The 281,826-nt window shown below is 41.4% G+C and overlaps 8 protein-coding genes and 2 long non-coding RNA genes across 18 annotated transcripts; 5 read left to right on the top strand and 5 right to left on the bottom strand.

Annotated features, from left to right (window-relative positions):
* Nucleotides 1–3,436: 3,436 nt before the first annotated feature.
* LOC308286438 (sphingomyelin phosphodiesterase 2-like) lies at nucleotides 3,437–15,050 on the top strand. Its single transcript, XM_080727458.1, has 11 exons — nucleotides 3,437–3,549; nucleotides 5,639–5,813; nucleotides 5,914–6,010; nucleotides 6,458–6,534; nucleotides 7,196–7,289; nucleotides 8,400–8,489; nucleotides 9,337–9,419; nucleotides 10,169–10,301; nucleotides 10,405–10,509; nucleotides 10,678–10,855; nucleotides 12,407–15,050. Exons 2-11 carry the CDS (start codon nucleotides 5,764–5,766, stop codon nucleotides 12,835–12,837), a joined length of 1,338 nt encoding a protein of 445 aa, XP_080583584.1. The 5' UTR covers nucleotides 3,437–3,549; nucleotides 5,639–5,763; the 3' UTR covers nucleotides 12,838–15,050.
* A 2,111-nt stretch (nucleotides 15,051–17,161) lies between these two features.
* pkp1b (plakophilin 1b) lies at nucleotides 17,162–30,030 on the top strand (the record flags this gene model as incomplete). The annotated part of the gene is made up of 13 exons (XM_080728303.1): nucleotides 17,162–17,363; nucleotides 17,963–18,057; nucleotides 19,226–19,596; nucleotides 20,362–20,500; nucleotides 21,322–21,529; nucleotides 22,384–22,534; nucleotides 24,727–24,844; nucleotides 25,645–25,824; nucleotides 26,794–26,964; nucleotides 27,903–28,056; nucleotides 28,185–28,371; nucleotides 28,563–28,647; nucleotides 29,956–30,030. The coding sequence occupies 13 exons, from the start codon at nucleotides 17,162–17,164 to the stop codon at nucleotides 30,028–30,030; spliced, it is 2,136 nt and encodes a 711-aa protein (XP_080584429.1).
* A 3,564-nt stretch (nucleotides 30,031–33,594) lies between these two features.
* tnnt2b (troponin T type 2b (cardiac)) lies at nucleotides 33,595–42,592 on the bottom strand. Its single transcript, XM_080727456.1, has 7 exons — nucleotides 42,479–42,592; nucleotides 42,221–42,298; nucleotides 41,342–41,443; nucleotides 41,144–41,256; nucleotides 39,847–39,937; nucleotides 38,735–38,775; nucleotides 33,595–33,722 (listed from the first exon to the last, which is right to left on the bottom strand). The coding sequence occupies exons 1-7, from the start codon at nucleotides 42,575–42,577 to the stop codon at nucleotides 33,686–33,688; spliced, it is 561 nt and encodes a 186-aa protein (XP_080583582.1). The 5' UTR covers nucleotides 42,578–42,592; the 3' UTR covers nucleotides 33,595–33,685.
* A 10,721-nt stretch (nucleotides 42,593–53,313) lies between these two features.
* On the bottom strand, nucleotides 53,314–56,012 carry LOC308286437 (troponin I, slow skeletal muscle-like; the record flags this gene model as incomplete). Its single annotated transcript, XM_080727457.1, has 5 exons — nucleotides 55,974–56,012; nucleotides 55,278–55,409; nucleotides 54,771–54,860; nucleotides 54,340–54,516; nucleotides 53,314–53,412 (listed from the first exon to the last, which is right to left on the bottom strand). Exons 1-5 carry the CDS (start codon nucleotides 55,980–55,982, stop codon nucleotides 53,314–53,316), a joined length of 507 nt encoding a protein of 168 aa, XP_080583583.1. The 5' UTR covers nucleotides 55,983–56,012.
* Nucleotides 56,013–63,215: 7,203 nt separating this feature from the next.
* On the bottom strand, nucleotides 63,216–69,459 carry csrp1b (cysteine and glycine-rich protein 1b). The gene is made up of 7 exons (XM_080727452.1): nucleotides 69,292–69,459; nucleotides 68,067–68,184; nucleotides 66,527–66,636; nucleotides 65,699–65,867; nucleotides 65,441–65,570; nucleotides 64,940–65,033; nucleotides 63,216–64,172 (listed from the first exon to the last, which is right to left on the bottom strand). The coding sequence occupies exons 3-7, from the start codon at nucleotides 66,633–66,635 to the stop codon at nucleotides 64,096–64,098; spliced, it is 579 nt and encodes a 192-aa protein (XP_080583578.1). The 5' UTR covers nucleotide 66,636; nucleotides 68,067–68,184; nucleotides 69,292–69,459; the 3' UTR covers nucleotides 63,216–64,095.
* A 17,263-nt stretch (nucleotides 69,460–86,722) lies between these two features.
* Nucleotides 86,723–184,326, top strand: nav1b (neuron navigator 1b). 5 transcript variants are annotated; one of them, XM_080727438.1, is made up of 31 exons: nucleotides 86,723–86,799; nucleotides 97,610–98,382; nucleotides 98,708–98,790; nucleotides 113,524–114,240; nucleotides 120,356–120,458; nucleotides 123,746–124,099; nucleotides 148,974–149,124; nucleotides 150,611–150,917; nucleotides 152,518–153,274; nucleotides 153,631–154,050; nucleotides 154,986–155,027; nucleotides 155,166–155,329; nucleotides 156,498–156,671; nucleotides 157,610–157,662; nucleotides 160,562–160,639; nucleotides 163,473–163,556; nucleotides 165,163–165,280; nucleotides 166,480–166,625; nucleotides 172,095–172,273; nucleotides 172,720–172,873; nucleotides 173,547–173,739; nucleotides 174,425–174,519; nucleotides 174,860–174,955; nucleotides 175,638–175,806; nucleotides 178,564–178,799; nucleotides 178,969–179,123; nucleotides 179,227–179,298; nucleotides 179,496–179,692; nucleotides 179,830–179,948; nucleotides 180,142–180,339; nucleotides 180,638–184,326. In XM_080727438.1, the coding sequence occupies exons 2-31, from the start codon at nucleotides 97,637–97,639 to the stop codon at nucleotides 180,719–180,721; spliced, it is 6,444 nt and encodes a 2,147-aa protein (XP_080583564.1). In that variant the 5' UTR covers nucleotides 86,723–86,799; nucleotides 97,610–97,636; the 3' UTR covers nucleotides 180,722–184,326. The 5 variants fall into 5 exon arrangements, with proteins under 5 accessions (XP_080583564.1, XP_080583565.1, XP_080583567.1 ...); XM_080727439.1 differs by lacking the exon at nucleotides 86,723–86,799 and having other exon boundaries at nucleotides 96,529–98,382; nucleotides 165,163–165,274; XM_080727441.1 differs by lacking the exons at nucleotides 86,723–86,799; nucleotides 113,524–114,240 and having other exon boundaries at nucleotides 96,529–98,382.
* An 831-nt stretch (nucleotides 184,327–185,157) lies between these two features.
* Nucleotides 185,158–200,195, top strand: mybphb (myosin binding protein Hb). Of its 4 annotated transcripts, none has more exons than XM_080727446.1 (15): nucleotides 185,158–185,485; nucleotides 190,790–190,855; nucleotides 191,317–191,382; nucleotides 191,780–191,848; nucleotides 192,083–192,217; nucleotides 193,115–193,282; nucleotides 194,971–195,059; nucleotides 195,199–195,391; nucleotides 195,666–195,805; nucleotides 196,072–196,231; nucleotides 196,655–196,791; nucleotides 197,871–198,057; nucleotides 198,403–198,462; nucleotides 199,655–199,692; nucleotides 199,819–200,195. In XM_080727446.1, exons 1-13 carry the CDS (start codon nucleotides 185,206–185,208, stop codon nucleotides 198,438–198,440), a joined length of 1,728 nt encoding a protein of 575 aa, XP_080583572.1. In that variant the 5' UTR covers nucleotides 185,158–185,205; the 3' UTR covers nucleotides 198,441–198,462; nucleotides 199,655–199,692; nucleotides 199,819–200,195. The 4 variants fall into 4 exon arrangements, with proteins under 4 accessions (XP_080583572.1, XP_080583571.1, XP_080583574.1 ...); XM_080727445.1 differs by having other exon boundaries at nucleotides 191,777–191,848; XM_080727448.1 differs by lacking the exon at nucleotides 190,790–190,855.
* A 1,050-nt stretch (nucleotides 200,196–201,245) lies between these two features.
* Nucleotides 201,246–267,615, top strand: LOC308286430 (synaptotagmin-2-like). 2 transcript variants are annotated; one of them, XM_080727449.1, is made up of 10 exons: nucleotides 201,246–201,342; nucleotides 217,805–217,937; nucleotides 254,320–254,563; nucleotides 256,066–256,223; nucleotides 259,633–259,764; nucleotides 260,868–261,035; nucleotides 263,700–263,867; nucleotides 264,434–264,551; nucleotides 264,747–264,880; nucleotides 265,333–267,615. In XM_080727449.1, exons 3-10 carry the CDS (start codon nucleotides 254,344–254,346, stop codon nucleotides 265,552–265,554), a joined length of 1,320 nt encoding a protein of 439 aa, XP_080583575.1. In that variant the 5' UTR covers nucleotides 201,246–201,342; nucleotides 217,805–217,937; nucleotides 254,320–254,343; the 3' UTR covers nucleotides 265,555–267,615. The 2 variants fall into 2 exon arrangements, with proteins under 2 accessions (XP_080583575.1, XP_080583576.1); XM_080727450.1 differs by having other exon boundaries at nucleotides 201,251–201,342; nucleotides 217,808–217,937.
* LOC308286440 lies at nucleotides 204,429–205,878 on the bottom strand. Its single transcript, XR_013962102.1, has 3 exons — nucleotides 205,776–205,878; nucleotides 205,112–205,187; nucleotides 204,429–204,505 (listed from the first exon to the last, which is right to left on the bottom strand). It is a non-coding gene; the product is annotated as an uncharacterized lncRNA (long non-coding RNA).
* Nucleotides 205,987–208,032, bottom strand: LOC308286441. Its single transcript, XR_013962103.1, has 4 exons — nucleotides 207,842–208,032; nucleotides 207,110–207,150; nucleotides 206,671–206,717; nucleotides 205,987–206,062 (listed from the first exon to the last, which is right to left on the bottom strand). It is a non-coding gene; the product is annotated as an uncharacterized lncRNA (long non-coding RNA).
* Nucleotides 267,616–281,826: the final 14,211 nt, after the last annotated feature.

Genomic DNA, 281,826 nt, shown 5'->3' with positions numbered 1-281,826 from the left:
TTTATTTGTATTTTTATTTTTTAAGTTCAAGTGTAGGTTAGGAAGTCAAATCATTTGACTTCATTAATCTGTGTTCTAGAGTAACTCTACACTCAATCAGCTTACTTAAATATATTCAAATTTGTACACTGCCTTATAAGACAATATGAGGCCCATGACATTATTTTGAACATGCGCAAAGCATTACAAAACAATTTGCCTTGAAAGAGCTATCTGTGCTCTGTGCTGCGGAGTGTGACCATTGATTGTTATTTATAGGGTTTAAAAAAACAAATGGCGGGAGGGTTGGGTGGGTTATTGGCGATTTATTATTGATTCGCCATTGCAATGGAGATGTTGAAAGTATTGCCGGACTTTATACTAAAGACAGGATAACAGTCATCCCATGGATCTTACGAGAGAATGGGATCTGCTGTTATTCACTGGACAAAGTTTTGTCACAAAACTTCATACATCAGACATTGTATGGTGATTAATTGCACCGAGCTTTGAATGTTAAATTTCAGAAGCTAGATACAATAACACTCCTCTATCAGTTTTAACATTTTGCCTTTTATACAGACTTTTTTTTTTTTTTTTTTACCATTATCATTATTAATGTGCTTTGTTTGGATTCTGTTCCTTTTTTGGACTTTCAGTGTATGCCATATGCTTCACTGAAAATGTGTGATTGCGTTGATATTGATTATGAGATATCTAATGTATCATTATTCAGAATGGTGTGGGCAAGTTCTTTTTTTTTTTTGTTAAAAAGGTGGTTTACTATTGCCATGGTTACTGTTGTGCATTGCAATTTTATATTTTCTGTTATCTTCAAAATAGGGATTGTAATATGTAATCAAACAAATGTATCTAACAATAAAAGACGCATTGTGCCTTTGGGGCCATTCCCCACCCCCCAGAAAATATATTAAACGTGTTTCTAAAATGTTTTTGTCCCTTGTTATTTATTTTCACATATTATTTACTTAGTTGTTGTCCATTTGTCAAAGTTGCTTGTCATGGCCACTGAATAACTAGTTGTTACACTGTTAGGTAACAACTAGCAATGACAAAAGCTTTTCCCCAATTAGTAGTAACTAGCCCTTACCCGTTCAAAGATATGAGCTCCAAAATGATGTGCAGTGTGTGGGTTATGGGATGTGCACTGTGCACACAGTATATGAGGGATGGAAAGTAACTTTAACTGGTAAGAAACCCGTTTCGTTTAATGACTACAGAGATACTGTCCCGTCCCCCCCCCCCCAGCCCGCCCGCCCACCCGCCTGCACACACACCCGCCTGCCTGCACACACACACACACACACACACACACACACACACACACACACACACACACACACACACACACAGAGCTGGTTAAACATTTTGCCTCATGCTAGATGCAGAATAGATGTGCCTCAAGCTAGATGCAGAATAGATAGTAGATACACCATAAAAATGCTAATATACAGCATACGATTTGTGAAAGTGACAAACGGGCTTCACAGTTATGTCAGGTGTGTTCATATGCTTATGGTGATGCGATTTCAGATCAATTGCTCCAGCCACTGAGGAGAAACGCTGAGACACTCAGACACTCAGACATTCGCAAAATTATAGTATAGATAAAGCTTGTATAGGCCTATATATGGTTTGACTAAGGGTTAGGTTTAGGCTAGTTTTACTGAGGTTAGGGTGGAAGATCGCCCAACCTCACTTGGAAAACTATAGGTAACAATCATAACCCTGGTTATTTGATTATTACAAGCGAGATGTCTCGCTTATGGGGGAGAGCTCTGGTGTGATCACAGAAACATTTATCATTCACTTCCACACAATTCACTGGCTGGATCAAGGTTGCACCAGGCCACATCAGCAGGGTTTCACCCTCCTTTTACATAAGGGACTGTGGCCTGGTTCGTTATCCAAGATAACCATTTTCCTTTCTCATTATCATGTAAGGAGTGTCTTTCGGCGAGATATCTGGCTCATAATACTCAAATAGTTATTTTTGAGTATTATGTAAGCCGACTTATGGGAGATATGATAAACATATTGCCCAGAAACTTATCTCGACGTCCAGACCTGTCAGCCTATGGGGTTACCTCCACACTGAGGACTGCATAATTATGCCAGTATATCAAATCTGGCAAAGGTCAAGGGTGAAGACCAGCTGGCTGACACACAGACATCCTGAATAGTGATCCCTTTAAAAAGGGCCCAGGATGTAGATATCCCTCTAGTGGAATGTGCACGCAGCCCCTCTGGCGGCTGCAGCCCCCCTTCTAGAGTAGGCTTAGATAGATGGCCTCCACTAGCCAGCGGGAGAGCCTTTGTTTAGTTATGGGTATCCCAGCATACTGCTTGGCCCATGAGACAAACTGGTCCAGATCTTAGACCTTTCAATATACGTACTCAGTGCCCTGACAGACAGGGCAAAGAGAATGCAATTTTTGGTGCCCTTGTGACGCAAAGAGGAGGGTGAAACGCCTCCAATTCGACAGGAATGCACTTCATAAGAGGGTTCTCTACGAAAGCCGGGTTAGGCTTCATGACCCCCCGGGCCGGAATGTTCTTGTCAGCGAAACGAGTGCACTCCAGGTGTACCGAGAGTGCATGCACATAACTGACACGCTTTGCATGACATGGCAATGACATTCTGGAGAAGACCCACAGTGCACAAGGTCATCCTCGGCCCATAGAGTCAGGTGCTCCGGATGGGGATGATAATCTCGCCCCCCACCTGAGACAGCAGGTCCCTGCATTAACAGGAGGGGCCACAGCTGACCGTAATGGAGGGCATCATCCACCTTATGATGCCACTGTGGGCATGTGGGGACAATGGAGGGAAGGCGTACAGACTCTAAGGGCAATTAGAGTCAATGGAGGGAAGGGAAGGTGTACAGAAGAATGGGTCATATATGTCCAAAGACCCAGTGGAGCTGTGCCCCTCACTGAGAAGTACAGCGGGCATTTCGTGCCAAATAGATTGAGCCTGTCAGAAATTGCAAAAGTAAATACGATGTCTACTCATGGTGTTTTTTGGAACATAACAGTGGTAGATATCGGCTTACACATTGAGATAAAAAGTGCTCATGGGCACTGGTGTAAAGTAGTAAAGTACAAGACTTAAGTACTGCACTTAAGTACAATTTTGAGGTATTTGTACTTTACTTGAGTATTTCCAATACTTTTACTTCTACTCTATCACATCTCGGATCCAAATATTGTACTCCACTACATTTATTTGAAAGGGTTGGTTGGGTTATGCCCACTGATCTAAAAGAACAACATCTCCCAGCATCCCACGCGACGGGGGTGTCACACGTGGGTCTTCGATGAGGAAGAATGAAGTCGGATTCGGAAAAACGCAGCAGGGCTTGAAATTAAACACTACTGGGACGCTATGCTAAAAGAGCGAGCAGCTATGCATTTCCTTGTCGTTACTTGCAGCAGCAGCGTCTTGGATTAATAAGAAAGCTACAAGCCTCCACCGTTACCAGTCCGATTAGATGAGCAAGCAGCTAAACAGGACAGTAGGAGGATATACCAGCACAGTTCTGCAAGGTAAGTTGAATATAACTTGGGCAACAAGCTGACTTAATAACTATTTAATTACAGTTCGTTGAATTAAACTAACAACAAACTACTGGCTATAAATAAAATAGTCTAGTAGTTATAAAAGACGCTGGCTACCTTTTGATTTGAAAACGCATTTGCTTTATGTCATTGTTTGTTACATAGTTACATTTATAATTAATCTGTAACAAATAACGGAGGTGGTGATGAAGTCGATCGAGGAAATAATGATTCAACCTCGCATCGTTGTCCACCTTTTGGGTCAGATGTTGAGAACTAGTTGACAACATTTATTAAAGACACTTCCTGTCAAATGTATGTCTGTGACGTGTGCTAATTTAAAGTGGCATGAAATCTATTGCTAATATTGCAGTGGTTATTTGTGATTTTGTGCTTCCATTGGCTCTCAGCTGTTCTGTTACACACACGCCTAAACTGGTGATGTTGCAGTTTAATCAATTATCCATGACGTGGGACGCTTTCATTCAATTCAATACCGGGTAGATCAAATAAAGGATACAGACATGTGAATATGAATTTATGGTCATGACCATTCAGACAGACAGCGTTAAAAGGGACACCCCCCATGGCCCCAACCCGCCCCACCCCCAAGGAAAAACAATTTCCACACTAGTGTTTACCCAGTGACTTAACCCATATTAACCTATTGAAAAGAACACTTCCCTCTCATATTATCCTTTCATCCTTTTTTCTAAATGTCTTTAATTCCTCTTCTCACTGGGTGAAGCTGTGTCAGCGCTCTCTTGGCTTAAAGCCAGTGTGTAATGGCACTGGCAGACAGTCCTATTGGAATAGAGTGCTGTGATGTGATCACCTCCTGCATTGTCTCCTCTGATTGCAGGTCTGTAATAAACACTAGTCCACAGTCAGGTCAATTGGATCTCGAGGTGATTAGGTGATGCAGATCTTATCAAATATGTTACTATTGTGGGGAATGGGGATCATGACAATTTAGGCTTTCACAAAACATTTAGATTTTTTATAAATATTCATCGGTAATGCCTGTCTAACTAAGTGGGTAAACGCAAATAATAAAACAGACAGAACAGTCAGGTTAATTCAGAAAATTATACCACTTACTGTAATGCCAAAGACATAGACTATATGTCATATCATATTCTCATTATATCCAAGACAATATCTAGTCTCATTTCATGACATTGATATGATAAAACATCAACATATTGCCCATCCCTAATGATGATATACTGTATTATCAACCATTAACTTTTGAAGATAAGCCATAGCCCTGCTGAAAGAACTGCAAACCACCAACCTTTGCAGTGATGTAGGCAATTTGTGAACATCTGATGTGGTGTTTAATACTCACACCAATAATGGAACATGAATTGCTGGGCATAACTATTCATATCAATGTTAGCCATGTTACTTTTCTTTTTGTAAATTGCACAGTAATGACTATTATCAAGTGTTGGTGTGTATATTGGTGTGTATATTGGTGCTTCCCCCTTTATGCTCCAATGCACTCAGCCTCATCATCAGCCTCTTGTTTGTGGGGCCTGTTCTCTCCGCTTACTGCTTGAGTTGCACTTTTTGGTGCTGAGTGGAAGTATTTCACAGGGATGTTTACTGTTTTTTGTCTCCTTCTAAAGCATGTCTTTGTCTATGGCATGTCAATGACCATGTTACATGAGATCTGACATGGAGATATATATTTTTATCACGTCACGTGGCTAATATCCTGAATGGCAGTTATGCATCTGTCATTTCTGCATTTCAACCCTTTTTCTTTTCCTCATCAGATTGTGTCCAGGTTAATGTAGAAAACAAACCATTTTGACACTTGGCTTTGCAGAGTTATTTATCTATGTGTAAAAAGTCGGCCTCACACACACACACACACACACACACACACACACACACACACACACACACACACACACACACACACACATCCTGCCACTTCACCACAAACATTACTTCCTCTGCCATGATCAGGTGATAAATTCACTTGACAAAATTACATTTACACACAGTAAAATCTGTTGTTTACTATGTAGCCTCTCTCCTCTCTCTCTCGCTCTCTCTGTCTCAGAACTGTCCCAGATCCCCCGAGAGTTGCAGTCCAGTGCCCGGAACCTGCAGCACACGGGACCAGCCTAAGCCCTTCTGCTACTATTATCAGTATCACCAACGTTACTGATCCATTCACACACCGCTATGGCTAGCAGAGACACTGTCAGGCTCCGGGTCTTCTCACTCAACTGCTGGTGGGCACCTTTTTGTTTGTACGGTACCGTTTCTTTCTGTCTTCCATCCCATAATGTTATTTGACTGTAAGGTAATGCTGCCCTGTGTTCTGTTTTACAGGGGAATCCGTTACCTCAGCAAGCATTGTCCACAGCGCTATGTCATGATTGGCGATCTGTTGTCCAGGGAACAGCATGATATTGTCTTACTGCAGGAGGTCGGTGGAAAATGTGCACTTGTTACTTGCTGAATCACTCACTCAGACATTTGTGTAATTACCTTCACTCTGTCACTCAGGGAGCAGGGAGGTTTGCTAAGTGTTGAAGTATTTATGTTGTGGTATTGTAGATCAAAATATGCCTTAAACAAAGTCAAGTCAGACCCTTAGAGAATATGTGATTATATGTCAATGAATGTTATCCGTGTTTGATCCCACACCTAGAAATGTCTGATGCAAAAACATTGTTTGGGCAGTCAGTCTTTTAAAAAAAAAAAAGATGCAGGAATTGTACTCTGCTCGGTTTAGATAAGTTACGCACCATCGGAGCCACTCGTCGGGTGTAAATTTTGGAATGGGTGTAAGAGGTCATAGAGAAGAAGAAAAAAATCTAACTGTGTGTGTGCAAGGGCCATAATAATGACAAATTGTTGTTGTCTTTTTCAGGTATGGAGCGAGAAAGACTTTCTCTCTCTGAAAAAGAAGCTTGCAAGCAGCCATACCCACTCTCATTACTTCAAAAGGTATTTAGATAACTCTTTTTAGCCAGTGCATTTAGAGCTTTATTCAGTCCCTTTGATGAACGCTTGAAAAGAAGTCATTATACAAATCATGTAACTTTGTGAAACCTAATTCATTGTCTCTGTGTCAAAGTCTTTTAACTGCTTGTCAATTACCTTGTCTTGGAAACATATCTCATAATTGGAGCCTCAAAAGAGGTGGATTAGCTGCTACTACACAGAGGATTTTCTCTATATTTTGGTACTTAATGCTCTCTTGACCTCCCTACTAAGGCACAAGACTGGGATTAATCAAAGGGCCTGCTTTTTTAATCCTATAAAAAAGAAAAGACAAAAGAAACTTGAAAAATCCTATAAAAAAAAATGACTAAATCCAGTTGATAACACCAAGTTCTTGCATATTTTAGACGGCTCACAGGCTCACACATATATTTTATATTTGGCATAATTGTGTAGGTTTTCTTTACGTAGGATTGTATATTTTCAGTTGCTAATTTATTGTATAGCTTGGATATACAGTATTACACTGAGAACTGAGTGTATAACTACATTAAGATAACATCGCTGCTCGCTGGTAAATTCAGCCACTATACTATGTACATGTGTTAATGGATGCAACCACCTAAACCTCATGTCCACTTATTGCTTTCCTCTTGCCCACAAGTGGAGTCATTGGGAGTGGACTAGCGATATTCTCCAGACATAAGATCCACGATGCCTTTCTTTACCGTTACTCACTTAACGGCTACCCATATATGGTAAGTACAGAGAAATTTTATCTCAGATACTAGCTAAAAAAAGAAAGTAAATGTATAAATTAAAACAAAAGAATAAAATAAATCTGTAGTATGGGAATCTTCAGATTCAGATCCTCTTTATTATCAAACTAGATGCACTGTTTAGGTAGCATGGTATTAGCCAACCTGATAACTTTGATTCACGCACACGTTGCTCAACGTTATGCCAGGCTACTGTTTAGGTACATGCATAACATGCTCGGAAGCTCCAATACAATTAAAAACATGATAAAACGCCCAATAAACTATAAACACAGGGCAAGAAAGTGCGTAGTGCAAAGTACAGAGAGTTATTGCACAGTCACGTTTCACTGTTATTTAACAGTCTGATGGCCTGTGGGGAAAGAAATCGTAGCCTGCTAGTGTGGGCTGAGAGGATCTTGTACCCCTTCACCCTTTTGGATTTAAGAGGGGAGAAAGGCATTTTGTGCAGGTCGGTGGGGTCTATAATAATCCTCAGTCTGTAGAGGTCCTCCAGACTAGGCAGCTCACACCCAGTGATGTTCTTGTGACCAGTAACGTTTTGCAGACCACACCAAAGGATACAAAACAATAATGAATTACCATAGCATAGGCCTATTGGGTTAAAACTGCATGAGCAAAGGGCGTTCAGGTCTACAAGCTCGCAACGCCTCGCGCTGCGAGGCGTTGTGAGCTTTTAGATCGGCTATTTCCGGCAAAGAGCTTTGGTGTAGAGGTGAAAAAGAGCAGACCAAGTACAGTGTGAAAGGTCAAGTTTATTAATTATTGACGGTTCAAGTGGTTAAATATCTGAAAATCCTAAATACACCAAAGATTGTGCTGTCAAACAATGAAACAATATGGAATCTATGAAGAGGTTTTAGGGGTCCCTGCTTCATCTCTCTCTCAACTAGGGTCCTTGGCCTGAAAACACAATTGGCCAAATTTGGGGGAGGGAAGTCGGCAGCACAACTTCCTCCCCAAGGCAAGGAAGGGCAATTTGTCTGCACATGTCACTGCGCTTGCACTTTGCCATATGCAATATGGCACCGTTACTAGTGCAATGTTTTATAAGTTATCCTAAAGTTTCTGTTTTTCCCTATTCCACAGGCTCACCATGGAGACTGGTTTGGAGGTAAAGCTGTTGGAATGGCCATCTTAAACATAGGCAGTCTGAAGGCACATGTCTATGTCACTCATGTAAGCTTGTCTATGAAACCCATAAAGCACTTCCACACACACATGTAGGCCTGTCAAAAGTATTACCTATTTGAGCTAATTGCAATTATTTTGCATAATCATTATCTGTATAAAACCAGCTGGATGAAAGGAACAGAAATGCCCTATTTATCTCCATGTTGTTGCTGAACTTGCCAACAAACTTGTTCAACCACCTTCAACTTTTGCACACCTTATCAGCTCAGGAATGTTAGTACAGCAGATGTTTAGATCAAATAGAATAACCTGCACACTATCTTCACTTGCTCAATAGATAACTTTCAATATTCAGTCATGGACAAAACATCAGATACCTGAGGAAGGTCCATGACGGAAACGTTGCCTTAATAAACGTTTTCTCTATTGAGCAAGTGAAGACAGTGTATTTTATTTAACCACTTTCAAGCTGACATCACTATTTGGGCATTTAATTGGTCGTTAGTCATGTTTTGTATATCAGTAAGTTAAATTTAATACATTTGTCATATCTGCCCTGTGCAGCTTTAGTTTGAAAAGTCTAAAAGGCAAACAGAAATATGCTTTTAATTGATATATTCCACTGTTCAATGCTAAACACACTAAATAAATCATTAATCTAAATCAGTTGTAAGACAATTAATTGTCAACTACAATGTACCTGTAATGATTGTGTGTGTGTGTGTGTGTGTGTGTGTGTGTGTGTGTGTGTGTGTGTGTGTGTGTGTGTGTGTGTGTGTGTGTGTGTGTGTGTGTGTGTGTGTGTGTGTGTGTGTGTGTGTGTGTGTGTGTGTGTGTGTGTGTGTGTGTGTGTGTGTGTGTGTGTGTGTGTGTGTGTGTGTGTTGTCTTTAGTTGCATGCAGAGTACTGTAGAGAGAAGGACTCCTATCTACCTCACAGAGTGGTCCAGGCCTGGGAGCTGCAGCAGTTCATCCGGTAGGTGTGTCTTTAAGGAAATGGTTCTAAAACTTATGTCTGGCTTTGTTTTTTTTACTTTGTTTTCATGTATGTCCCACACTATTTTGCTGCGGGACCCCTCATCTGAAAGGTTTTTGTGCCAGGGACCCCCTTAAAAGATTTGTGTTAACTAAAGTCGCTGGGGACCCCTGGATGGAACCTTGTTTTAGAACCACTGCTTTAAAAGACCAGACCATCTATACTGTATTTGTTTTATTTTAATATGTTGTCCAAAAAGTTATTAAAGTGCTATTGAACTTACCTGAATAATTACTTAGATGTTAGCTTAACCAAACTGCATGGCTAATAATAACATTGGCATTTACAAATGTACATTTATCATAGTCAACTAAATATGCCAGACCACCACTTTGGAACTTTTTAAGCACCTCGTGACTGTATTCTGGGGCAAACATTTAGTAAAAATAGCTGAGATGCGCCCAGGATTGCATTAGACAGTTGACACTGGGCAAGAAATGGGTTACAAAATCTTGGGAAAATTTTAAAGTAAAAAGGAAATAGCTGAGACGTGTTGTAATGCAATCTTGATGAGATTTGATGTAGAGAGAAAAGAGAGTATATTATACATTTGAAAACAAAATTGCACGTCTTAATCACAGTAAACAGTGAGTGATTTATAGTGCTCACTTGCAACAAAAGTATTTTTTAACAGCAAATGCTCCTAACCACCATTGTGTTGCTTTCCAATTTTGCTTTTCCTGGTTTAGCCATACCTCTGGTGGAGCAGACATGGTGATTCTTGGTGGGGATCTCAACATGCACCCTCAGGACCTGGGCAACAGACTACTAAGGACCTACACAAGTCTACGGGACTCCTATGTAGAGACTGCTAAGTTTGATGTAAATAGATCAATGTTATTATTTACAGTACATCTGTGCCAAGCCATGAAAGTATTTCACCAACAGGTGGCATCTAAACACGTTTTGGGATTTTCTGTTGCAGGGATGTGAGGATGGGATCACTCTAATAGAAGATAACCCTTTCATTAGCAAGAAAGAGATTGTCCCATTTGAGAAGGGAATCCGAATAGATTACATCTTGTTCAAGGTATGAGGAGTGATTTGTATGTTTGTCTAGTCATATACCATGATGTACCATTTCCACTTTCATGCCATGAACTGCTCGTCTCCCATGAGACAATAATGTTAAGCAGTGGTAATGCCTCAATGTGGAAGCACTGCTAAATAGGATTCTCTTACATTTTGGGTTTACCAGGGGGCATCCAAGGTGGACATTCAGTGTGAGTCCTTGTCTACTACCAAAGGATCTGTCCCCGGCCATCCATTCCCGTACTCTGATCACGAGGCGCTGACTGCAGAGCTGAGACTTGAGCCAGTCAGCCAGACCCAGGCTGGAGATGGCGAGAGAGCGAGGGAACCTGACTGCACTGCAGGTACTGTTCTATGGCTGTCAGTGTTCTATCAATAATGAAGGCACTAGGGGAGCCCCTGGTGGCTCTGCCAGGTTAATGTGCCAACCAGTCACAGGTTGGATTCCTCCTTCACTTTCATGCCCGTCTATTTTAATTATATTGTCTTATTTGGAATCTTGGTTTACCATAATCTCTCTATTCCTAACAAAATGGCTTGTGTTCAGTAGGTGACTAGCTATAACCAAGCCTAACAAGAAGGATATTCCATTGTTTTGCCTCCAACCTCCAATATGAAATATGAAAAGAATGGATTTGCATAATATCTTGGTATGAAGATTTTGCGTGCACACTGTTCACATACCTGTCCTGTGAGATTTACTTGTACAGTATATGCATTCTAGTATCCCCCCCCCCCCCCCATAGTCCCATCCACTAGGTGTCTTTTGCATATGTCAGTTTTGATTCACTGTTTTATTGATTCATATGAACCCAAGCTCAGCTATTCTTTTGTTTATTTGCTATTCATTATTCCATATTAATTTAATTCACTATAGATTAGGAGTGTTCATATTGTAAGTTAGATTTGTGATTGGAGACTTAGTGCTGATACATGGAAAAACAGCAGCAGCAAGAACAGTATATTAAAATTAGCATATTCTTCTTTTAAAAATCCATACTGCACCAAGCCTACAGTCTTTGCAAATCCACCAGAGAATCCATGTCAGTATTTTTTATCTTGATAAATAGGTCTGCTGAAAGGCTCTTCAATTGCATTCTCTGAACTGAAAACATTTAAAGAGCTGATTTACAGATGTTTGTTCCAAATAATAAGCAGTGTTGTGTTGTTGTTGTTCACACCAGCACTACAAGTTCCACTTATAGCTGTTATTGTAAGACTTCAAAGGGACATTGTCATGCCGCATAAGCATATCGTCACTGTCGGGCAGAAACCTTGTATCTCCAAGTTTAAAATTTGTATGTTTTTCGTAAAGTAAAGCCCTGCTTCATCATACAAAGGTAGTGAAAACAGCAGATCTACAAGCACACAACGCCTCGCTTGTAGATCGGCTGTTTTCACTAGTTTAAATCATTTTTAAAATGATAAATGCAAAACAAACAGTTTTGGACATACAAGGTTTTCACCTGACAACAACGATATAAATGTCCTCATAGCCTGAGTTTATAAAATAGGAAATGGGCAGAAAGCAACATGGCAGCATTTGCGAAACAGTGTGTTTCGCCAAAGAAACCACAAAAGCGAAGGCCTTCGTTTATCAAATGAAGGTGCAACGAAAAGTGGGTGTACGCTCATTTCAATGCAATGCTCTGCATTTATCAATCTGTCAATTTGACGTGATCATAGCCAACAATCATATCTCACGTGAAATATTTGTCAGCAAGCATGGACTTGTCGCCAAGCATACTCTATATGGAGATTTGACAACAGGAATATTTTGTAAAGACCTACATCGACCATGTATCATATTTGAACATAAGGGTATAAGGAAATATTTTCAAATGTGTTGCAATTGCCCCCCCCTTCTCTCTCTCTTTTCCCCCTCATGACTTAAGGGAAGTTGGCTGAGTTGGTTGATATTGTGACAGAGGCCCGCACAGAAGTCAAGGTGGGCTTGCACTGCGCTGAGAGAATGCGCTACACGGCGGCCCGCACTGGAGTGATGGGACTAGCCCTCCTTCTCCTTGAGCTGGCCATTGCAGCCGTGCCCTGGTTGGCCCTTGGAGCGGAGCAACCTTTCCCCCGTGCCTCCTTCTACCTGCTGGGGGCGCTGTGCTTTGCCATCCTGCTGATCACTTTTCTGCTGTACGTCTTCTATACGATGGAGGTGAAGTCTCTGCAAGGGACCGAGGACCAGATGAGGCTTGCTGTTGGCAGCCTGCAGGAGAAACTGCGGGGGTTTCCACTGGCCAGGCCCCTCAACCCCCAGCATCATAGGGCACTGGACACTGGACTGGAGGCTGAGACTCTTGACCCAGAGGAATAGGTTGTGGTAGCCCACTGTAAACTGGGCGGCGTGAGCTGACGTGAAGGTTTGACAAACCTTTGAACTGATGTTTTGTCTTGAAGAAGTGCTTTTGATTGTGTTTTTCTGCATGAGAAATTCCAATTTAACTCAAACCAAGGGGACATTTCTGAAAGTAGTGCAGGACACATAAGATGCTTTTATACTTAATGTTTTACTTTTGTCCTCCAGTAGTTTGTACCTCTATGCACTTGCTCTATGTGCTTTCTATTATGTGATAAACCAGTTCCATCTTATGCCATGCAGTAAAACATTTAGATACAGTATACATTATATCAAATGTATAATGTATTATTATTATTTTATTTTTTAGCTAGTTTGTTTTGCCCTTTTAATGATGGGGAAGTTTAAAGCTTCTTGGGTCCAGTTTGCATTACAGCAATTAGAGAGGCGGGGGACCACTTGTTTCTTTCAAGTATTTCGTTTCTTAGCTTCCTTTTTTATTGTCTATAGATACAGTATAAATAGACCTTTATTTATCATGTCATAGCAGTACCGCAGTTGGTATGAAACACAGGACAGATGCATGAATGGAGAGATTAAGCTAAGATTCCAAATAAAAAGATAATATAAAAAGTAGTAAGATAAAAGAAATAAAGTTATAAATAGAACACTTAAGTCTAACCTAGCCATCTGACAGATGCAGGAATGGAGAGATTAAGCTAAGATTCCAAATAAAAGATAATTGAAAAAAGTAAGAAAGAAAGAAAGATATAAATACAACACTTAAGTCTAACCTAGTCATCTGCATTTGAATTGACCTGGTTAGCATAATGTATGAACTATTAAATATACTGTAAGTATATCTATCACCAGTAATATAGGCATACATCTGTCATGAATTGATATGTACTGTATGTACAGACTATCGACAGTGGTTATGATGAGTCCTTAACATTTATGACGGAAGTAATCTAGCAACTTAAAGTGGCATTATATAACCTTTTTTTCCGAATGAATTTAGATTGTGTCAAATGTCATGTCTCACCTAGACACATGATCTGACATGAATTTTGACCTGATGGTCTAGACTCGATTCATCCCTTGAGCTGAAGCAGAATCACAGTAGGCCTTCCTTATGGATTAGTGTTCATCACAGTAGTAGGCCTCCTTCCAACCTCAGCTTGCATGTAATGGTGCTGCTTATCGTCACATAGGAGAGCAATAATCAAGTAACTTACCGATGCATGTTGGCAAGATCTGCACATGTTTGTAATCTCCAATTCCCAACTGTATTTGTGGATTTGTTTGTATAATGAGAATAAGGATTTATTCTTCGGGTTTACTCTTGTTATTATGGGGGTACTCTCACTATACATATCTACATACCCGAAATGTATCCTCTGCGGTGCTAATATAGTGTCCAGGGAGCAGTTAGGGTTTATGTCTATTGCTCAAGGACAATTTGACACATGGACTGCGCAGGCCAGGGGTGAAGCCAGGACCTTCTCAGACCATCTCTACCAGTTTTCTTAATTACTTTAAACATTTCAAACAGCCCTTTCATCCCAGCCTCAGGGAATACTGTAGAAATGCTGTGGACAGCAGAGACTGGTCTTTAGTTGCTGTTGAACTAATCACTGAATAGGACTTGGAAGACAAAGCCACTGAATGGGTCCCTTTTTAATGTAGGAAATGGATCAACCCTCTGTGTCTTATTTTGAATCTCAGGCTGAACTACTTTGGTAATGCTGTATTCAGCTGGACTACTCCCATCAGCATTTTATCATCATGATTTTCTTTGAATCGCAGAGCAGCAGTTAATATTCGTACTGTATGTCAGGGAGACAATCTGCACTCTTGTGCACCACAGCCCAAAGCATAGTAATGGCAATGCACTAGAGACTCTTTATCAATCAAGTACAGTGACTCCTCATCCATTTAGATTAATCTAGTTTTGAAGTCCACAACTCCATACACTGTATCTTGTGTTAAAAGATGATGTAAATTTGTAATCTTAAATCGTGTGAGCCACATTCTATGATTAACGAAACATTAGATGTATTTTATTAATATATACGCTGTAAATCAGAAATTTTGAATGGGTTGCCACTGTTTGTTATAGATGACTGGTTCAAATGTGACTGTAAAATGGTGTGTGATTCTACAATATCTTAAGTTAATTTTTTAATTATTCCTCATTCCTCATCTCTTTTTTTTTAAAGTCTTATTAATCATGCTAGAAGAAGTCAGTTTAATGATACCTCTTTTGTTATTTTCATTCCTGTTGGAAAATAGATGGAAATGATTGTGAAGGAGATTAAATGCAATAATAAAGAATGTATACTCACTATAGTACCTGTAGGCCTATGTGTTTCCTTTTTTGACTGGTCTGCTATTACATTCAAATCCATCTAGCTGATAATCCAGTTGATAATGTAAATTGAAGGAGAAATATACATTTTCTTCATCTTAACCCCAACCCAACCCTAACCATATTAAATTCAGTCAAATCCAATTTGGGGAATTATACAACATTCCTGACATGATAGGCCATATTTGGCGACAATTCTGTACCCAAATATGGCACATACACACTGGCCTAGGCTTTTTCCATCATTGTTGTGGAAAAATCTAAATTGTTTGCCTCGGGAACACAGGCTTGTGGTGACATCTTTTCACCATTAGAAGGCAGTGTTTCACTGGAATTGAGAGGTCTGTTGGTTGTTTATGGACCCGGACCAGTCACGTCATTCTGTTTGGGACAATGAATGGAAGCAAAATTAATTTTATCCAACTGTGAATATCGTTGCAGTGGTTTGACACTTATATTTTCTTCATACAATTGCAATAAAATAGGCATTTGAAGATGCATTGATCAAGGCAAACAAACTATAATTTTAAAATAGCCCCTTTGTTATGCTGGCCTGTAATTCGTGATGTTGGTCAGTGGCCAATGCATTTTTCACTCATGACTCACTTCTCAGCAGGACTTGCATAACATGCAACAAGTTGACTTTATAAACATTTTAAGTAGCCTACTTAAGTGACCTGTAGGCCTACTCGGTGTAGGCCTACTGACACATTATTGGGCGCATAGGCTATGCTAAATGTGTTTTGATAAGTTGGTACCATCTCAATAAAGACCTTTTAAATAGTTGCAGTGGCTGGTGTGAAAGCTATAAGGCTTACTGTAAGTGGTACAATTGCTATGCTCTAATTTTCCTTCCTTCCGTGACTCTTTTTTATAAATAATGTAGACCCCTAATCTGTTTTACTGGTTGTGGTGTGACTACCAAAATGTTGGCAGTTGGCACAGAAAGTGAATCACCAGCAGACAGTGTAGTCTACTATAGTCATCATCACAAGGGATTAGGTGAGAAACAATGCACAAGAGACAGAGTCAGAGAAAATTATGGAAGGTGTGATGCTTTATTCTGACTTTGTCTGGCTTTATGGTTGTTGTGGGTACAGAGAAGATGGGTGTGGTGTGGTGAAAGTTACCACAGGTGAGTGAGCACAATGCAAATTAGTCATGGCCTTTTGGCAGTCTCATATCCGAGCCAAGGATTTGTGCAATTTCCCACACTCCCAAGTGACCATTTAGTTAATGGTAGAAGCTAGTCTGAATGATTCCATCCTATTTGTTTCAGAAACTTTCAGTTGCATTTGGAAACATTTCCCTTTCCCCAACCAAGTCACTTTTTAGATAACATGCATTTTCTATTCTGTGCTATTCTGCTGTCTTTCTCTGCAGCATGTAGGCTATAAATATGGTTTTCACTAATAGGCCTAATGTTTGCAAAAAAACGTACTATTGAAACCTTGCTGTGCAGTTAAAGAGTTATTATTTGCCTTATTTAATAGCTACACTATAAGGCTGTCGCACAGAAGTAGTGAAAACAGCAGATGATCTACAAGATAATAATAATAGCTCTGGTGGTGGTAATAAACCATCACCATCAATCAGACATTCAGACATATCCCGTTCAAGCCAGCCAGCATGAAAGGGACTTTCACTTCACGTCTATATGACAAAAGCTATGCCTGTCAAGGCATGTCTAAATTGAAGTCAGAGTCAGTCAGACACTGATGCGTGTGTGATTAATAGAGGCAGGGAGGGAGTCTAGCCTGTAGCTGAGACACACCCAATTCAAACATCAGTTCAGTCCCGTGTGCGTCTATTGTGTTTTTTTGTGGGCGAGGTCTGATTGTCCTACCGGCTCAGGGCAGGGCAGTGCGCTTTAACAAGGACACCTGTAGTAGCCATACTGTAGTGTTAGTGTAGCAGCCCCGCATGCAGACTTGACAGAGTGGACTAATCGTCTAGGCCTACTCCGCAAAAATGATGACGCTCGGTCCACTGAAATCGGCTATTTCCTATGATAATGTCGATTACACGTCTCTTGCGCTGCCCTCCGTGAACCAGTATGGATCTGGTCAACAGCGCGTTATGGAACAAGTGCAACTGCAAACCATCGCGCGATCCAAGAGCAGACAGAGGCTGGCCAGCGGATCTGGAGGAACCACTCCTGCATCTCCAATAAGTAAGAAAACAATTACATTTCATTGTGGCATCCAGGCTAATGCCAGATAAATAAACAGAGAGGGTATAGCTTATTTTAAATAACTGTTAAATCTGTTTGAATTAGGCTGCCCTATAAATGTATAAAATTACTTATTCAGAATTTTAAAAAGTAAAATGTACAAGTATCCATACTTGTAAAATAGCACATAGCCTAGCTGCGTTATCAGATAAGCCTTATTGCAAAAGAAGTTCAGTTAGAATATATATATATATATTTTTAAGTTTATATAGGCTATGCTACTACTGCATTTAATTTCTGTTATAGGCTAAATTCTGATCTAGCTGGCCTGGCTGCATCTGTTCCAATCTCTTTTGCTTCCATAGATTTACAGTAGGCAGTAGCCTAATGTGTTCTTTATTAGCCTATTATTATATTTAGGAATTTCTTTTTGGTTTCTAATTTGTCTTGTATGTAAGGCTGTAGCATTCCACAAGTTGCAAGTAGGCTAAATAATCAGAAAGTAGTCCAAGTCAGTCTGGACTTTGATTAAAGTTGATTATTGATTTATTTCTATTTGTATTTATTTCATTATTTAACTTTTCTTTATTTCAATTCAGGCCCTCTGTATGACAACATGTTCACCGACTCTTTCAAGTCACTCCCCCCATCACTCAATGGAAGTAGATTCATTGGAAATGGACTATCTAAAATGGTATGGTGGAAACTGTTTGTAGCCTATATTTGATGACCCACACAGGCACACACCATACCCATTGACCACTGTATTACTCATATATAGCCTACGCTATACTGTATAGTAACATGAAAAAAGATGATAGTATCTATGTCTATGTGAGAGTACTTAAAACAACGTGGCAAGGTTACTTTCGGGTAATACATATAAGGAACCTATTGAGTGCAACTGTGCATGGCTGAAGTAGCCTGCATTTGGAGAAGGTAATGTGATGTCAGTTGTGCTGTCTCATTTTTCATGGCAATTGTATGATGAATGACTGCTCTTTCACACTCAAACACAGATCATTGTTGATTGTGTTATCTTTTTGTCTCTCATGCCATGTTGTAACTTGTGGTATGTCTTTGTCAACAATCTTATTCATCTCTGTGAGACAGGTTCTGTGAATACTTACATAATACATAATTTACCACTTTTCTATACAGTTCATTTTATTCAGGTAAAATTGTCTTTGAATCACAGAAAACAATCGATCGATTGATCATTGATCGATCCAGCTCACTGAGATCCACATACAATGATATTATCAAATCTATCTCTATGTTTACACGTATACAAACTGGGACATGTAATAATGACATAGTAAAATATTATGAAATACAGAGGAATTGTCAGTTATGTGCGACTTCAACATTCTTTTAAAATAATTCTCACATACTGCATGAACAGTTGCTGGACATAGATACATTGACTGTGCTGGCAAATTTATCTTTGGCATATTTGTGTAATTTGTTTTTTATCTCATTCACCTCATATAAGGCTGTGTTGAATGCTGGAAAGAAAAAAGAAAATACTATTCTTATTGGCCTGTCCTGTTGAGACTGCAGGACTGCCCCTTTAAAGCTCTCTCATAACATAATTAACACCAATTAACCCTATAGCATCTCTATTGTTGGAAAAACAGTCTGCAAAAATAGCAGATCTACAAACTCACTACACTTTGACTCATTGTAACTTTATAGATCAGTCATTTTCCGTTAAGTTAGTGTAGAGAAAAAACAGCAGGGGGCTTAGAATATGCATATTTGCATCTGTGTTTGCTGATGGTAGCTGATGTTGAAATGAGCCTTCTTCATAAAAAAGACCTTCTCATGACGAACATAATATTTATTCCTTGGATCTACAGCTCGGCCAGGAGAAGACCGTCAATCGTCGGATCGTCAGTGGTTCAAAGGGATCAACAGTCCAAAGGAACAGCTACCTATACGAGCAGGGTTCCATCCCTGTGGCACATGGCAAAGCCAATACCAGCTGCAGTATGCCCGATGCAGGTCGCATCGTCACGCCAAGTCGCGCTGTGTCTTCCCGCAGACTCCTGTCCAACAAGTCCAACACCTTGCTGACACAGAGTGCCAGCAGTCAGTTTGTGGTTAATGGCACAACAAGTCACACCAACAGCAAGAACAGCCAGTTCATAGTCAGCCAAACCGAACTGTCCAGAACACCATCCAAATTCTCCATTGTTGATGGTGCATCTAAGAGCAAGGGAGATTCTGGGTGAGTGGACCAATATACCCAATACCCATACAGTACATTCAAATTAAAATGTTGTTAATTTCATGTTATATAAGTGTATGGAGTAATGCCGGTGTCTGCATTTCCATATTTCATCTTTTTATTTTTTTTACTAAATTAATTCCCTTCGTGGGTTCCTTTTCATTTGCAGTGATGTGCAAAAATGACCAGAAATGCATTGCATTTTCACTATTTTTGAACAAATTAAAGATTAGAGAAAAGAGATTTTGAAAAATTAGAGAATGTCTGAGAATCTTCACTTATAAGATAGATCTTGTTCAGAAAATCCACTTGTTATGACACGACAGCAGTTATGAAACACAGGACAGATACATAAAAATAGATACAGCTAGCAGTAACAAATAATACAACAAACAAAACAAAAAAACAAACAGAAATTGGCTCTCAGCACTTGAACTGCCTGGGGAATGGCATGGTGAAAGATCTATTGGTATGTGTAGTCAACACATATCACAGTATACTAAGAGTATGAGTATGAAATGCCAAAAATAGGGACGCAGGGTAGAAAGTGATTAAGTCTGTGGGTTTTATGAATATTTAACCAATGAAAAGTATTTACAATAGCTTGTGACTAAATAATAACTACATTGGATCCAACGGTTTTGGACATAATAAGGTTTTCGGCTGACAGTGACGATGCTTCCTTGCTAGATTGATATGCTACAGTACAGTATGTATCTTAATAGCACAGTTTTTCTTTTTTGCTTCTTTTGTTTTTTACTGTAGCTCTATCAGCAACAGTGGCATTTCTGATATGACAATGAGGGATGCTGTGGAGTATCTCTCCAAGGATGAGACGTATCAGCACTGTGGCGCCTCCTTCATTCAACACAACACCTACAATGAAGATGCAGCTAAGCAGGAGGTGGTTAATCTAGTCCATAATTCACACCACAGCACACCACATGTAACCTGACTCCACCAGATGGTGGCGTATTGAGTTCCTCATACAGCGTCCAATCTCTGAGCACTGCTGGTGCTACACCGAACAGCACCCGGTTCGAACCAATCAGTGGCAGCTACGGGCGGGATCTGAGCGAGACCGGATGTGATGCGATCAAGAAGCGCACTGTAGTTCTTTCACTATTCATCTTTGTCGCTACCACGAGCTGCTGCAAGCCTCTTTTTTCAAACGCACTTCACGTTGCGGTCCCCAGCACCCCACCTCGATCCCCATCAGGGGACCGCGACGTGAAGTGTGTTTGAAAAAGGAGGCTTGCGTTTAGTTTAGCTTAAGTAGCAGCTACTATACAGTACGTCATGCAGACATGTCAATATGAGTGGTTGGAGAGCACGCCCAGACTGTGATAGACAGACGGTTCCATCCAATCACCTGCCAAATAGCTTGAAAAAAAGGGGCAGCCTTCTTCAGCGGTTGGTCCTGAGTTGTTCCAGATGGAGACTGACTGTATTCACCACCATCTGGCGGAATCAGGTTACACAGGCCACATGAGTGTAAATAGTAATTCTGTCGCTGTGCTTTGACAAATAACTGGTGTTGTGTAGACTGACGTGTTCACAGTTATCACGTAGTACATGAAATGTAGTCCGTGTGGGCAGACTGTTGCCTCCCACAATCTTTGTGGAATAGTTGTCTGGCTACACAAGACTACATGAAATGTATTTTCACGATGATTAAACAAAAGTCCAGCAGTATCAACCCTCCACATTTGTCTCCACTGGCAGGTCTTGAACCTCCATGGGGTGGTTCCTCTGGTGGGCCTGCTGCGCAGTCCCAATCCACAGGTCTATCAGACGGCCTCGGCCGCCCTCCGCAACCTATCTTTCCAGAACAGCCAGATCAAGGAGGAGGTGCACCGCTGTGGTGGGATGAAGGAGGCCGCTGTCCTGCTCCGAGAGACCGACTCCTCTGAGACACAGAAACAGCTTACAGGTACGCTGGCACACCTTGCATGTGTGCACACATATTGACCGCATAAGCAGTCGTGCACACTGCATGAGTACTGCATCTACTGTATGGAACCTGCATTATTCACAGGTGACGGTTCTAAGAATTAGTAAACAAAGTTATAAATGTTTTAATAACCTAATATTTAATGTGCTACTATTGTAATTTTCTATATTGCTGTTTGTATCTCATTTATAAATGCTTAAGGCATAGATAGTCCTGACTTTAGATGAGCTTACACAAAATAATTAATTAACGACTAAACATGTATTCTCACACTCACTAGCCATGTCTAAATGTACAAATGTAGGCTACTGACTTATTCATTCTCAAACTCGTGATCTAACGTTAGTTAAATGATATTTAATGGTTTTTAAGTTGCTTGATTCAATATTTAGATATTTTATATTCATTTTATCAGACACGTCCTATACAAACCCATAGTAACTTCAAACTCCGTTTTAACCATGATAGATTCATTAAAAACAGGTGTTAAATGAACACGTATTAGATGGGCAGTATGAGTCACCAGAACCAAGGACGGGTGTTTCCGATGAATCTATTATGGTTAAAATGGAGTTTGAAGTTGCTTAGTTAATCCCAAACACCCATGTGACAGGACCCAAACCCATGCAGGGTACACCATGGAAGAAGAGGCAAGGTGCCTCACAAGCAAGTTTTTATTGCCCAATATAACAATTTAGAAGCAATGCAATGAAAATAAATGCCTGTCTGTTCACTGTCACAGCTGCAAATAAAGCATAAATCACTATAAATACTGACAGGAATGGCTTGACTAATAACTTTTCAACAAGTTAAATAAATGTTGTTGCCGCCAGGCCTGCTGTGGAACCTGTCCTCTGTGGATAGCCTGAAGCCTGACTTGGTAAAGAGTGTTCTGCCTGTACTGATGGAGAGCGTCATACTGCCTTACACAACAGGACCTGGTATCGATCCAGAAGTGTTCTTCCATGCGACAGGTTGTCTTAGGTAAGGTAAACTAAAAACACACGATTCCTGGCTTTGGATATCGTCACTGTCGGGCAGAAACCTCGTATCTCCACGTTTCAAATTGTACAGTACATTTCTTCGCAAAGCAAAGCCCTCCTTCATCATACAAGGCTTTCGCACAAAAGTATTGAAGACAGCAGATCTACAAGCACACAAAGCCTTGAGGCGTTGTGTGCTTGTAGATCGGCTGTTTTCACTAGTTTAAATCATTTTTAAAATGATAAATACAAAACAAACGGTTTTGGACATACAAGGTTTTCACCTGACAACGACGATATTGTGCATTTCTTAACTCACATTGTTAGGGCTAGGCGATCTGACTTGAAATCAATTTCATGGTTACCGGTATTTCAATTATCATTCCTCGATGACAATTAATAAATGATTATAAATGTTGCATTGTGATGCGTTGTGAGTGTATAGATCTGATATTTCTACAGTCTTTGCATGCTATCATTGTACGATAAGTATAATAGTACCGGTATGTGGATAATCAGATATAAGAAATGGGAAGTATCCCCCCTTCTTCTCGATTATTCAATTAAGCTACATAAGCAAGCGGCGCCCGCTGGTCCAGGCGCATACCACATATACTGTAGGCTCTATCGCATCGCAGGTTCAAATCCCGATCCCGACCTTGCTGCGTGTCACTCCTTATCACTCTCTCAGAAGGCATTGTGTGTTTGTTTATATACTGTTGCTGCCATGTTGGATACGGAACAAAATTAAGCAGCACAGATTGATATGAGTAGGTGATCTGAGCCTTTCATTAGTATGTTATTGAGTTCAGAATAACAGAATTCTAAAATAACAGACCGCTGAATTCAGTGATTGACGAATCAGAATCAAACATTCAACCAAGTTGTGTAATAATGCAATTTATTACACGGCTTGGTTGAATGCTTGATTCTGATATTGAATTCTGGGGTAGAACAGGACTTTTACATAAGTACAAGTCTGGTATTTATTCCAAATGTCGGTTTCGATACCTTTTCAGTTAAATGCTCAGCCCAAGGGGTGTAGTTTGCGTCGGAACGTTGGGTAACACCCTTCATATAGTGTTTTGAGCACGCACCCGCACAACCACGAACATGCCGGGAGCCATCCAATGCAGTGTACTTTGGCTGGCTGCTTTTTACCTGGTTGCTTTTAGGTGTAGAACTACGTCCTTGCGCACATCCGTGGGGTCTGGTGTCAATCATTACGGCGTAAAAAATGTATGATAGCATTCCACCTGTTAGAAATCCCCTCTACATCTGCCCATCCCTACTTCAAGTACGGATATGTCTACTGTATATCACTGTATACATTATGTAAGAGCATGTCCGGACAGATGGAAATCAATCTAAATTGCTGTGTGTGTTCTCTCTTGGAAGAGCTCCTATAGCGTGTTAGCGTGACATTCTATCTTCAAAGCAGAGATTAGAGACATTTTAGTTTAGTTTCTTTTACGTATAAATATCTCATTTGTGAGGGGAAACAAGATATTATAGAATTGATACAGTATGCTATATGCTATATGCAAGTTTAAATCATATTTGTTTCCCATAAAAAAAGGATTGCATAGCATGTTGTATCTGTCCTTTGTAACAGTTTGTACAGTATGTTAATACAATATAACATTTACAGTTGGGGTGGTTGTATTTTGTCTCCCTACTCTTCTATTGAGACATTTAGATTGTGTCAAAGGTCATGTCTCACCACACACAGGATCATCATCTGACAAAAAAAAATTTCAGCAATTTCGCAGGTGTTGAAATCCGGGGTAGGAGAGGAAAGCTTTAAGTCAACCTATTACCTGTCACTAAGAGCAGCACTAAATCTAATAGGAAGTCTTGAGACAGCAAGTCAAGTGCAATCCAAGAATATGTCATGTGTCAGGATCCACATTACCGCAGATGCATTTAACTGAAATAAATGCTGTCTAATTTGTAATGATGTGTGTTTTTTCCAAATTACCTTGAGTAGTGCAGACATATTTAGCTGAAATAAATGCTGTCTAATTTGAAATGATCAGTGTTTTACATTATGTTAACTCACACACACACACGCACGCACGCACGCACGCACGCACGCACACACACACACACACACACACACACACACACACAATATGTATTTATTTTTATTATTTATTTATTTGTTTACTTACTTACTTACTTTTTGTACAGAAATCTGAGCAGCTCCAAACAAAGCAACAGACAGGCGATGAGAAAATGTTGTGGATTAGTTGACTCTTTGGTCAGTTATGTTCAGAACTGCGTGGCGGCAAACAGACCAGATGATAAGGTAAACCTGTACAAAAGATGTCTTATGACACACGCATGCACGCACGCACACACACACACGCACACGCACATGCGCACGCACACACACACACACACACACACACACACACACACACACACACACACACACACACACACACACACACACACACACACACACACACACACACACACACACACACACACACACACACTCCTCACATGCAGAATGGTTCAACTTAAACACAGAACTAAAGCACACAATGTTCAGAGTTTTGATCTGACATGTTGTCGTGAAGAACTGTCATGGTCCATTAAAGTAGAATAGAATAGCAAAACCTAAGAGGATTATTTAACCCAGCCTTTTCTTTTATCTCCCTACCACGTGCAGTAGTTATTATAGTTTATCCATGTACCCACAGCACTCACATGACTCATACTGGCTCAAGGCTTTGCATCCAAAACATCAATCCCTTTACAGTCTACGACAATGCTTCTCACACTTTTTAGCTCGGGACCTGGGGAGTGGGGACCCAAACTAGTGAAAATCTACAAGCTTGTATATATCAATTTGTAGATCTGTGATTTTCACTAATTCTTAAACGTTTTTATTTATTTATCGAATTTCTTCTTGCAACATTCTTTTTTAGATGTACATTTTTTTGTTTCGGAAAATCTTTGGAAATAATTATAAAACGATAAATTGTAGAAAACACATAAAAAATGTACTTGCAAAAGGTCTGAACGAGTCTGTGAACCAAAAATACACAGCATGTGCACTTAACACACGGCTTGTCATTCTGTTCCTGAATGTTGGAGTAGTCGGTGGAAAACTGTGCCTGCGTCCTTCACAACCTGACGTTCCAGCTGGAGGCTGAAGCTCCGGCCCTGTTCAACAGGATCACAGCGCTGTCCAGGACGGCCAGCAAGAGACACACCCAGGGAGACACCGGCCCCATCGGCTGCTTCAGTACCCAGAGTAGCAAGGTGCTAGAGCAGGAGGTATGTCTCTCTGTGTGTGTGTGTGTGTGTGTGTGTGTGTGTGTGTGTGTGTGTGTGTGTGTGTGTGTGTGTGTGTGTGTGTGTGTGTGTGTGTGTGTGTGTGTGTGTGTGTGTGTGTGTGTGTGCAGGGGCGTCACAAGGGGGGGGGGGGGGGGGGGGGGGGACTGAGTTACCAGGGCCCAAGGTGGAGGGGCCTTAATTATTTCAAACTTTAGCTATTGAAAAATAGCAGATATACAAGCTCACAGCGAGCTTGTAGATCTGCTATTTTTGAAAAGTCTTTAAATATACCGTATGTATTTTTTAAGCAAACATTTGTAACTCAAATTTTGCTTCTGGGGGGGGGGGGGGGGCCCTGGAACTAAATATTTTGAGATGGGGGTCTGTGGCCAAATATTTTGGGGGTCCTTCACATGCAAAAGTTTGAGCCCCACTGACATAGAAACATAGGTTTTTCAAAAAACCTTAAAAGGATTTGAAATATTCAAAGACACAAGTTTTCAAGATTTTTCAAAAATAGCAGATCTACAAGCTTGTATATCTGCTATTTTTCAATAGTTAAAGCACAAACTTTTTACCTTATTTTCGACGGCTCCATGAACGTAACATGGTTCCATATGTAAACAGAAGCTCCCAGCAGCTCACAGCAGACGATCGTCTTTTCTTTCACCTGGAAAAGAAAATGTATAATCACGATCATCCGTGCTTTTTTATGGTCCGTGGAAAAGGAGCCAGGGGGTAACATGTCTATGGCGGTGAAGTGTCGGATTCTGTTAGATGTTAAGACCATGGCAGTGAATGTGTAATACTTCAACGTGTAATACTTTCCACATAGTTATTTGACACTGTGTCCTCACAGTATCGACTGTAAATCCAATATGATTGATGATGCTGTCACATGTGAGATGTAAGTATTGTGAGAATTATGACAATTACTGACAGAGGACTCTGCCATTTATTTTGTTCTAGCGTCATTTTGACTATCCAGTTGTGGAAGAGCTACACCCTAAAGGAGCGGGCTGGCTGATCCACTCCAAAACCTTGCTGAGTTACCTGTCCCTGATGGGTTCCAGCCAGCAAGACAATACCCTGGAGGCCTGTTGTGGATCTCTGCAGAACCTCACCGCAACTCAAGGCATTGTAAGTGTAAACGTCTTTGTTGTACCATTCTAATATGGTATACCATTTTGAAAAGTCACGTTCATCAGCGAAGGGTAAGGGCTCATACACACTCGATCCAATAATCGCCGACCACTTAAATATCGTAACGTGTGTCCGAGCCTTAACTGGGCTTCAGCTTTCAACAAGCCCCGGGTCTAAGGATGGTATTGTTGGTTCCTCTGTGCACATTTCCACTTGCAAACATCCAAACTAAGGCTGGGCAATATATCGTGGTGTATGTGTCAAATTAATTAATAGACACACTATGCCCGTCCGTCCGTCCGTCCGTCCGTCCGTCCGTCCGTCCTTCCTTTCTTGATCCCACTAGGGAAATTCAGTTGCCATGGCAGTATGGCACTTTTGCCCTCAATGGTAATTATGCATAGTATAAATAGGAGGCACAGCTGTGTTGATGGTCTGGCATCAAGTGTTGGTGCAGGGTAGACATGAAGTCTATGAAGTGGGTTAGTGTGTGTAGTAGGGGTGGGGTCTGAGGTGCTGATGGATGGCAGCTGTGTTTAGAAGTCTGACAGCTTGGGGTGGCAGACAGTCGCTGTTATACAACCTCGCAAAGCTGGTTCTGATGCTGTGAAACCTTTCTGCCTGACGATAGAGGGGCATGCAGACTGTGTGAGGTGAGAGAGGGGTGAGAGAGGTCGTTCACGGTGGAACACATCCTGATGGGGGAAAGAGACTTCTTAGGTATTTTGTGAAGAGTTGTTTTGTCAAATATTTTGTGGAACTTGATTCCTAAAATGCTGTTTGTTTATGCTTTGCGCATGCTTTGTGCAACTTGTTTGTTGAAATGCTTGAAATGTGGTTTCGCGAAATATCGTTGTGTTTTGACCACCGTAGCACACAGACAAGCATTCAGTTCCTTGGTTCGGAGAGATGAATATAACCTTTTGTTCTCATAGGTCTCCAGCGTAATGAGCCACACCATTGTGCAGAAGTTAAATGGCTTGCAAGTCATTGCTCCCCTTTTGAAGTCTCCCAAGCCTAACTTGCAGAGGAACACTGTGGCCCTTGTTGGGAACTTGGCCCAGAACCAGAACCTGCAGTCTGCCATAGGTGAGTGAGAGATCCAAAACGATATCAAACAACTTGTATTATGTTGTTCCTTCATTATTACCCTAAACAATTACTTGAAAATGTACGTGTTTTCTTGCCAACGGCTTTTGTTTGCCCACTCATTGCAGCCCGTAAAGCACTTCCAGAACTGACCGGAATCTTGAGTTCCGGCACCCAAGGAGGTAATGAGTCTGATGACACGCTGGCCATGGCATGTCAGACAACGCTCTGCTTGTTAAGGAAAGAGCCTGAGCTTGGTAAACGCCTGCTCAGCAACAACCTGATCAACTCACTGAAGAATTTGAGTCAGAACAAGTAAGGTTTGATATATACCCCTAAATCATGATCACAGTTGTAAAGCCAAATTGACTTCAGCTATTTTGCAGTATGATAATAATTGCAAAATAGCAATTAAATATTTGGAACACAGTACGATGATTTAGATTTGAGCTATATTCTAGTAAACAAGTCTTTTTTCGTGACTATGTGTATTGTCTTTCCGTTAGGTATTTCCCCAAAGCCAGCAAAGGCGCAGCTCTACTTCTCTACAGCCTTTGGTCGGATAAAGAATTACAAAACTTCCTGAAAAAGGTAAGAGTTCAATTATCCTCATGTCTGGGGTTCCCGTCAGTGACTAATCTCTGCTATGTTTTCCCCTTCAAACCAAAAGTCCACGCCTCACTGAGGTATTTGTGAGAATAGAAGAGAAGACAGGTTGAAAGCTTAGATTGCTGATATGGAAGAATATCGCCATGACAAAGCTAAAACAGCTATGTGTAAGGCATCTGGTGGCACAGGTTCAAAACATAATCCTACAATTGTCATTCACATAATGGTATATAGTCGGAGGCCTAAGGGAGATGACATGGTAATCTCGCGCTAATTAGTCTAAAAGCGCGAAATTTGGCACAGATGTAGCCCAGGGTATGCTCTATTGATTTAGCTAGGGCGCCCGAGTCGGCGACCTTCGGGGTCGCCACATCGGCCAAATCAAGTTGGGCTCCCATTGACTTTCTATACAGGAGGAAAATACCCAGAAAAACACTTTTTTTCTGGGTATTTAAGTTGGATGTGAGGGGTCTAACTAGGGGTTTGTCATGATGCTGAATCCATTGCAAGCATTTGGGCGACAAATGGCCCCAGAAAACGATGGTTTAGTGATGAAAAGTGATGAGTCATCACTTTTCAGAGTTTTTTGGGTGTTTTCTGGAGCTGTGGTGACCCCGAAGGTCGCCGACTCGGGCGCCCTAGCTAAATCATTAGAGCATGCCCTGGGCTACATCTGTGCAAAATTTGCCGCTTTTAGACTCATTAGCACGAGAAAAAAAAACCTAAGGCCTCCGACTAACATGAATGCTCACCCATACATGCATTGTTTTCTGAGGCCATTTCTAGCCCAAGGAATGTTTTTTGTGCAAAACAAATGCTTGCAATGGATTCAGCATGATGACAAACCCCTAGTTAGACCCCTCAGATCCTACTTAAATACCCAGAGAAAAAATGTTTTTCTGGGTATTTTCCTCCTGTATAGAAAGTCAATGGGAGCCCAACTTGATTTGGCCGCTGTGGCGACCCCGAAGGTCGCCGACTCGGGCGCCCTAGCTAAATCATTAGAGCATGCCCTGGGCTACATCTGTGCAAAATTTCGCGCTTTTAGACTGATTAGCGCGAGATATCCTTAAGGCCTCCGACTAATAGTACCGGTACATGCATTGTAGCGCACTGGCACATGTTGTTATGCAACAACTTTTCCCATTGCTTCGTCACTTACCTCACACACAGAGGATGTGGTATTGACTAAATCTGCATTGGGAAAATCACTCACATGCTCATAGGGTTTGTCAGTGTTTCAGGAGTTCGTTTCAAGACTTTTAATTCACGACTCCCCTTGTCTTACAGCAAGGAATGAATAAATCTATTTTTGTGAACGACGTCACCATGGCTGCACTCAAGTCTATCCAGGTTGTGGAATAACACGCCAGCCCCCCAAAAAGAAAAAAAAAAGCACTGTTTCTCAACTACAGTTGCTCTTCACACCACCACTGGGACATGAGCTGTGAGTAATGAGACTGAGCAGCTAAGCAGTATGGTTTCCCGTCTCATTTCACTAGAAGTCATACGGAATCATTTTAAAGTCCTACTGAAATGTCATTTTATTTGTGAAATATCAGTCTGAAACGGAAGCCTGTATGTTTCTGAACCAATCAGAAGGTCCAAGCCCTTCAGGCGATGGCATGGTAAAATCAGACACACGTGGCGCCTAGTGTTACTGTTTGTATCCTGCACTGCACTGCCCTGCACTGCACTGCACTGCACTGCCCTGCAGGCGCAGGCAGAGAGAGACGGCCAGTTGGCCACTTGTGCAGAATGTTTGTTACCAAGTTGCTTATTATTCTAACCTATAAAGTTTTCAGATACATATTTTAGCGTGCTGATTAAGTTTACAATGAGTAATACACAGTCTGGAATCAAACAGGTGAATGTAATCAAGGTTCATGTATAAGTGTCTACTGTCTTTCCATGTCATCGCCCAGCACGTTTTTGTTCACAGGAAGTAATTCAGATTGGCTTTTTAGGGACTTTTGATATGAAAATACACAAAAACAGTTTATTTTTTTTCCTTTTTTTCCCTTTTTTTATCTAGTGTGTATGCCCATAATATGCTCTAAAAATGTGAAAAACATTTTTCATTTCACTAGGTCTTTAAAAACAATGTTTTTTTGATAGAAACATTACACATTTGCAGTAAATACTACAGCCCCGGATAAAGGTGAAAGGTAGAGAGTCTTAATCTTTGATTTATTGTATGTACTGTATGTGTTATGCATCAGTTTGTATTTGCTTTTATACTTTGTTAAGGTCAAATATATTAACAGTGAAATGTGTATCACCTCCTACCAGCATGACTCTTTCTTGATTTTGCTTCAATGAGTTTTTCTTTAGACATTTTATATGAGTATTAAACACTTTGCACTGATACTGTTTATTTGTTTTAGATTGTCAATAACGAATAAAAGTTGAATTATGATGTATCAACTGCAAACAGGACAACATGTTAATAGAACTTGATTCCCAGGAGACACTGCTGGATTTCTTAACTTTGACTGATTCACAGATGTTGGGAATATTGTATTCATCACAGTTAGTCATTTTTATCATAGACATAGTCACAGCTGATGCCTAATACTCAGCTGAGCTCACAGGTCTGTCTTTGTCACATTCCTATTTTGTGAGCTTAGACCTGCCTTCAGGCAAGTAGGAAAAATGTGTTACGCAAACAATTTACTCCAACAATTGGCTTAAGGCCGCAGCCCACTTTGGCACAGGGCACAGGACACAGGGCAGCCCACAGTCAACGGACACAGGACAGTCAACGGACTTTGAGACACGCCCACACTCGAGCATAGGCACAGGGCACAGGGCAGTCCACAGTCAACGGACTTCACAGAGAGAGACGCACACTTTGGGGGGGGGGGGAAATGCACAGAGAGAGACGCACACATCACCAATACGTTTTATTTCTTATTTTTTTCAAAACTTTTTTTTATCCTAATTTTTTTTTCTCAAAAATTTCTTTTTCTCAAAATTTTTTTTTCTCAAATTTTTTTCTCAAAAATTTTTTTTTCTCAAAAAATTTTTTTTCTCAAAAAATGTTTTACTCAAATTTTTTTTTTCTCAAATAACCTTTTTTCTCAAAAATGTTTTTTTCTCAAAAAAATGTTTTTCTCAAAAAAAATTTTTCTCAAACTTTTTTTTCTCAAAAAAGGCCCGCAAACCTCTAGTAGAGTACAAGTCTGAAGTAAAAAATAAAACACCCCTTGGGCCATGAAGATATTTACCCATTAATTTCCCATTCCCATTTTTTCAGTCCAGGCATTCTGTCAGGGAGGTGGCTCTGTATTGTTCATTATTTTTAGTTACAGCATATTTGTTTGGATAAAATGTATTTAATTCTGCAGCGGCACCTGGAAGTAGTGTTGGAAAACTACATTACCATGGAGGAAATCGCTGTCGCCACTGAAGCCAGTCACTCTGTCAGAAACATTCCTGAGATTACTTAGAGTCCGTCACATGTGTGTGATATTATTTAGTTTGTTTGAGAGACAACTACTCTCCTACAGAAAGAAAAAAAAAACACCCAGTGTGAAGTGAGCGTTGCCTTTCAGTAGTTAATTTCATTAATATGAATTCTTGTGTTGTCCATTCATTTCAAGGCTGCTCAACAGCACCACTTGGTCACCCAGCAGTATTGCATCTGTTGAGGCCGTCCTCATACAGTACATACAGTACACCGTCTGCATACATACATACGGATACGGGACATACACACTCTGTCAAGTGTTGGACCGAGTGTGTATGGCACCGCTCATAAATCCAATGTAATGCTGCTTATAATTATGTGCTGGTGGCGCCGGGTTGCTGCCTCTAGTCTGGTCATTTCTAAGCCTGAGAATTTTTGTCGTTTGTAGGCAGATTTTATTTTCTATGGATACATTAGAACAGTATAGGTACAGTCAGCTGGTCTTAACCATATGAGTAAAATGCCCGGACTCTTTTTCTTTTTTGGGGAGCAACACAGGTCAGTGAAGTCTATGGGATTTGGGGAAAAGTCCATTGACTATATAACAGTATAGATCAGATTCTAACCTGGGTCTCCCCAGTTTCAAATCTATGAACAAATCCACTACCTGGAAAAGCATTAGACTGTTTCTATTACATGTCTGCCCTTGTTGATTATAGGAAGTTGTTGGCTCAAGGCCAAATCCTACTTTTCAGAGAAGATAGTGACGCTCGCAGATACAGTAGCTACTAACCTGACCACTACTAACCTGAAGCATAATTTACTACTTCATGCAATTTTGAAGTGGAAAAGTGCAAATAATGAGGGTTAGAAAGTCATGAAAAAATCATTATACATCATGAAGGATGGATAAATCTTTTAATCACAGAGGAGGCATCCTTGTTTGGGGACTTAATATAAATCACATTAATACGTTTGGCTGACACATTTGGATCCATCCAGGAAGGTGTGGCTAAGCTTTTAATGCTCACATGGTGCTCTTCTGCACGTTCCCACCAGAAATGGGTCCAACAACAACAATCCAATTGTACAGTATTTAACTTGACAAATCTTTACATTTTATTCACTTTAATCACAAACAGTCAAGTTGTTACTATTTTAAAAAGATAAGAAACAAAAATAACCTACTACTTTGTATTAACTAAAGATTTCATTATTTGTTGTTGTTGAAAGTATTTACTACATGTCAAATAAAGTCTATAAAATGTGCTTCATTATGCAAAATATTTAACAAACACATGATGCAACACTTAAACTCATAAACATGTGCAAATAAAATATAGCCTATTACACCATTCCTGGTGATAAATTCCACATGCACATATTGGATCAATGATTTGTTTTGAGAGAAGCTTAAAACAATTATTTTTCTTATGCTTTACTATACGCTTAAGGCTAATTACAATACTTCTACTGTACGTAGGTGTGACCATGTCACTCGCAAAAAATAACAGTTCAGTTGAAAATCAAATATAAGCACAGATTAGGCTTTAAGAACATTAGGATGTCCGTCTTTCAGGGAGGGGAGAAATGTTCTTCTTGTTGATGTTACTTCTTCAGGACACGCTTGCTCCTAGCCTTTGAACTGAGAACAAAGCAATAAGGTGAGCACAACGCCACTGTATCACAGTAAAATATAATACTGTCCTGGTACTATTAACAGCCAGATGACCATTTATCCTAAATGTCAAGGTGCAGGCAAATTTCAAATGTTTCTAATCTAAAAATCAGGGGTTTTCAAAGTGGGTGACGGGGCACCCTGGGGTGCCGTGACAGCAGACCAGGGGTGCCGCGAGATCATTTGATAATTATTTGGAATTTATTTGGACACTTAAAAAATATTTATTATCATTTTAAACTTGAAGTACAAAGTTATATTCAGTCAATTATAACCAAAATGGCTATTATCTCAATGTTTTACTCACAACATAATCGTTAAAATATGCTATAAATATAAGGTGCTGGGAGTGAAAATTATGAATAGGGGTGCCTCGGATGAAGAAAATATTTGCCCTGAACCAAAAAAGTTTGGGAACCACTGATCTAAATTATACCATTTCAAACTTGGGTGACACCCTCATTTAGAAAGTTGGCTGGTACTGTGGTGATCAGGAAAATAAGAACATTGTGTACCTCAAGGCCAACTATTATCTTAGATTCTTGAAAATATGTTTTGACCTGCACCCCATTGTCTGTGCTGTACTGATCTGAACCATACTTGCAGCGTAAGCATGTACTGTTGGCCTACGGTAGATATCCACGTAGAGCATGTGCATGTCACACCATGCTGTCCTTACTGCAAAAACATACGGGATGTATTACTCAGATTAGTACTTACTCAGAAATAGTGTACATACCGGTAGGCTTTGTCTCTTTCTGTTCATCACATGCTTGTATGCCACACAACATGTTCCTGTCACACAGGATAGGAACATGCAGTGTCTGTTCCTATCCTGTCTAACTCTCATGACTCATAAATCTCCCAGCCAATTAGCCAATGTATATATGCTTTGTATGTGTTGATAACGACAGAACTTGTCACGTAGGATTGCCTGGTGTCATCTTTTCCTCGGAGCTCACTGCTTGCCGATACAACAAGGTGGTGACTGGTGAGTGACGACGATTCAGTTGAATTTGAATTTCAACTGAATCATCACTCACCAGTCACCACCACCCTTAACTGAGTAAAACTCTTAGGACCACTACTGAAGAAAGAAGCCATTTTAACCTAAAGATGTGTCCCTTGTTTTATTTTTTACCAGGTCCAGAACTTGGCCCATGGCAGCAATAATAAGTCAGCTATTGATCCCTTCCTGCTCCAGTAGGCTTACTTATGAGATACTATAACTATATCATCATCTGTAAAGTCTATATTGTCTCTCTGTTGACCTCCAGTATGATTTTTCCTTTTTTTTAGTTAAATATTTCAAGTATAACATGAAACACAGGGGATTTACTTCCTTGGTCTACTAGCAGTGTGCACAAGAAATAGTAGTGCAGATCATTCCAGTGGTTTGCAAGATTAGCTGCAGGCACACAGAGACACACAGAGAGAAAGACACACAGGCCCTCTTCTAGACCACTTGCCCCATAGGAGCCACAACACAATAACAACATACTAGCTGTCTAGACTCGAGGCCTTACAATAATGCAAAGTATGTCTTAAAAAAGGTCATACTGTCTTCTTCAAAGAAACGTCATTCTATACTATGGCATTAAGGAAACGGCATACAAGGCATAAAAGAAACGCACACTCACACACACAGCCAGATCATCGTCATTTCATAATTTCCATTCACAGAGTAGACATGCAAGTTCAGCATGCCTTGTGAATGCGTTTAGTCCAAATTAGTCATATTGATACAGTTGAATAGAACTGGCAATTGTAATCTACTAAAGATATATTTCTGGTTAACGGAACTGTTTGATAGCTATCCAATATTAGTCCAGTCATTTTAGGGTTAGACCTCAGACAAATTGCAATAGTAGCAAACTCAACTGATTTTGTATCCTCATTATGTCCTTAGTGAGGGAAAAAAAGTCCCAAGGAATCCCACCGGGGCAAAGTTTTGAAAACGACCTACCTACCATCAATTACTATACACTACAATATAACGGAAAAAATGACTGAAAAAAAATCTGCTTTAAGTGGGATATGAGGGGTCAAACTAGGTGTTTTTAATTATTCTGAATCCATTGCAAGCATTTGTTTTGCATGAAAAACATTCCTTGGGCTAAAAACGGACCCCAAAAGACTGAAAATTGATGAAAATTGATGAAAATTGACGTTTTGAGTGGCCATTTCTGGCCCAAGGAATGTTTTTCATGCAAAACAAATGATTGCAATGGATTCAGAATAATTAAAAACCCCTAGTTTGACCCCTCACATCCCACTTAAAGCAGATTTTTTTTCAGTCATTTTTTCCTTTATATTGTAGTGTATAGTAAGTGAAGGTAGATAGGTCGTTTTCAAAACTTTTCCCCGATGGGATTCCTTGGGACTTTTTTTCCCTCACTAAGGACATATTGAGGATACAAAATCAGTTGAGTTTGCTACTATTGCAATTTGTTCCAGGTTTGGCCTAATTTTGGCCTAAAATGACTGGACTATATGGGAACAGGATTTGTTACCCTGTATAATTTTAGTGTGCCATTCTTATCCGGCACTTGATCTTCCTGTGGCTTACCACAGAAAAACAATATGCGTATTACAGTTGTGGTAAGCTATAGAGACAAAGAAATAAAACTATTTAACTCACCATAAATAATCGATTTCATAAGATGAAGATGGTTAAATGAATAGGTGTTCTACTACAGTTTGACACTCACACACATGCATTTATTCTGGTAGTCATAACAAAAAATATAATGAACCCAGGCAGGCACCATTTCAACATGATTATTATAGGGATTTATTAGTCATGGTTTACACACACTAGTAGAATATTTTTACCATGCAAATGCAATGCCATGTCCTGTAATCGAGGAACTTCATTCAGCTTTGAATGAGTACTAGTTTATTGGATCCTGCAAGCTAAAATGCAAGCTAAAATAGCAGACCAAGATTCATTGTGAATCAGTCAACATATACACAAAGTAGGGATTTGAAGATAGAGTTCAAATGGTTTGGATGACAACAGAGGGATGCTCATCATTTTAATATGAACTATATCACCAGACATGACATCATGCTGTGGGTTTAGGCTTCCTCAGCTGCCGCCATTCAATCCAGGCTCTCCCTCAGGTCTACAGTATGTACACGTTACATTTGTTGTTCGTGTTTACTGGCCCTGTCCTTGGCCCAGACCCATTACTTTAACCCTTGCCTTTTGTTTTCCCCAATCCTATTGGGGTTGGGTTTACTGGAGGAATAGCATCGCTATAGGCCAGCTGACACCAGTAACTGCCATGGGAAGCCACTTCTAACAACAGCTGGTGGAACATTTACACAGTGAAATCTAGCGTGTTCATTTCACTTTGAGAGTGAAATGAACTCTCAAAGTGAAATGAACACTCAAGGTTTTCGTGTGTAGGGAGAGGTGGTGGTGGGACAGTCAGTGCTGAAACAGGAGGAGGTCACCGGGTGAACTTTTACAAGAGTGCAGGCTTATCGGTTTTAGCAGGGATTTATCAATTGATGTGTTTCTATTAGTGGAACAGCTACGCCGGCTTGTTATTGGACAGTGCAGTGGTACGCTGACATAATTAACTTTGATTCACCTTGAAGAAAGATCACCCTCTAATTGCAAAATATGTGTGCGCATGAAATTAAATCTTGTTTCCTTCCATCCGGATAAATGTAATAAGGGTCACAGTAGATTCCTCAGTGTTCATTTAACTGTGAGAGAATGTATACACTCTCAGAATTACAGATGGATAAATTAACATTGAGGATTTTACTGAGTACAAACCTTTTCACCATGGTTCCCAAAACAGACTCTTTATTAAGTTGTCATACATACAGATGTGCCGTTTCAACTCGTCAGTGTTTACTGCTCTTTTCCTGAAAATGTCCTGCAAATGCATTTTTTCCACTGGTTTCTTTCCCTATTTTGCTTTTCTATTTTGTATGGAGAACAGAGCTTATTTTTGCAGAAACTAGCAAAAACAGCTGATCTTCAATCTACATTTTCTGCAAATCCCCTGAAAATCTACTGTCTTGCCATTGGCAGGACATGTGAAGTTTTGAAATGGCACATCTGTATCATACATATAATACCAGTAAGACGCTCTAAGGACCAGAAGCACTTGGGTTACAGGGTTACAGCTAGCCTGGGATCGCTTCCAATTACGGGCTTTTGATCCGGTCTGGAGTGGATGGCGTCGTACGTCATGTTGTAGTCAAAACGGACTACACTTTGGCCGGAAACACCAACACCGGAATCAGTTTTAACCCAGTTAGCACATGCGTAGCCTGGTGAGGCGAGGTTTAATAGCGCATGCACAAGTAGTTGTTGTTTTGGGTTAAAACTGATTCCGGTTTGGTGTTTCCTGCCAAAGTGTAGTCCGTTTTGACTACAAAATTACGTCAAAATTACAATGCCATCCGGTCTAGACCGGATGAAACGACCTGTTTAGTAAACAAAGACCAGGCTTTCCCCCAGAAAGCCTGGTGATGCGAGGTTAGGTTACAGCAGACTGCTGGGCGAGCGCTGGTGCTTTAGCATGGGATCAACTTTGACCAAAAAAATGCACAGGCCTGCAAAAATGTGTCCATATATTCCCAAAATGGAGATGACTGACGTCTGACATCATAGATGTTTGATGTCATATTGCCAGATATGGGCTTAATATTGATGACATCAGGGATCTCCATATATGGGCATAAAAGGGACAAGGACATGTGCCTTCTTTCCAGTTATTTTGTGTCTTATTGTGGGCTCGCTGAAAGCGAGCACATGTATTTTATTATTATTTATCTATCAGTCAAGTTCTCCTCGACAGTACAAAGGCAGGGCCCTTAGCCAATGAGGTGCAGCCAAAGGGTAGATTGTTATGCCCATATATGGTTACATGCAAGCCCACACTGTTTCGTAGGAACAGTATTTCTAGTTTTATATGGCATGGTACAGTCTAAATAAATCATGACATACTTACCACTTCTGATGATCAGAGACCCGGTTTCTCAGTACAGTGACCTGAATTAAAAACAATGAAAATATTATTTGAAGATGAATTTGCATGTGACAGTTTGACATGCTGAACTTTGATCACTGTATGTCCTCAAGTCACGTCAATATGTGCAATTTTGGAGCTGAGATAACATTTCTTAACAATATAACCCCGTTACGGTACATTCCCTCCCTGATTGCTACTAGGCCAAAGAAAAATGCCACCCTACATTTTTCTAATCGGCCTTTGTGGCTCTATAACAGGGCGCTTTCTTTTTTTGAGCGGTGGTCACAACGCTCCTATACGTGGCCGTGTGTGTGGGTCTGTCTGTATGTCTGTCTGTCTGTCTGTCTGTCTGCGTGTCCGTAGCCTGCAGTAACCTTTTCTGACCACACATGTTAAGGGAGGGGCGCTGTTGCACACACACACACACACACACACACACACACACACACACACACACACACACACACACACACACACACACACACACACACACACCACCGCTCAGTTCACACAAGTGTGATTTTTTACCTATAACTGGACCGATCAGTGTGAAACTTTGCATGCACCCTCCCTAGAGACCAAGGGAAAACCTTTTCACATCAGCCTTATTATAGCGCCACCAGGATGCCAATCTGTGCTAATATAAAGTATAGGGCCTATTACTCCTACAGATTTTGTCCAAATATCACGCAAATTTGTACTGTACACATTACCTCTATAGTTATGTGATCAAGAGAGATTTGTCAGATTTTTCACATTCCATCCTGATTGGTGAATTCCGAACATTACTGCCTCACAATAAACCTAGATGACCTGACGGACACCGGTGCTCCAAGGAGCGCTTTTTCTAGTTTAGCTCTGCTTTTGTCTAGTCGTGTTTTTGAGAGAGGGTGAGTATATAACTTAAGTCAAAGTAAGTGAATACGAGAGAATGGGTGGTTCTTTATCTCTGAGAGTTGATTGTGATGAAGGTTAATCATAAATATATCAATGCCTGTCAGGGTAGACACATGTTCTGTCAGTGTACTGTACATAAGATAAGAATGTAGAGATAGGAGGTATGTGTAAATTAAGTAATGTGTATAGCCTACCTCGTACTTCTGCCTCCTGGCTTTATACTGAAGTTCAAACTTCTCTGCCTCTAATTGGTTCATCCACTTCCAAAGTTCATTGGCCTGCTCCCTGTGAAATATATAGTAAATACAAAATATTATAGCTTAGAGGAGGTCGGAAGGAAAGTACTCAGGATGAGAGTATGGGGTAAAACATAGTCACAAATTCACTATAGACCTATTCTAGCATGGTGAATGTGTCACTGAGAGAAGCTACTGATGTCTGTTGCAAGAGATTACAAAAAACAAATAGAAGGTGTAATTCTGGAAAATTGCAAGTGTGGTTGCAATGACGCGAGGAATCCACTGAGAACTGAATTCCGTCTTACCATTTACTACCAAAACCTCCACCGGCTGTCTGTCTGTCTGTCAGTCAGTCAGTCTGTCCGTCATGTCACACTTTCCCCCAACTCATATCTCCGCCACCGTTGCCCCAAGACATGCCAAACTTTGCACACACACTCCTTGCCTGCCAATCCACAACCTCCACCTCTCACGTCATACGGGCAGCCATAGTTACACCTGGAATGTTGAATCTCCATATATGGAGATAACCTACACATCACACAAAGTCTGACCTCACCAGCCCATACTTGGGCATGGACGACTTATATCCATATACGGAGATGGCCATATATGGAGATACGATGACATCACAGAGTCCACAGCTGATGATGTGGCGTGATGTCATACAATACACAAACAAGCCCTAAGCTATAAGCTTAGTTGATGCTGGCGATGAGTCGAGGAATGCTCTCTTCCCTGGTGAGAATTGCCCCTTTATATAGGGCTTGTTTGTGTATTGTATGACATCACGCCACATCATCAGCTGTGGACTCTGTGATGTCATCGTATCTCCATATGGCCATCTCCGTATATGGAGATATAAGTCGTCCATGCCCAAGTATGGGCTGGTGAGGTCAGACTTTGTGTGATGCGTATTTATCTCCATATATGAGATAACATGTGGAGCATGTGGTGGGAATACAATGCAATACATTTGCCACACACATCCCCCTACACCCAGGAACTAATGCCACTTACAGCCCTTTTTTCATTTGACCTGACGGTCGCTTACCTCCCGATTAGGGAGTCTTACTGGTATTATATATCGTGATGTCATTGAATCATGGCCAAAAGCTTCACTTTTCTGTTGTGCAACGGTTAACAAAAAGCAGGTTCACTTTGCTGGAAAAAGAATCTCGGACTGAGAACAATAGTGTTGTTGCCTATAGCAACCACACTAATTCAGTTAATTTGTGTTTGCTGCCTGTACCTGAGTTGGTTTTCACTCTGGTTTTCAAGGATTAACTCCTTACGTCGATCACCTAAAACCGTCTTTTTCTTCTCCCTCTCCGTTAGCTTTTTCGGTGCACCCTTGGTTTGTATCTGAGGTTTGGAAAGAGGTCCATTGTTGCTTGTAAGTATTCTGACAATCCCAAGTCTTTATATTACAGAATATGAGTTACAGTACCTTGTATCCAGTGAAATTCAAGCTGGCAAGGATGTTCTTCTTTTTGGCATCTTCAGCTGCTTTCCTCTTTGCCTCCTCCTCCTCTTTCCTGGTTTTCTCTTCCTGGAGGACCAGATGAGTTTTTGTTCTCGCAGTTGCTAACATTCACAGAACTTACATTTATATCAGGTTGTCAAGTATCAAAATCCAACAGGGGTCAAATAGAACTTTCAAGAAACATACTGTACCCTGGGGGTTAACACTTTACTTAAAGGTCTGGCCTATAATGCATTATAATCACATTTATAATGTGCTTATAAGGCATTATAGCTCTCGTTTATAATCATGCATGACAACTATACACTATAATGTATTATAAGTGCTAGTCGAAATGCATTATAAGCTTAGTGGAACAGCTCATTATAACTACCTTACCGTAGCTAGTTAAACCGTGTCTTTGTTTATAAGTTGTAATGCATAATTATAAACATTTATAAGTAAAGTGTTACCTGGTCGTTACAATGTGCTGTTCCACACTGAGTTTATAATGCATTATGACTGGCACAATTATTATGAGTTATAATACTTTATAAACCTTTTTGTACGTTTTTATGCATAATTGTAAACATTTATAACAAGTGTTATAATGCCTTATAAGTGCATTATAAATGTGGTTAAAATGCATTATAGACCAGACCTTAATATGTTACCAAATGGGGTTAATGTTGGCACATATGTGGGGGTTTCACAAAATTAAAATTAATATAAAAAGATATTGGACAAGGGAGATATCTGGCTTCTGGTCCTCAGGTTAGGTGGGGCTAATCTGCTACACAGACATAATTGGAGGTATTTGCAAATAGATTTGACCCGGTTCTCGTCAGTATCTCATGTACACACCGCTAGTCTGTGTTGGCGCTCTTTCTCTTTCTCCGTTCTGATCTTGAACTGCTCTGCTCGCTCCGAACGACGTTTCTCCTAAAAACGCAAAAGGATGTGAAAAAGAAAAGAAAGGAAAGCTGGTTAATACTTTCTATGAAGCCCATGTCTATGATACATTACAGATATTTCAATCAGATAACTATTTATAAGATGTTATAAATTAAAAGCAAACGCATACCAATAAAAAGCTGCATCTGTAAAATCAAATACCATTACCATTCGATCAGAAAGACCAAGGAGCTCCTCTTCTTCCTTCTTGCGCCCCTCAAAGTGAGCTTCGATCAAGGTCTGAAGCTCTGTCAGGTCCTTCTCCATGCGCTTTCGATGGATGTCCTGTAGTTGTTGGGAAAAATCATAAGAAATTAGCTACATTACAATCACTAGACAACAACGCTACAGAAATTATTAACCCAGTATGCCAAGGAACACTCACATCAAAATCCACTTTTTCTCCATCTGGGATTTTTGGAACTGCTAAGCCAGGCAAAAAACCTGGCCTTAAGTAGGAACAGGAATGAAACATAAAACATAAACATCTCCCATTAATGGTGAGTGAGAGCTCTCATTGTCTATATACTTGAATTTCTTTTGTAAAGGTGTTATTTTACCACTCACTTCATCCTGTTCTTTGTCCCTTACGATCAATGTTGCAAAAGGAGAAAATATACAGTAATAACACATATTAAACATTTTAATTTCACATGAACCAGTCTTTTATGTGATGATGAATATCCCTTCCATAGCTTACCTCCTTCTTCATTCTCCTCCCCGTCTTCTGCTGAAAGGTGACAGGGTCAGTGTCAGTGTCAACACTCAACAGCGACTGATTTGGAAAGGTCTTAGACTCCAGAGAGCTGACATTGAAATAGACATTGAAATAGACTGTGATAGAAATAGTGTGGGCCAGTGCCCAGGCTAAGAGCCTGACTCTTAGATAGTCCTATAACTTTATTTATATAAGCATAGCTGCCATGCTTTGTGCCAGGTGTAGGTTTGTACCTGTACAGTGGTTGGTTTCCTCCCGAGTCGCTGCCTCTGTTAGAGAGATCGATAGTTAGAGGGAGAGTATGAGTAAGGGAAAACCTGTCTGTCTTCATCACTCTTACTTTCTCCATCAGTCATCACTGTTTATTCTTACTCCACTGATGGGTGTTAGCCCAGCCCTTAAGGCCCAGACACGCCAAGCCGAAACTGCATTGTCTTACCGTGGAAGACCGTAATTATGTAACACTCCTAATCTTGATACCAAGGAAATAATGATTATTAACAGTCTGAAACCAGTAAGACTCCCTAATCGGGACATACACAAACTTTAGAAGGCAATTGTAGCCAATCAGGGGGGAATATGGGAAATGGGACAGAACCATGTTGATGACATGACTTTAGAGATACTGTGTACCGCTTTGTGTGATTTTTGGGCAAAATCTGTATAGGAGCAGTGTCCAAAAATGTGTGCCGGAGATAAGAGTAGGGCCAAAAGTTTGATGTGACGGACAGACGGATGGACGGACAGCCGGTGGAGCTTTTCATAGTAACTTGCAACCTGACGGTCGCAACAATGTGGAAAATGATCCAACTAACATGTTTCTTTGTATCTAAATTGTGCTTTAAGCGATGGCCAAGCTCCAACAAAGTAGGTATGGTTGAACAGCACTACACAAAGTACGATATATTCTTTTGTTTCTTCAAGGGTTCACATTTCACTAAACCACACCATTAAGTGCAGAGTGCTGTTTTTCACTACAGCGCTGCTTTGTGATTACCCCACGACCACCGCTCAGTTCACACGGGTGTGATTTTTTTAAATGGGACGCCTCAGGATGAATTTAGCTACTGTGTCCTTTGAGAGTTACTACTATTTTATACTTTGTCGTGCAACGGTGTCACCCAAAAATAATATGTAGTCAGAATGACTCATTATTTTTTTAAGTTGAATCATTAATGTGTGCTTTCCCATGCTCAGCTACAGGAACAATGCCAATATGTTTTATTTAATAAGGACTATTCAACATACCTTTTGAATGATTTAAATGTATGATTTAATGGTTATATGCTGAAAATCTGAATAGTATATACAGTAGTAAAACAGAACATACTTTTCCACTTATATTATCCTATCTTTGAAAAAATCATTATACAAAAAAGGGTTGTATAATGATGATCAGTTGATAAATATGGGTCCCATGTCTATAATGCATTAAAAGAGTACTTATAAAGCATTATAATCACTTATAGCTCTGCATAATTATAGTGACTAGAAGCTGGGCGGCCCAGCGTCTAGTCGGCGACCTGGCCAACTCGGAACAATGTAAATAGGGAATGAATGCCCCGCCCTTTAATGCAAACCCCATTATACCTGTTTTCATAGGACCCGTTTTGACCATTTGTCTGCCTGTGTCCATTTATGCCCATATATGGAGATATCTGTATCTGTCTGTCTGTCGGTGTCCATTTTATGTCCATATATGGAGATCACTGCAGTTATAGTTCTGGGTCCATTTTATGCCCATATATGCCCATATATGGAGATATCTGTCTATCTGCGTCCATTTTATGCCCATATATGGAGATCTCTGTATCTGTCTGTCTGTGTCCCTTTTATGCCCGTATATGGAGATCTTTGTGATTCTGCATCCATTGTATGCCCATATATGCCATATATGGAGATATCTGTTTATCTGCGTCCATTTTATGCCCATATATGAGATTTCTGTCGCTTTTTCAAACAGATGGTCAAAACGGGTCCTATGACAACAGGTATAATGGGGTTTGCATTAAAGGGGGAACCGGCACTGTGTCTGCAACACAGTCGGAGGCACAGACAGATACAGAGATCTCCATAATGGGAATAAAGGGACACAGACAAACAGATGGAGGAGGAGACAAACTTAATGCAAACCCCATTATACCTGTTGTCATAGGACCCGTTTTGACCATCTGTTTGCCTGTGTCCATTTATGCCCATATATGGAGATATCTGTATCTGTCTGTCTGCGTCCACTTTATGCCCATATATGGAGATCTTTGACCATCTGTTTGCCTGTGTCCATTTATGCCCATATATGGAGATATCTGTATTTGTCTGTCTGCATCCATTTTATGCCCATATATGGAGATCTATGCAGACACAGTGCCAGTTCCGGAAAATCCTGATGTCAGACATCAGAATCCGAACCTTTCGTGCTGGTTCCAGAAAATCGTGTATCGGGTCGGGTCGGGTCGAGGCCGAGCACTGCACTACCTGCTGCGGTGGGGAACGCACGTGCCGAATTTGAAATAGGGAATGAATGCCCCACCCTTTAATGCAAACCCCATGAATGCCCCACCCTTTAATGCAAACCCCAATATACCTGTTGTCATAGGACACGTTTTGACCATCTGTTTGTCTTTGTCCACTTATGCCCATATATGAAGATCTCTGCACACACAGTACCGGTTGCAGAAAACTCTGATGTCAGACTTTATGCCCATATCTGGAGAACGCGCGTGCCGGTGGGAAGAAGGGTTCTCGAGATACGCGGATTACATACATACATACACATTCACAGAGATTTTGTGTTGACTCATGTGGCGTACGTGATGTCAGAGCCTTTTATGAAGTGATGTCACAATGACTCAGCGCTTGCGCCGATTTCCTCCGGAACAGCCTGATGTCAACAATCAGCTCCGCATAAGGAGATTCCGAACGTTTCGCGCCGGTTTCGGAAAACCGCGAGTCGGGTCGGGTCGAGGCCCGGCACTGCACTCCGCGCGGCGGCGGGGAACGCGCGTGCCGAATCTGAAGCCGGTGGGACGAACGGTTCTCGAGATACGCGGATTACAAACAAACAAACAGACAGAGATTTGTCACATTTATAGATAGATAAGAACTGATGACTGTGATTATAATACATTATACAATTATTAGAATTGTATTACAACTATGAGAATCATAATAGACTATGATCCTTGCCAAATAAATTGTCTGTGTGTCTCCAGTAATGCTTGTAGATCGGCTATTTTCAAACAACACAATTATACAATGCCCTATTGTAATAGTTTAAAAAAATCTAATTATGTGGATTTTGGGATCCACATGGGAATAGCTTGGCTCCACTGTGATTCAATCAATGCATATACTGGCAGATCGGTCCAGAGATTAGTTATATTATCCCAGAAACAGAGACAAACTAGAAGCAGTGCTCTTCCGAGCACAGGTCTCCACCAGGCCACACAAATCGGCCTGTTATAGCGCCACCATGAGGCTGATTTAAAAAATGTGGGGCAGAGGTTCTGAATTAGCATCCAGGGAGTGTGTGTGCTCAGTTTGGCAGCGATCGGGCCAACGGCGCCGGAGATTAGCTGGTAACAACCAGGCCACACAAATCGGCCTGTTATAGCGCCACCATGAGGCTGATTTGAAAAATGTGGGGCAGAGGTTCTAGATTGGCATCCAGGGAGTGTGTGTGCTCAGTTTGGCAGCGATCGGGCCAACGGTGACTGAGATTAGCTGTTCACAAACTGTGAGGACGCACGGACGCACGCACGGACGGACGCACGGACGCACGGACGCACGGACGGACGGACGGAGGGGAAAACATACTCTCCCTCAGCCTTCGGCTGGTGGAGACAATAAATAGTCAGAGGGGCCAAAACATAATCTCACCCCTTGCCTTCGGCCTGGCAGAGATAATTATAATTCCCAAGTTGTCACCAAATTGCTGTCAACATTTGACAGCAATCCAACTTTCAATGTAGTTTTGTTATTGTCACAACTAACTAATTGCCAAAGGCACCATGAAAGAAAACGATACAGCCATCACACATTATTGTCTGCTTGCTCCCGCAAAAATGCAGCCCGCTTTGGCCAGAGTGTTTCCGTATAAGGTAACACTAACCTCTTCCTACTGCACAAAAGGTAACCCGACCTACTGTACCTCCAGTGGACCTTTAACTGGCATACAAATGAGGCTGGGTATTGTTCCCTCCAATCCCTCACCACCACCATCCTCAAGGTAGTCCATTGAGAACAAGCTGACCTACATTGCTCTCCAACACTAACAGTGCTCTGTGTAAACAGGGGCTGCTCAGATTCATGGGCTGCCACACTGTGTTGTGCAAATGGACACAAGGAAGGCACAGAAACACAGAAAGGGACCCCATTGTCTAGAACCCAGTGCAGCTCTTCATAATAACCACTTAAACCCTATTTAAGTTAACCTGGGACCCCCCTGGGGTCTGTAGAGAATCTTCCCCCTATACACCAAATCTCCACAGGAAAAAGGCCGATCTACAAGTTATTTCTTATTTTGAAAACCTGTATACAGGTTAACCAGGACTCACTCCAGTTACCCTTTTCCCATTAGGCTACACCAAATCTCTTCGGTGAACTTGTAGATCAGCTATTGCTGACATGTTGTGAGCCTGCATCGGCTATTTGCTACAAATGTTTGCCTATTTTCGGAAAATGTTGTTCTACTAATGACATACCCAGAACAGGGATGCAAGGGTTCGTGTGGTTACGAGGTACAGTGCCTTTCAGATTTGTTTTAGGTATGGGCTAGAGCAGCTCCAAGCAAAACCAAAGAGAAAGACTGAGCTATAGGGTCTGGAGGAGACAGAATCAAGGACAAAATTCATCTATCTATGGTCATATGCCAAGAATACAGTGTTGTACATGGAGCCATGGGCTTAGCAGAATCCTCATATTATATTTACTAACTGTTTAACACAGTCCGAGCCGGTCAACTGCCTGATCAACAATTTAACTAGGGGGTTCCCTTCCGATCAACTTTTATCAACTTTTTTATAAAAAGTAATTTTTTAGATATTCTTTGCGGAAAAACTCCCCTGGACTATAAGGAAAACACTGATTTTGCTGGCAGGAGCTGGATTATTTATGTATTTACTCTGTCATTGAATGAGAAGCAGAGGAATTCATTGTGTAAAGAAGATAACAAAGTGGCAGAAAAAAAAACACGGCTTATGTAAATATTGATCAGTTGCTGGGATCTAGGCAATGTCTTACACAATATTGATTGTGATACATACCACCAGAATCTTCCTGTCCTCCGTCTGCTTCTGGGACCATGTTGGAGAGAAGTGTTCACACATTAACATGTTATGCTTTATAGGTCTGATAGTCCATACATAAAACCAGTCAATCAATTTTCACCACGCATAAAGAATGATACAAATCAGACACTAGCTGCTGTTGTACTTTTCAAGAATGTCATGAGATTGTTAGTGAATTCATTCTGATCAACCCTATATCTGCATAATCAGTATGTTTTATCGTTTAGTTGCCATACAGCTATGTCATATTTAGAAAATCAGAAAATGACGACAACAACAAAAAGACAACATGCAAATAAGTATCTGAATTGCTATCCCTAGCTTTGAATGCTTGAATAATAATAAATAGATAAAGATGTTATATAGAGACATATTGCCTCTGCATGCAGTTCTGAATTGTGAAACTGACTTACGTTGATGTTCCCTGGGGGATAAAGGCACACGCACGCACGCACGCGCACGCACGCACACACACACACACACACACACACACACACACACACACACACACACACACACACACAAACATAATTTTTCTCAATTGATGTCACTATACTGGTATAACTTACAGTACACACCGTTTAGATAACCATTCAGAAATTCTACAGTTATTATTCATAATATTCAATAACTTACTCATGTGCTTCTTCTGTGTCAGACATTCTTTAAGAAGATGCACCTTCAGGGTAAATACATAACTAAAATCAGTTGTCATAGTATCCAAACAGAATGAGCGCTCCCAAATGACACAGCTTGTCATTGATGCCAACTCAGCAATTATCTAACCAAAACATTTTCCAAATTACACTGCAGTAAGCTAATACAGGACATTTTAGAAAATAAAATGTCCTGTATTACAATATAAAAAACAAATAATAATATACAGACTCACCCTGATATATCAACGTGCGCTTGACTCGGGATGCCTGACAATGTGGTATTGTATACTGTGCCCCTCTGTTTGGGCCTAAGCTTTTAAACCTAACTGCAGATCACATGGCGGCAAGCTGCCCATGTCTACAATGGGAGGGTACATACCTATACACAGATGGTAGGTAGGATCAGATACATAAGGATCAACACATATCCTCCATGGACCTTCAGTATCTATTTTTACAAGTCCAAACCTGGAACGAGCACCAAAGGATTAAGGCTCCAAAAAGGGTTGGTTTCTTAGATACATGAAAGGTTTGCAATATTTCATTTAAACACACACTTGGCAGACATTCGCAAACAAAAGAAACGCATCATTGGGAAATGCATGTCTTGCTTGTGTTAGGTATTGTCAAATCTAATACAACAGGGTTTTAGAGCTTGTCAATAACATTGTATGTATGTATGAGCAGTGAAATGATAGCAACCCTAATAGAAAGGTATTTAATAACTGAGTTGTCCCTTAGGAGAGTGAAGTGAAAGAGACACCCTTTTAAGCACCTGGCCTTTACTGTGAATTGCTGACCTCTGTCCTCGGCTAGGCAATAACAAGTGATAAATGAGATAATAAACACCCTTTGTACAATGCCAAGTCTTTTCGAACGGTCACTCACACTATTTTTGATACTATTAATACTGGATCTGTCCCCACACACAAGCCAAATTACTCATGGTGTTATGGTTCAGCTTATGCCCCTCAGAAGTCGAGGCCAAAATATAAAAGAGTAAAGATGATGTCCAGTTGCAGCAGGGCGATCCCTGTCGAGGTGTCCATCAATAAATGCCATTCGTCATGATGTGTGGTGATGATGGCTCTGCTGCTCTGTCTGCCAGGGTTTTTGTTTGTTCTTAGTCTCCTATTTGCAAGAGCCTGGGAGGTAGGCCTATAGCATGGAAGGTCATGAGTGCTATTGGGACACCGAACCTGGGCCTGGTTTGTCCCAGGATTTAAAAGCTCATGAAGCTCCACCCATGGCAGGGGAGACTCTAAACCCACCCATCTTTTGGTTTTGGGCGTCTTTGGTTTTGCATCAGAACACTCCCACATGCTTCAAAACTGATCACTCCTGTCCGAAATATCCCTTTGTCATACAAGTCTGGGCTGGGCTGTGACAGCCATGGCCACATTTACATGGTATATTATGTCATATTCCGGATTATGAGTATGATTTATGAGCAAAATGTCTGCTGTGTGAATGTGTTCAGTTGGCTTAAACTTTGCAAATCATTTTGAACTGATGACTGGACTGGACTGGACTGGACTGGAATATATGGTGAGAATATACTGCCATCTAGCTGCAAATAACTGCCTTGCACAATAAGTGAATAGTTATACAGGACCAGGGCCATGCAGAGAATGTCAGAGAGGCAGTGCCTGCAATTCCTAAAAGGGCCTTTTGGTGAAAATATTGAAAATAGCAGGCGTCCAAGCTGACGCGTTGTGAGCTTGGAGGTCAGCTATTTTCGGTGCTTGATACCACACTGAACACACACTGAGCATAATCAAGTCAATACTGGAGATGTGGCATAACGGCATATCTACACAGAGAGGGCAATTCTTTCAACATAAGATGCTGCATTCAAGTTCAGGAGAGTTTGGACAAGGCAATTCTCTTGAATGCTGCCTTCAGATATGGCATGGAAAGAGAGCATTCGCCTTTCTTGTAAAAATTGCAGTCATGGTCTGGATAGGGCACTTATTACAGACGGATAAAAGGGCAGGGGCTCAAGCCCCCTTTGCAGGGGCGCTGGAACTCCCAAGTCCCAAGGGGAGCTGAGCCTGGAGGAGTTCATGCGTGCGGCCAAAGGCCGCACGCCGAAAGATTCACGTTTTTTATCCGGTTTTGGGTTATTTTTATTACGGTCTCGGGTGCTTATTCCCAGCACAACGGTGTAACAAGGAGCTATATAGTTACTAGTTATTTTATCACACAGTGCAACACACAGCACGCATGCACACACACAGTCACTCACGCACACACTACAAAATCGGGTATTATTTTTGTAACAGTTTTCTACTGTTTTTTATTCCCCATATACAACGGTGTTAGTTTGCAACAATGAGCCTATAGACAGTTTCTAGTTCTCAAATAAATAGACTTGGTGTGCCATCAAAGCGGGATTTAAATTTGACTTCCCTTCTGACCGGAAGTGGCAAGGTGACCATGTGATTAGGTCACCATGTGATAATCAAATACCTTTTTTCAACATATTTTATTCCCCAAAGTCAAATACATTATTGTTTTAATATAGCTCTGTGTGTGTGTATATATAGGCTTATTTAAAAAAAAAAAACGTTTTTTTTTTGTTTTGTTTTTCTCCCTACCACCAGGGGAGCTGCAGCTCCCTCAGCACCCCACTTCCAGCGCCCTTGCCCCTTTGATGTGTGCACGTGCCTGTACAGGACATAGGCTTTATGAAAGGTGTACAGAAACAGTTTTCTGTAGCTATTAAACTAAGCTGCAGGAATCACAGTGTTGTAAATGTATTTTCTAATAGATGTTCCTACTCAAGGCTACCAATGTAGGGCTTCTTGTTTAAAAACAAATAGTCAGGGTTGTATAGATGGATAATAGTAGTACAACACAGATATATGGTATGTCTAAAAACACTAAACCAGAAAATGAAGAAGTGTAAATCTTACACATCTCTTACACAAGAGATGCTTAAAGGGATATTTCACTTTCAAACATGTTTGGAGTAATTTAACATCTACTCAGACTTGTGAGCATCCTAGGCAGTTTTTAAGTCACTTGATTCGGCATTTAGATTTTGATATTTATGATATTCATTTCATCAGACACGCCCCCTTCCTAATAAAATAAATGAAAGAAGTTATTGAAAAACACAGCCCCTCACGCATTAGAAGGACAAAATCAGTCACCAAAACCAAGGACGAGTTTTCATTTAATCTAAAATCCAGGAGGGGTTTCTTATAGGAGGTGTGTCTGATAAAATTAATATCAAATCTAAATTATGAATCTAACTTAAAAACTGTCACTGTCACAAAAAACGCTCACAAAAGCCTGAGTAGATGTTAAAATTACCCCAAACATGTTAGAAAGGGAAATATCCCTTTAAGGAAAGCTATTAAAACATTTTTGTTATTATGAATACGAAGGTAATTTTGCATTCTAAAACGGCCAGTTCCATTCCTTGATTCTGACTGGCTGGTTTCCCTTTAATTGCTGTGGTATATGAGACCTCCACACCTTGAATCAGTTTATATCAAACCCAGGTGCGTTATTTCTTTCCACAGCGTTCCACAGTGCACCAATTATCTGCACCTGTGTTAGAACTATTTTCTTGTAGCTACTTTCTTGCAGATCTTGTAGTGAATTATTAGTGAAATAGAACAGTTTTATTTGGTACATGTCTATGATTTTTCATGTTGCCATATTTAACCGTTTTAGAAAAGCAATAAGCCACGCGAGGCATGTGGTTACCTGTATTTTATAATGGCTGAGAGGGTTGGAGACCATTTCTCAGCCGTTATAAAATATCAGGTAACCACATGCCTCGCGTGGCTTATTGCTTCAATATAATATAAATTCAAATATGTCCTGTTAGAAAACATGTATCAATCTGCTGCATATTTAATCAATTTGTCACATGCAAATGTATATACATTTGATTGTGATTCGTGAGTTAGTGAATCTCATGGGTTACATACCACATTTTGTATCCAATCTGTACTGTTTATTGTGCATTGTCAAAACTGAACTGTATACTCAAACTCAGAACTCGAACTCAAAACCTCTCGGTATATGTAGGAATTTAGAGCTATCATTAACATGACAGAATAAATGAAAGAACCAGAGCATACTGTACAATGTGTTTATTTAAGTGAAAATGAAATATAAAGACGTTACCAACAGTTAAAAAAGAAAGAAAACACAAAACGTGGTGTAAAAACATGTAAATTCAAGAAACTAGATCATTGCATTTGGAGGCATGGCTACTTGTGAATGAAAGTGGAACAATGAATTAACGTGTGGTCTATTTCTGTCATCTAGATTGGTTGTATTACTTTTTATTTTATTTTTTATTTTGCTATTGTGCATTTACTGAGCGGCGGCGGCATCAAACATCTTCTTTCTCCCCTCCATGCCAGACATGGCTTCCACGTTCTTCCTCCAGTCGCTGACCTCTGCTGTCTTCTCCTATTGGAAACATTAAACCAGAGGTTCTCAGCCATTTCATGTCAGGGACCCCCAAATTGATATGTATTCGGCCGCAGACCCCACATTTGAAAATATGTTGTGCTAGCCAGGGACCCCCATAAGAGAACATTTGTCAGCATCTGTAGAAAATAGAAAATCTACGAGCTCAGTGCGCCAAGTTGTGAACTTGTAGATTTGCTATAAATTCGAGGTGGAAAATAATAAAATACAGCTTAAGTGTTTAAATTGTTCCTTGATTTCCTGAGGACTCCTGGAACCCCCTCAAAGACCAACACATATCCACAATAAGGTATTCATAGAGTGGAGAAAAGTATTTCACAGTTGCCTTCATGTAATAATTTATAGCACAGCATTTACATTTTATAACTTTTTACTTTTTTGTAAAGGATAGTATAGGTACGTTTAGCAAACTAGAGGTTTGGGCTGCTATGCAGCCCTCACATCTAGAGTTTGGGCTCTCACGTCTATGTTGCACCGCCAATCCGACCAATATGCCCATATGGAGATCCGTCAGTCCCTTGTATGCCCATATATGGAGATCACTGACGTCATCAGTATATGCCTATAATTTGGCATTTCCCCCTTTTGGGCTCATACTGTATATGGAGCTGACTGATTTATTTGCGACTCATGCCATGACGACACATTGAGGAAAACACTCCATATTTGGGCGAAGTTGCATTGTAAACTCCTTATATGGTTATCAGCCGTCCTCCCTTAAGCCAAGACTTTGACTAAATCAGTGTTTTACAGACTAAATATATGCTATATTTTAGGATAATTGAATGGTGAAATGTAAGTAATGATGGGTTTTCAGAATTGATTTATGGCACTTCCAAAGTAGTTATACTGCCAATACATCAGACTGCTGAAGCAAATCTGCCATTATAAGTTTCTCAAACCCACCTTCTCTGTGTCCTCCTTCTTGACTGATTTAAGATTTGCCCGCAGGTCCATGGAGACCTTATGCTTGGAGCCCAAGAGTGAGCGCAGGATGGCGTCTGCAGAAACTCTCACCCGCCGCAGGCTGGGTCGCTTGAACTTCCCTCGCAGATCCAGAACCTTGATGTTCAGGTCTTTGATCTGTAAAACAAGTGGAGTGATACATACATGTTGATGGCATGTCATATGTCATGACACTTATCCAGACACTTATCCATTTATAGTATGAGTGGGACTCGAGGTGATAATCAAACCCTAAACACTGTAAGTGTTGTGAATGACATGCACTACCAATGGTTCTACTTTGCCGTAGAGTGGCGGTGTGGACAGACATCCTTAACTGGGCCCATTTATCTGTAGTTATAGAAGTCACTTCCATAGCGGCCTTCGGTTACCTCTCTTGAGTTGTGCACCACTTTTGCGTCAATGTCGTACCTCTCTTCATCCACCACGTCTATTTTGGCATGTAACTCCTTGCATAAAGCCTATGTGGGCAAGAGAAGGTGGTGAGGTTTTACAGAGAGAGAGAAAAAAAGGAAGTTGATAAAAGCCCCACTTGGGTCACCAAAATCAGTAGCGCTCATCCTGTAATCGATTATGGAATTAGATATATGGTGAGATATTTTCTCATCTGGCCAAGCCAAAGGCACCATGGCCGATACAAACCCCAGTCTCCACAGTAGTGGGCAGACACTTTTACCCCAACACCACATACTGTTTATAATATTTATAATATAATAATATATAATATAAAAAAAGGAGGTGAGTGTGTCATTGACCATACTCACACAGTGGCCATTTTGCTCTTATTTAATACTCAGGGGGATATGAAGGGTAGGACGGGTTGGTATACCGGTACATATCGAGCAAAATGGACACTGTTTGAAAGTGGTCCATTGTACCTTAAGTTCTTCCAAATTCATCCTGGCTGTCTGTATTGGGGGAGCCTTCTCTTCCAGGTACCTCATCTTCTCCTCTTCCTTGTCCACCAGTTCCTGCTCCAGGTCCTCTTTAGCCTTGGCTACCATCATGCTCTGAGACAACAGAAACAGGAAGCCATAATAGCCAGAGTGTCAGTGAGAGATTCACTGTCTGTCTCTGTGACGGATTGATACAACTTGTGTTAACCACTTACACCCTCTAGACCACTCCCAAACACTGGGTCAGCATCCGTTTGTGATGTCATGAATAAAATAAAAAAATCAATGTTTTTTTCCCCCAGTAATTTCATGGAAAATCGAAGACAAATCAAAGAAATTCCATAAATTTGAACGCAAATGTTTAAGAAGTAGTGAAAATAGACGATGTACAAGCTCACAACGCCACACGAAGCGACACGTTGTGAGCTTGTTGATCTGCTGTTTTCACTAGTTTGGGTCCTGGGCAAACGTCTAATCTCTCTTTTGGGTCTTGAGCTGAAAAGTTTGGGAACCACGGCTCTAGACTTAATAAACTGGACCAGTTGGCTCTTGGACCAAATCTCTAAAATAGCAGTCTTGTACATCTGCTATTTATGGCTAATGTTCCCCCCCAGAATATGGATGCAGGGGTTCAAGTGGTTAATGGGCATTCGGTTATGGCCTATTATAGGAACTGACCTTTAGCATGAGCCTGCGGGAGGCTGAAATCTTGGATTTTCTCTGTGTATTAAAACAACATAATTTGAGATTAGTTTAAAAAAACAAAACATTAATCCCAAACTTTGCAGTGAAGTTCTGTGGTGCTGTGCTGATCTTACCTCTGGGCTGTTGTTAGAAGGCCATTTGAAAATATAAAAAGAGCACAAAAGGGACAGGAATTTAACTTGAAGTTGTTAACCGCAAACAATTTTAATTGTCATTCATGATCTGTTTCTATAATAAACCTACTAGATGATGGTCAGATTTAATCCAGAAAAGTAAACAGAAACACAATACTTACACATGCTCAGGCATCTTGACTGTTTAGATTCCCCTGGAAGACAAAAATAAAGCCTCTGAAGTGCATGTCACTGGAACACTTGAGTCTAAAGCCCTGTTGGCTCTTAATTAAGGCTTCCATTTTTGTTCCACCGACTCTGTGCTTCAGCATTTATACATTCCAGTGCGCATCTGCTGTATATACAGGATTCTCTAAAGATTATCTAGGCTTAATTGTATCCCACCCAGTATTACTTAGGCATTTCTTGCTATATAAAGAGCGAACGCTGCAGATTCAACTCTTCAAGAAAGTAAAAATAGACTCTTCAGTCCGTTCTGTTTTGCGAACGGCCATAGCTGAATAGGTGCAGATCTGGCTTTCTGGGAATCAGATGGTCCGAGGTTTGATTCCTGGCTATGTGTCATGTCTATAAGCAAGACACTTAACTACTCCCCTCCCATCAGAACCATCTTTATTTACTTTTCGACAATGCAATCTAGTTGCTGTGGGACGTGCTTGTTTGCTTAGCGCCCCTGTCATCAAAAGTGCCCTTACATGATGCTATTATTGTGGCCTATAATGAACCCTGCTGGGTAATATCAGCCTGTCACCTCCCAGTGCTGATAGTGGCATGTCCCCCGAAAAAGGAAAGTGATGGCAGACAGAGAGGCATGCAAGGACCCCAACATGGCAGCTGCTAGGCCCAAGAGCTAACATCAACCCCAGGTTAATCACCTGTGTTTTTCCAGTACAGGATGAAGACAAACAGATATCAGATTCCTTTACCTTAAGGTGAATATCATATATTCTTTCTTTCTTTCTTTCTTAGTTCATTTACTTCCATTTGAGGTAATCAAATGCTTATTCCATGAGCCAGTTCCATTAGAAATAGAACACTAAATGAATTAGAGTAATGGTTAAATGTATACAAACTGTGCTTACAAAATAATTAATAATAAACTGTATGACAAAGTTCTAAAAAAAAATCCATTTCCATAATCTTGTTGAAATGTTATACTGCATCAGTATTTCCACACAGGGTACTCATGGGTTGGTAGAAGCTGTATAAGGAAATTAGACAAATTGAAAATAGGCCTATGTTTCTGGAGTGTACACAATACAGAATACCAATATACTGTACTGTACTACTTTGCACACTCCAGAATTACAGTATCTTACTTACAGTAGTTTGTTTAGTTTGTTATCTCATAATTTGTAACATCCTTCCTCACAAATACAGAAGGCAAATATAGTAATTTGAGGTTAGTCGTTTTAGTTGTTGCTGTTATTCAATCAAAACTGTTGTTTTAAATCATGAGATTATGGAAGATTATGGAAGACTCCCATGGATGATGGATCCATGGATGATGAAAATTGGGAAGTAAAAATATTCTCACCACTTTCAATCTAGAAATGTATCGATCTCTCTTCCCCATGCGATGACCCACGATCGATCACATTAAAACTATGACACCAGCAAGAAATGTTACTGTATTGATATACCGGTACCACCAACATTGGCATATCAGAGTTGATTATGCTTATTATACACTGTATAAACTGAAAAGAGGCTGCTAGACCATCAGTAAAATTGCATTGTCTTACCTCTCTGGTGATGACAATAAGAAAAGTGATGGTGAGCAGAACACACAGCAGTATCTATCTCAGTCACCCCCAGTTTTGTCCCTTCTGTCTATGGTGATGAGACTTAAATAGGCCCCCCCCACCCCCCAAAAAAACAGACGCACGCTCGTGCACACACGCACGCACGCACGCACGCACGCACGCACGCACGCACGCACGCACGCGCAAAACCCAAAAGAGGGGGTGGTCTCTTGATAACAATGATTATGATGGTGAACTTTCCAGTGGCATTGACATGTCATGACCCCGTCTTCTCTCATGGTGTTGTGTTTGTGGTCAGCACCATGGAGGGGGATAAGCACTTTGACAGCTCTTATGACAAGCTCTTCACTCATTTTGTTTTTTTCCCTTTCTGATAAGGAGGGTACTCTAAGGTCAGCAGGGAGCTAACATTAAATAAAGCCTTTTCTTTCATGTGGGATACAGTTCAAATACAGTTCCACCTAAAAGCCTGGGTTCCCGAGGCTAAGTTCCACCCAGTATCCCTCATATTGGGCCTTCAAAGTAGATAAGATAATTAGTATGTGATTGTACTGTACTCTTACTTAATGCGGCCTGCAAGGACACATGGTTTGGAATATGGAGGTGGACCTTTCTTTATAGTTATTATTAATAATAATTGTTATTACTTGCGTAATCGGCTGGGTATGTATGTCGGTGTCCTCCATGTTTAAGCCCGTAGCCCAATTAGGGACCAGCATTTCTGGCATGTCATCATTAACAGCCAGTGAGGGAGGGACCAGCATTGCTGGTGATGCCAGTGGTGAGCACACCTCATGGCACGCTCTGCTGGCGCACGTGTAGGCCATACATGGCCTACTTGTGCACAAGGTGCAAGTGGGCACTTCGACAGAGTGCAGTTCTAGTTATTGTTGTTGTTACGGTCATTGTAGTTTTTATTGTTGTTGTGATTATTATTGTTGCTGTTCATCTCTGTTTCTCCCCCACTATCCCTCCTCTCTCTCTCTCTCTCTCTCTCTCTCTCTCTCTCTCTCTCTCTCTCTCTCTCTCTCTCTCTCTCTCTCTCTCTCTCTCCCTCTCTCTCTTTAACCACACACAGTTGAGGCAGATGACCCCAAAGCCTGGTTCTGCTCCATATTCAATTCCGATTGGCTATGATTGATATCCAAAGTTTGTGGGTCCTGGGTAGCCAACCTGGCCAGCAGAGATCTCTAAGGAGCACACTTTTCTGGTTTTGTTTTATTGGATTATTTTGTATCACATACTTTTTTCTTGTTGTAAAAGTGAGATACACAATCAATTAAAGAAATACTGTTCCGTAGGTCACCCTCACCTCTTTGCAAAGGAGCCATAGTTAAGAGATACGACTCGTTCTTATGGCGATTATACGATTAGCTTGGTATGATTTATTTGGCTAGGGGCTGTTGGTCAGTAATGACAGATGCGATTATATCCTGTTCCCTTGAGACTGTCGGGCCCCATTTGGTCTGATTAGGATAATAGCTGCAGACGATGCTAAGCCATGGGCTGGTGAAAGGAATGCAGCACCAAGCGTGCAGCACAATGCCAACTAAACATAGACAAAATTCAGTGCCATGTGATGCTGCCACTCATTGAGTAGCTGTACTTACATAATAAATATAAATATTAAATATATATTTCCTCACACTATTATGTGCTAGGATGTGTGTACCCAGGTGTGCATGAAGTTGTGGGCTTACTTTGTATAAATTCCAGGAATCTCTCTTAATATGTTCATACAGTATGTATGTATGTATGTACAGTAGGTATGTGCTGTACAGTATTGTACTTCTACATGTCCATTTGGCTGGCCAATTCAATTGAAAATATTTATTTTTTATGAGTTACTTTCTTTAGTTACCGCACTTTGTAGGGCACTTGCTGAGGACCCAAGGAAGGAAGTGTCAAGTGTGAAGTCGACTGGATGAACAGTTTCTCCAGAACTGGTCCACCGAGACGGGCAGTCCACTAGTACAGTCAAAGTGGACTCACTGACACAGAAAGAGTCAAGAGAGAAAATGTGTGTGTGTGTGTGTGTGTGTGTGTGTGTGTGTGCGTGCGTGCGTGCGTGCGTGCGTGCGTGCGTGCGTGCGTGCGTGTGTGAGGAAGGCTCACTACAACATCTGACGCGGCTGCAAACTGACGCAGTTTGTTATGGGTCTCATGGTCCTACAGGCCTTCCTCCTGTATCACTGCCTGGTATGGGAACTGAACTGACCTCAACCGTAAAGCAATGCGGAGGGTTGTGCAGACGGCCGAGTGTATCAGTGGGTGTGAGCTTCCCTCACTCCACACATCTACAACACATTTGCAACACTTATGATAGTCGTTAAGTCTGCAGTACTGTGAGTGTGCTTGTGCTTGTGAGTGTGTGTGTTTGTCTGCGCGTGTTTGTCTGTACAGCAAATGTGCATGTAAAGTTCTTGTGTGTAATTTACAGTGATAGGCAAGCTACTTGGAAAATATAGTGAGCTACACTACTAGTTACTCTTGATTAAATATAGCTCAACTACACTACAAGCTATCCCCAGAGAAGTGTAGCAAGTTACACTACAAGCTACAGGACGAAAATATCTAGCTACATCAACACTACTTTTTCTTTCTTCTTTTTTCCACCAAACAAATGGGCATGCAGGCAAAAAATGCTGGCAAAAAAAATGTTTATTATAAAACAGACTGAAACTGGAAACCTTCTGTCTGGCTTTAAATTAAATTTATACCCCTCACTATTGGGGACACTATTGTAATGACTGTTCTATTAATTTAGACATTCATCCCGACTGTGATGGCCCAGCTACTTGGAAAATGTAGTAAGCTACATTACTAGTTACTCTTGATTAAATATAGCTCAACTACACTACAAGCTATCCCCAGAAAAATGTAGCTAGCTTCCGTTACGCTACTTAGAAATGTAGTTAAGCTATGTAGCTAGGCTACTTGTAGCTAGCTACTGCCCATCACTGGTAATTTATATGTGATTGTGTGTGCACAGCTGCCTCTGTGTGTGTGTGTGTGTGTGTGTGTGTGTGTGTGTGTGTGTGTGTGTGTGTGTGTGTGTGTGTGTGTGTGTGTGTTCGTGTGCGTGTGCGCGCATGTGTGTGTGTGTGTGTAGGTATAGGCAGACAGGAAACAAGCCTGTCTGTCAAGTGTCTAGTGTTCCTTAAACCTAGTTGTCTGGTGGCAAAAAGCTGTCTGGGAGCCTGCTGAATTGCAGTACAGCTTGCCAGACAGTAGCAGCTGAAACAAATCCTATGTGCTTTACAAACACTTCGGCCGGAGTATATATCCTGGGTGAAGGGAAGCTCATATCCACTAATGCTCTGGGCTGTCCATATACTGTCTCCATAGATTGTGGTCATGAGCAGTACAGTTCCCGTGCTAGGCTGTGATGCAATATGTCAGGATGCTCCTGGTAGGCCTGCAGGATCCTTTAGCCACCTGAGGTGGAAAATGCGTTGCTTCGCCTTTTTCGCCACGTGGCCGGTGAGTTTCTCTGTGATGTGAACGCCAAGGAACTTTAAGACGTGGTGTGGGTGTTGTGTTCAACATACAGTACAACCAACTGTGATTGCAGTTCTTCAGAGGACGGGGATAGCAATATTCTCGGATTCCTCGCAGTCCTTGAACTTTTCTACTTCATCCACACATCCTGCACCAGAGCTGGAGGGCAGAAGTGGTCCACAACCAGGTCTAGGCTTCGGTTGAAGCCCCTCAATGCCACACAATGTTCCGCAGTAGCAACTAGCAATATAAAAACAGATGTATTATTATCGTATTGGGCATGCCTCGCTGTTTTGAAGGTGGAACTCCCACAGCTCATGGTGCCTTGCTGCCTCTGGCGAGAGTCCAGATGGTCCATGATTGGGTGGGAGCGGTGTACTTCAGGATCCCTCCGGGCCCTGGTGAAGCAAGGGAGAGGTACTGGGGACAGTACAGTACTGGGGGAAAGGATTCCCAGCATGCCTTGGGGTGCATCTGTGTACATTATTGTTCCATTACTGTGTTATTGTTCACCAACCGTGTGTTGTTGTGATGTCATTGGTTTATGTGCTCTGTGTGTGTGTGTGTGTGTGTGTGTGTGTGTGTGTGTGTGTGTGTGTGTGTGTGTGTGTGTGTGTGTGTGTGTGTGTGTGTGTGTGTGTGTGTGAGTGCGCGCGCGCGCGCGCGTGTGCGCGTGTGCGTGTGTGCGTGTGTGTGCGTGTGTGTGTGTGTGCTTGGAGAACACACTCTGAGTCATAGGGGTAGAGACAAGGACCACCCCACTCCTTTGTGTACTTATTGAACTTGAGTGTTTGGGGCTTTGGTGTGGGTGTTGCAAAAGAGTATGTGTTGTGTTATTGTAAAGAGTCTCTCTCTCTCTCTCTCTCTCTCTCTCTCTCTCTCTCTCTCTCTCTCTCTCTCTCTCTCTCTCTCAATTCTATTCAATTCTAAAGTCTTAATTGGCATGAGAAAACATAGTTACATTGCAAAAAGCGTATAAGTGGAGCAAAGCAATCAACACAAAATAATGTGTGTACAATTAAAAGGGAATAAAGAAATGTGTAAACAGAGCTGTGCTACATAGCTTACATATGAATTGTGTATTTGCTGTCAGAAATAGTTAGATGCACATAAAGGTTAGCTTGGGATAAACTTTTGAAACTAATGTCAGCTATAATTCAATGTTTTGCATTGACTTAGTACGTATCAAACCATTGGTATATTGTTTCTCTGAAATCAGAGGACTTTTTTTATATATTTTTATTAGGCAAGGGATCATCCATTTGTTTCCCCATAGTGTGCTATGTTATAATGTATATTTTTGCAGCAAGTAAAAACTGCAATAATATCACAATATATCTGTTCAGCCACTCATCTCATATCCTATGCAGCAGACTTTTCTGTCATTGCTTCAGCAGTGTCAAGTTTAATCAGAGACGCTCTCGGGTGCCCCCTAGTGGGTAAATTAAAATAATACTCCAGTGGTGTTATTGTGTGTGTGTGTGTGTGTGTGTGTGTGTGTGTGTGTGTGTGTGTGTGTGTGTGTGTGTGTGTGCGCGTGCGTGTGTGCGTGTGTGTGTATGTGTGTGTGTGTGTGTGTGTGTGTGTGTGTGTGTGTGTGTGTGTGTGTGTGTGTGTACTTCTTTCAAATGGTTGCCATCAATGACAAAGGTCTATGGCTTGCCAAATTTCACAACAAATTGATGTGTTTTTTTCTCATTCACTGCATGCTTGATGGAGTTGTGGTTGAGACATAAAGCACATTAACTTCACGTTAAATTATAAATGAATGCCACTCTGCTTGTTTTGTCTATGTTTTATTATTTGCCTGAAGAACAATGCAACTTGGAGAAAAACTATATGTACAGCATTTGATATGCAGTCCCATAAGGTTTCATATTTATTGACTGTAATTACAAAGTGATGTGGGAATGGTATGGTAACAACATGCAGCTGCACTTTGTTTCTGCCTTTAAGCTCAAACCACAACGATCATGTCTGAGTTTGTTAACACACAGAAGCACAGATGGATAGTCATGTTAATCAAACTCGACAAGTTATAAACTGAGTTCTCACCCACACAGGGCATGTCTCTCTCCTTTGCAACCGCCATATGTGACTCATTTCATTGCTTATGTTTAAAAAGTAGATAAAACACATGCAGTTTCAGTATAAATACACATAATGAGCCAGCGTGAAAAATGTGTTTGTCTGAAATGTTTAACATGCATTGTAACAGAGTCTGAAACAACATCAAAGGCTAAAGCCAAACTGCTTGGTGAGTTACTTAAGGGTGCAACAGTTAATTAAATTAACCAATTTAATACATTTTAATAAATATAATATAATCAACTGAAATATTCTATTTAAATATTGCCAAAACAGCCGATTTACAAGTTCACAGTGCATTGCAACGCATAAAACGTAGGAGTTTGTAGAGTGGCTATTTTGTGAACCACTGTTCCATGTCTAAGAATAAAAAGTGGTTATTCATATATTATATACTTAAACTTAGTTAATTATTTAAAATATCATTCGATTCATCAAAAAAGTAATTGTCTGAATAATCACTAAGAAAATAATTATAGTTGCTGCCCTGTAGTTACTTACTCAACTCTATGCCATTAGCTGGAGCAAAAAATAAGCCAAAGTAAACTGGTGACAGAGATCCTCAGCCAGATGACATCACCTACAGTCTCAGATTGGCTCTCGGCTCTACTGGGAGTGTGCCAGAGCCCCTGCTCCTTGACCAAACCCAAAGCCCTTGGGGCCGAAGTTCTTTGCGTAACATCCTGTGATATGCAGAAATGAATTAGAGGTACAGCATTGTGTGCAAGCAATTATATATGTAATGCAACATCTTCCATTCATTCTACGCTGTAATATAGCCAGACATCATTTGCCATAAAATGACAGAAAGGGTGATGAGTACTTATCAGCCAAAGGGCTGATGCAGCAATAGCTAACCAATCAGTGCACACTAAAATGCCACCAGCAATTTATACAATTTATAGGTTTGACATGCCAGACATCTGTATTTATTTATTGCCATAATATGAGAAATGTGGTGCAAAACACAGCAAAAACCAACAACAACATGTGTCATTTGTTCAGTAGCTCATAATTTTGTTACTATACTTTTTTTAAAGATTAGTTTTTTTGGGCTTTTATGTCTTTATCAGGACAGTACTGACAGGAAATGGGGGGAGAGACGGCGAGTGACATACGGCAAAGGTCGTCCGGATCGGGAATCAGCATGGCTACGCCATCAGGCATCAATGCCTATGTGGCAATGCCTTATGTGGTATGCACCTGGACCAGTAGGCCAGCAGGCATCCTGTTTACTATACTTTTTATCTGATCATTTTGTCATCAAAGGATGGCATTATCTAATATCTACTGTATTCTTCTAAGGTCACCTATAGATAAAATTGTTGTCAGAATAGCCGGCAGTTTCTTACAAATGGTGTCTAGTTATAAATATTCATCAAATGAAGACAAACTGTAAAATATGTTCTTACTAGTGACAGTAAAATACACAAGTGTAGATAGCACACACCTTTACAGTAAATCTCTCCATCTTTGTCAGCGAGGGTGGTGGACTCCAGCCCCTTACCACACTTGGCACAGCGGAAGCAAGCCTTATGCCAGGACTGAGTGAGAGAGAGTACATTTTCTGGGTAAAAAGTACATGACTTTACAGACTAGACAAGGGTACATAACAAGAAGGGAGTACTCCATTCATACAGTTGAAATCATGCATAGTGACATTATTATTATTATCATCATCATCATCATTATCATCATTAATATGATTATTATTATCATCCTTTTTTTTGCTTTTGTGCCTGTATTGATATGACAGTAGACTGACAAGAAATGGGGGGAAAGACAGGGAGTGACATGCGGCAAAGGACGTCCGGATCGGGAATCGAACCGGTGACGCCGCCTGGCATCCATGCCTATGTGGAGCATTGCTATAAACATTGCAGTTTATTTATTCAGTTTATTAATTCATAACCCTAAATGGGAGATATTAAAGGACAGAATTATTGCCTACATTGCCACCACCGATGATCTTCTCTGCTGCGTACACTGCTTTACCACATCGCGGGCACACATCTGATCCCCCCGCTTTTTGGGCAAATTTGGAAGCATTGGGGTTATTGGTAGGACGATGGGCCTCTTGTCTGTTGATTAAAATCACGTTTGAAGAAACAGTGGTGAAACATTACATTGACATTCTCACACTATATAGTATGTGTCTGTCTGTCTGTCTGTATGTATGTATTGATCAATATGGAAGTATCGCTCTCACACTTCAGGCTTGATTCCTAATCCTTCTCCTGTGTCCATACTCAGGGTGCCTGCTCCACCACCAAATCCATAGCCCTTTGGCCCATATTTCTTGCCATAACATGATTTGCAGTAGATCTCATCCACATGCACGGCAACCGTTGTGCTGTCCAGGTTCTTTTTGCACACCACTTTCAACAAGCAGGGAGAGATATATGCAAGTAAGTCAATCCACTTCACTACAACAAAATGCATGCTGGTAAATCAACCAAAACTTTCTTTCCAGAAAAACTGGATGTTATCTTATCAATGCCGCCCTTTTCAGATGTTTTACAGATGTCAAATTGTTACACTATCACAAACTGTAATAGTTTATTCAAATTCTACTAGTGCTGTGCTTGACGGCATATCCATTAGGAGCAGGCTGCTCTTCCAATCAACTTCATACTCAGCACTTTCATGTTAAGCAAAGACAGACAGACAGACAGACAGACAGACAGACAGACAGACAGACAGACAGACAGACAGACAGACAGACAACAAGACAGACAAATTCCTGAAATGTATCTTATACAATGATTGGTGTACCACTGTGTGTGCTTAGCTTGTTCAAACAAATACTTAATTTGAGTAGAGCTGGAACTGTGTACCTTCCTCTTCCATATAAGGAGGACGGAGCTAATGTCACATGTTTTATCAGCCTCCAAATAAGGGAAGAGATGTCCAAGGGAAAACCTTGGACGGTCTGTTTCTTTTGCTCGTGCCAAATACTCTAGATTCCAGAGTCATTTATGTGCAGTGTCAATGGGATCACATACAGTAATGATGACTTCAGAGCCCACATACTTACTGCACCGAAAACAGGACTTGTGCCAACTCTTTCCCTCACACTGCACTTCCTCAGCAAAGTAGACAGTCTTCTGGCAGCAACCACACTTGTTTCCTCCTCCTAAAGGCATTCTGTGGAGATGCAGGAGAGTTGGCTGTATGCTGTCTCACATAATACACTGTATGCATAACAGCACATTCCATTTCAGCACTTATTAGGTATGTGGATTATGTGAGGATGTGTGCTGCTCCACAGATTAGGTACATCTGTATTCAAAGTGCCCTGTAAACGGGGAGGTTTAACTTAATAATGGCACTTAATAATGGCAAACTACTAGGCTGTTTCTTTCATAGTTTAGTCCATTAGAAGAGGATATCTGGAGGACCATTTATAACTTTATGTACCTGTTGAGCTCCCCTGATAACAAAGCATAATACTGTTCATAGATAGATTCATTTTAGTGCACTCTGTATGATGAACCGGTACTATTTATTATTATTACCATTATTATTATTATAATTATTTTGTCCCCACTTGTTTGGGGTATTTTGTATACATAATTATGATTTCAACCGCATTAATGGAGAACTTGTTTATTTATGTACAGTATTTATGTATTTACCATATTTATTTATTCTGAGAGACTGCTTTGGTGAATTTCAGACAGCCTGCAATATCATTGAGCATCATACCAGTTGGCAGGGGGTAAACAGGAAATTCCCAAGATTTTATTTGGTAATTAAGCTACTGTATGTGTTAATTCTTCCCCACTCCAGACAACCATAGTGCTATGGAGAAATACCTTTTATTTTTATTTTTAACCATGGTAACTGTTATGGTGAGCAGTGAACACTTATGATACAAACAAACAAACAAACAAACAAACAAATAAATAGATAAATACATACATGCATAAATACAATTCAACACTTTCATCCTGACTGTCTCCATGGCAGACAGCTAAGCCATGTTTTACAAGGTGCCTGCAATAAAACATATTTGACTATGAAATGGATACTGTAGGCTTCTCTTTACCTTTAGTATGGTGGATACTGATCATTTCCTATGTGATGCCTTTCCTGCCCATGCACAGGAAAGAGACTTTCAGCACACACCCATCTATTCCAAGTCCATAATAGGACATATTCCACCTTCCTCTACATCAAGTAAACCATGAGCTAAGTGCGTAGGGCTACTCACACTGACTCTCATTAAATATCCAGTATCCAGAGCAAATGTCAATTTTAGCTTATCTTTGTATGTACTTTTAGTTTGTTTGCTCATACTTCTTAATGTCACACTGCAGCAACGGCACTTTGAATCATATATAGTATTGCCTTAAAGTCATATCAAATTGGCACTCTTTTGATTTTAACTGTAAGGCTTCCAGTACTCTATGTAAGTCTACATTAAATTAACATTCATTCCATTATGATAAAAGCTCTGACATCTCTCCTTGGTGAAACTGCACATTCCATCATTTATTCAGAAAATGTTTTGGGTTCTATCATATAAGTAGTACTATAGAAGTTTTTGGTTTGTTTGTTTGTTTGTTTCCTACCTGTCTCTTGATATCAGGCTGTTCCTCTGTCAAGTGATGTTCAGATACACCAGAGTTAAGATGATCTCACCAGAGGCTCCAGTTTGACATAGCACCCTAGAGGGAAGCAGACTTAAGACTGAAGGGAGGAGTCCAGAGTACAGAGAGAGAGGGAGAGAAATATATTGGGAGGGAAGCAACAGAGCAATGGCAGAAGGAAAGAGTGGATTTATTGATGGAGGAGGTAGAGGGAGGGACAGGGACCATGCATTGTGAAAACACAGAGCAGAATGTCCTCTTGTGAAATACCACAATTACAGGTTGCGACCAATTCAAGAAATGAATTTGTAATTTGCTTGTTTATGGCAAAAAAAAGAGTTCCTAATATTGAGACTTGATGGATGGGTCAAGATGATCAGTGCTCTAATTGGAAATGACATGTTTACTGAACGGAACAAACGTTTTCAATCATCTCGGTCCTTTGAAACTGAAATGTCTTCAAGCTGCACACAGTCTATGCAGAACTCTCTTTTCAGCAAAGCTGTGTGGTGCAGCTCCAAGATGGAGAGCATGTTTGGACAGACTGGTTGGCCATGTCCCTTTAAAAATGCAATAGAGAACTTATTTCAATGATTACAATTTCAACTCATCTCTATGGTAGATCTTTTTTATTTAGTTTTTCACCTTATACAGGTAAAATCCCACTGAGATACAGTACAAGATATATTTTATGAGGAAGCCCTGTCTGTATCTTAAAGAACTATGGGTGAGTAGTGGCCAGGTAGTAGGATATATCTATGAGGTAGGACACCTACTGGTTGACAAGTAGTACTGCCTGAAGCTCATACATAAGGCAATATCTCAGTTAAATAGCTGCTCATGTGTGCCACCTTGTGGCTGTCCAGTAAAATTAGAGCTGAAATGGCATTTATCTATCTGACTTATTAATATATGAACCAACAGTAGGCCTATTGTTCAGAGACTATTACATACTTTTCATTTATTCTTGATTTTTTTTTAGGCCTACTGGTCTAATGCGTTAATTGTGAAATTACGGGGCGAGACAAGAGTAGCCTACCCAGAATGCACTGAAAATAACATGCATCACCAGACTTTCCACCGCTAAGAAAACACTGAACATAATTATGTCAGAAAACGGTATCATGAACACAGAAATACGTTATCTTCCTATCTTCCTTTAATTAAGCACAAACGTATGGAGCACACAGTTTACAGGTGTAATTACCCCACGCAATCGCAACGGTGTAAACAAGGAAGTTTTCCACAGAGGATGTTTCCATGTGCAACTCGTGGAAAAGTGATATTTTAGCCTACTACACGTTTTCTGCCACAACTTTCAAATTGATATGCAGAGGACAATATCTGACTCCAAGTCTTTGGAAACCGACAGAGAGACTCTCTCAGAGTAGAGACTCAAGGAAGGAACGCTATCATCACTACCACCAGCCAGGAGATGCTTTGGTGTCACAGTCCCACAACAGCATGAGCGATCAACAATTCAAGGTTCAAGGTTGTACTTTATTGTTACATATTTTTGTACAGGTAGCCTACATAAGAGTAAAACTTATTTTGGAACAATTTACTTCAGACAATGCAGTGCAGTGGTATACAGCATAATAACAGCAGAACAAAATAGAAAATAAAAAAGATAGTAAGAAATAATAATGACATAGAAAGATTTTTGTAACACTGTAGGCTAATGTTACATTTATGATATTGTTGTTTCATTCAAGCACATTGACATAATAGGCTATGAGTATCACTGTAGTAAAGTATATGTTATTATGTTCCTGCATGTGTGGTTAGGCCTATTTGTAGAATGTAGAACAATGTGAAAAGAAAAAAGAAATTGCTCAGCACAGAATTCAATCAGTGCCATTCCTCTGAGTGGTTCATGTATTATCCACCACACAGTGGTGAGACGTAGAAGTCAATTTATTCGCAGTCCATCAATGTGGACAGTGAGGACATTTAATCCACTTAAGCACTTTGGCGCCATGTTGGTTCATACAGTAAGACATTATGCCTATGCTATATACTGTAGATCAAATTAACATTTTCGGCATCCCAGTGTTTTACCTGCTCTACTCTGTGGAAAGATGCCCTTCATCTATGTGCATTTAAACAGTTTCTGTAGTCACATATCAGTGCTTTTCAAAGTTGGGTCTGGGGACCCTCAGGGGGCCTTGAGGGTGTTCCAGGGCGTACCCTGTCAAAATAATATAATAGTAATTAGTCTATTTGAAATCCATACTTATTACTAGTAAGATGCCACAGTGATGTGGAAATCAGGGATGTGGACATCATGCAGGGATCTCCATATCTGGGCATAAAAGGGATTTGTTCCTCTGGCATCACAGGGATCTCCATATCTCTATATATGGGCATAAAAGAGATTTGTTCCCCCTGGCATCATAGGGATCTCTCTAACAGCATGATGTCAGAGTGGCAAACTCATAGACCGTAAAAATGTGTACACGTCTACACAGACGGACACGGACAGTAACGTTTCTCATAGTAAACTGCGACCTTCGGTCACAATGGGTGTAATACAAAACATTTATCCCTGGGTTAGGCTAAGAAGATGTTTCTGTATCACCACTATGTATTTCTCATGTTTTATTAGGACATTTAGACAATTTAGTTACATTTAAACCTATACCTAAACCCTGATATTATAATTTAGTTACATTTAAACCTGTACCTAAAACCTGATATTTTCATATCAGGGTCAGGGTCATCATTTGAAATGGGTTCCATCCATAGGGTTCCATCACCTAATGAAGGTCAATTTGGTGGTCCACTGTATGAGTATGAGTTTTAAAACCCCTGATATAGAGCACACTCTAGCTGGAAAGTGCTGTCTTTGAGAATATGATCATATAAAATATGCAAGATGTGTTATCATATGCATTCTGGTCCTTTGGTATTTTGCTTAGTCATCCAGAAAGGTACATAGATATCAGCGCTGCCAGCCAGCAAGGCTCAGATGACTCCTTTCGATCGAAGCGTAGTAGGAGAGGTAAAACCGATAAGGAGAGGTTGAAGAGAAGCTAGTAGCATTGGAGCAGAGTGTTGCTGCTTGATCTTTATTCCTCTCTTTCTCTGCACCCTCAAGGCTCCTCACCACCATAGGAAGAGACAGGGATGAACTCAAGTAGCCTATTTATAGCCTGCCATTGGCCAACACTAGCCTTCTGTTTCTCCTCGGTGGACATCCGCCCGGCTAGTTGTGAATGATGTACATGTGATCGCGTTTATGAGTGAGTGAGAAGGAAGAGAGCAAGAGAGGGTGGGCGATAAGGAGTGAGAGAGAGAGGGAGAGAGTGGAGAGAGAGCCGTGGATTAAGTCAGGGGATGGAAGACGAGAGAGGCAAGGACGAGGCTGGGCTGTAGTCCCTCCATCAGTGTACAACCGAGAGGCAGCAGGGATTATGCACAGGAGTCTCATGGTGATATCCAGTCAAATGCCTTTGCACTTCAGTTGCACTTGTAGCCAGCTGGACATAATTTGTCACTGGTAAGTGTCTCTCTTTTGCAATATTTTGTAGCTTTATTATACATCATCATCATCATCATAATAATAATTATGATAGAGATACTAGATTGCTAAGTTTCTGTCTGTCAGGTGATGGAGGTAAAACTGGATGAGATGCCCTCATGTTTGTGTTGGGCTGTTGGCACTTGACACATGACTGTGTCTGTGTGTTTGGTAGTGTTTGTTCAGCTTTTTATCCACTTTATCCACCAACCCTGGCGTGACATCCCTAGTTTGGGCAAATATTCTTTCCAAGGTCACAACAGATCAGACCACGGCATTTTGTGAGCTTATAGATTAGCTATTTTTGCTCTTTGTCGTACAACAAATTATATAAGTGGTTCAAGGTTTCAATAGACTTAAATCTGGAAAATATTATTTATGTTCTGTTTTCTGTGTGTGATCAGTGTGGACCTCGTATTGCTGTTATCTCTGTGTTTTTGTGTGCATGTATGAGTATGCATGTGAGTGCAGATATAAGCCTGTTCGTAGAATAACAAACATACTTTGCCCTGTTTATTCATCTTATATTTTTGCTATTATTAGGTTAATCAAGAGAATTTATTTGTTTGTGTTATAACAATGGCATTATGTTAAAATAAGTTTTTTCTTCCAAAACTATGAGTTGATTCCTCACTGAACATATAAAGGTAACTTCCCTTCAGAAAAGAATCAATGCTTTCATTAAATGTAATTGGTATAAATAAGCATAACTTCAATAAATAATGAAAACTATCCATCAGTGGAAACAGTTGGGATGGTCGATCTGTAGTACCAATTTATCTTTGCCTTCATTGGGATAATTTCAGGGGGGAAATGAGGTAATTGGATTTTAAGCAGAGGGCCTTTGGCAGGATGTCTGTCCTGCAGCACCCCATTCTCTCAAGAGCTCTGCAGGCACCAAAGTCTTTATTAATGGGACTCTACCATGTGATGAATGGAGCATGATGGCTGTTCTGCAGCAGGAAGTAAGTCTGTTATGAGCAGTGTGGAAATGCAGCTCCACAAATAAGTCAGCAGAGGTCACAAGTGGAGAACGATTAAGTTTGTAGTGCCTCTGGTGGCGTTGACACACCCTCTCTCTTTCTCTCTGTCTGTCTGTTTGTGTCTCTCTCTCGCTCTGTCTCACTTGTGTTTACTGTCTTCCCTTGTGTGATACGTCTATTCTGATGCAAAAGGCAACCAGTATTGTTATTAATAATAGCCAAACAGTGTGTATCTGAGGGTAAAATGCAAAAAAACGTTAAGCTGAGTGTAGAGTGAGGGACGTGGGACTTAACTCTGAGCTGCTCATTTGAACTGCTTATACCTTCTGAGCACGCACCATTTGTTATCTCGGCAACCTTAATTAGGATGCAAATATGTTCAGCCACTTAACACAGGAGGGGTTGTATCTCTCAGTGTCAGGCTGTGTCCCTATACAGTAGCTGTACAAGTGCCACATGGACTTGCATATTTTTGCTTTATAAATATACATTTATGAGCCCATCTATTTTCTCAACTTTGACTCTAATCCTCTCTCATCATCTCCTCCTCAGTCATGACTCAACATTGGATTGCTCCAGAGCTTTAATTTCCAGTGCATCCAAGTCTGTAATCTCTCTTCTATGAACGTAGTCATCCCACAGTGTGGTTTATTCTTACAAAGAGGCAATTTGCTTAAATGTGTGAGGGGAAATGTTGTATTCACATTTTACCTCCCCTGGTCTCTCCACATAGGAATGCCTGTTGTTTTACTGCTGTTGGCACCTGCTTGAAAGGATTGCATTATAATTGACAGTTTCATCGCTCGCCCTCGGTTTGGACATCATTTTGGCATGTGACTTGATTCTATGTGTCATTCTGAAATATTCAGCCTCTAGACACACGTACGTGTGGACTAATCTTATCCCACATCAAAGATATTACTTAATAGTGGCATCAGTGAACCCATGTTACCAGTGCATTATTGCCTGTGACATCTTCCCTAAATTGACACTACAGAGTGTGCTTCCTCCGGCCCAGATTCTGTCCTGTGCCCTGCCCCTGAAGGTGGCCAACCACAAGCACGCTGTGACAACGCAAATCAGTCCACTTGACAGGCGCTGGCTGTCACTCAGCCACAAGGACATATAGCTGGAAGCAAACAGTGATGCATTGTTACTAAATCTGACCATGGACCTCACCACAGGTGAGAAAGGCAGAGACTGAACTCCCCCACATGTTGTAATAATTGTAATTTCACTGATATTATTAATACAAAACAATGAAAGCACTTGCTGATTATATACACAATAGCTTATATTCATTTTTTTAACCATACTGGGAATCCTTCATGGTTTTGTACTACTTGTACAACTACACATGCTTATGGACCAGCGCACCATTGGATACCACAGGCAAGTGTTAAAAGCTGTCAAAGTGGCTATCAGACTAGTTAGCCACCACAGCTGGCATCCTCACTAGTCTGTGACTTGAAAATGTGTTGAAGACTGTGCTGGAAATGGAATCTCGTTTGAATTCTTGTGAATTTCGGAACACGTAAATAAAACAATCAACTTCACCTTATGTCAGTCACGTTTGCACACTGCCGCCCGTTTCGTATTTATTTTCGGACCAGGGTTGATTTTTTTCGATTTTCGCAACTGTTGCTACTGAGTCCCTTGCTCTCTCTCTCTTTCCTCTCTCTCTCCCTGGCCTCCGGATTTCGGATTTCGGATTTCCAAAACGCAACGAAAATACGCAGTGCAGTGTGCAACCAGCTTTACTCTGGTTCACACACTTGTCAATGGCAGACATAGCAGGAATGTTGTGAGACACTACCCTGCGATGGAGAACTTCATGACCTACATTGGGGTCGCTGACAGAGAATGTTGTCCATGTGCAACTCGTGGAAAAGTGGAGATATTACACGCTTTCTGCCACAACTTTCAAATTGATATGCAGGACACTATCTGACTCCAAGTCTTGTTGTTCCCTCATGAACTTTATTTTTACTTTAAATTAGTCCCTACAGTGTAGGGACTAATTTGCAGGGACTAAATAATAATAATAATCACAGGTGCTGAGGGAACATGGGTAACCCCGGTAAATCCCCCCATAAGCACTTAACTCAAGTGCTACAGCCGTGGAGTTGGATTGATGCCAGTGAATCCATTTGCAAGTTGGTTGCAGAGAAAGAGAGCATAAGAAACAACCCACAAAGTAGTCACAGGCACCATCTGCAGCAGCGGAAACTGGCTAGAGCATCCCTACGCAAGCACAAGCGGAGCAGCCGCATTTGATCCAGTTGTCGGATAGCATCTGTTTGGTATGCACTGGACCACGCCAGAACTGCAACTGGGCTGAACTTTTACTGTTTAAAAGCCTCTAGCCCCCACCCCTAGCTGTCATTTGACTCTCATAGGCAATCCCTACACACTCTGTGCACTGTGCAAGTGCATGTGAAGACGTTTGTTGTGCTGATACTGCTCACCACTCCACAGAGTGCTTTCCTCTCCTCATTCAGGCACATTTTTAATTAGCTGTCATTAATAGTAATGAAAACGTACAAATTATTAATTTCAGTATTCTGAGCAGAAGTGCTGCTCCAAAATGCATGTTGTAGGGCCCTTGCGCAGAGGACGTTTAATAGAAAAGGTTTGAAAGTTTGACTTTCAATTATCAAAAATACTGTAATAGTTATTTGAGTTCTTAAACCGAATTTGCTGACAATCAGTGTCGTTTACTGGTATTTGTTACATGCATTTGAGAATGTCCTAACTTTTTGTAGTGTGCATCCCATATTCAGAAACGTTCTCTAATCTATTATAGGAAATACCATGAATGCTTTATGTGTCAACCAAGGTTACATACCACTGACTATAATATTGATGTCATACAACATGCTTAAATCAGCTTTTATGAAAAGTGAAAAGTATATTTCACAAAACAATTTGTTGTCACATGTTGTTGGCAGTCATATGTCTGTCATGTGTCTGACTCCAGACAGAGAGACAGAGGGAATGGAGGACACAAAGAACAAAGCCAGCCTGAACTAATTCCTGGTGAAAATGATGGTCTCGTGCTGGGTGCCTGTCTGTTGCACTGACATCATGACAGTCATGAGACCAGCATTGTCTGCGACCTATTGTCTCATACAATTGCGTGATCCTGTACCATCGCATCACTGTACTGTAGCAGTCATCTAGATGGCTTACACTAAGGTTAACCAGAACATCTAATACTGTTTATCTTTTTCTTTGAGATATCGATCTCTTGTTTTGAACACTTTCACATAGAAAAACATGCTGACACGTGACTGACACACGCACACACGCATGCGCACACACACACACACACACACACACACACACACACACACACACACACACACACACACACACACACACACACACACACACACACAGTAAAGTAATTCAATATACACAGGGAGTCCTAAAGAATATATAGCCTGGGGAGTACCACTAATGCTGGATGATGTCATGGGTGCGTGCACGTATATGCACGACTTGATGCACTTTTGAACTTTCAAAATAATTTCGAAGCCATATATGATTATGGCATAAGAATAAGCCTGAATAGCTACCCGTGGTGGTAAGACAACATCTATTACAGCGGCAAAAACAAGAGTTCTGGAGAGCCGCGCTGTGCTGTTTGTAATGTCCAAGGCCCTTTCAGTACAGCTAAGTAAGTAAAACAGACGCTTTCCAACTTACTTTTCATCACAGTTTCTCAGTGAAACGACACTGCAATCGCTCCGGTAATAACATTGTGTTGCAGTGAAATTGCACAGTAGCGCAGCAGCAGATTGAAAATTACACACAACATCAGAAGCGATGCTCTTATTATTATGATAATTACAACGGTATAGTGCATCATATGGTTTAAATTATGGCAGTTTGTGTTCTTCATGTACAGCATCTGTCTTTCTTTCTGTGAATGCCACGTTTCACTCTTGCTCAGAGTATCCTGAATCTGTTTGTATATATGTGTGTGTGTGTGTGTGTGTGTGTGTGTGTGTGTGTGTGAGTGTGAGTGTGAGTGTGTGTGTGGTGTGTGTTCTTGCCAGCGTGGGCGTTTTGGTTTGGAATGTCTAGTCCACACACAGACAGATGCTCCGGCAGTAGTCATGTTCTACCTTGACTAACCCAGAATGGCACACATGTTGTTGGTCTTGGAAAGCCGGCACCACATTGTATCCCTCAGAAGGTCATAATAGACTACTGACTGACCAGAGAAAATCCAGGGTCACGGATCAGAGGGGGAAAAAAGCATAGTTTGAGAGGTGAGCGTGAATATGTTTTCATAAATGACTTTCTCTTAACTCTGAGAGTGTAACCAAATGGTCCATTTTGCACTCTCAGAGTTAAATTAACACTGAGGATTTGACTTTGTGTTTTTTTTAATCTATTGTGCTTTAATGCTTTAGTGAAGCCTATAGCCATTACAACTCACTTTATGGGATGTAAAAATGTTACTGTGAGGTGAGCATGATTGTGTTTTCCACACACAATCCTTCGTGGTTTCTGTCATGTGATGTGGAGAGACGGCTCTGGGTTTTCTTTAGCTTTTAGTTGTTTTTTGTTTTAGTCTGCTGGATCTGCCAGATGTCAGTCTATAAAATATGTCCCGGGTGAGAAATGTCTAGGTTGAATTTCAAAATATGTTTTCCTAGCATAGTTTTGACAGTACTTTCATTTACTTTACTTTACTTTACAAAAAAAAAACATCACTTTTAGCTATTTCAAATAAATATATATATAAGAGAAAATGTTATTTTATATATATTATCCTGACAACACCATTGGTTGGTAAATGTATTTATACTGTACGAATAGAGGTGTTGTTAAATTATATTTTCTGTTAAATAGCTCTATATTCCAATGGCAATCATTGCTATAGTGTTTTTTCAGGAACATGGGTCTCCCCAAAAAGAAAATAAATGTTTGGTATAACAATTGTATCAGATCATATATTTTCTATCGAAATAAATATATATATATATATATATATATATATATATATATATACCGGTATATATATTATATTATATATAACCCTAACCCTATATATATATATATATATATATATATATATATATATATATATATATATATATATATATAAAATATTTATGTCTCATATAGCCTACCAGTAAGACTCCCTAATCGGGAGATAAGCGACCGTTGGTCGCTTATCTCCACAAATATCACAGCCTCCACCTCTCACGTCATACGGGCAGCCATAGTTACACCTGGAATGTTGAATCTCCATATATGGAGATAACCTACCCATCACACAAAGTCTGACCTCACCAGCCCATACCTGGGCATGGACGACTTATATCTCCATATACGGAGATGGCCATATATGGAGATACGATGACATCACAGAGTCCACAGCTGATGATGTGGCGTGATGTCATACAATACACAAACAAGCCCTATATAAAGGGGCAATTCTCACCAGGGAAGAGAGCATTCCCCACTAGCTGAGTATCTTAAGATGGTTGGATGTGATGATAAGCCACAAATAGGCCAAAAGTTTGTTTTACCAATTATCAAGACATACGGGCAGTTGACAGTTTGCCATTGTTACTCATTGAAGTTGAATCTCCATCTGAATCCCTTTTATGCCCATATATGGAGATCCCTGCTCTGAGTATCTGACATCACTAATCCCTTTTATGCCCATATATGGAGATCCCTGCTCTGAGTATCTGACATCACTAATCCCTTTTATGCCCATATACAGTATGGAGATCCCTAACAGAATCCATTTTATGCCCATATATGGAGATACCTGCTCTGAGTATCTGACATCACTGTGATGTCACCTGTTTATGCCTAAATATGGAGATCCCTGCTCTGAGTATCTGACATCACTGCGATCTCACCTGTGATGTCACAGTGACACATCACCTCAGTATCTGTGATGTCACAGTGACACATCACCTCAGTATCAGGCGTTACACGTATACATTGAGCAGGGCAAAGGTGTGACGTGTGTGACGGACGGACGGACGGACGGACGGCCGGTGGAGGTTTTCATACTAAACTGCGACCTTACGGTCGCAATACATCCAATTAAAAGTTTGATATTTGTTCAGAAATGTGGGTAGTGGAAAAAGTATGCTAAATTGGTTGGATCAAATCAAGTGAAAGTACCTACAAACCAGTAAGACTCCCTAATCGGGAGATAAGCGACCGTCAGGTCGCAGCGTGATTTTAGGGCAAAATGTGTAGGAGCAGTGTCCAAAAATGTGTTTGAAAAAATCGGCCTGATGGTGGCGCTATATGGGACAGATCCATGTTGATGACATGAGTGTAGACATACTGTGTAGCGATTTGCGTGATTTTAGGGCAAAATCTGTAGGAGTAGTGTCCAAAGATTTGTTTTAAAAAATCGGCCTGAAGGTGGCGCTAAATGGAACAGATCCATGTTGATGACTTGAGTGTAGAGCAAGTGTGTACCGATTTGCGTGATTTTAGGGCAAAATTTGTAGGAGCAGTGTCCAAAAATACTTGAAAAAATCGGCCTGATGGTGGCGCTATATGGGACAGATCCATGTTGATGAGATGAGTGTACACATACTGTGTACCGATTTGCGTGATTTTAGGGCAAAATCTGTAGGAGTAGTGTCCAAAAATGTGTTTTAAAAAATCGGCCTGAAGGTGGCGCTAAATGGGACAGATCCATGTTGAAGAGATGAGTGTAGACATACTGTGTACCGATTTGCGTGATTTTAGGGCAAAAATTGTAGGAGCAGTGTCCAAAAATGTGTTTTGCAAGAATCGGCCTCATGGTGGCGCTAGAAGAGGGGCATGTGAGAATTGAAGGGGAGATATGAGCAGGGCAAAAGTGTGACGTGTGACGTGTGACAGACTGACTGACAGACTGACTGACGGACAGACAGCTGGTCGAGGTTTTGACAGTAACTGCGACCTGACGGTCGCAATAATCACAGTCCCCAGTTGGATTTGTGAGACCTGTGTAAAATGTCCTCCCATCTCTGTCCTTGGCTTTCTGTTTCTCTACACTGTCCTGTTTATGTGAAGCCGAAGAAAAACATATTTTTAATGGAAAAAATAGAAGGTTTGTTAATTCAAGTGATCTTTAGAAAGATCCATCAATTACAATAGAATTGTTATCGTGTCTTGACAATAAAAGTGTGGCTTCCAAACTTTAGTCCAGGATGTTAATTGCGGGGGTGTGGGGGCTCTAATTGTTGTCGCCAATTAGGATGTTTCACTTAGTTAGATGTAGTAGTATAGTATAGTACTACCAGTAAGACTCCCTAATCGGGAGATAAGCTACCGTTGGTCGCTTATCTCCACAAATAGGCCAAAAATGTGTTTTTCCAAAATCGTCCTGATGGTGGCGCTAGATGGGACAGATCTATGTTGATGAGATAAGTGTAGACATACTGTGTACCGATTCGCGTGATTTTAGGGCAAAATCTGTAGGAGCAGTGTCCAAAAATGTGTTTTAAAAAATCGGCCTGAAGGTGGCGCTAAATGGGACAGATCCATGTTGATGACATGAGTGTAGACATACTGTGTACCGATTTGCGTGATTTTAGGGCAAAATCTGTAGGAGCAGTGTCCAAAAATGTGTTTTAAAAAATCGGCCTGAAGGTGGCGCTATATGGGACAGATCCATGTTGATGACATGAGTGTAGACATACTGTGTACCGATCTGCGTGATTTTAGGGCAAAAATTGTAGGAGCAGTGTCCAAAAATGTGTTTTGCAAGAATCACCCTCATGGTGGCGCTAGAAGAGGGCCATGTGAGAATTGGTGGAGGTTGTGGTTTGGCAGGCAAGGAGTGTGTGTGCAAAATTTGGCATGGATCGGGGCAACGGTTGCGGAGATTTGAGCAGAGGAAAAGTGTGACGTGTGACTGACAGACTGACTGACTGACTGACTGACTGACGGAGGGACTGACAGCCGGTGGAGGTTTGGATAGTATAGGAGTGCAAGTAACTGCGACCTAACGGTCGCAATTATATTTAAATGCATAATCTGTTTAAAACGTTACAGTCCCCAGATACCGATTGTATCAGGAGAGATAACTCTCACAGGATACAGGTTAAACAAGTGAAATTGGAACTGGTGATGCAAAGAAATGAGCAGACACAATTGGAACTTGAACAGTATAAAGTATTTAAGCTGATACATGGGTAGGCTTAAAAACAGCTGAACCCCTGAACATGGGACATAATCATCAGTGATAGCCTAAACTCATTGGGGTTTCGGGTCTACATGGTTCGTATTAAGCACTGAAGTGCTTCTCTCGCTGTTTTGGCAAAGTATAGTTATTGACAAAACCATGACAAAGGCGACCTTGAGCCATGTGAGACACCGCCGAGCGAGAGAGTCGCTGCGTCGAGTGTTGCGAAGGTTGCGTGAGCTGACTCGGCGCCGTTACCGAGTTATGTGCCGTTATGGACAGAATAGTAAATATTGTTGTGGGGACTGCTTCTGCGATCGACTGTATCTCAAAGGGACTTCTCCCAATCACGGCGTCCTTGCACAAGCTCCTCCCCCTACTCTCCTCAGCTCTGGGGAGAATAACACACTCGCAGTTCGTAATAGTTGAGGGCCCAGCTTGGATAATCTTCCCACAGTTTGCTACAGTATATATTTGTATAATATGCATACGTATTATGCTTGTAATCTAGATAGAGTAACTAGTTCAAGATCTTAAAATATAAACTTGTCCAGATGCTGGAGAACATATAAACTGTTGGCCCAAATGGGCAACCAAAGTGGTTTGGGAGAGATTGAGTGGTTGATAATGGAAAAACAAATCATATACAATTCTTCCCAAATATTGCTTTTTTTAAAAATATATATTGCTGTTATCCACAGCGTACTAACTGACTAAAGTGCAACAGGTCTATACTGAGGTGCATGAATAAATTTTTCTGGGACATTTTGTCTTTCACTGATGATTTGAAGTAAGGCGAGCGAACATCTGCAATGTAACATAATGATGCTATAGGATATTGGCGTTATTGTGCAATGTTAAAGTCCTTCAAGAACAGAATTCCACATAAAGATATCACTCTCTATGATATTCAGTCCATCTTATTGTCAGCCTGAGATATTCTCTATAATGGAAGCAAGCCACAAGCACAGCGACCATGTTTTATTCACAGCACAGCAGCATAATATGGTGAAGGCCTGGGGTTTGGTTGAAGGTTGTGATTATGGCTGTTATCACTCACTTCATACAGATGCCATTCGTATTCATGTATACATTTTTATGTCTGGGTACTGTAGTCATGGATGGCAAGACTATAGCTCTGAATTTTACCCACTGACTATTATGCTCCAGAAGAATAAAGTGAAAAGCCATGTTTGTATTGGATATGCAGTGCATGAACCGACAGCTTAACACTACAGCTTCTGCTATTTTGGGCAGCCATGCTGTGTCATTTACTGATGCTCGGGGTGTTTTTTCTGACTCCATGCATTTCCTACTTTCTTTGTCCTAGTGCCCTAGTTCGCAGTACATATTATAAATCATGATGACAAACTATGGATTATCACCCACACTTGGAGGCATCGCTGTGCTGTGAACTCCTATACAGTCCTCCTGCACAAGCTCCTTAGTTCCTTTTAGAAAACTATATGTCAGTAGAAAAACAGCAGCTTCATTTCAGGGGTCCTGGGTGTTTGTACGATCATGCCAAGATATTTCTCAGCTGAATATTCCTTCTATGGTATGATTCTTCCCCCCCTCTCTGAGAGTATGATGCTAGTACCAAGAGATAAACTGATCACAATATTGGCATATGGCACTAATTTAATCTTCTCCCCATTAATACCTACTATATCAATGCAACATGACTTGTCACCACTGAAACATAGGCATATGGTATAAATATAATCCCTGGGCCTTAACCTCTAAGCCCTATGTATACTTGGTTGACCATCCCTCAGGGCTCTGTTCTAGATCTGTTTTCAAACAGGTACTGTAATTGAAAACCGTAATGGAAAGATATTTGTGAAAGATGACCTATTTCTTGGCCATTATGAGAGAAAGAAAAGCGTTTACTTGCATGCACTGCACACGTGCTAACATTTGCAGACAAAGACACACAGACACAAAAACACACACAGGCACACACAAATTCCTGAAGGAGAGTGCCATAATGTTATTATAATCTATGGTGGATGTATAGGAAGAGCTTAGCCATCTTCTGTGATTTTGATGTGATTAGCAGAGGTTCTGGGAAATAGAAGGGCTCTCCCCATGGTTGTGTCTGTCTGTCCAGGCGGCCAATGGAAACGACTGGACCCAGCTGGACTAGACACATGATGACACTGATACACTTTAGCGTGACTACATCACGCTGACCTTTAAGGCATGACACTTTCCATAGTACTTTGACCCACAACTGGTTACCTGGCAACAGATTATAAAGACCAGATTTACAGTAATCACATAAAATGGTAACTGTTGAATAGGGTTTGAGTTTTCAGGGGCTGGTTTAAAGTTGGGTTAAAATCGCCATGGGGGCATCGGCAAGAATGCCAGTTGAAGAGTTGGATTCCATTTTGTGTTATGGTTTTATTTTCATTTAACGCATAACCCCAGATTTGAGTTTAGTCTGAGATCCAAGGAAAACTCTCCAACCTCCAGCTCTCATGTCTGCTGCTACTGAACTTGAGGGCGAGGGCAAAGGCAGTTTATGTAGGCAGCTGATTAGGGCCGAGTGGGTGCAGGTGTGGTGAAGTGGGAGCAGGTGAGGTGGGTGGAGCTGTCCATGATGGGCCAGGGGGTGGGACTGTCCAGTGTGAACTTTTGTACAGCCGCCCCAAATCTGCAAGATTTTAACCAAAAAAAAGTCACACTGGGATAGGGCCGCCCCATGAGGAACAGATGGGTACTGGGGGGGGCTCAGGTGGCGGCCGAAACTGTGGGGGCCCAGGTGCGGGGGAAGGCTCAGGTGAACTGGCTGTTGGAGGCGGAGACTGAGGTTGAAGGTGGAGCCTGGGGTGCCGGAGACGAGGAGACAGGAGGTGGCCGGGCTGCAGGAGGCGGAGTAGGAGACTAGAAGGGAGCCGGGCTGCAGGAGGCGGAGACTAGGAGGGTGCCGGGCTGCAGGAGGCGGAGACTAGGAGGGAGCCTCGGCTGCAGGAGGCGGAGACTAGGAGGGTGCCGGGCTGCAGGAGGCGGAGACTAGGAGGGTGCCGGGCTGCAGGAGGCGGAGACTAGAAGGGTGCCGGGCTGCAGGAGGCGGACACTAGGAGGGAGCCTCGGCTGCAGGAGGCGGAGACTAGGAGGGTGCCTCGGCTGCAGGAGGCGGAGACTAGGAGGGTGCCGGGCTGCAGGAGGCGGAGACTAGGAGGGAGCCTCGGCTGCAGGAGGCGGAGACTAGGAGGGTGCCTCGGCTGCAGGAGGCGGAGACTAGGAGGGAGCCTCGGCTGCAGGAGGCGGAGACTAGGAGGGTGCCTCGGCTGCAGGAGGCGGAGACTAGGAGGGTGCCGGGCTGCAGGAGGCGGAGACTAGGAGGGTGCCGGGCTGCAGGAGGCGGAGACTAGAAGGGTGCCGGGCTGCAGGAGGCGGAGACTAGAAGGGTGCCAGGCTGCAGGAGGCGGAGACTAGAAGGGTGCCGGGCTGCAGGAGGCGGAGACTAGGAGGGTGCCGGGCTGCAGGAGGCGGAGACTAGGAGGGTGCCAGGCTGCAGGAGGCGGAGATTAGGATGCTGACGAGGAGGTGGACTGGCTGCAGGAGGAAGCGAGGTCTTGTGCTTCCTTATCAGCAGGAGTACTTGATTGCTCTCCTGCAGCCAGTCTGACCACTCCTGATCTGTTTTTGGTTTGGCCATGGCAATTTTGCTCATCCGGGCTCGAAGGACCATGTTGAATAGGGTTTGAGTTTTCAGGGGCTGGTTTAAAGTTGGGTTAAAATCGCCATGGGGGCATCGGCAAGAATGCCAGTTGAAGAGTTGGATTCCATTTTGTGTTATGGTTTTATTTTCATTTAACGCATAACCCCAGATTTGAGTTTAGTCTGAGATCCAAGGAAAACTCTCCAACCTCCAGCTCTCATGTCTGCTGCTACTGAACTTGAGGGCGAGGGCAAAGGCAGTTTATGTAGGCAGCTGATTAGGGCCGAGTGGGTGCAGGTGTGGTGAAGTGGGAGCAGGTGAGGTGGGTGGAGCTGTCCATGATGGGCCAGGGGGTGGGACTGTCCAGTGTGAACTTTTGTACAGTAACCGAGTTCCCAGTAATCAGATTACAGACACCTTTGAAAAGGAAATGGATGGATCCAGTGGTTTGTTCTACGTTGTTTTTTTCAGACAGTGATGGAAAGAAGTACTCACATATTTTACTTACTGTAAGTAAAAGTATCAATACTGCAATATAGAAATACTCTGTTACAAATAAAAGTCTGGAACTGAAAATGTATTGGGGTAAAAGTATGACAGTGTTGGCATCAAAATGTATTTAAAGTACCAAAAGTAAAAGTACAAAAAATGTTTGAAAATAGCAGATCTACAAGCTCACAACGCGTCACAATGCAATGCAGTGTGAGCTTGTAGATAGGCTATTTTCAAACAGCCAAGGTATAAAATAGTGATAAAGTGTTTTATGTATGTTTTATAATATTATAATTTATATCTGCAAAGTAACTAGTAATTAAAGTTTTCAAATAAATGTAGTGGATCCAAGATGAAGTAAAAGTATTGGAAGTACTCAATTAAAGTTCAAATACCTCAAAAGTGTACTTAAGTACAGTACTTACTAAGTAAATGTACTTAGTTACTTTATACCACTGTTTTCAGAGGGATACGATAATCATTCCCTGCACTGCATGCAGGTGGTGGTGGTCATACGCTAGCACGTTTTCAATGGATTAATGGTTAGCAGAGGGCTACACTTTTTCAAAACATTCTGTACGTCATAGGCTACTAGGAATATAGCGTAACGCGGTAGAACACACCACTGGATGGATCATTAAGAAGCATGTTTTATTGGGAAGGGATACTTAGAATGTGACATTTAAGAGATGAACTTGGGGCACGGCGGTGCAGTTGGTAGCAGTTGGCTTACAGCTTAAGGTCCTGGGTTTGAGGGGACACTGTGGGCGCTCAGGGCGTTTTCTCTCCTCCGTGTCATCAGTGCCCACACTGATGGTGGGGTTGGTGAACGGGCCTCTCTGTGTGGAGTTTGCATGTTCTCCCTGTGTACCTTCACAAAAACATGCAGTAATCCTGGTCTCTATAAAATGCCCCCCCCCCCCCCCCCGGCCAGCTGGGGTGCCTGATGGAGGGGAAAGGAACTGGTTGGAATAACATGTTCCTTCCACGCGCTACGCTACGTCCAATCGGGGAAGTTCCCCCCCTGTCGGGTGAAAAGAAGCGGCCTTATCACTCAGTTCAGGGCTCTCCCCAGGTTGGCAGAGAGAGAGCAGCGCCCAGAATAAAATAAACACTAGATCAAATAAACACTAGAAACTCCAGATGTTAAATTAGATTGGAATAATTTGTTTAATTGCATGTTAGGTGATCGTGTTATCTAAAACTAAAGTAATTTCAGTCATTTGATTTGTTATATGAGTAGGTCTGGGGCGTCCTATTTTGTTACTGATTATGATTTTAAGGTAATATTTATATATTTTGTGAGTATTCACTCTACTGCAAATGAGTTATGTTGAAAGTTATGCCTGTGGATTAAAATATTCACATTACCCCTTTTTGTACGTCTGTAAACCATCTCAAATATTAAAAGATCTAATTACATTTGTGGCAATAATTGTCATGTGTTCCTCTGTGTGTTGATAACCAGATTAGGCAATGTTGTGGCCATTTTGTATTAATGAGAGAACATATTGCAAGATTATTCTAATACTGTTGCAGATCCATTTTCATTAAAGCTTTTGTCTTCAAATCCTCAGTAATTAGCCAAAACAACCGAAGCAGCTGATGTTGTCCAGAATTCTAAAACTGCAGATGGATGAGACAGAAACACATTTAGATGAGTAAAATGTTCTTTACTAGGGGATTTTCAGACATTTTCCCCCAACAGTTAGGAATTTGCAGTCTGTAATCAGTGATGTATTTCTCTCTATTTGCTGGAGGCAAAGAAACAACAAAGTACAGCTTTGAGCTGTCACAGTAAATGGATCTGAACGGGTGTCTCCTAACAGTCTGCCTTGAGCTAAGTTTAAGAAGAGTCATTGTTTATGTCTGCCAATGTACGTACAGTACATTTTTGTACGTGTGTGCATGTGCTGTACGTATTTAGTGTGTCTGTCTGTGTGTGTGTGTGTGTGTGTGTGTGTGTGTGTGTGTGTGTGTGTGTGTGTAGTTATTTGTGTGTGAAATGTGTGCCTACATAGTACTCATAGTCTCATTTGTCCCTCTGTTGATCTTCAGTATGCATGTTTTTGCCTATGTACATGTGTGTATATTAGGGATGTTAATCGACGCATTATTTGCGAATCGACGCGTCGCGGCCGAAAATCGACGCGTCGATCGACTTTTTCCCTTTTTTTTTCCCCCCCGCTAAGCTGCAGCTGAGAGGAGACCACAACGGCGCATTACTTTAAGCAACACAACTTGCAGCAGCACCCACCAGAACTTGCATCAAAGCCCTAATAATAATTATAATAAACAATTGCTCTTCCTTGCGTTAGCATGGAGTCTGTTCTCTATCTATACTATAATTTTGCGAATGTCTGAGTGAGTGAGTGTCTGAGTGAGTGTCTGTCACAGCGTTTCTCCTCAGTGGCTGGAGCAATTGATCTGAAATCGCATCACCATAAGCATATGAACACACCTGACATAACTGTGAAGCCCGTTTGTCACTTTCACAAATCGTATGCTGTATATTAGCATTTTTATGGTGTATCTATATCTATTTAGCCTACAGTACCTTTTGTGACCACACATGTTAAGGGAGGGGCGCTGTTGTTCAGGCCATGCACAATCACACACAAACCCCCACACACACACACACGGGGGGGGGGGTGTGTGTGTGTGCAGGCGGGCGGGCGGGCGGGCGGGGGGGGGGGGGGGGGGGGGGGGGGGGTTCTGGCCCTGTTACAGATGTTGTCCAAAAATCATGCAGATCGGTACACAGTATCTCTGTAGCCGTTAAATGGAACGGGTATTTCTTACATTGATGCTCCTACATATTAGCATGCAAGCACCAGTTAAAGTTACTTTCCATCCCTCATATACTGTGTGCACAGTGCACATCCCATAACCCACACACTGCACATCATTTCGGAGCTCATATCTTTGAACGGGTAAGGGCTAGTAGACTAAAAGCGGAGTGACAAAGTCCATAGAACCGTTCTGTAGTGGGAGCGCTCAGGCTGGCACCCCATGGCTAGTGTATCAAATGTGGAGCTTTGTTTGGTCTGCCTCGCTGGCTCGCTCTCTCTCGCCGACCGTGTCCATGGGTGTGTCGCATTAACGGCGAGTAGTGTATTTATTTTGTGTTGTGTTTTATTGTCAATCTTGACAAAATCACTGCACACGAGGCGACGTTGCCATTAAATAAGCGAGCTTTCGTGTCAAGCATACATGCAAAGGCAGGAGGTAAACAAAACACATCCAGTCAGCGCGCACTGCTATGACGCGGCACACGAACAGACCAGCAGTGTTTCTCAACCAGTAGTCCGCGGACCTGACCAGCGCCGCATGCATGCGAATCTGCGATCCATGCATGCAACACAGACATTCACTCGCCCCCGACACAGACACACACACACACACACACACACACACACACCGGTCCTCTCACATTTGGAAAACATTGACGCTTATAAAAAACAAGCAATTAAAACATTTTTGGGGGAAAACTTAAAAAAAAAAATCAATTTTTCAACTCATACTTTTTGAGTCGCGGTGAGCATGAGTCGATTTTCGAGTCTTTTTCACATCCCTAGTGTATATATATATATATATATATATATATATATATATATATATATATATATATATTCGCCAAACGCTACCTGTATTTGCAATTTGGCACCCCAGCCTTATAATTCCTCTCTAACAAAGCTAGGGCACAGTAAGTGACAGATAACATCAGGAATCTAGCACTTTGTGCTAAATATAAAGAAATGGATCAAGGCTGTATGAATCCAGACAATAATGACAGAGAAAACTGACTTATGGGGAAAAACTGGTTCACCATAGCCAACTTGTAGCTCCCTGTGGTGCTAGACGAGACGTAGATGGAGCATGTGATGCGACAGAGATTGTATCAGTGCTACAGAGGAATTGAGTCAAATAGTTCAGTGGTTCTCTAAGTTTTTAATTTCAAGGATTCCAATAACTTTGAGAGTGTTACAACTTGAACCAAATACTCTCTAGAGTTACAGACCTGTAAGTGTCCATTTGGAACCCCACCTTGAGAAACACTAGAATAGTTCATCAAATGTAAGGCAAAATTCACTCCGAAAAGGACTGTACTGCCGTGATATACTGTAGCATTTTGGATGCATGGTACAGTATTGCTGCTCAGTTGTAGACGTTGCAATGAGTTTGGAGATTACAAGGAGTACGTTAGAGTAAACTGATCCGGGGCAGACATGTTGTCGGTCACTATAAGTAACGTTGGTTTAGCCCTCTGGCTGATTATAGGTTTGAATGAGTATATGGGGATAGTTACCGGTAGTCTTGCTAGGTTCGATGATGGAACAGTTGAAAGGATGGCATGATGATGAAAGGGATTGAAAGTCACACTCACTGGCCCCAGGGGACAGCATGGCATGATGTCATCATCAGAGAAAGATTGAAATATGAGTCACTAATGTCTGCATTCCTGACGCGAGAATGTGAGTGTGCTCTTTCTTGAGCTTTTGTACTCACTATACTACATACATATTGTGTGTGTGTGTGCGTGTCTGCGTGTGTGTGTGTGTGTGTGTGTGCGTGTGTGTGCGTGTGTGCGTGTGTGTGCGTGCGTGCGTGCACCCAGTATATATTAGGGATGGGACGATAAGTGATATAATCGTTTATCGTGATAAAAAACTCACAAAAAACTCACGATAATCGTATTGTGGAGATTTAATTTATTGTGATATCGTCCTCCGTCATGCACTGGGATCAATTCACCTTTTATTTGCCGAGCTGCATATTCGGTACTAGGGATGGCCAAATGGAGATTTTTTCTTAACTGATAACCGAAAGGCCTTATCAGTTAATTAACCGTTAACCGTTAAGGAAATGTCTTCAAAAATGCGTTAAGGAAATGTGTTCAAAAATGCGCTATTTTAGCGATTTAAAAAAGGAAAATACACCCGTTTTTCCCCATAATAAAGTGCCATATTTACACATTACAAACAATAAAACTAGGAGAAACAAGAATACAAATGTTTTCTAAAAGAAATGTGTTTTTGCAAAGAGACGGTGGCATTGAAATGATCAGTCTGTAATGTGATGCGCTTTCGCCAGGCACGTGCGCACATACAGCAAAGGGGGCTGGAGCCCTTAACTTTTATCAACAGAATTGTCCACCAAAAGGCCATTCAGCCCATGCCTCTCTAAAATTCTGTGCACTCCCTGGCTATCGCCTAACTAAACAGCCGCAGCGAGATGCTCGTATGTAGAACAATAACTTTCAATCGTATAACTTTTGGAATGGTTGAATCGGCTAAACGTGATGTCCATTTCATTAATTTTCTTCTCTCTCGCCCGATCATTGAATTTGCGACTCTGAGCTTTGTTATTTTCGCATATCCTACTCTGTAACCAAGACGACTTTAGCGTTCCTCACGTCATCAACATGTAACATTAGAAAGTTGTGTTTTAAGCTCTTCTTAAACGGGATTCAATGTGACGGGGTCTGTTTTGTAAAATCCAATCGACGACGGAGCATTTTTGAATAAGTCAGCGTGTACGACTCGCGTCGCAGACTCGCAGTTGCGTGAATGCTCGATGTTACACAGACATTGGTGTCCCCCAGAAATGTGTGACCACAGCGCGTATAGTTGCATGGTTGATGACTTGATGTTGCGTAGATATTGGTGTACGGGGCTTTTGGTGTGACACATGGGTTGATTTCCTTTTTCTTTTCTTTTTTATCGGTCAAAATTGACCGTTAGTGCTTACCGGTAACCAATTTCTTATCGGTTTAACGGTAAAGGTTAGCCGTTGGCCATCCCTATTCGGTACCATTTAAACCCTCTATAATTGGTAAAAGGTACTTATAATATACGTACTTGATACAGTCTTTTTGTCACTCTATCAAATGTCTTTGATAAAATGTCTTTGATAAAAAAAAGAAAATAGCTGATCTACAAGCTCTGCTGAGCTAAGCTGAGCTTGTAGATCAGCTATTTTTTTGGCAAATGTTCCGCCCCAGGATAATGGATTTTTATTATCGCGATATCTTAAATCGCGATTTCTTTTGTCACAATAATCGTGATATGAAATGTTCATATCGTCCCATCCCTAGTATATATGCTGAGTGTGCATGTGTATTATTTGAGAGAATGATTATGAAAACGATCAGGAAAGAGAGGGATAGCCAAACAGGATGAGAGGTGGAAATAAAGAGAGAGAGAGAGAGACAGAGAGAGTGGGGGCAACGTGTTCCGAAACAGATTTATTTGGAATCTCTCTTTTTTCCGCTCTGTCATTGGCATGTTTCCATCCGCTGACATTCACGCTCTTACAAACAGCATGTGGGACTTACATTGTATTACTGTAAGCTGCATTGTACAGTTTAGACCATCTCTGGGGAGACTAGATGGTTTGTGCCAGTCTGTACTGTATGCTACAAATACTGTTCTCTGACTCTTTAGTCCAGTGTTTCTCTCATCCTGAAGATGCAGTCATTCAGGTAGGAGTTCTTTTGTTCTTGTTGATCTTGAGTGTCTATTCTTATTTTAAAGAATGTTATAGTAAACTGTGCCACGGTTTCTGTGTTTTTCTGACAGTTGAGATCTAATGTACTTCTGTTTGCATGTATTACATTTTGTGTGCTTGCGTGCTGGCACATGTGCATACCGGTAGCTGGGTTGTGCGTCTTTGGTAGAGAGACAGAGGGAAGAGTGAAAACATTTCAATGCACATTAAAGCAGTCGGAGCGATAAGGAGAGAGATAGAGAGAACAAGAGATAGTGATTGAGAGAAAATAGCCAATCTACAACGCGTCGCAGAAACAATTCATTGTCAGCTTGTGAATCTGCAATTTTCATGCTATTAGATGTTGTCAGAGATAGAGATGTACAGTAGGCACAGGCAGACAGAGAGTTGCTTGTGTGCACTGCAGCAGCTGCTCATTGCAAACCTTACTGCATGCACTTACATGTCAGGTGGTCTTAAGTCCTGGCATGTTAAGCATCAACTCACAGCTTTATTGTGTGGGCACAGGACATCTGGGGCAGATGTTTTTTCGGGATGAGTTTGTGGGTTAATGGCCATAAAGGATTTCTTTTAAGATTTGTTTTGGGGCTTTTATGCCTTGACATTAGACTGACAGGAAATGGGGGGAGAGATGGGTAGTGACACGTGGCAAAGGTTGTCCGGATCAGGAATCGAACCGGCGACGCCGCCAGGCATCCATGCCTATGTGGCAATGCCTAAGTGGTATGCGCCAGGACCAGTAGGCCAGCTGGCGCCCGTGTACACACATTTCAGAAGCAAAACCTAGTGTTTAGAAGACATATTAACACATTCCCAGCCAATTTAAAATATGGATGTGCGCTAATATTGCCAGGTAATATCATTAATTTTTCAGATCAACATTAAGTGGCTTTGAATGGTTAGAGGCTGTGTTGATTGTTATGTGCCACTAGAGTGCGCCAAACGATAAGCCTTTCAACACACATCTATGCTTGTCAAGGACGGAGTAAGCATTTGGCCGGATGCAGCCTGTCCATCCGTTAACATTGGGCTAAGCTAACCCATTACCGGGGGTCCGTGTGCGCCACGCGCGAAATATTATGATGGCCCATCGGCTGGGACATGTATCCACGCCACAGACACTTCAAACCGGGTCAAAATCGGCCGTAATGACGCGGCGTTATGTATTGTAGTGTGTATTGGAACCAACGGCTAACAATGGGGATTTGACACAGAGGAGACCTGTGCTCGCGGTGACGTCACAAACCTATCCTTACTTTTCACGGTAACTCGTTACCACCATACAAGGTAGGCAAGACTGTTTATTCATCAAAAAATATCCAATAAATTGCTTAAAAATAGCCGATCGACTTTAAAAGTCGCTTGGCGTCAAAGTCCCTAGTGAGGAAGTCGATATAAAAGTCGACGGGCGTTGAGTGAGTTAATATTCATTTAATATTTGGAATATTGTGAAGACCTTTCTTCGGCATTAGACATGGTCGCAAACAAAACAAACATAAAAAATACTTTGCTCTTTAAAATGATCACCATTTCATTTCAGTTCAAAATTTTCCAGAAAGAAATAACTACAGTAGCTCAGAACACGACTTGCTGCAGTTAACTGGGGTTGTGTTAGGTGACAAGATGACGAGATTGATCAGACAATCCCCTCCATTGCACTTGAGGAGGAGTGCTTTCTCTCTGGATGGCCACGGGGCCAGCCGGTGCTGGCGCGGCCTGAAAGGACCCGTGCTCCCGCTGCGCGTGCCAAACGGTGTCAGTCTGCCACCGGCTTTCACAGCATGCTTCACACCGGACGTTAAGGACACAGAACCAGGAATACATTAGGCAGAACTGTTGGATCATATGGTGTGTTTTAAGATGCTGTGTGATGATGGGTTGTTGCAGACAGGCTTAAAACCGTTAGATGCAGTTGGTGGGGGGAAAAAAAGGAAAAGAAAGGGATAGCTTGTCTTATTATTCATGGAGACTGTCTTATTTTTCCTTGAATGTTTCATTAAAAGATGGAAGAAGACATTTTTGCACCCCTTAATTGTGTGTGTGTGTGTGTGTGTGTGTGTGTGTGTGTGTGTGTGTGTGTGTGTGTGTGTGTGTGTGTGTGTGTGTGTGTGTGTGTGTGTGTGTGTGTGTGTGTGTGTGTGTGTGTGTGCGTGCGTGCGTGCGTGCGTGCGTGCGTGCATGTGGTTTATTTATTTATTTATTTATTGGGGGGAGGGTGTCCTGTGGCAGCGCTCTAAGGATGGCAGTGTTGGTCCTTAAAACACGTTTTTTTTTAGTACACAAAGATATTCTCATTTACCACTGAGAGCAGATGGGACTCATTGTGCTCAAGGACAACTATGATAAACATACTCTCTCCCAGACAGATTTCCCCAGGCATTCTAGGGATTCAAACTGGCAAATGTCTTGATTCATAAGTCCTTTTTTTAATAATCTTCAAATTATTTTATCTCAGCACTGTTGTGAAGCCCTCTCCTTTAAACATTACCTTCTTTTATATTCATTCAGTCAGTCTTGTGATTAAGTCTGTGGTTATGCCCTTTAGCTTCCCCTCACAAAAAACATGCAGTAATCCTGGTCTCTATACTGCCTCCCCCTGGTCAGCCGGGGCGCCTGATGGAGGGGAAAGGAACTGGTTGGAATAACGTGTTCCTTCCACTTGCTACATACAAGAAGTGGCCTGCTCACTCCTCATGCATTGAAGGAAGCATGAGCTCAGTTCAGTGCTCTCCCCAGGTTGTCAGAGGGAGAGCAGCTGCAGCGCCCAGGATTACAGCTTAGGCACTTGGCAATGGGCTACAAACTCATGGGATAAAGATTTAGGAGAAAATACAAAGTTTTTGGTCTTTCACATTGATGATAATGCGGTGACTTAAGGGGAGACAATGCTCATTTCGTGCAAATCAGTCTAAAAGCGCCAAATTTTGCACAGATATAGCCCAGGGCTTGCTCTAACTAGAGGTTCGCGGCCCTTCGGGCCGCTCACATCTAGAGATCGCGCCTGCTTCGCAGGCGCTCACAGCTACGTTGCAGCAGTGATCCACCCACATCCATCCATCCATCCATCCACATCCATCCATCCACATCCATCCATCCATCCACACATCCATCCATCCATCCACATCCATCAATCCACATCCATCCATCCATCCATCCATCCATCCATCCACACATCCATCCATCCACATCCATCCATCCATCCATCCACATCCATCCATCCATCCATCCACATCCATCCATCCATCCATCCATGCATCCAACCACATCCATCCATCCATCCATCCACATCCATCCATCCATGCATCCATCCATCCACATCCATCCATCCATCCACATCCATCCACATCCATCCATGCATCCATCCATCCACATCCATCCATCCATCCACATCCATCCATCCATCTGTCTGTCTGTCCATCCATCCATCCATCCACATCCATCCATCCACATCCATCCACATCCATCCATCCATCCATCCACATCCATCCACCCATCCACATCCATCCATCCACATCCATCCATTCGCATCCATCCATCCATCCATCCATCCATCCACATCCATGCATCGATCCATCCATCCATCCATCGATCCATCCATCCACATCCATCCATCCATCCATCCATCCATCCATCCATCCATCCATGCATCCATCCACATCCATCCATCCACTTACTGTACTGTACTTTACTGTACTCTACTTTACTGTACTCTACTGTACTCTACTGTACTCTACTGTACCTTACTGTACTGTACTTTAATGTACTCTACTGTACCTTACTGTACTGTACTTTAATGTACTCTACTGTACCTTACTGTACTGTACTTTAATGTACTCTACTGTACCTTACTGTACTGTACTCTACTGTACCTTACTGTATTGTACTTTGTACATTAATGTACTTTAATGTACTCTACTGTACTCTACTTTACCTTACTGTCCTGTACTTTAATGTACTCTACTGTACCTTACTTTACCTTACTGTACTTTAATGTACTCTACTGTACTCTACTTTACCTTACTGTACTGTACTTTAATGTACTCTACTGTACTCTACTGTGCTCTACTTTACCTTACTGTACTTTGCTGTACTCTACTGTACTCTACTTTACCTTACTGTACTTTGCTGTACTCTACTGTACTCTACTTTACCTTACTGTACTTTGCTGTACACTACTGTACCTGACTGTACCGTATTGTACTGTACTGTACTTTGCTGTACTGTACTGTACTGTACTGTACCGTATTGCACTGTACTCTACTTTACCTTACTGTACTTTGCTTTACTCTACTGTACCTGACTGTACCGTATTGTACTGTACTGTACTTTGCTGTACTGTACTGTACTGTACTGTACTGTACCGTATTGCACTGTACTCTACTTTACCTTACTGTACTTTGCTTTACTCTACTGTACCTGACTGTACCGTATTGTACTGTACTTTGCTGTACTCTACTGTACCTTGCTGTACCGTATTGTACTGTACTTTGCTGTACTCTACTGTACCTTGCTGTACCGTATTGTACTGTACTATGCTGTACCTTGCTGTACTGTATCTTACTGTACTGTAATCTACTGTATCTTACTGTACCGTATTGTACTGTACTCTACTTTACCTTACCTTACTGTACTTTGCTTTACTCTACTGTACCTGACTGTACCGTATTGTACTGTACTTTGCTGTACTCTACTGTACCTTGCTGTACCGTATTGTACTGTACTTTGCTGTACTCTACTGTACCTTGCTGTACCGTATTGTACTGTACTATGCTGTACCTTGCTGTACTGTATCTTACTGTACTGTAATCTACTGTATCTTACTCTACTGTACCTGACTGTACCGTATTGTACTGTACTTTGCTGTACTCTACTGTACCTTGCTGTACCGTATTGTACTGTACTTTGCTGTACTCTACTGTACCTTGCTGTACCGTATTGTACTGTACTATGCTGTACCTTGCTGTACTGTATCTTACTGTACTGTAATCTACTGTATCTTACTGTACCTCTCTCTCTCTCTCTCTCTCTCTCTCTCTCTCTCTCTTTCTCTCTCTCTCTCTTCTCTCTCTCCTCTCTCTCTCTCTCTAACCCCCCCCTTCCCTCTTGAAACCCGATACTCTTGTGACCATGATGACAAACTCACTCTACAGAGGATTGCGCAATAGGTATTGCGAAATAAGCATACAAACACAAACTGTACGGTAAATATGCATTTTGAAAAGATGACACTAAGTGGATTACGTTCAGCATAGCATGCAGTATATATTTCTGTAATAATGGTGACTTCCAACACGACCGAATGTCGGGAACCGCCGAACAGAATCCGTCTTTGGCCGTTTTGAGTTGGTGTGGCTGAGATGATTTAGCTAGGGCACCCGAGCCGACAACCTTCGGGGTTGCCACAGCGGCCAAATCAAGTTGGGCTCCCATCGACTTTCTATACAGGAGGAAAATACCCCGAAAAAAATCTGCTTTAAGTAGGATGTGAGGGGTTTAACTAGGGGTTTGTCATGATTCTGAATCCATTGCATTGTTTTGCACAAAAAACTTTCCTTGGGCTAGAAATGGCCCCCAAAAACACCCACAACACTGAAAAGTGATGACTCATCACTTAACCATAGTTTTGTGGGGCCATTTCTATCCCAAGGAAAGTTTTTTGCCCTAGCTAAATCATTAGAGCAAGCCATGGGCTACATCTGTGCAAAATGTGGCGCTTTTAGACTGATTTGCACAAAATGAGCATTGTCTCCCCTTAAAGGGGAAGACCACCCATTTTCAATATTGAAATATGTCATTAATATACCTTAGAGGAGTTGTGTGGAAATAGAAAAAAAGTTCCCCCCCTTCTGTGTTGCCTAGAACTGGAGGATTGATTTTGGGGTTTCTATTGTAAAGTACAATGTGTGATGTCATCAAGTTGTACTTTACAATACAAACCCCAAAATCATTCCTCCAGTTCTAGGCAACACAGAAGGGGGGGAACTTTTTTTCTATTTCCACACAACTCCTCTAAGGTATATTAATGACACAGTTCAATATTGAAAATGGGTGGTCTTCCCCTTTAAGGCCTCGCACTATGATAGAATATTGCTGTTTTATCATAGCAGTGACACATTTAGGATGAGAGTGATTGTTCTTTCCACCCATGTGATTTTTCTCTCCAATTTTCAATTCCAGACACTATTCTGCTGATCACCGCTGACCATGAGTGGAGGCGTGAACATCAAGACAATGTCTCAGACCCAGACCAGCACAGGGGTCAGTTCAAGTCTACCACTGCCCCGAAGCATGATGCAACTCTCCAAGACGGACCCAAAGCAGAAACACAGCGGCCTCCCCAATCCCACGCCACAGTTTCAACATGGATCCAAATTGAGGCCTGCTTTTTCTTCATCATCTGTTTCGTCAGGTCCCAGCGAGCTCCTGAGAGGCACGGCATTGAAGAACCACCTGTTGCAACAGAGGGGAGGGCTCTGCACTTCCAGAACCCCAGCGACACTGGAGAGGGCTAACGGGACGTGCTCAGCGTACAGCAGCCCTCAGGTGCCCAAGAGGGAAGTCCCACGCTCCAAGGACACACTGGACCTCCGTGGCAACACGCAAACGGCCTTACGAGACCTCCAGGTGAGGAGAAACGGTAACAAGAACTGGACCTTTGGGAAATATCGTCAAAGGAGCGTGGACAACGCTGATGAGGAGGACGCCATCCACAGGCTGTCAGTTGATGCTCAGTTAAGCCATAACAGGGGCAAAGTCCCACACATTAAAAGCGGAAATGGCAATGTGATACCTGGGCTTCCTTCTGCTGGACTTGGAACTATGAACAAACAGACTGCAAATGTCTTCGACCAGGGATTGGGGACTTATAAAGCTCCTTATGTGAATGCACCACACAGAGGGGATGAGCCAGGCAGAGTGAACATGGCCACTGTTGCTCCATTCAGGTTCAGGTGAGGGCAGTGTTTCTCATTTTTAAGATGGAGCAGATAATGTGCTTCAGACATATTACATTTAGAATTTACATTTAGAATGCAGAACTTATTCAAGGCATCTTTTTGGTTTTAAAATATCAAATCTTTGCTAGATACTATGGTGCTCTGTTAATTTACCGTATTATTATTTGGGCTTAAGCCTAATTTATACTTTGTTGCTCACTGAACATATCTGCTTTTCATATAACAGATTTGCATGTTATTTTTGATTAGCAACACAATTCTGCTAAATTACTATTTGTTTGTATGAAGATGTGGTGTGTTTTTGTGTTTTCCATCGCAGGTTCCAAGTTCAGGACGACACCACCCCCGATGATCTGAGTGACTGTTCCTCTGACTCCATGGAAGTATGCTGCGAGGACCTGGGTGAGTGAGAACCTACTGTGTAATGTTAGAAGCATGCAAGTGGACACAGAAACTCAATAATTAAACAATGTTCACTTTAATATGTTCTGTTTATGCATCACAAAAAGGTTGCAGTTTACCATAAGAAATGTCACAGCTTGTCTCCGTGTGTGTACACATTTTTACAGTCTATGGGTTGGTTCCCTTGACACATCACGGTGACATCACAGGTGATATCACACCAGAATCCCTTTTATGCCCATATATGAAGATCCTGATGTCATCGATATATATCACTGGCCAGATGGCCAAGACATGGCCCATATCTGTGTGGCTGGTACAGATAGGGATCTCCATGTATGGGCATAACATATATTGTATGTTGTGATGTCATGGGAACCACTCTAACAGAATCCCTTTTATGCCCATATACAGTATAATTATGGATCTCCATGCATCGGCAAATTGGGCATAAATGGGATGTACTATACAGTATACAGTACATGGATCTCCATATATGGGTAACTGGCCAGATGGCCAAGAATTGGCGCGACCGCCCTGAGGTGTCTTACTAGTAGGCCTATGTCTAAATTATGCACTTGATAGATACCTTTATACTTGAACCCTAGTGTCCCTTCCCTACATTCTGTGAAAATAGGCAAACATTCGTCAAATATGTACAACTACAAGCTCAAAATGCGTTGTCACAAAGCAGTGTTCCCTGTGGAACACTGGAAAACAAATGATATGGTTTAACTGATTGAAAAGTTCTAATAATGTTTTATTCTGTGTGGCATTTTTTCTCCAAATGTTGGACATCAGATTTTTGAATGAAAATCCTAAACAGAGTTTGGTTTTTAGAGGTTATTTCATATCCTTTGTGTCACTGGAGCTTTAGTGTTGGGCTCCCTCTGGACTCCATTAGAGTGGGGCAGTAGTTCACACCGCGGTGCTGCTGCCAACTCCAAACAAAAGCGTCATTACACAACACCTGTTCAATACATCAGGACTTTCACCAGCAATTTCTCAAAGCTATATTCCACTGCTGCTGGAATATTTCTTTATGCACATGAGGGAGGTCACATCCTTTTGGCAGACAACACTGTTCTCAAGCCTCACAGCAGGGCTTGTTACATCGACAGAATACACTAGAAGGGTACAATACAGGTGATGAATTAAAAGAAAAGGCTGAATAAATGAGTGGATAAACATAACAAATGCAGATTCTTCTAGATACTTTTAAGCATTGAACATCCTACTGTATCACGCTCTGTGGCATGTATACAAATGCTGAGCAGAGCCTGTTTAAATCTATTTTAGATCAAGATGGCAAGAGAAAAATATCTAAGTGTCTGTGAAAGATTATCATTATATTATTTTCAATAGGAACAGTGTCATCTGCATTTTAGTCTGGACATTTCATATGGAAATTGTTGTTGTTGCGCACATTTGATGATTTATTTTAAATGATACTGCCAACAATTTACAATTTAGGCATTAGACGCTTAATCCAGAGTGATTTACAATAAGCAAAGATAGCACAAGGTAATACATCAAATCGTAGGTAAACCAAGAACCTATTATCTATTACCTATTATTAATACCCCTCCCCCCTAGCTATACACACTATAGGCCCACATTATTCTGAGAGAACACCTTTATCCTATGATAAGACATCTATAAGACACAGAATGACAATGCTCCCATTCACAGGGCACAAGGGGTCAGTGGTTTGATTAGTATGGTAAATCTACCATATTTTTTATCCAAATTGCTTTATGTTGTCCATTGCATTCACACTCCGTCTGTGTTTTCACCACTCAAGGCACCAACCTGCAGTTAGTGGTTCAGTGTCTAGTTCAATATCTCTAAGCCAGGAGGAGCCAGGGATCAAATCGGAAACCTTCCCGACTCCCAAGCGACTGTTCTACCTCCTCGGCCACTGCCGCAGTTGCTGTGAAAGAAGCTGCACTCTGCCATGAGGCATGCCCCCAATAATCTGTCTTTCTCTGTTTGTCTGTCTTGGTGTCAGGGCAGGCGATACGGTCTACATGAGTTTCCCAACAGGAAGTGACACATATGTCGGGAACATTGGAAATGCAGACTCACTAGAAGTTGTAGCTTGGTGACATAAACAAAAACTAAAAACAACAACTACAGTATACCATTTGTTTATTTATAACCGCAGAGCAATTGCCCCTCTAGGCAAAGGGATACATACTGTATCCTGCACACTCTTTATTATCTCCTGGGAGAGATGTGTGCTCTGCATTTGACCTATGCTATCTATTTAGGAGCAGTGAGCAGCGTACAGTGCTCAGGGATCAACTTCAATTATAATGCTAGCACCTTGGTCAAGGGCAGGAGCATGTACATTACCTACTGTAGCCAGTGATGGAAGAAATACCCATTTTCCTTTTTTTTACTTAAAGGAGGACTTCACCACTTTTCAACCAATCTTCATATAATAGGTCCTCACTAATGTTCATGATAAAATATCACACCTTTTTTCTACTCAGTCTGGGTCTCATAGGAGAGCTGTGGGTGGGTCAAATCCTTCCACCGGTGACATCATCAATGGGAAATGCAAGCTAATAGAAACTGCAGACTTTCTATTCCTGAAAAGTTGCAATGTTAAAGTGGAAGCCATTGCTCAAACGATGATGTCACCGGTGGAAGGATTTGACAGCTCTCCTATGAGACCCAGACTAGAGCTGAGAAATTCACCCCGAGCCCGACGGGACCCGACGGGTCGGCGCGGCGCGGGCTGGGCCGGGCTCAAATTTCCATGTATATGACGGGCTATGGGTCGGGTCGGGCTTTTATAATCCGGTAGGCAAGCGCAGCGCAGTATCATGATGTCTCTGTGACTGTGTAAACTGCGCGCTCACGACTCTATGGCTGCACCGCTGCGCTGTTGCGCAACTTGACAGTTGAGCGTGAGTGTGTGTGTGACTGTGCTGTGTGTGTGTGTGTGGCTGGCTGCTGTGGCGTGTGAATGCATGCGCTGCCAGCGCTGGTCGAGCAGAGCAGAGCGGAGGACATCGTTGAAACAGTCCACAGACACTTTTTGTATCCTAATAATCATAATAGACGTTGTGTGAACGTTGTAGCTATAATAGCCTGTGCGCCTGCTGCCTGATTTAGCGGCGGCTGTCAGCTGTGTTTTCCAGCAAGGCTTTTTGATTGATTGAAGAATTAGGCTCTGATGTTTATTTGTTCCATAATTAGCAAGGTACTTGCTGCTACAATGTCTTATATATAGGTCTATATAAAGACAGTTGGAAAAGGACTCTGTTCTTAACAAATCACCATATGAGAAAAAAGGCTGCTGCAGCAATTAAGCTTGTTTATAATGTCGGGCTGCGGGCTGTGTCGGTCTCCAATTGTCAATTATGTATCGGGCTTTGGGCCGAGCTCGGGCTGCCGTTCTGTGGGGTGGGTTGGGCCGGGCTCACTTTTTTTAGGCCCGATCTAAGCTCTAACCCAGACTGAGTAGAAAAAAAATGTGCTATTTTATTATGAACATTAGGACCTGTTATATGAAGACAGGTTGAAAAGTGGTGAAGTCCTCCTTTAAGTAAAAGTATCAATACCAGATTGTAGAAATACTGTTGAAAGTCTGTGTGTTCAAAATGTACTTGAATAAAAGGACAACAAAACTGCCATCAAAAGTTTGTACTTAAAGCACCAAAAGTAAAAGTATTCCATATCTCCCAGTTATCAAAATGTATAAAATATCTGCTAATAGCTAGTATAGAGGCCTGAAGTGGCTTATGTATGTTTTCTAATAATTATTAAGTGTGCCTGCCATGCAATGCAATGGCAAAACACTTATTGTAATCCGCCATACTTAATAAAAATAATAATAATAATAATGACGATCCCACAAATATCGGCACGTAATAACTGCCGCACAATTTACGCCACCCCCGCAATATATACATCAAAACGTGCGGCTCTGCCGGGAATGGGGTGCTATTACTTTTCTTTCCGATCCGCGTTACCATGGCGACGTAATTCGCAAAAAACAACGCCCAAAAACCCCATTGACTATGAATGGGGGACTCCGAAAAAGAAAAACAGAAACTTTGGCGTCACATTACTCTGGCATACTTTTGCCTAGCAACATGATTTAAACTTTAAAACGCTCACACGACTTTGGACTTTCCGGCCAATAGGGACGAGATGTAATTGATTAAGCCCCGCCCCTCTGTATTCCTATTGGCTGGGCTTTAAACAGCCATAACTCCAGTTCACAGCATGGTACCGTCTTGAAACTTGGTGTCTGGACTTAAACGGCCAATAGGGACTTATTGCTTAAGCCCCGCCCCTCTTAAGCCCCGCCTCTATCTTCCTATTGGCTGAGCTTTAAACAGCTGTAACTCCAGTTTGCAGCATGGTACCGTCTCGAAACTTGCCGTGAGAACTTAGATGGCCAATAGGGACGAGCTGTAATGATAAGCCTCTCTGTCTTCCTATTGGTTGAGCTTTAAACCGCCATAACTCCAGTTTGCAGCATGATACTGGTCTCAAACTAGGTGGGTGGTCCAACAGACCTAAAGGCTAACCTCTAATGCTAACCGCTACTCCCGCTAATGCTAATGATAAAAATGCTAATGCTAACGCTTAAATGCTAATGTTAAACTAGAAAAGAAAATGTCTAAGACATTTTAAGTGTGCCTGCAGCTCGCTAAGTGTGTGCAACCTTGTATAGCAGTTGGTGTTAGCATTAGCATTTTTGCATTAACTCACTTAGCGCCGAGCGACTTTCGGGGCGACTAACTAATGATGGCGTTTAGTGCCGAGCGACTCGGAGCGACTTTTATATAAAAGCATTGTTTAAGCTTTTAATTTGGGTTGATAGACGGAGCGGAACGGTTAGCTTACCTTCGACTAGCATACAGATGAAAACCGTGAAAAAAAAGGATACGATTATGACGTCACCTTTAAGCCATAGCTTCCTGTTTACGTAGGCCTCTGTTAGCCGCTAGGCTCAATGCAAACCATCCGACCCTCACGTAGCTTCACTAGGTCGGATTTTGATTCGGAAACTTTCTGTGTGGCATCTATATACGTTCCGATGCCCATACCAATGGTGGTTTGAGACGATCAAGCACGAATTGAGCAGTATTGAGCTCAAATGGCGGCCCGCCGCCTGTCCATTGAATGTCAATGGAGAGCATGTCATTGTACCATCCTGTTATGTCCTGAACCTCGTTTTTTATTCTGACTTAACATGGGACCATGGAAAGTCTATGGGCTATGGCTCACTCTAGTGGTCATCTTGTGGCATTCGCAGGCACGTGTACCTGGTTATGTAATGTGATTTTGGGGATTCAATATAGCTATTTCCTGGCGTTATAAGCGCAGATTCATATTGAAATCTGGCTCGCTCGGCGCTAAGTGAGTTAATATTAAAACCATTATTAGAATTTTTAACATTAGCATTTTTATCATTAGCTAGGGTCCCCCATTCAAAGTCAATGGGGTTTTTGGGCGTTATTTTTTGCGAATTACGTCGCCATGGTAACGCGGATCGGAAAGAAAAGTAATAGCACCCCATTCCCGACAGAGCCGCACGTTTTGATGTATATATTGCGGGGGTGGCGTAAATTGTGCGGCAGTTATTACGTGCCGAAATTTGTGGGATCGTCATTATTATTATTTTTATTAAGTATGGCGGATTAGTGTTTTGCCATTGCATGGCAGGCACACTTAAAAATGATAATGCTAATGCTACAAATGCTAATGCATACACTTAGAGAGCTGCAGGCACACTTAAAATTTCGTAGGAATTTTCTTTTCTAGTCTAAATCTATTAACAAGAAACTATACTGGCCACTCCCAAAACATTAGTTATATATTTTAGGGGGCTTTCCGGGCTTTATTTATAGTTTTCAGTAGAGACGGACAGGGAGATGGGGAGAGACATGCAGCAAAGATCGTTGGGAACCGGACTCAAACTCAAACCCGCGATGCACTGTCAGGCTACATTGGAGCCTAGGTGCACGGACCGCTACAGCAGCCGCAGGCCACATAGTTGCATTTGTGTTCATGCAGCAACACCTTCACATCATACATGTCTGTGACTAGCTTGTTCTGGTCCTTAACCTGGCAGGATACAGTATTTATCTCTTTGCTTAGAGGGGCAATTGCTCTTCGGTTTTAATAAATTAACAAATGCTATACTGTAATTGTCGTTGAGGTTCTTGGTCTACTGCCAGCATGATGCTGTTTAATTTGGCCTAGTAGTTTGTGAGATGAGATTAGCTGCGGACAGACAGACAGACAGACAGACAGACAGACATACAGACACACGCAAGGATGAATGCAAACTCTCTGCCTTCCGGAGATTAATATGGGAGATCTGGTGAATGAGAAGGCTATTGCATATGATTCACATGATTTTATGTATATATATTTTTTTTATACACCTATGGCAGAGTATACTGTATACACAGTACACATATTTGCATCTTTAGTGTGCGTTTGTGATGCCATTTCTATCATCTGTTTCTTAGAACACAAAATGATTTATATGTCAACATTTTTTGTATTATGATGGATTGCATACACACATGCAGAACTCCTTTGAAATGTCAATGAACTGAACTTGATGGACTTACCACATCGGAGTCATGCCCTTATTCTTTGCATTGTTTACATTACTAGCCCTTACCCGTTCAAAGATACTGTATGAGCTCTGACATGATGTGCAGTGTGTGGGTTATGGGGTGCACTGTGCACACAGTATATGAGGGATGGAAAGTAACTTTAACTGGTGCTTACATGATAATATGTAGGAGCATCAATGTAAGAAATACCCGTTTCGTTTAATGGCTATAGAGATACTGTGTACCGATCTGCATGATTTTTGGACAACATCTGTAACAGGGCCATGACACTCCCCCCCAGCCCCCCGCCTGCGCGCGCGCACACACACACACACACACACACACACACACACACACACACACACACACACACACACACACACACACACACACAGCTGGTTAAACATGTTGCCTCATGCTAGATGCAGAATAGATAAGCCTCATGCTAGATGCAGAATAGATAGTAGATACACCATAAAAATGCTAATATACAGCATACGATTTGTGAAAGTGACAAATGGGCTTGCCGCTTCACAGTTATGTTAGGTGTGTTCATATGCTAATGGTGATGCGATTTCAGATCAATTGCTCCAGCCACTGAGGAGAAACGCTGTGACAGACACTCAGACAGACATACAGACAGACAGACAGACAGACAGACAGACAGACAGACAGACAGACAGACAGACAGACAGACAGACAGACAGACAGACAGACAGACATTTGGAAAATTATATGTTTGATGATAGAAGATGTGTCAAATGCATTAGGTTTATACAGTAAAATCCTGCAGCTTACCATGGCACCCTAATAGTCGGGCAGGCCAATATTTAATTAGGCTATATTTAAATGAGGCAGTGCATTCAATACAAACTCTGTATCTCAGCCAATTAACCCATACTGTTAACCTATATTTTGTTGACCGAATACCTTCGCCTGCTCCTTTGTGATGCGTTGCCTATTATGACATGCCCAGAATAGGGATGCTAGGGTTCATGTGGTTAAATTGGCTCCTTCATCGCAATACTATACGGTAGATGCTTTGACCTCTATATATGCTGAACAGCATACATCTTTTTGAATTCATAAACAAGGTTATTAGAATCAGAATCAATATAGATCTGCTTGCTCTTAACTTTCAATAACCGTATTTTTATTTAATGTGTGTGAAGAGTAGTTTTTCACATCCCACAGTTCGAACACTTTTCTTTCTGTTCAGTTTTCTTTTTCTTTTTTTCTTTATTTACACGGGCAAGGTATGCTCTATGGGTAAACACAAGTGCAAACATAAATAAAAATAAAAGTAAAAAGAAGAAAGTAATGTACATTATAAGATATTCCTGAGGGATATATCTTGACATTCTGAAAGCTTGAGTCGATGATGAGATACAGGATAGGTGGGCACCAGTGGTGCAGTGGTGATTAAATGTTTGGGGGGTCGCGAACGCCGCTCAACACCTACTATACAGGTCTATTGCTATACATATAGGCTCGTTTCTTTGTTAAAACAGTTGTTGAGGGGTGAACTTGGGGGGGTGCGAGACCCCAGTCCAGAAAAGATATGGGTCGTCGGGGGCGCGCGACCCAAGACCACGGCAACACTGGTGGGCACTAGGGACATCTGGGCACCTCAATGTAAAATTGGCTATGTTAAAAAATGTAATATTTGAAAAATGGTTGGTACTTCATTATCAGACTTAATTTTATGCTTCAAATTCTTGTTCATGCTCCAAAATGAGTGGATATACAGGTTTTGTAGCATTTGTAGATGCATGTGTGTGCTGTATTTATTTTTTCAGGACCACCAACGGCCAGAAAAAGAGAAACAACCTCGTAAAACTGCGCAGGGCTGCGATAGATAACCTCTAAGTGGGTTCTTAATTATCTTAATGACTGCAAGGGGCTCGCTTGAGCCACCCACTATACTCCTCTGGGAGAGCCGTGCGTGGCGACTGAGTGGTCATCAGATCAGGGTGGACAGATGCTGGACAGAGACATTGAGTGGTTTGATTTGAGGATCAGTTTTCACCTCGGCCTCAAAGGACAGACATGAGAGATGAGGAGAGAAAAAATAACTTTCCTCTGTGGCCATAAACCATTTGAGATGTGTCACTGCATCTGGCTTCAACTACAACTGAGTCGTATAGTGAAATGTCTGCCATTAGCAATGAAATAATGGCCGGTTCCATGAGAACATCTGCACAAACAAAAGGTCTGGGGAAAAGACGGTAATAATCAGTGGTGGAATATCTTACTTTGGAAAGACTAATATTTCTCTCTCGGTCGTCCTCAGACGAGCTTCTATCGGAGTCTCCAATCCTTCCGGTTCTCCATACACCCGGCCAGCTCCGAAGAGCTTTCAGCTCCCGCATCCTTATTCAGGACGTCCACATACGTTAACGCGGAACGTCCTCGCGATCGATGCCCGCGCGTTGGTTCCCACATGATATTTCAGTCAAAGATTCTGTATATGGATATTATGCGTTAAACATTCTCCATGCATTATGACGCAGTCAGTCGTTTTGTTGGATATAACCAACCATTTCTACATGTATGTTAGAATGCATTAAAACATACAAAAATGTATGTAAACCCTAACCCTATTTGCCAAAGTTAAAGTGGAACATTATTATGCGAACCATTAACAGTTGAGTCTTATCTGTTTCATACCAGTATGCTTACAGCATGTACAGTAGGATGACTAAGTGACAAATCAAATCTTCAATCTTGAATCTTGGTCGGCATTATGAACACTGCTCCTACAGATTTTGGCCTAAAATCACGCATATTGGATGGCAAATCACAACCTCCGCCCCTCATTTCTCACATGCCCCTCTTCTAACGCCACCATCAGGCCGATTTTTGCAAAACACATTTTTGAACACTGCTCCTACAGATTTTGCCCTAAAATCACGCAAAGCGTTACACAGTATCTCTAAAGTTATGTCATCAACATGGATTTCCCATATTCCCTCCTGATTGGCTACGATTGCCTTCTAAAGTTTGTGTATGCGACGTGACGGACGCTTATCTCCCGATAAGGGAGTCTTAAGCCGCTATCAGAGTCGGGTCCGCGTCAGTGCGGTGTAGTCTTTTTGAGTCATAAAACTACAACGTTAATGCTCAAAAAGACTACACCGCACTACACCACCGCGGACCTGACTCTGTTCGAGGCTTTACTGGTTAAGTATACCGTAAGACGTAAGTCATAGTTTAAGGTCTAAATAGGCCAGCCACTTGTATGGTCCTTTTAATATAAAGCACCGTTCCAACATTGGCACAAGACAATGACCTAATCACCTTGGCTCAGTTGTCTGACAATGACATCTAAACAGGAACAAGATGCACTTGCCTTTCATTTCCTACAGCTCTCCGGAACGTTTAATTTCATTGGGAATAAACAAAAACAGAGAAGACAAAATACATTCAGTCTATTATAATGTCCTGGATCCTCCGGCTATTCGCCTTCCATCCAGCACCAGGATTTCATTAGATCTGAAGACCTTTTAGAAGCTTTATACACTATTAATGGCTACTCTACACATCTTTGACACCGGCTACAGTATGAACACATGCACGTGTCCTTATGCTGTGACCAACGATGTGGCCATTGTGCGCACGTGTATACACACGCACACGCATGTTTTTATTGCTTTTTTTAATTCTCATTTTAAGGGCGAGAGAACATTTTGGAAGTGTTTGTGGTGCTCTTTTATTCATTGCATCATCATCATAATCACAGTTCCAGCATTGCAGTTGAGCAAGCCCATAATGATTGCACACATTGTCCAGGGAAATTTACAAGACACAGCTGTGTAACTGGCTGTCCGTCATCACCCTTCCTCTACACACACACACACACACACACACACACACACACACACACACACACACACACACACACACACACACACACACACACGTGCATGTGCAAGAATATAGACACACACACACAAAGTCATAAACACACAGAATAAACATAGTCAGTTGGATGGCCAGTCAGAGAGTGAGAATCAGACCCAGATGTGAATGAAACCAAAGGCAGGATAGTCCTCCACCCTTCTTCTCTCCTGAGGAAGGGTGGCCCACATCTCATTCACTAGCACAAGGCTTGGATGCGATGTAGTGCTGTAAGGACATGGATCTGCCTCATGGGCACAATGACTGATGAAGCCAGGCACTTCTGATATGAACCAGATTTCTGGGGGCTGAAAAATAAGAACTCCTGGAGATATTCCTTTCCCCTCTATCTGACTCAGCCTGTTTGCATGATTACAGAGATGTTTGCGTACAATCATGTTGCATTTCTTCCCTTGAATTGATTGTTCCTCTAGTTTCCTACAGTTACAGTATTTATTGTATAGGCTTTTAGGTGACTCGCTTGCCCAATGCCCACAGCAACATACAAAAACTGCAACAATTGGACAAACTTGAATTGTTGTCAATACTGCCAGTGCTATTACAATAAACAAGGTTAAGAGCTATGAAGATGGGCTATAGGATTTCTTTCTTTAACTCCTATAATAATCCTCCCTTATCACAAGGTCTCATGCTCCTCTGCTGACACCATCGATGGTGACCTGACTCCCATAATCCTCTGACTAAATGACTTTCTGCAGAAATAGCCTTGAAACATGGCGATCGTATGAATCTCACGACCGTCGTCATGGATGAGGATTGATCTGGTTTGGAGCAGATGAGCCAAATTGCCGTGTACGTCCGCACAAACATTCAGATCTTAAAAATAATGTGCTAAATGAAGGCTCACACATGTCTAAATAAGTTACATCCAACTAGAATTACCTGTATCCTCCGTATTCTTTAATAATTAGCATTTTAATCCGATCGTTTCCTAGTTTTCCCCATGTGCATGTTACAACCGATAGATGGGGTGATGAGCATGGAGAAAACCAGGAGATACAAAGAAAAACTGAAAACGATCGGATTAAAATAAATAAAGAATAAAGAATAAGGAGGATAAGAGTAATTCTAGTTGGACGTACCGTATTTATTTAGACATGTGTGAGACTTCATTAAGCACTTCATTTTTGAAATCTGAATGTTTGTGTGGACGTAATTTGGCTCATCTGCTCCAAACCAGGTCAGTCCTCATCCATGACGGTTGTGAGATACGACCGTCATGTTTCAGGGCTACTGCAGAAAGTCATTTAAGCCCCTTTTCGACTGCAGCTTTAGCACCACACCACACCACACTACACCACACCACACCACACCACACCGCACCACATAAAAATATCTACATTTTCCATTACACAAAAGTACCCCTATCGGTAAGAAACAAATTGACCATTTTAACTGTGATTATAATAAATATAAATTTCTAATACAACTATCCTAAATTATAATACACTATAATGGAGTATAACTGTGATTATAATACACTATAAAGTATTTATGTATTACTATGATAATTATAATACACTATAATAGATTATAATAGTGGTTATAACACAATAGAATCTATTATCATGTATTATAACTATATCCTGGTGGTCTAAATACAAAGTCAGTGAGTGATCAGTCATTATGAAGTGTTTAGCCCTGTTTGGCCTAGCTCAGACCTACTCTAGATTGGATACTTTTTAGTACCACGTTTAGTACCACTTTCACACCATTCTACCCAGGTCCTTGTAGTGGAAAACCTGGCACAAGTGGGCGGTGTGGTATGGTGTGGAGTGGTGTGGTGTTGGGCCTGTGGAAAAGGGGCTTTAGTCAGAGGATTATGGTAGTCAGGTCACCATCAATGGTGTCAGCAGAGGAGCATGAGACCTTGTGATAAGGGAGGATAAGCTGTGGCTTTGTTTCTGGCTTTTCATACATCAAACACCTTCAATGCTCCCCAAGCCAACCCAGGTGCCTTGAGACCCATATGAGACTGTTAAGAGTTGCTATTCGTCACTTTAAAGTTGTCATGTGTACAATTGTAACCACATGGGCATTTGTATACAGAGTTACAAATGTATAAATTAACACATGCTGATCTTGCTCGCTCACGTTGTCCTGGCAATTTAAAGTCTATTAGTTCAGTCAGATAGCTCACAAATAGATTGAGACCAATAAGTGTGAATATTATATTTGATCTTGGCGTTCAGGCTCTGCTATACATTACTCCCTGCTCAGCACATTAGCAGCCAACCATTTAAGAGCAGGGAGATATACTGTACATCTATAACAAACCCCCCGGGGAAAACAGAACCCTTAGGGACAGCAGAGAGCTGAAAACACAAAGAAAGAAATAGACAAGGAGAATATAAAATTTGCAAATATATTCATTCAATTCTGTACTGCAGTCTGTTTGTGGACTAGTGTAACAGATGTCATGCAGGTGATGAGATAGAGTGGTTTCCAAGGAGCCCAGCTCCAAAGCATCATAGAGTACTCCTGAGAGATGTGTGTGCGTATGTGCGTGTGTGTGTGTGTGTGTGTGTGTGTGTGTGTGTGTGTGTGTGTGTGTGTGTGTGTGTGTGTGTGTGTGTGTGTGTGTGTGTGTGTGTGTGTGTGTGTGTGTGTGTGTGTGTGTTTGTGCGTGCATGGGTGCGCGCGTGTATGTGTACTTGTGTGTATCACAACATATTATGCTCTCAGGGCGTGTCTAAAAAAGCACATACCTTTCATTGGCAGAAAGCAATAACATTGCATATTTCAGTGTGATATTGTCTTTGTGCTCGTGTGCCTGTGTGCCTCTTCAGCCTCTATGTGCTGTAGATATAATTATTCTGAGGCATGGTTTTGGGTGTGTCGCCTTTAACACTGGAACATCGTCTCTTGTCTGCCCTACTGAAGTCACCCATTTGGCTGACACACTTTTAGTGCTGAGGTTTTTGTCTCCATGAGCTATTTAATGCTGTAAAATATTTTCCAGGTGAAGTTAGTGTAATATAACCATACGATCCTCCGCCTTTCACATCAGTGCAATGGGATAAAATAGATTATCAACACTGTTGCGATATTATGAAAAGGACTGGGTCAAATCAGGCTACTGCAGTGCTGATTGTGATTGTAGTCACAATTCAGAGAGCTACATCTGGAATTGTCGGTTATGAGCAAGCTCATATGAGTTGTTACTTTCTGTGAGATTAACCACTTTCACCCTGGCACCCAATTTTACATTTTGTTTGAGAATAGCAGATCTACAAGCTCACAACGTGTTGCATTGAGACACGTTGTGAGCATGCACAGTAGATAATCTGTTTTCCAAATAGCCTAGATACGGTTTAACCATTAAGTATTAGTCAAGCTTAAGTGGTTAATACCGTAATCAGTCATGTGCATGGAGCATAATTCCAACAATACAAATGTGCTCACACTGCTCACAACATTTCAGTACCACTAACATCATATCATGCATCATATTGAATGTAATGAACATGCATGGGGAAGGGGAGAGGGAGGGGTTGAGGGGTGTGTGGGGAGACGGAGAACAAAGGAATCAGGGGTGACCGTGTGGAAACGTGATGTGTGAGAAAGGTGAACGCTTTCCCGGGCTTTAAGCGGTGCACATTTACTATTTGTCATCGCGGGATTCGCGCCCTTGCAATTCACACGGTCTGCAGAGACACTGCGAAGCATCTTTAAATGCAAGGAGAAGGAGGGAGGGAGGGAGGGAGGGCGGGTTTGGTGGGAGGAGGGATGGAGCGCAGGAGGGAGGTAGGAGATAGAGGGAGAAGCAGCAGAAAGCTAGCAGGGAGAGAGGGAGGAGAAGGAGGGATTGTTGCGTGTGCCGCTGCTGTCATTTCTGCTGCTGCGTGGTTCAGCGGCTAGGAGGAGGAGGAGGAGGAGGAGGAGGAGGAGGAGGAGAGGGTGTGCTGCTTTGAGGGAGGAGTGTGGAAAAAACGGAGGAAGGGAGACACGATAGGACAGGGGAAGGGAAGGAGAGAAAGGGAGCGCCGGGGCAGCACCGCAACAGCTGCAGCTGCAGCAGCCTGTCAGGAGGGAGCAGGGGGAGCGAGAAAGAAGGAATCTGTCTGCAGGATTGCTATTGTTGCATTATCTATTTTTCTATTTCATTTTTTCATTCTATTGACAAGGAACAAAAGGGGGGGGTTTGCGTGAGGAATCCTCCCCCCCCCCCCCCCCCACCCTCCTGTTGATGCTTTTTCTAAATGGTGTCATGCAGGAGGCATGCTTGTTGGGAGTAGCGTGAAAGGCAGAGAGGGAGATCTGAAGATGGAACGAACCGACAGCACGAAATCGTACAGCCAAGCCGACGGGAAAGGGGTTGGCGTGGCGGCCAAGAGGGTCAAGCCCCCGGCACCCCAGAGCGCACAGCGTGGAGAGCTGAGGGTCTACCGGGCAGGTAGCTCCGAGGGCCGGCTGCCGATACCCGCCAACCTCCGCAAGCAGAGGTCTATGACCAACCTGGCCGTCCTCACCGATGCCGAGAAGAAGATGCACCTCTACGAACCCAAGTGGTGTGATGATATGGCCAAGCCTGGAGTGGGGCAACCAAAGGCGGGCAAGCCCAAGACGGCTGGAGGAGGAGGAGGAGGCGCCCCACTCTCTCGCAACCTCTCCAAGTCGGAACATTCTCTGTTCCAGGGCAAACCCAAGCCCTTCAGTCCGCTGGCCGCCCCCTCTGCCCTGAACAAGCAGAGCCGCATCCCTCGGGGGCCCTACGCTGAGGTGAAGCCGCTGAGCAAGGCACCTGAGGACGGGAAGTCGGACGACGAGATCCTCTCCAGCAAGGCCAAGGCCGGCGCTAAGAAGCAGGCCGCTGGAGCCGGAGGGGAGTCGGGGTCCACGAGCCAGGGGGAGGGTTTCCTGAAGGTGGACCCAGAGCTGGTGGTCACAGTGCTGGGAGACTTGGAACAGCTGCTCTTCAGCCAGATGCTGGGTGAGTACAGCAGAGCAGAGCCTGTATGCAGAACCTCTACCAGCCTCTAACCCAAAGCCAATCGCCTTGCGCCTGGCCGTCATGTGCTACAGTTGAACGCCATCTTTCTACGCTTTTTAAAGTCAGCGTCAACCCCCCGTCCCGTCCCCATCCCCATCCCCTTACTATTTCCACCACTAACACCTGCCTGCTGCTGCAGCCCCTCAGGTTTCCCTGAATGGAGATCAGGTGGTTTGCCTGTATGAATTTCCCATCACTCCTCTTCTGCCTGCAAAGCATGTTCTTAAAAATTAAAAGCTTATTTCTTTTTTAATGTTGTCCCTTAATGATTCCTTGAATGCTGATCAGCATTTCCACATGTTTCCGCAGTGTGGTTTGTTTAATCCCAGACATATTTGAATCATTTACATCAACAAGGATGATCGTTGCTCATAGCTTTCTTTTGCTAAGGTGTGTGTGGCATGATGGCATCAAGTGTGTGTGCTTGCTTCCCACAACAGCGCTGCTGTTCGATTTCATGTAGGGAAACAAAAGGAAACCCTGAGGGTTGTTACTTGCACACTGATCTTCTTTCTGAACAGTGCCATTTCTGCCATTTGCTGTAGCGAGTGGCCGTGACCTCGATGGTACACGCAGAGATATCCGTGCACGGTTCCAAAAAACTGGAGGCCGGAAATTAAGCCAAGGCATATGGAATTTAATTTAGGCACATGTCAGACGCATATTTAGCCTCCTCCCAGCCCCATTCATCCGTAGCCATTGACAGATGGTGTCCACACGATCAGCAATAGGAGAGAAAAATAGCCAAGAAAACGGATTTCTGTCAGAAGTGTATTTAATAGGGGTGTAACGATACATTTTAATAGCGATTCGATACATATCACGATACATGGTTGACGATACGATACATGGACGATATTGGTTCATTCATGGCGGTACGATACGATTTGATTCAATGATTTAAAATCGATATAGTAACTATTTAGCAAAGAACTTAAATCTGTGTGAAAGGTGTGGATAGTGCAGGTTTTTAAGGGAAACATGTATTATTATGGATATTAATAAGTAAACACAGTGATTATCTGCCAAATACATGGACAGACAAACCCGCACCTTGACATGAACTCAGAGATTACACACATTTATCGATAAACCATTGTAGCTATATGGAAAGGAAAAGTAATTAAACACCTCCTTTAAATGTTTTCTTCTTAAAAATGCTAAATACAATGCACAAGTAGGTAGTATCGATACAATCGATTCTTTGCACTGCCGATTCGATACGATACAAAATAAAATGATACGATTCGATTTGAGCTGTTTTCATTTCGATATACTTCGATTTTTTAAGTTAAAAACGATATTTCGATATAGTTACTATATCGTTACACCCCTAGTATTTAACCTCATGAATCCTTGTGTCCCTATTCTGTGGGGGGTCTACAAGCTCACAGTACATTGTGTTGCGATGCGTTGTGAGCTTATGTACAGTAGATTGACTGTTTTCAGTGAAGTGATTTGTTGAGGAGGAGAAAAGACAATAAGACTATAGGGTTATATAAGGGTACGCTGTAAAATCCTCAGTGTTAATTAATTTAACTCTGAAGGTGTACTTGCCCCATGGTTACATGTGCACACTCTCTGAGCTATGAATGGATAAATTAACACAGAGGACTTTGTGTAGTTTATCAATGACTGAAATAAGTGATATGACTAATCATGGCGGTGATGTGATGATAATGATGAAGACACTGACAATGATGGTTCAATAACACACAAATAGCTTACTGTCTGTTACAATGTGGTCATTATCACACCTGACATTCCATTATTTTTTTATTTGTTTGGACTAGGGCAGATAAATCAAATGACTTGCACACATGTCACAAGTTATTGCAATTGCATTTGTTCCCAAGTATTGGCTGCATTTCACTGGCCAATTGAAACCAAATTTCTTCACAGGAAGCTTGTTTCGTGGTCATTTTCTCCCTACAGAATACTGAAAAGAAGTGATATATTTCTAGTAAACCATAAAGACACTAGTGTTATATAGTGTGACTGAGAGTGGGATGGGAGAGGCTAAACTAGCTTATTGTATACATACTGTTTTATGCTAAAAAGATAAAGTCAGACAACAATACTCTTACTCTTGTCTCCACAGCTTGAAACAAGGCAGTCCAATCTCAGGCTCTGGGCCTTTTTGAAGCTTGTAAGCACCCCATTGTGAGCTTGTAGATCTACTATTTCTGTATCAAGTATACAGAGTATAAATTAATAAAGTATCAAATGAAGTCTGAGATGTGTAATTTGCTTAAGGCAGATGCTCTGTTCCTTAATACTGTCAGCAACACATGGGAATCACTTCACCATAATGAAAACATTAGCAGTGATCTAATCTGTTATTCACGCCTTGTTAGCTTTTATGGGTGTCCATCACTCGCGTTAGTCACACTTACAGCTAAACATTGACATGGGACATGTACATGCACGTGTGTGTGCGTCACTGCATTTCACTTGATTAAATGATTATATGACTTTTCAGTAGAACCACAGTCAAAGTTGCTGAGAGCTAGCCATGTAAAATACAGTACCACACCCATGTCTGTGTTAACCTCATTTAAAAAGAGTTGGCTTTGGCTAAATGTATGCCTCAGGCTCATGCATCTTTCCTTGTTTCTCTTGTATGGAATGCATTGATTTCCACTGGGTTTCCACTCAAAACAATTGCTGCCATTATTTCACCAAAAAAAGGAGTGACACAAATATCTGCTTGATGAATTATTCATCATCAGTTGAGATCCATTAATACATGCATAATCATGTACTGTATATTTAAACAGTATAGTATGTGATTTGAGATCTAATTTCATTAATTGTCATCAAAACTATTTGTATAATAGATGCCACATTCATACAGGTTGGCACGGAAGGTCAGAAATCTGAAGGTCAAAATTGACCTCATTCTAAATAGAAATCACATTTTGGGTGATTGTACTCGTGACACAAACAACAACTAAACATCTTAAAATGTAAAAATAAAATGCCACTGGTGTGTAAGTACCATATGTCTAAATAATTCATTTGGCTTATATGTACAGTACAAGTTTACTAGCCTGGCATCGCAAAACTAATATACATCGGCAGATTCTTCAGGTTTCCAGGCTACAACTGTACAGGGTTCAATGGATGTCCCTCCTAAATAGATCTATTTGTGCATAGAATTCGGCTCATTCATAGCATGCATAATGCCATGTGCACACTGGTGTGTTTTTTTTTCTACTTCAGCATAAGTCTCATCATTATAATGCTTGTGAAAGGATGCTTGTCCTGGATCACAGAGGATTCCTTTGTAGCTCCTCATGCTATCACTTGGTGGTCAGCTTTGTTATAATAGACCTGTTTATCAATTTTACTACATAAGTTTGTGCAATTTTGCATAGAATACCACATCAAATATCATCCTCTTATCATGAGACTGTACTGTAGGTTTAAAACTTCCTTTAGACCTCGATAAAACAATACTGTACTTTCTTTTGGCTAATGCTTTCTTTGTTGCGGACTCAACTAGATTGTCAGGAGAGTGGGGTTGAAAACAAAGCACAATTCATTTTTTTTACTAAAACGACTAAACTACAGAGAGAGAGAGAGAGAGAGAGAGAGAGAGAGAGAGAGAGAGAGAGAGAGAGAGAGAGAACATCTAAGATAATTGTCTGTCTAAATGTACAGTATGAGCTAGATAGGACAAACTAGCATTGGGGTGGAGATTGAAAATGAACTTGGAAATATAATCCATCCATTTAGCTCAGCTGGATCAGGAATATTCCTCTGAGGTATATTCATGGAGAGAATAGAGCAGAAGGTCACATTCTCCATACTGTAGCTTGCTATACGTATAATATGCACAAGTTGAAATTGGCATCAAACATTCAAAATCACAACTTCCTGGAGCCTTTGCAGAATGAATGTCTTTACTTTGGCTAAGCTCTTGTACAAAAGGCATTTCTCTGCCATGTAATATCAATGGCTGTTGTTAGGCCAAGGAACAATACTTGTGTTAGTGGGGAAGACAGATAGCCTGTACAACTTACTGTAAGCAGAGTAGCTGACTGTACTTCTATTGATCAGACCATAAACTCAGGAAGAAAGCTTCCACACTGCCTTAACATGTTTACAGTGAGTAGTCTCTAGATCTACAGTACTTACAGTATGTATATACTGTATAGCCTATGAAGTTCCACTGCACTCTGTTCATTTACATTTACAGGTATTTTAGAACCATTTCACCTTCACCACAGCATCACAGAGGAAGAATCTCTATGTAGGACATCATTATTCTCAAGCCTAGCCCCTTTCAGGTCTGCTTCAGTATTGTGAAAGGGTTTCTTCACTATCTGTGTCATTCACATCACTGCAATGCAGTGCAACAAGAAGTGTCAGTCACAGTGCAGCCCCCTTTATTTTCAACTCATATTCCAGGCTTAAACTGAAGCTCTAATCCAGAGTGACTTCCGAGTGCAGAAGATAGCATGGAGTGCAAGCATCAGCGCTGTGGTGCTGTGTATGCACAAGCAAAGGCATATTCCTGCAAGTAGGCCATCGACAATCATCTATGACAGAATGAAGAAAATACATTTCAGAAAGCATTAATGGGACGAGAAAGAATTAGGAGAAGATCGCGTGACTCAGGGAGGAAAAGGACGATGGGAGATCTTTTGAAATACATTTAAGATAATAGATTATAACAGCATTAATCTTCAAAACAGATGTAGATACATGTTCTGTCCAAGACCACTCCCTGTTCTTGGATTGTATCATTGGCAATTGTGTTACAAACTACAAACTCAGCAGTGTTGTTTGTCACTCTATCGGATTGAAAGTGATCCATTGCAAAGTCAATAAGATGTGTATTGTACTGTAATATAATATGTAGAATAGTAAAAAAGAAAACAAGAAAAAAAGGGAAAAGAAAAGAAATACATTGCGGTATGTACTCTATATAGAAGGCTGCTGCTTTGCCTTTGCCTTGCAGAGATGGAATGGCTACAGCATATCTACTGTATGATTGCATAATGTAGGTGCAATAGTAGATGTGTTTTTAATGCAGCACTTTAAAGTTCCTAACATGGTGCCAAATGAGAGCAAAACAACCCGCTTTCCTTTTGGGCACGGTTCAGCATATCATAAACATAAGGATTTCAGACGACTAAATATGAAACTAAATATGAATCTTGATAACATAATGGGGAGCTGTGGCAGAGGGGGAAACATTTAAATGAGATCCTAGTGAGTCAGTATGACCCACTTAATAATTTTCTCCCAATATAGTCATTATGCCACTTCAAACCCCAATGTAGTCCCCAATGCCGACACACTGGTCTTGGCGAAGGTATTTGTTTCCTCTGATACTGTACATGTCACCACATTCTTCTTTATACCTGACAGTGAGGGGACGTAGCACATGCAGAGGCACAAATTCTCCTTACCAGTTCTGCTCCATGCTGAGAAGGTGCCCTGACCAACCTGTAGGAGTCATTAGTGCAGAGATCACCCTCCCCAATTGGCTTCCCGTCTGCAAACATGGCTAATTGTGTTTATTGGAGCACCCAGCCAAGCCAGACAAGTGGGGGATTCGATCCCCAGTCTGTCTCCGTGGTGGTGAACAGGAACTTTAGCCGTGCGCTACCCGGAAGCCCCGGTCACATTTTATTGATTTATTAATATGCCACAGTGAATCAGCGCATGGAGTCATATTATTGTCTGCCTATTGTTGTGAACATGGCACAGCTGTGAATTACTGCCAGCCAGACACATGCAGTCTCCGCAAACCAGAGACAAATAATGTTCTGTAGTTGCACAATGTTTATGTGGACGTGCATGCACATAACAATAAACACACACACACACACACACACACACACACACACACACACACACACACACACACACACACACACACACACACACACACACACACACACACACACACACACACACACACAATAGAGAGAGAGAGAGAGAGAGAGAGAGAGTGAAGGAGGACATAGTCTGCATTTTTCTTCTTGAACTGAAGACGTAAATGTTTTATGATATATTGTTGTGCATGACTGACCCACAGACCCGGAGTCACAGAGGAAGCGGACTGTGCAGAATGTCCTTGACCTCCGGCAGAACCTGGAGGATACGATGTCCAGTCTGCGTGGCTCCCAGCTCAGCCATAGGTGAGATGCAGAACACCTACAATATCTCTTCTATTTGTTACACCCTTACTATTGTAGGCCTATGTCTTGTAAATGTTTCATGAGAACCGGATTAGTGTTTGTGTTATCCGAAAGAATAAAAACCACAAGCCGAATTATGTCATAGTTTAGCGAGCAAGGGTAATCCACCCCTTCTCTAAAGTGAGCAAACAATGGATGAATAATTGGATTGATACATAACACAATCATGTGTAAACAATTGTCAAGTGTGCTCGGAGAGTTGCCACATGGCTAACATCTGGCTTCCACCTTTCTCAAACCTCCCATTTCTGTTTTCATGACTTCATCATGTGCATCCCTCTGTGTAGAATCTGACTGAAAGAATTTAAATAGCCTCTGAGCTTCCCATGGACATTTGCGCAAGAGACCATACACTTACAGTTGAATATTTTGATGTAGAACTTTTACAGTATTTGTTCTTCCTTCCCCAACAAAAGATAGATACACCTCAATTGTTAAAAATTAAACATTGATCTGAAAATATATTACATTATGTCACTTTGAAAATAAAGAATCCTTTGAGTCCTTTTGGGGAGTGCTTTCAGGTATTTATTAATCTAAACCCTAAGCACTGCAGACCTTTATGAGACCAGGCAATCATTGGAAGTCTTGCAGCAAATAACTAAAAAGACCTCTGAAATGAGCAGGTGTGTTTGTTCTTTGAACTCTATTCCCCATTCACCAGCACGTCAACTTATCTGTATCATGATGAAATATTCAATATAAAATAAATAAAACACACTAAAGCTTGTAACCTCAAAGTAGATAATATGCAGTGCAGTGGCTCAACAGAAGACAGCCAAGACTAGTCATTCTGTATTCATGGACTTCCTTGTCCTAGCTTTCATTTTGGGTTTCTCTTATCTCCAACCAGCGATAATGTGCATGGCTCATCTCTGCTGGGGATGGCTTTGAAGTTCTTGATGGGATCTTCGTTTGACATGAGCTAACTCGTTTGAGCTTGTAGAGTTTACACTTGGAATTTTTGCAGTCTGCGTGAAACAAAAGCATGGATTAATACTGACAATAACTAGATGAAATGTTATGTGCTGCACCACTGTAATTGTGACACAGATTTTTTTTTAATATATAATGTTCAGTAATTCTATTGCACTTAAGTCTAAAAAAAAATCTTCCAAGGCATTTATAGGAATTCTTAAGTTAAACTTTGTATTTATTTATTTAACAATTTAGCAACAATTCAAAATGGTGTCCTCTGTCAAAACCATAAAGGGACAGTGTTGTCCCCAAGTATTATGCATTATGAGATTGTCAAAGGTTTTTACATTACTGTAGTTTCAACAGTCACCAACCATACCAATCACCATCTACAAATGGATAAAAATACTCCCATGGTCGCAGCTATTGCATTATTTATTTGCGTGGGTTGGTGCATTCGGTTATGTAATCGCCAGACCTGGAAGATGCTCCCAGTCATTGCAAGGGCATTTCAGAACCTGACCCACTTAAAGTACAGACTTTAAAATGAATACTTTGCTGAGCCCTCTGCACAGGATCATTATCATCCGCAGTAAAAATCCATTTCTATTTTCCACCCACATTGTAGTGAAAGAACGTTCTCAAGACGCATGAAGACTATGAACACTTAAATTGGTGATTGTAGACATCCTGTGCAGAGAGAGAAAGAAATAAGGAAGAGAAAAGTGCCCCTTTAACACAGAGATTATAGTATATCCTACTTGTCCTTGAGTTCTGAAATGACATCCTTCCAGCTTTAGTCCCTGACGGTTTTGAATTGAGATTGTACTGCTGTATCTGGGTCACCAGCAATTATATGCCACTAAGGATTTATTTTTTAAGCTAAAATATGGGACTTATTTGAATGAATAATATGTTATTTTAAGTCTGTATGGCAGGTAGAGACAGAGTACAGTATATTAATACTATATAACTGGAGGTGAAGGTGTTGGATAGGACAACTGACTGGTTGGCAGTGGTCAAAATGACCTCGCTCCATCAGGACAGATATCGGACATAAAACTGATTGTAGCTCTAAATTTTGGTGACAAAGAAAATAGTTTCTTTATATATGGTTTACCTTTATGTTCCACTGACCGATAAAATGTAATATCAGGGGCACTGGGACAGTCACCTGGAACATACGGTAATGTTTTTTTTTAATGGTGTGACTGTAGGCTAAGCTGTCTAGAACAGAGTTTGTCTTTGTCTATATGTAGAGGTGGGACAAAATCATTGTTTTTCACGTCCCAAATAAGAAACTCTCAAGTGTTTGCTTTCAAGTCCAAAGTCAAGTCCAAATCCTAAACATTTTGTTTCAAGTCCTACAAGTCACAATGCCATTTCAGTTACTAATATATAAGTTTGCAGTTTCTCCATCTGTGAATTTCAACCCACAGGTTTTGCATATTGCTATTCTTTTTTTGTTGACCACCTCCTAGTTTTTATACATACACGGACGCTATTCCAGTAATCTTTTGCACTGGCTTTCCAGCAACTTCATTGGATGCAGTGATGTTGGATGTGTGAAACATGTTTCAATATGCTAGGATATTCTGAACAACCATGACATCACTGATGGGATTTCTGACAAATAGCTTTAGCTGATGAAGTGAAGCGATATTAATTGAATTAAATTAAGTTTTGTGAGACACTTTTTAAATAACATACTTTTTAAATATTTGATCTGATCCAACTGACTTCCCACTGGGCATGGCATTCCCTCGGGTCCTCTGCAATACCCACGTCCACTTTGAGATGGTAACGTTGAGCTTGTGATATTTCAGAGCGATGTCAGAGCACACTCTGTGGACTGCACAAACTGCTGATTTTAACACCATCAAAAAAGAAAGACACCAACATCTGCAAATCTTTAAGAAACTATTGCTACCTATTTGATTTGAATTACATGTTCCACAAGGATAAGTGCTTCCACTCAAACCACTCTTGACCTGTTGTTGGTGTTGGACCATCCAGGATCTCAAAGAGAGGGGTTGTGGACTTGGACCTAAGCAACCATGCCATCATCTATTCAAGAAAGGTCCAGAGATCTGCATTAGGTCGCCACAAACCAATCAAAGAAAGTCAGATCTCAGAGAGGCTCAATGATGTTCACAACTACCCCACCAGAGTTAGCTCCACACATTTTGTGCCATGTAGGCAAAACGTCAATCAATCAATCAATCAATCAATCAATCCACAGTGGAAGTTCCTCAGGAGGAAAACAAAAGACAAAGATATAAACTAAACCTTTCTCCCCATGCCCCTAGCTGTCTGGACAGCAGTAACGTCGGCTACGATAGCGACGAGACCAACGCTCGCAGCATGTCCAGCCTGTCCAACCGCTCCTCGCCTCTCTCCTGGCGCCACGGCCAGTCCAGTCCCCGTCTTCAGGCAGGCGATGCCCCTTCCTCCACGGGAGGAGGATACCAGGGCGGTAGGACGGGTTCGCAGTATACAGCCCACACAATGCCAGCACGCTGCCTTAGCAGTCTTAGCAGCACTTCCCGCATCGAGCTCATCGAGGGATTGGATGACGTCGACCTCAAGTCTGGTTACCTGAGTGACAGCGACCTTGTAGGCAGCAAGAGTCTGCAGGAGGATGACGACAACCTGGCTAATGGGTAAGAGAGACTCAAGATAAATCCTTGTATCTGTGACGTTTTGATGATCAGTATAAGCAATTGCTAACCATCCAAATGTTTACAACTTTTCTTGCTGGAGGGCCCTATTTTGGGCATGTCGTTATCAACACGTGAGCTTGTAGATTGGCTGTTTTTGTGATTAAATAAAAAGTGGTGATTCTTTTGCACATAAGTTAAATGTTCCCAAATATAAACTTTAATCAAAAGTAGTTTTTCATTATGTATCAGAAAATGTACATTTCACGAAATATTGGTGGCAAGGAATGTGGCATTGGTTGGCAAAATGCACTGACACATCGTCCTTCCTGCCTCCACCGTGTCACATGAAGAGTGATTTCATTATTAGATCTCATAGACTAAACATTAAACATGGTCCTATGATTATGTCCTGTTTCAGTGTTTGCAAATATCAATACCTGAAACGTGGATCCAAACGATTTAGCAACACAACAAATGACATTGACATGGTCTATAATCACTATACAGATTAGCCCACTTCTATAATTAGGTTCTCAATCGCATTGCTCCATGCACAATATTAGCCAGAATATGCATTCAAGAGAGTATCCAATAACAGTAAATATCTCCACTCTAGATGGTACCCCCATTGAATGGGTGGAGCGTTATAAATATCTAGGTTTCTGGTTGGATAAACATCTCAACTTTAAATTTCATATTGATGCTCTAGGAAAGAAGCTTAAATTCACTTTGGGTTTTTTCTACAGGCTGAAGGCCTGTTTTGCTCGCTCCTCCCGCAAACGATTGGTAAATGGTTTGTTCTTGTCCCAGCTGGATTATGGGGACACCATTTATAGGTTTGCTTGTGCCTCCACTTTGGCCAAATTAGATCCTCTTTATCACGCAGCTCTGAGATTCATAACAAATTCGCCTTTCAGGACTCATCACTGCATGTTGTATGCTGCAGTTGATTGGTCTTCATTGACATCTCGCAGGTTACAACATTGGTTGAATTTTGTATACAAAGCGTTACTTGGGGAGATTCCTTTCTATATTTCCTCCAAATTTGTACTGGTTAAGAATGGGCTAAATCTCAGATCAAATGCCTGGTTACGATGTGTAGTACCTACATTTACATCTGAGGGAGGCAAAAAAAGCCTCTCCTTTTTTGGCCCCTGGTCATGGAATGACCTTCAGTACAGTCTCAAATTGGCTGTGTTAATTCCCTTGAGAAGTTTTAAGAGAATCACTCTAGATAGATCTACAAATGCTTGTACTTGTTCAGATCTGTAATTAATTTGCTCTGTGATCTCTTCCTTTGGGTACATTGGGTACACTGTGCGTGCCGTGTACTGCTACCTGTAAATTGCAAACTAGTTTTATTATTTAGTGTACATTTTGTATTTTTTGTATTTCTTAGGTATCTGTTTGTGTATCATGGATGTTCTATTTTTGTTGTGATGTCTTGTAAATAAGCAAGGATTGTGTAATTTTTTATTTCTGCCTCTTGGCCAGGTCACACTCGTAAAAGAGATCATGTCTCAATGTGTTTTTATCTGGTTAAATAAAGGTTAAATAAAAAAAAAAAAAAAAAAAAAAATTCAAATATTATTTAACAGATTAAAAATGTACACGCACACACGCACACACGCACGCACACGCACACACAAGAAAGTAAGTAATAGACATGATTGTTAGCTAAAGGTTTGGACTTGACACTTGTGCTTGGTACAGGTCTATCAAAAAGCTTTCGTCAGCAGTCTGTCTGCAACTAAACATCCTTGTTCTTGGTCTTGAAGGAATTCTCAAAGCAGCAACCCTTTTTCTCTCCTAGAGAAAAGCAGAGCTGAAAAGGATTTTTGCTGAGTCTGACTCTCAAAACCTTTGCAGAGGCTAGGCTAGTATTATTGAATGTTCAAAGGAAAAAGTGTTATTGTGATGTGAAGTATTATTGTGGGAGTGGTATCATATCAGTATTTTGTCAGTAGGCAAATGAGCTGAAAAGAGGCTTATATAATGTAGGATATTATTACAATGGAATGCAATACAATTTCAAATACAATGTCTTCCAGATGATTCCAGATGCAAAGACATTGCACATTAGGTTTTATATCGTAAAAGCTTTTTCGCTAATATACAATTGCTGTATGCAATTGGATGTTGAACTTACGTCTACCATCCATTATAACTTGTTGCTGCATACAGACAGGATTACTTCAATCTTTCAACCATAGTTGTTATATAAAGTAATATGCATGTGAATCTATCTATCACACTTCCATCATTCAGCTTATTGTTTATTGAAAACAGAGAGAGAGAGAGAGAGAGAGAGAGAGAGAGAGAGAGAGAGAGAGAGAGAGAGGGAGAGATGTGAACGAAAGCAAGAAAGAGAATGAAAATGAATCCAGGCCAGTCCTCTGGTGTGATTTGAGCAGCTTTATCACTGCTGCACATGCAGTGGGATTTCAGTGGGATTTGCCAGGTCACGTCTTACTATGGAGACTGTATTGGGGACAAGACTGGTTTCAAAAGAGGAGGAGAAATTAGAGTAAAGAGAGTTGAAAAGATGTGATATGGAGAGGGACAGCGGCTTCTTTTAACGGTCCCATGGAACTGGGTTATCTCAAAATGTGTTATAATTTAGCTTTTTTCTTTTTTTCTTTAATTTGTTTTTCCATTTTTGGCACTGTGTTTTTTGCACAACACTTGAATTCCATCATCCCTAGTCTTGGGGGGAACATTCACCAAAATTAGCAGCATTGTGAGGATGTAGAGGCTAATAGATTTGGTGTAGGGTGAAAAAAGAGCGTATCAAGTAGGCTATACGGTTTCAACTCGGGTCAGTCTTACTCGTATAGAAGGTTTAAGTGTTTAAACATAAATGTTTCCATTTGATGTACACGTACTACTAGGCAATTTTCATTTTCAGTCCCTTTGACAGGATGTGATTAAAACATGGAACAACAAACAATGTCAAATGAAAACAAGAACACGCATTTTACAGTAGTCCTACATCCAAAGTTACATGTCACACCCACCCACAAAGCCAGCTAAAATGACATGAAATGATAACTAGAAGTTATTTGCGTAGAAGAGAAGACCATGAGATAACATGCCAATGGTTACAGAGTTGAGTGTCTTTTTACAGTCTTTTTGGAGCTGTGTGAAGCACAGGCTCCCTATACGTGGCTGTGTGGGTCTGTGTGTGTGTGTGTGTGTGTGTGTGTCTGTCTGTCTGTCTGTGTGTATGTAGCCTGAACTTCCTAAACTTCGGCACGCCACTAGTCCCACAGTTTTGCCACCACACACTCGCGCCATATGTCAAATCGACCGGCTTACTCGGGAATCGTGGGCTATTACTTTTATAAGAGAAAGGTTCTATAGTTTAATTGATATTAATTTATTAGTGAATTAATTTTCCCCATTGACTTATAATGGGAATCGCAAAAACTCACATTCAATTATTTGTCTCTCGCAAACCATAGGGGCTAGAGTTTCAAGACTTGGAGAGGAGGTTCATAATGATTTCAAGGATTAAATAAAAAATAATTGTGTCATTTGGCCGCATGGTGGCGCCATAACACCCCACTTTACATTTTGGCCTGTAACTCTTGAACCGTAGGTCGTAAAATTAAAAATATTTTTTCCCTGGATTCCTTGGGTCATGACGCATCTCCCCATATAGGCCACGCCCATTTGCGCCATGATAGATTTTCCGCCATCTTGAATTTTCTCCAAAACACACTTTTTGCTCCTTTTCCTACATATTTTCTTCAAATATCACAAAAAACGGTACACATGATCCACACACACACACACACACACACACACACACACACACACACACACACACACACACACACACACACACACACACACACACACACACACACACACAGCTCCACTTCACACGGGTGTGATTTTTAGTGTTGTTTTAAGTCATTTAAAGCCGTTCCTGCGAATACTCGTGAAATATTAAAAGGTATCTAGAGTGCCGATCCCGCGATGTCGCGGGCTATTTACTGTATATACAGTAAAGCTGGCAATGGCTACGTACCGTCCGTTGAAAAGTGCTGGCACGGGTGGAGTCGCCGATTCATCATCATCGCGCATCCACGTGCACACAATAGTGATCCCATAACATTGAAACCATGGGTCTTTCTCATCTTTATAGTCCATTTTCTCCAAAAAACACTTTTGATGCCAAGGATGGCATTAGATTGTCGCTAAAATAACAAAAGTATAAAGGGATCCATCTTCCACCCCTGTTTACAATTAATACTACTGATACTGACAATAAAAAAGGATAACAATTATGGTAATTGTACTGTAATGTACTTACGATTTTGGAGGTAGAGAGTGACGTGAAAATAAAAATAGTATAACATTGATGAAGTCAGGGCTAAACAGGGATTATTCTTCATGGGCACCATTCCTAACAGTGACACCCACCTATCCAAATTAATCTGCCCGTTTTCTGTCCCTGTACCTCTGCATCAATAACCTGACTTTCGTCAGATGGTGGCAGTAGTGCGTTGCCCTACTTTACCATCTGAGCTCTCTCGGGGGGAGTTGATAACGCTCGTAAAGCCCCGGGCCGGACCAATCAGCGGCAGCTACGGGCGGGCTCTGAGCGGCTCTGAGCCAATAGAGTCTGATTGCAGACCACGTGGAAACACAGGAGGCGGATTCTGGGTGTAACGTCATGCAGACAAGCCAATATGAGTGGTTGGAGTTGGCACTCCCAGACTGTGATAGACAGACGGCCCCATCCAATCACATGCTAAATAATTTTAAAAAATGGCCCGCCCCTTACATCGAGTCTGCCGGAGCAGTCCCAGATGTTAGTAGCAGAGTGGTATGCGGCCAGGCAAACGCACTGCTGCTATCATCTGGCGCAGTCAGGTTACTGCATCAACCGCTATGGCAGTATTTCTCAATCTGTGGGTCAAGAGACTCGAGACCCCCAGGGGGGTCCCTAATGATTTTGGGGGGTTCCCGGTTGACTGTGAAGTGACAATTTAAGTAACCTTTTTAATACATAATAAAAAAAAGTAGAAAACAAAGAAAAAGACCATTACTGAATCAAAGTTATTAACAAACTATACTAAAAAGATTCGTCAAACATTGGCCAAAATAATTGTCAAATAATATAAGAAAGAGACAAAGATTTTGAAAATATCGGTCCGTGGAACTAAACAAAATGAGTCAACCAAAATGTAATGCCAAAACTCCTACATTTCAAGTGCTGGGTGCAGGGTCGGGGGGGTGGTGGTGGGGGTCCCAGTTGAAATATATGATTATTTTGGGGGGTCATAGCCTGAAAAGGTTGTGAACCACTGCTCTATGGGACTTCTAATAAACATGATGTGGGTGGATCTGGAACTCTCCTCTATTTAATAGTCCTGCAAGCTACAGTGATCCTAAACTGCTGACGTGGTAAAAAAATAAATAGAAGTCCCATCATGCTTGGTGTATTGCCACCCATGCAGACGACCTCCATGCGCGGGGTTCAAGGTGACTGTGAGAATCCCCGGCATCCCTATTGTGTACCACCTGTCTCCAGCTTATAATCCATGATCCCAGGCCTTTTTTTGCATTTCCATTGAATATACAAGAGAAATGACATTTAGCTCACTGCTATCTGTGCAGTATTGGCAATAATGATGACATTGCACGGAGGACATTTTCCACTTGACTATGGCATTCCTTAATTGTAAAACAATGCCCTGACATCGCTAGTTCATCCCCTGGGTCGCGGAAGTTTTTCTCTTTGGAGAATAACATCGGGTCATCTTGAAATCGTCTCATTTAAGCTCCAAAAATAAACAAACTGTCTCGGAGGATGTGACTCTGTATCGTTTACAATAGTCAGTCACTCATATTTGTTAAAGTCTGTATCTGGTGAAAATGTTACTTCGGCGGTGGTTGATTCTTCATATCCATATACGTCAAAACGCCGGGATCATTTGTTTATTTTTCGAACACTGTTCTTATTTGATGCCATAAAAAAAGTCAATGGGAATTCAGAATGGGGGGAAAAAACACAACCAGATAGGAGGATGCGTAGATTACGTCAGACTTTAGTGCTCTATATACGGTATGCTGGCAAATTGGTGTCGCATTGGTGTCATTAGAAAATGTCCTTGTCATCTTATGGTCTCTTAGGAATAAGGACATGCTATAGTGACAGTCTACACAAGGGTGAATATTGCAGTGCCTCATGAATATAATGTTGGCCCTGGTGTGGATAATTGCTTAATCCAGTTTCCGAAATAGGAGCAACATCACTTGCTCCAGTTTCCTCTGTTACTTACATCACTTTGCATATTTGTGAATGTTTGCATTTCCGCTGCACAGCCCTTGAGAGAATGATAATCCATATTAGTGACACACACACATACACATACAGTCACACATGCACGCACACACCGTTTAGCTCATTGAGAAGCATCAGCCTCATCCCTTGAAAACTGAACAGGCTCCTCCTGCGTATCCATGGAAACCGTCCAGAAATCAACTGAGCAGGAGAGGTGTAATTTCTGCACCCCCCTTTTTGAACCCACATTATTTATACATTTTCACTGGTGTGACAGAAATCTTACTGTAACGAGGTGTATGCCAAATGAAATGGCATGTTCTATTAAATATCACGAGGATATTTTACAATTGTATTTGAAAAAGCAACACAGGACTTGCTTGCCCTATGCACAATAAGATTATTTTAATGCATTATAGCCGGATAAGCAGTAAACACTGGAACATGATCTAACAGTAAAATAATCAGTCCTGAGTGCCTGGCTGCAACATCTCCCTATTATGTGTTGCCTCTGTGGGCAGACTAACCTGCAGTACATGGCTGGTGGTGTAATGGCTATTGATTAACTCACCAGCCAAACACTACTGGCTGCATGAGCCTATATGTGTACACACTGACAGTAATCACTGCTACTGTGAGCCTCATCAGTCATCTAGTAGGCCTATTACCTGCATTTCTCCTCATAGCATCCATCTAACAGCCATGAGAGAAATATCTACTTCCCTTATAGTATACCTATACTTAAGGACAGTGTAGCATATTGTGCAGTTGGGCTTAATTTGTGATTTTACCCAAGCCTTAGATTCTCTGTTGAGTGCTACAGATGAGAACTTAAGTTATTCAGCCCTCTACTATAGTATTTTCTTAAAATACTAATCCAATTCATTTTGTTATGAAAACGCTATACTCTCCAAATTACATTCGTGTCCATTCAAGCTTTGAATGTTCATAGTCCGGCGGGCACGTCCTGATAAGCCAAACGCCGATAAGGCAAACGCCGATAAGCCAAACTCCTTTTTTTTTAAAAACCTCCTTTTGTTATGGTGAAATGTGAGCTCACCTGCATCGCGTTTCATTCCATTCATGCGTTTATCGTGCGCTTGCCCAGGCCTTACGGCCTGGACATAAATATAATGATTGCATTCACCACAGCTACGTAACTCGCGCGGCGCTCCGCCGGCCGCACGGCCCTGGCCCGCTCTTCGCGGGCACTCGCGGTCCGCTGGCCTTCGCGCCGCTTGCAATGTCGTGGACAATAACTGTGACATATAACCATTGTATTGCTAAAAATAAGGAGGCTACTCTGTTTCCTTAACGGGACGGCAGAAGATCACTACGGTAGGAGACCCGGGCAGTACATTTGCGTTTGCCTTATCGGCGTTTGACTTAGCGGGATTTCCCCAGTCCGGCTGCCAACTTAGCATTTATGCTAAGTTGGTATCATAGGTATGATATTTGGTATATATTTTTTTTTATTGGCCTAAAATGTTGTCTATATATATACGTTCATGAAACCACCTGCTGACGGCCTGTCAGCATTGAGCAATTTCTTTTATAGGGGGTAAAAGTTTGGGCCCATCATATACTACTAGAAGGTCGGCCATCCTTTGGGCGGCCGAGCGTTTAGTCGGTGACCTGGCCAACTCGGGAACGATGTAAATAGGGAATGAATGCCCCACCCTTTAATGCAAACCCCATTATACCTGTTGTCATAGGACCCGTTTTGACCATCTGTTTGCTTGTGTACATATATGCCCATATATGGAGATATATGTCTGTCTGCGTCCATTTTATGCTCATATATGGAGATATCTGTCTGTCTGCGTCCATGTTATGCCCATATATGGAGATCTCTATATCTGTCTTCTGTGTCCCTTTTATGCCCATATAATATATGGGCTATGGAGATCTCTGCCCTTCGGGCGGCCAAGCGTCTAGTCCGGTGCCGGCCTACTCGGGAATGATGTAAATAGGGAATGAATGCCCCACCCTTTAATGCAAACCCCATTATACCTGTTGTCATAGGACCCGTTTTGACCATCTCCATATATGGAGATATCATGCCCTTATATGGAGGTATCTGTCTGTCTGCGTCCATTTTATGCCCATATATGGAGATCTCTGCCCTTCGGGCAGCCAATCGTCTAGTCGGGGCCTGGCCTACTCGGGAATGATGTAAATAGGAATGAATGCCCCGCTCTTTAACGCAGACCCCATTTATCTGTTTGCCTGTGTCATTTATGCCCTTATATGGACATCTCTGTATCCGTCTGTCTGGACCCTGCAATAATACTTAGCCTGCTTGCTTTGCCACCCGTGGGGAATGATGCCCCTCCGGTTGCATACCCATCATACCCGTTGTTCGGTTATTGCCTAGCGGACATCAGTGCATACGGAGAATCCAAACTCCGCACCGCGGCGGGGAACGCGCGTGCCGAATCTGAAGCCGGTGGGACGAACGGTTCTCGAGATACGCGGATTACATACACACACACAGACAGACACGCAGAGATTTCTCGCATTTATAGATAGATATAAGGAAAAAAATACCCCCCAAAAATCTGCTTTAAGTAGCATGTGAGGGGTCAAACTAGTAGCCGGGGAGCCACAGGCCCAAAAGCTCAAAGAATAGGGTTTTACCTGTGACATCATGACATACTTTTTATTTTAGTTTTTTCTATTAATTTGGTCATTAAGGTACACAGAATGAGAGGCCTGCTCTGCCGGAAACTCTGCGAAAAAAAGTTATGGCCATTTGTATATTCACTCCATCGACTTCAATATACAGGAAAGAAACACACCAAAAAGATATGCTTTAAGTAGCATGTGAGGGGTCAAACTAGGGGTTCTTGATTATTCTGAATCCATTGCAAGCATTTGTTTTGCATGAAAAACATTCCTTGGGCTAGAAAACGGACCAAAATAACGGTGAAAAGTGATGACTCATCACTTTTCACAGGTTTGAGAGGCTGAAATCTAGCCCAAGGAATGTTTTTCATGCAAAACAAATGCTTGCAATGGATTCAGAATCATGAAGAACCCTTAGTTTGACCCCTCACATGCTAATTTTTTTGGTGTGTTTTTTTCCAGTATAGTGAAGTCAATGGGAAAAAAAAATTCGCAGTGTTTCCGGCAGAGCAGGCCTCTCATTCTGGGTACCTTATTGACCAAATTAATAGGAAAAACTAAAATTTGGAGTATGTCATGACATCACAGGTCTTCTCTCATTTTGGCACAGTGGCTCCCCGGCTATAGGGGTTTATAATAATTTTGAATCCATTGCAAGCATTGGTTTGGCATGAAAAACATTCCTTGGGCTTAAAAAGCCCCCCACAAAATCGTGAAAAGTGATGACTCATCACTAAACCATATTTTTGTTTGTCTGTTTTTAGGCCAAGGAATGTTTTTCATGCCAAACTAATGCTTCCTTTATAGTATAGTGTATAGTAAGTGATGGGCCCAAACTTTTACCCCCTATAAAATAAATTGCTCAATGCTGACAGGCCGTCAGCAGGTGGTTTCATGAACGTATATATATATAGACAACATTTTAGGGCAATAAAAAAAACGATATACCAAATATCATACCTAGTGAAAAAAAAAAAACATCACAAGGATGCAACTGGGACGTATCATCAGTGATGTAGCCTGGGGTCGACGGGTGTTTCGGGTCTCGCAACATCATACACCCTCGCCCAGGTGACCCAGCCGGGGTTGATCAAGTCCCAACTTACGTCCCAGTAGCTATCCACGATCAGTCCTATTAGGGAAAGACCAGGGTCACTCAATGTGCTGCATCGGAACTACTCTGCCGGGATTGGGGGCAGCGCCACTCTGGCGCATGGAAGAACTATGCTCTATGGGTTGACTCCTGGCCGGGCTCCTCCTACGTCTCACCAGGTCCTCTCCTGGGAAAAAAAACTATATACCAAATATCATACCTATGATACCAACTTAGCATAAATGCTAAGTTGGCATCCGGACTATCAGGGATTCACCATGAAAATAGTCACACCCCAAAATCTAAATTGCGCTACGGCCCGCTACGGCAGTGTTTAACACTTCAAATGTCCATAACTCAGTTACCATTGCTCTGATCAGCACACTATAGGGCTGGTTTTAAAGGCTGCTGAAAATAATTTTAAATTTGCCAGGTCAGTGGCTTTGTGGTTAGAGTGTCCCTAAGATCGAGAGACTATAAAATGGCCCAATGACCCAATACCCAACTTGGCATCAAGTCCCTGCGACATATTAGTGTCATGTCCTGGGGGTGTATGTACGTTCCTCGCGCTACAGAAACAGGATATATGCATCTACACTTTGGGCAACATGACTTACTGCTTACTTATTATTTTTGTCAAGTAGTTTATTTGCCTTTTTTATTTTCCCTCTGATGTTCTCATCTGTGCTTTTTATTAGGCTATTAATGCACTTTTAGTAGCCGTTTAATTCTGTTGTTCTTTTAGCCCGATTTACTTATTGTTTAATATATTCTTTGTGAAGCTGCTTTGTAAATTATGGTTTTAAAAAGTGCTATCAACATGTTATTATTATTATTATTATTACCCTCAATAATATTATTAATAATATTATTATTTCAACTACAAAATATACCAAATGGTATACATCTTTAAATAATTCCTAGGGTACATGATATCTGTTGGTTCAGTATAAATGCACAGACATTGTCCTCATCCTCTAGTCTCCTCCCTTCCCCTCCTCCTTAGATCCTGTTTGAACTAGAAAAGTCAACTGACATTTAATGGCATAAATTGAGACACAGCACGGAAGTAGCAACAATAGCTATTCAACCATGGAAAACAACATTGTCTGTCTTCTAGTGAATGTACAGTATCTTGGGTCTAAAGAGAAAGTTGAAATAGTCCCCCATTTAGCCCTGACCACCTCTAATGAATGTTGGATTTATGAACAGGAGTCATGACTGTTTCCTGCGGGCTCAGCGTTCACGCCACATAGTGGTACAGTACAGCCATCGCTCATACAGTATTGTATTATTACATGCCTTCAAAGTTATTTTCTGAGACTTGGTTTATGAATAGGAGCAGTAATCACATTACATTATGGGTGTAGGTTTGATTTTTCCATACCTGGTATATAAATTATAAGTGCTCTACAGTGCTACTCTGTGTTCACTGCCATTTAAGCGGTGTTGGGTCAATTATGGTCAGAATCCTAGGCTCACCCAGCTGCAGTGTAAGCAGTTTGGTCGAATCTGATGGTTGCTTTTTATGCACAGCGCAGTTTGTCTCGCTGGGAGACTGTTGGGTTTGATCACGATGGCATGTGATTGATGAAGTGAATGCTGTTCTAATGCTTTCAACAGGACATGCTTGTACAGTAGATTGATGCTTTCTCAAGGGGAGGTAACGGAAACATGTTTATCGTTATTGGATTTACTCTTGGCAGATAATATGCTTGAACAGCTTATTTGGGTTTTTTGCACATTAAGAAACAAGCAGGTCATCCGGAGTCGGTTCAGTTTTTAAATGCATTTTTAGTACAATTTCTTGTTCATTTGCACATTTAAAAACAACACATGTGTATCAACAGCATAATAGTGGGTTGTGCAGGTGAGATTTAGAAAACTCTGTGGGATTTAGGCCAATAGGCCTAATGCAGATAGATTTTGATAGACATTTACAAATAATTGCTAATATGGCTTTTCCAGCTTAGCCTTTAATAGATAATTACTCCAAGGAAAGTTGTTGATGTGACCTGAGTGATTATTCTTTATGTAAATATAATACAAAAATATTAAATAATATTGAGAGATTATTTGTTTAATTTGAACCATTTTGAAATATGATCAAAAACATGATTAGCTTTTGCCATAAGAAGAAGGATGTGAAATAAATACATTTGTATCATCTGCAAAAAAGTGAAGCTTCATTGGCTAAAGAACCCTGAAAGGGCACTTGGCTGCCTGCAACGGAGAGCTACACTATCGATGTTTGAAGTTGCCTCACAGGCATTCCATTAGAGCGGGTGGACCTTGACTGGAAGCTGACTGACTGACTGGTAAACAGAGTTGCACCATTTCCTTTTTTGCTCAGTAAGCCTAAATGTCATCGCTGTCACAGTATGTGTAAACATTGTATGTCTAAAACTGTTTCACTTAAACAACTGTATAAATTAACAAAAATAGACAATCTTCTAATTATGCCACTTGTGGGTGTCAATAGTATCACGAAGTAGAGCATTCATTTACGGTGGGGAAAGAATACATGAAAAGTTAAAATATGGAGATAAGAGGTTTCTGGCCGACGGCAACGATGTGCATGAGAACAGAGTAGAGTGGTGTAGAGTGAAGGAAGGGCTATTAGATTGTACTCAGCTAGTAGCACAACCACACAGGCAGAGAGAAGAGGCTGGTGCAGCAGCATCACGCCTCTGATCATGCGGCAACATGGATGGGGGTGTGCTGCCATGGCAACCCTCCTCCACTGACCCACTGATGAGCTGCCTTGTGTGTCAGAGTGGTAGCTGTTGAATGAGTGTGTGTGCGCGCGTGCCGTGCACATGTACGTACTATGCACACGTGTGTGTGTACGTGCCTGTGTGTGTGGGTGACTGTGCACGTGGCTGTGTGCGCACACATTTTTATGAGTGAGAGATGGGTGTGGAGGCTGTGTGCTAACCATTTAATTAGGCTGTAGTGTGAGTAGAGTTGTGGGAGAAAGATGGCTGCCTACGTAGCTATTGTTATAAGCCACTTGTCCCTGCATATTCGGATAGGATCATACAATTATTGACTATGGCAGCAGGAAGTTATTTTATTCTAGTCTGCCTTCCAGAAGCTGCTGTTCCTTCGCTGAATATGCCATGCCTCAAGTGAAGTTGAAATGCATTTTATTTAAAGATAATATCCAGACCGTGCTATGAACAAACATGTTTTGTTGTTCTTTTCCAGCGCTGATATTTCAGTCCTGTTCTTGCCCACATTTGACTGTATAAGATAAGCCAGTGGCTGCTCCTCTGGCAATTATCATTTCCATGGTAACAGTAAAAAAAAAGCTGCCTACACACAGTAAAATGACGAGTTAAAATGAACCCCTTTGGATTGCAGTGTTGTAAAGTAACTAAGTACATTTACTTAAGTACTGTACTTAAGTACAGTTTTGAGGTATTTGTACTTCACTTGAGTATTTCCAATTTCCAATACTTTTACTTCTACTCCACTACATCTCGGATCCAAATATTGTACTCCACTACATTTCTTTGAAAACTTTAGTTACTAGTTACTTTGCAGATATTAAATTATAATATTATAAAACATACATTAACCACTTTAGCCCTATTTTATACCTACGCTATTTGAAAATCGACAATCTAGGGTACAAGCTCTGTGAGCTTCCTAGATCTGCTATTTTCAAACATTTCGTACTTTTACTTTTGGTACTTTAAGTACATTTTGATGCCAACACGTTCATACTTTTACTCAAGTACATTTTGAATTCCGGACTTTTACTTGTAACAGAGTATTTCTATATTGCAGTATTGATACTTTTTTCAAGTAAAAAACTTGAGTACCTTTTCCACCACTGTTGGATTGTACTGTGTGTGTGGATCCGCTGTCGCTGAGTCTGTAGAGTCCCAGGTATTGAAATACGTAATGGTCTCAATCATGGAAACTGTACATATCGACATGCCCGTGGCGCACAAGAGAGTTTTGCAGCAGTCATCTGATCCTAGGTCTGTGCCTCCGGCTGTCTGCCTTCAATTTCCCTTTTCCTGCCTGAGTTGGAGCCCTTCCTCTACAGTCGCTGACTGCTTTCCTGACCAGCGTTCTGACCCACTTTAACCCATCTGCTCTCTGATTGGACCTGCATGGGCCTCTCTGGCGAGGGCTCCATGGGTCCTGGAGGGATTAGGGTTCAGTAGGGCCACCGCTTTACATTTTACGGCCTATGGTTCATATGAGAAGGGACGGTTTCTGTTTTCCGTTGGGGAGATTTTACCATACATGTGCGCTCTCTCTCTCTCTCAATCACATGCACGCACGCACGCACAGGCACGCGCGCATGCACGCACGCACACATACACATACACATACACATACGAGAGAGTGTTTTCTACTGGTGATTCAGTCAGAGTGTATCAAAGGGTGCGCTCGTTTTATTGTCCACGACATTGCAAGCGGCGCGAAGAGCGGGCCAGGGCCGGCCGCGCGAGTTACGAAGCCGTGGCCGGCCGTGCGAGTTACGAAGCCGTGGTGAATGTAATCGTTATATTTATGCCCAGGCCGTAAGGCCTGGGCAAGCCCACGATAAACGCCCGCGCAGTCCGGTGCGCATTTCCGAACGCACCCTTTGATACACTCGGACTGAAACACCAGAGGAAAACACCATCCCATACACATACACACTCTCTCTGTACTTGGTCCTCTCTTTTTCCCCCTCTACACCAAATCTCTTTTCCAAAGATCTACAAGCTTGCCTCGCAAGGTAACCTCCAGAATATGGATGCTAGGGTTCAAGTGGTGGTGTTGTTGATTATTGAAGAACGTTGTGGCCTAGCTGTTACTGCAGAAACTGAGCAAACACAAACAAACGTGTACAGTACACACACACACACTCCTACGCATGCACACGCACGCACGCACGCACGCACGCACACAGAAGTCATCCTCAGACACTCAGCAGTTCCAACATCTGTGCTCAATATGGAGTTTTCCTCCCCCACTGAGAGAGGTTTGTCTAAAATACTGTATGGACAGTTGGACACGACCACCCCACCAACAAGACCACCAGCACCACCTCTGTCCGTGTGAATAATGGCCCCGTCATTACGGTGGCCCCCTGGGGAGCATGAATCATCCTCTGTATCATGTCAATGACGTATGCTCCCTCTTTACACTGGCCTCATGTGGTTGTCTGGGTGTGCAGTTTTCATTACACTAGCATACACACATATCAGTACATTGTGCTCACCCCCCAGGTGGAAATGATAATTTACTGTTTATATCATGTTCCAGTTTGATGAATGTGTTATGAGACACACACTTACCACTTCTTTAAAGATGGGTGCCATGATTTCTTTCCCCCCTAAAAAAATGATGATCAGGCATTATGATTATACTAGGACATTCTTTTCCCCAAATAAGTGCACAAAAAAGTGATACAATTATGTTTTTATGTGGCTACACCCACCAGTTCATTAAGTATGCCTGGTTGTCTGGTGGGTGGTGACCCAGCTTAAGTTAGCCACACCCACAGTGTTGGGTGTATAGTAAAAGGGGAGGTGATGATTATATGATGTCATTAAATCAGTGTTTTTCGACCAGGCCTTTTGACTCAGAGGCTTTCAGCTTTCAGGAAGAAACCAAAAATACACAGGAAAGACGAATTTGCACATTATAACCCCACCTGGAGGTCTATTAGAGTAATGTTAACTCCATAGACACTGGACTCTTGGAAGAGTAGCTGATGGCTAAAAGAGATCCAAATAAAAAATCAAATGGACACATACAAAACAGAAAAAAGTACAAAACTATGGCACCACCTCTTTAACGCTTTGAGTGTACATATGTAACCAAATGGACCCGGTTACATTTGTACACTCGCAGAGTTAATGGATACATTTACAGTGAGGATTTTACTGTGTACTACTCACACTCTCCCCAATGTACTCATTTGAAGTCTGACACAGAATTGCCACTTAATCTGTAGCAAATGAATACAGATTTGATTGGTTTTGGCTGATCTCAACTTTCCTCAATGTAGGTCCGTTTCATTGCTTGAAGTTCTGTTTCCCACGATAGGTCATACTGGACCAGAGGGGTTCTTTGTGGACACATGCAGCCATTCCATTCCATTTGACTGAGAAAATACTAGTTTTCAGGAAGGAAGACGGCAATGCATCCCAGCCATCAGTAGCTCTCGTACAGTCAGAGCTCGATCTGTTTTGTATTATAGAGGACTTTACGTTTTCTGTGTGCTCCATGTTGCATACCCTGCGTTGTGGCTACAGTGGGAAGCTTCCTGTCTGAGGCTGATAAAGATTGTGTGCTCTTTTCCAAGCCTATAGCAAGTTTGGACAGCAGAGTCATTTTCAGGCAGGTGGTTGGAGCAACTATACAGTATAAAAGTCTTGGACGCAATCACTGATGCATCTCAGACTCATTTGCTGCACTGCCACGACAGCGTTCTGCGCCGATGGTAGCACAAACCTGCTTGCTCCATGGTCGAGCTCTATATAGATCAAAATTACAGGAAGATGAGATCCTTGATGTGCTGGAGCAATGCCCTGCCAGTTTTCCTCGTGGGCAGACTTATTGATTGGATGAGATGCTTGAATGGGCATGCAGTATAGGACGGGGTGCATTTCAGCGATGCTCTTACAGCCTACTTAAATGATTACCCCTGTTGTAAGATGGGATCGGTGGGCAGTGAGCAGAGCGATGACACTTCTCTCTCAACAGCAATTGAGAGATTCAGTCCATGACTCCATGACGTCTCCAAATGCCTGAGCTGAAGCAGTTCCTCAAAACACAAACACACGTATATAATAGGCACCCACGCGCGCGCGCGCACACACACACACACAAGCACATGCGTGCGCACACACGCACGCACGCACGCACACACACACACACACACACACACACACACACACACACACACACACACACACACACACACACACACACACACACACACACACAGAAAGTGACCAGGCATTGTTGAGTTATTGTGCCTCCTGCTGGAAATGTTGTGTCACAACAACACCTTAGAGAAAGATTATAGGACAGCCATGCTATAGAGCAGTGGTTCTCAAAAGTTGATTCCAGTGACTTTAATTTCCTGTGTCGAGCTAAAAGGTTTGCGAACCACTGGGTTAGCTTATAGGCAGCGCCCAGCTGTGAATGTGTGTAACTATTTTAGTGAGAAGCAGGATCCTCTTGAAGAAGAAATCTGTCATATTTCTTCTGTTTAAATAAAGGATAAAAAGGTACAGCTGGCAATTGGATAGGATTGTCTATGTCAGTCGTGGGGTATAAGCTTAACCAGAATGTGCTGATTTTTTGATAGATTTGTGAAATATTGCAAAATAGTAATCCCATTATTTTCATTGAAGTTAAATTCCAGCAATGTTCATCAATGATCCAGTTTACTGGTAGAGTTAGTGAATATTTTAAATATTGTCAAAGCAAGTTTAATATTGTTCATCTGTCCAAAATTCCCCATGTACCGTAGGTCAACTCTTAAAATGTCTGTGCTTAGAGTCATGGCTGAACTTTTTACTGGTTGCAATAACAAAAGGTCAGGAAGGACGAAAAGCTTCCGGTCTGCTATCCTCCAGGCTCCAGACACCACATGTTGTTGTGATGTCACCCATTCTTTGTGTCCATCCCCACAGATGAGGTGAACAGCTTGTAAATTTAATAGAATACTGCCCTACAATGGAAACCACAGTAACTACATGTTGTGTTTTAAAGGTCAAATCCTTTGACTATAATGTAGTTTTCATATCAACAAACACTAATAAGAAATGTTGCATAAACCTTAACCATACATCTGCCAAGGTACATTCAGAGATGTTTTTTTTTTACTCAGTTTCATTATTTACACAGTCACATACTGCTCTTGACTCTCACAGGCAGAATCCAAAGGGCCCCAGCTTTAGCAAACACCCAAAGGATGTTTCAGGCACATTGGCTATCAATGGAGGACAGCCGTTACTATACAAACCTGATGCAGGGGCCGTTTAAAGGACAGCTTGTTTAGCAGCTCTGTGGCTCAGTTCAGATAAACAGGGAACTTGAGGGGTGTAGTGCTTGTCTGTGTTGTGTACAAAACATTAATCCGTCCCAAACAAGGGGTTGTTTGGCTATTAGGAAACTGTTTGGCTATTAAGAAACGGTTGGCGCCGTTTTTAGAAGTAGCTACAGTACTAGCCAGTATAATATATAAAGAAAATGCTTCCACAGAAGCTGAGCTCATGTCTCAAGTTGAGACATCAAAACATAAAGGCAGACACAACAATACTTTTATCTTCACAGTCTATCTGTTGATGTTTCGTTTTCACAGCGTGTTTGTTGTCTGTCAGAGTGAAAGCAACATGTTCCTTTAAAAAATAAATGAGTGAGAATGGAAATGCAATCAAACTCTATTCCTTCATACGCTGTGTTCTGGTATTTTGGGGTGGTTGATGGGAGTACAAGACTTTTCCTTTTGAAATAATATGATGCCACTTACAGGAAAACGCAGAAGTTGCCCTAAGATGTGGGGACTTTCTTGACCCACGGTTTACCTCCTTGAGTGGTTACAGCACTCTGACCCGGTGAGATCATCACGTGAGACTGTTCCACTACTAATAAAAAGCAAAGGAGGGGGTTGGGGCTAGGGGTTGGTTTTCCAAGGCTCCTCATGTCTCACTGGAGGTCTTCGACTCTTCTGAGGATTTTGTGGTTGCCTTCTCTGTGATTCAGACCGTAGGCTACCTTGATCTGGTTGTTTCCAGTTTGGTCCCAGAAGGTAATTCACGTGTAACTGTGAAATAGAAGAACATACATCATTTATTCAGTCATAATGATATCCATGCTCTTCAGTGTAGCTATATGTCTATTTTCAAAAGGATGATAGGAGGGGCAATTTCGTTCTTGCAGAGGTCCATTGGAACGATAACAATTAGTCATAGAAAACAAGTTACCAATTAAAGCTGCAGTAAGTGATTATATACTGTCTGATATTAGGCTAATACTGTTTGTTCAGTAACAGGGGTCTCCCAATCTCTCCAGCTCTTCAGTAAACAGAAAATGCATTCTCAGGTCAGGATACAAATTAAGGGGAGAGAACTTGCACAGGATGCAGGATAAAAAAGTGATGACACAAAGAAAGGAGTAGACAAAATGTAAACTGGAACACTATAACATTTAAGCTGATAAATAGGCAATAGGCATACTGGCATACTCTCTCCTGATTGGATGAAATTGGCAACCAAAATGAATTTTCTGTTTATTAGAGCTGGAGAGATGGTAGACCACTGTTACTGAACAAACACGCAATGATAGAAGTTATTAAAATCTAAATCATGTTTTGGTAAAGCCAAGGCCTGCTACAGTAGGTTACTGTATGCATGTAATGATTGTGTTTTTGTGTGTGATGTTGTGGTGGATATAGACTTATAGAGGGTATGCGCGTGTGACATCATCGTCATACCCGGAAGTTATGCGGGAACGCCTAATGAGTGGCAAAAAAATACTTTCTGGCCTTGACAGCCCATACATCCAAACAGAAAAGTTCTATTCAGTTGCACTAAACAACATTAAACGACGTTAAACTCACTTTGCCGCTCACTTTGCCACTCGATTTGCCACTCGATTTGCCATTCACTTTAAGCATGTGCATACCCTCTATTGTAGGCCTTCTGTAAACTGGACTCCCAAATTAAGGGGCCAGGGACCCCATCTGAAAAGGTTTTGTGACAGAGACCCCTGTACAAGAAAGAATATTAAAAATATATATTTTTATTTTTTTCAATATAAAATAAATAAATAAAATCTGATCTACATGCAAGTTCCAAAACACATCGTGACCTTGCAGATCGGCTATTTTGCAGGATATGCCTACAGTAGATGATCCCCAGACCTCACTTAGAGAAACACTGCTGCTAGCAGCTTAATAGTTCCTTTGGACTGAGATGAGCAACAGCTGTTTGCCATCAGTGAAGGAGAGTAGGGGGTTTCATTTTGGGGGTGTTTCCTCTCCTTGGCTAGCTAGCGGACCGTTGTTGCAGTCATCGCTCCTTTGAATGGGGAAACGGACACAGGGGCTTGTTGCTTGTTGCTCGCGGAGGATACAGCCAGGACGATCTCTGAATGGACCAACGTGCATCTCTCAGGACGCGAGAAGGCTGCGCGCGTTCGGCTTCGTGTGGATGTAAAAACTGCAGGCTACAAATGAGCGGTCGCGTTTTGATCGGAAAAGTGTCACCTTTACAACCGGCGTCAAGAGCTAAAAGGACTTTACGTTTTACGCCCAGGTAAATTAGATGAGGATGTTTTTCCTTTTCAAAAACGTGTAATTTATGATTCTGATGATCTGATCATTGAATCACGTCTGTTTTTCTAGTTGCTAATGCTAATTATTTTAAATATTATGACCAGTGGTCGTAAAGGCTACTCAAATGTTGATCGCTGTTAAAATACAAATAGGCATATCCTAGGCTACTCTGTTACGAGTAAAATCCAAAAATGTACTTGAGTAAAAGTATGAAAGTGTTGGCATCAACATACAAAAGTAGAAAATAGCCTACAAAATGTTTGAAAATAGCAGATCTACAAGCTCAACCTGTGAGTTTGTGTAGATCGTCTATTTTCAAATTGCCTATAAAATAGGGCTAAAGTGGCTTATTTATGTTTTATAATAGGTCTATTTATAATGCAAACTAACTAGTAACTAAAATGTTCAAATAAATGCAGTGGAGTAAAAGTACATTATTTTTATCTGAGATGTAGTGGAGTAAAGGTAAAAGTATTGGAAATACTCAAGTAAAGTAGGCTACAAAATGCAAAAACCTCAAGATTGTAGGCTACTTGAGTACGGTACTTAAGTAAACGTAGGCTACTTACTTTCCACCACTGTTGACATTAATATGCTATTCACACAATAACAGGTCATCCTGTTCACTATTGTCTCCATAGATGAACTTCAGTATTAATTGTTCAAGAAGTTCACGGTCATTGCCTTTGGTTTGACATTGCTCATGGAAAAAAAATAGGCCTACACATTCTTTTGGCTAACGTATCATCCTTCTCTGTGCAATTCACTGTTAATATATAGGCTTAATGCTTAATTGACCTATCCCATAATAAATTGTAGATAATGTAACGCTAAGCCATCTTTTGAGGTGTATTCTTGTACAGTTTGGGCTGTTTTGAGTTTTTCCAGCAAGGTCCACCTATGCTGCAAATCTTGCAGACAAACAGCTCTTTAGTTTTCATATACATGCACCCAACTGTTCCACGTTTGGAATTGGAATGCAGTCAATGCACTAAATATATTGTAGTGATTTTTCCCCAGGGGTTTCCCCACCCTATGCCACCCCCGCCCCATAATCTTTCAAACCAAAACATTTTCACAGAGACTTTAAATTCAACTAATGGCACAAACTCACAAATCAGCCACAACTTGGAGCTCTGCCACATAAAACAAAGTGTTAATTGCCATCCTAGTATAAAGTATGTATGTGTTTGACTACGCCCACTCTGTCCCTGTCTGAATTTCACCTCAGAGAACAGACAGTTTGGCTTGTATTATCAACAGCCCACATTCCCTCCTGTCTCTTATTCTTATTCTCACATCCCTATGGGGCTCAGGATGGCTCATCACTTATATGGCGCTATTGCTGAAGCATGCCAAGCCCCAGTCAACAGGCTGGGTTGAACTTTATTTGTATAACTTTAATAGTTTAGTTTACCATTAGAGCTGTTGAATCCCTATGCTCAAATGCCAAAAGTAGCTTGGTCTGTCTGGCTGTTACTATTGGTTTTTGAGGTCAGGCACGTGTGGCCACAAATATTTAGTTGATGGGCTAGACATGTGGATCACCATCTAGTCCATATTGACTCATAACGTGACAGAACATAGCAACTCTGTAAAATCTTTAAGTACATATAAGGGTCAATTTTGCCATTATTTTTATATTTCTTTGCCTATTACATGCCTATAGGGACACCAGGTTGAAAGTGGTTAACTCTTTACAGCGTATGGGGCACATCCTGTACCTCCAGAACTCAACTCTGTTTTAGAATAAACCCATGTGATTAAATCCTATTTCCTCCACTGTTTCAGAATTTTCTATGAGCCATTTTTGTCTCCCTGCATTTTTCTTACATATGCAATTCCATGTTCCTTGCCTCTGCTAATTGCAGACTATGAAGCCACAAAGAGCAATTTCGGCTCTGTGAGGGGAGGCAAAGAAACAGAAGAGAACTATTCTCTCGCCCATGGAATGACTCAGCTTCCAAGGGCTCTTATTAATCTTTTTACCTTTCCACTGTGCCACGTTTCTGTGAGCTGACATAAACTTTATTGCTACCTGTGGTTGCCAGTGCTAATGTACAGGAATATAATAATTGTATACCTCAGATTTATTGATTGTCAGTTCAACAGGGTGTTATTCTCAACAACTGATTCAATTCAATTGCAGCGTCTTCACAATCAAGTCAAGTTTTTTGTCCAACTTTAATCAGCAATGCTACACATTGCATTCAGGCATAAACCACAATCGGCATTTTAAATATAATCTCATTCAGACATATTATGCCAGGCAAACATATCCAGGCAGCTATGGTGATCAACGTGGTGTGCACCTCACAGAGGCCCTGACTAGGCAACTGAGGAAGTGCAAGGTCTCCTGAAATCTTTCTACTCTGCTAACACCCAGAGCATCTTGACAGGGGCCATTATCACTGTCTGGTATGGGACCCAGGTTCTGGAAGGTGCAGTCAGCCAAGCCCACCACAGGGACTCTGGGAGCTCCCTCCCATTCCTGCAGGAGGCTTATCACAGCAGGTGCTTAAGTATGGAAAGGGGATAAAGAACAAATACCACACCAGTAAAGTTAGACTGTTTATGAGGTGTATAAAACATTCAATCCGTAACCCCACATAGTTTAGGTTGTTACTTGCACTATTGTACATATTATGTACCGGTAGGTATACAGTATCTGTATTTGTACTGCACTTTCTACACCCCCCCCCATTCTGCACATTTCCCATTCCTGATAAAGAGTTACCCCATAGGCTCACCTGTGTTTCTTGCCTGTACTTAGCCAACTTTATTTCTTCTTTTATTACATCCAGTATTACCACTATTATTATCACTATTATTCATTTTTTCATTAATTTTGTTTTTATATACTGTATTTAATTATGTTTATTTTATTTGAAAGTGAGATATCCCTTTTAACCCTTCTCACACGAGGAGTTGGCTAGCCAGGTACCATCTGTTCTGGGGCGACCTAGGAGGGTGGTGGGGAGTGTGCAGAGAAGGGTCAGGGGGAGAGTACCACAGGAGGCTGTCTGGTCCTACCAGCTGCCATTGTGATTTTCTCATGCTTCTCAAAGGGTGCCAGTTGGCTCTATGAACTCTGAACTGTCATTCGCCATTCATATCATTCAGAATGATTTACTAGTATGCCCAGTGTAACATGAAGCCTCACTTAAGCACAATCAGAACTTGCATTACGGTTGCAGCACTGTTGGAAAAACTGTCCGACAAAAATTAGTTTTGTTTATATAGTGAATCATTGGATGGAGGATCTTTCTCACAAAAACATGGTTAAGTGTGGTTACAGTATCTGATCTTTTTATAATGGCTAAATGAATTTTAAATCTATATTGAGGCTGTTTAATTTTGTAATGTTTGTAAACGTGGAGTACAGTAGCCTACTGTAGATATGTTAGGGAACCACTAAAAAATGCAAGATAATGATTTAATTCACATTTGCTCATTTGTCCGTAGTACATATTGGTTTTTTACTTATGATGGAGAATGGTCCACTTAAATTCTTCAAGGACATATTATACTGTATTGTATTGTAGGTGAATATACATTGATCATCAAATACTGATTGTGTATTTCAATTGAAGCGTATTATTTATGGCCCAATCAATGGCATGGAGGACTTCGTGCCACACTATGAGCTTGTACAGTTACATTTCTGCTATTTCTGAACACTTTAGAAAAATCCTGAAAGTGTAAGAACTACTGGTTTAGAAGGCATTTGTAGAATCGGACCCAGGTCTTTTAATGGTTTCATCCTTATTTTTACGTAGCTGTGCCCCGGTGTTGCGCACCAAACAATTAACATATATGCACATTCACACAGTGTCGCACTGCGACAGGTTGTTACTTTGGTTATTGTTGCTATTTTTGGTGTGCGATATATCGTGCACAACCAAGTATAAATCATGCATTACTTGGATGAAAGCAGATGCATGCCATGCTGGTATTACTTGCTTGATTGAGCATGTGGTCACCTCCAGGGTGATTCTCCCTGAGGACAGATGGATATGTCACAGTCACTGCCAGCTTTTGCTCACTTCACATGAGTGGTGGCGACGACTTCTTTTTGGATAAAACAATATTGTCATTTGGATATAACAATATTTCCAGTAAATCTTGTATTTTCCACGAACATTTTTTTAGTGAGACCTTTTCTTTGTTGCTATTGGTTAAACTTATTTACAATTAGATTTTTTTCAGAAACTTTGTTCAGTTTGAATCAAGTGAAAGTTTTTCTCCAAAATATTACTTGATTTGTATGGCAATAACTCTGCACAGCAGCGTGCAGAATTCCATAAGTGTGAGTGACAGTACCCTAAGTGAAAGATTATTGTTTCCATCTCACTCATTCTCAACCACATTGTGTTAGCGCACTGGTGATACTTAACTGCTTAAGCCCTATTTCAAAAATAGCAATGCTCTACAAGCTCACAACGCGTTGCACGGTTGTGAAATGACTTGTCAAAAAAGGGACAACAGGTTGTAAGTGGATACGGTTTACAATGTAGATTGTAATGACTTGTCCCTCTCTGTCTTGATTCAGTTGGGATGAGAGCAGCTCAATCAGCAGTGGGCTCAGCGATGGAGATGGCGATGGTTCAGACATCCTCAGCTCGGAGGAATTCAATGTCAGCTCCTCTCTCAACTCTCTCCCCACTACACCACTGGGGTCCAGACGCAACTCCTCTGTCATGGTAAGTGCACAAGCCTGTATATGTCTGTTATAGCACATGGAAAGAACAAGATTAGATTAGGACCTTCCTGTTCTTTACGTCGTGAACACTAGCATCCCTATCTTACAAATACAAATTTTGGAAGAATTGCCGATCTGCAAGCTCACAACACGCCACATTGCGATGCGTTGTGAGATTGTAGATTGGCTGTTTTTGAGATTAGGTATAGATGGAAAAACGGAGATGACCCGTGTAGACCCATAGACCGCAGTCTAATAAATATATAGGATTAATTAATTAATGAAATGATTATGAATGATGTTTAGTTGGTTGAGGGAAAGCTCAACTCAAGTCAGTGAATCCTTGTATGAGTTATGTTGGCTGTGACAGAATACTATGTCAGTTTTATCGTCACAATGCACTGTTCAGGTACATGTGAATATCATAAGCTGGTAAGCTCCACTACAATAAAGAACAACAGCTACACAAAAAGCTGTATTCTTTTTTAGGTCTAGGTTACTGTAGAGATGGAATAATAGTCTACACAATGATGAATGAATTTTCCTGTGCAAATTAAAGGCCACATTACCTACTACAGCAGTGCTCCTTATCTGAGCCCATTTCCTTATTATTGGCATTACAATCAAAGTATGTCTGGTGCCACATTCATTGTGTCACATTCTTTATGTTATCATCATTTATTAGAAGCTCCTTTGGTATTTTATCTCACCTGCACAGATTAATAATGCATTAGCTATTTTAGTTTTACTAGTATTTCCTTGTTGTTGATAATTTGCAAACCCTTAGCTCATTTAACGTATCTTCATGAAACTAAAATAAACTCTGGATTAGGTTTCTACCTGTGTGAATGTTTTATTTTATTGTCTCCACCAGCCGAAGGCTGAGGGAGAGTATGTTTTCCCCTCCGTCCGTCCGTCCGTCCGTCCGTCCGTCCGTGCGTGCGTCCGTCCGTGCGCGCGTCCGTGCGTCCTCGCAGTTTGTGAGCAGCTAATCTCAGTCACCGTTGGCCCGATCGCTGCCAAACTGAGCACACACACTCCCTGGATGCCAATCTAGAACCTCTGCCCCACATTTTTCAAATCAGCCTCCTGGTGGCGCTATAACAGGCCGATTTGTGTGGCCTGGTTGTTACCAGCTAATCTCCGGCGCCGTTGGCCCGATCGCTGCCAAACTGAGCACACACACTCCCTGGATGCTAATTCAGAACCTCTGCCCCACATTTTTTAAATCAGCCTCATGGTGGCGCTATAACAGGCCGATTTGTGTGGCCTGGTGGAGACCTGTGCTCGGAAGAGCACTGCTTCTAGTTTTTTACTGTTATCCAAGATCATCCTTCCCCTCATCCCCTCAACTGGAATGCAGACATAGAGATTGAGCAAGGATTACACACACAAACAGTCTGCTGCTCCACAGATAACACAGACACTGTCTGAGACCATCCTGAGTTGTTACTCATACTCTTGTCCTCTCTGCCTGTCCCATCCAGCTCCGCACCGATGCGGAAAAGCGATCCCTGGTGGAAAGCGGACTGTCCTGGTACAGTGAGGACGGTAAGGCTGTCCACAAGCTTGACGGTGGAGGCTACGACACGGGCAGCCTCAAGACTGAGGCTCCGAGCAAATGGAGAAAGAAGCCTCCAACGCAGATTATGGGTGAAGACACAGGGTGCAAAGGAGAGCTGAAGAAACCTCAGAGCCTGGGTCAGTCGGGAAACTTCAGGAAAGGACGCAATCCTCCCGTCGGCGTGACCTCCCCCATCACCCACACATCTCAGAGCATGCTGAAAGTTGCAGGTAAGATCTGTTAACGTACTATATTGACCATGTTCACACATGGTGTTTCCCAACCCCTGAGTATGATGTGTGGCCCCCGTGTGAGTATGGTCAATTATGCTCATACTAGCATGTCTGACTGGACACGGCTGTTTGTCTGTGACTTTTTGAGACAGTCTGCATATTTGTTTTTGTCTGTCTGCTGTTATGACTTGCTGCTTTACTTTCCCTCAGTTTCTCACTCTCTTGGTCTCTCTCTCCCTGGAATCCCTCTCCTTAAGTGAGTGGGAGGGTTTCTTTTTGTGATTACTGACCGGTTTTAGCAAGAAATATGTCATCCATAACCTCTGGTAAATGGAATCCAAATGCATGCCTGTCTGTTTGTAGAGTAGCCAAGGCGGATATCTGCTCGGTATCAAATGAAATGTAGAAGCTTGCGCTGTTGCCCAGTTTTGATTGGTAGCACTGCACAGTATTTTGGGGGGGGGAAAAAGATGCACTTAATTGAAAAGACCTGTCTTTGATTTTACTCAAGTATTATTTTCAAATATAATAACTGAAGCCCTGCTTCTTGTTTTGTCTCAGAGAAAAGCTTATTTCTTTGTCTTTGTTGAGATGGTGTCTCAGTTTGTCCCCTGCAAACCATCATCATCTTTTGCTGTCTTTTAATCTCTGTCTATGCATGTTGTAATTAATGAATAGGTGGAGTTCCATTTCCTCGCTGATGCAATTTAGTACTTCAGTATGTTTGTCTTTCATTTCAGCTATTATGAGTGATTAATATACAGTATCTGATTGTATGTGTTTTGGCAGCAATCTGATGGTCAAAAACATTATTGGCAACAGTATTTGCCTAATTTCAGTTAGCGTGAGTGCTAGACAGGAATGATTTGAGTGGCCAGTAGGGTTTGTTTGACTCAAACCCAAAATGTATATTAAGCCAGTCAAGTGAAAAATGAAACCTATCTTGGGCATATCATAATACAAATACAAATTTGGGGAAGAATTGCCGATCTGCAAGCTCACAGCATATTAGCTACTTTCACTACTTTGGAAAAAATACAATTATGACAATAATTGAAATAAAAACCAGTTGTGTTTTTTAAACTGATAAGAACAGATACTACACTTGATCTTAGCCAAAAGGCAGAGAAGCGGCTATTCAGTATTCACACAGCCGTAACAGCCCAGCCAAGATTTATGTGTCAGTAGGTGAGTCATACCAGTACATTTCGTCATGGGCACATAAAAACATCTGTAAGTAAATACAGATGTTCCTTGCTTATATGTTGTGTGTGCTCTAATGACATGCATGATATACAGTGCAGATACTTTTATGTGTCCCCATACAGTTAGAGAATAATGATGTGTGACCAAACTGATTTATCCATTCCAATGTGACGCATAATGCTGTCATCAGGCCACCTTCCCACTGGCGTTGTCACCTTTAAATCACCATGTGTCAATCCTCTTCAGGCACAATACTGGACCTCAATGTGAAAATCATTACTGAGACTTTTTCTTTCTTTCTTTCTTTCTTTCTTTCTTTCTTTCTTTCTTTCTTTCTTTCTTTCTTTCTTTCTTTCTTTCTTTATTTCTTTACCTTCTTTCCTTCCTGTAGCACCTAAAAGTGAGAAGCCACTGGACAAATCCAAGATGTCCATCAAGACCTCTGGCCTGCAGCGTTCTCGCTCTGATGCAGGAAGGGACCACCATGGAGAGCACCGCAAGCCCCCGTCAGGCTTAGTGAAGCCCAGTGCCGGAGCCTCCTTCGGCTACAAGAAGCCACCCCCGGCCACTGGCACTGCCACGGTTATGACAGCAGGGGGCACCACCATCTCCAGTGGCTCAGCCACTGTGGGCAAGACCCCCAGGTCCTCTGGCATCCCTGTGAAGCCCGTGGGCGGGGGACCACCCACAGGTCGCAAGAACAGCTTCGATGCCAGCAGTGAGCATGGCTTTGGTCCTAATGCCCGAAACAGCCTGCAATACCGCAGCTTGCCACGGCCGGCCAAATCGAGCGCTCTCAGCGTGATCGGCCGCCCGGCGTCCCGGCCCACTTGTGGTAACGTTGATGCCAGCCTGCTTAGCCTGAAGCCCATGCCCCTTGCCTCCACCAGTCCACGGGTGAAGGAGCCTTCAACTGGCAGCAATAAGATGGCTAGCCGAACCAGCACAGGCCCCGTCAACCAGACGGACAGGGAGAAGGAGAAGGAGAGAGCCAAAGCCAAGGCTGTGGCCTCAGACATGGACTGCTGTTCCCTAAAAGGAGACAACAGCCAATCAGAGTGCACGGGAGAATCCACTTTTAAATTGCATGGTCTGAGACGGACCAGCAGTAGTAAATACCCTGAGCTGTCCTCGCCCACTACACCAAGGTCCGTTCATTTTGATATTTTTATACTGTATTTGATGTTGACAGAAAGAAATACACCAACAGTGCACAACAAGAAAAGACCATGTCAAAATGTTTACAGTATAGTTGTCAGTTGGATATGTAGGTGATAAGATCTACTTTTAAACAAAGTATATAAAACTTATATAACTTATACCGTATATCCAACTATTTACTTAAGCACCTGCCAGGGAAAAAGCAACTGCATGCGTCAGTACTGTATTGTGTACTCATGCCTTATGCATGACTCTGCGAATATCTCAGAACAGCATATTTCAGGACTCACCCGTTTCCTGTGCCACCTGTTGACTGTTGTGTCTCCTCATGTCAAATTCATAGGATGCTCAACTGCAAGTCTCTGGGGCGTCCTCCTAGCTTGGCTCACCTAGACAAGGTCAACTCCAACAGCCTGGACTCCTGTATGATCATCCAGGACCTGCCACCCAAAGTCCCCCCTTACTCCAAACTCCAGGACTTGGCTGGGTCTCGCGTCGCCCCTCGCCTCACTCCTAGCCCGGCCCCTGTCCTTCACATCGACTCCCCTGGCTCTTACACCAGTGAGTGTCTGAGCGGGCGCAGCTCTCCCCTGCTGTACCCCAAGCTGTCGGGCATGCACCGTAGCATGGAGTCCCTGCCACTCCAGATGAGTGTCCCGCCCAGTGGGAGGTTTGTCAGGACAGAGGCACAGGACAAGGGGGAGACGAGGGGGACGGGAACCTGGGGGGCAGGGAGCAGAACATCCCTAAACTTCCCTGACAGGTGAGTTTTTTTGGAGATTCCTATATTATCAATATTAAGGACATTATTAAGGATATTATGTTATCAATATTAAGGACATATCTGGGAATGCCCATATTTGGTAATGCCCATATATGGGCATTTTTTGACATAACATTGTTGACTATCATGCAGGGGTTTCCATATTATGAGTAACCATATAGGCTACTGTACATCACTGGCCAGATGGCCAAGAATTGGCATGTCACCCTGAAGTGTCTTACTAGTATATCCACCTCTTTCCGCGGGAGTTTGCTGGAGGCGACTGGAGATTATTTGTACCACACTTCCGGTTTAACAGCAGACATACAAGCTCACGTCGCGTCGCAGATGCAGCCTGTTGTGAGCTTGTAAATCACACTCGGCTGCGGCGCCGGAAGCTCGGTACAGCGTCTGCGCAATGCACTATGGGGCGTTGGAAACTCGTGGATAAAAAGGCAACACTCAGTAGGTGATAACTGGTGTTGACATTTAACTCCTGTACCTGTGCCATTCATGTTTCATTCTCACTCCTATTGCTAGACAGGAATAAAACAATAGTGATAGTATCACAGATAGTCTGAGTTGCGTGCAGGTGTTGCACACCGAAAATAGACAATCTACAAGTTCACAATGCATGTCAGCGTGACGTGTTGTGAGCATGTAGATCTTTTAGCTTGTACTGTAGATAGCTTGTAAAGAGCTTGATCTTGTAGCTTGTAAAGAGCTTGTACTGTGTCAGGCTTAATTGCTCAACATTGACTCCCCACTTCAATCCCACTTTAAAACTGGTTATCGAGTAGTCTAGAAAATGATTTGATGTACGGGCTTCACACTGATCTTTGGGTTGACCCCAGTACCTGTACTGTTTGACGAACTCTTTCATTATGTGTGATTATTATATTCTCTATATTTATGTCAACTTTTCTTTTTTACAGTTTGCAAACTGACAGGAACACACTACCGAAGAAAGGCTTAGAGTACGTCTTAATAATAACTTTTCAATAATTACAAGAACATTGTATCTGAAGGCTATGCTCCATTACAACTTTGTTTACAATTAATTCTCTCTCTCTCTCTCTCTCTCTCTCTCTCTCTCTCTCTCTCTCTCATGTCAGGCGCTACAGCTCTAGTCTATCAGAGAGTGACGGTGCGGGGAAACATGGGAGGCGTCACTCCCACAACACATTCAGTATGACGGAGAGTGACAGCCCACCTCAGCTGCCCTCCCCCACCCGTGCTCTGCACCCCTCCTCTGGCAGAGCCCCTCTCACCAACGTCGGTGAGTCCACTTCATCGGCTTTCCTGCCAAGTTCCAGAAAGCTATCCCGCCATGAGCGTTGAACCTGATAAGACTGCAGAGTACTCGTTAAGCTGCCAAAATAGCGCTGATTATTGGCTGTTTAAAGCTTTGTGCAAGAAGGACAAAGTTCATTTCATGTCAACTCACAGCTGAAGATGACCAGTTAACTCCCCAAAGCTAAGAAACACCATGTTGACATATAGTAGTTAATTATATAAACTAGACCTTACCCGTTCGAATATATGTGCTGCAAACTCTCCTTTCTTTTCTTTTTGTTGTGGAATGATTCCGCCGTCTACTGGGCTGTATTGGTCACTGCAGTATAATGCATTTTGTGACTGAGTGACTGAGTGACTGACCTCATCTCTAAAATTATATGTAGGATATGTTCTGAGGTGATATAAAGTTATTATGTTATTAAACCATGTAGAAAAGGACTATGCCACATGTAGAGTCGTTTAATTGAGTCTACAAATATACTGTAGGTGATGGGAGGCGGGGTGGTCAACTTAATCTATATTTATCTGTTCGACTGTTGTGAACCCTCAGTGTCTGCTTACACTGCGTCATTAGAATAAGGCAGCATCCCTAGATGGTGTGTGTGCGTGTGTGTGAGACTGACAAAGATTCAGAGAATTTCAGACTTTTGTACACTGTGTTTCCCCTTAAAGAAGTGGTGCCATGGTTTTGTACTTTTTTTGTTTTGTATGTGTCTATGAAGTTAACATTATTCTAATAGGCCACCTGTTGGGGTTATAAAATGTAGAGTTGTCTTCCCTGTGTATTTGTGTTTACTTCCTGAAAGCTGAAAGCCACTTAGTCAAAAGGCCCAGTCGAAAAACACAGATTAAATGACATCATATAATCATCCCCTTCGCTTTTACCATTCACCCAACACTGTGGGTGTGGCTAACTTCAGCTGGGTCACCACCCACCTGACAACAAGGCATACCTAATGAACTGGTGTGTGTGGCCACATAAAAACACAATTTTAACTCTTTCTGTACACTTTTTTTTTTACTCCTAGTATAATCATAATACCTGATCATCATGTTTTAGAGGAGGAAAAAATCATGGCACTGCATCTTTAAAGTTTTCTGTCACTCTCCATCACAACCTCACTCTCTCTACCTCTCCTCCACCGTAGTCACCCCGATTTCGAGTGGCCCCCACAGGATCACCCGCTCCAACAGCATAGGCCCCCCCAGTGAATCAGCTTTCGACCTCTATGGTTCATCTCCCCTCGGCAGCAGCATGTCGCTGGCTGACAGGCCCAAGAGCATGATGCGATCTGGCTCGTTCCGTGAGCCTGGCGAAGATGGTGAGCATGCCTAGAGAAGCCAGCTTGTTCTGGGGAGCCACGTAACATGACCTAAAGCAGTGGTTCTCAACCTGTGGGTCGGGACCCCCAGGGGGGTTCCCACATTATTTTGGGGGGTCCCCAGATGATTAGCTTAATGTGCAACATTGTTTTCTCGCTGCACAGTAAACAAACCAACATAAAGTTTAAGTGTATAGCACATTTCTAAAGTGACAATTTAAGGACTTTTTAATATTCTAAAATGACCAATTAAACGTTGGCCAAATTGTCAAATATTTGCGGCAGACATTAGAGGCAGACAAAATATGTTATACAAAATGTAATGCCTCAAGTCTTACAACTCCAAGTGCTTGTCAGGGTGGGGGGTCCCCAGTTAAAATATGATTATTTTGGGGGTCGCGGCCTGAAAAGATTGAGAACCACTGACCTAAAGCATGATTTTTACATAGTCGTGTCCTGCACCGAAAATAACTCATAGTGAGCTTGTAGATTGGCTATTTTCGGCATAGGACACTGCTGTGCAGTGAAGTATAAATCAGGCTTAAGATGAAAGAGAGCTATCTCTTCATTCTGTACAAAATCTGTCTTGTTTTTTTCCGAACAGAGAGATGAAGAGCAAGTATTAGGGATGAGTTATATAAGGGCCTAATGAGCTGACCGAAAACTGGGTCAGCTTATTAGTCCCATTTCTAAGACTTGCTCTACATCTTTGCTTGATGTCTTTAGTAATTGTCAGCACTCTATTTGATACTCCAGCTCATCGTTTCCTCTCACTGTGTCACGCAGACAATAATGTCTAATTATGTGTACGTTGTGTGTTGTGTATAATAAGTAGTAGATATGCATCGTACAGCAGAGATTGGGCAGCCAATAAAGTGTTCCATACTCTTCCTAGAGATCAATGTATAAATATTACTTTCTCATTTGTTATTTTCCAGTACATGGTTCTGTCCTCTCTCTGGCATCGAATGCCTCATCCAACTATTCCGCGGTGAGTAGATACAGTTATTTCTTGCAGATTTTGTTTTGCTTTTCTTGTTTCTATTATTTATCGTATATGCAATTTGTCAAATGATGCTTTTTTGGTGTATTTATAAACTAAACCTCTTTTTGTTCACTTGATCAAGTGATGATTTAAGATAATTTAAGAGTGCATTAAAGAGGAAGATACTGCAACTCTTGCAGGGCTGCGTCACTGCACCAAATTACGTACTGTAGGGTTACTTAGTAGTAATAAAAGACACCCACACACTGTCTGCACTTGCTCAATAAAGATACATCTTTATTGAGCAAGTGCAGACAATGTGCGGGTGTATTTTAGTCCCTAGATAATAACAATGAAATAACAATGTATCTCGATGACGGCTGTAAATACAGTTCTAACCTTGGAATCAACTTCAACTCTAAATCAACTCTAATGGAGATTATCAGTCAGAGGATGGACTGTAAAAACTCTAGGCTACATACAATCTAAAAGTTATAATTTTGGTGTAATTCACATTGTGTTATTTCTATTGCATGAATATGCTTGGTTTGATTTGTTTTATTTTCACAATTGTACTCTTATTCTGTTGTAATTATGTTTCAATATCATTGAAAAAGAAAAAGAAAGTTGGCAGTCTGAAGTGTGGCTTACACAAACAAATAAAATTGCCAAAGAACAGACATAACAGCTCTTGGGTTACTCTGTTTTTAAATTAAAACTTTATTTCTCTAAATGAAACTATTCCTTTGCATTTGAATACCCGAGAGGTTCTGGTATACAGCAGTGTGCCTACATTCAACTGTCTTGGTCTACCATGGTTTAAGCATATTTTACATTCAGTGACCTCCTAACCCCTCTTGAACTCATTCTCACAATCTAATTTATGTCCTCAAGTGCCCGCCGTGCTGTAAGCTCCCACTGGCCTGCCACCAAGCACATAATTTAACACCTGTTATCTATCTCTAGCGTCAAACATATTTACTAGTCTAGTTAGTGGCCTTATCTGCCCCTGAAGCTCACATTGTGACCCTATTCCCCCCTACTGATTGTTTATTTACCCTTACCATGCTGTCTTTAGAACGAGGAGAGGATACAAGGAGAGGTAAGGCAAACAGGTGCTTTGCTGCTCACTCATTATGTGTCCATTCCACCAAGTCCATCCACCCAACTGTGTTTTCAGTCTGTCTCGCTGTCTTATGAGTTCACAGCCAGCTTATTAGTGTGGTTGCCCCTATGGTACCTTATTTCATCTTCCATCGTCTCCTAAGTAAACCTTTTTTTTTTTTGCCTCGCTACTCCTCCCACAGTTTTGGTGGCACGCACTTGGGCCATATGTCAAATCGACCAGCTTCATCAGGACACGCACGCATGCTATTCTGCTGAGAGATACGTTATATATATAGTTTAATTTATATATTTATTCATGAATTAATTTTCTCCATTGACCTCTTAAGCCCCAGGGGGGTCCAGGGGAAAAATCCGCCTAAAATGTATGCCCAAATTGGAACAGTTGTGGACACAAAACTACAATGATTGTGGCTAATCTTGACCCAGCAAATGTCAGCTAACCCCTGAAAATTCACAAATGCATTGTAAAACATCACATTTCTCTTACCAAAAATTCCTGCTGTGATCATTTACCTAGGAAAAGATGATTGCAAAAGACCTCCGCCTATGGAAATTTTGCCTTCTGAATAGTGAATGAGCCTCAAGACCTCATTGAAAACATATATAGTGAATAGAGAAATTGTTCACCAAGGTTTCATCAATTGATAGGCAAAATTGTATGAAAATATTCCAAACTATGTAAACTCTACAGATGTTTTAGTGAGAGTAGTGCTGTAATATTAGTAATGTTAAAGTATAGGGTGAAAAATGATAAAAACTAGTAACAATAAGTAGTAATAATACTGTAATATGAGTAATGAATGGATGAAAAGTACAATGCCAGCTGATTACTATGCTGTAGGACCACTGTAACCATAATCAAAAAAGAAATTGTAGTTTGATTTGGTTTCTATTGATCTATTGACATTTATTGACAGCTGTTCAGAGGTCAACACCCTTTGCCCCCGCCGGCGTGGGCAATGGGGTTCAAGAGGTTAAATAAAGATGTACCTTTTCCCAAATATGGAGATGGCTGACATCATAGATGTCTGACATCATAGACCACATGAGAATGATACAGTATGTCCATATATGGGCTTTCCAAGATATGGGCTTAATATTGATGACATCAGGGATCTCCATATATGGGCATAAAAGGGACAAGGACTGACACAGATCTCCATATATGACCATTTATTTATTAGTGAATTAATTTTCCCCATTGACTTGAATGGGGAAAATTCAAATGTTAAGACACAATTAATTTGCGAAATTTGCGTCACGGCAACCACAATAATTATTGTAATTTCCAATTGTATTTTTCTAGTTTTCTTTTATCTCTCTTGTCTATTTGACTGCCTACATATATAATGAAGAAAGGCTTTCACATTTAATGAAAATGTTCAGTGCCAGTAGATTTAAGAGAAGGCCAGACCGCACCAATACAACTAGTCACAACTCCTTGCAACAAAACAGTTTAAGGCCAGTCCACACCAATGCAACTCCTTGAAACTGCCATTGGGAAGAGTGGTTGCAAGTAGTTGGATGTTGCATTGGTGTGTACTGTGGACTAGCCTTAAGGATTTACCCAGATTTGACTGTAGGCCTATAGTGAAGAATTATTCAGATCTATATCTATGAAACGTTTACCACAATGTGATGTTGCATTTCTTGGCTGTACACTATTTTTATCTATCATGGTCAAAGCCTGACTTAACATCCTCATACAGTACTTGTGTGATCAGTGTCAATTTGTGTGAGGTACACTGCTTGGTCTTACCGTCCACTCTTTTCACAGCAAATCCGCAAATTGAGGCAAGAACTGGAGTCTTCCCAGGAGAAGGTTGCCACCTTGACCACCCAGCTCTCTGCCAATGTATGTATACTAAATATGCCAGTGTTGAACATCTGTATGCCACCAGTTAGCAGGAACTTTCGCAGAGAACACTTGAAGTTTACTGTAGTTTCACTTGTAATTGATAGTAGGACAGACAGTAGATTGTTCTATGTCAGAGGAATATTTTCTAGTTTCCCTTTGGCAAGCCAATCTCTTAATGTCTCTGTTGGATACATTACAAGTGTTTGGTCTGAGTGAGAATGTATCATGTAAATTGTATTGCTGCTGGGCAGAAGAGATTAGTTGTAACTGACGTTTCACCACTCAGGCATCAACGATGTAAAAAATCTTAGTCACTCTAAAGAGAGTGAGGTGTGAGAGAAGTCTGTCCTGATGTTATGTTGATAGCATGATGAGGCATAATCTACAGACCAAAAAGAAAACAAGTATCAATAACAGTAGACAGGATTGGCAGGACATGTGTGCATGAGTGTGCATGTGTTTGTGTCACACCCCCAGGGATTGATTACACCCACTCCCAAGCGATTTAAGAGTGCTTAGAGTAACCATGTCATGTTCCAGATTCTCTTGCTTGGTATTGCGTCTGTCACGCACACAGACACGCACTCAGAGACACTCCTCTCCCTATTACTGTTCTCACTTTTAACCTTTCTTCAGCTAATCTCGTTTGGTCTATTAGTCACCATACTCCAACATATCATATTAGGTATGGGATGATCAATGAGCTGTGTGATTCTTGAAATATTATGCATGTGGAGGCTAATTTCACATAATACATTGTGCAGAATGTATACATTTTGAGTGGTGCTCCTGGAAGGAACTAAGCTCCAACATCAAAGCGTCCCGGACAATGCATCGAACGAAGCGTGGCCTACATCTTGGCACAAAGTGCTCAAAGTTTGTTGTACCCCCAGGGTCACATTGGCCAAGCTTCGTGGGACGCTTAATGAAATTAATTCATAAATAGCACTGCTCACTACACGCCAGGTGTGAATTTCCAAATAACCGCATGGCTTAGAATTATTCAACACGGTTATACAATGGTCATTGTTTGAGGCAATATGCTCTTAAGATGCACACACATCCTCAGGAGGAAGCTATTTGGGAATACAGTGCTATGGAGTGATGAATGAATAGAGGAATTGTAGTGACTGAGTTAGGATTGGACCAGGGCCCTTCTGATTCCCAGATAGCCACTATAACTCCTGAACTATTGTCTTTCCAAAGGGAGAACACTGATGTCTAAAGATGCTCTATTTGCATTGACTATTGGTTATATGAAGATATAATTAAAAATGCTTTCAAAATGTCTTCTTTTACATTTTTCTTGCATGCAACTATGACATTTATAATACTGCATCTATCATGATGTGAAGATCAAAACGAGTTTGAGCTTTATTTAGCCAGAATTTTGCTGTGGATGTTTACAGTACTTTTTACAATCGCACTTTTTACCCCAAAAATATTTGGATGTCAAATGGGCATCGAGGAAGAATGTGATGTGTGAAATAACCAGAGCCTAGTTCCATAGAGTTACATGATACAGCAAATTCCTCTGAAAATAACCAACAAATCAGCAAGTGTAAATGTGTGTGAGCTTGAGTCGGTGTAAATCCATAGTAGGATCTTGAACTAGGGCTGCACGATTATTTTTAATCAGGATTATCATTATCAGTTACTTTGCTTAATATTGTAAACGTAATCACGGTTATTGATCATGATGTTCCTTGGTGGAAATGGGGTATTTTTATTATTTTCTTAATGTCTCTGTTGCTCATTGTTTATATCAGCCTCTGTGATTGTATTGCTCCTCTGTGAGGCTATTGGATGTAGAAGATGGGTTGTACAGTGTTCTGGTTCTATTAAACTTATAGTTTTTAAAGGGTACAACATATAACCAAATATGTCCAATATATGAATTAACTGCCAAGTTTCTGTAAGCCTAACCCTTTCCTCCTTGTACTTTTGGACTCACTGCTGCCCCCTGCTTGGCTCCCATTGACCCACGCCATTGGATGTTGGGTGTATCAGCTTGGCCAGGTTTGTCCCACTGTCACTTCAGAACCTCCTCTCCGTCCATTCAGTGTCGCATGATACTTTTGACTGTAGCCCAAGCCCGGCCGTTGGCCGCCAGAGATACCTGTTTGGTTTGTGATGTGACACTTCCTGCAAGTGCAACTGACCCTTCACCTCAATGCATGTAGACCATTATCATTACAGTAAACCACACAAACTGACCTTGACATTCCATCATACAAGGAAACACAAAGATCTGTTGCAAAGCAACTGGAACAGAAGAACACATGAGAGTTCATGATTGAACAAAATAACAGTGAATCACTACAACAGATAATGCTGCAGTCATGAAAAACAGAGTTCAATAATGATCCACATCGCATTATGCACATCACATACTGTACAGTACTAAACTCTAAACATGCTACATCTGGTTGAAGAGGTCTGTGCCCAGACGTTACATCCCAGTCATCCCTCATATCCGTCACCTAACCCCTTCTTTCATCTTTGACATCTTCCACAGCTGGTCATTGCTCCATCCCTCCCATGTCGTCCCTGCAGAAGGAGAGAGCTATTTGCTTGATCCTGAACCTGTGAGACTGCAGACCTTTCTATTGCAGCCTGTGACTCATATGCCTTTCTTCTCTCTCTCTCTCTCTCTCTCTCTCTCTCTCTCTCTCTCTCTCTCTCTCTCTCTCTCTGTCTGTCTGTCTGTCTGTCTGTCTGTCTGTCTGTCTGTCTGTCTGTCTGTCTGTCTGTCTGTCTGTCTGTCTGTCTCTGTCTCTGTCTCTGTCTCTCTCTCTCTCTCTCTGTCTGTCTCTCTGTATCTCAAAAGGCTAACCTGGTAGCTGCATTTGAGCAGAGCCTGGCGCTGATGACAGCACGCCTACAGACGCTGTCTGCCTCCTCAGAACAGAAGGTATCACATCCAGAAATCCCTCTGTTTTATTTTATTTTGTTATAATTATGTTATTTAATTTCATTGGAAAGTTGGAGCATTTTGTGTTATTTTAGCATTTTATTTGGATTTATATGAGAAGCTAAAAGTCTCCCAAGATACTGTAAGGCTCTTAGTCCTTGAATGAATTGTTCTCTTGACCGTATCCAGCAAATACAGTACATTATCCTCTCTAGAGTGAATACCCCAAAACACCAACACCCTTAGAGGGAATAACCTCGAAAACAGTCCAAGGAAAACTTCCAGTCATGGACTAATTGATGGAAAGAGAAGTTGGAACACTCATGGGTCTTAAGCCCAGGTTTGAAACGCCTAGTCACCACACTTAAACGGCCGCTAGCGCTGACATATAAAAAGGGGAAAAAACAGATATTTTATTTGCTAATATTTAGATGATGTCACTGTGGGAATGTGTCTGTGGGAATGTGCTACTACTGTGTGTGTGTGTGTGTGTGTGCGCGTGCGTGCGTGCGTGCGTGGGTTGACTGAAAATTTCGGGGAGTGTTATAGGCTCTGTAAGGTAACAAAGTCACAATGAAAAATAACATAATGGCATCTTTCAAATAGAAATAATAAATTAATGAACATGACAAAATAGTAACTAAAGGGCGCTCCTCAGAGCGTAGGTCTTCGCCAGGCTGGGTGGCCTTCCCAGACCTGTGTCAGTCATGGGTTGTAGCCGGCACATTGCGAGGAAACTGCAGGGGGAAATTGTGTTTCTACTAAATTAGGTTCGGGTTTTTATGTTTGTGACGGCCCCTATAGAAGTCCCACAACAGGTGATTCCAATTTGGGATTGAATATATATTGGCTGGTGATGTACTGTATGACATTTTTGGTTAAGAAATAGGCCCTGCTAAAAAATTACTCACAAGATCATTTGTGCCTAATGTGGTGGGGGAAGAAAAACAAACAGTGATATTTGTAGCTTTTGTAGCACCCCTATGGGTAGCTCTGTGTTTAGAGCACCTCAATGTGGGATCCAAATTCCGGGCAGATCAGACTATCATTTAGATTATTTAGCAATCTTTTGTAAAAATTTGCCCTTTGTAAAACTGTAAGCAAATTAAGCCAATCAGAGTGGAATATGACAAATCATAATAATACATGTTCATCAAATAACTCCACAGATGATGTTTACCATTTGTGTGAGGTTAGAACAAAGCTGTAGGAGTAGGAGTCCTTTTAAAGAAAATGTGGCTTAAATAGAGAGTTGCATCATGATCCAAGGAATCCAGGGTCTATCCAATCCAATCTACAGTTCAACATGTAAAGTGGCCTGTTATAGTGCCCCCATGAGACCAATTTGAAAATATTGGGGTGGAGGGTCTTCTTGGCCTATTGGGAGCGTGCTTGAAAAGTTTCACACTGATTGGTCCGGCGGTATCTGAGATTAGTTGTAAACTCAATGACACACATACACAACACGGACAGGGGCGAAAACATAGTCTTCGCCTCCTGGCCTGTCGGCCAGGAGGCCGATTGAGAGGCCGATTGAGTTTATAATTAAACTCAATAACTGAGTTTAATTATACTCATTATTCACCTTCTGACTTCCCTTCTACAGGAATCTGAGTTGTCTGAGCTGAAAGATACCATTGAGATTCTGAAGGTCAAAAACACAGAAGCGCAGGAAATCATCCAGGTGGCTTTGAGTAACCCAGAGGTCACACCAACAGGTAGGGGTTATACACTGTAGAATACTGTATATCATTTTTGGAGCTGTGTGGAACACAAGCTCCCTATACGTGGCGGTGTGTGTCTGTCTGTCTGTCTGTCTGTCTGTCTGTCTGTCTGTCTGTCTGTCTGTCTGTATGTAGCCTCTGGTGTAGCCTGAGTACCCTGGGTGACCAGAGAGGTGCTGTTGAGTCTAGCCTGCCCTGAGCATCAACTGCAATACACACACACACACACACACACACACACACACACACACACACACACACACACACACACACACACACACAGCTCCACTTCGAACAGAGGTTCGATTTTATAAGTAGGCTAAGTATAATTTTGGTAGGAAAACTGTTCCTGAGATGTGGTCGATTTGTAAATCTGACTATGACCTTTTGACATCAAAGGGGGCTCAAACCCCTGCCCTTTTACCCGCCTGTAAAAAGTCACACCCAATGTGAAGTGAGCGGTGGTCGTTCTTGCATAACGTCTTCAATTGGTAATTGGTGATGTAATACAGGCTACACACACACATTGCTATGGCAAAACGCTGAGGAAAAAGACTAGGATATAAGTCTAGGATGTAATTGGTGATGTAATATGGCTACACACACACACATATTGCTATGGCAAAACGCTGAGGAAAACACATTGCTATGGCAAAACGCTGAGGAAAAGTGGCTACAGATTGGTCTAGGATGTAACTGGTGATGTAATGTGATGTAATATTGCTACACACACATATTGCTATGGCAAAACGCTGAGGAAAACACATTGCTATGGCAAAACGCTGAGGAAAAGTGGCTACAGACACACGCACAGCCACTCTATGGAGCGGTTTACCACCGCTCAAAAAGTGTCCTCTCCAGACGATGAATGCAGTTTTTACTATGGTGAAAGAAATGCAAATGCCCTCTTTCCATGCCATACCTGAAGGTAGCATTCAAGAGAATTGCCTTGTCTAAACTCTGCTGAACTTGAATGCAGCATCTTATGCTGAAAGAATTGCCCTCTCTGTGTAGAAATCCATGCCGTTACGCCACATCTCCAGTATTGACTTGATTATGCTTAGTTCAGTGTGGTATCAAGCACTGAAAATAGCTGCTATTTTTGATATTTTCACAAAAAGGCCCTTTTAGAAATATCAGCCCCTGCCTCTTTAACATTCTCTGCACGTCCCTGAGTTCTTGTGTTCTATTGTTCACAGACCAGACAGACAGAGAGACGCATGCACTGCTGATCAACCGTCAGAACTCGTCGGAGAGCCTCTCCAGTCTCAACAGCACCACCAGCCACTCCAGTCTGGGTAGTCTGAAGGAGCAGGAAGCCAAGAAGAAGAAGAAGAAGAGCTGGGTGAGCACAGAATACATTCTGTGGTGCTGTTCCTGTGTCATATAATGCTTGCAAAATATAGTTGTCAATGTTTGCGTAAAGGTCACCTGCACACCAGATGCTTGGATGATTCAGAGAGCATCAGATACTGTATGTTGTCAATCACCACCAAATATCGTTGCTGTTGGGTAGAAACCTCATCTAATCTTATATATACAATTGGCTAAAAGCCACCTCCCACTTCCACGCCCATTCACGCCCACTTCGCATCCACTTCAAGTCATTCAGGCCATAGGTAGGCCGTAAGGCCATGCCGTCCGTTCATTCGCTAGCCGTCGCCATGGTAAATAAACCTCCCTGGGTGTGTGTGTGGGTGTGTGTGTGTGTGTGTGTGTGTGTGTGTGTGTGTGTGTGTGTGTGTGTGTGTGTGTGTGTGTGTGTGGGTGTGTGTGTGTGTGTGGGTGTGTGTGTGTGTGTGTGTGTGGCTGCTGAGCTGCGAGGCAATGCTTTAACTGCCACAAACTTCACGTGCGCCTCCCTGCAAATGCATGTTACCAAATGGACCTGCACGCGCTGTGTGCGTGTGTGTGTGTGTGTGTGTGTGTGTGTGTGTGTGTGTGTGTGTGTGTGTGTGTCAGCTGTGCGCGTGCATGAGAGTGTGCGTGTGAGCACGCGAAGCATGCGAACACTGGGATGAGGCTGCCGAAGGCGGACGAAATTCTAATACAGTATACAAAACTGTTACTTTTCAGGAGTCAAATTCAACAGCAAAAATACCAGATCTACAAGCTCGAAACACGTTGCATCGTGACGCGTTTTGAGTTTTGATTGGCTGTTTATGCTACTTTCATGTCACACTGTAGTATGACAAAGTAGGGCATTCATAGACAAACAAGAACTCATTCTTTAGCTACAGTATTTCCTGTATTAGAGAACACTGTCTCTATCTAGTGGCGTTACAAAAATATTGCACCTTCTGAGTCAGTTTCTTTGCCTTTGCACAGCCACGCCCCCTTTCCTGGGTCGGGGTATATACTGTATATGGACGAAAGGGGATGCCCAGGTTACGGACATTTTTTGCGACGTGCGCACAGAGCAGCCTTGCTAAGCAAAGCAAGCTGCCAAAAAAGCAGGAAAATATAGAGATAAGAGGTCTCTGCCCGACATCAACAATATTTAAAGTGTCGTTGAAACCTCTTGGCAGATTTTATTATTCTATATTGAATAGCCCACATGACTGGTACTGCAATCTGTTGGCTGCAAGTGTGTCTGCTATGGGTTTATCATTCACATGTTCTTGTGAGGATGACTTGCAATGTGATTTGTCCAGCAAATTACCACTCTTTAGTTTTGGTTTGTAGTCAACATCACACTGTATGCCACTCACACATAACCAGTGTTCAGCTTGACCTCTCTTCCTGTTTATCCTTCTGCATGTGTGTATGTGATTCTCTCCTTGCCCTGTTACAATAGCCTGTTAATGTATGCCTCTGATCTCTCTCCCCTGCTTCCATGCTTTTTCTTTCAGGTCTACGAGGTGAGTAATTTACAGAGTCCAAAGCCCTAATCCCCCTGACCACCTTTTCCTTTCCAGCCTGCAGCCCCCTTTATGAGTCGTACTAGTGAACTATTTGGAAGATTAGTCTCTCGTGATATAGAGATCTTACACTTCATTTTCCGTCTCACTGTGCTGCGGCCATATTTGATCATTTTAAATGTCATTCAGATATTTTAAGTATGATTCGCTTAGCTACAGTAGATAATCCACATAATGAAATTCTTCTGTGACAGAGGAACTATAAAAGTTGATGAATGAAGAAGTAATCATTTCAGTAGTGTTAACATGCAGTCAAATTAGAATTTCCTGTTAGACTGCATTTGAGTTCTCTGTTATATGGGTCAGTGACGTGACGCCCCAAAAAATGTGTTTTTAAAAAAACTTTATATTGCAGGCATAAAAGTTATTTACTTTTGTTCTACTCACTCTCAACCTTATGGAAATACATTCTGTTTTTAGATATTTTATTGGAATCAGACTTTATTCAGCAGTTTGTTGTACTTGTGCCTAAAATCGTCATATGGTGTGACATGAAAATAATTGTTCATAAAATGAAAATGGAGTACATCTTTCTTAAGTTACTCACTTTATCAAAGTCCTTTATCATAACTAACCAGTGATCCACTATAGTTTTTTGAAAATTAATTATATCTGTATGTTTTTTTCATAATCGACACTCTGTGTGAGGCCCATGTTCATGATCTTACAACATATTTTAAATGTATTCTGTCAAAACTTTCTCTAAAATTACACAAATATTTGTGACTCTTCCTGATAATATTCTCTATGTAATGCATAAACATTTTTTTGGTTTAATCATTAATAAAGGTATGATTTTTCACTATTTGGAATGTCACACCAAATGATTTAGTGTCACACCGTATGATCATATCTTCATGTGTCAAAACAAACTGTGTTTAACCTACCTATTAGTGAGTACTGAACTTTACTGATTGATTAAACAATTACCCAGGATAACATGGCCTTAATATTTCTGAACAGGATATTATTGTAGGGCTTTAACATGGGATAAGAAAGAATTGTAGTAGTAGATGGATGATGAGGATGTGCACAGGAATGCTACACACACCTAAGTCTTCTGCCGGCCCACGGCAGAAGGATCCTAAAGAGACAATAAGGCGCATAGCCACACTTGGAGCCAAGGCAACATTTTATTAACACCAATTAGTGGAAACAGAACTCAGCATTCAGGTAAATTGCTTTTTTCCGAAGTCTCCTGAACTTGAACACAGCATTTTGTGTTGAACAAATGTAATTAGGAATCATGACATTACACCACATCTCCACTAGCTAAAGAGTGCTGGGTTGCGCAACTCCAAAAATAGCTGATCTACAAGCACAACGTGTTGAGCGCTTGTAGATCAGCTATTTTCGCTAGTTTTGTCTTGGGTCCTACCTTAACACTGTCCACTGTCCAGTCCAGTGAGTGAAAGTACAAAAGTATTAGATCAGATTAGATTATACATTTAGACTGTATTGTACATCAGCCAGTCGTATTTGGTGAGGGTAGCAAACCGGCTGCCTTGTTGTGGTTCTGCTATGCCACAGACAACCTCCTGCTCTTCTTAGAAAATGCAGTCTCGCCCCTTTGGCTCCTCTCTCCTTGCTGGGTCATTGTTTAGTTTCTCCCTGTACTTTCTCGTTCTCTCAGCACTTGTCATTTCCCAGCTGACAAAAGAAAATGGAATGTATAGTTTAAGACAAAGAGAAAATATTGTTTAGATTGAAACAATATGTTAAGGTTTCTGTGAAGGGGTTTCTGCTCTGTCTGATGAATTTGAAGTATCACTGAATGAAGCTAAATTACATTTTATGTAAAAATGTTTAAAACAAATGTTTAAATGTACAAAAGAAACATGGAACTTTGTTATTTATTGTTATATCTGTAGTTAAATACAGTATAAATCATATGGTGTGACAATCAAGTCATATGGCGTGACAAGCAGACCTGTCACACCATATGATTAAGTGTCACACCATATTACTGTTTTCTGCATTTAGGTTTACCTTGAGGCTACTATGTACACATTAGCATGCTAACAGCATGCTAGCTATAACAAAGCAGCCTAGATCTACATGGAAATATGACCAAAACTTCAAATAACTTAAGCTTTTTTTAAAGAAAAGGTGTCACACCAAAAGACATCCAGAATGGTGAGTTTGTGAACGTTTCAACAAGATGGCATTTCATGAAAATGTTAAAATCATAACTCACCTCAGACACCTGTCTTGCAGTTGTGCTGGGAGTGCTGAATAGCCTTACAGAAGAAGGACCTCTCTAGCCAATAGGTGTCCAAATAATTGCCTGTTTAATTTTTCCAAACTAGTGTCACACCAAATGATTTTGGGTTGGGGGACAAAATGTTTTTGATCAGAAATGACTGAAAACATTATGCTTTGACTTTGAAAAGATATAGGCTCAAAATAGACATTTTTTTTAGCCTAAATTCATTTTCAAATGATTTTTAGCAATTCTTTTTCTTAGTTTTATTCAAGTTCCCACTTTGAGAAACAAGGTCAGGACAGTCACACCATATGAGTTTTGCCATGTTTGGTTGAAGATTCTGAAGAAATGAGGAATGAAATGTTTTAATCTTGAGTAAGTTCACATAAAGCTTAATGTCCTGCACAATATTCAGAAGGTTTTTGACAAATATATTTTTTATTTATACATGTTTGACACCGAGGACAGCGAAAACGTTACGTCACGTCACCCACCCACATACAGACAATAACACTCCTATGTTTTTATGTTTTAGTTGGAATTGTGGGTGCTAATCATCTCTAGTAATAAATAAAGGCATGAATACATGAGAGACTGATATATTTGTGTTATATCACAGGTGTGATATATATCACAGCTTCATTTCAGATGTGTTTTCATCTTAACCATTATTTAGTCTGTGGCATTAAACTCTGTTCATACCATGTTATCCATCAACAGGGTAAAAGTACATACACTCATACAGCAGCATTATTAAGACAAAAGTTGATTCCACATACAATACTTTACGGCTGTAAAAATGTGTAGGTTACTTAAGATTTACTTTGGGAAATGTGCTTTATTTCAGATACTGTAGGTCAAAGTAGAGACAGAGAGAGAGAGGAGAGACATGCACAACAAGACAGGGGTTGGATTTGAACCTGGGTCCTCATGCTCACAAGGAGCATACAGTCAGTATAGGCTGTGCATAATCTGACCAATCTGCGCCAGTCTTCCGGAGCCACCAGGCACCCAGTGGTGTTCTTTTTAAAAGGCTTGCTTGGCTGACTGTGCACTGAGCCAAAGTAACATTTTCAAATTGTGGTCTGCTTTTTCCATTTTACAGCGCTCTATTCCCCGAATGGTCATTACAACCCAGGCTTTATAAACTGCACTTTTTAATTTGTGTGTTCCCTGCTCATTGCTGACTAAGCTTAGTCAATATTGTCATTATGCATGCATCCAACTGACCAGTAATTCACCATTCTGCCAGATTACGTAGTGCAGGGTATTACTGTCCATCCTGTTTTGCCTCAGAAAAGTGGACATAACCAGAGTTAGACAATGAAGTGATTAGAGTATTTATCATTATTATTATTGTTCTTCACCGGGTACATTGTTAATTTATATATTCAAACCTACAGTATAGCACATATAGTTACTGAAAACCAGGTGGTTTAAGAAAACTATCTGAGTATCAGATTGTTTAGACAATCACATGAACGCTCTGGGAAGTCACCTGTTCATACCATCAACATCTTGCCCAACACTATCAAAAGTGTTGTTATAATGTATACAACAAACTACAGCCATCTGGCATTCCACAACGTTTAAAATAAATACTGATAATCATTTGCAAATGTTACTTGGCCTGGGTCTGGTCTTCAAACGTCTTAGCTGACAGTACGCTTATTTCCTCTCTGAACAGCTACGGAGCTCCTTCAACAAAGCCTTCAGTAAGAAGGGTTCCAAGCTCTCGGCCTCGTACGCTGACATTGAGGAGATCACCACCCCAGAATCCTCTGCACCCTCATCCCCCAAAGTCCACCATGATGGGGAGAGCCATTCCGCAACGATTAAGTCCTCTACATCGGCCTCTTCCTCCGGGTGAGATTTTAGAGCACGCACAGATGATCACTGTAACATATGGCACACATACATTTCAATTGTCTAATGACGGATGGATGCATATCCACATTGGAATTGCAACCACAATCTCGATGTTGCCAAGACTCATTTCCTGTTATTCTACTTTTGGCAATTATTTAAACACATGTTATCCTTCCAAAATTGTGTGTGTGTGTGTGTGTGTGTGTGTGTGTGTGTGTGTGTGTGTGTGTGTGTGTGTGTGTGTGTGTGTGTGTGTGTGTGTGTGTGTGTGTGTGTGTGTGTGTGTGTGTGTGTGTGTGTGAGAGACATCCTTTCATTTTTTACATCGACATTGCATGTCTGCAATCCATGATTGATCACTTGGCCAGTTAATGAAGACTAAAACATCTTGTTGTGAGGTCATTCAAATTCCTTACCCTCTTTCGCAAACTCAACATCGGCAGACATGATGGCGATGACGTGGAGGATGAAAAGATGGTGACGAACCTGCGTTCGGCACTCTGGGAGAAGGAAAGGAAACTCACAGACATCCGTTTGGAGGCCCTCAGCTCCGCCCACCAGTTGGAACAGCTGCAGGACACCATGACCAGCATGCAGGTGACATGTGATCAACGTGCTAAACTAACCACTTAGACCCTATTGTCTTCGTTGACCAGGGTCCTCCAGGGCTCTATACTTAGTTGGCCCCCTCCTTTAGTTTTTTCCCATTATACCGAATCTGTCAAATAGCCGCTGTGAGCTCTTAGATCGACAGTTTTTGGCCAATGTTCACTTAATATCGACCAATGTTTGCCTATTATAGGGTTCGAGTGGTGGGTTATTTGATAATTGCAAAATGTTCTTGAAAGACAGCAGTATGATGCTGCTGGTATAGACTCTATAACAGTTAACAAGGATTGACACTGCTATTGGTCACTTTTAGCAATGATTTGCTCTTTCACATACCTAAATCAGGCAGACTCAATATTGATTTAATTCGCCGCAGCTGTCTTTACCATATGCAGGAAGGGTTGAATCTAGAAATTACAAGAGATGTTATTTATCATATATTTTTGGTTATCTGAAAGTGCTGTTCAAGCTTGGGGAATTAAGTCACTAATAATTAATGATTCACCTTCTCCAAATGCAGATTCACATGTGAATCTGCAACCGGGGAAGGCCATTACATTGCAATTACCCAATATCAATTGTGTATTACTGATCAATTGTGTATTACTTCCCATTGAAGTGGAGTTGACTAATATTGTAATACTGGTGGTTTTGTCTGTAGAGGACAGTGGAGAGCTTGAAGGTAGAGAATGACCAGCTGAAGACAGGCGGCCCCTCCCCCTCTCTGAGCCCCTCCAACTCTGCCTCACAGTCCTCAGGTCTCACAGCCCTCGGGGGTTCGTCACCACGCCAATCTGTTGCCATGCACATGCCCAAAAGCTACAGCAGGCGGCTGAGTGACGGGAGCAACTCAGGTGACACTCCTCAACACTCCTGACCTAGCATTCATTAAAGCCCCCACAATTGTGTAACACACAAATGTCAGTGTCAGTCTTGGGTCTTAACCCCATTAAGACCTGAGGCCGATTCTAAAAAAACGTCTTCTAAATTCTCACAGTTTTCGGAAGAACTTATGTTGCTATTTGGTCGCGGACCCCCCATTTCAAAATGTTTGAACCCCAGAAGCAAAGATTTGAGATAAATATGTTTGCGTTAAAATAAAATATAATATATTCAGAGATTTGCACAAAAGTTCAGGATTTTTCAAAAATAGCAGATCTACAAGCTACTGTAATAGAGTGGCACCAAGTGATGTGCTATGAGCTTGTACGGATTTATCTGCTATTTTTTAATAGCCAACCAATGTGCTTTATATATAGCTAAAAGTTTCTGTTAGTGTTTGTTTTATCCTGCTTGGGGTCCTAAAAGTTGGGTTTGCCAGTTGCCACTTACGACAAACCACGTATTTTTGTTTATTTTAACCCAGGTCTAGTGGTAGACATAATGTACAGCTCTTAAAGTTTTCCATCTATGTTAGTGCTCAATTAGTGTCTTAATGAAACAATAGGTACATGTTTGAGTTAAATGAACAGATTTGGCTGGGTAGCTTACTTTATCTGGCACTACAGGTGCTTATTCTTGTTTTGTTTTCTCCAACAGATGTCTTCTCAGATTCTAGCAGTCTGTCCTTACAGAGAGACGACCATCGTGTCAGGGTGGTTGTCTCCATACCCGATTTGCATGTCTTCAAAGATGTAAGTATTTTCACACAATGTGGTTAATCTCACATGTACCATTTACTGTATTGCTTCCAGCAGAGTTAGATTTTCTTAAGATAAAAACGCACAATAAAAACGCACTGTGACGCATTGTGAACATTGTAGATCGTCAAGTTATGAATTCATAATGTAATTTTGTAAGCCTTCCGTCTGGGACCTTGGGAGACACCAAAATGTATCTTTTGGGTTTCAAGCTGAAATGTTCGGGAATCCCTGCTGTACTGTACTGTACTGTACTGTACTGTACTGTACTGTACTGTACTGTACTGTACTATGTCCTATGTATTACCTACCTCTCCCAATGTTTATTCAACAGGAGGTCAAACAACAGGACTTCTTCATTGGTACAGTCAGGGTGAATGGCAGGATGGACTGGCCTATGCTGGATTCAGCTGTCAGCCAGGCTTTTAAGGTGAGACAATGTCCTCAGATGACATGGTTCACCTAAATCTTCAGTGATAATTTAACTCTTGAGAGTGTAATGATTGACACATTTTAGCCATCATGTCATTCATTCAGCATGCACTTGTAACCAGTGTTGCCGTAGTCTTGGGTCGCGCGCCCCCGGCGACCCATATCTTTTCTGAGCCGGGGTCTCGCAGCAAGTTCACACCTCGACAACTGTTTTAACAAAGAAACGAGCCTATATGCATATCAATAGACCTGTATAGTAGGTGTTGAGCGACGTTCGCGACCCCCCAAACTTTGAATCACCATTGCACCACTGCTTGTAACTTTGAGTTGGTGTTGATTTCGTTTGAACTTGAATTACCCTGAAAAGGATCCGAAGCTTGTTGTGTATTATGTCATCCAATGTAGTTTGTTATTGTTGGACTGTCATCTCCATCTTCAATACTGTATAATACTAAAGCACGACAAAGAAGAGGCATCTAATCCCCATGGCCTGCTCCAAGGACGTGCATTGGAAACAGCAGCTGTCATTAGCTACAAATACAAAGGACAGTTGTTAGCAAAATCCATCCTCGTGATTGCATGTTTGTTTCTGTCCCTGTAATAATACAAACAATGAAATGGAATATAGCCTGGTTTATTCCATATTGGTACAGTGATGTTGTCTTTTGTTCCTAATGTAGGTGTATGTAGCCAAGGTGGACCCGACCTCCAGCCTGGGTCTGTCCACTGACTCCATCTACAGCTACAGTATGGGACACATTAAAAGGGTGTTGGGAGGAGAAGCACCAGAGAGCCAACCATCTCGCTGCATGTCTAGAGGCCCCGGCAGCATCACTGTGGCCCTCAAAGGTCTGTAGTAGTTCTACAAACCTGTCATCAAAATGTCTCTGTTCTGCCCAGTCCTCCTCAGTGGCTGGAGCAATTGATCTGAATTTGCACACATGTGGGCTCTATTATGATCCAGGTCTTATGCCTTATGCCTTAACTTCTTTGCCTTTTTTTTTTTACTATTTTGAAAAACATTTTTAAATACTGCTGATCTACATCTGCACGTTGTGAGCTTGCAGATCATCTATTTGAAATATTAAAAAAATTATGTCTATATAGTAAAAAAAGACAAAGAAGTTAAGGCATAAGGCATAAGACCTGGTTCATAATAGAGCCCATGTATTGACCATTAGCATATGCACAAATTAACAATGCCTGTTTTTCCACTTTCCCAAAATGTAAGCTGTTAATTATATTTTCAAGTTAACACCGGTACATTCAGAGTTTGGGCTATCTATAGGACCTATCGTCGCCATGGTTACAGCCCAGCAAGCTATGGGATGACTTCTGCCCGGCTTCTGCCAAGAACGCTATCCTGCAAACTTATCAAGGACTTTCATTTACGACTTTGTCCACAAACACGTTTTATGAGCAGGGCGGCGCTTTGGATATCATCTTTAGCACTAGCACGCACATTCACACATGCAATGTTCTAATCCAGGTTGTGGAAGCGACGTGTGTGTGTGTGTGTGTGTGTGTTTGTTTTGGGTCCGATGCGGGACACACAGATGCGTGTGTCTTGGAACTGTTGCAGGTACCAAGTACAAAGTTACTTTCCACCCATGATATACTATGCACAGCGCATAACCCAAACTCTGCACATACTGTACTTTGGGTGCTCATATCCCCGGACGGGTATGGACTAGTTATTGTAAAATGATACTAGATTTGTTTTTTCATGCATTCACAGCTCGGGCATTTCACTTTGAGTTTAGACAACTCAAATATAGCCAATACGCCATTAAGTTCGTACTGAAACCCAATCAACTGAATATGTTGCTACACTGCAAGATCTACTTTTTGTGGGAATAAGTCAGTGTATGGGCTAATGAGCCAGATGACATACAGAATGTTATTGTTGGAAGAAGCCTGCAGCTTCCATTTTGAATGCCAGCTTAATTTTAGAAAGCAGTGACCTGTTGACTGAAAACGATATGCTCCTTACAGGGAGATTTATTCTGATTCATGACTTGGATTCCCTGATTACCTGGTGGCTATCAAGCACAATATGAATTGTACGTGTTCAGCGAGTAGGATTCTAAACTCCTCAAATCCTTGTGTCTGCCTCCTTACCAAAGCAACTGCATTTGTGCCTGTTCGTCTCTGCTGGTGAGCAAGCACACAGCTCCAGTCGGCCATGCTTAAGACTGATGCCCTGTCTGCTTCTAAGGTCTTGCAAAGTTCAACATGGATGTATTTACTTTGGATATTGCCTGGCAGTCATCTCCCTAAACCGAAACATAAACTCAGCAGACTTGATTGTGGCATGAAATGCAACCCTGTTTGAACAGATAAACACAAACATTTATATTTGCTTTGTTGGGAATGTATAGAGAGCGATGCTGCTGCATTGTAATTTCAGATAAATCAGACACCTATTCACAATACACCATCTACAATATTGACACAATATCATTTAGAAAACCAGACCAATATACATACAGTATGTCTACAAAAATCCACAGCACACTGACAATAGAAGTAACAACAAAATCTTTGTTTTCTTCTTGATCAGAGTTTTGAGGCTAAGAAGGTGCGACCAAGGTTGCGAGGTTGAGAGAGGAGAGGAAGGGAAGGGAAGGGAACGCAGGCTTTTATAGTACTTGGATTCCACGGTAGCACATGTAGACCCCATTAGTGACTCCATTTGTGACTCTATACCAAGAGGTACCAAAGCTGATTATGAAGAGAGTGCTTGGTTGGTAGGCGACCCCTCTCCGCCTTTGCGAGGCAGGAATGCCAGCGCTGACTGAACTGGGAGAGGAGCACCAGGGCAGACATGGCTCTGGGTAACATGATCCCCGTGCAGCCTGGTGTCAGGCAGGCCCAGCTGGTCCAACACCCTCAGACACTCCGATGCATGGGGGTGGGGGAGGTGATATATATTACACTCCTGCAGGCTGCTGGGGGGGAAGCACTGACTCCTCTACGCTTGCTTGATGTGGAGCTATTTTCAGAACAGACTGTTGGTGCTCACTGCTCCAAGTTGTTTATGAAGGACATACGAGATGGTCCTTCCTGAACTAATTCCTGCCAAAGGCTCTCGCTTTTTGAACCGTATATTGTTATAGTATGCGATCGTCCCACAAGTATTAAGTGTTCTTAATGTACAGGATTGATCTGTCCTCCTCTCCGGGTGATAGTATCAAACAGTATGATTGATACTATCCCGACAAGTCATCTAGCTTGCCAAAATAAATTACCCCCGCACCGTTTTTCTGTAAATATATTTGTACTGCTCCTGGTATTAATGATTTCTTGTAAGGTATTGTATGTTTTTATAAGTCTTGATTAATTTAATACATAGGACAACAATGGAAATAAGCTCTCTGGGCTTTAAATCTCCAAGAATAATACCCAGTTGTTGAATACTTAGCAGATATTAACCACTTTGAACACGGTGGTGTTTTTCAAAAATACAAACTTATTTTTTTTTTTTTTTTTTAATCATGCGTTACAGTCTTACAGCAAAGTATAATATAAGTGATTAATTCAATATAGGCGTTTTGTTTTGTTTTTAACTGCAAATACAATATTGAATGTGTTCCCCCTTTACAGGCCTGAAGGAGAAGTGCGTGGACAGCCTGGTATTTGAGACGCTTATCCCAAAGCCCATGATGCAACACTACATCAGCCTGCTTCTCAAGCACCGCCGCATCATTCTGTCCGGTCCCAGTGGCACGGGGAAGACCCACCTCACCTCTCGACTGGCAGAGTACCTGGTGGACCGCAGTGGCCGCGAAATCACAGAGGGCATCGTGGTCACGTTCAATATGCACAGGCAGTCGTGCAAGGTTAGAAGGAACTTGAAATGTCACAAGAGAAAAAGATTAACCGGTGAATCGTGTGATATTGAATTGATTCCATGCTTTGTCATTTATCTGTCCTTGACTCATCATTATTGGCTTCTAGTCATCATCATGATCTTCTCATCTGTCCTATCACCTTTTTGTGTCTCAACAGGATTTGCAACTCTACCTTTCCAACCTTGCCAATCAAATAGACCGGGAAACAAGCACATCAGAAATACCATTAATAGTTATATTAGATGACATTCATGATCCAGCCACCATCAGTGAGCTTGTCAACGGTGCACTCACCTGCAAATATCACAAATGGTGAGTTCCTTCGTTCTTGGTTATGTGCAAAATGTAAGCATTAAAGAAATGTCCAGAAGTGCATACAATCATACTAAGCTTGTCAATTCACTCGTTCCTTTAGCCCTTATATTATTGGGACAAGCAATCAGCCGGTGAAGATGAACGCTAACCACAGCCTACATCTGAGCTTTAGGTGAGAGAGGAGTCAAATGCAAAATACATTCATTGTATGAGTGAAACTTCTAAACTGTTAAGTTTCTGGATCTAACATCACTCTTTGCCAGATATACTGCATATAGCTAATTAGCTGGTTTTCCTGTTTACGTCTGTATCGGCAAACAAACAGCTTGTAGACCCTCTGTATTATTCTCCCCCTGCCTACGTGTATAGGATGGTGACCTTCTCCAACAACGTGGAGCCAGCCAATGGCTTCCTGGTGCGTTACTTGCACAGGAAGCTGATGGAAGCCGAGGATGAAAGGAGCCTGACCAACGAGGACCTGATCAGGGTGTTGGACTGGGTGCCCAAACTGTGGTACCACTTGCACACCTTCCTGGAGAAGCACAGCACATCTGACTTCCTCATTGGTACAGAAGGCTGTTATCATCAAACAGATGATGAAAATTGCACTGACTGTAAACAGAGCATGTGCATTATCTTTGTTAGATTAACATACTGTTTGTGTGACTGTTTTATCTTCTTTTTTCTCCTGCTTTCCCTAAAGGCCCTTGCTTTTTCCTCTCCTGCCCGGTCACAGTAGACGATTTTCGATCCTGGTTTATTGACCTTTGGAACCATTCCATTATCCCATACCTGCAGGAAGGCGCCAAGGACGGCATCAAGGTTGAAACCTCAGCTTTACTCTTTTTGTCTTTGTCACTAAAAAGGCTGTGTTGCTGGATGATAATGCCACTTTAACATCTTGCTGTACTTATTCCTCAGGAAGTGCCGGTGGTGTTCCTTTAATCCTTTCTCAGGAAATGTTTGGTGTAGAGTAGTCTAATATCGTAAGTGTTGTAATTGTTGTCGCCCTCAGGCCCATGGTCAGAAGGCAGTATGGGAGGACCCAGTGGAGTGGGTGAGGGGTACCCTTCCTTGGCCCTCTGCCCAGCAAGATCAGGCCAAGCTGTTCCACTTGCCTCCGCCCAGTGTAGCATCTGGTAGCCCTGGGCAACCCTTTGGAGAAATGCCTCACAAGGAGACGCCACCCAGCTCCATGGAGTCTGATCCTCTGGTAGGAGACTAGCATTGCTTATCACATGTTAGTTTTATCACAGCCCATTCAATATACATTCAAATGGGCTTTATTGGCACTAAATACAACAGTGCTTAATGGAAAGTCAACAATCTTTTCTACGAATACAAATGATAGCTATTTGAGAATAAATTAAGAAATAAAAGTAAATCAAGCTATAAATTTAAACCTTTTATTGGTCCCTGGGGGAAACCCAGATGTCATAGTGGTAATAGCCATCAGCAATTAACCAAATATGATTTTCTTTTATTTATTTTTCTTATTTTGTCTGTTTTAGATGGCGATGCTTTTGAAGCTCCAAGAGGCTGCTAACTACATTGAATCTCCTGACAAGGAAGACCCCAGCCTGCCCAGATTTTAATTGTATCAACCCCTTCTTGTATTTTAATCTTAGCCATAGCACTTCAAAATATAACTTTTATCTGTCAACTGTAGAACACAGTTCATATTCAGAAATAAACAATTTTTTAGTTTAAAATATCATCACCACTCCATGATGTTGAAAGTGTCATTCAAGGAATTTTCATGCCAACTCACAAGAGGTATGAAACGTTTTCTCTATTTTCATTTTAGGACATTCACATCTATACAAATATGTGCAAATCATATCCCCCAGTACACACAAACTGGTGCTAATAGATTAGTTCTAAAGTCGTCTCAGTTGTTCAGTCAGGTATTTCCTCCCACAGCACAGTACAGTTTCTGCTTTGTCCTCAACTGTACTACGGGCTATGTCAGGTTATGAAATTAATTACGTCTCGGTTAATTTTGTGACTCCTTTTGGAAAAGAGTATGACAGCATAACAGGTTTAGAGGTTAAATGCCAATCTTCTTCAATACATATCTACCGTGTTAGTCTTTGAAGGCCAAATCTTAGACATATGCAATCCTGAACTCTCACCACTCCAGCAGGTGACAACTCATTTAAATCTCGTCAAACGGACAGAATGCCTTAAAACAAAGACTTCATTGACATCTCTCAGCTTTTGCGGTGCATTGGTGCTTTCATTAATATCACCACCACTGTGTTGTCTCAATGCGAGAGGTGCATGAAATAAGGAAGGACTGTATAGATGAGTAACACTTCAGGTATTGATGATTGGTGACCAGATGGACCTTATTCCTTTCATTGTTATCATGTATTGGTTCCTTAGTTGAATATTTTCAATTGCTGTTATACTCTTTTGCAGACACCTGACCTTTTATTTGTGATGCAAGTTCATCACTTTGTTGCTGGCAGCACACACGATATCTGCAAGTTGCTCTTATAGTGTTATTACCACTTACTTTCAGTTTTATTATGAGCTTTATAAAATAAAGCATTGTTGCCATTATTGCCATACAAATCAGGTATTAGATACGTATTACACAACATAGCACCGCCTCTTGAAACATGCATTTTAGTAAATCCTCTTTAAACTTTTAGTTTTCTTTGAAGTTTATTTAAAAATAGTCAAATAACATCTAGTCTATCACTCAGAATTCAAAGTAGCTACTGTATTTTCTGTGTACATATAAACGCTACATGCCAGTTATTTTATCTACACTAGTTGCATGGTGCAAATATCTAATATGCTGAACCAAATACTGTACTTAACTGTAATCCTGCATATTGACTGTCAAGCTAGGGATCTAAGTTCAATTGCTTTATATATGAATGTATAGATTTCAGATATAGATTTCACTTAGAAAACACTCAACTGCATAACTATGGTGGACATTAGGTGCTAGAAAGAAGCCTTACCACAGAGACAGACTGCAACTTAGCCATCCATAACAGCCATGTGTACACGTGGGTGAGCACAGTGACTTTGAGGCTACCTATTCCCATTTCAAGATAATTTATACTCCCTAGTAGACGTTGTCGCTTACTCGCTTGCCACCCCGACAAGAACTCGACAAGCGACACCATTGTGTGAGAGTATAAAATAAGCATATGATTCACACGGCCCCAGAAAAGAAAAGATTATATATATAAATATATGTATCATGTTGCTAATGTTGGTCATCAACATTTAACTGCTTATGGTGCTCTTTGCTTTTAAGTTGAATAAAGTTCAACAGTGTCATGAACTGTGTTTAATGTTGCATAAGGATCAGCGTAGAAGTACAGGGTAGGCTAGCGTGAAGTTAGTAGACTATAGAACTGTTAGGTGTTTGTGAAAATGGATTGTGTGAAATTGATTTGAGAGATGATTCTTGGACACTTACGAAGTGTACCCGTTCAAGACATTCAGTGCAGACAGTGGAGTAATGTGAGACACTGTGTAATGTATTCTCATGTTGATGTTGATGTACAGTATTCATATTTGAAAACCTGTCAGTGCACAGGGTACTGGCACACGGCAAACTAAAATACCTACAACATTGTTGCTCAAATGGCAAGACCGATGACAACATGAAACCTCTTGTCGATTGGTGTATGTCTATTGTGAAAAGCTTGTCATGCTGGGTTAAATGGAGACGAAAGACGGTGTGTAAAGTGGGACTGTGGTGTATGTTGGTGTTGAGTCATCTGTCCATTGTCCAGGCCTTTGCATTTAAAATGCATTAACCTCCCCCATGTGAACATAAACTGTAATGAATGTCAGGCACTTTCTGTGTATGGTTATCACAAGACACTATCAAAGGAATTATTTGATAAGAAAAAGTGCAACCAACCTAAGTTTAAAATATGTCTTCTGTCTTGTTGCTTTGATTTTGCACTTCATTTACATGAAACTGTTTGACTGTCAAATATTAAGCCAATGGCTAATTTGCTGCTTTTGATTGGTCACATGTGAGCAAAAATGAAAGCTGATGATGACTTCTTTAGGAAAAGATGCCAAATGGCCGGTGATGATGACACTGGCACCACGCCAACTGATGATTCTTTTATTTATTGTAAATATATATATATTAAAAAGAAAGAAAGTCAGACAGTGCCCCACCCCCACCTCTACCCTCATCTTTGTATGCAGACAGTGTACACCATTTTGTCGGCCCTCTCATCTCATTAACTGATTGTTGTACCTGTTGCTGTGTAACTGTGATGTGTATTTGCTAACTAGTGTATCAGGACTATGCAGCAACTTCTACTGGTGTTGGCAATCAGCAAATGTCATAACTAGCAAATGCAGTGCATTTTCATCAGCTCTGACTTTGAGTTCTTATTGTAGGTTGGACCAAATAGAACCTTAATGAGGGGGGCCTTCGGTGGGGCCATTGAGACGGGATTCTAGGGTGGTTTGTGAAGTTTAGCCCATATGATGTGTTTTGACTGCAGAATGACAAGGCAGGTGGATGCAGTAAAGTGTACTGCAATTGCACAAGGCCTAAAGTGAATGGTCTAATCTAATAGCGGGTAATTTTATTTTAATAAGTTCCTTCTTGGAAAATAAAAAATACTAAAATGAGAGGATTTTGAATTTGTGTCTTTAAGATGGCTGACAGGAATAAGCACTACAGTTTGAAAACTTTAAACGAATAGAAGAATAGAATTTAGACCAATACAGGTTGCTGAATAGTCATATTTTTTGGCAAAGCTTGCTGTTGACATAAAATGAATTAAAAACTGTAATGCGTTATCTAATGACACTGACGTGCAAATGTGATGGGTTTCTAAGTGTTGTAAACGCATGTAAACTTGCTTTGTGACAAAAAACAACAACAATTTAACATTGTTATATAGGGGATTATTCTAAATAAGGTTTTCCTTTTTAATACGACAATATTTGATATTTCTTTTTTCTTTTCCTTTTCTAAAGAACCCTTTGTAAACCCTCATTTCTCTATTTTGTACAGGACATCATAATTGTAAAGACTGTAAATATTGTCAGCATTGTGGACGCGGCAACAATCATTAATGAGTTAAAGATGAATTCAGAGACCGGTATATTTCTTCAGGATTAACTGGGTCCAATACATGGAGATGGCATGCTTCTGGAGACATAATTCATCCTCTCACTGTTTGTTGGAGTCAATAAAAACATGTCATCAATGCTGGTGCTTATGATGTTCAGTTTCTGTCACACTGCTCACACCTCAGGTCACCCACTGTATTTTATTAAGAGGATCCCTGTCTAATAAACCCTATATGCCGGAATAGATTATATTTGCCCTATAACTAATATTAGGAATTAAATAAAAACACCTTAGATATTGCATTTATTTTAGAAATGATAGGCCTGTGTCTTTCACTCAAAAGAGACCTCTCCCATACGTTGATGTCATTTGTCCATGTGTGGTGCAGGCAGCCCTTTGGCAGGCCTTATGTGTGCTAATAAAAAAAACAACATAATACTTCCTATAGGTTTATATATGTCCATCAAAGCAATATAAATACTTGTATATATAGCACATGCATATACATTCCATAGGGCTGCACCACACATGGACATACCGGTATGTCATCATCAACTTGCGATGGGAATTGTCACTATTGAGTGAAACTGAAAGGTGATCCTATTTCTAAAATAAATACAATATTTATGTTTTTGTTTTTTTGTTTTTTTCTTCTTCAAGTGTCAGTTATTTTAAATGTATTAAAATAAATTATTTGGGAAATTATAATGTATTAAGGCATTTAAGGCTTATTAACCAAGGATACTTTTTAAGATGTCATGTTTCTAGTGTGGGAATCTTATCTTATGACACTCAGTGAACACAGAGGACTAAGGACAAGCACCAGGCACGGTAGAGGCCTGCTCCATATTTGTGTCAAGTATCTGTTACATTGGGGGGGTGGAGCCTCAACCCCGCGGCTGCTATATAAACTCCGCGCTCCCAGAGGAATGATGGCATTGGATAAGGGTCGAACTTTGAGGACTTTACTTCTAATTTGGGAATTAGCTGAACACCGCCAACATGCCTGCCAAGCCAGCACCGATCAAGAAAAAGCCAGCGGCCAAGGCGAAGGAGCCGGAGCCAGCACCAGCCCCAGCCCCAGAACCAGAGCCTGCACCCGCACCCGAGCCTGCTCCAGTTGTGGTCGAAGCCCCACCGGCCGAGGCTGCTGCCCCCGCCGAGGTAGAGGCTGCCCCCGCCGAGGTAGAGGCTGCCCCCGCCGAGGTAGAGGCTGCCCCCGCCGAGGAGGCCCCCGCACCGGAGCCAGTGGTGGAGGCCCCTCCACCCCCACCCCCACCTGGTAATGCACCGTGCTCAGAGACGCGAGCCCCATTACCTTGATATTCTTTCTGCGTAAAAATGCTACCTCGCTGTCTACTCTACGCTGACATGACCTAATTTGAAGGTGGATGTATGTTGGAGAATGTGCGTTTTCCAACTCGTAAGTCTTAAGTAGTCGGTTGCGCATCTTATGGTAAGAAGATGGTAAAAGAAAGCGCACTTCTTGACATCTTTGGAGACCCTTTACGCACAGTGCGCTCGTTGGTGGTAAAAGGCATGCTGGTCAACGACAGACTGCATTGTGTTTGCCCCGCTGTTTTGTAAATGAAAGATTATTGCGAACTATATTGCCTCATTTTCTGAGAACTCATCTTAAGTTGCTAATATGCGGTGCTGTATGTCCACGGAACAGTGATGTGCGCTCTGAGCTTCTTCTGAACTGGGTTCTAGCCTCTAGGCGTCAAACTTTTCTCCCTGGCCCAGAAGTGTCCATTCACTGAGAAAGAGAGTAATGCTTGGTTTGCATTGCTTCCATTGATTCATAGCCCAAGTAACGCATATTAGCAACAGTGATAATATCACAAATTGCTTTATTATTACAACTAAAGTTGAACCTTTAACATAATTACCCTCTCCTACTGCTGAGTTAGTATGCTGCTCACAAGACTCAAGCAATACAGGATATTAATTACATATTTATCACGTATTAATTGTACCCAAATGAGCCAACTGCCATTAGTAGGAGTATGGTAATATACTAGTCTTTGCCTAGTCATTTAACCTAACCTACCAAGTCTTCGTAACTTTGACTTGACTTTATGCATTTTAGTTAACCACTTGAACCCTAGTGTCCCTAATCTGGGGGGCGAACATTCTGTGAAAATAGATTGGCCTACAAATTATGCTATCTTTAGCGAAGAGATTTGGTTTAAAGGGAACTATACAGACGTGGAAGACCTCAGCCGACTAATAAGGGGTTTAAGTGGTTAATGAGAAACAACTCAGTCTAACATTTTTAATGTTAGACTGTTTTTAAATTGATATGTTCTAACCTTAACATCAACCGATGCTCCTGCAACAGAGGAACCCGCACTTGCTACTGCTGAAGTCCCTGTTGAGGCCCCTGCTGAGGTCCCCGCTGAGGGCCCAGTGGAGGCCCCTGCTGAGGCACCTGTTGATGGTAAACCTCTAACTGCTGTATAAACAGTAGACAACAGATAACCTTCAGTCAATTCAACGTACACTCAGTGTAATGCTAAAACTAAAAGCACTAACTGGTTCCTGGTAAAAGCACTATGAAGCTATGGTTGGCATACATCATAAGTTGCTGTATATATAGCCTATGCTATAGGCTGAAACATAACAACATACAGTATAGGGCTGTCACGATATGACATTTTACTTGACGATTAATTGTCACTCAAATAATTGGCGTTTAACGATTTAATTGTGTTTTTGTCGTTGATAATGACATTTCTGTTTGGCTTTTAGGCTTTGAAGTGGCACATGGTAGATGTGACACATAACCTAAATATACAAAGAAATTACTGACATATTTGACAACTTACTACTTAAAAAATAACGGCTATCAAATAACGGCTATCAAAATAACTTTGATAGCCGATCTACAAGCTCACAACGCGACGCGTTGTGAGCTTGTAGATCTGCTATTTCCACTATTTCTGACATTTTTCAACATTCACGATTATGACGATTATGACAAAATAATTGCGATAATGTCAAATAATCACGATTAGACAATTATGTAATAATTGTGACAGCCCTAATACAGTAGCTATATCAGGTAGGGATGCACCGAATATACGGCCACCGAAAATATTCGTCCGAAAATGTAAAAAGAAAATTGGCTAAAAATCCTCTATTTGGTATTCGGTTTCGGCCAACAATTTTCCATTTGGTGCATCCCTAATATGAAGTCTGCTGATCGACTGTGGCATTAATATCTAACATTTAACTATAGCCGAAGCTGCCCCACCTGCAGACGAAGCTGTCGCCGCTCCCGCTGAACCTGAAGCCCCTGTTGCTGGTAAACCACTATCTACAATCTGAAAGGAGACGACCGATAGCACATCCTTCAGTCTAATTCAACATTAAACCACTGTAGTCCCACTGTAACGCTAACAGCACTAAATGGTTCCTGGTAGTGGTAAAAGACTGAAGCTATGGTTGGCATACACGTTCATTGAGATCCAGCGTATGCCATATGCTGAAACATACAGTATATCCGGTCTGCTGATCAATGTTGGCATTAATATCTAACATTTAACTATAGCTGAAGCTGCTCCCGCTGAAGCTGAAGCCCCTGTTGCTCCAGCATATAACATGACAACATACATTATATCTAGGGATGCACCGAATATTCGGCCACTGAAAATATTCGGCCATCAAAACTATTCGGCCAACAAAAATATTCTGCTGAAAATGTAAAAAAATGTGTCTAAAAATCGATTTGGGTTGATTTTTACGCCAATTTCTTTTAACCGAATATTAAGAAGACATACAAAAAAAGCACCAAAAAAATGTTTTAAATAACCAATCTCAATATGGACCCATGGTGATACATTTTTTTTTTCTTTTTTTTTTTTTCTTCATTAATATGTTTATTGGAAGTTTAGGCACATTCACATTTGTAAATATAAAACAAGCTTATACAGCAGTATGGAGAGACAATCTATTCTGAATATAAGATACCATTCTTCTGGCCTACTTCCATAATGGTGATACATTTTGCCAAAATCATTTGTAGCTCTACAACAGAGGCACAGCCATGACAGCAATCGTACAATTCAATGACCTTTTTTGAAAAAAGATTGTATAATTTTCGGCCATTCGGTTTTAGGTTTCGGCCAACAATTTTCCATTTGGTGCATCCCTAATATCAAGTCTGCTGATCGATTGTGGCATTAATATCTAACATTTAACTATAGCTGAAGCTGCCCCACCTGCAGATGAAGCTGTCGCCGCTCCCGCTGAACCTGAAGCCCCTGTTGCTGGTAAACCACTATCTACAATCTGAAAGGAGGAGACGACAGATAGCACATCCTTCAGTCTAATTCAACGTTAAACCACTGTAGTCCTTCTGTAACGCTAACAGCACTAAATGGTTCCTGGTAGTGGTAAAAGACTCTGAAGCTATGGTTGGCATACACGTTCATTGAGATCCAGCATATGCCATATGCTGAAACATATATCCGGTCTGCTGATCAATGTTGGCATTAATATCTAACATTTAACTATAGCTGAAGCTGCTCAAACTGAAGCTGAAGCCCCTCTTGCTCCAGCATATAACATGACAACATACATTATATCTAGGGATGCACCGAATATTCGGCCACTGAAAATATTCGGCCATCAAAACTATTCGGCCAACAAAAATATATCTGCTGAAAATTAAAAAAAAATGTGTCTAAAAATCGATTTGGGTTGATTTTTACGCCAATTTCTTTTAACCAAATATTAAGAAGACATACAAAAAAAGGGGAAAAAAAAGTTTTAAATAACCAATCTCAATATGGACCCATGGTGATACATTTTGCCAAAATCATTTGTAGCTCTACAACAGAGGCACAGCCATGACAGCAATGGTACAATGACCTTTTTTGAAAAAAGATTGTATAAATTTCGGCCATTCGGTTTTCGGCCAAGTGTTTCCTTTATTTGGTATTCGGTTTCGGCCAACAATTTTCCATTTGGTGCATCCCTAATATGAAGTCTGCTGATCGACTGTGGCATTAATATCTAACATTTAACTATAGCTGAAGCTGCCCCACCTGCAGATGAAGCAGTCGCCGCTCCCGCTGAACCTGAAGCCCCTGTTGCTGGTAAACCACTATCTACAATCTGAAAGGAGACGACAGATAGCACATCCTTCAGTCTAATTCAACGTTAAACCACTATAGTCCCTCTGTAACGCTAACAGCACTAAATGGTTCCTGGTAGTGGTAAAAGTCTCTGAAGCTATGGTTGGCATACAAGTCAATTGAGATCCAGCGTATGCCATATGCTGAAATATATATCCGGTCTGCTGATCAATGTTGGCATTAATATCTAACATTTAACTATAGCTGAAGCTGCTCCCGCTGAAGCTGCTCCTGCTGAAGCTGAAGCCCCTGCTGCTGGTAAACCACTATCTATAGCAGACAACAGAAATCACCTAATTCAGTGTTTCTCAAACTTTCAAATCTCAAGGTCTCCCCTTAACTCTGACAGTGTACAAATGGGACCAAATGAACCTGTCAGGGTTCATTTGGTTCCATGTGTACACTGTCAGAGTTACAGACTTTGTATGGGTCAATTTAGACCCCCCTATAAGGAATCCACAGAGTCCCTTGAATCCACTTTGAGAACCACTGGTCTAATTCAACGTTAAACCACCATAGTCTCACTGTAATGCTAACGTCACTGGTTCCTGTTAAAACCCTTTGCTTGCATACAATTTATTGGAGATCCAGCATATGCTATATCAGCTGATATAACATATACTGTATATATACGTATATATATATATTACATATATATATTGCCTAATATATATGGCTGCTGATCGACCTTGGCATTAATATCTAGCATTTAACCATAGCTGACGCTGCCCCGGCCGCAGACGAAGCTGCCGCTGCTCCCGCCGAACCTGAAGCTCCTGTTGATGGTAAACCACTACTTTATGAAAGGAGACAACAGACCTCTCCTTCAGTTTAATTCAACTTTAGAACCACCATAGTCTCACTGCAATGCTCCAACTGGTTCCCGGTAAAACTCTACAAAGCTATGGCATACAGTTTAATGCAGAGCCATGATGGCCATAGTTGGACCTCTATTGATCCCAGAAGGGGACATTTTGTTTACATGGTATTACCACAAAAAAGCGTTACAGCTAGGAGTAATATTAATGATAATACAGAGTAAACAGGTAGTAACGCTTACACCGAGTCTGCTGATCCTACTTTGGCATTAATAATCTAACATTTAACTATAGCTGCCGCTGCCCCAGCTGAAGGCGAAGCTGCCGCTGCTCCCGCTGAAGGCGAAGCCCCCGCTGCTGGTAAACCACTATCTACAGTATCAAAGGAGATACCAACAGATAAACCTAGCCACAGTATCCAGTCTAATTCATCTTTAGACCACCACCGTTTCACTGTAATGCTCATGGCACTTACTGGTTCCTGTTAAAACACTATGAAGCTATAATGGTTGGCACACAAGTCGCTGGAGATCAGTGCATGCTATTATGCTGAAACATAACAACATATCAGGTCTGGTGATCGACGTTGGCATTAATATCTAACTAACTAATATTCAACTGTAGCTGAAGCTGCTCCAGCTGAAGGCGAAGCTGCCGCTGCTCCCGCTGAAGGCGAAGCCCCCGCTGCTGGTAAACCACTATCTACAGTATGGAATAAGATACCATATTGAGTCTTATTCAATTTAAACTCACCATTGTATCAATGCAATTCTGCTAAAGGTACTATGTAACGCTAATAGCACTAACAGGTTCCTGCCAAACGCTTTGAAGCTATGGCATACACTTTCACAGAGATCCAGCATATATTATCTGATGTAACATATTGTTGCCGTTGGGTGGAAACATTGTATGTCCAAAACCATTCCTTTTTTTAATATAATAGTGAAAATAGCAGCCATATAAGCTCACAATGCGTGGCATGTACTATTTTCACTATAGTGACACTCTTGATGATGAAGTAAGGCATTCATTTATGCAAAAAAAAACAACTAATTGTTGAAAGAATATGGAGATAAAAGGTTTCTGCCCAACAGCAACTATATATCAGGTGTGCTTGACTTTGGCATTAATAATCTAACATTTAACTATAGCTGACGCTGCCCCCGCTGCAGAGGATGCTGCCGCTGCACCCGCTGATGGTGAAGCACCCGCTGATGGTAAACAAACATGCAGAAACGTGTGCTTGTCCACGCATTTTATGTATCGTTTGAGAACAATTATTGGAAATAGTCCCTTGAAAAAATGCCTAATTTCTATTTTGTCAAACGACCATGTTGTGTGCCTACATACATAGATTAAACTGGAAAATGGAAAATAAAAATAATCCCATGCTATTTTTTGCATCAACACTTGAATATACGTTCTTTATGTCATATGATATGGTCGCTTGACAAGTATAAATTAGCTTTGCGTGTAATTCATTGACACCGCACTATGGGACAAACAGAGAGTTGTGAGATACCATTTGGATTAGATTTGACCGTGTAACATTGTGCTGCTGATTTCATGCTGCTTGCTATGCCAATGCTGACATTAATGCCTATTTACAAGCAGCTGAAGGTGCGGAGCCGGCCGCGCCAGAAGAGCCTAAACCACCAACACCTCCACCACCACCACCCAAAGGTAAACTGTCAGGCTGAGAAACCCATCATCACCGACTTGACTGCTATGATGGCCTTCACGTCACCTGTCTTTCGTTGTTACCGTGTTTGCGATAAACACTGGCCTGACAACCCCCGAATGACCTCAAACCTTAAAATCGAATTTGCAGTTCTTATTTGCCTGTTGTTGTCTTTTTCAAAGAATGCATTTCAAAATGTTTATTGTGGTATTCTGTGTTCCTTATGATATCTGTAGAGCCCACAAGTGCCCCCGTGGAGCTGTTTATGGAGGACAAGAATGACACCTCAGTCAGTGTCATTTGGAGTCAGCCAGAGACCATTGGAGACTCTGGTCTGGATGGCTACCTCATTGAAATCGCCAAGGACGGAAGTAAGTCCATCAACTGTTGCTCTCTCTCACACATGCATTTTGCATTCAATTCGACCCCACATGCTCACTGTACTGGCGCTGGAATACAACATGTTCGGTGGCGGTATTCATAGCGCGTGAAGCTATTTATTCTCTACTTCAGGAAGGGTCACAGCTGACATCTGTAGTTAAAATTTCAAATATACATCTTCCGTTATAAATCTTCAGTTATATTTTCTTATATCTCGACGCCCCCTTCACATCACAGAATGCTGAAGTGCATTTTAAATATACCCGCGAATGTGGTAAATGGAGGTTTAATGCGGGTCACCCCTATCGGTTGCACCTGTCCCTGAAGTGTCACTGGTAGATTTATATCATTGGCTACCTACCTCTCCCTAGAAGGAAAGGGCCATTCCAAGGGAGCTGCTGTGGTCTCACAAGAGCTCCTGTTTTAGATTTCCAGCACAACACTAAAGTCAGCACCAGCTAAATGTATGCTTGAGCTAGACTTCCAGCCAACAGACATACCGGTATATGTAGCATCTCACAATCAACTGTGTAAAAGACTACATGAAAAACTGCTTTACCACACTATTACTAATGTCCTTTTAGATCATTTTCAACGTTGGTAATTTGTATTAAAAAAAGAAAGAAAAATGGTAAATGTGTCATCTTGTTCTACATTTATAAATGTATGGCATTAAGGAAAATGGAAACATATATACTACAAACCTGCATCAGACTCCGCACTTTAAGTCAGATAAAACTTTCTTGATCAGTATAAATCTGATATCCTCCTGTTACTGTGGCCGGCTTGTTCGTTCAGTGTGCGTTTACCAAGTGTTTAGTGTTACAGTAATACAGCTGTGTGAACTGTGCCAATTATTCTTCACCACTGTATATTTTGGTCCACAGCTGATGACTGGATAGCCGTCAACGAGGACCTCCAGAAGTCCACCCGCTACGTCATCAAGAACCAGACCACCGGGGATCGCCTGAAGATCCGCGTTGTGGCTGTGAATGCAGGGGGCCGCAGCCCCCCTTGCGCCCTTCCCGAGGCTGTCCTGGTGAAGGAGGTTGCTGGTAAGAAGTGGCCCCACACAGAAATAGTGAGATCTACCTGTAGCTCTTAGACCCGACACACCCTTTAATGGACGCTTTGACCAAGTGTGTGTATATTTAGCTCTATTCCAACAGAGCGTCATTGGCCCTCTTTCTTGTGCGTCATTTTCTTGTAGTGGTGACTGAATGGTGTTCCACAGTAAAATCCTCAGTGTTCACTTATCACTCAGGAGTTTACAGTGTGGGTTCTATTTCCAACGCTACAGGATAGGCCAAATGTGCATCAGTACATCTCTGCCCTTTCAACACAGGCCACACACGGTTGTTCTGACCATCTACTGCATTGAACTGAATTACATCACCAGGCCACTGCAGAAAGGTCCTAAATAGACCGGGGACAGGGTCAAAGAGCATTTTGCTAATGATCTTTGACCGCTCAGATGTTTTAGCAAGGGATGTTTAACATTATGTTCTTTTCATTACTTGTGAACAAAGGCCACCCATTTATCAAATTAAATGGGGGGTGAAATTCCCTGTAAATAATATTTGTCAATATTTTTGGCTGAAACTGTACAGTCATTTGTATGGATAGTATATGCTAGGGTTTGTAAAGTGCAGATGTCACTTTTGAGAGAGGCAAGCCAGCAAAATGTTTCCTGGCAAAAACATTGATCATTGATAGTTGCCAATGTTTATTTGGAACACTTGCTCCGGGTGACATTCCACTCAAACACAGAGTTCCTTGCTCTTTAATGGCTGTTTTTTAACCTTTTGGTAACTTCTGATTAATATAAATGACTTAGAGAAAACTCACAAAGGCTTCACATGTGACTTTTGTGAAGTCGGAAACCATCGTTTAACGTGGAGAGAAAGGCGAGTTGAACAGGCATGGAAGGAAACATGATCCTGGCAATATTTTACTAGTACCAATGTCCCATGTTCACCGCCCTCTGCCATCCAGGAGGGAAGGTGGTTCCACATAATAGAGATGCCTCATTAAATGCTTTAACGAAAGAACGGCCAGCCACATTCTCCCGAAGCCTTGGAAAGATAGCTAGGATGTGTGTGTCATTAACGCAAATGTGGTAGTGGCTCTGTACCCACTGTAACAGTACATAGCTGGAGAGGTGACAAACTGCTCTCCGTGAGATCAATGGTGACAACTGATCGGCTTGCCAGCAGGTGTGGTTTGTCAGGGGAGTGGATGGTGCAGCGCATTCCAGCGTGTCCGCTCTGCATAGAAGGGGGTGTGGGGGAGGTTCTAGTTTCTCAAGTGGCGCCCAAGTCCCTTCGGACTGCCACAGAGTCACTGTTTATTTTGAAACATGCCATGGAATTTACAGGCAGCGTTTTCTTTAGACTTTTACTTTTGAGTGTCAAGTTGGGACACTCAACAGAAAGTGAGTGTCCTGATCATTTTGTGATGGTTGTATGTTAGTAACTTTATTTCCAAATGATGTTTTATGAGTAGCCTGCCTGCAGTGGTCTAATATTAGTCCTGCTTTATTTAGAATCCTGACGTTTCTTGCTTTGCTGAACTCAGCAGTTGGTTGTTCCCAACAATCCTCCCTTAAAAATGTCCCTCAATGATGGAGGAGTGCATTCTACTTACACTTTAAATAGTACTAATACATGTAACTTTGTTCATACAATCCTGTGTTCGCTGCTCAATATCAATGACTTTTGCATACAATTTCCCATTTTTCTAGACCGCCCCAAAGTTCGCATGCCCCGTTTCCTGAGACAGAGATACGTTGCTAAAAATGGTGACAAGATCAACCTGACCATCCCCTTCACTGTGAGTGTACACCTCAAAAGATCTTGTTATAAAAGCATGATCAATAATCTATACTTGCTGATTACTAAATGATTTTCAGCTACTGCGGCAACACCATTGTGAAAGTATAAATTATTATAAATGTTCTTGTCTTTCCCAGGGCAAACCCAAACCAGTTGTCAGCTGGACCAAGGACGGTCAGGCCCCTGACAAGAGGGTCAATATCCGTAGCACCGACACCAACAGCATCCTGTTCATCCGTACTGCTGAGAGAGCTGACTCTGGAGTCTATGAAATGTGTGTAAAAGTAGATGACTTTGAGGACAAATGCCCATTGATCCTTCAAATTGTTGGTAAGTAAAGCTACTGGGAAAAGGACAGATTTTTGTGTTCTTTTTCTTTAATTTACTAATTATCATTTAAGATCATTGCCTGGTTTGGTTTCTGTGTAATATAGTACAAACACTTTGTATAGCTAGTACAAAGTGTGTCATTTTGGCGTATTTTCTTTTTTCAAAAGTAGCAAAAATAGACCATCTACTAGCTAATCATTGTGAACCTGTTCGCCATAGATGCTCGGCTCGCCATAATTTGTGCTAATCAATGCTTTGTTTATGTTTTCTACAGAGCTGCCAGGACCCCCTGCCAGTGTAAAGATTGTTGATACTTGGGGCTTCAACGTTGCCCTGGAATGGACACCACCCTCTGACAATGGAAACACTGAAATCACTGGTTACACCATACAGAAGGCAGATAAAAAGACCGGAGTGAGTAGCTGCACGTCTTAGATTACAGTAACAGTGTCCACTTTATGTGTGATGGTTTTTGTGGTAGGCTACTCTTAATCAATCATATCCATGAAACACTTAACAATCAATACTTCATTAACTAATAACATATCATTGTACCTTTGATATACCAAATTGACTCCATCACTACATTTTCTGCTGCTCACGTTCAATCATCTATCTATCTCTTTGTCTCTCTTTCTTTCTCTTATACTATATATTGTCTTCCATTTGTCTGTCCACAGGACTGGTTCACTGTTTTGGAGCATTACCATAGACTTACTGCCACCATCTCTGACCTCATCATGGGAAACACCTACAAGTTCAGAGTGTATGCTGAGAACAAAGTTGGAATCAGTGAGGAGGCTATTGTTACAGATACTGAAGCTACCATTTTGAAGACAGGTATGTTTCACTACATGCTTTTGCTTTACAAATGGGATTGGCATAGAGTACATTTGGATTTTCTCTTCAATTCAATAGCTGAAAATGAAAAACAAACAAGGAAAACAATCTTCAACTTTTATTTCATAATATCAATTAATTCAATTGTTTATCCATTCATTGCAAGCCATAGCCTTTGTGGGGTTTCTGTGAGGCCTTAGTGAACGTTCTAATTTCAACAGGTGTAACAAATCCTAATACACATTATATATTGTCTTCACATTACTGTCATAGTAATCTGCGAAGCATGTTAACTAATGGAACCGTTAGCTTACTAAATATCACCTTTAGATCAGCTGTGCTTTATGAAAGGCAGTAGCCTTTGATGACATGTGCAATACTATATTTATTTCTGTTTTTACCTTTCTGTCTCTCTTTCTTCAGCCATCGACTACAAGCCTCCCGTGTACACAGATCCTGATTACAGCGAGCCTCCCAAGTTCACCACCATTCTTAGTGACAGAGCCACCACTGTTGGCTACAGCACCAGGCTGCTGTGCTCCGTCAGAGGAACCCCCATGGTAAACGGCAGCATATTTCTGGTTGTCCTAAACCAATATCCCTAACGTCCACCCTGTCACTGATTAAGCATTTAACCAGATACAGTTGCTCATTCAATGTTTGATACACAGCCTTTGGGAAGGAAAGAAAGTCAGTTTAAGTTAGGCACCACACCTGTGACCTTTTTGGGGATGTGCGTGCTTCCCTCTGGACTCTGATACACATAGCAGACAATACACATGACAAAACTACAGATCATCAGAGTCCAATTGTGTTTAATAGTCTAGCATGCTGGTGCTGAGCAATAGTGTTAAACTCTTTCATTAGGACTTGTGGAGATTAAGTCACAGTGAGCCATCATGCCATCATACCTCACCCTGTGATCATTCATTTTTTGTTCTTTGACACTCTAACACCAGAGGCATCAGTTACCTGAGACTGTTCTAGCCTGATGCCAGCTGGTGGCTTCCACCTCCATGATCTTGTGGTGATAGATTGTATGAAGGGCTTTTAGTCCACCGTTCATCCATCCCTGTCAGCATGTTTACCCCTGAGCCACAAAACGATTATATTGTATCCTGCCCTTGTTAGCCTGTGGTCTAGCCATTGCCCATTGCTTTCTACAATATGCTCCCTCTTCAAAAGACTGACAAGTGGCACAGAAGGTGTTTTACACCAAGGGACATGAAGTAGCTCTGGTATGACTACGGATGATATTCTTTTCCTTTAAGCTCTGTGAAGGGGATTGGGTTGGGAGAGTGACAGCTAGTTGAGGGTCAGATCTCAGATGTGTAAAATACCTCTACTCAATAATGTGGTGGCACTGCCATTAGAGCCTCTACTGTGTTTGAGCTATCTGTTCCCAGGTGGTTTTGTTATCAAGAGCAACGCTCTTCAGAGAGAACGCACGCAAAGTTGTTTATTTGATTTGGATGTTTTATAAGACATTTCACTATGACCAGTATTCTGCTGGGCATGACGGTTACATGTAGAGAAGCCCATTTTTGTCAGCACGCAAGAAAGAGCTAGGTGTGAAATTGGATGAACGTGAATTGAACTGGGTGACATAAATCACATAAGGCCCTTCTTTTTCCCACAGCCTAAGATTCAGTGGATAAAGAACAAGATTCCCATTACAAACGACCCCAAGTTCAGGCAGATGTGTGTGCAGGGTATCTGCACTCTGGAGATCCGTAAGCCTGGTAACTATGATGGCGGTGTGTACGTCTGCAAGGCCGTGAATCCACATGGAGAAACCTCAGTCGAGTGCAAGCTGGAAGTCAAACGTAAGTAATGGTTTTAATAAACGGAAGCCAGGAAGAAAGAATCCACAATTAACATAAATGTTAGGAAACAAATTAATTGGAGATAATTTATTTTGAGTGGTCCAAATATAAAATGTATTTGTCAAAATATCTTTACTGGTTTGAAAATCGACTTCAAATAAGCTCTGGCCAATCAAATACATTTGATATTATATACTGAGATATAATACGACATACTGTAAGCTTCCTGTAATATACTACATAATTCTTCATCACTTTGAATGTATTGTTATTTATGGTGTTGCCTGCTTTTGACCACAATTGAAGTTCTCACTCTCATACCAGCTTGTTTTTCCTCTTCAACAGAGCCAGCGGGTCCAGATGCAGAAGTACAAGAGGAATAGGCCAATATCGTCATTCTTAGAGGTTAGGCACTGCTTTTATACATTGTATTACTAGAATAATGGGTTTAGTTAATAAGATTTTAGTAACTTTTTTCCATAAATGTGTTTCTTTTTCACACTGTATTTGACAAGTACTGTAGGACAGGGATTTTCAAAGTGGGTGACGGGGCACCCTGGGGTGCTGTGATGCCAGTCCAGGGGTGCCGCGAGATAATTTGATAATATTTGGAATTCATCAATATCACTACATCAATATCACTTCACTATGCTTAGTAAAACAGACCTGATTTGCACTGTACTTGATGAGTTCTTTTTCCATCCACGGCAACTCTCTTCACCAAAAATAGCAGATTTACAAGCTCACAACGTGTCACAACGTGATGCGTTGTGAGCTTGTAGATCGGCTATTTTTGGTGAACCCTCCCCCCAGAATAGGCATGCTGGGGTTCAAGTGGTTAAACGTCAAGTATAACGTTATTTTCAGTCAGTTCTGATGGAAACGGACATTTCTCCAATAGGATGTAAGATTCTAAAAATTAACAGTGTAATTAAGGGGTGCCGTGGATGAAAAGGTTGTTTACAGGGGTGCCCTGAGTCAAAAAAGTTTGAAAACCTCTGCTGTAGGAGCTCCCCTTCAAAGCCCACAGCCCGGTGCTAGAAAGCTTTTCTCTCTCCATATGGATCTATTTGAGTCCTGAGATGACACCTGCCTTCTCCATGTCTTGCTGTCCATACATGGAAGTCACTAAACTTGGAATAGGTGGCCCCTGCCACTGAAACAGTCCGAGGGGCAGCACCCATAAATTAAACATGTAATGACTCCTCATGTACTCCGCTGAGGGAGCTTAATCACATTTCCCCCAGTCAGCAGCTGTAACCATAATTAGGGACTAGTGAGACACAGCCATTTATTTCTAGGCTCTACTGTTATAGTCTGTTGCTTTATACGAGTCCATCCACTTGACCCTAATTGTTTTGAAATAATGTTTGCACGATCTTAGGGATCTTTGCAGTATTTTAAAATGGGCTGTTGAAATATTACCAAAGACCAGGAAACAATACTTTTTCACATGCTTGTTTTAAAAATAGCCTTGTTGATGTTCTGTACTTAGATTTTCATCAAATTCCTCATGTGTTTATTATTGTAACTGTTAGTCACTGCCTCCAAAGACACTTCCAACACCTGTTTCTTGTTATTTTCTCACCTGCTGCAGTCCCAGATTAGGAGCAGAAGGAGCCTTCACAGCAAAAGGCAAGTATCCCTTTAGCACCTCTAAAACTCTCTGTAATGAAAATGTTTTTACAACTTCCTTACTGTACTGTAATAATTGTACCCTTGCTTTATTTATTTATTTTCCTTTGTGCAATCTCATTTTAGGCGTGTGCTGGATTCCTGAAAGAAATGTACATACAGTATGGCTGGTGAACACAACATCAAATGGTTGTTGACTGAATTATATCCTGAATGTTTATCAAGCTGAGCCATTTTTGTTCCTATTTATTTACTAACATACTTTATCACAGGCAGTACCACCCATATCCATGTCCACATTCAGCTAAGTTCCCAAAAAGTTCCCAAACTACCACTGCTCAAAGAAATGAAGGGAACATTTTGTTCCCTTCATTTCATTGAGTAGTATATTTTCATATCAGTATTGTAAGATGGTGTCCACCAATAATCATGTTACATAAATGTACTGTTACTCATAGGAGAACAACGTGTAACATGTAAGTGTTTGTACCAATAAATCTTTTCATGTCTGGTTTAGTTGTTTTGCTATACATTGTGTTCTGTAAATTGATAAATTAAAGGGTAATATATTGTACAAATGTCCAACCCTTTGCAGTAACCTAATTTACTTTGTGTTCATCTAAACAAATCGATTATCCATGCCTGTACAATTCTTATGCAACAGGAGAATGTAGAAGAGAGAAGTATTTGAATGTCATAGGCCTATATTGCTGTGTTACTATATTGTGTCAAATGTCAAACTGTGACTATCCCTTAGCAATCCATTTAACCTACTTAGGTACTGGCCTTCTGGAGTTTGCCACATAAGATAATAAAAAGGTGTTAGAACATGGAGCATCTGAAAGCCAATTTTGGTTTGGTTTCTAAAACTGATTATACCACGCAGCATAAAACTTAAAAAAAAGTGTAAGTAAATAGAGTAGATCTACTATTTGACGTGTGGAGGGTACTTGCAGTGCATCTATGAGAATGTGAACACAGTGTCTCTCTTACATCTTGCTCATACTCAGACAAGTGCAAAAGTGGATAACAGCATGTTAGGACTGCCACAATAATAATACCACACTAATACTGATCTTCTAATCATGCTGTCGTGAAGTTACAGGCATGCATAGTGAATAGTGATATAGGCCATCGTGCCAGAGATATCTAGGTTACTGCCAGAGATAGGCTCAGTTCACAAAGTGGTTGACAAAATTAGCCTCACTGCTCAAGCCTTCCCTCAAGTTATTTTAGGCCGAACTTCAAACTGCAGCATATCACACTTTGACCTGCCCAAACATGTTTCAATAGTGGTAAGATGCAGCCCTTTAGTGTTCGGCCGTCATGTTTCAGGGCTATGTTCAAGCAAAAGTCAATAATAAGATTTATTTTTTTATTATTCTATTTAAAGAAAATAAGTAAAAAAACGTTATAATCCTGAGATCATAAGTCTATATCCTAATCAATAAAGTCTATAGTCTCCTTTTAGACTAGTTTAAGGACATTGTGGGAATGACTCTTTGACCATTGCACCCTCTAGTGTTACTGTCACGTAATAACATCTATGCATACGCCATTGTGGTCCACAGGAAATGAGTCCTGTCAAAATGTTTTCAACTTTATCAAGAACTAAACAAAGACTGACCAGCTATTATAACATTATCCAAGGTATGTAATTGCTGATATTGTGCAATAAAGGGTCTGTGCTTTAAGAATGGGATTGAACGATCTCGTTACAGTATTAGCTATGAGGCTAGAAGATTGTGACAGCATTTCCTACAACTCTAAAATAGCCTACCAACAGTATAACGTGTTCTATCCACTTATTATAACTCTATGGTTCTACCTCTGTTTTGAATGAGGTTCTAGAGTAGTAGGCTACGTGCATATAGCCCAAATTCTCTTCATGGCAATGATGAAAAAGAAAATGGTGGGAATTGCCAGTTTAGCAGTAGGCCTATTTGAAAAAGTAGGCCTACTGACATATTTTACTTGAGTAAAAGTATCAATAGGCTACTGCAATATAGAAATACTTTGTTACAACCCAGCTGGCACACGACGTCAGTACAACGTTGGGACAACGTTGTACTCCAACGTTGGATGACCATTGGATTTTGGTTGTAAATGAAAGTTTGTCTGACGTCCTAACCTAACGTTGGTTAGACGTCAGAACCTGATGTTGCTTTGACGTCGTAACCTGATGTTGGTTTGACATCTTAAACTAACGTCGATTCAACGTTAATCTCTGATGTTACATAGACGTTGATTAAAGGTTAGACTCCCAACGTTGGATACCAGTTGTATTTTGGTTGTAAATGAAAGTTTGTCTGACGTCCTAACCTAACGTTGGTTAGACGTCAGAACCTGATGTTGCTTTGACGTCGTAACCTGATGTTGGTTTGACATCTTAAACTAACGTCGATTTAACGTTAATCTCTGATGTTACATAGACGTTGATTAAAGGTTAGACTCCCAATGTTGGATACCAGTTGTATTTTGGTTGTAAATGAAAGTTTGTCTGACGTCCTAACCTAACGTTGGTTAGACGTCAGAACCTGATGTTGCTTTGACGTCGTAACCTGATGTTGGTTTGACATCTTAAACTAACGCCGATTTAACGTTAATCTCTGATGTTACATAGACGTTGATTAAAGGTTAGACTCCCATCGTTGGATACCAGTTGTATTTTCGTTGTAAATGAAAGTTTGTCTGACGTCATAACCTAACGTTGGTTAGACATCGTAACCTGATGTTGGTTTGACATCTTAAACTAACGTCGATTTAACGTTAATCTCTGATGTTATATAGACATTGATTAAAGGTTAGACTCCCAACGTTGGATACCAGTTGTATTTTCGTTGTGAATGAAAGTTTGTCTGACATCATGACCTAACGTTGGTTAGACGTCATAACCTGATGTTGGTTTGACATCTTAAACTAATGTTGATTTAATGTTAATCTCTGATGTTACGTAAACGTTGATTAAAGGTTAGACTCCCAACGTTGGATGTTGAAAAAGAAAGTTTGTCTGACGTCATAACCTAACGTTGGTTAGACGACATAACCCGATGTTGGTTTGATGTCATAACCTGATGTTGGTTTGACATCTTAAACTAACGTTGATTTAATGTCAATCACTGATGTTACTTAGACGTTGATTAAAGGTTAGACTTCCAACGTTGGATACCGGTTGTATTTTGGTTGAAAATCAAAGTTTGATTGACGTCATAACATAACATTTGTTTGATGTCAATCTCTAATGTTATGTAGACGTTGATTAAAGGTTAGACTCCCAACGTTGGATTTTTAAGTTTGATTGACGTCATGACCCAACATTGGTTTGATGTCAATCTCTGATGTCATGTAGACATTGATTAAAGGTTAGACTCCCAATGTATTTTTGTTGAAAAGTAAATCGGATTGACGTCATAAGGCAAACATTGATTTGATGTAAGCATCTGATGTTATCTTGACATTGAATTTTGGTTGGTCTCCTAACGTTGGATAAAAGTTATTTTAGTTGAATAAAATTGGACTGACATAATCCAACGTCAGCTTGATGTTAATCTCAGATGTTATGTAGACGATTACTGGTTCAACTCCAAATTTGGATACAAGTTCTAATTTGGTTAAATGAACATAACCCAACGTTGGCAAGACGTCATCCTCCAATGTTGGTTAGACATATAAGCAAGAGGTGCATTGCTGTCAAAACCCAACATTAGGTTGACATCAATGACCAAAGTTGGAAATGCAAAACATCAGAGGGCGTGAAAACCAACGCTAACATCACATCAACTTCCAGACATATGACAGTATGACACCAAATTGTGTCAAGTACTGAATAGTGAATAGAGGGTAGCTCACACAGCAGTCACTAGGTCTGATTAAGCTTGATCCAGAAAAGAACATAACAGTTCACCTTTTTTTTACCTTAACACTGGACAAATAAAGAAATACATGAAATAATAGCACAGCCTACCTCAGAGAGAACTTCCAGACAGTTTCCTTTTTACTTGCATATGTCCCACAACAACAACAAAATTATGAATAAAATATATTCCGGTGTGTTCACAACAAAAATATAATAATTAAAAAATATAATCCAGTGAGTTCACAACAACAACAAAAATTATTAAAAAAAAATATATTCCGGTGAGTTCACAACTACAAAAAAAAATTAAAAAAATGTATTCCGGTGAGTTGCCAGATTAAACTGTAGGTCCAAACAGAACTACCAAGATCCCCCAGAATTCACAGTGTCAGTTCAATCAGTTCTGAGTGCATGCGTTTGTGTCCCCCGCTGCCTCCTCTTGCCTGCATGTCCAGTGAGCTACCAGGTTTTAGGTCCAACCAGAACTAATTCAAGTTATATCAGTCCATAGTGTCCCTCTTGAAATGGACAGTTCCCCTGTGTCTCCCGCCTCTTCTGCTTTAGGTTGTCCTCTGCTTCTGGGTTGAACGTCATGACGGCATCTGTAGAAAAAGAGAATACAAAATATGTAACATGCTGTCATAACCTTACACCACCACATTGTCATGTGGTGTAAATTATTTACAGGTGTGTCTACAAGGTCACAATGCATACAAAAACTTGAAAACTTCACATCATGTTCACCCTCATAACCTTAAAATAACAAGAGTTCAGTTGGTTAAGCAGGCCCTCACCCAGAAGAATTAAATTGTAAGACACTGAAAACCACAGAACACCCAAACCTTATACTGTGTTATGCTGTGCATTACTTCTTACTTACTTAAAAAGCTTGGTCACAGAGGTGCTTCTTCTCTCCATCCTCTCAACGACTGGACCCAAGCAGACACATCACGCCAGCTAAGAGAGAGAGAAGAAAGAAGGAAATAGGTTAGACCAGGGTTTCCTAAAGTGGGTGCTGTTGCACCCTAGGGTGCCTTGATGCCAGTCCAGGGGTGTCTCAGAATAATCTGATCATCAATATCACTACATCAATATCAGTTCACTAAGTAAAACTGACCTGATTTGTGAGGAGTTATTTTTCCATCTACGGCCAACTCTCTTCTGCAAAAATAGCAGATCTACAAGCTCACAACATGTCACGACGCGCTGTGAGCTTGTAGATCGGCTATTTTTGGTGAACCTTCCTCCCAAAATAGGGATGCTGGGGTTCAAGTGGTTAAACATAAAGTATAAAGTTATTTTCAGTCAGTTCTAATGGAAACTGATATTTCTCCGATGGTGTAAGATTCAAAATATTTACAGTGTACTTCAAGGGTGCTGTGGATTAAAATATTATTTACAGGGGCGAGGTGACCCGAGTCAAAAATGTTTGAAACCCCCTGGGTTAGACACCAAATCAAAGACACTTGCCATTGTATCAAAGGGAAGGACATGTTTTGCCCAATTACATTATTTACAGATTGGTGTGTGCCAATTGTCTGTCCTTGGTCAACATGAAGTTACCTTGTATTGCTCTAAAATACATCAGTCTTCTCCAAAGCCACCTTCCTTTTCCCCCTTCATGTGGTTACCGAAGAGCCTGAAGAAAAACATATTACATTTTTGTGAACAATATAGTAGGGTAAGGTTCTTTTGTAAACATGGCATATAATCTCTTGATCCCTTGTTGATCAGGTGGCCCAGGGTGGTCCGCTTTTTAAACCCTCTACACCAAATCTGCTCAGCAACAGCAGGTCTATAAGCTACATTCATGCAAAATTGTATTTATTTATTTTCACATAATTTTATGACATTGTCATAAGAGGGGGTTCCAGTGGTTAAGCTGCGAAAAAATGAAAACATGCAGACAGGCCATCGCCTAGAATAATTAAACAAATAATTATGCAGACACTGAAAACCACATCACACAAGGGTTAATTCATATTGTATGTTGAAACATGCAGAGAGGGAAGCAAGCACATCTCCAAAGATTTACAGGTGCCGAACCAAGGAATATATAATATACACACCATGGAAGGAGGAGGTTCACACACTGTTCCAGAGCTCCAGTAAATAGTTTATTAGGATAGAATAATAACTATTTACCGGAGCTCTGGAACAGTGTGCGAACCTCCTCTTCTTCCATGTTGAAACATGCACTTTATACTGTGACTCATATAAAGCCTACCAAGGTCTTAAAAGCTTGGTCATCACAGAGATGTTGCTCCTCTCTCCATCCTCTATCCTGTCAACCACTGGCACCAGGTCCGAAAGGACTATCAGACACGTCACGCCATCTGAGAGAGAAAGAGAGGTTAGACACCCAATCAAAGCGTTATAATTTTCCATCGCACAACAGTTTGTAGATTGGCTATTTAGTACAAAACAATGATCAGACTACCTGGTTGTTATCTCCCAAGAGTAGAAACCACCATGTCTATCCCAAAGGAAAGGCGGGACAAGCACAGCAGACACCTGAGAGAGAGAGAGAGGGAGAAGAAAACAGACTAGTGACTAGTTCATACATGTTTGCTTCCACATAAGACAGGACTGGACACTGCGTCACAAGAACAAGCAGCCACCCAATGTACGGCACCTGAGACACAGAGAGAAAGGAAATAAAATCAGCACAAAAAGAAAGGAAACTTGACTTCGGTCCATTATCTCCCCTTTAATAATACCAATTTGTATTGTTTTATATCATTTTTATCATTGATTCGTCACCTTTACAACAAAGTACAGCTTGTAAGCATCGGGCATTCGAGGCATGAGCTACACAACCTAACGTGTGGGTAGCGCCGATCAAGGTTTTGCCAAAATGGCTTGCAATATTGTTCTGCTGGCATTTACTCTCATTGTGGGCTTCCCTGACACTGAGCTTAAAATTAACAAAGTGTAAAAATGGTCAACATGTGTTGTTTTTTCTTTTCCTTATTACTGTGGGAGAGTGCAATCATTCAATCATTAAAGGGGAGATATAATGGACCGAAGTCACAAAAATAGCTGATCTACAAGCACACACAATGTGAGGCTGTAGAATGGCTTCTCAGTTCAAATAAATCATTATTAATTAAGTAAATTACCTGGTTGGCTTAGCTCCCAGGATCACCTCATACCACCACAGAGACACCTCATGTAACAGAGAGAGAGTGAAAAAGGAAATGAATAGGTTAGATTTTATCATACTCCATCAAACAACAATGTTGCATTAGACACAAAATTATCTACAAGAACACATTGCATAATATGAGCATGTACAGTATATTATTTAGTACTTGACTAGTTCCTGCAGTGATTGGCTGCAGTAGATTGGCATTCAGACGTGTTTGTAACACCTGTGAAGTGCAGCTTTGGCAGTACAGGGTAAGAAGAGAAGGAGAAGTCTCATGCAAAAGTCATGCTGTATTCTATATTGGATCTTGGATATTATACCACAGGATGAAGATACCTTTTATTTTCCTATTGTGGATTACTACTGGATTTCCTGGATTAAAAAGGGTGGTAAGAGGAGACTTAACCTACCATATTGCATAGACTGGTTTTCTTTTCGACGTTGGAATTTTCTGTTGACAGAAGAAAAACAAAAGTTGAAAGACTACAAAATACATTACAAATGAGCCATGTACCACACACACACACACACACACACACACACACACACACACACACACACACACACACACACACACACTCCTGTTAATCACTTCTAGCTCCCACTCCCACTTTGAGAACCATGGCACAAAATCAGTGTTTGTCAATTATGCATTTGAGCCATGGACCACCATTTAGTGAGATTTAGCCTCTCAGTCTCATACCTAATAATTTAGGAATACAGATCATGTGTAAAAAATAATTTAGCTTGTACATTTGGTTTGATTTTACAGTAATTAAAAGATCTATAGGGGTCCATTTGGTTATCAACTCCCCATCATTTAGCTGGGGACCACCTGGAAGGCTGGAACCAACCTAACATTACTAAACAAACACTATATAAATAGCAATGATTACTGTCACAATAACACTATTTAAATGCTGAATAAATAATGGACCTTGGAAACATTATATAATGGAAACTTTTTTACAGCAATGAGGGTTCCTGTCACATATTAAAAGGGGTCTGCAGCCAAATAGTCATTTTGGATTTTGGGGTCCTTGACATGAAAAGGGCTGAAAACACTGGAGTATGAATTGTAAATAGTGAAGTTGTAAAAAGTACTGGAAGCAAAAGCAATCAATTAAAATAGCTTTACATACCTGTGTCATCTCCCTGCTCCAAAACTCCTTCTCTGTGTGCAAAAAGTCTCCATAATGTAGATTTAATCCCACAAATAGACTGGCAGCAACCTATCTTCCTGTTCAACAATCAACAGTGATTTTATTTAGTTTAGTTTTATCTTAAATCACTTTTAGACAAGCAGCTCTCAATGCTTGCTGTTGGTGACAAATGTAACTGCTGTGGGCTGTTTGGATTCAAAGTGGGGGTGTGCTCTCAGCAGAGCCAGTGGTAGCTGGCCACATCACAGTCACATGACACACAGCCAATCAGGCATTTGCAATTGCATTGTGGGCAGTGTAGTTGATTTTCAAACTGCTTTCCATAAACACACATATATTGTGTTCCTCTCTGTAACTACAAAGATGGCTCCCTTCATCTTTCATATGTTTCCTCCAAACTATAATATCCCAAAAGATAGGCATTAAAATGTGTTTTAATCAGATTTAATTACAGATGATAATTTGCTTGTATAACCAATGTCTGCCCAACATTATTTTACTAACGTCCACATAACGTTGAAGTCTAACATCATCAGACGTTGATATTTGGTTGGTTTTAGGTTGTGTTGGTAACTAACCAATAACCAACGTCTGTTCAACGTATTATCCCAACGTCAGGTTGACGTCAGGATGATGTTTTTATTGTATTATACTCATTTCAAGCAGGATAGTTTTACATTAAGCTTCTGAAGCATTGAGGAATACAGTATGGTAGTGGATCTCAAACATTTCAAAGAAGAAACATTTCCATTAGAGAAGATTTTGATGAGTCAAGCAGTGATTCTCAACTATTTTAATTGCAAGAACCCCAGTTTGACATGCATTAGTCTAAGTACGGACCTCCATTTTATGGCATTTCTATCTGAGACCCCAATTTATTGTAAAATCAATGTTAATGGGTCCATTTTGGTTCCATTTGTACACTCTATGAGTTACCCATAAGGGTCCATTTCATTCCTAACTATCATTTAGCAGGGGACCCCCTGGAACTCCCTCAAGGACCCCACTTCGAGAACAAATGCAGTTAATATCAGGTTGCCATTCCATATATCTTTACTGTTTTTAAACCATTAAGACATAAGGTCGATACCTTCTAAAGCCTGACCTAAGTTTTCAGAAAAAAACGCCTGAGGGATAAAACAGGGGTTCCCGTCCATAATGGGTTGTGTATGTTGGGCTGATTTGTACACTTTGTTCTATGTCACATCTATAATGTTTTACATTGATAAACTTCATAGTTAATAGTATGCGGTATTAAACTGTGGATACCCCAGGCTGGCTTGCGGTGGACATTTTTGTCTGAATGATATTTTTGCCATGGAGTGGACAATAATGTTACCAGTAGCACACAAAGAGCCAGTCTCAAATGTCTACTAGCACAGTGGTTCTCAAAGCAGGTTGAGAGGGACCTCAAAGTTCCTTGAATGCGGTCCAAATCGAACATTACAGGTCTGTAACTCTGAGAGTGTATGGAACCAAATGGACCCATAAACACTCTCAGAGTTATGGGTCCTTAAAAATAATAATAATACAAATAAATTGAGAACCACTGTACTAGTGGAATATAGTGTCATACATATCCTGAAGAAACCCTGGAGACTGGGACAGAAATTTTGTCTCATGATCAAAATTACAACATTGTTATTTAAAAACAAAATCTAAAATCTACCATGGTCAAAGGCAAGTCTCGCCACATGTGTCAATGTACAGACATTGATGATCCCTGTGCCAGGAGATATTATGGGATATGTTGTTTTTATCTTTAAATGGGTATACCCCATTTGATGGTGTCCCATAGATGTTCAACAATGACCTATTACAGCTGAGGTCAAGACCTTTCCATTAACAGTTAGCCATTTCTAGCCTATGTAAGCCCTTCTGTGGCTGAATGATATGCCTTTAATCATGGACTCTAGGCAAGATTCAGAGGTCATTGTCACAGCATTCTGCTGTGTACTGTTAGATAAGCATCATGGTGTGCCTATCTGTCTGTCTGTCTTTCTCTCTTTATCGCCCGAGTTTAGGCCACAATGCATTTTGTTATACCCCCACTGAAGAAATATAGGCCTACTTGTCCTCTAAGTTCCTGTCATTTCAGATTAGATACACTAGCTCTTATTTAGGATTCAAAACATTGAAATTGAAATGGTCTTGGACTTTAAGGACAACCCACATTCATTTATAATCGGCACTGTTGCGGCCTATCTTTAGTTTTTTGTTGAGCCAATGTAATGGTACGCTGGACCAATGAAGTGGCTAGTGTCCTCAGGGGTTGCTTATCAAGGAACTTTGACATTCTTGCTAGATACCTTGTTCACTATGTCCATGCCAATAAACTCCCCCGTTATACTGGTCTTGTTCACATCCAAGATTAACTGAATGCTCATGCTTACCTGTAACTACCATTACATTCAAGAGAGACACTGATAGTCCAATGAATGCTATGATCCAAATTAATTTAATTTCATAAACATTCAGATGTCCCTAACTGTAATGACACCTTACTGTCCCTTAAACTGCATACTTTATGTGGTCTTTAACCAGAGATGTTCTGTTTTTATCCCCAGCAAAGCATAATCCTTTGCAATGCATACAGCATTGTAAGTTAAGCAGTCAACCTGACGTTGGGATAATACGTTGAACAGACGTTGGTTATTGGTCAGTTACCAACAAAACCTAAAACCAACCAAATATCAACGTCTGATGATGTTAGACTTCAACGTTGTGTGGACGTTGTCATAATACCGTTGGGCAGACACTGAGGTTTGGTCGAATATCCGACAACAGCATGTCAGTGATTCAACATCAGCCTGATGTTGGGAAAACACGTTGAACACACGTTGGTTATTTGTTAGTTACCAACACAACCTAAAACCAACCAAATATCTACGTCTAATGATGTTAGACTGCAACGTTGTGTGGACGTTGTCATGATAACGTTGGGCAGTCATTGAGGTTTGGTCAAAAATCCGACAAGAGCATGTCATTGTTCGACGTCAATATGACGTTGGGATTATACGTTGAACAGACGTTGGTTATTGGTTAGTTACCAACACAACCTAAAACCAACCAAATATCTATGTCTAATGATGTTAGACTGCAGCGTTGTGTGGACGTTGTCATGATAACGTTGGGCAGACATTGAGGTTTGGTCAAAAATCCGACAAGAGCATGTCAGTGTTCGACGTCAATATGACGTTGGGATTATACGTTGAACAGACGTTGGTTATTGGTTAGTTACCAACACAACCTAAAACCAACCAAATATCTATGTCTAATGATGTTAGACTGCAGCGTTGTGTGGACGTTGTCATGATAACGTTGGGCAGACATTGAGGTTTGGTCAAAAATCCGACAAGAGCATGTCAGAATTCGACATCAACCTGACGTTGGGATTATACGTTGAACAGACGTTGGTTATTGGTTAGTTACCAACACAACCTAAAACCAACCAAATATCAACGTCCGATGATGTTAGACTTCAACGTTATGTGGACGTTAGTAAAATAACGTTGGGCAGACATTGAGGTTTGGTCTAATACCGACAACAGCATCTGAGTATTCAACGTCAACCTGAAGTTGGGATAATACGTCGAACAGACGTTGGTTATTGGTCAGTTACCAACACAACCTAAAACCAACCAAATATCAACGTCTGATGATGTTAGACTGCAACGTTGTGTGGACGTTGTCATGATAATGTTGGGCAGACATTGACGTTTGGTCAAATATCAGACAAGAGCATGTCAGAATTCAACATCAATATGACGTTGGGATAATACGTTGAACAGACATTGGTTATTGGTTAGTTACCAACGCAACCTAAAACCAACCAAATATCAGCGTCTGATGATGTTAGACTGCAACGTTGTGTGGACGTTGTCATAATAACATTGGGCAGACATTGATGTTTGGTCAAAAATCCGACAACAGCATGTCAGTATTCGACGTCAAGATGACGCTGGAATAATAAGTCGAACAGACGTTGGTTATTGGTCAGTTACCAACACAACCTAAAACCAACCAAATGTCAACGTCTAATGACGTTAGACTGCAATGTTGTGTAGACGTTATTATAATAACGTTGGACAGACACTGAGGTTCAGTCAAATATCCGACAACAGCATGTCAGTGATTCAACATCAGCCTGATGTTGGGAAAACACGTTGAACACACGTTGGTTATTCGTTAGTTACCAACATAACCTAAAACCAACCAAATATCTATGTCTAATGATGTTAACGTTATGTGGACGTTAGTAAAATAACGTTGGGCAGACATTGAGGTTTGGTCAAAAATCCGACAAGGGCATGTCAGTGTTCGACGTCAACATGATGTTGGGATAATAGGTTGAACAGACGTTGGTTATTGGTTAGTTACCAACGCAACCTAAAACCAACCAAATGTCAACGTCTGATGATGTTAGACTTCAACGTTGTGTGGACGTTAGTAAAATAACGTTGGGCAGACATTGAGGTTTGGTCAAAAATCCGACAACAGCATGTCAGTATTCGACGTCAACCTGACGTTGGGATAATACGTTGAACAGATGTTGGTTATTGGTTAGTTACCAACACAACCTAAAACCAACCAAATATCTACGTCTAATGATGTTAGACTGCAACGTTGTGTGGACGTTGTCATAATAACATTGGGCAGACATTGATGTTTGGTCAAAAATCCGACAACAGCATGTCAGTATTCGACGTCAAGATGACGCTGGAATAATAAGTCGAACAGACGTTGGTTATTGGTCAGTTACCAACACAACCTAAAACCAACCAAATATCAACGTCTGATGATGTTAGACTTCAACGTTATGTGGACGTTAGTAAAATAACGTTGGGCAGACATTGAGGTTTGGTCTAATACCGACAACAGCATCTGAGTATTCAACGTCAACCTGACGTTGGGATAATACGTCGAACAGACGTTGGTTATTGGTCAGTTACCAACACAACCTAAAACCAACCAAATATCAACGTCTGATGATGTTAGACTGCAACGTTGTGTGGACGTTGTCATAATAACATTGGGCAGACATTGACGTTTGGTCAAATATCAGACAAGAGCATGTCAGTATTCGACGTCAAGATGACGCTGGGATAATAAGTCGAACAGACGTTGGTTATTGGTCAGTTACCAACACAACCTAAAACCAACCAAATGTCAACGTCTAATGACGTTAGACTGCAATGTTGTGTAGACGTTATTATAATAACGTTGGACAGACACTGAGGTTCAGTCAAATATCCGACAACAGCATGTCAGTGATTCAACATCAGCCTGATGTTGGGAAAACACGTTGAACACACGTTGGTTATTCGTTAGTTACCAACACAACCTAAAACCAACCAAATATCTATGTCTAATGATGTTAACGTTATGTGGACGTTAGTAAAATAACGTTGGGCAGACATTGAGGTTTGGTCAAAAATCCGACAAGGGCATGTCAGTGTTCGACGTCAACATGATGTTGGGATAATAGGTTGAACAGACGTTGGTTATTGGTTAGTTACCAACGCAACCTAAAACCAACCAAATGTCAACGTCTGATGATGTTAGACTGCAACGTTGTGTGGACGTTAGTAAAATAACGTTGGGCAGACATTGAGGTTTGGTAAAAAATCCGACAACAGCATGTCAGTATTCGACGTCAACCTGACGTTGGGATAATACGTTGAACAGATGTTGGTTATTGGTTAGTTACCAACACAACCTAAAACCAACCAAATATCTACGTCTAATGATGTTAGACTGCAACGTTGTGTGGACGTTGTCATAATAACGTTGGATAGACATTGAGGTTTGTCCAAAAATCCGACAACAGAATGTCAGTATTCAACATCAAGATGACGTTGGGATAATACGTGAACAGACGTTGGTTATTGGTCAGTTACCAACACAACCTAAAACCAACCAAATATCAACGTCTGATGATGTTAGACTTCCACGTTATGTGGACGTTAGTAAAATAACGTTGGGCAGACATTGAGGTTTGGTAAAAAATCCGACAACAGCATGTCAGTATTCGACGTCAACCTGACGTTGGGTTAATAGGTTAAACAGACGTTGGTTATTGGTTAGTTACCAACAAAACCTAAAACCAACCAAATGTCAACGTCTGATGATGTTAGACTGCAACGTTGTGTGGACGTTAGTAAAATAACGTTGGGCAGACATTGAGGTTTGTTCAAAAATCCGACAACAGCATGTCAGTATTCGACGTCAACCTGACGTTGGGATAATACGTTGAACAGACGTTGGTTATTGGTTAGTTACCAACACAACCTAAAACCAACCAAATATCAACGTCTGATGATGTTAGACTGCAACGTTGTGTGGACGTTGTCATAATAACGTTGGGCAGACATTGAGGTTTGGTCAAAAATCCGACAACAGAATGTCAGTATTCGACGTCAGGATGACGTTGGGATAATACGTTGAACAGACGTTGGTTATTGGTCAGTTACCAACACAACCTAAAACCAACCAAATATCAACGTCAATTGACGTCAAATTAATACGTTGATACAACGTTGGAAGTTGACGTTGGTCCAACGTTGGATTTTGGTTAGCTGACGTCGCGACCTAAATCCAACCAAAAATCAACGTCAACGGACGTCGTGTGCCAGCTGGGAAGTAAAGGTCCGGATTCTCCAGAATTCAAAATGTAGGCTCAAAATGTAGGCTACTTGAGTAAAAATACAAAAGTAGGCTATTGGAATTTGGCATCAAAATGTAGGCCTACTCAAAGTACCAAAAGACTACTCATTATGCAAAATGTCCCAGTTTTCAAACGTAAAACAATCTTTTGAAAATAGCAGATCTACAAGCATCAAAACGCATTGTGAGCTTGTAGATCTGTGGGTCTTTACACAGAACCAAATCTTAGAATATTTTGTTGTCATTGGATAGAATTGCTGTATTGAAGTGGTAGGCTACCATAGTAGTCGAGATAAAGGGCAAATGTTGATCAAAATAACAATTCTTCTACATGCTCTAATTGTGTAGACTTCTTGTAAAGTATCCTAAGCAACACAGATGTTTAAGAATAATGTAACTCTTGAGAGTGTAAAATTAAACCAAATGGGCCCGTAAGAGTTAAAGATCTATAAGGGTCCATTCGGTTACCACCTCTCCATTTAGCTGGGGACCACCTGGAACCCCTTCAAGGACCACCGGTGGTCCCTGGACCACTGGTTGAAAACCACTATAGTCTGAATGAATATAGTTCTTCGTAGGGGTGGGCGATATGGAAAAATACAATATCACAATATTTTCCCAAGCTGTATCACGATACACGATTTTATCAATTCTTTTTCATGTTGGTTTTTATGGTTATTTTTCAAGTAACTTGACAAAAACTAGACTCTCTGGGTTCCTTTTGGGAGGTCTAAATTGAACTTTACAAGTATGTAACTCTGACAGCATACAAATGAAACCAAATGGACCCTTACAGGTCCATTTGGTTTCATTTGTATACTGTCAGAGTTAAGTGGAGACCTTGACATTTTAATGTTTGAGAACTACTGATTTAGACCAAAATGCAGGTTTAAATTGAATTCTGCAATGAATCTCTGTATTTACGATTAAACAGGATTTTTTACAAGGCTCCCTCAATTGTATCACATACGATACCTCTGAAAAGGCATATCGTGGAGACATTGTATCGTCTCAACGATAATTATCACCATATCGCCCACCCCTAGTTCTTCGGTAGGCTATTATTAGTCCCTCTCAGGATGAACAGTATCTGTGTCTTATGGTCACAATGGTGATCAAAGTTAAAAGGATACAGAGAGGTGAAGCAATGCAGTACCTCTGAGTCACTGGGGGTGTTTTCTAATCATTGGTAATGGACTGAGAAATCATGGTTGGCCGCTCCTGCGTCAAGGGTACTAGGCCTGCATACTGTACCTCTGATGGCAATGAAATGCATCATCCCTCTAGGACGGAGCATGCTTGCCATTTGCTTTAAAGGCTCTGGCGTGACTCCAAGGAGATGTAATTTGCCTAATGGTGAAACTGGCAGTCACACCAATGTCCTGTTATTCTCCATCAAAATGCTTTAGCAGTGCTACTGTAAATCAGCAGCTATCACAAACATTGGATTTGCATAACGCCACTGTCAGGCAGAAACCTCCAAGTTTCAAATGTGTATGTTTTTTCATAAAGTAAAGCCCTGCTTCACCACACAAGGCCGTCGCACAATAGTAGTGAAAACAACAGATCTACGTGTGCTTGTATCGGCTTGTAGATCGGCTGTTTTTTTAAAATGATAAATACAAAATTAACGGTTTTGGACATACAGGGTTTCCATCCGACAAACGACAATATTCTTTTCTGTTAGTCTGACTCATATGGTATGAAGTTTATTTTGTATTTTTTATTAAGAGCATAAAACAAGCATTTCAACAAGTCACTCTCTTCTTTATGAAACCCTGTTCTGGCTGCATGGATACTGCATGGCTGAGCTCACCTCAATCGGCTGGGCACTGAGATAACATTCAGAATGATTTTGTGCCAGTAGAATGGTCTGCTTCATTATGATTAACACTGGCCGAGGTTGACGGTAATGCACTAGAGATGAGACATTCCCGAACGAACCGAGTCTTTTGAACGGCTCTTTGAAATGAACGATGGGATCCGGTTCGCAGTAGGGAGCCGTTCATTTTGTAAATTAACAGGTGTGGAATAAGTACAAAACATTCTTTACTTATGTAAACGTGTCAATACTGCAACGTGGAAATACTCTGCCACAAGTAGAAGTTTGGAATTAAAATGTAGGCCTACTTGAGTAAAAGTACAAAAGTATCGGTATCAAAATGCACGTAAAATATAAATAGTAGAAAATAGTCATTATGCAGAATGTCCCATTTCACAGTTTTTCCAATGTAGAAAATGTAGAAAAATAATTTGAAAATAGCAGATCTACAAGCTCACAATGCGTCGCGTTGCGACGCATTGTGAGCTTGTAGATCGGCTATTTTCAAATGGCAGAAATGTAGCCTATATGTATGGTTGAAATGTATAGGGTTGAAGTGAATTTGTAATTATAATGAAAATCTACAAAGTAACTAGTAACTCAAATGAGCCAGTCTTTTGAACGGCTCTTTGAAAGGAACGGATCCCAGAGATCCAGATCACTTCAAAGAGCCATAAATCTCATCTCTATAATGCACAAAAACGAGCCACAGACAGCCAGGGAATCCTTTCAGACGAGACGACCCCTCAGGAAGCCTGCAGTGGCCATGTGACATAGCTCTCCCCAACTGTCCACAGTGGGAACTCAAGCAATCAATTGATTTCAGATAGCAGAATGGGTCTCATTAAGTCAATTTAATTAAAACCGCTGCAGTGAACTGTAGAAAGCAGACAGGAGATTTAAACAAAACAAAGAAAAAGTCTTGTCTCTGTGCAACATGTTGACCTGTCCTGCATACCGGTATCTAATATAACTTAAAATAATTAAATGCAGTATAAAATTGATCCCCATAAAAGATGTGTTCTTCTCCAAGCTACAGCCATTAATGAATAGAATCCGCATATAGCTAAAAGACTCGCTCATAATGTGTGTTACTGTGTTCATTTGCATTCTGGTGCCTCTACCAGATCCTTCCACATATTGTAGGCTGATCCTTGCTAAGTTGCTAATGAGACAGCTGTGAGCAGTGTATTTTCTGTGCTCCACCTTCTGCTGGTCTACATTATTCACCAGGTGCACGCTTTTAAAACGGAAGGAGAAAGGAGAACTGGCTGCCTTTTTTCATTTTGCTGCTGAGTCTGCTCGAGCGTCACAGCAACCGTCTGTCGACTTGCTGGAGAAACTTGGTCTCTCGTGTGCAGCCTGCACCTACACTGCAGCAAAGCAGTACAGAGTGCTAACACCCATCCTCTCCTCTCCTCTCCTCTCCCTCCCTTCCTCTCCCATCCCGGCAGCAGCGGCTCAGGAGGTAGAGCGGCCGCCTGGGAGACAGAAGGTTCCCGGTTCGATCCCTGGCTCCTCCTGCCTGTGTGTGATAAGTGTCCCTTGAGCAAGACACAGTCAGCCCCTTCTGTTCCTGATGAGCAGGTTGGTTGGTGCCTTGCATGGTTGCCTCCGCAGTCGGTGTGTGTGTGTGTGTGTGTGTGTGTGTGTGTGTGTGTGTGTGTGTGTGTGTGTGTGTGTGTGTGTGTGTGTGTGTGTGTGTGTGTGTGTGTGTGTGTGTGTGTGTGTGTGCTGCATTAACATGTAATGTGTAACATCACGTGTATCTGTGCTCTGTGTGTGTGCGTGCGCGCGCGTGTGTGTGTGTGTGTGTGTGTGTGTGTGTGTGTGTGTGTGTGTGTGTGTGTGTGTGAGTGAGGGAGAATTGGTCCTCTCTCCTCTCCTCTCCTCTTCCCTCCCTCTCTCCTATCCGCTACCCACTCTGCCTCTCACACCTCACTGTACTCTGGTCCCACATAGATGTTACACTGGCGGTGATGGTGGTGGTGTTGGTGGGGCGGGGGGGGGGGGTTTGTGTTTGTGTGTGTTTTGGAGCAGGGGGTGCAGACAGTGGACCCAAAAATCAGACGTTATGGGAGCGTGTGCACAGTGCTGGACTTGTCAGTCTGCACCGCCCCTTTCAGCACTCATCGATTCCCACTGGTTTCACCCCCCCCCCCACATACACACACACACACACACACACACACATGCACTACCACCATCTCCCTCCCCTGCATGTAAATATTTCAAAGCTCAGCATTCCCCTGTCTGTAGGAAAGCAGTGAGAGTGAGAGCCTGAAGCACAAAAAAAAGAGGAGGAACGTGCAGTTCTTAATGCGCCATAGAAAATGCCCCCTCCTCTCTCATCCCTCCCTCCTTTGCTCAATTGATGACAAGGAAGGTTTTTATGGAGTAGCTCTTCAACCAATGAGGAAACAGTGCCGGGAAATACAGCAGTGCAACTGCACCGAAAGTCTGGTGCCTTCCGCTGGTTACCAGTGTGTTTTAGAATGACAAAGTGCGCGTCTACTTCTCTCCTCTCCTCCACCCAGCCTGATTATCTCAGCACCTCGGGTCGCGACAACACTTTTGCATGACTGTGGGTGAGTGTGCGTGAGTGTGCGTGTGAGTGTGTGGTCTTTCACAAAAGAGAGAGAGAGACCCCCTGGGGTGCACCTGGGACCTGCCAGGAAAAATACCAACTTAAGGGGCTTATATCATCTCACAGTTGGATGAGCCAAAGTGCACATTTTTACTAAGATTGTACTTTTTCTTCCTCCCCGCCGAGATAATTATCTTTCTCTGTTCTGCACTTCCACTCAGTTTCTTATAGGAGTCAGTTCATCTCTGGGTGAGGTAAGCAGCTTTCCTTTCCTTGCCATAGCTACTACTGCTCAATTATCACTGGTGTTTGGAGCTTTGCTCTATCAGGATGACAATTTAGGTATTTAGCAGAGGCAACAAGCCTCAAGAAATTGTTATTATTATTATTATTTGTCATTTCCATCTCATTCAGTTATGCTGCAAAGGAAAAGAGTGGAACTTTTTTCAGCATTCAGTGGAGAGCCGGTCCCAGTGCGTAGCGTCATGCATTGCTGCAGCATTATGTTACATAATAGTGGCAAATGTGTCTGAGTGTAGAACTTGAGACAGGATTGCTCCGAGTGCTGAGACATACAATGACTACTTCTCATTGACCGAATGCAATCTTGGTCTAGATAGGTGCATATTGATTAAACACTAAGCAGAGCATTGCGGCTATTTTGAATGCCTCTTGGTCTCATGAAAAACATAAAAGAGTGGGGGGGGGATCAACCTCAGGAAATCTAAATGGTTATACTTCACAAAAGAGGATTGTCTTTTCACAAATGGACATCAATTGAATTCAACATTTTACCAGGCAATTTAGTCGTTAGAGTTTTTAAAGGTACAACAGCCTTTTAATACATTATGACAGCCTTTAGAATGGATGGCGTGCGGCATCAGTGCACTGGAATACAGTAAATGCTCTGATGAGGTGCATGCAAGGTCAGAACTGCTGAGCTCAGCGAGAATGGAGCGCAGGCCTTCTGAGTCCGCAGAGCACACTCTGTGTAGATTGTAATGGAATTGAGTCATCCTATTACCAGTTAAACCCAGCTCATATAAATGAAATGCGTCACCGCCGTTTCCAATAAGTTACAGTATTTATATTGGAAATCTTGCAATAAGTTGACTATAATTGACTATAATGAGTAGTTGCTGTTGGTAAAGACTTCTTGCCCTTGCGCATTTAAATCTTCTTCCTTGTGGCAATTAAAGATGACCTGCTAAAATGGACCCCAGTAGGTAAAATATGGTGCATTCCCTTCTTTTGCCCTACAGTAGCTACAGTAGTGCCCTATTTATCATAGTCTATGGAATTACGCAGCAGAATGTGGGATGAAAAGTACTGCATGCTGGAGGTTTCCAGGGCTGTGTGATGATAGTGAAGGGCAAAAGAGTGATGCATAGTTTGTGTAGTCCCCAGGGGTATTATGTGTAGACTACACATGACTGGGATACTCCTCTACTGACATACTGAGAAAGGTCTTCCTTTTGGCACAGAACATGTTCAGGGCAGCAGTGTGTATATCATCTACACACACATATGGAATATATGCCTTGGTGCATACTGTGCTGCAATGTACAGTATCGCAGTAAACTGAAATAGACATACAGTACCTAATAGCAAAGAAGTAAGTATCAAATACACAGTAGATTATATAAGGCCTATGTGATATGACACATGTTGCATATATATGAAAAAGAACAAGAAGACAATTGTAAAATATAATTATTTATAAATGTTAAGAAAGGTAAACAATAGAAAATCCAGGCTCAAGACTCTTCTCTTTTCACAAGCTTTTGAATCCCCCTGTTGGCTGAATCATTTTGTTTTTAATGTTATAACACTACTATGTTGCCTGACTACTATGTTTTATTATTGTAGTTCAGTGTGGCTGTTTATATGATCTATAAAGCACTTTGGTACACTAGGAGTTGTTTTTAAATGTGCTAAATAAATACATTGGATTGGATTGGATTGGACCATGCTGAGCAGACAAATTGTCATCTCCCAAGGTACAGTAGTCCCTCTGTAAGGTGCAATAGGCACGGACATGCTGTATGGCAATGATACACATTCACGAGATAATCACATTTTATCAAGCTATTCTTCAAAGTCACAGATAAATGATTTTTAAACAGTAGTCATGTTGGATGTGTTGTAACAGTAAGACCTTCAGGCAGCAATATTCTGTCTCTGAGTGTCCCTCTCTTCAGGAAACATGCCTGAAGCACATCTGCTTGATGGCTCATGAAATAGGATTTTGTGGGACCCCTGCAATCTCGTAGCTAAATTGAAATTGAGATCCTCTCCCACAGCTTGTCAAGTGCATCCATGTGTGTACACAACATGGCACGTTTATGGAACCCATTTACAATCATGTGTTTTATTGTATGTTTTAGCATGTTGAGGTACTGTAGGTTGTGACACATGAAGATATTACTGTGTATTTAATAGTTTGACCTGGGGACAGTCAAGCTGGTCAAAAGTCCATCAGTCGGCCTCTAATACACTGCCTGAGAGAATATAATGTGTTGGTGCAGGCATGGCATGTGCACACATAGACATCAAAGGGGGCTTGAGCCCCTGCCCTTTTATCAGGCTGTAAAAAAAGTGCCCTCTCCAGACCATGAATGCTATAGTGAAAATAGCCAACCTCCAAGCTCACAACGCGTCGTGAGCTTGGAGGTCGGCTATTTTCAATATTTTCACCAAAAGGCCCTTTTAGACAGTTCAGCCCCTGCCTCTCTAACATTCTCTGCAGGTCCCTGTGTTGGTGTATACGGTAGTAGTGGCACTGGTTGGACTTGGATTGGATAGGAGAGGGTAATAGGAGAATGACAGTGTTTAGTTTATGCATTTCTTGGGACCTCTCCCGTCTCCTTGCCCTAAGCTCAGATAAGTCCGACTAGATACCATGAAGCTTAGCTGCTGTTATGACTCCCTCAACTCACTCTTGGTATTAAAACACACATGCACATATTCCTGGCCTACTAACCTACTGAACACCATCATTTAAACAGATTCTCCTGAATATTTTCACTTCATACTATTGGGTACTAGATTAGTGCATTAGCACTAATCTAGCTGTGTCAGCCAGTTAGATCTGTGCATATTGTGTTAATGGCTCCAGTGAGTGTGACAGACTGACCTCTGCAGTCCCCAACGGTGGATCAATATTTTTCAACAGATCAATTGAGAACGCTTTGGGGGCAAATTAATACATTTGATGAGTGCCAGCGTCAGCTGAAACTTTGTTCACCTGTGCATGAATGTGTGAGTGTGTGTGAGCGTGTGCGTTTCATGTGTGTGTTGCGTGCGTGTGCGTATGTGCGTGTGTGTGGGTTGCACACCAACCTCATCAATGTATGATTGCGGTAGATCCAATCTGAGTTCCCAGAGGTCTTTTTTTTAGGGTAGATCAGACACATGCGTTCATGATTTTTGTGTTAGCAATCATAGCCAATCGGAACAGAATATTAAAAAGGAAATATACATATACTCCAGAGATAATGTGTACCGACAAAGTCAGTAGTAGTAGAAAATCTAGTTAGTCTGAGATTAGCCGTGCACACACAAACACACACACACCGAGGTTTCTGCTATCGGTGTATGAATGTGTGTGTGAATGGGTGGATGTAATCCACAATCTCTGTAAAGTGCCTTCGATAAAGGAACTATAAATGCACCATTTACCATTTACACACACGCACGCGCGCACGCACGCACGCACGCACGCACACACACACACACACACACACACACACACACACACACACACACACACACACACACACACACACACACACACACACACACACACACGGGTGAAATAGTCTTTGCCCCCCAGCCTGACGGCTTGGTGAACACAATAACAACAGCTGCCGGTTTGGTCATCAATATCTAGATGCATGGTTGACTGAGTCATGGAGGATTGTCTTGCCCTGCGGTTTCTCTCAGAATTGCTATGGAGGAGGATAACCTGTAAAGTAAGAGAGAATAGTGCTCTCTACTGGTGAGAAGCTGGTACTGGCATCGAAACCTCCCATCTCTTTCCAGTCAGGCAGCATCTTTTAACAGTAGATAACAACCACACCATCATGCAACAGTGAACAGTGTAGCATTTATGTAGAGAAGATGGTGTGAATCTGATCCAATGCACACACCGACCACTTGCAAACAGCAGCACATTGTGAAGACACACAGAGTCCCTCTGATTGGGGATACAGATAGAACACACAGACACTGGTGAGGAACTGCTGAGAAAGACCTTTCTTAATGAAGTCAGCTTGTCTCCCTCTGTCCCGATGACAAATCCTCTGCAGATTTGTGAATTTACTGAAGCGGAAAATTGAAGACGTCAAGTTTTGCCATGCACTGACAGGCAGTCAGGCTCGATCTGGTACTCTGTTTAGACTTTTTCCCCCCTTTGAACTAGAATGTTTGGTATGACAATCTCACGGTAATTGCTTAGAAATGTATTCTCCTCCATACTTAAGCAATTACCATCTCACCAAAGGCAGGGAGAACACAGCTTCATTAACAAGATTCAGAATTGTTTTTTTTAGACTAAAGAAAAGAGGAGAGGAAATGTAGAAACTGTGACATAAAAGGTTCAAAATGTGTTACTGAGCTCATGTCCCAATTATTACATCTTTCACAGTGCTACTGTAGTTTGTCATGTTGCCCCAGATCCATGGAGTGGGGCAACGCAATACCTCTTGTAGGGGTGGTGAAGTGTGTGTGTGTGTGTGTGTGTGTGTGTGTGTGTGTGTGTGTGTGTGTGTGTGTGTGTGTGTGTGTGTGTGTGTGTGTGTGTGTGTGTGTGTGTGTGTGTGTGTGTGTGTGTGTGTGTGTGTGTGTGTGTGTGTGTGTGAGAGAGAGAGAGAGTGTGTGTCTCTCTTGCTTGCCCTCATTTATCACTGTCTTTATCTGTTTTGCCTTCTACCTATCTCAGCACTTTAGCAGTATGTCTCTTTATCTTATTCCTGTGATGTCTGTCTGTCTGTCTGTCTGTCTGTCTGTCTGTCTGTCTGTCTGTCTGTCTGTCTGTCTGTCTGTCTGTCTCTCACACACACACTCTTCTTGCTCTGTTGCTCTGACCATTCCTGAATGCACCAACATGCAGCTCTAGTCGGCCAATCTATTTTCAGTATCAGCTGGAGAAAAAGGAGTGTGCGTGCAACTATTTGAGTGTGTGCGCATGAGTTCTGAAGGAATGCATGTGCGTATATGTGCATGTTGAGTGTGCGCGGGCCAGCTGTGTGTGTGTGTGTGTGTGTGTGTGACCGCACATGTGTGTGTGTGTGTGTGCGCGACGCGTGCGTGTGTGTGTGTGTGTGTGTGTGTGTGAGTGTGCGCACGCGTATGTGTGTTGTGAGAAGAACAAATGAGGAAAAAAGGATTTTAGCTGGAGCACCATGGGGGGAAAGAAGTGCCTGCTTGACCTAATTTGAAGTGACCTAGAGTTGTACTCTAGACAGGACAGTCTTACAGCAAGATGAATAGAAGTGGAGATAATAGGCTCCATTCAACAATGGGTGCTGGAATAGAGAGGACACTGGAATGTGTCCCCCCCACTTTCATTATGGAAAATGTTTGTTTTTTTTTGTTTTTTTTTGCAGAACCTCATAAACATCTTTGTAATAGGCTATAGGTTTTACTTCAATCAGCTGTCAACAGAAGACCTACCTTGGTGTTCACAGGCTTTGGGAGTGGCATAGAAACCCAGTACTTTGATCAATGGGGAAATAAATGCGGCCATGGCTCCCCATGACCATGGAGATGATTAAATGATTGATGGTTGTCGTTTAGGCTAGAGTCATTGCCTTGGATTTAGCTAAATAGATGAAATGAGACTTGGTGGATAATGTGCAAAACAATGTCAAGACCATGCCTTCGGCCTGGCGGAGACAACAACATTGTTGCTAGACTATTCGTTCTGCAGTATTGTATTTGTTACAGTCAATCTGCCTGTCTGAAGTAGGTGGCATTTAACAGCTAAATGAGAGCCTCAATGGCATGACTTTACAGTTAGAAAACTGTGCTCCTCTCTGAGCACAGGTCTCTGCCAGCCGGATTGCCTACCCAGGGCCCACACACTTTGGAAAGCAGTCAGAACGACTTGGAATGGGATTTGAATAATCAAGCTTATACATCTTGATGACGTGATTTGGGGCAGCAGTGGCTCAGGAGGTAGAGTGGCTTCCTGGGAAATGGAATGTCTTCCGTTCTATCTATAGTGTCCAAGTGCCCTTGAGCAAGTGCCTTGCGTGTGTGTGTGTGTGTGTGTGTGTGTGTGTGTGTGTGTGTGTGTGTGTGTGTGTGTGTGTGTGTGTGTGTGTGTGTGTGTGTGTGTGTGTGTGTGTGTGTGTGTGTGTGTGTGTGTGTGTGTGTGTGTGTGTGTGTACGTAAATACATACGTAGTACGCACGCGCGTGCGTGCGTAGGTAGGTACGTAAATACATACGTAGTACGTATGTGCACAAATGTTTCCACACAATGGAAAATGCCCCCCACTGCCCCACAGCATAACAACCTCCAGACCCCGTCACAAGGGGGTCAAACACCAAATATGGTCATATCATACCCCCAGGGGTGCACACCCCCCTGCCTCCATCCGTTAACTTGTATGAGTCTGAGAGCATACAGAGTTCTGAAACTCGTTAAGATCAACTAATTTGGAAATAGTAAGATGTGTTGTTTTTCCATTAATCTACCCCTAAAACCTGTTTTCACTTCATGGAAACGAGAGAATGGTGTAGGAAAATGATTGTGAATGTGATCTCAACTCTTGCAGGTACAATTCCAGAGAATCAGGACAGTCACGTGATTTGAATGCCCCAGTGATGGGTGTCCCCAGTCCTTTGGCAGTTCCTTAGATTTTGGTGCCTCACCCACTCTGCACCATTTCAACATTTATGTTAATACATGCAACACTCTCACCCACACTATCCACTCATGCATACACGCATCACACTGCTGACTGTACTGAGTCCCACTGTCCCACACCTCATCTGTTCAGCCTTTGTTTGTTTTGGATTATTTAATAAATACAAATCCACTTTGTAAACTGCGTCTCCCTGCGTTAGGGTGGCATTTCATTCTTGTTCAATCGGTCGCTGCGTTCATGATTTGAGGCTTCGGGCCACTCCTGGAAACTTTGGAAGCCAATCTTAGCTAATCAGGATGGAATATGACTGAAATTGGACGGATCAGTCTTGATCACATGACTATAGAAATAATGAGCCCCGATTCGCATGTTGGACAGATTTCTAAAATGTGTTTTGCTAACATTTGCCTCCTGGTGTGAACAATCTGGGGCAGAGGTTCTGCTCTGGCCTCCAGGGAGTGTGCGTACAAAGTTTCATGCCGATTGGTCATGTGGTGCTGGAGATTAGCTGCTCACAGACAGAGAATAAAAAAGGGTTGCTCCACAGAACACATATGTTTGCAACGCTGGTTTGCCTAGCCAGCATGGGTAAGCCATGGGTTGCAGCTGCCAGGACCTGAGGAAGCTGCGGGTGGAAACAGCACCTCGTCCCTGTAGGATTTCTCATCTTTATTGACGATCCGGCCCATCTCCGTAGTGTTGTCAGCATACTTGATGAGGACATTGGAGTGTAGCCACACAGTCGAGTGTGTACAAGGAGTAGAGGAGAGGACTCAGCATGCGCCCCTGATGGGCTTCCGATTTAAGGGTCAATGGTGAAGATGTGGTGCTGCCCATTTTCACCTAGACATTGGCAGTATTTTAAACACTTTCATTTGTCAGTATCCTGTCAGTATCCTGGTGTCAATATCCTGGCCAGTATCCTGGTGCAGGATCATGGTCATTGGTCAGTATCCTGGTGTCTGTGAAGTACAAGCGTAGAGGTAGCTCTGTGTAGGATTGTGCATTCAGTCTCATGCCATAGTTCTTGTTTAGCTTTTGACAACAACAAGGTCACTGTGGCTTGTGATCTCACGCAGTGGTAAACATTTTGTCTGCCTGCTCCAAATACTATGAAAAACATAGTATTTGCTTGTGTAATCAATTTATTCTTAGAAATTCCTACATAGGCATTTAATGTAATATTTGGCAATCAGTCTATGCATACACTGATCCTTGCATCCTATATATATAACTGAGGTGAGAGCTACAGGTCTCCAGTACTAGTTACCCTGCCTGGGGTGCTTGGAGACAGACACATGGTGGACATCTTAGAAGCCCATGGAAACAACAGCCTGGTAGAGGGAGAGTTTGAAAATATCAGCAAGCATTCCAGCAAACTTGATCTCTAAGCTCAGAGGACGTGGCCTTGTATTCCATCCTTGCACGATATTCACTCGCTTGAAGGCTCTGCTCACGTCAGCCTCAGAGATGTTCAGTGGGCTGGCCTACTCAGGAGGGGCTGTCTCTGGCGGGTTGGGCTTGTTTACCTCACATCGGGCAAACATTTATTCAGCTGCAACTCGACACTGGTAAAAAAGACAAAGCCTATCCTTACCTCCCCCTGATCTTTTTACTGTAAATACCATTTATTTTTTTATTTTGTTTTTCCGACTGTCTTATGATGATATTTTCATAGTACTGTGTTTTATTTGTCTGTCATTTAATGTTGTTTGAATTGACTTCAATTGTATCAGTGAACTGTACTGTCCTGTACCCTTTCCTATATGCAAACCTCTAATAAATAATATTCAATCAATCAATCAAAAGGTGGGAGGGCAGAGGGGCTAAAACAAAGAACAAAATCATACTGTAAAATAGATTTAGAAAACATAGATAGACCATGTCTATGCCTACATGAAGGAAACATAAATGAACAATAATACCATGTAGACAAGAGCTTATGAAATCTTTACAGTGATTTCATAAGATCTTTATCGTTACGGTGTAGTCTGTAGTGTGTTTTATCAGGGTGTTTAGTGGAAGTCTTATTTAAAGCTACAATGCCAACACACTTTCAGTACTGGTACCTGGCAGATTTCACGTTCAGTTTCAGTACTTTTATGCTGTTTGCACGATTGAGTTGAAAAGAAGGCAAGACGTCTAAGTCTGCCGATCTAGGTTTCAAGCTTATCTTATCTAGTGGTTCATGTGATTGGCACGGTGAGGGTAACATTTGTGGGCTTCATAATTGCAATAGCAAATTGCATGCCATGCCTTCAAGCTAATATAATTTGGGCAAAATCACATGGGAAAATAGTCATTTAGAAAGAGGACATTGGACTCACTGTCTGTTATGTTTATTAATGGGGTTACCCCTGTGAGTATGATTTTTGTGTTTGCGATACGAGAAATGATTATGCAAATGCCACACACACACACATTTTAACCATTTATTTATGTCCACACAAAGGAGATGCATACAAGGACACAAATATTATAGGTGCAGTAGAGTTACATTTACAAAATCATGTCATATGTCCTCATGATACAATAGCAAGGCACTTTGTACTCTACGGGTATAAGTAACAGCGTCTCCGCCATATGTGGCGGCTGCCGATTATAGCGGAGACAGAACAATACTTTGCCAGCCTTTTTGCCTCTTTTTTTGGCATCCCAAGTTGTTGTAACCCTCTAACAACCAGCCACACACACACACACACACACACACACACACACACACACACACACACACACACACACACACACACACACACACACACACACACACACCCATCACTGGGACATTCAAATCTCTTGATTGTCCTGATTCTCTGGAATTGTAGCCTACATGCAAGAGTTGAAATCACAATAATTCCCCTTCATGATCCTAATTCTCTCGTTTCCATTAAGTGAAAGTTGATCTCTGAACTCTGTATGGAGGCAAATGTAAGGGCCAAATACAACTACAGCTATGATTTCGTCCATGCCTTATCCTTAAACTTCTTTGCTTTTTTTTTTTACTATTTTGAAAAATCTACATCGACACTTTGTGAGCTTGTTGATCGGCTATTTGAAAAAAAGAAAAAGTAAAACAAGGCAAAGTTTGGGGATAAGGGGTAAGGCATGGACGAAAATAGAGCCTCAAGTGTTAAAACCTTGCCTTGTATGCCATAAATAACTGTTTTGATTATATTGAGATTGGTGTGTCTTTCAGACACCATCTAATAGTGTACACAGCAGGACCATGGATCAGGACCAAGCACAGAGGGATACACAGAGGGACAGACACACACAGACAGACTTCTTTTCCAATTCAAAACAGAATGTCGCTGGGTTTTGACATGGCTGTGTTGTGCATTTGGCTGAGCTGTGGCCTGGTGAGATTAGTGAGAATGAGTTTGAGCTGCCTGGCATGGCTGGTCAGACAGGCTTTGGCTAGGATGGAGCAATGGGTATTCCGACCATTTTGTTTGGTCGCTCGATCATTTATAACGATTTAATTACTATTTAAAGACATTTAAATAAAGGTATTACTCCAGCAGATTTTTTTTATATTTTATCCTGATTGGCTAAGATTGGCTTCAGTGGTCTGTTTTGAACAAAATGCCTGAAATCATGAATGCAGTGAGCGATTAAGACAGAATAAGACAGAATAAAGCCATAATAAGAAATAATGTGTTGGTAATTAGAACTAATATTTTTTTATTAGGCAGAAACAAAGACAGAATAAGACAGCGTGGCACTCTTTGATTATATCTATTTAAAAGCGAACATTTGTAACTCAAATATTTGATTCTGGGTGGTCCCGGGAACAACATATTTTGAGATGGGGTCCACGGCCAAATTACCTGTAATTTTGGGGGTCCTTAAGTCTTTGAATATCTTTGACCCGACTTCTAAATCCTTCCTCTAAATCAATGGTTCTCAAACCTTTTCATGTGAAGGACCCCCAAAATTACAGGTAATTTGGCCGCGGACCCCCACCTCTAAATATGTTGTTCCAGGGACCACCCAGAATCAAATATTTGAGTTACAAATGTTCGCTTTTAAATAGATATATTCAAAGACTTGCAAAAAAAATCGTATTTAAAAAAAAATAGCAGATCGACAAGCTTATTCTGTCTTTGTTTCTGTCTAATAAAACATTTTTAGTTCTAATTACCAACACATTATTTCTTATTATGGCTTTATTTTGTCTTATTCTGTCTTATTAGTGTACTGTAAATTAGGGTGGGACTGTTTTTGCAAACTGACCTGGTGGAGACCTGTGCTCCAAGGAGCACTTTTTCTAGTCTGTCCGTGTGCCTGTAGTTCATATATCTGAAGAACCATCAAACACAACATGTCACCGATGACTAGAGGAAGTGCTGTGCCTGGCATCGAGTTGTCGGATAGGCGGTTGCCAAGATCCCCCAATCCGACCGATATGCCCATACAGTATAGGCAGGCATACAGTACAGTATGGAGATCCTGTTGTTCAAACCGGGCCCTGTAGTACACTGATGTCATGTCATCAATATGACATAATAGACTGGCCTACTCCATTTATGGGAGGGACACAGACAGACAGGTACAGCAGGTACTGTAGATAGACTCTGACAACAGGTAAAACGGATATTGCATAACTGGGTGGGGCATTGATTTCCAACTTGCATCGTTCCCAACGGGCACCAGTTTAGTTTTTATAATAAAAATAAAATCAAACCCTACTTCAAACCCAATCCCTACTTAGGGACAGACATACCGGTACATACACACACAGTCAAACACTGGAGCGGCAGTCACCGCTCCAAAATGCAGAACCGGGTTTTCTACAAGGTTATACAACACATTGGCAGAATCCGCATAGTTCACTTGATTGTTTGTTTATGTGCTAAAATACTTTCAATAAGGAGGCTATTTTGGAATATTCTACCTAAGTGTCATTGTGCTTTACTGGTTGGCACTAATGCAATTGTCTCAACTTGACAACAGGTCAGCACTTGCGCTAAAGAGAGGTCAGCGCTTTTTTTACAGTACTGTAAAAAAGCGCTGACTTCTCTTTAGCGCTGCTTTACAGTGTAGACACTAGACAGAGCATCGATGAGGCTGCTCCATGTGTGGTTGTCTAGCGGCTAGCCAATCAGAGATCTAAATACCAGGGGGACATTTTTAGAGGGATCAATTCTAAACCAAACTAGCAGTGTAGCATTTTCAAAACATGATGACTGTGATATCATGTGTTTTTTGGCTGGCCTCTGTTTCTCTTCCCTTTAGGGTTCCAAGTCAGAGCCTGTCTGGTGGTGTTTGGCTCTGTCTTGCGCAGTGTGTGCCCGATCCAGCTCCATCTTCTTCGTCCAATTTCGTCTGTTGTTGGGAGTTGTTTCGTTTTTATGCACAGATCGCTGTTGCTGATCTTGTCCGGCCAGTGTATATTCCGGATTCGTTTGAGACATTTGTTGTTGAAGTTTTGAACTTTGTTTATTGTGTTTTTTGTGATTCTCCAAGTCTCTGACCCATAAAGCAGGACGGATTATACATTGGAGTTGAATATTCTGATTTGGGTTCTTTGTTCTCTAGAGCGCCAGATGTTCTTGAGCAGTAAAAGTGTGGTTCTTGTCTTGTCTTGCCTATCCAATCCTAGCTTTCACATCTGCATCCGTACCACCCTGGTTGCTGAGGATACTCCTTAAATAGGCAGCCAAGTCTTGCCCCCATGCAAGATCTAGCTATTTCCATAGATAATGCATTAGTGACTTCGGTTCCAACTGCTAGAAACCTTGGTGTGGTCATGGACAGCCAGCTATCATCCAAGGCACACATTGCATCAGTCACCCGGTCCTGTAGGTTCACACTCTATAACATCCGTAAAATCAGACCCTTCCTCACCCAGGAGTCAGCCCAGCTCCTCATCCAGACATCGGTCATATCAAAACTTGACTATTGTAATTCTCTCCTCACTGGTCTCCCAGCATGTGTTGTGCACTTAAACCTCTCCAACTGATCCAAAATGCCGCGGCACGACTGGTCTTCAGCCAGCCAAAATTCTCACATCTCCCCCCTTCTCCGCTCCCTCCACTGGCTCCCGGTTGCGGCCCGCACTGAATACAAAACACTGATGCTGACCTTCAAAGCAGCCAAAGGTATGGCTCCCCCATACCTTCAAAACCTGATCGATCCCTACAACCCCACCCGTTCACTCAGATCAGCCAACACAGGGATGCTGACAGAACCCTCGCTAAAAACCCCAGGACAAAAATCCACTCGTCCTAGACAATTTGCCCTCCTGGCCCCCAAACTGTGAAATAAACTCCCTGTCGCACACAGAACTATACAGACTCACTCACTAGCTTCCGCCGTGGACTGAAGACTCACCTCTTCAGACTCCACCTAAACCCATAGCACTACAGTAACACTCCCCCTTCCCTCAATGACCATACATGAAGCTAGATAGCATTTTTCAGGTTTTAGAGGTTTTTTACTGACTAGGCGCGGTCTACCTATGTTATTCTAGATTGATATTCCTATATGCATTTCTTATATTGTTGTTAATGTACTGACATATTATCTTGCTTATTATAGTGATGTGTATAACCTGCTTATTGTAAGTCCCTTTGGATTAAAAGCGTCTGCTAAATGCCTAAACTGTAAATGCCTAAACTGTGAAGGACTCTACTTCTCCTATCATGGTGTCGCCTAGAGAGATTGGTTCTGCACTGGTTGTATTCATCCTCATTGTTTTTTGTTTTAGCCTCATGAATTTAGTCCTACTTGTGAGGACGTCTCTGCAAGTTTTATGGTCTTGTCTTGCATCTGATGATGACTGTGTGACAGTAGTGCCAGGTCGTCTGAAAAATCGAATGGAGGTAGCAGAGTATAAAGGAGTGATGTCACTGTGCAGAAACTACCAGCCATTTTCAAACAGCTAGAGGGGGTTTCTCCTAAATGTAGCCCTAGATTTAATTAAAACATCTATCAAATGTTCCTTTCATACACACCTCAGCACAGCTCGTTGCCAGTGCCACTGGTAAAAGGGCTGAAGCACTCACACAGTACCTACACTACCTATATCTACACATAGTAAACAATGGCCCAATTCTCAGCAACTAAATCATAATAAAATGCCTTTCCTTTGAAAGTAAGCTTGTCTTATAACCACATGAACCTATAGCTTCCCTAATCTGGAGCGAACATTAGACACAAATAGCTGATCTACAAGCTCACAACATCGTGAGCTTGTAGATGCCGATTCGATCAGTGTAAAACTTTGTATGCGCACTCTCTAGAGGCCAAGGAAAAACATTTGCCCTGCATTTTTCACACCTGCCTTTTATAGCGCCACCAGAAGGTCGACTTATGCAAAACACATTTTGGGATATTACTCCTTCAGATTACAACCAAAAATCACACAAATTGTTGACATGCGATCAAGGCGCATCTGTCAGATATTTCATATTTTATCCAGATTGGCTATTATTGGCTTCCAAAGTTGGCAGGATTCGTCCGTTTTGAACTAAATGCCTCAAATCATGAACGCAGCTTGCGATATCCGTGAAATGTTGCACGCATATTCCCACTACGTCGAGGAACAAATGCCACCCTTTTCACGTTGCCCTGTTATAGCGCTACCAGCAGGTCGACTTTTGCTAAACACATTTTTGAAACAAAATGCCTCAAATCATGCACGCAGCGTTCAATTGCTGTGAAAGGCAGAACATGGCGCCCTTTTCACATTGGCCTATTATAGCGCCACCAGGAGGCCACAATAACCTACCTGACCTGGCAGAGACCTCTGCTCGGAGAGCGCTGCTTCTAGTTTATTAATGAAATTACTTAGAAAAATCATGGTATTTTTTTTTCTTTTTTGGTAATGTATTTTGAAAATGTTTTGAAATAATAATAATTAAAAACAAATCCATAAAACTGAGTCCGCAACCCGTAAATGGGTCCCGACCCAGTGCTTGGGAACCAGTGATTTAAGTGGATAAAGGTCTCTCTGTTCAGGTGTTCTGGTGTTACTTGTATGTCCATATAGACCTCATACACCTCTCCCATCCTTCATAGAATGACACCATAATGTCATCATCCCAGCAAAGGGCTTTCTTCTAGAGCACTACGTTTACTGCATATCAAGTTCAGTGGTGGAAAAAGTACTCAAACCTTTTACTTTTAGCAAAGGTATCAATACTGCAATGTATAAATACTCCGTTACAAGTAAAAGTCAGGAATTCAAAAGTAAAAAGTACTCATTATGCAGTTTCAAGTTTTCAAAATGTATAACAATCTTTTGAAAATAGCAGATCTACAAGCTCACAATGCGTAGAATTCTTTCATATACCGTCAATGCAGTGGAGTAAAAGTACAATATTTGGATCCGAGATAGAGTAGCAGTAAAAATATTGGAAATCGTAAGTACTCAAGTATGTACTCAAGAAATACCCCCAAATTGTACTTAAGTACAGTACTTAAGTAAATGTACTTATTAGTTACTTTACACCACTGATCAAGTTACTTGCTTTGCTATGGCTGGAGACCATAACCACGCAGCCAAGTTCACACAGTTGTACAGTATGCGTGGGCCTACAATATGTGTCTTTATGTCTGTGTGTATCTGTAGGGGAGAGGAATGGTAGGAAGTAAAGAAGAAATAAAGAAAGGGGAGTGGAAGACGGGAAAGTACTTTAGCTATTGAAAAATAGCAGATGCGAGCTTGTAGATCTGCTATTTTTGAAAAGTCGTGAAAATGTGAATATATGTATTTTTTGTGACTCAAATTTTGCTTCTGGGAGGTCCCTAGGACTAAATATTTTGAGATGGGGCTCCGTGGCCAAATACATATAATTTTGGGGTTTGACCACCACTCACATAGAAACATCATTTTATCAAAAAACCTTAGAAGGATTTAGAAGACATTTATAGAATCGGGTCAAAAATATTCAAAGACTTGCACAAATTTTCAAGATTTTCAAAAATAGCAGATCTACAAGCTCACAGCGCGGCACTCGGTGCCGCGCTGTGAGCTTGTATATCTGCTATTTTTCAATAGTTAGAGCTCAAAATAATGCGTTATAATGCGTTCCCAGTCTAAATGGGTTAAACCCCCTCCCCCTATATGAAGAACATTCATGGGGGGCCCGCAGTGAATCCTTGCACCCAGGGCCCAGAATTTGGTGTGACACCCCTGGAAGTGTGAGCTGCTGATCACACAGTCTGTCTGTCTTCATATTTATATGGGAAACCCCTGCATTGCAGCAGTCCCTGTATGAGCTGAGAGGGTGCAGTCCGCTACTTCCTCCCTCAGGGGAGGGGAGACACGTTGACCAATCACCCTGGCCACGTCAGTAGGAGTGCGACAGTTAATCAAAGTAATTGATTCAATCGATTATGAAAGATAATCATTAATCGATCATTTAACAACACAATCGATTAATAATCGATTGCTATATAAAGTATAAAATAACCCTTAAAGGGGAATACTACTCATTTTCAACATTGAACTATGTCATTAATATACCTTAGAAAAAATCCCCTCCCTTCTGTGTTGACTAGAACTGGAGGATTGGTTGTGGGGTCACTCTTTTTTTTTGGCTTACAGATTACACCTCATGATGTCACTGATCACATGACCCCACAACCAATGAAAGCAACCTCCTAACCCTCCTTTATGTTATAAAGTGTGCACAATAAAACAGAATAGAAACTAGGTTACAATAAAAAATAAACTAACTGATCTGCTGTGCTATTTTGAGCACAAAGCTCACTATATCCACCTGACCTGACCTGCGATGTAATCATGTCATTGTGGCTCTATTTCTAGATCAGATCCTTTCCTCAAAGTAGTCCCATCTTCAAGTATGGATGATGAGAATGAGTGTACTACAGGTTCATGGTTCAAGTTCAAGGGCTCTTGGAGTTGGAGTGTATACAGAGCGGAGACTCGAGGCACATATATGCATGTGTGTGTGTAATAAGTATGTGTGTTTCTTTTCATTCGGGTCGGTGCTATGAATTTACCAAATGTCTGTCCGCCATCCGCCCGAATGCTGACATCACTGATACTAAACATTGTCGCCGCCATGGTAGTCTAACCTAACGTGGACATTCTATGGCCCGACAGATCTCATAGGCTCCTCTGGCTTCTCAGAAGGACGTGGTGGGGGACATGACTCCTGCTGCTGTCCGCTTTGAGTAAATGAGGAAGTGATCCGCGGTGGAAAACGAGTGATAAATCTTTGCGATTTTACTATGATAATGAACCTAAACAAACCAGTTCACATGAACAATACTGATGTAAAATAAGATATCCGAACGGCTACATATATTTTATATACAATTAAAATGTCGTGAGCTACAGTTAAGCCTCTATCATAGTCCAGGGTGAAGAGCTATCACCTCACCGTGGTGTAGTTTTCCAGCTATCACCTAGATTTGTTAGAAATCTTTAGGTGGTAGCTAGAAAACTACACCGCAGTGAGGGTTAGGATAGCTCTTCACCTTGGACTATGATAGAGGCTTTGCAGGGGCGCTATCCCAGGCTACCGCCATGGTAACAGCCGCATTGCTGAAACAATGCCCGACATCACTGACTGACATCACGGAACACCATATATGGGTATAAATGGGTAAAAGAGTCTGCATTCTGACATCACTGATATTAAAACTCATTCCCAGCCATTTTACAATATGCTTGTGCGCTTATAAGCCAGGAATATTATTAGTCACAGTAGATCGCCCTAAAATGCATGAAATTATAGTAGGCTGTAGTCTATATAATGTACACTAGATGTCGCCAACGATTAAGGTCTCTGGCGATTCCTATAAGGCCCCATGATAGCAGCCTGGCCATCCACTTAACATTAGCGTTAGCATGGAAGAGCGTGGGGCCGTGCACGCCATACGCGCGCTTGATGGTCTAAAAAAACTTAGCGACTATCGCCTGGGGCACGCAATAGACGCACAGACACTTCAAACCGGATCAAAATCCGACGTATTGACGCTGAGATTTAGCGGAGCTGCTGTAATGGCTTCCAATGCAAAAATAACATGTTGTTTACGTCTGAGAGACGATACATTTCCTGTTTCCGGCGATGACGTCATTTCCATCGCAAAATCATTGCTTAAGCCTATATGAACCTAGAATGGTCAGTTATAGCTCTAAAAATGTCAAAAAAATACCCAAAAAATCTGAAAATGATCCCAAGGCGACGTTTGGCGATCATGGCTGCCTCAGCCCTCTGTAAAATGGCGATGGAAGGCGATTTGGCTGGCTAAGTGTTAAACAGTGTCGCCACCATGGTAACAGCCGCATGCTGAAACAATGCCAAAATAATGTCTGTCTGACATGATGAAACGAGTCAACAAATTTGGAGATGACTGACATCACTACAGTCTCAGACTGGCCTGGACACAGAACACCATATATGGGCATAAAAGAGAGCCAGACAGACAGATCTCCAATGATTCTCCATATAATGTATGGGCATGAAAGGGACACAGGCAGACAGACAGACAGACAGACAGACAGACAGACAGACAGACAGACAGACAGACAGACAGACAGACAGACAGACAGACAGACAGACAGACAGACAGACAGACAGACAGACAGACAGACAGACGGATACAATGGGTATTGCACAAATAGACGTCAATGGTGACTATTCTGCCCAACGGGCACCGGTCTGGGTTCTCCAACATTATTTCTGAGACTCCTCAGGGACATTCAATCCCTCATATACTGTGCACTCATACTGTGCACGCCCCTGGGCACAGGACTAGTTATTGTTAATAATTGTAGCCGAATATATAGAGACTCTTTGACGCTTCAATATCTCTCAACTTCAATGTGAACAAGTGGCCTACGCACATCCTTGATGTTTTTGTTTTATCTGTCAGGTGCATTGCGTGTCTCAGCAGGGAGAGGAAACAGGTTATCCTGGTCTACTGTAGTGTAGGAGGAGGGGACGAGTAGAGTTTCAGTAAAATAATAAAAGGAAAATAACAGATTTAATAAATAAATAAAATATATAAATATAATATATCTCATTATTATATCGATGCATTGTGAGCCTGTAAAGGTGTTATTTTCATCCTTTTATAAGGCGTTTTACCCATTTTATATAGTCGTTTTTATATAGTCGTTATTCCAATTGATTCCTCCCCACAAACATTTCTGTGTTATCACTGCTGTTGTATCCTACTGACTACCAGTGAGGAGCCTCCACCAGGAGGACCTTCGTCCTACTCATCCCGGCCCCAACACCCCCTGCTGACAAGTGCAGCCCCAGTCTGTAGGAATACGCCTCGCCATCCTGCTTCCCTCCCCCGAACACATACCAATGTGTTTGTGTAGACACTCGACAAATCCGGATGTACCGCGGTGGATTTGAACGCATAACCTCTGCGGTGGTGGGCAGGCACTTTACCACTGCGCCACCCGAGCATTTTGATCCCTTTTTCAAGAGATTTCACAATGAGAGGCTATGACATTTTGGAGTCCTCCTTGGTTTGGAAAAGTTTGGGAATCAATGAGGGTGCGATGGCAAAATTGCTGAGTCAAGGAACAGACAGACAAATAGGCCTACAGTTAATTTTGTCACAGCTTATTAATCAAAATACCCAGGCCACTACTATAACAGGGCACGTACGTTACCAGTCTGCCAAAGAGCCAGGCTCGCTAGCGAGCAGCAACACAACGCAGCACCCCAGGAGACTAATAAGTCTCCTGAACCTGCTAGTTAATAGGCCCCTACCAATATTCCCCATTTTAAAAATGTGTTTTGTTATACACACGTGTTCAAATTACTTACTTGTGACTTTTAACTGTGCTATGGTTTGTACAAATATTGTTTATAATTTGTCAAATGTTTCAAGGTTTACTCACACAAATAGCTCCTGTGCCACACAAATGTAGAAAATATTGTCTCAGTCTAAACTATTTGTAAATGCTATCCAAAAACACAACATAACTCAGTATACAGTGATTGTAAATGCAACCAAATGAACCATTTGGTTCCATTGTGCACTCTCAGAGTTACACACCCATAAGGGGCCATTTGGATCCCCTTAAAGAACCATGAGGGTCCCTGGACCCCACTTTGAGACCCACTGGTCTGGAGCGTTACAGATATAGATCGATATAGATTGTTACCACTGGCAGTACATGTTCATCATCAATTTATATTAAGATCTTCGGTCGTCCACTTGTTGAGAATGAAACTATCCCTAAATATTAATGTTTAATGTCTGCCATAGGGCGGAGGATCTTGTGTGAGGATCGTGTGTGTGTGTCTGTCTGTCTGTCTACCGAAGCATCATATTTGTGCACTCTGCCGGCAGACCAAGGAGAATGTTAGTTTCGTGAATTATATACATTATGTACTTAGCAAGCCAGCAACCACATAGACAGAAAGAGGAACATGCATTATCTGACACCATACAGTAGGGCCCTACACAGCGGCCCGACGTCGGTGTTGACAAGTGTTGATTAGCATCTGTGGCCGAAAATCTGTTGCATAGTAGTATGTATGGTGTGTATGGCCGGTGATTCTAGTGAGGCGCTGCTCACCGTCACCGACCAAGCCAGCTGTGGACCCACTTGTTGCACATGCTATCAGGGGACCTAGAGGGGGGTAGAGCTCTCTGGATGTGGGTATGAGAAAGGCGAGAGAGAGGGAGAGAGAGAGAGAGAGAGAGAGAGAGAGACCCGAACCATGCATGGTGCAGATTTCAGAGGTTCGTTGTTGTTGCACAAAGCATCTGAGAGCCTTCTGGTTTTCTTAAGACTGCCATCACCATCAGCTGACCGTCCGTTGTACGGTATGTAGAGAGCAAAAATCACCAACATCCGACCCAACGTTAGTCCGTATAGTGCTGGACAACAACGTTTGGTGAGGCTTATCACAGCACCATCAATTGTTTTGCAATTGGTCAGGATGACCACGATTTTGCAACCCATTTTTCACCCGGCGTCAATTATCTAATATAATCCTGGGCGCTACACTCCCACTGCCAACCTGGGGGGACAGCGGACTGACCTCTTGCTTCCTTCTATGCATGATGAGTCCAAGTTGCTTCTTTTCACCTGACAGGGGAGAGTTTCCCCAGTTGGACGTAGCGTGTGGAAGGAACACGTTATTCCAACCAGTTCCTTTCCCCTCCATCAGGCGCCCTGGCTGGCCAGGGGGAGGCAGTATAGAGACCAGGATTACTGCATGTTTTTGTGAGGTTAAATACCCTTTTTTGCGTGTGCTTTTTGTCTCCACCAGCCGAAGGCATGGGGGAGAGTATGTTTTCCCCTCCATCCGTCCGTCCGTCCGTCCGTCCGTGCGTCCGTCCGTGCGTCCTCGCAGTTTGTTACCACCTAATCTCAGTCGCCGTTGACCCGGTCGCTGCCAAAATGAGCACACACACTCCCTGGATGCCAATTCAGAACCTCTGACCCCCATTTTTCAAATGGGCCTGTTCTAGCGCCACCATGAGGCCGATGTTCGCAAAACACATTTCTGTACACTACTCTTACAGATTTTGTCCAAAAATCCTACAAATCGGTAGGCAGTATCTTGACACTCATGTGATTGACATGGATCTGTCCGATTTTTCATATTCCATCCTAATTGGCTAAGATTGGCTTCCAAAGTTTGTAGGATTCAGCCGTTTTGAACAAAATGCCTCAAATCACAAACGCAGCAAGTGCAATTATCATTAAATCGCACACACACGTTCCCACTAGGCCGAGGAAGAAATGCCACTTCAAATTTTTTAAATCAGCCTCATGGTGGCGCTATAACAGGCCAATTTGTGTTTTTTCCTATAACTCCACCGATCAGTTTCAAACTTTGTAAGCGCACTCCCTAGAGGCCAAAGAAAAACCTTTGCCCTGCATTTTTCATATCTGCCTTTTATAGCGCCACCAGGAGGCCGACTTATGTAAAACACAATTTTTCCTATTCCTTGAGATTTTATCCAAAAATCATGCAAATCAGTACACAGTATCTCTATAGTCATGTGATCAAGGCTGATCCGTCTGATATTTCATATTCCATCTTAATTGGCTAATATTGGCTTCCAAAGTTTGCAGGATTGCTCCGTTTTTGAACAAAATGCCTCAAATCATCAACACAGCTTGCGATTAGCGTGAAATTTGCCACACATATTCCCACTAGGTCAAGGAACAAATGCTACCTTTTTCACACTGGCCTGTTATAGCGCCACCAGCAGGTAGACTTTAGCAAAACACATTTTTGGAACACAATGCCTCATATCATCTATGCAGCGTCCGACTGCCATGAAAGGTCTAAAGATTGGCGAAGAACACATGCCACCCTTTTTACATTGGCCTATTATAACACCACCAGGACGCCTGGCCTGGTGGAGACTTGTGCTTGGTAGAGCACTGCTTCTAGTTATCCCTCAATTTAGTTGTTCTGCCAATTGATTTCTTCCCACACTAGGGATGGGACGATACGCGATATTATCGTTTATCGTCATAAAAAAACACTCGTATCGTGGAGATTTAATTCATCGTGATATCGTCCTCCGTCATGCACTGGGATCAATTCACATTTTATTTGCCGAGCTGCATATCTAGTACCACTTAAAACCTCTATAATTGGTAACAGGAACAATATACGTACTTGATCCAGGTTTTTTTTTCACTCTATCAAATGTCTTGACCAAAAAATAGCCTATCTACAAGCTCACAACGTGTCGCAACGCGACACGTTGTGAGCTTGTAGATCTGCTATTTTTTGGCAAATGTTCCGCCCCAGGATAATGGATTTTGATAATCGCGATAATATCGTAAATCGTGATTTCTTTTGTCACAATAATCGTGATATGAAATTTTCATAATGTCCCATCCCTACCCCACACACATCACTGCCAGTGAGGAACCCCCACCGGGAGGACGTAGCGCCTCCATCGTGCTCCTCTCACCCAACACTGACAGGTGCCGCCCCGGCCCGTAGGAGCATGTGACAAATATCACCCTCCCCAGCTGGTTCCCCTCCTCCTGAACACGGGCCAGTTGCCACCTGCTGAGGGAACAGTTATGCACAGCACCAACAAAATCATGAATCATGATTTCATTCACCACTGTGGGATTCATTGCTCAATGCCCCTCCATGCGCAGCTGATTCATTACGGAGACGCCACGGGGCTGCTACTCTGTTCTGAATCTAAATTCAGGATTATGACTGGACGGTGCATTGCAGGCATTCTCGTTTTAAACGTAAACAGCTCCTTTATGCCAGGTCAGGCATATGATGTCAGTATATGTGGAGGCCAGTTGGAAGCCATGTTGATCAGTCCTGAAAAGCTGTGACATTGTCACTGAGAGATACAAGGTTTGGTAGACGGCTCGGCCACACAATAAAGCAGGGGTCTTCAACTAGGGGGTCCGGAGTACAGAGTGAAAGGTCAAGTTTATTAAATATGAAGGTTCAAGTGGTTACATATCTCATAACACACATTTACATGAATCCAAATTACACTGAAGATTGTGCTGTCAAACGATTAAACTATCTCAGCTAAGGGGTCCTTGGCCTGAATACATCTTTATGGCATAAAGAAATGGCATGTTTAGTTCATCAATGCAGTTTGTTACCTTCTAGTTTCCAAATGGGTGTTCATTCCATTGTCAAAACACCAGAAATAAAACAAATAGTTTTATGGGCTACTGTAGTTCCCAAGAGACAACATACATGGTATAATACAGAGCTGAAACTTTATTTGCCAGTAGTGTGTGGTAAAGGAAAGGGTGATGGTAGGGAATAATTATCTCAGGGATAGCTGTTGCTTAGGAGACAGTATCCTTTCCTGGCTCATCCTGGCTTTGTCACAAAGTCTCCTTTTCCATTGCAAAGCACTCTGTATAAAGATGCAAACCATATTTGCCATAAATAGAAATGCAGACCATTCATCTCAGTTTCTGTATCAAAGGCTCAATGATTGATAAACCGAGGATTCGTCATTCACGGAGCATGAAGGCAAGGCACACTGCAATTATTATATGACATTATAGCATCACTGAAGGCAAATCGCAAGCAGGGATACAAAGGAAAAGGAGTCGGATTTTCATGAAGAAAGGAAACTACATGGACAGAATGTTTTTGTATTTTGATACAGAACTTGGGTTCACTAACCTTGATACCAGGTTTAAAATTGTACTAGGAGAAGTCAGTAGAGGGCAACAAAGATATTCCACTTCTAAGCTGGTATAAATTCAGTAAGCTTGTCTCTGCCCTGGATGGAATAGACAATATGATGCAGCAACTTAGGTAGATTTATGCCCCCCTTTGGTTGCAGGCAGTCATTGCACTCCAAAACCAAGTGACAGCAGCTATTACACTATGGCTTTGGAAAACAGCTGCTGGCTCAACAGGAACTCATGGAGGTATTCCCCCAAGGAGAATGAGGTGAGAAAGGCAGGGAAAGGCGTTTGCAAGCTGTGTCACAGTAGGGAAGAATAAGTGGTTATTAGGTAACAATTTGAAAGACTTTTTACTATTCTATTTTTTACTTTCAACATCAATATAGCTTTTGAATATGACTTAGCAATGTGCAGTGTTTAGATCATGTCATTGTACGGTTCTGAGTTCAAATCTGATCCTCTCTGCCACACCTTCCTCAATAGTTATGAAACTTCCTGGTATTTACTTGCACCAGCAGAGCGCACATGTAGTGCGTTCGGCTGCGCATGTACATATGTCAGTGTCTGTGTTTGTTAAAGCCCCTGGCCAATCAGGGACCATCATTTCTGGGCCTTCTGGCAATGTCATTAACAGCCAATAAGGGACCAGCATTCCTGGTGATGCCAGTGGTGATGCCAGTGGCCTCATGGCGTGCTCTTCTGGCGCAAGTTGGCACCTCAACAGAATGCAGTTGTAGTTTATTTTTTATTTTCAACCAATATTTTGGTGATTATTTGATTGAGAGATGATGGCACATGGTGCTGCAAATTCAATAATGCTCTGAATCCTTCAAGAGAGACCTGTTATACAGTAAAAGATATCTGCAGTCTAAATGCACAAATGGAGACTACTGCAGTGGCCACCACTACAGTACTTAACCATAATTATGTGAGTGAGGTTCTTCTAACTCGAGGGGAGGCAATGCTCCTCATCCAAGTGTAAATGCTCCTACATAAATCACATGCTGAGGTAGGCCTACAGCAAGTAATATCAGCTCCATAACACAATAATGGCCTTTGCCATCCACTTGTTGGGCGCATTTGTTGACAGTTTAAGAGTAGTAGATCCTGTCTGCAGTCCTCTGTGTCTGGTCATTATTGACCAGACAGACACATTGGTCCCGTACGTTGTATGAGAGAGATACCGGCATGTTCCCCAAATCAATTATTTTCATGATAGTGGTGACACTGTCTGGCATTGGACAGGATGCTGGCCTGCTCGTCATTATGTAAATTCATCCCACGAAATGGGGTGAGAACACGTTCACTGCATAAAGCGCAGTGGTGTATGACTTGGAGTTGACTTTGTGTGTGTGAAGTCAGCTTCGGCTTAAAGAGTTTTGCCGTTCGCCTCCCTGTCTTGTCTTGCATCTCAGTGAGCACCTGCAGCCGCCCCTGCATCGCTGTTCACCACCGCCGCCTCCTTTACTCAGCCTCTCACACAAGCACCCAAAGCAATGCTTGAATATCGATCTCTTACCGTAGGCCCACTGATTGCCAGACCTAAAGAGTGGCGTGCTGCATTTGGCTGTGTGAGCAGCATCATAAATGAGGTTGGAGAGAGAGAGAGCCAGAGAGAGAGAGAGAGAGCCAGAGAGAGAGAGAGAGAGAGAGAGAGAGAGAGAGAGGATATGTAGAGAGAGAATGACTGTTTGCATGTGCATTTTGAGTGGAGAGACAGAGGGAGGTGTGTGTGTGTGTGTGTGTGTGTGTGTGTGTGTGTGTGTGTGTGTGTGTGTGTGTGTGTGTGTGTGTGTGTGTGTGTGTGTGTGTGTGTGTGTGTGTGTGTGTGTGTGTGTGTGTGTGTGTGTGTGTGTGTGTGTGTGTGTGTGTGTGTGCGCGTCTGCGCGTCTGCGTGTGTGTGTGTATGCACACGTGAGCATGTGTGTGCGTACTGTATCTGTGTTTGTGCGTGCGTGCGTTGAGGGGGGGAGGAGGCGGGAGATGGTGTGCAGGAGAGACAGGAGGGGGGGGGGGGGGACTAGTGCTGCAGTGGAGAGCAGTGAGAAGAGACTGCAGTCTCTGCTTATGGTAGAGATCAGAGTATGTTAGCACAGCACTGAAGCTCCACAGCCCCTACCAGTTGTTCATATTGGATGGGCTAGCCTGCAAGGGGGGAAATCACCTTTGAAGGGTAAGATTTCTTGGTCTCTCTTAATGCCTTGTTGTTGGGAAAATTAAGAAATGCATTACAGGATAGCCTATCCCGTATTAACTTTAATAACAATTCGTATCTCTTTTTGATCGTTAATCTGAGTAGCGAGTGAACTATTCTCAGCCCTCTGTGTCTGGGGATGCTTTGAAGATGCTCGTACTGTACAGCATGGCTTGGACGTTATGGAGCATGAATATACAGTATCTGTGCCTGAGAGTGGTGCTGGCCAGTGCTGCTGAACCGCTGAAATCTGGAGGCTGATAAGGGCTGAGTGCCAGTGGAGCTGCCGGGGGCAAGCCGCCAAATACGGGGAGGCACGTACAGTGTGGTCGCTTTATCTCTTAATTTGTCTTAATCAGATCTCATTTAAATGAGAGAGGAAGAAGCATCCTTTCTCATTGGAAATCGCTGAGTTATAGAAGTTTTGCTGCTGGGTCATTGTGAGAGAGGTTCAACGGGAGGGGAGATGGAAGTAAGGAATGTAACTGAGGGTTAGGATTTCTTCTCCATCAGGAATCTTATTAGAATTACAGGTATATGTTTCCTCGATGGTGGAGGATAATAATAACAGCTGAGGATAAGGTGCCTGTTTTCTTCAGGAAAGTAGATGATACTGAATACTTTTTTATCAATCAAAACTTCATCCTAATAGTCCAGTGGTTCTCAACATGTGGGTCGGGCGCCAAATTATTTTGGGGGGGTCTCCAGATGATAAACTTAATGTGCAACACTGTTTTCGCACTCAACAGTAAACAAACCGACATAAAGTTAAAGTGTATAGAGGGTATCTGCACATTTCTGAAGTGACAATTTAAGGACTTTAATACCTCTAAAATGACAAATTAAACACTGGCAAACAATTGTCAAATATTAGAAGCAGTAATTGTGAAAATTGCAGATCTACATGCTCACAACGCCTCGCAACGCAAGGCGTTGAGCATGTAGATTGGCTACTTTCACAAGAACCGTGTTAGACAAAATGCTTTGGTTCAACTCTAAGTGCTCGTAGGGTGGGGGGGTGGGGTGGGGGTCCCCAGTTAAAATATGATTATTTTGGGGGTCACGGCCTGAAAAGGTTGAGAACCACCGCTATAGTCTGGAACACAGCTAGAGAGCCGACACCTTGTGTCCATGCCAACCTCGGTCAGTGATGTGAGTCCAGACCTGGACCAATTGGTTATTTGATTGGTTGGCCATTCTGGTTGAAAGCAGGTGGAGAGAGTGACTCTGGACAGCAAGCTGACACTACGAGAATTGCTTAGCAACAATGGATTGCTTGGCCTGCTGCGTGCAAGTATCAGCACGTATCATACTGACTGTTACAGAGCAGAGTTCTGATTGTAACACAGATTTGAGACAATCTGGACATTTTGATTGTATAGACATGCAAAAGCATAGCCATGTGTGGCCTATGATCCACTGAGGATGAGATTCAATCATCATTGTGTTTCCAGAACAAGACATTGGACAGTATAAAGTATCATGCTGAACATGTATGTGGTAGGGATGGGACAATATGAAAATGTCATATCACGATTATCGTGACCAAAGAAATCGCGATTTATGATATTATCGCGATAATCAAAATCCATTATCCTGGGGCGGAACATTTGCCAAAAAATAGCAGATCTACAAGCTCACAACTAGGGTTGGGACCCGAAACCGGTTCTTTTTAGGAACCGGTTCCATGATAGCGGGTCCAGAACCGGGTCAATCATTTTTGCCGGTCCGATTCTCTTAACAGGTCTCATCAGCGCGCATTAGCTGTGTGCATTCCATTACAAGCAGCTGTGGTGACGTCAGGCCACCTCTACAGAAGAAATGCTGGGAATGTCCGCGTCACTGAGCAGCGCGAGTCGGCCGCAGCCGTTTGTCCTTTGGGGGGGCCGTGTGTCTCGCTCCACTCCAGCGTGATAGCGTCACCTCCTTCTCACACACGTGTTAATATTAACAAGCCAACAACAACAACAAGAGCAAGCATGAAGCCATCAGAATGGTCGCCGATGAAGAAAAGAAAAGACAGCGCAAAATGTGTGACACCAATGTCTGAGTAACATCACCCAATGCAACTATGCGATGCAGTCACACATTTCTTTGCCAAACCCATGTCGGTGTAACATCCATAAGTTCCACACGCACGCTGACAGACACAGTCACAGAAGCTTGTTCTTCAACATGGAACAAAATGCGAAAATTGGATTTTACAAAACGGACCCCGTCAGCGTCGATCCCGTTTTAAAGAGGAAAAAAAGAGCTTAAAACCAATTATGCAATTATTTACTATAAAATCTACTATTACATTTGCGTGTACAGTACACTGGGACTTGGGAGTTAATCTGTTATATAGGGCTCGTGATCGCGCTGCTGCTGTTGTGATGTGTTACATTATAGAAAAAACACTTTCTTTAATATAGAAAACATTTGTATCATAGCCTATTCTTCTTCCTCGTTGTATTGTTGTTTTTAATGTAATGAAAATAGGGAGCTTTATTATGAGGAAAAAACGGGTGTGTTTTCCCTTTTAAAATTGGGTAAAATCGCGCATTTTTAAACACATTTCCTTAACGGTTAGCCTATCACTTATGTAACCGATAAACTTTTGCTCCCGACACCCCCCCCCCCCCCCCCCCCATGGTTTAAGTTGTGTTTATTATGTAATTGTATAATGGATGTCAGAAAATATGAAAAAATATATATATTGGAACCGTTAAGAGAACCGTTAGGAACCGGAATCGTTAAGAGGGAATCGCTAAGGACTCGGAATCGTTAAAATCCTAACGAGTCCCAACCCTACTCACAACGCGTCGCAGCGCAACGCGTTGTGAACTTGTAGATCAGCTATTTTTTGGCAAAGAGATTTGGTAGAGAGTGAAAAAAGACTATATCAAGTACATATATTATAAGTACCTTTTACCAATTATAGAGGGTTTAAACGGTACTGGATATGCAGCTCGGCAAATAAAAGGTGAATTGATCCCAGTGCATGACGGAGGACGATATCACGATAAATAAAATCTCCACGATATGATTATCGTGAGTGTTTTTTATCACGATACTGTAGATATATCGAGCCATAACATGGCCCTAAAAATAAGAGTTTCACAACATACAGTATGCGTCAGGCATGGCACACCAAACACGCCAGATGTGTGTGTTAGTCAGCTGCAAAAGCCAGCACTCACTTGTCTCCCTTGCTCGTCTAGATGGTGACAAGACATGATCCCATGGTCGGCTATACTGAGACAGATTGTTTCTCTCTCCCTGTCTGGGGTTTTGGCAGGGGATGAAAACCCTCAAAGCTCACAGCACTTGTGAGCTATGGAGAAATGCCCTCACGCACGCACATATAAACATACAGGCTATTTGTCTTGTCCTAATACCTCCTTTTCGCTTTCTTTCCCCATCAACTGCATGTTAACCACTTAAACCATATACGGTACGTACATCCCCCAGGAGTCTAGACCCGATCGCCTCCTTTTCCCCATCTACACCAAATCTCTTTGCCGAAAATTGCCAGTCTATAAGCTCACAACATCTCGCAACGTGACACGTTGTGAGCTTACTGTAGATCTGCTATGTTTGCACAATGTTCACATATTGTGACATGCCCAGAATTCTGGGACGCTGTAGTGTACGTTTTCATGTGGTTAACTTACATTTTATTTCTTTGAGGTATAATATCAAATCAAGGAAAACGAGAGATTGGATGAACAGTAATGTAGCTCTGTTGGTCCTGGGGAATCCATTCCACTCGCTGCCTGGTCTGTCATTGATTGTGCGAGAAATGGATCGATGCAGCCACTTCTGAAAACATGAGCACGTCACTGACGTTTTGTCTTTGGATTTCTTGCTTCTTGTGAACAATGAAGCAGGGGCGATGAAGGCAACAGAGGAGGCAGTAGCCATGGGGGAACATTTTGTCAATTATTCTTAGCTATACCGAGTGGGTGGAGATAGAATGGCGCTATCTGTGAAAGTCGTCATCAAATGGTTTTACGTGTGCCCAACTTATTTTCATTGCAATAACTGAACTACATTATTGAAATAGTGGACAAACGGTATATACAAAGCTAGTTTCAGATCTGTTTTGAAAATACTAACTAGGCTAGTTCACCTGATTACTGCCCCCTCTACCCAAAACATATGCATTGAAAAAGAGATGGCAGTAGCTACCTGTTACTTAGTTCTGCTATTTTCTCTCTCTCTCTCTCTCTCTCTCTCACACACACACACACACACACACACACACACACACACACACACAGCACACAGCACACAGCACACAGCACACATACACTACACACATATGATCTTGTAAGTGACTGTTATATATACATGTATTCCCCCTTCTAGTGCGTATATTCTGCATTGAGCATTCTGAGTGATTCAATTCGAAGAGAATGCCTTTGACGGCCGTCAGATGTCTCTGCTTGGTGTTAGTGAATGGTGTGGATCATTGTACAAGCGTTGCTTCATCAACATCAACCACCTCCATCATATGTAAAGGCTAATACTGTGCTGTTGTCACTCATGGTGATGCAAATAACGGACAGGATAATGTGATGCTCACTTGCAGGCCCCGAGAGTCAAATTGATTTTGTCAGCCGTTTGCGGTGTATTGGATTTCCAGAGAATGGAAGGCATGGAAGACATGGGCATCCATCCTGTTGAGTTAGTTCATCATACTTTGGTTTGTGGTCAGGCTGACTGGCAGCCTCCATAATTAGACTTTAGTTTTGTTATGATATACAGTAGGTAGTTTGGACACAGTTGTCTTTTACACTTATCTTTTTTTCCCCTTCGTTTTATGCTGATGATGCTGATTGTTAACTAAATAAATATAGCAGGCCCCTGCCCGCATCAAAATCTTCTGTAAATTGCAGTGCTGTACATTCAAAGATAATGTAGAGACTAGATTTGGGAATTTTTTTTTTTTTTTTGATTGAATACTTTATTAACAGTTTGCAAAAAAACAAGGCATGATGGCACAGATTTATACAAAATAATGCTAAAAGGATAACCCAGATAAGACCTCAGTGCTTGTTTTTTTTAAGTCCTGTGTATTCAATTCATCAAGACAATTAAAGACAAACAATACGCGATAATAGGCAAAAAAACAAACAAACAAACTCATGCGTTGATTTTGGTTGCACATAATCGGGCGAATTTGTACACACTGTGGTTCAATTAACACTCTGGATTTTGCAGTGTAGCTCTAGCTCTCATTTGGCAGGACAAACATGGTGGTCAGTATGCTGTGATGCCACAATTAGGATTTAACAAACAGAAAACATTGAGGTCTCCTTCAATTCTGTCAGAAGTGTAGTCTAATCCAGTGTTTCTCAAATGGGGGTACGTGTACCCCAAGGGGTACGCGGAGGTACTACAGGGGGTACTTGAGAGAACATGGAAAATGGAAACATTTATGTTATTGACAAATGTATGTGAACGTGCTGCTCTGTATACATAGCTTTAAACCAAATTACTGTTACTGAATAGGAAACAGGCTACTTACTTTTATTTTCAACATATTGACATAAAAACTGGACTTTTGATGTCAGTATTTTCTAGTCAAAATGTTGTCGATTAGAGCAGTGTTTCTCAAACTACCAAATTTCAAGGTATCCCCTTAACTCTGACAGTGTACAAATGGAACCAAATGAACCCTAATGGGTTCATTTGGTTCCATTTGTACACTGTCAGAGTTACAGACTTGTATGGGTCACTGGATTAAAGGGGGTACTTGGATTCAGCAATCAGGAAAAGGGGGTACTGAAGCCCAAAAAGTTTGAGAACCACTGGTCTAATCCTCGTGGCTTGTGCTTATCCCTCAAAGGGACTCTACAGTACATCAACCGTTGGGTTGGTCTCAGTTCCAATGGAAGGTTTTCATCTCCAACACCTTTTCTACCAAGATTACAAGCAAATACTCAATGATTTGAGTCGTTTTCTTGTTGTTTTAAGAGAGGGATTTCTATCAGGGTTCCCCTGACAGAAACGATGCAACTGGAATGGAATTATGAGGAAGAATTAGACTGATACATCTTCATCACAGGCAGGGGACACGGTGTCGCAGTCGCTAGCGCTGTCGCCTCACAGCTAGAAGGTGGATTCACACCGGGGACGGCGTGGGTACTGGGGGTGCATGTGTGTTCTCAGTGCCCATACCCTAGGTGGGGTTAGTGAAAGGGCCTTTATGTGTGGAGCTTGCATGTTCTCCCTGTGTATCCTAGGGTAGGTACTAGGGGTGTAACGATATAGTAACTGTATCGAAATATCGTTTTTAACTTAGAAAATCGAAGTAGATCGAAATGAAAACAGCTAAAATCGAATCGTATCGTTTTATTTTGTATCGTATCGAATCGGCAGTGCAAAGAATCGATTGTATCGATACTACCTACTTGTGCATTGTATTTAGCATTTTTAAGAAGAAAAAATTAAAAGGAGGGGTTTAATTACTTTTCCTTTCCATATAGCTAGACTGGTCTATCGATAAATGTGTGTAATCTCTGGGTTCATGTCAATAATTGCGACCGTCGCACGTTACTATGAAAAGCTCCACCGGCTGTCTGTCCATCTGTCTGTCTGTTCGTCTGTCTGTCCGTCACGTCACACTTTTGCCCCTACTCTATCTCTGGCACCGTTGGCCCTATCGATGCCAAACTTTGCACACACACTCCTTGGATGGCAAATCACATGGATGGCATCCTGATTTCTCACATGGCCCTCTTCTAGCGCCACCATCAGGCCGATTTTTGCAAAACACATTTTTGGACACTGCTCCTACATATTTTGGCCTAAAATCACGCAAAGCGGTACACTATCTCTAAAGTCATGTCATCAACATGGATCTGTCCCATTTCCCATATTCCCTCCTGATTGGCTACGATTATTTGCCTTCTAAAGTTTGTGTATGCGACGTGACGGTCGCTTATCTCCCGATTAGGGAGTCTTACTGGTGAATACTGATTTGTGTGAGTGTTTCGGACCGAAAACTGTAGTAGAAGTAGTAGCAAAAAGTGTGCTTTGAAGAAGTGAAAAGAAGATGGCGAAAATCAATTCCCCACCATTATCTGCACACAGACATAACACTGTATACACAGACAGATTGACAGGGGGGAAAACATAATCCTCGCAACTGACTGTTCTGACCTGGTGGAGTTAATGACTTGAATCCTTAGGTCAGAACAGAGACAGAGACAAAAAACAATCTTGCCTCAAAGTCATCTTCAACATACTTTTGATTGTGAGAAAACATGGTGTGCATTTTCATCATTCACTCATTGTACACACTACTGTAATGTTTGCCCGGCTGCTATTTAAATGAGTTAATTGTGCTTTTTTACTGTACTGGTAGGTGGTGATCCTGCATGAATAATTTAATTTCCTAAATTACATCCTTAGTGAATGGAAGTCGGTCTATGTTCTTGTTAAATGGAGGAAACCCCTCATTTCAGAATATTTACAGGCCTATTTAAAAAAGATCAGTTCTCCATAAAGTCTTGGAGACCCTTGTGTGTAATCAGATATCAGATATAGATGTTTTTTACGTGACAACAATGTTTGTTATACTTTTCAATTTGACACAATGAAAGTGTAATGATCTAATCGATGAAATTAATTGGAAACAACTCTTTTACTGAACTTTCAAATGCTTTTGACGCTTAAAATGTTAGTCAATGTGGGTTTATCAACTCAGGCAGTTGCTTAGTTGAACCCATTTAGATTCTGAAACCTAACCCAAGATTTCTGAAAACCTTCAAATTCTTATTTAAAAAATGCAAAATAAAGATTGAAAGGTATAACAACGTAGTGTTGCAACAGGACTAAATGGGTTAATAACCCTTTCAATCGGGGAAAGCATCTGTGTCATTTTAGATTGTACCTATATATATAGCAACATACGTTTTTCTGAGTTAGTATTTAGTAGAGAGCATTTTAGAATTAGCCTCGTACCCGCCCCTCTTCCAGAAACGGAAGTTGGTTGTTTACTAGGCTATTTTAGAATCAGCCTCAGGTCTAAATAGGCCAATATCACACATCTGCTCATCTGCTGTATTAACTGTCCAGAAGGTGGTGCCATAGGGTGATGTCCGTGGACAGCTTTAGTTTTTTGTTTTTAGAGTGTACTTTATATTAACATTGTGAAACAATATCAGACTGAAGTTATAGGTTTCTACTTCAGTGACAGGGAGTATTTTTCTTTTGAGGCAAGAAAGACACTTGTCTCACTACAAACTCCTATATCAGGACTGCAGTACAGGTTTGTGACCAACTATAAATATCATTCAAATAAAAAATAACGCACAATCTTCCGTTGTTTGGTGCTGAGCTGAAACTGCCAGAGCAGTATTACTAAGAAACAAAAAATGGCTCGCAACTCACTTTCAATAGCTCCAATATTTATTTTAGACGACAACCAGCGACATATAAATGTTTCGACCAGTGCTTGGTCTTCCTCAGTAACTGAGGAATTGAGGTAAGTGCTGAGGAAGACCAAGCACTGTTCGAAACGTTTATATGTCTGCTGCTTGTCGTCTAAAATACATATTGGAGCTATTGAAAGTGAGTTTTGAGCCATTTTTTGTTTCCAACTATAAATATGCACCGTACCCTCTACGGGAGAGTAGGCTGGCCCAGTGGCCCTCCTTAATTTTGCACATGATGAGTCACTGGTACTGTACGGTATACTTCGTCATTATAAAGCCAAGCTGAGATGGCAACGGAGGCATATGCGAACACAATTGGCCCGTGTTCAGGGGAGGGAAGCCGGGTGGGGAGAGTGATATTGGTCATTGCATGTACTCCTACGGGCTGGGGTGGCACCTGTCAGCGGGGAGTGTTGGGCAAGAGGAGTAGGACGAAGGTCCTACATCCTCCTGGTGGGGGCGCCTCACTGGCAGGTGAGTCAGTAGGACACAACAGCAGTGACAACACAGAAATGTGTGTGGGGAGGAATTCATTGGAATAACCACTGAATTCGGTAGAAAAAGGGGGTACAAAAGAATTGGCTACTCTACTAAATAATAATAGTAAAAATTATAATGATGTATGTTTGTACCTTTGCACTGATGTTTTTGGCCCGTTCTCTCTTATAATAAATACATACAGCAGCAAATGAAATTGGCACCAAAATGTTTCTGATTCTAAAACTGTTTCTCCTCCCCCTCTGTCCCTTTTTGTCCTTATGTGTCTCAGGGACTGAGTGCCTAGTCTTTCACAATGAAGTTTAACTTGTTCAAGAAGAAGCCAGAGGCCATGGTGGCTGCAGAGCCCACCGGGGCCACCACCGTGACCATGGCCCCCGCGCCTGCAGTGGTCTCCACTGCAGTGGCCGACACCTCTGGCTCTGGCTCTGGAAACCAGACGGAGATCATCAGCAAGAATGACATGTTTGAAGAGATCAAAGCAAAGTTCTTGAATGAAATTGATAAGATTCCACGTAAGTTGCAACGATAATCCTGCCTCCCCACGGTTTTACATGCACAGAGGCTAAGTTCTTCTGACATTGATCACACACTGTGCGTTTGATGTAGCTTGCCTCGAGAAATTCCAGCATACCGGTCTGGTAGGTTGTTTGCAGTGGTGGAAAAAGGACTCAAAGGTTTTAGTTTTAGTAAAAGTATCAATACTGCAATGTAGAAATACAAGTACAAGTAAAAGTCAGGAATTCAAAATGTACTTGAGTAAAAGTACAGAAGTATTGGATTCAAAATGTACTTACCAAAAGTAGAAAATAACAGATCTACAAGCTCACAATTTGTCGCATCGCAACACATTGTGAGCTTGTAGATCGGCTATTTCCAAATGGCCGAAATGTATATAGGGTTGAAGTGGTTAATGTATGTGTTTTGTAATAATAAAACATAGGGGAGTAGAAGGAAAAATATCGGAAATTGGAAGTAGTCGATTAAAGTACAAATACCCCCAAATTGTACTTAACCCTTCTTGTGCCTATCCCGAATAAGTTCGGGATATTTTCAATCCAATCCAATTTTTTTTTGCTATTTTACATACCCTGAGCTGCTTGTAGAGGTCCTATATGCTTTCCAACGAGTGATGCTAGATGGCCCGACGATTTATTCCATTGAAAATGGTTTAAAATAAAGTTTAGAGCCCTCCAAAAAAAACTCAATCTATACTGTCGGCGGCGCGACGTATTCCGGGGTGCCTATCCCGATCTAGTCCGGGATATTTAATAAAATGAATTAATTAATCGGAGGCCTCAACGAAGCCCCTTCTAAAAAATAAAGACGCTAATGGCTAAATGTTAGCTAACTTCCTCCTCTCGTCATACATAACAGTGGCTGGAGTGAAATACCAAGGCACTACGGCCAGTGTCAACGGAAGCTAGAGCGAAGGCCGATAGAGATATTTCTGGCACTCTAGCGGCACCTTGTGGCCCGGGGCACTCATTGGGTTAAGTACAGTACTTAAGTAAATGTACTTAGTCACTTTACACCAGTGGTTCTCAACCTTTTCAGGCTGTGACCCCAAAAAGAATCATATTTTAACTGGGGACCCCCCCACTCCCCCACCCTGACAAGCACTAAGAGTTGAGGCATTACATTTTGTGTAACACGGTTCTATTGTGAAAATATCAACGTGAGGCGTTGTGAGCATGTAGATCGTCTATTTTCACAATTTCTGCCTCTAATATTTGACAATTTGGCCAATGTTTAATTTGTCATTTTAGAGGTATTAAAAGGGCCTTAAATTGTCACTTTAGAAATGTGACAAGATTATTACTATGAGCTTAAACTTTATGTTGGTTTCTTTACTGTTGAGAGAGAAGACAATGTTGCACATTAAGTTAATCATCTGGGGACCCCTCAAAATAATTTGGGGACCCCCCTGGGGGTCCCGACCCACAGGTTGAGAACCACTGCTTTACACCACTGGTTGTTTGACTCCAGCTCTCTCTGTGTGGTCTTTGCATTCCAGTGCCTCCATGGGCTCTCATTGCCATTGCTGTGGTGGCAGCCTTGCTCATCCTCACCTGCTGCTTCTGCATAATCAAGAAATGCTGCTGCAAGAAGAAGAAGAACAAGAAAGGAAAGAAGGGCAAGGACGGCTTCAACATGAAGAACATGCAGGGAGAGGTATGACGCCTTGTGCTTCATACACGCTCACCTGTGGCACCACAGGGTGATTCTCGGGGTAACAGCCTAGAAGTTTTGGGGTTACGCAGTAATTTCAGTAATTTCGCAGTGATTTCTAACGTTACCCAGATCACTTTCTTCCCATCGTTTTATTACTCTATTAACAGGGGTCTTCAACATTTTCAGGCCAAGGACCACTTAGTTGAGAGAGAGATGAAGCCGGGAGGGACCCCAACAACCTTTTCATAGATCGCCATTTAGTTTCATTGTTTGACAGCACAATCATCATTGTATTTTGGATTCATGTCAATCAATTTGTGTTTTCAGAAACGTATTTAACCACACAAACTGTCAATACGTAACTTGACATTTCACTCTGTACTTAGTAGTCTGCTCTTTTTCCCCTCTACGCCAAATGTCTTTGCCGAAAATAGCTGATCTACAAGCTCACAACGCCTCCCAGCTCGAGGCGTTGTGAGCTTGTAGATCGGCTATTTTTGGCTAAAGTTCTCAGGATATGGAGACTAGGATTCAAGTGGTTAATATAAAAAAGGAGAAAAGTTTCTATCACTCAAAGATTTGGAGGACCCCCTGTAGTAACTCTGAGGACCCCCTAGGGTTTCCGGACCCCCTGTTGAAGACCCTTGCTCTATAACTCCTCACTTTTTTATTTGTGTATTTGAGCAATATGACAGTGTGCCTTTGAATTATATAATTTTGTGAGTTCTTCTTTTTTGCGGTGTGTTTAGCTAACATCCTTTGGTCTTTCACCAGCAGCTCTTTCTGTAGGCCAGAAAGGACACAAAGGAGAGCTCTCTTCCCCTTCATTTACTTGATGTTGTTCTGGTGGTCATTTAAAGTGTGTGACGTACTCCATTGTGGTAGGCGGTGAAAAATGACACACACTGTAAGGTGGCAGGGTATAATGGGCAATGGGCATGTGGAAAATGACCATGTGTTGTCCCTGGTGCGATGATGTCTTAGATACTGTATACCTCAAGGGCAACAGATATACTGTAAGTGCAAGACCCACAGACGCTTTAGAAATGAAGACAGACAAAAAAGAACGGGGATACATTTCTGAAAAACTAATGATTAATTCCATATTTAATACATTGGCATGCCCATGGAGATTTTCCTCCACACCAATGACAGTTAATTAAAACAACCAATTAATTGTGTCCGCAATGTGAATAACTGTCCCTGGCTTGAAACTTGACAGGGTAATTCCTCAGCACAGAAAAGGAGTGTGTCATTTCTCATCCTATTTGTGGTGATGGTATAAGTGGTGTTACTGGTGGTGATGCTGACTGCCTCTCTTTCTGTAGCGTGTTTGGTCCTCGTGTCTTGTGAGTTGAACCTCTCCCTCTCTCTGCTCTCCTCCTTTTTCCGCCTTTGTGTCTGTCTTGTGTGTGCCTCGTGTTTCTTGACTGTGGTGGACCCTATAATCTACGGTAGGTGGATAGCGCACACTGACGCTCTCTTGCCACTGGGCGGAGAAGGGTTTCATGGAATGAAAGTCGTAGCTTCCTTTGCCTTTTCCCCCCCAATCTTTTTTATTTATATTTATAATTTTGGTTATGACAGCTTGAGAATGTAACAATTGGAAAGCTATGATGTGCTCCATAAACCCCAGAGAGGAGAGTCTAACCTTCTAACACATTGTTCCTGAGACAATGTATCTGTATATGTAACTCACACCAATATGGAAAGTATTGGATCAAGACATGATGATATGCAAGACACGTTTAACACAATTAATCTATGCATGTGGTAAAAAAAAAAAGAAAATGGCATGGTTGGTTGTTTGGGAGACAGTGGAACGCTAATGATAAAGCTGCATGAAAATAAAAATGAAAAAGAAATGTCATTATGATTGCACCAGAATAAATGTTATACCCAAGGATGGCCTTAGATAAATCAGGAGCAATGAGCAAAACCTGACTGGCTTGAAAAGTAATGAAAGGATTCCACATACACTACAAAGTCTTAATTAACTTGGATATAGCGACTGCAATAATCCTAAAGCTATTAAAAAAAGCTTGCTGTGACCTTTTAATCATGAACCATTTACTGTAATAAAGGTGAGCTGAGTAGATGGTCGCAAAATAAACCGAATTGCCCACCAAGATATACAGTCCCCTTTTTTGCAGTAAATAGTTCTGGACATTATCTTATTGCAAAAAAGATGTCTGATGAGTTAAAACACAAATTGAACTAATTGAACAACTGCAAACAAGGTCAGGTCAGTATCTGAAAGCCCTGCCTTTCCCCTGAGAAGTCTTATTTTCCTATCATTCTATATGCATTGGCATTGGCTGTTGTTAGCTAGTTCCTTAAGGGTTCTCAGTGAATCCACATGCCTCTGTTCATTCTGTGAAATCAAAGAATCGAACCTATTATCAATATTAGTATTAACAAGATACTCAAAGACAAAATGACAAAACAAAAACAAGGTGTTATCAGGATTTCATTGAAAAAAGGTTCACATTTCTTCTCCCTCTTTGTTGGAACTAGCATGCAATGCCTCCACTGTCTCTGGCTGACTCTGTCACTGAACGGCACAAGCATGTTGAAGGAGCTGCCAAATGAAGAAGAAAAAAAAGAGCACACAGTGAAGACGGGAGGTGTACTAACAAAATTATTAATAATCACCCATAGACGTTTGCAAAGTTAGAACTGGTCAATCCACGAATCATACGGTATGCCAGGGGTGTCACACCAAATTCTGGGCCCTGGGTACAAGGATTCACTGCAGGGCCCACGCACAATTATTTTGTGCTTTAACTATTGAAAAATAGCAGATATACAAGCTCACAGCGCAGCACCGAGTGCCGCGCTGCAAGCTTGTAGATCTGCTATTTTTGAAAAATCGTGAACATTTGAGCAAGTCTTTGAATATTTCAAATCCTTCTAAGGTTTTTTGAAAAACCTATGTTTCTATGTCAGTGGTGCTCAAACCTTTTCATGTGAAGGACCACCAAAACGATATGTATTTGGCCACGGACCCCCATCTCAAAATATTTAGTTCCAGGGCAAGATTTTAGTTAGAAATGTTTGCTTAAAAAATATATATATATTCAAAGATTTGCCCACATTTTCACAACTTTTCAAAAATAGCAGATCTACAAGGTCGCTGTGAGCTTGTATATCTGCTATTTTTCAATATCTAAAGTATAACATAATTAAGGCCCCTCCACCTTGGGCCCTAGTAACTCAGTCCCACTCCCCCCCCCCCCCCCTCCTTGTGACGCCCCTGCAGTATGCCATCGGGCGCCCCAGGTGCCGCTCTACATAAACTCCTGGAGGCCCAGTGTCTGTGGCATGCTGTAATGGGGCACTCCCATCTTCTGACGCCTGATTCCCCTGCCTTTGACGCTCTCCATGTTGTGTCACCTTAACACCACAGAAACACCAGGAGGATGACGATGACGAAGGAGAGACAGGACTGACGGAGGAGGAGAAAGAGGAAGAGGAGAAGGAGGAAGAGAAACTGGGAAAGCTGCAGTATTCAATAGACTATGACTTTGAGAACACAAAGGTCTGTGAATCAGTACTTCTTATTTCGGCTTTTTCTGTCTCTGCATTATTATTATTATTTTTTTTTTTTTTTGCTTTTCATATTGTTCAAAATTCGGTTATCAAATAAGCAGGTGAAACAGTTTAGCCTAATCTTTATGCAAGACTGCAGGGGCCAACAAAAATGGAGTGCAAGGGCTCATCATTTTATTGAGACTAAGGCTAATGAAGCTGGATGGTCTATAATCACTAAATCGGTAAAAAAAAGCAATCATAAAGGGAGTGGTAATTTATCTCTATGATATTCAGTAACTCTATCATCATTACAGTAACCCTCTTTGCAGTATCGCTGCAGTGTTGGCGATGGCATGGATTTATGAGGCTGTGGTGTGCTGAATAGAATCATTGAAGAGGATCGTTTGTTATGAATCAACATTATGTGGCTTGCTCCAAGAATAAATGATCTTGTTACAACTGGGAGGGGGGGGGGGGCATGTTGCTAGGAAATGACAGTAACATTTAAAAACATGCTTGTGATATTACAGCAAATTCTCCTGTCAAACAATGTTCAGGCAATTTAGGACATTCTTACCCAGTGACTTAGAAAGTGTAATGTCGCTATTTGGCCTTAACCAATGTCAACAGATACACATTAACGAGAATAGCACCTGTAGACATCAAACCTAGCATCTGTTTAAACATTATGCTATAAACAACATGCTAAATAACATTCTTAGCTTTTGTGGTCAGCCAAACATGTCTCTCTAAATAACATTATGTGAACAAACCAGCATAGTGTATAGTATAAAGCATCTAGCCAAAAATAGGTGACAAGAAGTGATACAAGGAATGAAGAGTGCTAGCCTAGGGGGTGATCGAGGTAGAGTCTGAAGAGGTGTGCTTTCAGATTGTGGTCTTATCCCACTGGTCAAATAAAAAAGTGATTGATCGAGTGGCTTGTTGAGGTTGGCAGATGATGTTGTATAGCGGTAGCCTAACCAATGTGTGGCTTTTCATGGGCAGCAGTGAGATTGACACAGGTGAATGAACCCAGAAATGCTGAATTGGGCTCTGATGAAATGGTCTGTCTCCACTGACCTCTGCTCCCCATGTATTCTGCTATAGCTCACAGTCGGCATCCTCCAAGCGGCTGACCTTATCTCCATGGATTCAGGCGGAACGTCTGATCCTTACGTTAAGGTCTACATCCTCCCTGACAAGAAGAAGAAGTTTGACACCAAAGTCCACAAGAAGACGCTGAACCCCGTTTTCAATGAGACGTTTGTATTCAAGGTAGGTCTCTTTGACGTGTATACCTGCACTTTGGAGAACGGTGAGTTTATTGTACTGTACCAGAGTAAAAGAAATCACAATAGCACTATATCGTCACTGTCTTAGTGTCGGGCAGAAACCTTGTATCTCCAAGTTTCAAATGTGTAGTTTTTACTTTCTTAAAGTAAAGCCCTGCTTCATCATACAAGACTGTCGCACAAAACTAGTGAAAATCTACAAGCACACGCCTCGCACCACAATGCCTCGCGGTGCAAGGCGTTTTGTGCTTGTAGATCGGTTATTTTCACTATTTTAATTCTTTTTTTTTAATGATAAATACAAAACAAACGGTTTTGGACATACAAGGTTTCCACCTGGCAACAAAGATATCCTACACTGATCCTTTTGCTGCAAGTCCACACTGCTGTATGTCATGAATAAATACTCCAACCAACAGTGATGTCATATTAACCACATGAACCCTAGCATCCCTATACTGGGGCAAACATTCAGTGAAAACAGGAGCTAATAGTTGCTATTCTTTTCCAAGGGAGCATCAGAGAAACCTTGTATCTCTGAGTTTCAAATTTGTAGGTTATTTCGTAAAGTAAAGCCCTGCTTCCTCATACAAAAGTGTCGCACAAAAGTAGGGAAAATAGCAGATCTACAAGCACACAATGCCTGTCGATGCGAGGCGTTGTGTGCTTGTAGATCGGCTATTTTCACTATTTTAAATCGTTTTTAAAATAATAACAAAAGAAGGAAGGTTTTGGACATACAAGGTTTCCACCCGACAACAGCGATATCTAGTAGATATAGAGCCCTGAGGCAAATAAATAAGTGGTTATGTAAATATTAAGATTTTGTGAAAACCCACTGCCTGCCTGTCTCTCTTGTCGTGTGGACACGCTGGAACCACACCCTGTCTGCTTTGTGTGGCTGCAGTGTACCCAGTACTCACTAGCCCATCCTCTCTAATGAGCTCCTCTGAGACTGGAGATGCAGCTTTGGGTCAGGCAGACAGTGTTTATCTGAAAACTGGTACCAGCAGAATTTTTGCTGTTCTCTCCCAAGCAATCCTAGATTACCATGTTCATTTCAGTTATGTTGCATCCTGTCTCTTTTGTGTTTCCAGTGAAAGGCAATGTTCTTTTTATACCAATGGCACATGTCTAGATGGAGCACCTTTTCTCTTAGGGATCATGGAAGGACATTAATACAGAATGCAGCAAATCCACGGCTAAAAAAACACAACAATTTCAAGTCATTTATAACTACTAGAAGCTTGGCCGCCCGAAGCTTCTAGAAGCTCTAGTCAAGCTTCTAGTCGGCTTCTAGTCGTCTAGTCGGCGACCTGGCCAACTCGGGAACAATGTAAATAGGGAATGAATGCCCCTCCCTTTAATGCAAACCCCATTATACCTGTTGTCATAGGACCCGTTTTGACCATCTGTTTGCCCGTGTCCATTTATGCCCATATATGGAGATATCTGTCTGTCTGCGTCCATTTTATGCCCATATATGGAGATCTCTGTATCTGTCTGTTGGGCGGCCGAGCGTCTAGTCGGGGACCGGCCTACTCAGGAACGAAGTTAATAGGGAATGAATGCCCCACCCTTTAATGCAAACCCCATTATACCTGTTGTCATAGGACCCGTTTGACCACCTGTCTGTCTGCGTCCATTTTATGCCCATATATGCCCGTATATGGAGATACCTGTCTATCTGCGTCCATTTTATGCCCATATATGGAGATCTCTGTATCTGTCTGTCTGTGTCCCTTTTATGCCCATATATGGAGATCTTTGTGATTCTGCATCCATTGTATGCCCATATATGCCCATATATGGAGATATCTGTTTATCTGCATCCATTTTATGCCCATATATGAGATCTCTGTCGCTTTTTGTTTGTTTCTTCTTTAAGCAGAATACGCAGCCTGCTTAAATCTGCATCATTCAAGTCTCCTCCCAGTCCCACGCTTTGTTGCTTGTCTTATGTTTGTCTTTGTCTCTTTTATTTTCTTTTTCTTTTTTGGAGCGGGATAGTTCAGCTTGAGTTTTTTTGGAGAACTTGCTTTTTGTCGGTCTTGCTGTTGATTTAACTTGTCTTATGTTTGTCTCCTCTGTCTGCACCTCAGCCAACCCAGATCTCGACTTCTGATCCTTGTTCTCTTCAGCAAAAGCTCATTTAAATCTACATCATCAATGTCCTCCCAGTCACACTCTTTGCATTAGGCCGTGTTTTCTCGATAACTTTTTTCATTTATTTGTAATAATTCTTTATTGTATTAAACTTTTTCCATTTTCCCAAAGAATTATTAAAAATAAATGAAAAAGATTATTGAAACACGGCCTGCTCACGTATTAGGAGGGTAGTATGAGTCACCAGAAAAAATAACAGGTGTTTTAATTCATTGGTTGAAGTTACAATGGTTGTGTATGGGGAGAGGCCCTGGGCCTGGAGGGCCTGATAACATTGACATCAAATATCGAAATATTGAATCAAGCAAATTAAAATCTGTTCAGGGTGTTCATAAAAGCCTGATTAGACGATAAAATGACCAAAAGTTTTTTTCCTTTAAGCCAAAAATATTTTTTTGTGGATAAATCCATAAGAATAATAACATATCTGCCAAGATGTTGAAAGGTTTCCATAATGTGTGTGTTTATCACATCATCATAGGTCCCCTATGAGGAACTGGGTGGGAAGATATTGGTGATGTCCGTTTTTGACTATGACCGATTCTCCAAACATGACGTTATTGGAGAGGTGAAGATCGCAATGAACTCCATTGACCTTGGACAAGCCATAGAAGAATGGAAGGATTTGGAGAGTGCAGACCAAGAAGAGGTGCTGTTAACATTTCTCACTTCAAACCCAGAAAATAATGGACAACTAGAATTCATATACTGTATATAATATACAGTATATGAATTCTAGTTGTCCATTATTTTCAAGGCTGCTCAACATTTCCACTTGGTCAGCCAGCGGCATTGCACTCTGCATAGTACATACACTGTCCGCATACATACATACATACTGTACATACATACACACTCGGTCAAGTGTTCTCGGTCAAATTGTATACTTGATACGTGATGTCATCAGAATTTGCTGCAAATCACATGACAGAAGACTGTCACGTGACTTGACTTATACCAGTGTTTTGATGCTATACCCTAGAGTACACCGCCATCGTGTGGGCAGTGTGCATCTTTTGGCTATAATAATCCTTTAATGTTCTTTTTGTTTGTTTTCTGACCTGCCACTTAACTGTCAAAAGTGATATTTCAAAGCAGTTTGTTGAATGAACCATCATTATTTTTTTTAAATGAATTAATCCATTAATCACTTTCTAATTAACATTTTCACTTGTTTGTTCCTGTCTACCTGCATCCTACTGCTCAATATTGTAGCCAGAGAAGCTTGGAGATATCTGCATCTCCCTTCGTTATGTGCCAACTGCTGGTAAACTCACTGTCTGCATTCTGGAGGCCAAGAACCTAAAGAAAATGGACGCCTGTGGATTGTCTGGTATAGAAATTATCCTACTTTTCAAATCCCTGATTTTGTTTGTTTGTTTGTTTCTTTCTTTCTTTCAATTCTCTCCAATGCTTCAATTTGTTTCTATTTGGATTGGTGTTCCTTACCAAGGACAGAGATGGAGATGTTGTGTATAAGCTCATTATCAAAGTAGCTATGTCTCATGGTAATTGTCTTTGACTGCAGATCCTTACGTGAAGATCCAGCTTCTGCAGGGCGGTAAACGTCTGAAGAAGAAGAAGACCACGGTGAAGAAGAACACACTGAATCCATACTACAATGAATCCTTCAGCTTTGAAATCCCCCTGGACCAGATGCAGGTACAGTGTTTGGCATGGTATATCGTTGCTGTCGAGCAGAAACCTTGTACCATATTTAAACGTTTTAATTCTTTTCGTACGTTGTCGCACAAAAGCAGCAATAATAACTGATCTACAAGCTCACGGCGTGTTGACTCGTGGCACATTTTGAGCTGGTAGATTCTATTTATGCTATTCAATTTAATAACATTTGAAAGTGAAAGTGATTAAGTCTGTCTGTGGCTTTTATAAATATTTCCTGAGAAGTAATGGTTGTGGACTGGACATACAAGCTTTCCACCCGACAACAACGATAGAGTTAATCTACCATTGAGGATTTGACTGTACAGTCAAGACGGTCATGTAATGTTGTGTTTTCTATTGCCTTCTTCAACACATGGCCTTGAAAATAACTTGCGCTGATGCTTCGAAAAGAGATGAATGTTTGAATTTCTCTTTTGTGCTCCTCTCAGAAAATCTTGGTGGCGGTGACGGTGTTTGACTATGACAAGATCGGCAAAAACGACGCCATCGGGAAGATCTTTGTGGGCAGCAAGGCGTCAGGCTTGGGTCTGAAGCACTGGTCTGATATGATGGCCAACCCGCGACGCCCCATCGCCCAGTGGCATCCATTACAGCCCGAGGAGGATATCGATGGAGAGCTGGCAAAACTGGCTGCAAGTGCAAAGAAGTAACTCACTTCACCAAAGCCAACTAACTAACCGACTAACTAACTCAGAACACCCACCCTTACACTGCATGAAAACCCACCACTTTACACATTGCTATGGGTTGTGACCTCTCGGATCTCTGATCAGCAAAAAAAGAGAGATGGTAGAATATCTGCTTATTCATGGTTAAGTAAAAAAGAAAAAAAAAAGAAAACAGAGTGAAAGAGTGAATAGTACTTTTTAAAGCACCGCCACATTTCACACAATGATGTAAGCAGGACTGAATGACTGGGTTACTGCTTTGTGGGAGGCAGACTTTTGAGTGTTTGTTTCAGTCGAACTTGCCTTTAGAAACAGATTCTCAGGTGGCTGACATGTGATGACAGGCTAAGTGGAAGCAATGCAGGAAATCAAGCTTTGTTTAGTTTTTAGGGCATTATGCATGCTTTACTTATTGTCCCACTGCTCTCCATACATGCCCAATATTATAACTTGCTAATAAGTGTGCTATAACTTTCAGTAGGAAGTGCTGTAGTATTGGGCTATTTCTTGCATAAAATCTGTATTAAATAAATTAACGTTAAAAAGGATTAATTGAGATTGAAGTTAATGCAGCAATCCAGTTTGGAGTGTGTTTTTAAAGATGTCCACAGGAGATTGCCTTCATTTGACCAACTCTGTTACAATATATTCCCATTTGAGAAGGAGATGCGTAAGCTGAGTATATGGCAGGGAAAACATAGTTCTGTCAGTTTTGTTTGTTTTATTTATTGTTGTTATTTGTCATCGGTTTCTCAGTCCATGATGCCATGATGGCATGTCTATATTTGCTCCATATGTCTTCAGATAGACCCACGTTGAGACCAGTGTATAAGGGTGCCTTTCCTAATTTGACACTTCGTGAAATACGGTAGGCACAGAGTTCCGTTATTGTACAGTATGGGTAATTCAGAGCACAGCAATTTCTCTACACAATGTTCTAATGTCAATTTATGCTCCCTCATACTATGGTGTCATGTTTGTCAAAAGTATCTGTTCTACAAGCTCACAAGGTGTCGCAGATGCGACCCATTGTGAACTTGTTGACCAGATATTTTCGGCTTGCCGACATCATCGTACAAAGTATAAATCAGGCTTAAATCGGTTGTGTCTCATAGTGAATCTTTAGTCTGAAATAGCCTGTAAAGGGAAATATTTTAACTGGGTTAACCTCATCCTAACAGGGACACTATGAATGTGCTGTCTGAAATCTATCTTGAGCTTTGTTTGACCACTTGGATGTAAAACCTTACTTGTCCATCCATGGTCAAGTAAGGATGATGGGAGACTTACCAATGTTATTTTAAAAATAATTACAACCTTTATTTTGTTGTGTTTTGCTGTAGTGCCATCTGACAGTCTCTTTTATTTTCTTATCAATTGAACTGATCTGCTCATTGTGACAGTTGGTTATATCTTCTCTTGCTCGTTACACACTTTACAACTTTAATCAGCTGATATCTGCTGGTGAAACGACAATGTGCGGATTTCTGTGAAAGGGATGATTTTTATAGAGAACTGCATATAATTTAAATGTTAAGATGTAGTTCTTGCACTTTATAAGGGTGTATTAAATCAATGCAACATGTGGGTTTGTATTATCTGGACTCGACGGATACTATGACATCTTGTTGACCACATAACACACATAATGTACAGTAGGCATATACAGACACACTGTATATTTCCAATGCAAAAAACTAAGAACAAAAATATATTTAAAAAATACAAGCATGTATCATGCTTTGCTGTATTTCATGTTGTTTGGATCGCTTACCATTCACCCATTTGACATATGCTGTCTGTACCTGATCCCAAAGTACTGCAATATGGCAGTCATTCAACTCAGAAACTTTGTATTAGTTTGATGTGCAGAGGTTGTGGTATTGTTACTGGAGTTGAAAATGGTTTTGCACATGGAAGCTGATCAGTAGGATACTGATTGGCACCTTTGCCTCTCTCTGTCTCTCTTCCTTCTTTCAACCTTATACATCAGGCAGATTTGTTAATAGCGCATGTAACTACAAAACTGTAAATAGCAGCATGTTTTAAAGAGGAACCATAATTAAATTGTGTATGTGTGTTTGTGTTCTCTGTCACTTTGATAATAAAATGAAGGAAAACAAATATGCACTGACTTGCAATGTTTATGTATTTTTCACTGAATGAGTTGTATGAGACTGAATTTGAATGTATGTCTAAATAATCAAAATACTTTTGATTTTACAGGCTGTTTTCAAGCCTGGAATTATGTCAGGGTTGCTTTTTATCTTGTGTGAAATTCCACTTAGTTTGCATGCTTGTTTGAACATGTTTGTCAACCTTTGTATGTGTCTGTTGAGGTCTGTCAGTATACAGTATGTCTGGGCTACAAGTCATGCAATTGCCAGTAATTTCTGCTTGTACTTGTCGACTTGTGTTGGTCGTTGAAAACCAGTACAAATATATATACTGTATATTCTAAAGAGGAGAGTGTTTATTAGCTCCTTGGTTTTATATCTATGTATACCGTAAGTGTTTCCTTCATTAACTCCTGCCAAATGGGTTTCAAGTTATTTACAGTACATTTTTTTTACATTTCTCCAAGCATGGACTTGTAGCCCTTGATACTTTGTGTACCCTCTTATATTATTGCCATCCAGCCAACCCTACTTATACATTTCAGATTTATTTATTACATAGTGAAGATATCAAGTGTAAGTAAACCGACATATTTAGTTTACAAACGCCAGGTCTGCTGTTCACAGTATTTTCTTTTAGATGTTATTCTTTAGTTATTCCAACCCTTTAAATAGACTGAATTTTAACTTGATGGAAGTCAAATTCAGTTCACTCTCAGTTAGACTATAATTAGTAACGGAAGGAATTCAAGGAAATATTTTTGTTACTTTTTTTGTATTTAATCTTAAACTTTCAATATTGTTCCTTTTCAAAATATATGAAGGTCAATAATGCTTCAAAGGCTATGTCAGTCTATGCGCTATATATTATATTAGTAACCTCTCTAACTTGCAGACTCAGTAGAAAACATACTAATATTTGTATTATTAATTTAGGTCCGGTATGGTTTCAAATAGAGTAGGAGGGTTTTTTTCTTTCTATGAGGCAGCTTTTATTTGGCTTTTTTTTTTCAAGGTCATTCTATATATTGCACCTATTTTTCTGACAATATCAGCTGCCATAACATTATGTTCACTTTACAACTGTATTTGCAATAGGACCAATAGAACCTGTGTTTATATTATTATTACTGTATTTCCTTTGTGAACCAGACAATGTGACACTGAATGTGTCATTTGTCACCTTACTGCAATGCAGGCAACAAAATCCTGGTCTTCCTTTCTGTCTTGAGCAATGGGGCAGAACCAAACAGTGCAGAAAAAAAAAAACATTCACAATGCAATACTGCTCAACTTAATGGTTCCTCTTTAAGGCTAATTCATACTTTCTTGTATGGTTGTATCACTCGCAGACAAATGATTCTCAACTGAAAATGTCATGCATCACAACAGTCATACGACAAAGTATAAATTAGGCTTTTGTCATAGACCACTAAAGTGAACATGGCCATCATACAGAACTTCCAAAGAGCCACCCCTCTCCTCCCCACTCCAACTCCTTATTCCTTCACTTATCCAGCAACATGGACAAAGGAAAATGAACTGAACTTGTTTGTGTCTTGTTGTAGAGGTGTGTGTCAATAGTTGTGCCTTTTTGTGAATTGCATGTTTTATTTCCTTACAAAGAATATGTTTTCCAGCAAAGAAACAGAAAAGAAAAAGAAAAAAAGAACAGACTCGATCACTTGTAATCATATATCTATGTAGCCAAAATATGGAATGTCTTCAAGACATATCTGTATGTTATCAAGTAACCATAGAAAATAAAGGCCTTTTAAGTAGATTTGTCTTTTGTGTTATGTAAACGGCTGGTCTTCAAAGTCACGCAACAATATAGTGGTTATAGTCAAGTGACCAATCCACAAGGGAAATTCAACATGCAAATCAATCTTAAAATAGAGCATGAGTGAAATACCTAAACTGGAAATAAAATAAATCATTTAATCACAATTAAATATAAACACTCAAAGATACTTTACAGTACAGTAGAAACCAGAGCTATGTTGACTGCATTACATGCCTTACCACTTACTGTCATATGGTGGCACTGTATACAACATTAACGTCATTAAGATGACATGCAATTTTCTCTGGCTTGATACATACTGTATTACAGTATTGACAATAGAATGTGACACACACACACAAGCAATATATCAGTGAAATGATAATCCAACAAACAATACTGAGGTTTCTATCGCTGTAATGGGATTGTGTGCTGCTTTTTTCTTTTTCTTTTATCTTTTACAAATGAAAGGAGACATTTTGTAGAATACAAACGATTGTATTAAAATGTGAGTCTGGCCGGCAAAGCTCTGTCGTAGGCCTACGATGGTGTCATGCACCTGAAATAGCAGCCAGAAGACTAATTAGTGTATGTGGTGCTCAGACAAGCCAGAATATAAATATAACACACACGTGCATCACACACACACACACACACACACACACACACACACACACACACACACACACACACACACACACACACACACACACACACACACACACACACACACACACGATTAGTCAGTTGTGTCTATCATGAAAATAACTCTTACAGTAGGCTACATCTCTCAACATAGATTCACTCATTTGACAGAATTACAAGCAACTCTCTCCCAGAGCTCTATAAATCAAGGTCCTCTAACGGTGCAATGCGTGTGCCTGTATAAAATACATATACTGTAAGCAACGTAAAAAAGGGGTTATTTACTTGTGACCCATTATAGTCATATGGGATGTGACCCATTGCTTGGGAACCACTGACCTAGTATGCTTTTATCTGAATTGTTTTGAAAGAAAGCTCTTAGTTTCTCACTACTACTATTCAGGGTCTCTGGAAGTTACGTTACCATGGTAACCTTCATTATATTCCGTTCAGTCATGTTTACTTGGATATTTCTAAGCAGGCTGCATTCTAAAAAAGCCCATTCTCAAAATCACTGAATATGTTGTGAAACCTGTACAATAAGGTTTTTAAAACACATTTGATGTCAACAGACACATCTTGTCTCTCAGAACCTCTCTTTAAGCTATTGCCTTCCCAATGCCCATATTGTTTTTAATTAATTCAGCTTAATTCAGCTGTATGATTTGTAACAATATAGATTATGTACTTTTGCCCATTTTTGTGAAACCCCTTATTCATCCTTACAGTCAACAGCAAAGCAGATTATTCTTGTGATGTGTTCATTGTTATTTATTGCCATCATCATCTTTAGCATCAGTAGAACACGCTTGCTTGATTCTAGCTCTGAGAGAGAACTGCTGACGTTCACAAATCCAAGTGAAACTGCAGAAACAAATAACAAGCTCTGTGTATGGTCTTGCTCAATATAGGAGAACATAATACAGTATGGCTTAAAGCAGTGGTTCATTTGCATTTTTTTCAAGGACCCCAGTAACTATACTAGTGTGGAACCAAATGGACCCTCAAGGTTCCGGTTCCATTTGGTTCCATTCGTACACTCTCAGAGTTGGACCTGTAAGGTTTCATTTTGAACCCTGAACCCCATGAGAACCACTGGCTTAAAGCATCATTCCATTCCCTTTTCTCCTCATTTCTCCGTCCTGCCACCCATCTCACTTGGACAGCTTGCTGATGACCCGAATTAAAGCTCCGTTCTCATCCTTCAGTCTTTGGTTCTCCATCTTCAGATCTGTTTTTGTCTGGAGAGAGAAGAGAGATCAATTTTGCTTACCTTATGGCTTTATTAAATACAGATACAAACAGTAGAAATACAGAAAGGATGAGATGGCTTATGACCTTTTACACAATCATAAGCCACGAGCCACAGTGGAACCCATGATGTTGCGGTGCAGGTCTGTGCCTACAGCATATGCAGTGATTGCAGTCTCATGTAGCCAGATGACCAGAGCTCTACGCCTACTAAATTCAGTATGTTTGAACTGCAGAGAGAACCAGCACTAACAAACCTAAGCCCACTGCTCTGAAAACCTATCCGGATACGGTACCAATATGAACGACTGCCTTATTTTCACCATTTTCCAGCAAAAAATAAAACTACGAATCCTGAGCAGCTGCTCAAAATGTTACTTGGACATGTAGAGCCATCTTTTATAAATGTGTGCCTTCCACTTCTTTTTCAGTGAGCTGCTAAAGATTGCTAAAGATTTTTGACATGCCATTCTACCGGTCACTACCATTACAACTGTCTCATCCAGTATTACCACTTTTATTATTATTTGTGTTAATATTATCATGTGCTGTGTTATGTCGCACCAACATTTTGCTCGTTTACCTGTACGAATAAGTAACAAATAAAGGCTTCTTGATTCTTTTTTTGACAATGACCTGCCCAAATTATGGATGCCGACAATCTTCAGAATGTAATAATACAATTAGTGGCTTATGAAACAGAGTACACACACGTACACACACAGTGCCTATAGTGACCTATTATCTATTTTCAGACCAGTGTTCCATGCCCTCTCGTCCATAGATAACAAGAGGTTGTTGTTTGTATCCTCTTGGGCAGAACACAGCAGACATTTGTAGAAGTATGGCAGTAGATGAATACCAATAGCTTACTCACTTCAATGTCAAAGCGCTCAAACATTCCACAACCGATGGAGCATAATGGTGACAAATGATGTCAGCTGAGACGTCCACCATGAACAGCACAGCCCAGTCATGACTAACACTATGGCACTAAGTTCCACTGGCACAGTTCATGTCAAGTCATGTGCACAGTAAACTTTTGACGAGCCGGTGGCCTGTGCACATCATGGAAGCTAGAGTCTGATTTACTTACTAATACTTATGTATGCCACAGAAAGGCAGTAGTACAGTGGTTTTCAACCCATTTCATATCAAAGTCCATTATTTTTTCAGCATTTGAGCACCATTTGATGAGATTTAGCCTCTCAGACCCACAACTTAGAATATTTTGTTATTGTTGGATACGATTTTGTCCACAATTACAGTACATGCTATATTGATGTGGTCATAGGAGAGATAAAGTAAACAGGCAAATGTTGATCAGAATAACAATTCTTCTATTCTTTAATTGGACCCGTAATCTATAAGGGTCCATTTGGTTACCAGCTCTCCATCATTTAGTTGGGGACCACCTTGAACCCCCTCAAGGACCACTGGTGGTCCCCGGACCACTGGTTGAAAACCATTGCAATAATAGAGCAGCTATTTTTGGCCCATGACAACATCCTAGATTAAGCATGAGCCCAGGTCCATTTATAATGCGTTTTCCTTTGCTTGATGTTTCGTACGTGTAAAGCACATTGAATTGCCTTGTTGTTGAAATGTGCTATGCAAATAAACTTGCCTTGCATTGACAAAAGAGACTTGTACATTTCTGAACTAGGAATGTGTTCAAATTAAATTAGTCTCAAGACAGACTTGTTGGCCCTCACAACTTACAAATGCTTCCGCCACAGTCTCTGAAATTAGTATGAGCAGAAAAGAAAACGGATGTCTGCCTCCCGCCACTTCTGTTTGGCCTTTATGGATGTCTGCCTCCCCCACTTCTGTTTTCAACTTTTACATGCAAAAATGTCAACTGGAAACCAAAAAAGTCAAATCCTGCCATTTCATTATTCTGACGGCCCCCTGACAGGCCCCAACATTTCTATCCCTAACTCTAACCTCACAGTACCTAACATTTGACGGCCTATTGGGATGTTGGAATAATGATCGGACCCCAGCTAGCTAGCTGCTTAACAGAAATGGAAATGGAAAATATAACGATGTTTTAAGTACAGTAACCCTCCCGTCTGAAGAGCAGATTACAGCTTCAGCTATTTTACAGATTGTGGAAGAGATAGTCTGGCTTGAGACTGAGACTAGTTCAAAGTGGTCTGCAAAGTTGAAACACAATCAAAAGCACAAGAGACTGCAATATGACAGAGACATAGGCCACCATTTTTGACCCAAATCTAATTTGATTTAATCACTAATAGATTTGAATGAATTACCTTCACTTCCTCCTCCATATCTGTTATCTTCTTCTCTAAAACCTGTCTTTCCTATGAAAATATAAAGAAATTAGATGATTCAAACTAAGTTATTAAGATGTATAGTGCATAGTAGAGCCAGACCAATATCGGTTTGTCCGATATATAGGCCATTATGTTATTTTGATGTCAGTGGAATATGCCATTATCCAGATTTTTCACCTTTTACATGTTTTCAAAAAATACCAGATCTTACGTTGTGAGCTTGTGCAGATCTGCTATGTTTGAAAAAGTCTAATAAGAGCTTGACACACAAGTAAAGTGGTTAAATAAACTAAAGTTCAGTTTCTGTGTATTTTATATAGTTTTCTCGTTCTTTGTATAATTAAAGTAAAATGAATTGTTCTTTTCATATATTCAATTTTAACACGGTTTAATCAAGGTTTTTGACTAATTATATCGGTCAAAACATTGAAAGTCGAGATTAGACCCAAACATCTGGCATTGGTTGGGCTCTACAGTTAGTTGGGCTCTACAATATATTACATTAACATTAGCATAATTGTTGCTTGTAATTCTTCTGACAAAGGAGCAAAGCAATATAAAAGACACAGGCATCCTAATGTACCTTTTTTTCTGTCTCAAGGACGTTGGAGCTACTATCAGTCAGTCTTCCTTTCTTCTGCAAGAAAAAAGAAATATTGCATTAATAATGGAATATTGCATATTCCATTATTACATATTGCCTTGACAACCTTTACGGGTATTAATATTTCTTAGAGGTGTGCATGTCTCTGATATTAAATATCACACCCACACTGACACAGAGGAACACCAGAGGCAGACCTTGATAAATGTACAATATAAAATCATCATTGTGATTAATTAGTTCATTCAGTTCAGAATGTAAAATGGAGTTAAATCTACCTGTTGCAGCACTCTTTTACTGTTTATTCAACAGTTCATAATAAGTTATAATAATACTTAAAGCACTTTGCCAGGATTAATATGAGCATATTAAATCTAAGGCTCAATGTGATACACATACTGTACCTGGGTTACTTTCTCCAGCTGGGCTTGAACCAAAACCTGTTCCTGTTTACTTAATTCCAGCCTGGATTTCAGCTTTTCGTTTGTTGCCAGTGCCTCTTCATACATCTACAAAACATTTTGTAAATGCCATACATTATTTAAAAGCAGGTACCATTACCTGTAATTCATCATTCTAAAAAGGATCCTGACTGTAAAGAGTGATTGAGATTCAGAAAGCAAATGCTCGGTCTGCCAACTATACTTTAAAACCATAATTCCTTTAGAGTTTGTGCAAATCAAGATTTGCTGGCAGCATTACATAGAAAATGAAAATGCTAAGTAAAGAGCAGTCTTCCTTGGTGTGGATAGCAGGAGTTTGTTTTTGATATATTTTATCGCTAGGGCATAGCAATGGGCGTGGTTTACTGGTGCCACTAAAAATCCTCCATTCATTCTTCCTATAGACAACTTCTTCTGAAAAATGGTGGCCAAAATGCATTTTATTTGAGTGGCTAGCGTGCTTTTTGGAAAAAGTAGGTCCTTGGCATTCATTGTTCATGCCAAATGTGGTGCTTGTATCACAAAGTGAATGATTCTTCCAAAAAATGTACTTACTGTAAGCTGCTTAACTATTTATGCCCATATATGGTGTTTCGTGTCCAGGCCATTTGGTCACTTGTTTCATCATGTCAGGCAGACATTATTTGGGCATTGCTTCAGCATGCGGCTGTTACCATGGTGTCAGCATGCAGACTGTTTCACCCGTTTATGCCCATATATGGTGTTCCGTGAAGTGAGTCAGTGATGTCAGTTAGTGCATGTCGAGCATTGTTTCAGCATGCGGCTGTTTAATGGCTGAGACACAGTTTAAGTTCAGTGATTTCAGCATGCGGACAGACATTCCGTAAATTAATAGTTAGATGACATTTTAATAAATACACTTTGTTTAGCGTTTTTTTTTTACAGAACCAAAGGTTTTATGATGATTCACCAGGAATCTAGATGGCTTAGGCTTAACATAATTGACAAATATCTTTGTAAAAGTCTATGGGAAAAGTTCATGGACAATTATTTTGTGGCACCAGTAAATCACGCCCACTGCTATGCCCTACTACACCAAATAAACAAAAGGCTGATGTAAAGATGACATCAACAAGTGAGTGAAAAGGACAGTAACCTTCTTGTAGTCATTGCCGGCTGCCTCCTCCTCAGCCTTCTTCCGTGCTGCGAGTCGGTTCTCCCTCCGAGCAAAGTAAGCCTCAGTGCTGGGTGTTCTCTCTTTGGGAGGCTCAGAGGAGCCCAGTCTGAAAAGAGGGGGAGGTGCGGGTCGGTGTCATCAATATGTCCCTACGCCGGACAAATGTGTCTGTGGCAAAAACTTGGCCTTGTCTGTGGCAAATTTTAGATTTTGTTTTACACAACATTATAATTTTCTTATTTTGATCATAACCCCCAATTACTGAATGTAAAGTCTCCAGGTTCTATTCACAATATGTATGACACTGATTTACTATGACACATTAAGAGTCCTTTTCTGAGTGGAAAATATTTTTAAATATTTTATTGGTTGTGTAAATGAACTATAATGCTGTATTAGAATTAGACTTACTTCTATTCTAATTGCTTGTAGATGACATGCTTTATGATGAGTGCTGTATTTTAATAAGCTGAAGTAGTGAGTTGGAGGCAACTTACCTGGACACTCTCTCGTGCTGAAATAGAGCACACAAATGTACGGTCAACGTTTACAATGCTGCACAGAAGAGACCAGGGTATGCAGTTCTGGTAGGCAACAGTCCGCCATTCCGAAACACCGCTATTCCGAAGCAGGGTTAGGGTTAGGTTTAGGGTTAGGGGTAGGGTTAGGGGTAGGGTTAGGGTTAGTTAGGGTTAGGGTTAGGGTTAGGGTAAGGGTTAGGGTTAGGGTTAGGGTTAGGGGTAGGGTTAGGGTTAGAAGTCAACATTCGGAATAGCGGTGTTTCGGAATGGCGGGGTGTAACCGTTCTGGTATAACAAATGTTAAAATGCCTTTAAGGCTGATACCTACCTGTTTCCAAACCTTCATCTTGCTGTAAGTTAAAAGGTAATATAAACAGAGAAAACAGAACTATTTTCACATTCAATGAGTTTCAGGTGTGTTGGTGGGAAACAGGAAGAGGGTGTGGCTTGAATGGGAAATCATTGCTGGTGAGCACTCTTTCCCAGGTGGTTCGACCAGGCGGACTGGGCTTTGAGGTTATGGGAGGTGAGGTTAGGGCAGGGCAGGGGTCTTCAACGTTTTCAGGCCAAGGACCCCCTTAGAGAGATGAAGCAGGGACCCCCAGATTCCATATAGTTTCATCGTTTGACAGCACAATCATCAGTGTATTTTGGATTCATGTCAATTTGTGTTATCAGAAATGTAACGACTTGAACCGTCAATACTTAATAAACTTGACCTTTCACTCTGTACTTAGTGTCCTCTTTTTTCCCCGCTACACCAAACTTCTTTGCCAAAAATAGCCGATCTACAAGCTCACAATGCCTCGCAGCGCAAGCTTGAGCTTGTAGATCTGCTATTTTTGGCTAAAGTTCTCAGAATATGGACGTTCAAGTGGTTAATAGAAAAAAGGAGAAAAAACGTTTCTATCATACAAAGATTTGAAGGACCCTTTGTTGTAACTCTGAGGACCTCATAGGGACCCGCACCCCCTGTTGAAGACCCCTGGGTTAGGGTTAGGGGTGTTTGTGAGGTTAAGGTTAGGGTTAGGTTTATGCATAGTGAAATTAAGTTAAAGTGAAGTTAAATGTTAGAGTTTAGGAGGAATCAAGGCGAAAGTTAAACACCCATATAAAAGGGAGTCCCTGTGAGTAAAAGCCCTATCAGAGACCATTGGAGAGTCAATAAACAACAGTTTTTCTCCGAATTGATAGAGGCCATTTGGGCCGCGGACCCCCATCTGGAACTATTTTGTGCCAGGTACCCCCTGTGTCAAATGTTTCAAAAATATTTCAAATGTTTTTCTTTTTTTTTTAAAGATTCTTTTCAAAATAGCAGATCCAAGCTCACAGTGTGTCGCATTGTGACGGGTTCTGAACTTATAGATCAGTTATTTTCAAATAGCTGACATTTGGGTTAAAGTGGTTAAACTGATTTTGATGCTAGCCTATTAACACATTTTCTAACCACCTCAAAGACCCCACTTTGAGAACCACTGCAATGTCCTCAATGTCCCATAGGATTGGATTGTCTATAATATATTATGATTTTCTTGTATAGTTTACCAAAGCATAAGCCTGACATGGCATGAGCAGGTCATGACAATCCTGACCCGGTGTTCTATTTCAATGGATGTTTACTTCAGAGAGGGTGATGACATCTAGAACTTGAAGCAAATCATATCGCCTGTCTCCATCCATTGTTTGACAGGTGGCTCTGTCATGTTCTATGACTTATTAGAAACACTTGTGTCATCTGTAGGCAGGGGTGTCGCACCAAATTCTGGGCCCTGGGTACAAGGATTCACTGCGGGCCCCCCATGAATGTTCTTCATAGGGGGAGGGAGTTTAACCCATTTAGACGCATTATTACGCATTATTTTGTGCTTTAAATATTGAAAAATAGCAGATCTACAAGCTCACTGCGAGGTTGTAGATCTGCTATTTTTTTTAAATTGTGAAAAAGTCTTTGAATAGTTCAAATCATTCTAAGGTTTAATATATATAACCTTTTCATGTGAAGGACCCACAAAATGATATGTATTTGGCCACGGACCCCCATCTCAAAATATTTAGTTCCAGGGACCCCCCAGAAGCAGAAGTTTTAGTTACAAATGATCACTTAAAAAATACATATATTCAAAGATTTGCACACATCTTTTTTCACGACTTTTCAAAAATAGCAGATCTACAAGCTCGCAGCACGGCAAGCTGTGAGCTTGTAGATCTGCTATTTTTCAATAGCTAAAGTATGACATAGTTAAGGCCCCCCCACCTTGGGCCCTCGTAACTCAGTCCCACTCCCCCCCCCTCCCCTTGTGACGCACTATGATGCTGTAGTCTAATGGTCATGTGCTTTGCAAAATCAGATCTCCCACCATTATGAAGTGAGTATTCATATAGTCTATTTTACTGTACAGTAGGCTAATTAAAGCGATGTACTGTATGGATCTATGAAGTATCTGTCCAATGAACTCACAGTCTGTCTAACTAATAGAAGTATAAAAGCATTTTCTGTCTTCTAAAAATAAACCGGAATGTATGTACAAAATGTTATAATAACTTCATAAGTAATGGAAAAGCAACAAAAGCAGCCATTGTCAGTGTTTTATTACCATGGGCCCTCCAGTCTTTAAATAGTCTTCAGAAAAAAAAGGGGAAAAAAAGAATGTTGATATCAGCACTGAGTATCATGACAGCTTCAAGACGGACAGAGGAAATAGTCCCCTGAATAAACCGAGAAGCAGAGATAACCAAACACATCCAAAAAAGGTAATAGCTCTGGCAGCGGCTGGGGAGTTTGACGGTTATTGCCTGCTAAAGTTGGAAGGGTTATGAGTGCACTGAAAGACTTTGGAGTGAGAGACAGGGAGCAGAGGGAGAGAGTATTATTGGTGAATCAGTTCTCAGGGTCAACAATAGCCAAACAATAACAATATTTGACCGCTCTAATAAAACATCTGTAAAACCCAACAATACAACAATGCTAATTTGACTGTGAAGGCTGCAGGGGTGCAGCGTGCTTATTGTTAGTAGCAATAATGCCTATCTACTGTATCTCTCAAGAGTCCCCCATGGACTAAACTATTCATCTAAAACATGATTTAATCTGGCACTAAATCCCCACATCTAATGTTTGTGAACAACTGGGGGGAATGAAAAGAAATTACCAAATGCCTGGGATCATCTTACTTGTGGGACCAATGCAAGTCAAGTCAGCTTGTCTCAGGAATTATATTAAGTGATACAGTATGTTATTAATTTACAGTATTGTTCTAAAACAATACAATCTTTACGAAAGGTTACTGTACATAATGTGTATTAAGGAAAATATAGACTTAGAGATAATATGAGGGAGGATTTACTGTCATGCTAAGAGGCTGTTGTTGCATTGTGGACACAATTCTTATTGCTGCTATTTATCCTTTGTGACTTTGTTATCTGGGCCAGTCTTGTCTGTCCCTGACCTACACTCTCACACGCTGCTGGACAGCTGATTCCTCTTTCAAACCCGGCCGGCTTTCCATGTGGCCAGGGAAGCATGACGGACAAGCACTTTGTCAGGCAATTAGGACCTGGCCCCCAAACTGCCAAATATTTATCTTTCTACGTCATGGAATAAAACATTGTGCTATTCAGGATGAATCAAGTTCAAAGTTCAGGTGAACACCACTTGAACCCTATCATCCCTATTCTCAGCATGTCTTAATAGGCAAACGCTATCTTCAGCGAAAATGGCCAATCTACGAGCTCACAACGAGGCACAATGTGATGCGGTGTGTTCATGTAGATTGGCTATTTTTTGGTGAAAATATTTGGTATAGAGGGGGAAAAGGAGTGGACCAAAGAAAGATTGCTGGGGGACCCCGATCAACAAAATATTTAAGGTTTAAGTTAAATAGGATTTACAATACATTTGGATGGCTGTATTTAGTTTATTTCCTTCCACATCCATTTTCACCACATCAATCATAAACCTTTTAAATATAAATCAGTCAAACAGCGTTGAATTACAAATACATAATATGGGAGATAAATGTGGAGCCTTTTCAACTCCCATTGACAAGCAACTTTTCAGACACAACGTGCAGCCATTTCATTTTGTTCTTTCAGACCCAGCCACCTGCTGGAACCTTTCCCAGAAACAATCACATAAAGTAAGCAAGGCAATACCAAGTAAGGCACTATACCAAACTGTTGTCCAGCACGTAAAGCTAACAGTTATAAATCATGCTGAATACTGTGGCGAGGAGAACTGTACAACGTGGAACAGACAGTGCCTCAAGTTGAAGATACCATGAGTAAACACACTGCAATGTCTCTCGTTAGACATTTACAAGAGCATGGGATCTTCACGAGAGTCTGTGCCAATTACAGCTTCAACATTCTCACTGGACACATGGAACCCGCTTGGTAAACGATCATTAATAACGTTTGTGGACTCAACAAAGCTCTGGTTTGGCTCAAGGGATGTGACACATTATATACAGAGAGGTGGATGGAATTGGAAAAAGTGGGCTGTGGTGACTTCTAGACCAGGTCCACGAGTCTCTCCATCACTAGGCTATACCCTGGCTTTGCTAGAACTCATGGGGGAACTTCCTGCCTCCTGAGCAGCTCTTCCAAGTGGAAAATGTGAGCTTCTCCCTCAGGACTATCAGAGGAATAAACATCCATAAATACTGTGACTGAGTTCCCACCAACCAGTCCTACGATCTACAGTCCATCCCTCCTTCACTTCATCTCTCTTGTATGTTATTCTGCCTTTCTACCGCGGTGTCCTTTCTCTCCATCTCTGTTTGTCTGCCTGCCTGCCCCCCTCGCTCTCTCTCTCTCTCTCTCTCTCTCTCTCTCTCTCTTCTCTCTCTCTCTCTCTCTCTCTCTCTCTCTCTCTCTCTCTCTCTCTCAGTCTTTTAAATAAACATTTATAGCAGCTCTTTCCAACTTCATTATCCTGTTTTGATATTCCCCTGGCTCATGCATTGCAATGAGCATTTTGTGTCGCATTGTGATATTGAAAAACAGAAGTATGTTGTTTTATGAGATGCACATTATAGACAATTTAATCTGTTGACATTGACATACATGTTGCGAACCCGAAACCAAATCAGCATGCAAATGGTGTGGTAGACATATCAAGTACTGTAGATGAGATGAGATGGTGTTATAGAAACTGTATATCTATAAACATTATTGAATTGAGGGGAGGGGGGGGGGGGGGGGGACGTTTAACATGGGCAAAACTAACAATCTATTTAAATAACTAAAACTAAAGTTCATAAGACTTTGGAAGCAGTAGACATTGAGCTACCGGTATACAAGTCAACTGGCTTAAATATGTAGAGATGTTTACCCAAGGAAGCCAAATTTGTGTAAGCAGAAATGGGAACATTTCATCGCTTCAACCAGTGCTTTAAATGCCATTAGCCTACAATCTACAAGATCATGCATTGGCCAATGTGGGTTATTG

The sequence above is a fragment of the Nannobrachium achirus genome (assembly GCF_963921795.1).
Source record: "Nannobrachium achirus genome assembly, chromosome: 6".
Classification (NCBI taxonomy): Eukaryota; Metazoa; Chordata; class Actinopteri; order Myctophiformes; family Myctophidae; genus Nannobrachium; species Nannobrachium achirus.
Note: the sequence above shows the minus strand (reverse complement) of the source record. Positions and strands in the feature narration are given on the sequence as shown.

Coding starts and splice junctions, on each gene's coding strand:
- LOC308286438 (XM_080727458.1), top strand. CDS start 5,764: ATGGCTAGCAGAGACACTGTCAGGCTCCGGGTCTTCTCACTCAACTGC. Junction 7,290..8,399: donor TTAACGGCTACCCATATATG/GTAAGTACAGAG, acceptor CCTATTCCACAG/GCTCACCATGGAGACTGGTT. Junction 10,856..12,406: donor GGAACCTGACTGCACTGCAG/GTACTGTTCTAT, acceptor TCATGACTTAAG/GGAAGTTGGCTGAGTTGGTT.
- tnnt2b (XM_080727456.1), bottom strand. CDS start 42,577: ATGGAGAAGGACCTGACAGAGCTTCAGACCTTGATCGAAGCTCACTTT. Junction 41,444..42,220: donor AGCGCCAACACAGACTAGCG/GTGTGTACATGA, acceptor CTGGTCCTCCAG/GAAGAGAAAACCAGGAAAGA. Junction 41,257..41,341: donor TGAATTTCACTGGATACAAG/GTACTGTAACTC, acceptor TCCAAACCTCAG/ATACAAACCAAGGGTGCACC.
- csrp1b (XM_080727452.1), bottom strand. CDS start 66,635: ATGCCTTTAGGAGGAGGAAACAAGTGTGGTTGCTGCCAGAAGACTGTC. Junction 65,868..66,526: donor CAAGTCCTGTTTTCGGTGCA/GTAAGTATGTGG, acceptor GCTTGTTGAAAG/TGGTGTGCAAAAAGAACCTG. Junction 64,173..64,939: donor TGGAGAGATTTACTGTAAAG/GTGTGTGCTATC, acceptor TGCATATCACAG/GATGTTACGCAAAGAACTTC.
- nav1b (XM_080727438.1), top strand. CDS start 97,637: ATGAGTGGAGGCGTGAACATCAAGACAATGTCTCAGACCCAGACCAGC. Junction 155,330..156,497: donor AGCCCCTCTCACCAACGTCG/GTGAGTCCACTT, acceptor CCTCCACCGTAG/TCACCCCGATTTCGAGTGGC. Junction 156,672..157,609: donor CCGTGAGCCTGGCGAAGATG/GTGAGCATGCCT, acceptor GTTATTTTCCAG/TACATGGTTCTGTCCTCTCT.
- mybphb (XM_080727445.1), top strand. CDS start 185,206: ATGCCTGCCAAGCCAGCACCGATCAAGAAAAAGCCAGCGGCCAAGGCG. Junction 191,383..191,776: donor TGGTGAAGCACCCGCTGATG/GTAAACAAACAT, acceptor CCTATTTACAAG/CAGCTGAAGGTGCGGAGCCG. Junction 196,792..197,870: donor CCGTCAGAGGAACCCCCATG/GTAAACGGCAGC, acceptor TTTTTCCCACAG/CCTAAGATTCAGTGGATAAA.
- LOC308286430 (XM_080727449.1), top strand. CDS start 254,344: ATGAAGTTTAACTTGTTCAAGAAGAAGCCAGAGGCCATGGTGGCTGCA. Junction 254,564..256,065: donor TGAAATTGATAAGATTCCAC/GTAAGTTGCAAC, acceptor TTTGCATTCCAG/TGCCTCCATGGGCTCTCATT. Junction 256,224..259,632: donor TGAAGAACATGCAGGGAGAG/GTATGACGCCTT, acceptor TTAACACCACAG/AAACACCAGGAGGATGACGA.